Source organism: Kogia breviceps, chromosome 5 (genome assembly GCF_026419965.1).
Source record: "Kogia breviceps isolate mKogBre1 chromosome 5, mKogBre1 haplotype 1, whole genome shotgun sequence".
Taxonomy (NCBI): domain Eukaryota; kingdom Metazoa; phylum Chordata; class Mammalia; order Artiodactyla; family Physeteridae; genus Kogia; species Kogia breviceps.
The window spans coordinates 75,194,861-75,483,218 of NC_081314.1; the positions used below are offsets into that span (position 1 = coordinate 75,194,861).

Consider the following 288,358-nt stretch of genomic DNA (forward strand, 5'->3'; position numbering starts at 1 on the left):
CCCAGAAAGGGCATTTTTAAAAAATGTTTTTTCTTTCTTTTCTTTATAGGTAGTTCTCACAGCTGCCATCAGAGACAGAGCTAGGACTGGTCATATTCTTCAGGAAAGGAGAATTACAGGGCCCAGCTTCATCTAAGCATGGTTTCCTCACCAAATTCCCTTTTTGTGGGATCCTCTTAGTCTTATGGAACCATCTCCTAGGGTCTCCTCCTGTCTTTGTTCTGGAATTTTTATTGCATCTGGAGCAGTAGCATTTATGAACCACTAGCCTTGTAAACAGGTCTTTTGCAGCTTTTGTAAATCATCTTATTCTTATGTTCACCATTCATGTGTTTATCCATCTGAAATATCTGTTGCATACCCACCATGCAAAGACACAGTAGTGATTCACATTTTTTGGAATGGGTATTTTGGGTTACTTTCATAACACTTTTACTTCCTCAAACCAGATTCTTACAGCTCAAAGTTGTAAATTGATTTACTCAACCAAGATATCACATAAATAACTCTCAGTACTTCAATTTTCTTCTGCGGATGGCAATGCCAGCTTTTTGCTGTGACATGTTAGGCTTTTCCATGAGTGAGAATGTTCCAATAGCCTCAGAGTAAGTTCTCTTTTTCTGTATAATCCTCAAACTTTTAGTCCTTTGAATCATGGCCAAGGAGATAATATCTCTGAGTCCTTGTATGATGCTAGAATTCATCATGTTTTATCTTCTTGTTTAAAAACAACAATCACAGCACTGAGTTTCTATTTATTATTCACAATCTACCCTGTGCTGTCTTTATCTAGACATGTCAAATTGTGCTCTTTTATGTGTTAAATGGGAGGATATTCTTAAAATGCTCTCTTATCTCTAACTCTGCCATGTTTCAAAGTTCTTTTCTTTAATGTTAGGGTAATATTGTCTCTAGGTAATGAATCATGTTAGTGTGGCTATTGTTCCTCAACCTTCTATTACTGGTTTAGTCACATGTAGTAAATTGTGTTAGTTATCACTAGTTGCCAAATGTTGTTAATTATAGTTTCCTGTATTTTTCCCTGCATTCATGCCATGAAGTGCCCTTTGAGTAAGGATAAAATGTCACGAGTACTTTCACTTCTGTCTACATTTGACAATAAGAACTAATCTTTCTGGACATTTACTTAGGTGTCATTTAATCCTCCCAAGAATCCTATGAAATAGACATTATCATGTATTGAAACAGTTATTATTATTAATAATATTTGTAAGTTATTATTTGTAGATCAAAGAAACTGAGTCTTGGAGGGGAGGGGGATAAGTTAGGAGTTTGGGATTAATATACACACACTACTATTTATAAAATAGATAACCAACAAGGGAACTAAATATTTTGTAAAAACATATAAGGGAAAAGAATCTGAAAAAGAATAGATATATATGTATAACTGAATCACTCCGCTGTACACCTGAAACTAACACAACATTGTAAATCAACTACACTTCAATAAATAAATAAATAAATAATAAAAAATAAAAATCTTTGCAAACCTCCCCAGAATAAAATAAAATAAAATGTAGACATGTTGACAAACTAGAAAAATTAAAAAGACACTGACCCTTGAAGAAGTTTAAAATAGGGACTTCCCTGGTGGCTCAGTGGATAAGTATCCGCCTGCCAGTGCAGGGGACACGGGTTTGAGCCCTGGTCTGGGAAGATCCCACATGCCACGGAGCAACTAAGCCTGTGTGCCACAACTACTGAGCCCACGTGCCACAACTACTGAAGCCCGCACGCCTAAAGCCCATGCTTTGTAAGCCACCGCAGTGAGAAGCCTGTGCACTGCAATGAAGAGTAGCCTCTGCTGGCCTCCCTCTTGCTGCTACTAGAGAAAGTCTGCACACACATTTTTTAAAACAATTTTTAAAAATTTTTTGTTTAAAATAAGTACTGAAATAGTTTAACCTCTTAAATGTTCCCCTTATGTTTTTTTTTTTAAACATCTTTATTGGAGTATAATTGCTTTACAATGGTGTGTTAGTTCTTTCTGGAGTAAGTAAAGCCATTCCCTCTTTAGAAGTGTGAATCAAAATCCAGTGCCAAAGAGATGTACATAAAGTGACACTCAGCTGTAGCCATGCTCATAAAGTCAGCCAGGACTACTATAGCAAAAGTGCTATCATGTCGTCTTCCTGGAAGTAAAAGTGCAACTGAGGACCTTTGTTTGATGAGGCTAATGGCGACAGAGCGCTGAAAGTACATCAAAAGGGAATGAGGCGCATGGGCTAGCTAGCAGGGACAATTTCTAGAACCAAAATTTGCCCTACGTCAAAGACATGGGGCGACATAGCATGTTCTGTTAAAAGTTATTTGTGGAGCAAGAACATCACTAAACAGGAGGAGTGTCTCAGGAATTATTTGGTTCAAATTTCTCTTTTGGAAAAAAATAGCTGTACACCATCCTTCACAGATGAACACCTATTGTCTTTTTAAGATAGGCTACTCACTACCTGGCAGGGCTGCACCTTCGCTTGTTGGACAGCTGTGATGGTGTATTCATTTTCTATCACTGCATAACAAGTGGCTTAAAACAACACAAATTTATTGTCTCACAGTTTCCATGGGTTAAGTCTGGTTAGCTGGGTCCTCTGTTCAGCATCTCGCAAGACTAAAATAAGGTGTTGTCTGGACTGTGCTGCTTCTGGAGATAAAGGACTTCATTCAAGATTACATGGTTTAAAGATGTTTAAAAGAAAAAGATTACATGGCTGTCGGCAGGATTCAGTGTATTGTAGCTTTAGAACAGAGGTCTCCATTCTCTTGCTGCTTGTCAGCCGGAAGTTACTCTCAGTTCTCAGTTCTTAGAGACCACTCAGAGCTCCTTGCTACACTGAACCTTCCATCTTCAAAGGTGCAATGGAAACCCTCCCTTGCATCAAATCCCTCTCATGCTTTAAATCTCTCTGACTGCAGGAAGGGCCCAGTTTCTTTTCTTGGCTGACCTGATTAGGTCAGACCCATCCAGATTCTCTCTCTCTCTCTTTTTTTAATTGAAATTTAGTTGATTTACAAGATTGTGTTAGTTTCAGGTATGCAGAAAAGTGATTCAGTTATTTGTTTTCAGATTATATTTAAGTTATTACAAGATACTGAATATAATTCCCTGTGTTATACAGTAAACCCTTGTTGCTTATCTGTTTTATGTATAGTAGTTTATACCTGTTAATCCCATACTCCTAATTTGTCCTTCCCTCCCTCCTTCTCCCCTTTGGTAACCATAAGCTTGTTTTCTATGTCTGTTTCTGTTTTGTGTATAGATTCATTTCTATTATTTATTTTAGGATTCCACACAGAAGTGATATCATATATTTGTATTTCTGTGTCTGACATTTCATTTAGTATATCCTCTAGGTCCATTCATGTTGCTGCAAGTGGCAATGCTTCATTCTTTTTCATGGCTGAGTAATACTGCATTGTATATATATACCATATCTTCCTAAGCCAGTCATCTGTTGTTGACAGGCACTTGGGTTGTTTCCATATCTTGGTGATAGTAAATACTGCTGCTGTGAACATTGGGGCGCATGTGTTTTTTTTAATTAGAGTTTTCATCTTTTCCAGATATATGCCCAGGAGTGGGATTGCTGGATCATAAGGTAACTCTATTTTTCATTTTTTAAGGAACCTCCATACTGTTTTCCACAGTGGCTGCACCAGTTTACATTTCCACCAACAGTTTAAGAGGGTTTCCTTTTCTCTATACCTTCTCCAGCATTTATTATTTGTAAATCCCTTTTTGCCATACAACATAACATAATCACAGGAATAATTAGAGCTCATCATACTTTTGGGTACCACCCACACTCAACCAGAGGGGATACTACAAAGGCAAAGCTCATTGGAGGGGTGTCATGTTAAGATTCTGCCACCACGGGTGGTTAGGAAATTCTTCCATAAGGAAAATAGATCAGGCTGCACTCTGCCAACCTCTACTCTGTTCTCCATATCAGCCACTTAAGTATTGGAAGACAAAGCTGTGATTGTTCTTTGGAGAACTATTTCCAATGTCTTTTAAACAGTTCTTACATAAATTATATAGCAGGATTTATTTCCTCTATTCTGCAGAACAAACTCCAACAAGATATCCAAGGACTTTTAAAAATAGTTATATCATATTGGCAACTAAAATCCAGCCATAACTAAATAAAGTACTTTTCCATGCATAGCTAAGCCCAAGTCATTGATCCCCTCACCTTGTATTTTTATAATAACTTAAGACAAAAACTCAATAACGAGGCCTGTTGCACTGCATCTTGCCAACTTCTCCCCCTACAATCCAGCCTAGAGAACTTTTTTGTTTGTCTGCACCGCACGGCATGCAGCATCTTAATTCCCCAACAAGGGATCGAACCCATGCCTCCTGCAGTGAAAGCATGGAGTCCTAACCACTGAACAGCCAAGAAAGTCCCTAGAGAACTTTTTGAATCTTGATTCTGTCATATATAGTGTTCTCTCTCCCTTGTAGTGAGGTGTCAGTTGAAGATGAGATAAACTTTCCATCACCCAATCTGTTAATATAAATGGTGACTAAACAAAGGAAAGAGGCAATAAAGCTCACTTTTTAATTTTCAGTTTTAGTCCCTTGAGTTTTGTTTTGTTTTTCCTTTAATGGAAGATGAGGAGTATATGACAGTGTTTAAAATAATTCAGATGTTCAAAACTCCTGATTTTTCTTAACAACTCTTCACATACTGTTTCTGAAGTGGTAGACCTCAAACAATTATTACTCCCCAAGTTTAATCAGAGGGAGGGGAAATATTCTCAACATCAATTTCACTTATTTGTATTTCTGTAATTTTTAAAGCCACATGACAATTCCTGACTCCTTGCACGTAAATCTACCCTTCATATTTTCATAGCACTTTCCGTCTTTCCTATGTGACCCTCTCAAACCCTGTGAATCAGAAGGGGTAATTGATGTCATTCTTAGGCAACTAACAAGGTCCCAAAAGGTGTCCGCAGCCACCCAGTCAGCAGTGGAACCTTGACTAAGATCTGCTGTCTTTTTGCCTTCTGTGGCTGCTCCCACCTGTGATTTTTAAATTTATTTTTATTTTATTTTATTTTATTTTTTGCGTTACACGGGCCTCTCACTGCTGTGGCCTCTCCCGTTGCGGAGCACAGGCTCCGGACGCGCAGGCTCAGCGGCCATGGCTCACGGGCCCAGCCGCTCCGCGGCACGTGAGATCTTCCCGGACCGGGGCACGAACCTGTGTCCCCTGCGTCGGCAGGCAGACTCTCAACCACTGCGCCACCAGGGGAGCCCCCACCTGTGATTTTGACACTAGTGTGGTGGGCATCTGTGCAGAGGGGAGCACCGATGGAATGGTTGGGCTTGGCAACCGATATGAATCATGCAGCACTTCTGTCGTAGGAGCAGAATCAAGACGATCTCTGGAAAGTAAATGCAGCAAGCATGGCCAGAGGGGACCCCGAAACAGAGGATGCTGTGCACATCCTGTGCCTCCCAACATGCCTGGCTGTGGGGAGATATAATGCCTTTTTTCTCCCAGGAGAGTAATAATAATGCTAAAATGATACCAGTCGTTCATTGAAAACATCCCAGCCTTTCCTACAGTGGTTCCATGGAACAATAGTCATGAGGGTATCTGCACGCCCTGCCCAACACACACAGGAAGGATTCCATGGATACATACATACATGTGAAATTGAGCCCCTTTTGGAGATTCACGAAGAGCCACAGTATACTACAGGCTCTGAGAGGGCCTGCTGTTATTGGCTTGCCTGTTTCACCTAGTATTTCTCAAACCTAACTGCTAGGGGGGAAAAGCAGACTTTTTATACAGTAAATATCTATTATGGTATTGTAAAACAGAAGATATTTTTGGAAAGTCTGTCTTACCTCATTTAATCTACACCACAATTCTGAATGGTAGGTATTACTATCCTCATTTTACAAATAACTCAGAGACTTTAAATAACTTACCCAACAGGACCAGAATTTAAACCCAGGCCTGCCTGAGAACAAATTTCATTCCATTAGGTAGGAGCTATACAGCCTGAAGCCTCCAGGCTCATTGAGGGTCTGGGTCTGTGAAGGATGCTGTGGGCTGTTAGTGAGTCTGTGGGTCCTGAGAGGACCACAGGAGGAGACAAGAAAAGCTGACTGTAAATGGAGGGGCTGATGAAACGCGGGGCAGAAGAATGGAGGCACTTTTAGGAAGAAGCCAGGTGAAGGAAAAAGAGACCCCTGGAGCCAGGTGGGAGTGGGAGGGTGGGAGTTGGAGGGAGGAGGTTGGGAAGGATAGTCAAGGCCTGTACAGTGAGGGCATCTATCACCTGGGCTGTTGTGAGGGTGACATGAAATATTGCTTGTCAAGCACTGAGCACAGTGCCAACACAGGAGGTATGAGCTGTTCCCCCCCACAGGAGGCGCTGGGGGTGGCAGAGGACAGGAGATGATACAGCAGGGTTCAAAAGCGGAGGCTCCTGCCATGCTTTCTGCTGTGCTGAGCTCAGCAAAATGACCCAAGCCTGTGCATGGATCATCTCGCAGACCCTCACCACCCGTGGAGACGGTTTCTACCTCACACGCCCTCTCGCACATCACAGTGCTTGTTCCCTTGAACTGACGACTGCAAGAAGTCAGATGGGGCCATGGGGAACCTTCAGGACAGGAAGAGCAAGTGGGGAGAGGTCGTAAAACCACGGACTGACAGGTTTCCAAAGGCTGGGACTAGACTAGGCCCAATTTGACTTTGGCCCACTGATTATCTAAAAAAAAAAAAAAAAAAAAAAGAAAGAAAGAAAAGAATTTTTTTCCAAAGTTTATAATAAGGCTATTTTACATAAGCATGCAGATTTCTGGCTTCCTTTTCAAACTTGAAAGATCTGACAACACTGGACCTGTGACTTATAGGACAGCAATTTCCCCGAGGCAGGTGGCAAATTCCTCTCAGCTGTGCACCTGGGTCACCCCCTGTAGCCTACCTGCCTCACCAAGTTTCCTGATCCACCCGAGTAGGTTTTGCATCTGTGCTCTCTACCTAAGCTCTCACGCCCTCTCTATGGTTAAAAGACGGAAAACACGAGGCTCTAAATTTCACCAATGCAACACCTAGTTAGATAAGAATTAAGAGCAACCAGAGATTTTCATGAACGCTTATCGACATGCTGAAAAAAAATTAGATCTGGCACAGAGTTGTTCAGTAGTGAACACAGGTGAGTAGGTTTAATTCTTTGCATTCCTTCAGTCCAAGGATTTTAGAACACTGTCTCACTGTCAAGATCAGGGGGTTACAAAAGTGTACGCCACCAATGTGAGCCACTTTTGTAATTTCAATTTCCCAGCAGCCACTTTAAAGAAGTAAAAAAAAAGCGAGTGAAATTAATTTTCACAATATGTTTTATTTAACCCAAGCTATCCAAAACATTGTCATTTCAATGTATAATCAAGGTAAAAATTATTAATGAGATATTTTACACATTGTTTTTATTAAGTCTTCAAAAGCCTCTGTGTATTTTACACTAGAGCACATATCAGTTGGAACCAGCTACTTCTCTAAAACCACACGTGGCCAGTGGTTGCCTTATTGGACAGTGCAGGTATACATGAAGTCACTTATTTTCTGTAGGTTCACAAATGCGGGTAGGTGGGGAGAGAGTGGGTATGGATTTCCCACAGATCTCATGGGGAACCAGAAAAACCAGGCAAGAAACTGATACCTTTCTGATATATGAACCATGTCCTCTGGGTTCCTTTCCACCCTCCAGTGCGCCCTCTCTATTCCATCCACCCTTTTTCTTCATTTCCCTTTCTCATTGCCTAGATAGAGTGTGAACAAGCACTGGGTGTGGAGGGGGAAGGAGTGAACTGGTTTCCCAGCCTGGCCCTTGGAGGCTGAGGACCTTGGGCAAGTTACTTAACCTCCCAAGTCTCAGATTTCTTGTCTATGAAATAGGATTAATTCCTTCCGTGAGTTCTGAGGATCAAATAAAATAATAAATCTAAACTCCTCAGCACCAAAGAGCTATTGCAGGAGTTTTCAAGTTTTTCATGATTATTTTTCAAGATTTATCTGTGTTAAGTGGTAGGGGAAGTGGGGAAAAAGAATTGGAGAAATGAGAACTTTTTTTTAAAATGTGTGCTAAATCCCAGGTCATGCTCTATTCCTTCTTCAGTACTTGGTGCTTAAAATCTCTCCTGGCTCTTGTAAGGCATGATTTCAGCCCAAAGCACTCTGAGACTAAGTTAGTCAGATATACTAAAGATAAAAGAATTTTTTTTTAAAAAGTGTTTCAGTTTTTGCCTGAATTTGTCTAATTATATGGAGTGCCAGATGATCAGGAGGAACACCTCAATGAGTACCAGTGGGAGTGTACACCTATGACTGCAAAATGGCTGAGGGGAGCTTCGCGGGTCCAATCGATGCACATGAGGCTGGCAAGAATGCCATCATCTAGAAGATACAACTTTCTCACCCCTGCAGGTCCCCCACTATAAAGGTGTGCCTTGTGGATCTCCAGGAGCCTTACCAGACTTAAACCTCTCCAGTTCCTAAAGCCAGCATCACCCCAAGTAGCCCACAGGCTCAGGCACTTTGAGAAACTATAATAAAAAGAAGGGAAGACTCACCAGTTCATTCTCTCCTCCTGGGTTGATTAAAGCATGATGGTCCTTCCTACTTTCCTCCTCCATCTGAACTGGACCTCACAGCTAATTCCTTGGGGAAATGTCAAAACCACCCGGGCTTCTGTGAACTCAGAACAATCACTACTTGTCATTGCTGTTCTCAGGAGCTTTTAAAAATCTCTTAGCACGTGCCTTACCTATTAGGCTTACAAAGGAAAGAGAGGAAATACTTTCCTCAGTCACAGGATTGGTCTGTTAATCTATCCTTTTTTTTTTTTTTAATCAGGCAATGGTGCTTTTTAAAAAAAATTTATATATTTTATTTTTGGCTGTGTTGGGTCTTCATTGCTGTGCGCAGGCTTTTTTCTGGTTGTGCCGAGCGGGGGCTACTCTTTGTTGCTGTGCGTTGGGGCTTCTCATTGCAGTGGCTTCTCTTGTTGTGGAGCACGGGCTTCTAGGTGTGCGGGTTTCAGTAAATGTGTCACATGGGCTCAGTAGTTGTGGTGTATGGGCTTAGTTGCTCCGCGGCATGTGGGATCTTCCCGGACCAGGGCTCGCACCCGTGCCCCCTGCATTGGCAGGCGGATTCTTAACCACTGTGCTACCAGGGAAGACCTATCCTTTTGTTTTTTTTAAAAAAATTCTTAGTATTTATTTGCTGAGCTAGATGCGAGTGCCTCCAGACTTAAGTTGTTGAACTAGGAAGATAAATAATTTCATGTCTGTCCATAAATATCTCAGCCAATGAATGGGATTGGCCACTTTGCCAAAAACCTGAGACAGAAGGGTTAACCAGTGAGAGATGACTGAAAACCTTATGGACTTTGGAAAAGTAGTGAGTATATTGGGGGTGACAATGAAAATTGAAGGAATAGGTTTTGTTTCATGACGGGGAATGTAGGGATCACTTTGGAATTGGGAAAATCTGAATTCTAATCCCTGTTCTACTGATGACTCTGGACAAATCACTGAAAATCTGAAATTTAGGCTACTAGTATATAACATGTCAACAATGAGCATAGAGTTGATATGAGGATCTAAAATGATGTTTGTAAAAGCCCAACTATAGCATGTGTCACACTCAGTAAGAGATCATCATCTTCACACTAACCAAGAAGAAACAAGCTTTTTTTAAAGTAAAGTATGATAATAATTTGATTCCTTTCACTTTTCAGTTTAAAAAGTTTTCAGATAAGTAAAGTAGATGGAGAGAGGAAGAGCTAGGAAGGCTAAATATTGGGGATGTCATCTAGATTCCAACAGTTGTATAACCACCAATGAATTTGATATTTTTATCAAAAAAATAGGTGTACTGTGATCCATTCAGGAGTTGGTTAGTTTGTTCACGACAAAAACTTTTATCATATTATTATTGCCTTTTTATTGCATCTAGTCCTGATGTGGTAACGTCAGGACACAATAACTGAACAAAACTCTTGCAGCTTTGGCCATGGAAGAAAATTCACTGAGAATGAATACTACTGGAGGATGATGCTTGACTCTCTCCACTGCCTGAAATAGTTGTTGGTTGCCTTGAGGGGAACCGAGTGCCCAACTTGAAGTTCAGGAGAGGTCAACATGCTCTCTGGCTCAGGAGAAAGTGGGCTGATGAGAATAAACAGACAATTACAGCTTTTCATGCCAGAGGGGCTACTGAGGTGCCCACATGATAGAAGAACATACCATCACAAATGTTGCATTTGAAGTAGCACCAATCTAAAGTAGAGCTCAGATATGGAGAAGAGTCCTCGATTTTAGTAAAACCTAGTGAAAAACTTGAGAGGCAGTCATCATTCACTTCTTACTGATCAGCTATTCTCTCATTGATTTTTGCTAGAAGAAGCCCTACTTTGTCTGGGCAGCATGACTTCAGATAAAAGCCCCAAGGATGAGTCATGATGTGTCTTAGAGTGGGCATGTGACCCAGTTCTCAACAGCAAAATACACGGGAAAGAGCTGGGGACAGGAGTCTTCTAGGAAAGAATGCCCTATTTACAAAAGAGAGAGAACTTTTCTTCCTTTACAAATGTGTGAAGATGCAATGCTTAGAGCATGACAGCCATCTTTAGATCATGAGGAAGATGAAAATCACCATGTTCATGATGGCGGAGTAAAGGGTAAAAGGGATTAGATCCTGATCATCCCATCGAGCCGCATGACTAACCTGGGACCACCTAGCTCTAGACACCTTGTTAAACATACAATTAAATGTTCTAAATAAAGCCACTGTTGTTTGTGGTTTCTGTTACAGCCCAAAGATACAAAATATAACACTCATAGCAACTCCATTCAGCTTTTATTCAGCAATTATGCGTTAAAGAACAGATATTCCAGACATTGTGCTGAACCCTTGGGAGTCAGTGATGAAAAGGAGAGAGCCACCACCTTGAGGGAGTTTACAGTTGCTTGGGAGAGACAGGCAAGTTAGCAGCCTCTTAAATAGGAAGGACATCAAACTCAGATTTAATGGGATAATAACAGCTTTCCAAAGGAAATGACACCTATGCTGACATCTGATGAGCACATGTTAACCACATGCAAGGAATAGGGGATAGTGGTGGATGGTGAACACATTCTAGACCAGAGAGCAGAAGAACAGAATGTGTGAAAAGGTTCAAGAGAGGTGAGAAAATATAGCTTATTTGGGGTATCAAGAGATATCAAAGTAAGGCTTGAGAACAGAGGGAATGAGGAAGAGTGTTGGGCAATGAGCATGTAATGTAAACAGAGGTGTACCCACCATGAAGAGCTTGTAAACTGAATCGAACTGGTTGATCTTGAAGTTCTGTAAGTACTGAGCACTTGCTTCAGCCCCCAGAGGACATGCTCAGTATAGAAAATAATCATGTTTGCTTTTTGTTTTTTTGCGGTACGCGGGCCTTTCACCACTGCGGCCTCATCCGTTGCGGAGCACAGGCTCCGGACGTGCAGGCCCAGCGGCCATGGCCCACGGGCCCAGCCGCTTTGTGGCATGTGGGATCTTCCCGCACCGGGGCACACTGAACCCGCGTCCCCTGCATCGGCAGGCAGACTCTCAACCACTGCGCCACCAGGGAAGCCCCATGTTTGCTTTCAACCCAACCTCCTGGAGGATCTGTAACAGATATTAAAGCTTAAAGAATCTACTGACAGACGCCCATAAGCAAGAGAGAGCTAGTCACACCTCAATGGCTTAGCCAGCCCCTTGAAGGCCCATGAGAGGAAGAGCCATCTACTGTGTTTATGTAGTGAGGGGCGGTGGGTAGGAGTGTTGGGGTGGGAATGGTGGGGAAGCCGACTCATCCTTGGTGCAAGGGGCTTCCTAGAAGCTGCTTAGCCATAGAGCTCAGGAGGTTGTAACTTACGTTGACACTCTCCCAATCTTTTCCATCTGAAGAGGCCAGATTCCTGATTGCCTGTGACTGGAAGCAGAACATAGTGCATCCTGATGAACCCCAAAGGCAAACACCTTACTAATGAGAAGTTGTCAGCATCATATGCTATAATGTAGGGTCCTCCAGAGACAGGAAGGGAGGAGCCAGATGACTAACATGAAAGGAAAATAGAGTAAAATTCTCACTTCACACAAGGACCTGAAGAACTGATAATACCCAGAAGCCAAGTCTTTGAAGGATCTTTCTGTCCAGAGTGAAGCCAGAGGAGGTAAATGACTGAGAGGGTATCTCTCCAGACAATCCCTGACTCAAAATACAATTTCCAGAAAACAAAAAAAGAAAACAGATATGAAAAGAGGTTTGCTCAAAGCAACACAGCAAAATACTGGCAGATCCAGAGCACAGAGCCAGGTCTCTTGGTTCCAATCCAGTTTATGTCAATCAGGAAATACTTCCTCCTTTCCTATTGTATTTTCTCTAAAACTCTGTTCTGATCCTGGAGAGGTGAAGAACATGGGGGAGTACATGGATTAGGGGAGGTGAGATGTCTCCACCTCTAGTCCATGAGACTTAGAAATGAAGAAGCAGCAGGCATAGTGGGGTGTATTAGAACCATGTGTCACACTCCTATGTGGCAGGGGCAAGATTCCTCTTACCAATTCCTCATGACCTGGAGGGAAAGCTAGTGTGGATTTGGATGCCTAATCTAGATATCTCTACTGACCACTGGAGCCTTACGGAAGCATCCCGTCTCACATACATTGTTGAAAATCTACACAGGAAAGAGCTGGGGACAGGAGTCTTCTGGGAAAGAATGCCCTATGGGCAAGACTGTTTAGTTAAGGTAAGCTGACTGCTATAACAACAGTGAACTATAACAATTTTCAGAGGTTTAACACAGCAGAAGCGTGGGTCTAAATTTGTGGTGGTGGGGGGCATTGGTGGAGCGATGGGGTTGGGGGGTGTCTCCTCCAAACAGGGATTCAGAAGCCTGAGTCCTTCCATTTTTGTGACTCTACCACCTTCAACAAGAGGCATCAAGGCTGCTATGATTGTGTGAAAGGGGGAATGTACGGGGAGAGTTAATGAAGGTTTCTACGGACTAGTCCTGGAAGAGGTACTCTGTACCTGTGCCAAAAGATTGTCTGGAACTCGGTCAGATGACCACACCTAAATGCCAAGTTGATTAGATATGTGGTCTGCCTGTATGCCAGGAAGAGGAAATAAACTGGGTGGTATCTAGCAGTCTCTCCCACACAGAACCTGTGATATCCCAGGGAGGGGCAAAGGGGTAGATCAGATCGGATCCTTTTCCTCAGAAGACTCTGATGAAAGAGGCAAAACCATGTAGAGGTGATTGAAATACAAGGAAGAAGTGAGGGTGGCCTGGGTTATTGCAGACTAAGGAGGAGCATATGTGAGAGGCCCTATTATTATTATATTATATAATAGGCCGCTCCACACCCTATTAATCTTCCACGAAATAGATTGACAACACAAGTAAACAAATACAATTCACAGTTGCTGTTGAGAGAAATAAGGTTAGAAATGGGACTAGGCAATGTCAATGGGGGTCTGGAGTGAGCCGGTGGGAAACAGAAGGAGATGTGAAGTTGCATTTTAAATAAATTGGGCAGGGAAGGTACTACTGACAAGGTAATATTAGAGTTAAGGCTTACAACTCTTTGGACCAAGAGGGTTCTTCTGGGTAAAGGGAATATCAGGTGTCCAAATGCTGAAGTTGGGGGGCAGGAAGGAAGTCAGTGTGCCCAAACCTGTGTACGCAAGGGGCAAACCACAGGACTGGAAGTAGAGATGCAGTGCCAGGGGCCTGGCGTATTTGACACCTAGAGCAGATAGTTTTTTTAAATTGAAGTATAGTTGCTGTACAAAATTATATGTTACAGGTGTACAATATAGTGATTCACAATTTTTAAAGGTTATACTCCATTTATAGTTATTATAAAATACTCTATTCCTCATGTTGTACAGTATATCCTTGTAGCTTCTTTTATATGTAATAGTTTGTACCTCCCACTTCCCCACTTCCCTCTCCCCATGGTAACCACTAGTTTGTTCTCTATACCTGTGAGTCTGTTTCTTTTCAGTCTTATTCACTGGTTTGCTACATTTTTTTAGATTCCACATGTAAGTTTTATCATATGGTATTTATCTTTCCCTGTCCAGCAGATCATTCTTTACGCCTCCTCCTCTATATGATGAATGATTTTCAGTTTGTGAAGTGAAATGAGAACAATAGAAAATAAACATAGATGCCAAAATGATTTTTTATTGGATTTTGTATGTATAATTACAGCAGTAAAGAGTTTTCAAAAATAAAAAATAAATATTACTGTGCATGAGGAAAGAAGTAATGGATTAATACTTTAAATTTTTATTATTTTTACAAAAGAAAAAAATTTATACATTGTAATTAATAGTCAGATTGTGGTAACCAATACATGAATTTTAATAAAATGAAAACTCCTGCAAAAGGTAAAATTTGGGCAATTATCAAATTGTTCTGTATGATGTAAAATTTTATTTTCTTGACCCATTCTTTTTTTTTTTTTTTAACATCTTTACTGGAGTATAATTGCTTTACAATGGTGTGTTAGTTTCTGCTGTATAACAAAGTGAATCAGCTATACATATACACATATCCCCATATCTCCTCCTTCTTGCGTCTCCCTCCCACCCTCCCTATCCCACCCCTCTAGGTGGACACAAAACACTGAGCTGATCTCCCTGTGCTATGTGGCTGCTTCCCACTAGCTAGCTATTTGACCCATTCTTTAATTTTAAAACAAACAATTGAAACTTTGAAAATAAAAATAAATTTTGATTTTGAAGATATTATTCAAATTCAGTAAAACATTTCAAGTATGAACTAAAATTTGCACTTACCAAACACAAGTATTTCAATTTGAAATGTGCACTCTGTTTTACTCTTTTTGAAGAAGAACCTAGGAAGAAAAAACTAGATAAGTAAATGAAAACCAGAAGATGGAAATCTGAACTCTCTAGCTACAAGTTAGATTTTACATGGTTGGCAAAAGGCGTCCCTTGGAGTTGTAATCATAGCTCATCAACCACGTCAGCTTTTCTCAATTCATTTCTGCCCACACGTATGAAAAGGTGACATATGCCCTAAGATAAGAATCTAGTGATAAATGAGACTGGAACCCTGCCCTTGAGCTCAATCTATCAGAGCCATGCTGTGGAATTGAATTGTTCTGTATTCTCTACTTCCCTCTAGCTGTTCTTAGACCAATATCCCAGAAGGGTGTCAACAAGCTCATCTCTCATGGACAGGCTCAAATTTAGCTTGTCACTGATGTGTAAACCATTCATTGCTTAGCTGGAGCCTTTGAGTTATCGTCCTCCTATAGAAACTGAGTGGTTCATAATCTATTGGCAGAAGTTATGACTTTTGAAAGTGACTGATTGTTGGCATATCTGAACTTGTAGCAGAACAAGGTGGCCCAGGGACTTCTGATTAGAGTATGTGAATCAAGGGGAAAGAAATACTCCACCTCACCCACTTACTGCTGTGACCTGGTTGATTAGGAAAAGGCTACCCCTCTTCTGCTGATGGCTTTTCTCTGGGGTTCTCATTTCTGCTCCTATTCTAGGCATGACTGCCCCACCATCTGCTCTCCGTAGGGGCAGAGACACAAGTTAGCTAACTGACCTAGTTCTTCCATAACCCTCATGGGAGTCAAGTACAAGAACTTGGATCAAATCCTAGGCTCTACTTTGTCTTTATTGTAAAATTTACTTCATGTGGTGCAGATATTGTGATTTGGTGTGGGCCATTGAAGCTCCTGTTTGCGATTTTTTAAATGTCGTCTCTTCAGTTATTAAATAAGTATTCATTTAGTTACTCTATTATGGAGTCAATTCTATTTTACTAATGCTTTATGTGTCCCAGGCTTAGTGACCCTCACTGCCCTTGGGTACACCAACTTTGCTTTGGGGACGATTCCTGTAGCATTTTATACATAACTCAATAATGGCTCTTATCACTCTCAAGGGAAAGAACCATTTATCTTCAAATCCAAGTACTTAGCTCAGGGAGTGGCAGATATGGCAGTGTTCAATAAATATTGTGTAGATGAATAAATCACTCTTTCCCTGCCTAAGGAATCTACATTACACTATTCCATTTTTCAGATTATGTGGATGCTTACAGTGTTTTTCCTTTAGGGTTGTCAGGGGCAGAGTGGAAAATAAAACCATAGTACATATTGTCTGTGGTTTGTTCAGATCCCCTTGGATGTCTGATGCCTCCACAGGCATTTATGTGTTTTCTTCTAATGTACCTGCAACTGTCTGTAGAGGATTGTCCTTGAACCGTTTTGCCTGTCCTAGCAAAGAGCCGAAAGTACCTGGAGTTTACTCCTCATACCCACCCCGCCCCAGCAGCCCAGAGCCAATGACTAAGACTGAGGTCTGAAGCTCTTCTTCTTTGCCAAGAGTTGGAACATAGAGGTGAAGTTTATGTTCCAAGTCTCCCTTGTAGCATCGAGCTGAGATTAAGACTTTACCCAAAATAGCATTCTCCCTTGTCTTTTCTTCTACTCCCTTACCAGTTTCTCCTAGGAATACTTCCTTAATAAATATTTGCATATGACTCCATGGCTTAGTGTCTGCTTCTGGGGAATCCAACATCAGAAAAGAACTAAGGGTTCATAATATTTGTAACCCCCATTCTGGACCTATGGCGGCACTCATTTCTTTTTTGGGGGGATGGGGAACTACTTACCGTATAAGCAGATTTCATCTTTCATTTCTCTCACCTGGCTCTTACAAAGGTCCCTCACTTCAAAGCGTCCAGTTTCTTCTCTCCCTAATTTAAAGTTTTCCATTCAACTTCTCTGAGTTTGGTCTAACCACTCTTTCTGCCTAAGGTATTAAGATTGTTCCAGGAGAATTCAATAGTTCATTTTAAGCTGCTGGAAATGTATTGACTCTTGTCAAAGACTTTAGGCTTGCCAAAGCTTACGCCACATTGTCCCAGCACTTTGTGTATTTAGTAGCAGGATAGGATCAGAACGTCTGTTTAATTTCATATTCTGTAGGGCTTTCCAGATGACTGGCCACAAGAACAAATCTATACAGACTGCCAATTGCATGGCTTGTCAACTGAGTACTGGAAATGCCAGTGAGAATGATTGTCAAGTGTTAACTGTGTTTGTCAGGTAAGTCACCTACCAGAGTCTGACAAGTGGCCAAAAAGATGCCCCAGTGCTGTCAGATTTATAGGGACAGAGTAAAGGGACAGAATAGGTGATTAAATAGTTAATCCCACTAGGGGATTATAAGTAGAGAGAAAATTATGGGAGACCCCTAGAAGTTAATGATCACTCAAGAAAGCAGGTTTGCTTAGCAACAAAATCAAGCAGGCTTGCTTGACAATGAAACTAACAACAAAACTAACAAAGCTATACATCAAGTCAATGAGACTCACATCCCGCCTAGTGAGGTCAGTAAGTTAATGATTCCTAGGACATGCTCCTCTGTGCACAATAAAAACAAAAATATAGGGGAAGGGTGACATTCCAAAGTAGAAGACCCTCATTATGTTGAAACCTGAGATGACTTACCATATTTTAGCATATGTTACTCCCTTTCTGCTGATTTGAATAGCTCTACGACAGTCCCAGGTTGACCATGTAGGAACAGAAAACTCCCGCACCGGAAGTGGAGGAGGAGCTGATGAAGGAAGCTTAATGTCTACTCAAGAATGAGGAAGAAGATGGTCTTCTCCCCCTCCCCACTTTTCCTTTGATTATGAAACTGTAGCCCACTAAGTTCTCAGGGCAGTAATCCCTTGCCTGCCCATTTGTATCTCTCATGAGTGTCCTGTACTATTAAATCCACTTCTTACCTATCACGTTGCCTCTTGCTAAATTCTTTCTACACTGAGACAAAAGAACCTGAGCCTCAGTAATTCCTGACACCAGGTGAGCAGTTTATTAAATGGATGGCTGGTGGGAAGCTGCTGCATAGCACGGGGAGATCATCTCGGTGCTTTGTGACCACCTAGAGGGGTGGGATAGGGAGGGTGGGAGGGAGGCTCAAGAGGGAGGAGATATGGGGATATGTGTGTGCATACAGTTGATTCATTCTGTTGTATGGCAGAAACTAATGCAACATTGTGAAGCAATTATACACCAAAAAAGATGTATTAAAAAAAAAAAGACAGTGGGTTTGAGTCCCCTCCTAAGTCAGGGATCATGGATTCAAGTCCCAGTCTGAGGTGCGGCTGGGTTTGAGTCCCATCCAAGAAGTCTGGTTTCAAGATCAATACCTTTGTGAACACTAAACTCACATCTCTGCCCCCCTCACTGCTTAAAATGCTATTGACCATTGAGACAAATGAAGGATACTGAACTAGAAGAACAGTGGCATTTCTGAAACTGGTGTTGTCTCTGCTCAAAGAACAGAAGTTCAGTAACATTTGTCACTCCAAGAGCCTTCCCCAGAAAGAAAACAGCTGGGATAAGATGGGATGGTTACAAAGATGGGGAATGGACTTAGGCATTACAGAGTGAGCTGGACCCCAAGATCTATCCTAAGGAGAATATAGCCCTCTAAATTGATGTCCTGAAGCAAATTGATTTCTTACTAATCAATTCTAGATGATCTAGCCTGGTTGGAAAGATGAGAATTGTTTTGAGATAATCAAACCTTTTGAGATAATGGTCCAGGATCAGTTATTCTTTTTCTCCCTCATCTGAAGGATGGATTAGATTGAACACCTTAAGGAGCATAGGCTTTACATACATTTTCTACTAGCCTCAAGAATACAAGGTATTAAACACCATTCTATCTTTTTGCCTTTGGCTAGTGGTAATGCTTTCCCACTGAACTTAGCCAGCAGGTGATTGTTTTGTTAAGAATGGAGTACTTAGTACTCTAACAAAGAGCAGGGATAAATGGGCTCACCTCGAATGGAGAGAAGTCTGTCAACAGGCTTTCTTCCCACCAGGGACTGCTTTTATAAGAGTAGAGAATGTGACAGTGACAAACGTAGCATTTCCAAAGGAACTATACCACAAAATATTCTCTCAACACTGTGGGAGTTGGCAGAAAAAATTGTATATGAGTCTCTATGAGGACAAATGCAAGATACCACATTTAGGGGAAAATAATCTAAATTATTCTTTTAGGATTACAATTCATAAATCTGATTCATCAGAATCACCTGGTGAACTTGATAAAGATACAGTTCCCCAGGACCCACTCCAGGGATTCAGAGTATGTCTGAGCTTGGGGCCAGGACTTTATTTCTATAATAAGCTCCTTGGGGGTTTTCATGATGGGTCAAGTTTGAGAACCATGTTCCAAAAAGAAACGTATGAAGTGCTGTAGACAATTCCCTGGAGAGAGTGGGCAAAAAGACCAACTAAATACTACCTACAAATATGTCTGGATCTGGACTATTTAGTACAGTTCTTTGCATTTCATGGGAGATTCTGTAGACTTGGAAGTCATCCAAGAAGGTCCAATTTAAAAGAGCAGTTCTTCAGGGTAGTCAGATAATGAGACAAGAAGGGCTCCAAAATGAAGTCTGAAAAGAAAGTTGACCCTTGAAGGGCAAGTAATTGATTCTGTAAACAAAGGCTAGACGTAAGACACTCTGTATCTCATTTTAAATAAATAAGGAGATTTAAAAAGAATAATTTAAAACAATTAGTAAACAGATAATATTATCATAGATAATAACATTTTAATTAAAGTAGAATTATATTCATTCAATTCCTAGAAGTTTATAGTGCATTCATCAGTTATTCATTCTCCACTTATGCATTCTTTTATTTACTCCTTCACTGATTCACACAACACATTAAAAAGCTATACTGTATTCAAGGCCAAGACTTTAAATTCCTCCTTAAGGGGGTGGAGTCAAGATGGCGGTGTGGGAAGACGCAGAGTTCACGTCTCTCCACAACTAGGGCATCTGTCAGATACTGGTGGGGGACCTCCACACCCAAGGAGACGGGAGAAACCCCCAAGCAAACTGGTAGGACATGGGGGGACTGAAGGGAGAGGAGAAGTGGAGTCTGGACGGGACCAGTGCCCCTGAGGGCTGGCTGAGAGGGGGGAGGGGTTCCCACACCTGGAGGGACCCTCAGGGGTCTCGGATCAGGGACGAGCACGCCCAGCGTTTCCTCTGCCCAATCAGCCGGGAAAGTTTGCCTGGCTCTTGGGCCAGATCCTACGCCCTCAGAGGCCCCCTCTGGGTCATGGTGGTCCTGGGAGCGTAGGAGGGAGGCCGAGGGAGAACAGGAGAGGCAAGTGAGAGGGGCCCTCCAGAACTGGAGGAGCAGGAGAGGAGTGGAGGGCATTGACCCCACCCACTTGAGCCTGAGAAACCTGCTGGGCTCACAGGTGGGGTCTCCCACCCTCTGAGACCAGAGATGGGAGACACGCCTGGGCCCCTTCTGTTCTGTTGAGCCTAAGCCCAACCCCCCCCACACCCCCTAGGGCCTTTTCCAGCTCTGTGGGTCCTAAGCATAGGCCCTGCCCACCACCCAACACCCCCCCACCCCTGCTTATGCCCTGCCCTCCACAGCCAAGGCCTTTTCCACCATTTTTTTCTCCTCCTCTTTTTTACTATTGTAGTTCTGTTTTACCTTCCAGTTGTTTCATCTATATTTTTATTTTTATATTCTTTCTAACATATCTGTTAGTTTCCTAGTCTAATTTTACTTTTTACTTAGTTACTGTTCCCCCCCCCTTTTTTTTTTGCCACCCTGCACAGCTTGCAGGATCTTGGTTCACGAGCCAGGGGTCAGGCTGAGGCTCCTGTGGTGAGAGCTCCAAGTCCAAACCACTGGACTAACAGAAAACCTCAGAACCCAGGGAATATTCATTGGAGTGAGGTCTCCCAGAGGTCCTCATCTCAGCACCAAGACACAGCTCTACCCAACAGCCTACAAACTCCAGTGTTGGAAGCCTCAGGCCAAACAACCAGTAAGACAGGAGGCACAATTCCACTTATCAAAACAAAAAAAGAGAGAGCACAAAAAAATACGTCACTGATGAAGGAGCAAGGTAAAAACCTACAAGACCAAATAAATGAAGAGGAAATAGACAATCTACCTGAAAAATAATTCAGAATAATGATAGTAAAGATGATCCAGAATCTCAGAAATAGAATGGAGGCACGGTATGAGAAAATACAAGAAATGTTTAACAAAGATCTAGAAGAACTAAGGAACAAACAAACAGAGATGAACAACACAATAACTGAAATGAAAAACACACTAGAAGGAATCAATAATGGAATAACTGAACCAGAAGAACGAATAAGTGAGCTGGAAGAAAAAAATGGTGGAAATAACTGCTGAGGAGCAGAATAAAGAAAACAGAATGAAAAGAATTGAAGACAATTGAAGAGACCTCTGGGACAACACTAAATGCACCATTAGAATTATAGAGGTCCCAGAAGAAGAGAAAAAGGAAAGGGTCTGAGAAAATATTTGAAGAGATCATAGTGGAAAACTTCCCTAACATGGGAAAGGAAATAATCACACAAGTCCAAGAAACCCAGAGAGTCCCATACATGGTAAACCCTAGGAAAAACACACCAAGACACATATTAATCAAAGTAACAAAAATTAAATTTAAAGAAAAAATATTAAAAGCAGCAAGGGAAAAACAAAAATAACATACAAAGGAATCTCCTTAACGTTACATTCAGCAGAAACTCTGCAGGCTGGAAGGGAATGGCAGGATTTATTTAAAGTGATGAAAGAGAAAAACCTACAACAAAGGTTATTCTACCCAGCAAGGATCTCATTCAGATTTGATGGAGAAATCAAAAGCTTTTCAGACAAGCAAAAGCTAAGAGAATTCAGCACCACCAAAACAGCTGTAGAACAAATGCTAAAGGAACTTCTCTAGGCAGGAAACACAAAAGAAGAAAAAGACCCACAAAAACAAACCCAAAACAACTAAGAAAATAGTAATAGGAACACACATATTGACAATAACCTTGATGTAAATGGATTAAATGCCCCAACCAAAGACACAGACTGGCTGAATGGATACAAAAACAAGACCCATATATATGCTATCTACAAGAGACCCACTTCAGACCTAGGGACACATACAGAATGAAAGTGAAGGGATGAAAAAAGAACTGGAGGAATCAGGCTCCCTGACTTCAGACTATACTACAAAGTTACAGTAATCAAGACAGTATGGCACTGGCACAAAAACAGAAACATAGATCAATGGAACAGGACAGAAAGCCAGAGATTAAACCCATGCACATATGGTCCCCTAATTTATGACAAAGTAGCCAAGAACATACAATAGAGAAAAGACAGACTCTTCAATAAATGGTGCTGGGAAAACTGGACAGCTACATGTAAAAGAATGAAATTAGAACACTCCCTAACACCATACACAAAAATAAGCTCTAAATGGATTAAACACTGAAATGTGAGACCAGACACTATAAAATTCTTAGAGGAAAACACAGGAAAAACACTCTTTGACATAAACCACAGCAAGATTTTTTTTTTTAAACCAGTTTACTGTTTTGTATGTATATATGTATTTATTTGTTTGTTTGTTTGTTTGTTTGTTTATTGTCTGTGTTCTGTCTTCAATGCTGCACCCGGGCTTTCTCTAGTTATGGTGAGTGGGGGCTACTCTTCATTGTGATGCGTGGGCTTCTCATTGTAGTGGCTTCTCTTGTTGCAGAGCATGGGTTTCTAGTCATATGAGCTTCAGTAGTTGCAGCACGTGGGCTCAGTAGTTGTGGCTCACTGGCTCTAGACAACATGGGCTTCAGTAGTTGTGGCACATGGGCTCAGTAGTGTGGCTCGTGTGCTCTAGAGTGCAGGCTCAGTAGTTGTGGCACATAGGCTTAGGTGCTCCACAGCATGTGGGATCTTACCAGACCAGGGCTTGAACACATATCCCCTGCATTGGCAGGAGGATTCTTAACCACTGCGCCACCAGGAAAGTCCACAGCAAGATCTTTTTTGACTCACCTCCTAGAGTAATGAAAATAAAAATGAAAACAAATGGGACCTAATTAAACCTAAAAGCTTTTTCACAGCAAAGGAAACCATAAACAAGATGGAAAGACAACCCTCAGAATGGTAGAAAATATTTCCAAATGAAACAATTGACAGAGGATTAATCTCCAAAAATATACAAACAGCTCATGGAGCTCAATATCCAAAAAAAACAAACAATCCGATTAAAAAATGGGTGGAAGACCTAAATAGGCATTTCACCAAAGAGGACATCCAGATGGCCAAGAGGCACATGAAAAGATGCTCAACATCACTAATTATTAGAGAAATGCAAATCAAAACTACAATGAGGTATCACTGCACACCGGTCAGAATGGCCATTGTTAAAAAAATGTAGAAACAGTAAATGCTGGAAAAGGTGTGGTGAAAAAGGGACACTACTACACTGTTGGTGGGAATGTAAATTGATACAACCACTATGGAGAACAGTATTGAGAATCTTTAAAAAACTACTATATGACCCAGAAATCCCACTACTGGGCATATACCCTGAGAAAACCATAATTCAAAAAGAGTCATATACCACAATGTTCATTGCAGCTCTATTTACAATAGTCAGGATGTAGAAGCAACCTAAGTGTCCATCAACAGATGAATGGATAAAGAAGATGTGGTACATATATACAATGGAATGGTACTCAGCCATAAAAAGAAACAAAACTGAGTTATTTGTAGTGAGGTGGATGGACCTAGAGTCTGTCACAGAGTGAAGTAAGTCAGAAAGGGAAAAACAAATACCATATGCTAACGCATATATATGGAATCTAAAAAAAAAAGGTACTGATGAACCTAGTGGCAGGACAGGAATAAAGATGTAGACAGAGAATAGACCTGAGGACACCAGGTGGAGGGGGGAAGCTGGAGCGAAGTGAGACAGTGGCATGGACATATATACACTACCAAATGTAAAACAGATAGCTAGTGGGAAGCAGGCGCATAGCACAGGGAGATCAGCTCAGTGCTTTGTGACCACCTAGAGGGGTGGGATAGGGGGGATGTGAGGGAGGCTCAAGAGGGAGGGAATATGGGGACATGTGTATGCATGTGGCTGGTTCTCTTTGGTGTACAACGGAAACTAACACAGTACTGTGAAGCAATTATACTCCAATAAAGATCTATCAAAAAATTTTTAAATTATGCTATTGGAATAAAATAAAGATCTATTTTTAAAAAAAGAGTAAACTTTAAAAAAAAAAGAAATCACCATTTTAGCAACATGGTGATACATCATCATTGCGTTTGCATATGTATAATTTTCTGAAATACCTTACAAGGTAACTGAAATTCCAGTTTCCAGGCTCAGCAATGCTCTGGCACTTTTAACTTCCCCTCAGGTCACACTTACATGGGCTTCCCTTGGTAAATCTTGAGTTCAGCCATTGCCAAAAAGCAATCAGTCCGACCACTGCTTTCTCTGGCGTTTTTCCATGGGTATTAACTGCCTCTCCCTCATATGAATGAATTTCTGATTGCACAACTGAAAAAAAAGTGAAAAAATTAAGTCAATGGATTCTGTCTTGGAAGCAAAATTGCTGATATTTCACATTAATGTCAGTAAGAACCAAATAAACAGGGTCTGTGATTAAGACTTACCAATGAGCCAAGTGCAGATTGCCCTCCAGACTTTTCGCCCCGGATGTCTTTGTTGACAAAGAAGTGCCTGGCCTTTGAATCAGTGGGGCATCTTTTGGAGGGACTCTGGTTTCTCATGACAACACAGACTTTTGTGTGTGTGTTAGCCTGAGGGACTCCTTGCCATACAAGGCTATGGTAAGTAAAGTAACTCTCAGTAAGTCATAAACCACTGCAAGCCTTACATACCACAATAATGTTGTGCCTCCACGGAACAAGACACAGAACAAAATTGGGGACACAAAATTCCTTTCATTTTAAGGCCTTCACTGTTAAAGATTCTGTTATCTAAGAATTACCTTCCCTTTTCTTCACTGATTATTCATCGTCTTAAATCACCATCCCTACAAATTTTTCTAGAGTTGCTAAATTGGCAGATTTGGAAGCTTTAATTCTCTGACCACTTAAAACCAGATGTCATGTCTTAAGGTCAGATCAGAGGATGCTACCCACCTGCCTTGCTAAGAACCTTGTAAATATCTACTCTATGCAAAAATAAATTTTGAAATGTTCTTTCATCAAAAAAAAAGAAAGCTTGAGAGATGTAGGGAAAAAAATTATGTGTCACATTTAATCTCTTTTGATTTTTGCAGTTATGAATGAGGAAATAAATAATATTCTCATGCCAATAGCCAGGGAAACTAAGATATAGACATAGTAACTAATTTGTTCAAAATCATAAATCAGAGAATTCTGGGTTAGAGCTCAGACCTGCTTGACTCCTAAGCTTATACTCTTAGCTGCCATATGCCATTGCCCGAAAGCGACACTTTTGAGATTGACTTTATCTATCTGAGTGCTGTGTGGCCCCCATGATGAGGTCAGACATGGGGTACTTGTCGTGAGCACATGACCTCAGCTAGCATCACTGTTCCTACTACCCCAAAAGCCAGCTCTGTCCACCCGCACAGGCTCCAGGTGCAGGCCTGAGCTACCCAGTTTGCCCTGGGACACCTGCTGTGCTAGGTTTAGGTGTGGGCAGACACAAATATTTGGCCTTTGCCAAGTATGACTCCTGGCATCCAGACCAAATAGATTACAGGATCCCTCTAGGGAGGATCTGAACTTATAAAATTGTCCCCAGATCAAACCAGTTTCCAATTAGTCATGGATTGTGCTGAATTCTTGAGGCTATTTAAGAAGTCCTTATCCAATTCTCAAGGCTAACCTTGGGCTGGGTCAGGAGAGAACTGACTCAGCTTTCAGGAAAAAGCATCCAGCCAGCTGTGGAGCCACTTTATCTTGTACTTTGCCCAGTTCCTGAGCAGACCAGGAACATGGTGTGGCCTTGGGGCTCTGAGCTGTTTTCTCAGAGTGCTTTACCCCTAAATGTTCCTGCATATGCTTCCATGAAATGCACCTTCATCTCCTGGATAGGTATCTCTCCTGTCTTTATAACCTGTGTTTCCCTGGTCACATAAACCTGGGACCGTAGTCAAAAACAGGATCACAGAAGCAGTGCCATGCTGAAGTCTCTCCTGAATCACTGAGAAGATCCACAGAATACTGCAGTAGGGCTCCTGGTGACAGGATGGTCTTCTCTCCCACACAGACACACAGAGCACCACTCCGAGATGATCTCTGCTGCTTCCATGAGGCTTCTATGGGCTTTATCTGACCTGGAGGTTAGTTGCAGGGGACCCCAAATTGCACGCCACTCAAGTCACACCTCCCCATTTTCCATCTTCTTTAGCCACTTTCTACCTCCCTTAGCCATTTGGAGACATGCTCAGACTGTTTATAATACTTATAGGTCTCTGTGTGACACCCTCAGCCAGTAGCAAAATGCATCTTCCTCTGGTGCTCACACAGTCGCATCACTGCAAAGTGGCAGAGGCCACAGGTGGATTCCCTCCACTGTGCTTTTATCACACTCTGACACACCAACCACAGAGTGGGCCCCTATCTCTATGCTTCCCCCTATATCTATCTCTATCTCTACCCCTACCCCTATCTCTGTCTCTATCCCTATCTCTTTTTCCATCTTTATCTCTATCCCTATCTCTTTCATCTCTTTCTCTCTCTTTTCATCACAGCTTTCTGTTCCTTGGGCCCTTGCAAAAGTTTGTAAAGGTAGGGTGAAACCAGAGAAGAAATTGGAAATGCAGAGCCAATTATACTTAAACTCTCCCCCTGTTCCCTAATATCCATTGCTTGGTTTTCGAAAAAGTTTGCTTGCCTCAATTCTCTCTTCCCTCGGGTTGAGTACCTTTCTAGGAGAGCTTTTGCACTCACAAATAAACCTCTAATGTCCTCTACATATTGAGATGGTCTTTGTAGCATATAACCAGCTCTTCTAATTCCACAGCACACCTCCCCCACCCGCTATACAAACTATGTATATGTATATGTATATGTATATACATATGAGCCAAACTCATTAAGCACAACATTGGAATCACTATACTTTTATACTTTTGGTTGTTTTTATTCGTAGCCCTAATATTTTAGTTAAGCTTCTTTGTACTGAATGGAAAACAGATGTTCACAGACAAAGGAGGAGAAATAAATCAACAAAATGTCCCAGTGATTATATTTTTTATTCAATCATGCCACAGCTGCTTGCAGAGCCTCAACCATGGCCCTGTGCTGCGTATAGAGTGGGAAAATGAAATGAATCAGGCTTGGTCCCTACCCTCAGAGAATGTGCTCCTAGTTTAATGGGGTTGTGTAGGCATTGGAGGAAATTGAAACACTACTGGACGATAATACAAGGTAAAAAGAACATCCTGCTACCCAAAGGATGGGTATGTAGAGTGTGATGTGCGTGCAGATAAAAGAGGTCTCCCATTTGGTTTGGCAGATCCGGTGGCATTATAACTGGATCTTGAGAAATAGGTGGGATTTGGATGTATGAAGATAAGAGTAACAATTATAGAGAAAACAGCATGGGAAAAGGTATTGTGGTGGGAAAGTGGTTACTGTATGCTGTGAATAAGTGAATTACAGAATGCTGGGAATAATAAGTGAGTTACTGAGTATGGGAATGACAGTTTGCTGCATTATAGAGTACAAGGATGAGAAATGTCTGAGATGAGACCAGATGTGGCCAGTGCAAAGGGTCTTAAATTCCATACTAAACAATGTGTATTTTATTGGGTAGATAATTTAGATTATGAAAGGTTTCTGATCATGGACGTGGCATGATCAAGTTGGGCGATAAAATTCATAGGGATCTTGAGAAGCAAAACTAGAAGAGAGACTTCAGTTGGGGAGACCATATAAGAGATTCTTACGTTCAGGCAGGTGGTGGCCAACGTCTTGGAGGAGAGGAAGTTCTACTCGAGAGATACCACCAAGAGAGCGTGCAGGGATTTAAGAACTGATTGGAGGGGGACAGGTGGGACTCTTCATTGCATGCCCATGTTTGTGGTTACACAAGGAAAAGTCCTCACTTACCCACAAAGCCTTCTTGATATCATACAGAACCACCACTTTTGGCTTGTGATACAATGTGAATGGTGCCCCCTTGAGCTGTGCAGTGCATAATACATGCAACGTATGTGAGACCTTCTGGCAGCATTGTCACCCTCATCCACAACTTCAAACTCAGCAGAGTTCCCATAGTCAATATGTGTGCAGCCTTTATCACAGGCCAGTGCGTCATCAGATTTTTCATGAAGCTGAAACACTAAGGAGAGAGAATCGAAAGGAGATGGCAAGGAAATAGAGCTGGGAGAGTCTGGATAACCCTTTGAGTACTCTACATTCAAACATGGATGTTGCTCTACAACATGTTACATTCTTTCCCCTAGTGGATTAGATGATTTGATTAGCAGAATCTGGCTAGGAGTGAAAAACATAAAGGACCTTCATTTGGAAACCTGTAGACTAGAACTTTAGACTCAGGTCACCCATTTCCTAAGTGTGTGATCTCAAACAATTGGGATTTTTTTCAACCTCAGTCTCCTGAAGGGTTGCTCAAGTATTATGTAGAAAACAAACCGAGCTAGTGGGGTGAGGAAACCCTTGGATAAAGTGGTCGGGTCAGGGCAGACTTTTTTGAAGAAGTGACCAGTGAGCTGAAACCTGAAGGAGAAGGAGTCAGCCATGAGGGTAGGGGTTGGTGGGAGTCGGTGGGGGGGGATTCAAGGCAGAAAGGATGGCAAATGCAGTCTTCCCAGGGAAGGAACAAGCTTGACATGTTTGGGAATGCCAGGGTGACTCACTCCTAAGGCTCTGTCAACACCTCTAGGAGAGGTGTGTTTTGTCATTGTTGTTTTTATTTGTATGTTTGTTCAATTTTGAAGAAAGTCATTTCATTGATAAAGTTTAGAGCGTTCTTTTAACAAGTCTAATGGAACCCAAAGGACAGCCAATGTTGTGTGGCAGCAATTTTCAAGGTTTTTTTCTTAAGCATAAAGAAGTGAGCATAGTACAAAGTTGCAAGAGAATTCATATAACCCTAAAAAAAGCTGTACAAAGTAGGGGCTGAGCAAAGTTCAAGCAGAGATACAGGTTTTTTCTTCTGGAGACTGGAGGCAAAAACCAGAGCTTTATCTGATCTCATGACGTAGGCTCACAGATCTCTGGTTTTATGATTTTACTCTCTCAGCTGTGGGAGTTGACCTCTTCTGTGATTGATGGTTAGGTCCAAGAGAACTAGGAAAACTAAAAACCCTTTCTGGAGGAATTCATACTCATGATGGCAATCCAGTGGACAGTTGCCTTGCTTGCCTTCTTGATTGTTGGTGCTGCAAACATCCTGGGGAAAACAACATGGAAGTGTGACACAGCAGAGACTTCGCAGGCAGAGAGGTCCCATGTGTGAATGCAGCTCCAGCTCCTCCACTCACGAGCTGTGTGTCCTTGGACCAGTTATTAAGCCTTTGGAGGATTTGGTATCTCATGAAAAGAAGGAGGATAGTAATCCTTGCCCTGCCTTCCTCCTAAGACCGTCATGAGGCTTAAATAAAAGCACCAGTGTACGGGTGTTTTGGAGACTGTAACGTCCTGTAACAAAGCAGGGAATAATAGCATCTGCAGTGTTAGAAATGCCTGGGACTTTGTAAAGATGTTGCTTTGACTCAGCATTACTGGAGGAGACCACACCATTTTATTATCCAGAATGAAAGACTTCACTGCGGAGAAAGAGAGACTGATTTTAGAACAACAGAATGATAGATTTTACTTGCCTCCTTCGTACAGAATAAATTATTATAGCATAAACAACATACAAGCCTCTGAATATATAGTCACTTTTTCCAGTCATCACATCTGCAAGTGTGTAACACACACTTCTGTGAGCACATAAGGATGTACATGGCACAGCCGTACTTCTATTCTCTATTTCCATCATTCCATATTTAGCAAGGCGAGCCTGGAGTCAGGGTTCTTCTCTATGGGTAAGAGCTGTATACCTTGGAGTAAACATACAGGGAACCCTCCCAAATGGTTTGGACCAAGTGACTATGTCCTTTGCTCCTCCAAGTCCTGGTCAGGAAAGCATATCGGGCACAGGTAGCACTGCCCTTGGATTTGGGGCACTGTCCCATGTTCTTTTTCTCAAATTTTTCAAACACCTCTTTCTGAGAAAATACTCACATCCGAAGTATCCCCCAGCTGTCAATTTGGCAGTCAGGGCCCCACTCTGTGCAACTTTTGTCTAGGTTCCTGTCCCATCAGAAGCCACCTTCCAAGGTACAGAGCAATCAGCCTGTGCATCCTCACCACGGGTCCTACCCAGCCTAGCCCCCACAGGGTCAGTCTGATATTCTGTGTGGGCAGCAGTCGTAAAAGCTTCACATCACAGCGTGAGACTGAGACACTGGGCGTATCAAGCCTGAAAGGAATCCTGCAGGTAATTGAGTTTCATCTGATACTTGACTTCCCTTGCTAATTGGTCTTTGAATATCTGCTGCAACCACCAGTGTCACGGAGTGCACACAGAGGTCATCAACTTCCACCTCTGGCAGTGCTGACTGTTAGGGTAGTGGTCTTCGTGTCAGGCTGAAGCCACTCCCATCGTGCTCTTCACCCACTGGTGGTGCCACCGGATCCAGGTCCGAGCTTTCTCTCTCACAGTAACTCCTTCAAGTGTTTGACTACCATTCTGGCATCCCCTGAATCTCCATTTTTCCAGGCTAAGCACTTCCCGGTCTTTCGCTCACTGCCTCTAAGACATAGTTCGTCTCAAGAACCATCTTTAGAATGAGTCCCTTTTGGCCAAGGTTTTATGGCTGTTTGGCTGGTGAGGAACCAGAGTCCTCCCACCCTGTTCCCTGCCAGCTGTGTGTGAATTGCTGAGGATGGAATCATTTCAGATCAAAACAAAAGCAGCTCAGAATTGCAGAAAAACAGACACCTGTGGTTTGGGGTTTGGTTTGGTTTTTAACACACCTCAAGCCTAAGGCTGGCAGGATGCCTTGCATTCATTTGAACAGAAGGCCCTGGTATGAGCAAAGGCTTGCCTCCTTGCACCCGGCAAAGAAGAAATTCACTCTTTGTTTGACTGTGAGATCACACCATGCACCCCTGCCCCGTTGGAGCTTAGTAATTAGGACGTATTTGGAGGTAACAGCAGGTTCGCTGAAGATATGTGTCCAAGGTCTGGGTGTGCTCTCCTCACCCTGAATCTCAGCTTTCTCATCTGTAAAATGCTGATGGTAAGCCCTTCCTTGTCTGAGTTCCAGGAGGATTATGTAATTCAGGTGGCTAGTGGAGGTGATAGCACTTGGTGAGAGGCTTTTCAGAGTATGAACGGTGCACCCCACACTTGCTCATCACTAGGCTGCAGACTATCTCCAGCTTGCCCCTGCCCACAACTTTAGAAAAATGAGAACAACTATCAGTTTTAGAAAAAGACATTCAGAGCTTCCATATCACTGCCAAGGCTGACTCTGTCAAAGGAAACATGTCTTTCTGTACTGAGGAAGACAAAGATCCTGCAGCCTGCTCTAATGATTCTTCAAACCCTATTCTAAAACCAGAAATGACAAGGTAACTTTGTGGCTGAGAAACACCATTGTTCCAGAATTATCTGCACCATGTTCCAGAACCACGCTCAGGAGTTAAGCCGGGTAAGGGAATGCTTGCAGATGCTCTTGGGAAGTAGCCAACCAGCCAGGGACTCACTCCCTGCCAGGAATATTCACTTAGTATTTGATGTTTGTCATGAAAATGTTGCTTTTGCTTTAAAATACTATTTGTGGATGTTTTCCTAGAATTCAGTGCTGTCTGATGAGCTCAATATAACCAAATTGTACTAATGGTAAAATAAGGGAAATTTTTGTTTTCTGAAATCTAAAGCCTCAAGCTTAAGAAATGCGTACGTTGTATGAGGACTTATGTTAACGATAACATATAATGTTGTAGCACAAGACTAACTTTTCTCAAAAATAATAGAGCAGAGGAGTAAAAATTCCTGGAATTGGGCACACGAGATGCGGGGTTCCTAAAACATAGACGTTCACAGAGTCAGGGGCCAGAGTTTAGTGGACAATTCTAGTGCTCTTTGATTTGTGCTACTTTCTTTTCTTTTCCAGGAATATAAGCCAGACCAACTACGTAATTTGGGGGATGCTTATTAAAAATAAAGACTTTCAAGATGGCAATAGCAGAGTATTAAACCAACAATGGGACCTTTCCAAGCATGAGGTCCTATGCGACTGCCAGTTTGTATGCCCGTGAAGCCAGCCCTAAATACAGGAGAATGTACTTCCAAGTTTCTTTGCCAAATCCTTGGTTAATGTGGTATGAGTGATGGGAGAGATGTGTACCACTTTGACACAGTGGAGAGCCTCCATCCTCCTTCCCCAATGCAATATACATGGAGTCCTTGTGTGGAGTCAGTGGAGCCGTCAGATTGGAGCAGTCACCACTCCGAGGAGGGCTATTCTAAAGAGCCACTCGGATCAAGACAGAAGATCTTGAGTGTTAAGACACTGAGATACTGGAGTTGTTTGTTATTGCAGCATCGGCTAAGTCTATCCTTACTAATACTTAGGGGAAGGCCAGAAATGGAAGGAAACATCTCAAATCTGAAAAGTGCCATAAAGGAAAGGAAACCAGACAGTGAAGAGTGGTGTGATGGTTCTCATGCATTTGTTTTTCTATCAATGAAATAAGAATTCAAAAATGATCTTTAACATGTTTACAATTCTATGCTACTTTCCCTCAACTCACTTAAAAAATATATTATCTAAGAAGAAAGATTACATACTCTCCTTCTCCTTTAGCCTCCCAATCTCTTGGCCCATTGCCATCCCTGGACCATTCTTGAATCATTGAACACCTCTAATACTTTCAGAAGCCAAGGGAAAAACACTCTCCTAGGGCAGTGTTCTGCTCTGTAGAAAGTATTTTATCAAAAAGACTTTAATTTGTCACCATGATTGGGCAGGTTTTTGATTCCAAAAACTCTAGCTGATATTGTAAGAGTCTCACTGCTTAAAAACAAATCACTGAAACTGGTCCCTTTTGTCATCATTACTATGTTATATAAACTTAGATATCACATTGCCTTCAAAGTTGTTCCTCGTTGCTCTCAAACACCGGGTTGCTATAAGACACTCCCCTGCCACACGCCGGCATGTCAGAGTAGGAGGTCTGGTTTATGGGGGGCCAACTGGGGTCATTTGCCAAGGCCCTCTGCCATATCCGATACTGGCTCTTTGATTGATAGCCAAAGCATCTTTTGATTATCATCCACAGGGCTCTATTTTCAATGATGACCTCCTGCAAAATAAAAGAGTTACTGTTTACAATCAGAGGTTAATTGTTTCCAGAATACAGCCTTCCATAGATCCTCATAAGGCACTATTACATTGACTGCTTCAATCTAGCTTGACAAAGAACTTGAGCCTCTGACAAATCCAAGGCGATTTCATGTGATAGGTCGTGGCCTCTCAAACTTTTCCACTTAAGAAACTCTTCTGGAAGAAGAGAGAGAGAAACAGTTTCAAGAATCCAGAAACATAGCTTGAAGTAGTCTGCCTCAAGGATTTCATATGTAACTTAAATGTAAAGGCATCCAAATTCTGCAGTTCACTCCATATCACATCTGTATGTGATTTAATATAAATGACACTTAAAATTATCTACTACCAAATGGTATTGACCTTATAGAAAGACATGCCATGCTTATGATGTGACTTGGGTGTACCCTGGCACATCACTGTGTAGTCATGAACACAGGTAAAATTTGGGATGTGGGCCACAGTTTTGGAGCTGGACAGATCTGGATTTGAATCCCAGCTCTGACACCTACTATGGGCAAGTTAATTACCCCATCTGAGCCTCAGTGATTAGAAATAATAATTCCTTCCTCTTATATTTGTCATTAGGATTATATAACTCCCCTTACAATGCAGAGCATGGCATGGCATAGTTACTTCCCTTTACCATTCTTCTGAACTATTCATTTAACAAACGGCTGTGCATTGCAGCCTTATTCACATAAGCCTCCAAACTTCACCTACAAATATTTCACTGCAATGCGTTTTTTAAGATGACAAAAGATATGTCCTTTGAAAACATTTTGGACTGGCATTTTACTTCATGAGTTAGACTGAGCCTTGAATAGAGCCCAAGTTATAACTTACAATACATAGCACATGAGGGGTTATGTTAAATTCATTTTTTCATCATATGTGGTCACAGAGATTGACCATCTTATTATTATTATGAAAGAAACAAAGAGGAAAATATGAGGACACAAGCTGTCCCATAGAATTAGAACTGGTTTTGGTGTCTGTCGGTGGTATCTTTGCGAAACTGAAAGAGTTAATTCTGTAGGATTCTACAAGGAACTTTTCTAGAGATAGTGGTTTCCTAAAATCCACCCATCTTTGACATCTGAGTCCACTGCCCATGGAAATAATAGAGAACAGCTAGTCTGAATATTCCTCTAAAAACTGATCATCTGTCGACAGGCTGTTAAACACACACAGCCATCTTATCAGCATCTTGCAAACTTCAGGGATCACCTAGCCAAACCTGTTCCTTTACTTTCCCAGACCAAGGGTTTTTTGTCCTCTTTAATTAACAAGAGAACAGTAGTTCTCCTTAGAGCTGAGATAAGGCAGGATCATAGGTATTCAATTAAAGGTTTTAAAGTCTAACATGTCCAGGAAATCTTAGCAGGCTTCATACAAAACAAATGGACACACACACATGCACAAGATATTAGTGCTCTACACAGCATCTTGAGCTTTGTTACAATTCTACAAATGTGATGACCTGTATTACTTTGCTGCTCTGAAAAGGGAATCAAAGAAAGCACTGAGAAATAATCCGTCCTGTCACTGTACATTGTAAATTAGATGTAGAATGAGAAACAAAAGGAAAGCCTTGATGATATACCATTTCTTAAAGAAAAAACCAAAACTTCATCACATGAACTCTTCTGACAGACATGCAAATAATTCATATATATATATACACACACACACACATACATGTATACACACACACGCATTCACACAATGCATAAGTAATAAAAGGGAGGGTGTTAAAGCTATCCACATTAGCTCCTCTGCCTGTTAGCAGGAGGTTAGATCATGAGACCCAGCAAGTAAGGATAAGGTCTCACTCAAACTTGTTTCGTGAGTATCAAATTACTGTGTCCATCTGCTGGGGGTTAGCTGGCTCACTTCTTACATTTAAGAATGGAATAAACCTTTACCCAGCTCCTAACAGAATAAAGCAGTTGTTATAGCTAGTAAGATGACTTGCCATAGTTTAATGGCAAGCAAAAAAGAAATTTATACCCAGATAACTATAATGCTTGTCTTCTTTCTCCCTGTAGATTGTGATCTCTACCCCTCTGCTATTATTACCCCTTTCACATCATGCCCTAATACATGGCACAAGTTCAACAAATGCTTATGGAAAGAGTGAATGAATAAATGATTGCTAGACACAAAGTAAGGAATGGTAAGTACCACAAGAGATAACATAATAATAAGAGCTTATATTTACTAAGCGCTTACTATGTGCTTTTCACTGTTTACATTTCATGCTCACAGTAACCCTCTGAGATAAGGTACCATTATTATTATCATTTTGCAGATGAGGAAACAGAGACACAGAGAAGTGTAGTGACTTGACCAAAGTCAGACAACAAGAAAGGGTGGAGCCAGGATTCAAACCCAGATAGACTACTCTGCAGCTATATTCTTAGCTGCAAATATACTGAAGGAGAACGGCTTCCTGCTGGGGGATTATGGCAGACTTGGTTGCTTGATTACCCTACAGTCCATTCCTCCTGGCTCTTCCCTGCCCACCTTAAAAAAAAATCATAACTAGTCTAAGCCAATTTGTCTAACTTTTTGGCATAGATCCACTTTCCCAGAGTCCTTTTCTACTAAAGCTGACTATGAGACAGAGTTCTAAGCAATGAGGCATGAGAAGAAGTCTTCTGGTGGGCTTCAGGAAATTTTTTGCTTCCTGATAAAAGGTTCATACTTGTGGGAAAAAAAGCTTCCTGGTACCTCTTCTTCCATTTTTTTTCCTGCACTGAAAACAGACATAAAGCCTAGCTACATGGGAGCTAGCTGGGCCCCATAAGCAACAAGCACAAACATGAAGGCCAACATCTAAGGATGGTGAGACAAAAAGGTGGAAGAATGCAGAGCCCCAATGATCCCACAGAGACACTAAACTAGATCTGAAGCCACTGGCTTCCAATCTTCTTGTTAAGTAAGTCAATAAATATCTTTATTGTTTAAGCCACTGTTTGCTGAGCTTTGTTACTTGCCTAACTGATCCACGCATCAGGAAAAATTCATGAACAGGCTAATACTCAAGCTGTGCCACAGAGGATGGAATGGTATTTCAATATGCAGAAATGGGGAAAGATGTACTAGACAGAAGAAATAACATGATCATGGACAGGAATAAGATATATACATAAGATTATCCCTTAAAGGACAAGGACCATCTTTCTGCAACTCCATAAGAGGACTCTCATGGCAATGCTCTTTTATTAATTCGGTGGCTTTGGGGACCATATGATTTAGCACAGGACTCCTCAGTGTGATTCCTGAGTCAGCTGCATCAGAATTACCTGGCAACTTATTAGAAACAAAAGCTTGTATCTACTTCAGACCTACCAAATCAGAAATGCTGGACAATCTGTGTTTTAACAAGCCCTCCAGGGAATTCTGATGCCCACTCAAGTTTGAGAAGTCCTGGTTTAGCAAAGAGATAGATGCTCCTTATCCTAATTCTATGTCCTGTTCTGCCACCAGCTCCTGTGCAGCTTTTACCCTGCTTAGTAAGGAAGGCTCCGGAGCTCCTGCATACAAAATACTGCAGGGCCGTCAGGCCCCAGGTGCGCCAGCCCACCACGAATCCACCCTCCCTGGAACCAGTCTGGGTTTGTAAGTGAAAGCAGGAATGGGGACAGATGGAGTCTTAAAGCTCATCCCTCCTACAGAATGGATGCCTTTTCTGGGGCGCACCCTCCCCAAGAGTGGGCTTTAAGAAACGGGGATTGTGTCTAACAGCATTGAAGGAGGAGAGAGTAAAGTGCGTAGTAAGGCAAAGGGGGAGCACAAGCTCATTTTCCTGGGGAAATGGAGCATAAAGAATAAAAGCTGGGAAAAGCTCACTCTGAATCTCATTTCCCATCTGTAAAGTAAAAATGATAGAAGTTGTTCAGTGAAAGAAGCCAGACACAAAAGGCCACATACTGTATGATCCCCTTTATATGAAGCGTCCAGAATAGGCAAATCCATAGAGACAGAAAGTAGTTTAGTCGTTGCCAGGGGCTGAAGGAGGAAGAAGGGGAAATAAGGAGTGACTGCTAACGGGTGTGGGATTTCTTTCAGGGTGATGAGAATGTTCTAGAATTAGACAGTGTTGGAGGTTGCACAACTCAGTGAACATATTAAAAGCCACTGAATCGTATATTTTAAAAAGGTGAATCTTGCAGTATGTGACTCATATATCAGTTTCTTTTGAAGAAATTTGAATGAATTGAGTTGGGTCTCTATTTGTGAATTTTAGAAATGGATAGGACCTTCTCCCATCCTCCCCAGCCCCACTTTACAGATAGGCAAACGAATACCTTGTTTGGAATTCATCAGAGGGAAGCATCATTGTTCATGTTGCCAAGGAAGAGAGACCCCTGCACTGTTGAGCCTTGTCAGCTAAAGCTGTTCCTTTTTCAGAATCCCAGAGAATGCCTCCACCACCCCAACTAGCAATCAGCAACCTGAGGCCACTTACCTCCACGACAAGGGACACAATGAAATTGGAGCCGAGCATAATGACAATGTAGACCCTCCACAGGACAGGAGTGCAGAGCAGCTGGTGGGAGATGAAAAAACACAGTCAGTCTGAAGATTAATTATGCTGCAAAAACTTCATGCTGTTCACAGTGTACATGCAGGGCTTCTAACCACTCATTCTTGTGAGACACTAGACACCTCTGATGGGCAACTTTGGCTTGATTTTCTTGGAATCGCGCTGCAGTCTGAAACTCAATTCATCCAGCTCGCGTTCCTTCCCTCTGTCCTTTGCAGGGTGCAGACCCACATCATAGTGTAGCACCCTCCCCACCTCCACTGGCTTCCTAATCTTTTCTTTTTTTCCCCTTCTTAGGTAATTCTTCCAATAACTTTCTTACACATCTCACCTCACCTGGATATCTCCATCTCAGAAGACTTGGACAAATGTAATAGTTTGCTACTATTTGTGTAAATGTGGTAGAATATACATATAAGAAATGTATATGTACACATGTATAATACATATCTGAAAGTATGTAAAATAAACTGGTGTTATTAGTTGTCTCCAGAGAGAGGAACTGGTAGTCAGGGAACAAGGATGGGAGGGAGGTTTTCACCACATAACTTCTCTAAACTTTTGAATTTTAAACCATGGAAATGTTTTCTCTATTTAAAAACAATATATGAATTTTTTTTAAATGAGCAATAATTAGGTTGCAAAGCAGCATGATTCCATTTAAAATAAAATAAACTTCATAAATCAAACACACATTTATAATATATGAATTTTCAAAGATGGAAGGCTATAGTCAATAATGTTATAATTTTCCTTACCTGCATAGTTACATTTTCTAAAATGCACCCATAATTTTATGTAATAAGAAAAATAATTATTTTTAAGGTGAGCAAAAATCCTCTGCAGAATCTTTTGAAGTCATGCTGGCAATGCCCCTGCACAGGTTCCTTCCAAACCAAATGCATTCCTTATTTTGTTACAAGAGGTCCCAGAACCTCTGAAACAGTCTTCACTAACTAAAGAGTGTAACTAAATCCAACATGTTTTAACCTTAACTTCGGCAGGATTAAGGAATTTTAACTCATTTAGAAGACTAGTGGGCAAAGACTATTTATCTCCGTGAGTACCTAATCTAATTCATGAATACAATTATACTGTTAACCACAGTAATACAGTCATAAAAATGAAAAACTGAATGCAGATATTAGTTTATATGTCAAATGTCACCATGGGTTTGTGAAGGTGTTGCTGGTTTGGAATGCACTATGTACTCCAAATGCTTGTCTACATTTAGGAACCTGATCTGCAATGATCAGTCAGTTAGTCATTGCCATTATGTGCCATTCACTATGCCAGGCACTGGTAATACAAGAATGAATAAGATAGGATCTTGGCCCTCATGAAACTTATCTTTGAGATGGAGAAGCAGACAGGCAATTTTACAAAGAACTAAAAGCTCAGTTCCTTTTATCATCTCTTCTGTATCCTATTTATTGGTCTAAAGGACTTTTATTAATGATTAGCTTCTAATTCAAAAGAAGAATAGATTAGAGGAATCAAAATATACATTTTCCCTTGCTTGAATATGTAAAATTTCTGTCTCTTCTAGAGTTTCACAGTTGTCTCAAAATTACAAAACTGTAAGAGAGTACTTGAGGTAAGATATGGATCTTTGAACATAAGTTTTGCAGACATTAAGTATGTAATACAGAAAAACACGTTTTTAAAGAGTTAAAAAAAAAAAAAGATGTAAATACAGATTTGAGAATTAACCCTAAAAGTGTTTTAGGCAAAACTGTTTTAAACAGTTTCAAAGCAAAACCATTTAAGAGAAAATTCTCTCACATTTGAAAGAGAAAATGTATAAATAGAATTTCCAATCTTACCAGGATCTCTTAAAGGAAAAATGTTCAATGCTTTTGAAATACTTGAAATCAAGGCTAGACAGAATTTTATTTCCCGACCAGCTTAAATAAAAAATATGAATAAATTCAGCATTCATTTTCACCCTACCATCTCAAAAGAAAAATAGGTGTCAAGAATCCATGTCAATTGCAATTGTGGCCTGCTTTTTGAAGTCGGGGTGTTATATAAGTATAAAATATCATCATATCCCAGAGATAAGACTTACATCCAGACGCCTATATAATTCTGGAATATCGGCAAACAGAATGAATAGACACACACTCAGCTGTATGACCAGCACAAGGACAAATATATCTGAGGAGATAAGAACACAAGCTATCATTTAGAGAAATCTGAGTCCAGAGTATTGCATCCATTGATACACATATTCTAGATTAACACTGATTAGATTTACTTGATTTCTACATCCAAACTCAGCAAAATAGATGAAAAGTACTCATTTCTATGCAATGGGTCTCACCTCTACGATTTCTATGTATGTCCTTGAGGTAAGTGGAAAATTTCACATGCATGTTATATATTTCAATTAATAAAAATGGGACATACATATAGGGTAATACAAAATAATGTTTTCAATAAATGCCTTGGAGATATCCAAGTATCTGAGTCTCTTTAATGCAAATCATCTGCCTCACATGTATGTGTGTAGCTGATTCACACTTTGTTATAAAGCAGAAACTTAACACACCGTTGTAAAGCAATTATACTACAATAAAGATGTTAACAAAAAATCATCTGCCTCAAATCCTTTTGGGGGGGGGGAGGAGGACTGTAAATAAACAAATGTTTGAATTGCAATCATGTGGAGATCAGTATTCGATTGCTTCCTCATCCCAAGAAGAAGAGCAAAATAACTTTCCCCAAACAGATTTTTCTGAGGATATTGATTCTTCAACTTGTGCTTCTAAATTTTCCCAATTAGAGGGGTAGTGATACTATGCAAATACATGTCCCAAAAGCTAAACAGGTCACCTACTTCTCCTAACACTCACCCCCACCCTCAGCCTGGACTGTAAGGAGGTAAGAGGTACTTTGGCCAAGAATCTCAACAACTTTCTATAGTCAGGCTCCTCCAGGCTGGACCCGCTCCCAGAACTGCCAATCACACAGTGTCATCCTGACCATTGTATCCATGGCAGGAGACACTTCCAACTGAGTGCTGTGACCCTTCTCCCCACCTCCTCTGAGATGAATTCTGACAAGTACTGACAAGCAGAGAATTAAACGTGTCTTCCCAATTTGGAGTGAACCCATGAAAAGATACCCAGAGACAAATTTCTAGGGAAGGGAAGTGGTGGATTAAGAAACTCTAGTATTTAACGCAGTTTTGAGGGAGGTAGCAAAGGACCAGGAAATAAGGCTGCATGTGTTTACAGAGCCCTGGAGTGGAAGTCAGAAGACCCTAGATGAGTGCCAACTCTGCAATTTCTCCTTGAGTGACCCAGGAGTATATCTGTTCTCCTCTCTGATGACCTCTCACCTCTGATATGGTACAGTTCTACTCACAGTTTGTGTATGTGGGCTGCCTAAATGGTTTTCCTTTAGAGAAGACAAGAGCCACAATGATACAGTTGATTGTTCCCAAGAACCATATAGTAGTGTTCTCAAAACTTGTGAAGACACCATTACTTCCGATCTTATCCGGAGCAGTTGGAGAAATGGTTAACTTTGAGGTGGTTTCATTTTGCACTGTGCAGGTACTAAAAAGGAAACCAAAGAAGCTAATGAAGTGAGATGACAAGCCCTTATGAAGCATATGTATCTACACAACTACATGTCCTCAATGCTTCTATAATTGCGTACACTTTGGGAAAGAATATACTGAAAAGTAAGGAGAAAGAAACCAGCATGTATAGATCTATATTTTGGGTAGATGGATAGATGATTGATAGATAGATGATAGATAGATATCAATAGATAGGTAGCTAGATAACAGATCCAACAAGTTATTTATTCAATAAGTTGGGCACCAATAATGTATTAAGACTATGTGAGAGAAAAAGATATGAGTAAGTCATGACACTTCCCTCTATTTGCTTCAGATTTCTGAACATTTACTAGTAGTGTGACTGTACAATTTATCATCCAACAGGCACAGATTTGAATGTGAAAGGAAAAAATATAATCATTTCTTTGGGATATCAGGCTTAAAATAGGGCTGCCTAGTCAAACTATAATGCATGGTCACCCTAGATATAAAAGATGGTCAGAGTTTACTATCTTTCAAGATGAGCAAAGATAAGTACTAATGGATGATGCCACCAAACTGTGCTACAAAGAAGAGATCACTGGAAAACTGCCAAGGACCTTAAGGAAGCCAAAGCTTTAGTAGAATGAAGACCCATTTGCCTCCCAACATATGGGCCAGATGATGTTTGACAGAAATTAGAATGTGATAATCTAAGGCTGTGATCGTACCTGTGCATCCCCATGGAATACCAAGGCTGCCTCTGAACCAGAATGAAGCCCACAATGTGCATGGCCAGGCTGAGAAGAATGTTGAGAATCACAGAGAGCAGCAGAGGCGGGGAGATCAGCCGTCCTGCAGGTCTGAAAGGCACCAGCTTGGGATAGGCACCATTCAAATTCACTACAAAATAAATTCAAGTTTTATATGTATATGAGAGAAGGAAAATTTTGTATTCTTCATCAGAAGAATGGTGTAACTTCTTGGGCCCATATATCTGAGGAAATTGACAAATTGAAATATTGATACATCACAAAGTAAGGGAATAAAACAATGAATTAATTCAAACTCAAGTCATATGAGGAATTCTTGAAAGAGAAGACATAGAACAACAACAAGATGCCCTTTTCCCCCCTGTTAAATAAGCAAAGACTATTAAATTATAGATGAGGAAGTGATGAAGTGAGCACTCTCATACACTGCTTGTGGAAACGTATATTGACACAAAAATACCTTCTGCAGGGCAATTTGGCAATAAATATGAAGAGATTGAAAAATGTTCATAACCTTTGACATAGCTATTCCATTTCTGGAAGTTTATCCTAAGCTAAAAATTCAGAGATGTAGGAAGATGTTCATCACAGCATCATTTACAATAAATTGTGGTACATCTCTATAATGAAACAACATACAGTCACTAAGAAGTAATGTTTTCAAATATTTAATAACAAAATGAGGAGTGACATCAACCAAATGGCAGATTAGCAACTCCATTATCCCATCCCTCCACAGAAACATTGAAAAACAAAAGGAAACTGCCAGAAGCAACTTTGTCAGAACTCTGAAAAACAGACGGAAGTTTACAGCAACCAAGCAAAGGCTGAGTCAAGAAAAAGACAACTTAAAAAGGGGAAGAAAACTTTGTGGCATTTTTACTTGCCCTTGCCCCCCTCCCTCCTTAGCTCAACGGCAATCTTGAACATGGTTGTCTGCATTCCCAGCGGGTGACCCTGGTCCCTGGTTACAAAAGGGGAAAAGCAGACTTTATCCATAAATTATTGCGTATGTCTGTTCTAACCTGTCTGGAAGCTACCTGGAGAACTGATGCAAGGTGTTCATCTCTGTTTTGCCTAATACAAAACTTAGGGCGGAAAAGCAGCATACACTCCTTAAAAACACTGTAAGGCTAACAAGCTACCCATAGTCATGGGGAGCAAAAGATTACAGTTGAGACATAAAATAACCACCTGAAGCCTAGAAAGAAAAGTTAAGGAGCATTTATTTGGAAAATTATGGTATTCAAAAGTACCTGTGCATGTTGGAGAATATAGAAAGCCATGTGCCTGCCAAAGATGTATGCTCAGAAAAGACCAGAAAAGACCCTAAGCTTTCAGCCCTGGATAATCGCTAGACTCAGCACAAGCTTAGTTAAGTGTTGAAGTGCCCCAGAACAGAACTAGTCTGCAAAGACTGGGAGAGGTATTTCTTTGTTCATGTTTTCAAACTCATGGAATTCAACTCATGGATATCTCTGTCAAAACATTAGTTGAACAAAAGCTAAAGCAATAGAGATTTTAGTGACCACACATGACAACTGATCTAATCTTTGCAAAAATAGTTTAGAAAAGTCACTAAATAAATGGACTACTACAGTCTTCAAAAAGCAGCAAAACAAAAAACATCAAGCCCTGGGGAGGGGAAAGAATCTGATTTCCAGAGTTACAACATTATAATATTTAATGGAATAAAATAAATTGACAGAATTATTTCTGAGGAAGCCTAGATGTTGGACTTACTGGGCAAAGACTTTAATACAATTGTTTTTTTTTTTTTTTTTTTTTTTTTTTTTTTTTTTTTTTTTTGTGGTATGCGGGCCTCTCACTGTTGTGGCCTCTCCCGTTGCGGAGCACAGGCTCCGGACGCGCAGGCCCAGCGGCCATGGCTCACGGGCCCAGCCGCTCCGCGGCATGTGGGATCTTCCCGGACCGGGGCACGAACCCGTATCCCCTGCATCGGCAGGCGGATTCCCAACCACTGCGCCACCAGGGAAGCCCAATACAATTGTTTTTAACAGGCTCAAAGAACTGAAGGAAATCAGGGAAATAATGTGAACAAAAGGAGAGTATTAAAAAGAGAAATTTTTAAATGAAGCCCAAAGACATTCTTTTTAAAGAATCCTCTTTTATAATTTCTATCTCTTTATTAATGTACTCATTTTGCCCAGTAAAGGTAATTATTTGGGCTAATATAAAATCCTATATTATTGTATTTGTGTTTTTTAACCCAGCTTTTTATTCCTACATGATTTAAAAGACAAATGCATAAAAAAACAATTATATACATATGTTACTGGGCACACAATGGATAAAGATGTAATTTGACAACAACAGCATAAAAGGAAGAGACAGACCTATAAAGTAGCAGAGTTTTTATATGCTACTAAAGTTAAGGTACCTATTCAAACTAGATTGTTACACATTTAGCATATTACACGTACCTCATAATTATATATTATGTAATAAAAAACCTACAGTTTAACATCACATTCAAAGGTGAAAAATTGAAAGCTTTCCCCCCTAAAATCAGGAACAAAACAAGGATGCCTACTTTCACCACTGTTATTCAGCATTGCATTGGAAGTTCTATCTAGAGCAATTAGAGAAGAAAAAGAAATTAAAGTCATTCAAATTGGAGGAAAGAAGTAAAACTATCTCTCTTCACAAGTGACATGATACCAAATAGTGGAAATCCCAAAGAATCCTCAAGAAAACTGCTAGAGTTGATAAATGAATTCAGCTATGTTGCAGGATACAAGATCAACACATAAAAATCAGTTGAGTTTCAACACATCAACATTAAAATGTGGTATATATATAATGGAATATTATTCAGCCATAAAAAGAATGAAGTTCTGACACATGCTACAACATAGATGAATCATGAAAGTATTATGCTAATAAGACATGCCAGAAACAAAGGGATAAACATTGTATGGTTCAACTTATTTGAAACATCCTGAACTGGCAAATTCATAGAGACAAAAAATAGTTTAGTGGTTATCAGAGGCTAGGTGGAGGGGCAATGGGAGTTATTGCTTAATGGGTAAAGAGTTTCTGTTTGGGGTGATGAAAAAAATTAGACATAGATAGTGGTGATGGCTGCACAATGTTGTGAATGTAATTCATGCTCCTGAATTGTACACTTAAAAACAGTGAAAATGGCAAATATTATGTTATGTATAATTTACCACAATAAAAAAGAATGAAAATATTTACACATAAAAAAGTGGTCATAAAGTTAAACTAAGAAAACCAGGATGCACAACTATTATATAGAAAACATAATTCAAATTTCTTTATCTATACGTGTGTGTGTGTGTATAATTGGAAGGGAATACATCAAAATGCTTTAATTGGTTAGCTCTGGATAGCAGGATATAGGAGGATACAGGTGGTTTTTTTCTTTGTTATCTCTTGCAATGTTTTCCATCTTCTTTTCACAATGAATTATATCAAAAAATAGAGAATAATATGGAGATGCTTGTTATGGGAAAGAGAATAATCACAGAAGAAATGAGAGTTGTTTTCAAATATCTGAAGAACTATTCTGGAGAGAAAAATCAGACTATTCTCTGCCACCCCAAATGGCAGAACTGAAGACTGAGATGGGTGAAAGTTACACAGAGGTAGATCTGGCTTGATGTAAAGGATTACTCTGTTAACAGTAAGGACTGTCCAAGGATGTTCTTACAGTAGATTTAACAAATATTTAATGAGCTCCTTTGATATGTCCGGCACTGTTAGAAGTATTGGGAATACAGCAGTGATCAGGAGAAACAAGGTGCTGTTCTCATGAAGTACACACACTGAGTGAGGGAAGGCAGGCAAAAACAAATAAAAACATAGGTAAATATCTAATTTTGGATTGTGAAAAGTAGTGTGAAAAAAATAAAGCAGAACATGTGGTGATAGAGAATAACTGGCTTGGTAAAGGTGAAGAAAAGAGGGAAATTAAGGATGACTCCAGGTCTTCGATGTGAACAACTTGGTAGATTGTGGTACTATTTCAATAGAATACAAGCTCCATGAGGAAAGGAATTTCTATGGTTTTTTCCACTGATGTATATCAAGTGCCTATTACAGTAAGTAGTATACACCAGACACTCAGTAAATATTTAATAATTTTGTTGAATATCAGATCTGATAGAATAAAGCATTCTGTTTGGGCACATTAAGTCTCCATCCTGTTAAATATCCAAGATTAGATGCTTGGCAGCTGCATTTCCAGAATTTAGGATAGACATCAAGCAAGCCTAGAGACATAAATTTGGGATTCATCAGCATACAGATGACATTAAAGCCATAGAATTGGTTGAAATCACTTAGGGAGATTGTGTAGATTGAAAAGACAAGAGAACCTAAGAACAAGCAAGCCTTGGAACATTCTAAAAGTTAGAGCACAGGTAAAGGAGCAGAGGCCAGCAAAAGACATGAGAAAGCTGTATTCATTAAGGCAATAGATAATTCAGGAGTGTGTGGCATCACAAAAGCCAAGAGAAGAAACCTTTTGAAGGATAAGAGTGCTGTTGAGAGATCCAAGTACAATGAGGAAAGGTAAGTGATCAGTACTGTTGACTGCAAGGAACTCATTGGTGGACTTGACAAGAGCAGTGTTGGAGAAGAGACAGAATAGTGCTTACCCTCCTTGAGTATATTCTCTGAAAGCAAAGCTTTTGAGCAAGTTTTTTAAACCATAAGTTGGAGTGATAGCTGTTAAGATTATGATGACAAGGTGTAAGATGAAATAGTGGAAACAGTGTGAAAGCAAGGTCAGGAGGCATGTGGAAGAGGCAGTTTAAGATTGGTACTTTTTTTTTGTATCGAAGTATAGTTAATTTACAATTTTGTGTTAGTACAGCAAAGTGATTCAGTTATATATATATATATATATATATATACTTTTTCAGATTCTTTTCTGTTACAGATTATTACAAGATATTGAGTATAGTTCCCTGTTTTATACAGTAGGTCCTTGTTGTTTTCCTACTTTATATACAGTAGTGTGTATATGCTGGTATTTTTAATGTATCAGTAACGTGGACCCTCCCAGCCAGTGGTGTCTGGAGCTGGCTCATACGAACTCACAAGAGCCAACTGCCACTAAGCTTTAAGCCAATTATTAAATATGGCCATTATTAGAAGAATACTATAAAATTGCAATTAAATAAATATTATCTTAAAAACAAAGATAATGAATACTCAGAACTGATAATGTCCTAATGATTTTACTACAGTTTAGCATTATCTCTGTTCTTAAAGTTAATAATGGAGATTGAACGTAAACGTGTGTCACATCTGTAGCCATTACATCATGAACAATTGTTTTTTAACTGAGGAAATATTCTTCCAGATTTTAAGAACTATTATCCAAATTAGCAAATAAGTTGCTCACATGACTGATGAATGATTAAAGTTTCAGCATAAGCCTCTTTTGTTTTGCTCACTCAGGTAAAGAAAAACGTCAACGAACATTCATTCACATCAGAACTATTTCAGTCATCAATCACAACAATACATTGACTTTGATGAAACTCAGTTAAAGGATTCTGTGAGAATCCATTGGCTAAATGGAGTTTGCAAGAAAGAGTAATGTATACTTTATTGTTATTTGATAATTGCTCACTATACATTTTTCTTTTTAGTAAAGCTTATAATATGCTTCTATGCATATGCATATACATGCATATCTACAATTTTTTGGAGAGCTGGCTGTTACATATGTGCCAGGAAACCACTGTCTTCCGCCAAACAACTGCACAGGCCCAGAATCCAAATTCATGCCCGTGAACATTAGAATCTGGCTGATTGAAATGAAATGACAATAGAATTAGAGATGGCAAGTGGACAAAGTGGGTCTACTCAACTGTTTGGGAAGTTTGAGAATAAAGGGGACAGTAGCTAATGGTAGATTTGGGGGTCATAGAAGAGGTTTTAAAGAAAGAAGATACAAAAATATATTTATCTGCTGATTGGAATGATCCAGTGGACCAGAGAAAAGTTGGTGATAGAGAAAAAGATAATTCCAGGAACAAAATCCTTGAGGAGGTAGGAGCAGGTAGGATTTAAAGTACAAGTGTAGCTGGTGGCATTCATATATAAGAGAGAAAAGCAGAGAATATGGTAAAGACGATGGATAGTGGTCAGGCTGGGGAAAAATCCCATAGCGGGGAAACTGGAGAGACAATTCATATATTAGTTAGGAGGTGGTGGGTGAGAGTGGCATAATGGCAAGATTACATTTAATCTCTGTTCTAAATCCTGAGAGGTTAGGATTGGAAATGGGAAACATAAAAGCCATTTAACTTCTATCAATTGGGCACATTTGGGCCATAACTATACCTAAAAGCACACTTAAGTCAGTGTTCCTGATTTTCAAGATGCTTTTTTTCATTATAAAGGTTTAGTGACCATTTATAGAAGCTCTATATTTTGTGGAAAACAGCAAAACAACGAGCCAGCTTTTCCTTTGCTAACACTTTCAACACTTAAAACTGAAGATTCTATTTCCTCTTTCTCTCTCTGCATACCATACCCCTTTGGGAATAAGTCACTCATCACTGCGGCTATAGCTGCTACCCCTCAATGGTGGACTAACCCTGCAGGGGCAGAGAGAAGCAAGTGGAGGGAAGTATCTCTGAGAAGAAAATTTTAAAGACGTCTTACTTGTTACACCAATAAGAGTTGTAATGGCCAGATCCTGGAACAGAAACTGGTAATTTGAAAGGCTGTTTGTCTCCTGAAAATAAAAAGGAAAGTGGCTCAAAAAAGTTATAACCTCCTGGATGAAATGTGACATCAATTGCACTCATTTTCTCACAGCAACATAGGATTTTCAAGTAAATTACCAAGGAGATGGTATGGTCAGGGGCCTGGTCATGTTGGCAGGGGTACCAAAGACAAGCCTGCAAACTCCTTTCTAGACAGGAGGGCCACTGCAGTGTGCTTTCTGGGCTGCTCCTTTGAGCATCAGTGTCACCCCTGTTGAGGGGAACATCTCACTCTGATTCATCTCTGCTCTCTTTTCTACTTGTTAGCAGAAAGGCTGGGGTTTGGTCTGGCACAACAAAATGATACTTTCCCAATGGTCAGTGACAAATGTGTGGTGATCTTACCTAAATTTCACCAATGGAAAATGAGAGTAACTAAACCCACTATTTGCATTCTTCGGTGTTGTTAGAAAGTCCTGATAAAGCATCTTGATATTCTTGAAAAAAAAATGTTCATGTCTTACTGATTTCAAAAAACTTGCTTCCTTCCCCCCGCCGCACCCCCTTCGTGGAAAGGAGATAATGATGACCCATGTTTAACTCTACTTTTGAGCATAATGAGTTATTGGGATTCCAAAATAGGACCAAATTTTCATAAACAGCCTCTCCTTTTCCAGCCCATTCATCAGTGAGAGGAAAAGGACTTATATAATCTGAAAATAACGGAAGTAAAAACCTTCATACCAGGAGCAAGGGGGCAAGACATAGAGATGAATCTAGATACCTTCAGCACAAATGGAATTCACTTTCTCAGTGTTACTTAACAGAATAAGCCCACGTGTTGAGCTCACAAATACTAGATATGTCTTTTCTCCTTTTATATTTTGTTAAATAGTAAAAACCATCACAAGACCTATGTGCTTTGGGGGGCATGATATGCCAATTTTCAAGTCCCTGTATTCAGGGAATCAGTGATATGCTGCTTTGTACTAGCTCATGAAAGTCAACTGCTAAATTTTCAGGAATTCCGTGAGCTGGTTTTTAAACACAGCCAATATAAAAACTTAAATTATACAAATTTACCATTAAATTATACTAAAAACATAGGTAATAAATAGCCAAAACTCAGCACTCTCTAATCATTTTCCTACATTTAAATATTATCAATGGTCTTAAGGTTATTTACAACTCTTGTATCTATTTATTTATTTATTATTATTATTATTTTTGTGGTACGCGAGCCTCTCACTGTTGTGGCCTCTCCCATTGCGGAGCACAGGCTCCGGATGCGCAGGCTCAGCGGCCATGGCTCACAGGCCCAGCCGCTCCGCAGCATGTGGGATCTTCCCAGACCGGGGCACGAACCCGTGTCCCCTGCATCGGCAGGCGGATTCTCAACCACTGCGCCACCAGGGAAGCCCCAACTCTTGTATCTATATGGTGCAAGTACTATGGAGTGGTATGCTGCTGTATAATACATCTCTTCCCAACTCCATGTTCAGTGACGTCAGGTAGATAGCTTGAAATCAGCCATGGTGGGAGTAGTTATGTCATTGAAATTGGTAAACATTAATAATCTGGGCTTGTGTTTCCAGGGAGAGCCAGTTATGAAACATTAACCAGAACCCCAATTAGAGAAGCACCTCTTTAACGAATGTTATGCTAGGGTGGAGCCACACTGGAACTGGGAAGATAGAGACCTGGTCCAGGCAAGCCAAAACAACAGTGAGAGAGAAAGTTTACCTTCAGTTCTGAACCTCAGCTACAACGAGGTAAGAAACTTCTGTCAGAGAGTCAGAGAACTGACACCAAAGACTTTTCCTTTGTATCCTTGTCTATTTATGATTTACTTTCAAAAGCGTTAAAGATAGTCTTAGAGAGGCTGTTGGTACTTGAAATATCCCATGTGCACTCTTTCTTTAAGAGGCATTGAAAATTGCCAGTGACCGCTACTTGTTTTAGCTCTCACTAACCAAGAGGCTAGGTCTCAAGTCATACCCAGTAGAGCAGCAGAACACCAACATACTGAATCATGCTGTACAGAGCCATGTACTTAAACATGCAAAATGAGGTAACGAGAGCTGCACGTCCTTCCCTGTGTGAGAAAAGAAATGAAAGAGTAATGAAATGAAAGTCACAAAAAGAAATGAGGTCAGTTATTCTGTGCTGTTCAGCTGAGCTCAGAAGAAAAAAATCAAAGCCTGATAATTCGATTGTTTGCCTGACAGACTGGACAGTCTTGAGCCAGTGGGAGCCGGCAGTCAGTGTGCTAGATTTTCAAGGAAGACTAGTTCCAGGCCAAGGTCCACAGGCCTTTGATTGAGCTTTGGAGCCCAAATGTAGAGTTACTCTTGTCCTGTCTGCAGGTATTATTTCAGCTCTGAGTCAGGAGACCTGGGAACTGGTCCCAGATCTCATATCTACTCACTAATGTGATTTGAAAGGTCATTTTCCCTCTCTTGGTCACAGTTTCTTCATCTGTGAACTGAGGAATTTAAATAAGATTGCAGGTTTGGGGGCTATTTTCACGTTCCAGGTGCTTCAGGAATTTGCAAACATCTCATTCAAATTTCATTTGGCAGTCCCAACTTTTTCTAAAACTGAACTAAGACAATATGCACACTCAAATTAGGCATACATCAAATTTAAAGAGACTGGAATCAATGAGCACGTTCTTTTGTATTACTGTTGATTGACTTTGAGTGAATAGTATATATTTAGAGTGTAAAATAGAGTACTTATGAAATACCACTTTTATCTCATTGCTTTGGGAAAAAATAGAGTTTAAATTTACTTCTGGTCAGAATGGTTTCCTAGGATTCAAAAACCTGATCCTCAAACCAGGCTTTTTCCTGTATCAGGACTTTGCTGCTGCTGTTTATTCCACCTAGAAGGTGGTTTCTCCTCCTCCCTCACCTCCTTAGAAAGGCTTCCCCACACCACCACATCTGAAGCAGCCAATTCCACTGCCCAAGCCATCTTCCAACTTTTCACACTACCCCTGATTTTTCTGTGTGTGTGTTTATTGCCCAACTTCTTCACGGGAAGAAAGCTTCGTGAGATCAGCGGATGTTCGATTTATTTGCTTCTGGGTCCCCAGTGCCTCCAACTGTTCCTGGCACTAAGTCCCTACTTTATAAATATTTATCAAATGCATGAATACATTTTTTAATGGGGAGGAGCTAGTCAAATCATTATTTTAATGTGGTGGAAAGAGTATGATATTTGTAGATAAAACACATTGAAACAAAATTAATTCTAATACAATCTTCAATCCTCTATGGCTGTGAGCTTCGATACATCAAGTTCTCTGAGCCTCAATTTCTTTGTCTGTAAAAGAAATAGTGACCATCCCTACAATTCCAGGCTGTTTTGATGTATTAGATACTAGGCATTAAAGCACTTTATAAACTGTAAACACATAGTAGTTATAATAACCAAAAGAAGCCACAATGCTAACCATCTCCATCATTCAAACAAAATGCAGCAGAAGTACATATTCTGGGGTTGGGGGAGGGGAACAAAGCACCAAGGGAAATTGTAGTAGAAGCAGCAAAGATGAATAAATATTCTGAAAACTGGGGATAGGAAGGATATTCCAAGGAAGCATAAAGAGGCAAGAGGAAAGGAAAGCAAGTAGGGAAGAGAAAGTTTCTGTCAATTCTCCATTAAGAAAGTATCTAAGGAGATTCATTTAAAATAATAATAAGAAGAGTATGATAGACATTTTCAAAGCAGCAACAAGTTCCAGATTCTAATCTTCTAAAAATAATCTATTCAGTGATTTTCATTAGAAATGCTACTGTTTTCCCAGGAGGTAAGTCCACTCTAGAGTAGAATGTTTGACTGCTTTCTCCCACAAAGCGCCCTCCCCATCCAGGGACACACATTTCCACTGGTCTTTGCCTGGCAAAACAAAGGGGTTTGCACCTAAAAGTCAAGAGATATTAAAACAATGCTGGGGAAAAGTACCTACTTACTTGATAAGGTGAGGTACACATTGAATGTTTGGAGTTTTGGAAGTGAAAGGTGAGGCCACAGATGCCTCCTGCTCTGATAAAGAGACGCCCACGTGAGCCATTTTCAAAGCCTGAAAGCAAAGAGTCAGCTTACTGTATAGATGCACAGTCACACACATCTCTCCTGAGGCCACACAAGAAAGGCTAGTTAAGCTGCCCACGAAGTGGCTTGTGGGCCCAAGCACTGGCCAGGAGATGATCAAATTTTGCTCTGCCTGCCACATAAGAAAGAGATGGCACTGGGACATCTAGCCAAAGAAGTGGGGAATCCAGAACCAAATTCTACCCCAGTTAGTCTGTACTGACCACTGAGTCATTGTGTGGCTTTGGTTAAAACCTTTCCAAACCGTCCACATCAGTTTCTCCTTCAAGAGGAATGGAGGTGGTATATACCCCAGGGGATACTATCTCTTACAGGGCTTGAAGCAAGTACAATCCACACACTGACAGCTACTTACCCCACAGTCATTGGCTCCGTCACCACACATACCTACAAAGTAACTAAAAGGGAACGTGTCAATTGTAGAGGAGATCAAAGCAATCTTACCTGCTAATTGCTCTAATTAAAAAGATAAAATGAGCTTCACTACTTAAGGCTCAAACTTATTATTTATTTTAGGGGAGTTTCCCTAACAGTCTGGTTTGACTAAAATGAAGTATGACTCAGCAGTTCCTACAATGGGTTAAGAAATCCCATACAGCCTTTCTGACTCCAAGCGATTCAAGGAGACCCTGCACTTCTCTGTCTAGGAGGCAGCTCTGTCACCTGTAAAACAGGATGTTCACGATTATATGACAGCATGGCATGGTGGGGAGGGCACAGGATTTGAAGCCAGAAGATCTGGATCTCTGACCTGATCACTTTCCCATTTTGACTATCATTTTTCTCCCCTACAAGCATTATGAGTATTCAGTGAAGTGATGTATTCTAAAATGATAAATAAGAATTTATTGTTGGTGACATTAATAGCAACTGGAGAGGAAATCCACCGTGTCAGCTGTCGCTCAACTCAAAAATGTGGTGCCAGGACCGGAAGTTGAAGAAAGAAAATATATCCCCATTTCAGGATTGCTTTTTGAGGCCGGATGAATACTGCTCTCTTGAATTGTGGACGAAGACAGTCTGCTTCTTCTTTTCTTTTTTTTTTTTTTTGTGGTACGCGGGCCGCTCACTGTTGTGGCTTTTCCCGTTGCGGAGCACAGGCTCCAGACGCGCAGGCTCAGCGGCCATGGCTCAAGGGCCCAGCCGCTCACCGGGGCACGAACCCGTGTCCCCTGCATCGGCAGGCGATGCCGATGCAAACACTCTGACAGTGTTTGCAGTTTTTGCTGTACTTCTCTTCCACACTGCTACCTAAGGCAATGAGTTTACTGTGGAGGTTTTTAGCCATATTGAGAATATAGGGCTTTTTGAATATAGAACTTTCATCTAATGACTGAATCAACTGAGTAGGACGGTGGACTAGGGACAAGTAGGAGCTGGAGCTATGTGAGTGTGGTCCAGCACCAGAGGTAGAGAAAGCCTCCGAGATTCCATGGGGTTCCATTAACAGGAAATAAAGGATCCCAAATGATGGGATTCTGACAATGGAGACTCTTTGTGTTAAGAATATTTTTCTGATTTAGGATGGAGAGGATGCTTTGGCATAAGAATGTTTTAATATTTTTAGGGTTATGTGAATCTCTTGTCATAGGGACCTCCCTATATCATAACCGTGAAAATAATTTGTAAAAATGAAGTCTAAATTTTCATTGTACCTTTAGGAGCCAAGTTCAGATGACCTTTCCAGAGTTATTTCTTGTGCCCCTTATGTTCTAGTTCAGTGGGGTGCTCAATTCTGGATGCAAAATTGACTTATGAAAGGAACTTTTAAAAAATACTGATGTCCAAGTGTCCACATGAGCAATCAAATCAGAATCTCTGAATGGTGGTGTCCTGGTATTGCTAATTTTTCAAAGCTCCCAAGGTGACTGTCATGTGTAGCCACGTTAAGAACCACTGCCCTAACCAAACTGAGTGACTTCCTTACTCTCCCCCCTGTCATGCCTCCATGCACTTCACACCATCTGAATTGGTAAAGACCTACTCTAGTTTCTGAAATTCTTCCACCAGACTGGATTTCTGCCCTGGAGACATTCTTGCAAAGATGGTCCCATTGATCAATATCTGTAAAGAATGCAAAAGGGAAATTTTTTTTATTATGTCAGCTGGTCATACATGAAGTAATTGATAACATTCAGAACACTGACTGGGTAATGATATCCATGAGTGAGAAAAATATTTGTTTCCAAGAAGTCCTTCTTTGGATTTTAAGACAGATATTGAGACTTTGGTCATCAGATAAGTGATCAGGAAGACCCAATCAGTAAAAATGACTACTTAATAGACATAATTGATGAAAATGATGACCTATAGGAATTTAGCTCAGGGTCCATGAAGAATGTGGTCCTGAAACACCCTGAGCTTGATGGAACCTTAAACCAGTACAATATGAGAAATTGCAAGATAACAAGAGGTCAGGATCCCAGAAGAAGGAAAGGAGGCAATTGCTTCTCAGAAAATTGTTCAGATCTAGCAGAAAAATAGCCTAGTGATGAGAGGGTGACTATCTGTGGTCTTTGACTTAACCATACCATCTGGGCTTGACCAATTGTGAAACTCAGCTGATATCTCCAGCCTAATTTGGGCTCTGAAACATTAATGGATTGTCACATTAATGGATTGTTGTATAAAAACCTGTACCAGCTCCATCCACCTGAACTCCATCCTACAGAGTCTAAATTCTTCTGTGTTACAGTTGTGTGCTCCCTGCTCTTCTTGGCTGTAAACTCAGCTTATTGTTCACTCAGCTTTAAAGTCTTCATTCTTTTTTTCTTAAACAATACTTAAGTTAATGAGCAATTGAATACAAATAAGTTATCTTTGCTTTACACCAGACACAATCTTTCTCTAGTTTGCTCACATGTTTTTTTTATGTATATAACTTACTTGCCCTCATTGTGGGTTTGCTCTTCATCAGAAAAGTTTTAAGTTTGACCCTCTTTTGTATAGATGTCCTCTATCAAAAACCTAATGAATTCCTCTATTCTTGTCCTGTCTTCCTTTATAATTGCTGGATTTACACTATACTGTGAGAGCCCCTAACCATGGCAATATAATGACAGCTCCCCCAAAGCAATCTTATCACTTGAGAAGTCACTAATATATTAATCCTGTAGATGATGGATAATTAGTTAATCAAATTTACTTATTTTAAATCTAGCAGGAAATGAAACAGCAGTGACCTCTGCAAAACTATCTGCTTCCCTTATGATACATTCAATAGGTATAGCTAACCTAGTTAGAGGTTTGAAATTACTTGCGATCATGCTCTGTGACATTGTTGGCATTTTTACCAGGAGACTGGTACCCTCTTAGAACTTACCTTTGGCAGTAGGCTGCCAAAATGTTGACTTATAACCTGGAACGATTTTCCACTTAGGGCAAAATGGTAACTTCCTTCTCTGCTGTTATCAGAGACTTCTTCCCTGATGTTAATGTAATTGTCCTGCAAAGCAAGACACAGTAATTTTAGACTTGATAGAGTGGTTAGGACCACAAGCATATCTGAGCGAAGGCAACAATGACAGTCTGGGGTCTCTCTATAAAAGTCACACTCCAGCCCTGATTCCTCAGAGAAGCACTTTCTCTTTGCTGGATCAATCTTTGCACATCAATAGCCTCTAGTGAACAGGGGGGTAACACTTACTCACGTCCTGTTCTTATCCTGATTTGATCTCAGTGAGTCCCAGAGAAAAGCACATTTCACACATTTCAAGTGTAAAATACAAAAGCATTGCAGCTTAACAAATCTCTCCCTGATGTGAGAACTTTCCTTTTTTTTTTTTTTTTTTACAGAATTAATATAGTTTCACAAGGACATAATAGAGATAGGATACTGACAAGATTGGAGATAAATGAATAAAACTTCTTCCCACCCTGAAGATATAGTCTGATTTTCCAATGCACAAAACAGTGTCTCTCTTAGGGACTAAATCCCCTTTGAACCCAGTGGGATGGCTGGCAAGCAAGGGAAAAAAATGGAAAATTAGACTTGCAGCCCCACTTACTATATTCTTCCTGAAGACTTTTTAAAGTTTAAAAGAATGGATTATTTCCAGCACCCAGGAAAGCACCATACCTTAAAGCTCAGTAGGAATGGTATGGGAAAATGATATGAGTTCTTTGAACTGTATACATGTTAGACATTATGAGAAGTATGTTGACCCTAGGTCACCTGTACACCTCTGCCAGTCAAAGCTGCTCAGTAGCCAACATGGTGTGATGAGTTAGACAATATGGCAGAAGGTCTGCTTTTAGGTATACCTGATTCCTATAAGCAATATGTTTCTTCTCTTCGACTAATTGCCAAGATATACATGCTGATGAGGACTCAGTAGTTTCATTTGCTTCAATGAGAATGACTTTCTGGCTTTCAGAAACCATTCCAGACTTTCTGGCCACTGTTATTGCAGTCTGAAGATTGTCACCTAGAAGAAAGGAAAAGTATCCCAAGATGAGATCGAAGAGACAGAACCAATTCACGTAGAACCTAGAAAGTTAGGGTAAGGAGTTCAGACCTTATTTTTGGTGTGAGAAGAAATAGTCTCTAAGTTCTCTCTCAGCCCTAACCTTCCATGATTCCCTTTTCTTATTATTGCTGCTTTTCATCTGGTTAATTTATGACCTACTAGTATATTTTTGCCAGGGAGTGGGAAGTAAAGTTAAAAAGGAAAAGTTCAAATATATTTCTGTTATTTTTCAACAGCTTAGTAAATGTTTAGCAAAACTCTACTGCTTTAATATGACATCTCATGGTTCCACTTCCAGCTAATATGGAGTAAGCCCACTAGAATCTATTTCTCCCACTGATTATGATGGAAAACTCTGGAAAAAATACCATTAAAAAAACCTACCTGAGGACTTTGAAAAGTAAACACAAATGGCAGAATGTGAAAGGGAGTCAAATTTGGAGAAATAATCTACAAGGTGGAGAGATTCTCAGCTTTTTTTCTCTTTCCTCTCACATAATTTGACCTGAGTGTGAGCCCCAGTCCCAGAGCTGTGAAGATAGCTAAAACTCCAAGAAAAAACTACTTTTTCTGGCCAAAGGAACCAGGAAAGAGGCACCGGAGGGCTGAAGAGTTGTGAGAGAAATCCTAGAAAGAAGAGAGCTAGACAAGGAGACTAATTCAGTGTATGTACTATGTAAGCCCCAAGCTCAACCCAGAGCTGTGCACGTGCAGAGCAAACCCGAAGAAGGATAGCAAAAGCTTTAAGAACTAAACTATGATATTAGTCACCTCCCATATTCCAGAGTTTTGCTTGTTAAAACAAAAATCTCAACATTCTCTAGAGGATTTTAACAGGATCCAAAGTATCCCAACATAATATTCAAAATGTTCAGAATTCTCAACATGTGAAAAATCTGGAAAATCTGACCAATTCTCAAGAAAAAACAATTCAATAGTTGCCTGTCCCAGGATGACCAAGGTGTTGGAATTATCAGACAATGTTTTTAAAGCAGCTATTGTAATCCTCCTCCATGTGGTGAAGGTTAATACTCTCGAAATAAATGACAAGATAGAAGTTCTCAACTGAAAAAGCAAAGAACAAAGATTGAAGAATATCAAAAGAACTCACATTCATGTCATTAGAGCCCAAGAAGGAGAGGAGAAAGATTGGAAAAGGAAAAAAAATTCTTTTAAGAAATAATAGCAGAAAACTTCCCAAATATGGTAAAAGATTTAAATTTACAGATTCAAGAAGCTCAGTGAATCCCAAACAAGATAAATTTAGTGAAAACCACACCCAGACACATAATCAAGCTGCTAAAAAACCAAAGATAAAGCAAATATCTTAGGAGCAGCTAGGGAAAACAATAAATTACATATAAGGAAACAATAATTCAAATTATCACAGATTTCTCATCAAAAACCATGAAGGCAAGATAACAGTGTAACATCTTTAAAGTGCTGAAAGAAAAAAATTGTCAACTCAGACTCCTATAGCTAATGAAAAAATTCTCAGGAATGAAGGAGAAATAAAGACATTCTTAGAAAAGGGAATCTAAGATAATTTGTGCCAGCAGATATGCTCAAAAAGAAATGCCTAAAGAAGTTCTTTAGGCTGAAAGGAAATGATACCAGAGGGGAAACTTGCAACATAAGACATGAACATTTAGGAACAGAGATAATAAAGAGCTGGATAAATATAAAGTCGATTTTTCTTCACTTATGTTCTCCAACTCTTGACTGTTGAAATTAAAAACTCTAACATTGTCTGGTGGGGTTTCATTGTATGTCATACACATATATATACAACAATAACAGAGGAGAGAAAGTAGGGGAAGTTTATGATGATAAGCCTTCTTGAAAGGGGAGGTACAGATATTGTGATTGGTAGAGCAACCACTAAAAATAAATAATGTAACAACTGGCTGGCTATCCCTAACATGGTTTCTCCAAGGTTTCTACCAAAATACTTTGAGAATCCTCAAAAGAGCAAACTGGGGGGAAGGAGATGCTCTAGCCTGAGATCAGAAGAGTACAGAGAGCCCTGAGAGTGAGAGGCTCTTCCACATGCCTCAGCAGGGCAACAACGGCCATCTGCTTTGCAACACAGACCTTTTTGCCATCTGTCACCTGCGAGAGGTCTGTTGTTTAGGACATGCAGCCCAGGCCTGATCCTCAACCATCTGACAAAAAAGATAAAAACCTACTTAAGAAATTCCAGAAGCTAGGTAAGGAACTATAAGGCAGAACAACCAAAACATGACTGGTAACGTAGGCTAGCTGCTGGAGACAGAAGAAAGCTGCATTAAAAATAATGAGAGCACTTAGGAAACTCAAATGGAGCACAGGGAAAAAATGGTTTTCTAAAGTCACTCCTACTCCAAAACACAATTTAAGAACTTCACAATTCAAAAGGTGATTTGAAGGAGATCATCCTCATTTTTGATACCTGAGTTTGCAGTTTGAAAAAATTCGATGCAAAAAAAGAACTCTTAGGGGCTTCCCTGGTGGCATAGTGGTTGAGAGTCCGCCTGCCGATGCAGGGGACACAGGTTCGTGCCCCGGTCCGGGAAGATCCCACATGCCGTGGAGCGGCTAGGCCTGTGAGCCATGACCTCTAAGCCTGCGCGACCGGAGCCTGTGCTCCACAACGGGAGAGGCCACAGCACTGAGAGGCCCACGTACCGCAAAAAAAAAAAAAAGAACTCTTAAAGCTCAGAGCAAAATTATAAAAATATGAGAGTTACGTAAGATAGACTAAAAGGATGTATGTACAACATGGGGAATATAGCCAATATTTTGTAGTAACTGTAAATGGAATATAGCCTTTAAAAATTATATGAAAAATTTTAAAATATGAGTTACAAGAAAAAAACATAAGAGACTGAGAGGATAGATCCAGGAAGCCTGTCGTGTGAATAATGGAAATTCCAGAAGGGAAAAAGGAGAGAGAGAGAACAAAAGCCCTAATTAACAATAGAAGAAATTTTCCTGAGAAGAAGACAGATTTAAAATGCTCACAATGTTCCAGACTAAATTAATGAAAAAAGACAAACATATAGGCACACTTTGGTAACATTTCTAAACTCCAAAGTTAAAGAAAAAGGATTATATGTAAACAGAACAAGTTACCTACAGTGGACTACACTGGCCTTGTGATATGCAATACCAAAAACTGGAAGACAAAAGAATAAACCCTGCAGACCATTAATAAAAATGGACTCTCTATATAAAATAGATAACTAATAAGGACCTACTGTATAGCACAGGGAACTCTACTCTGTAATGTAGAGTTCTCTACATTAGTAGTGTAATATAGGTCTCTGTAATGACCTATATGGGAAAAGAACCTATAGAAGAGTGGATATATTATATGTATTGATATATGTATAACTGATTCACTTTGCTGTACACCTGAAACTAACATAACATTATAAATCAACTATACTCCAATAAAATTTTTTTTAAAAGTACTCTAACCCAAACATCCTATACCCAGGCAAGACATCATTCACGTATCAGAGAAAAGAAAGATATTTCAGGTTATATAAAAGATCAGAGAGCATATCACCCTTCCAACTCATCCAAGGACAATTCTTCAGAAAAATTACAACCAAGCAAGGAAAGAAGCAGAACAGAAATTTCAATATGAAAGAAGAAGTGAGGAGGGGTGTTGTGAGCGATGAACTCTTACTTCTACATAAATCTAACTGGTAAAGGATAGATTCTGAGACTGTGTAAAATAAATGCTAAATAAAAATTTTGAAACAGAAGGGTCATAATGTAAGGGGAATTCTAATAAGTAGTAAACTAACTCAGCAGCACCTAGAAGTTTGGTTGAGGGGCTAAGAAGGGAGAGGGAAAAAGTGATCCAAAAGTCTCTTGGATTGGGGAGTGTGGTAGTGAAGGGGGATGGAGAAGCACCAAAGGGGAGGTGAATGTATTCTTGAGTTTCCAACATCAAATTGGGTTCAAGGACAGTGGGATAGGGAGAGAGTACTTTGGTGGGGCAAGACTGTATATTGATGTCAGAATTCATACAGTTAAATGCATCTGACTTCGAGAGCAGAGAAAGGGAAGGCAATACACACTCAAAAAACATGAATGCATTAGGAAATCATTGACTCTCCACTCAGAAGCATTCAGTATGAAATTTCACACATTTCTCTTGCACAATCCTTTCTCACTGCTCCCTTGTTTGTGATTTGGAGTTTGCGAGTGGGAGTAGAAGGGACAGCATTTTTTAATCTCCAGAATTGTAGCTCTCATTGATGGGCCTTCAGTGTATTTTACAGACAATGTTGACTAAGCATTCTTCTTCTCCGAACATTTAATAATAAAAATCAACATCTTTGCATGGCTTATGTCTTCTTATTCAGGTGTTATTTCAAACGTTCCCTCTCAGAAAGGACACCTCATCTAAAGTAACTGGTCAGACACACTTTACCACATCACCTGTTTTATGTATCTCATAACACTTATTGGTAGTTGTTTATTCAATTGAATGATTGATTTTCTATCTTAACCCACGTGAAAGGAAGCTCAGAGTAATAACTTTGCCTATTTTGTTGTCCATGTCCAGTGTCCAGAACAATGTCTGGCCCATAGTAGCAAGTCAACAAGATCTGCTAAATGAGTGAATCTCTGTTTATTTCCACATCAAATTCTTCCTGTTTTCACACACAATTTGTTCTATACCTGTGATCATTACAGTCCTTATCCGGGCTGAGATGAGCTCTTCCAGGGCAGGTTTTGTCTCTTCCTTCAGTCGATTCTCCAAGATCAGCAATCCCAGAAATATCAGGTCTGATTCTACCTGGTCCCTGGAAGTATATGGATGATTGAACAGAAATCACACATTATAGTCTTTCTTACAGGAAGCAAAAGAAAAAAAGTCAGATATCTTCCTCTCAGAGTGGTCCCCACTCACTCATTCATGCACCATTCCTGGGTCACTGAATGTGTGCAGGAACTATCTAGAAAGAAAACAGGAGGGGGCGCACGGATATAAAGACTTTTGCCCTGACAGAACTGAAAGGAAGAGAGGATGCTTATTATGGATGAGATTAACCTTAATCTTTGTAGAGAATGAATTAAATGACCACAAAGCTGCCTTCCATCTGCTGTGGTGATTTTCATCACCACACCTGTTAACAACCACCAGAGAGTTCTAGCTCTGGTAGAAAACACCATTAAAAATAAGTGAGGTGAGGCGCCCTCAAGATGGCGGAGGAGTAAGATGTGGAGAACACCTTCCTCCCCACAAATAAATCAGAAATACATCTACATGTGGGACAACTGCTACAGAACATCTACTGAATGCTGGCAGAAGACCTCAGACATCCCCAAAGGCAAGAAACTCCCCATGTATATGGCCATGTGGCTGACAGGGTCTTGGTGCTCTGGCCAGGTATCAGACTTGAACCTCTGAGGTTGGAGAGCCGAGTTCAGGACATTGGTCCACCAGAGACCTCTGGCCCCATGTAATATCAAATGGTGAAAGCTCTTCCAGAGATCTCCATCTCAACGCAAAGACCCAGCTCCACTCAATGACCAGCAAGCTACAGTGTTGGACACCCTATGCCATACAACTGGCAAGACAGGAACACAACCCCACTCATTAGCAGAGAAGCTGCCTAAAATCATAATAAGTTCACATACACCCAAAAACACACCACCAGACATGGTCCTGCCCACCAGAATGACAAGATCCAGCCTCATCCACCAAAACACAGGCACTAGTCCCCTCTACCATAAAGCCTACACAACCCACTGAACAAACCTTAGCCACTGGGGGCAGACACCAAAAACAACAGGAACTATGAACCTGCAGCCTGCAAAAAAGAGACCCCAAACACAGTAAGTTAAGCAAAATGAGAAGACAGAGAAATACACAGCAGATGAAGGAGCAAGGTAAAAACCCACCAGACAAAACAAATGAAGAAGAAATAGGCAGTCTACCTGAAAAATAATTCAGAGTAATGATAGTAAAGTTGATCCCAAATCTTAGAAATCTAATGGAGAAAATACAAGAAACATTTAACAAGGACATAGAACTAAAGAGCAAACAAACAATGACGAACAACACAATAAATGAAATTTAAAATTCTCTAGAAGGAATGAATAGCAGAATATCTGAGGCAGAAGAACGGATAAGTGACCTGGAAGATAAAATAGTGGAAATAACTACCACAGAGAAGAATAAAGAAAAAAGAATGAAAAGAATTGAGGACAATTTCAGAGACCTCTTGGACAACATTAAACACACCAACATTCGAATTATAGAGGTCCCAGAAGAAAAAGAGAAAAAGAAAGGGACTGAGAAAATATTTGAAGAGATTATAGTTGAAAACTTCCCCAGTATGGGTTAGGAAATCATCAATCAATCCCAGGAAGGGCTGAGAGTCCCAAACAGGATAAATGCAAGGAAAAACATGCCATGACACATATTAATCAAACTATCAAAAATTAAATACAAAGAGAAAATATTAAAAGCAGCAAGAGAAAAGCAACAATTAACATACAAGAAAATCCCTGTAAGGTTAACAGCTGATCTTTTAGCAGAAACTCTGCAATCCAGAAGGGAGTGGCAGGACATATTTAAAGTGATGAAAGGGAAAAATCTACAATCAAGATTACTCTACACAGCAATAATATCATTCAGATTTGAGGGAGAAAATAAAACCTTTACAGATAATCAAAAGCTAAGAGAATTCAGCACCACCAAACCAGCTTTACAACAAGTGCTTAAGGAACTTCTCTAGGCAGAAACACAACAGAAGGAAAAGACTTAAAATAACAAACCCAAAACAATTAAGAAAGTGGTAATAAGAACATACATATCAATAACTACCTTAAATGTAAACGGATTAAATGCTCCAACCAAAAGACATAGGCTGGCTGAATGGATACAAAAACAAGACCCGTACGTATGCTGTCTACTGACTTCAGACCTAGGGACACATACATACTGAAAGTGAAGAGATGGAAAAAGGTATTCCATGCAAATGGAAATCAAAAGAAAGCTGGAGTAGCAGTTCTCATATCAGACAAAATAGACTTTAAAATAAAGACTATTACAAGAGACAAAGAAGGACACTATATAATGATCAAGGGAGCAATCCAAAAAGAAGACATAACAATTGTAAATATTTATGCACCCAACATAAGAGCACCTCAATACATAAGGCAAATGTTAACAGCCATAAAAGGGGAAATTGACAGGAACACAATCATAGTAGGGGACTTAAACACCCCACTTTCACCAATGGACAGATCATCCAAAATGAAAATAAATAAGGAAATAATAGCTTTACATGACACATCAGACAAGGTGGACTAATTGATATTTATGGGACATTCCATGCAAAAACAACAGAATACACTTTCTTCTCAAGTGCTCATGGAACATTCTCCAGGATAGATCCTATCTTTGGTCACAAATCAAGCCTTGGTAAATTTAAGGAAATTGAAATTGTGTCAAGTATCTTTTCCGACCACAACGTTATAAGACTAGATATCAAGTGCAGGAAAATATCTGTAAAAAATACAAACACACGGTGGCTAAACAATACACTACTAAATAACCAAGAGATCACTGAATAAATCAAAAAATATCTAGAAACAAATGACAATGAAAACAGGATGACCCCAAACCTATGGGATGCAGCAAAAACAGTTCTAAGAGGGAAGTTTATGGCAATACAATCCTACCTAAAGAAACAAGAAACATCTCAACTAAACAACCTAAACTTACACCTAAAGCAATTACAGAAAGAAGAACAAAAAACCCCCAAAGTTAGCAGAAGGAAAGAAATCATAAAGATCAGATCAGAAATAAATGAAAAAGAAATGAAGGAGGGCTTCCCTGGTGGCGCAGTGGTTGAGAGTCCGCCTGCTGATTCATGGGAAACGGGTTCATGCCCTGGTGTAGGAAGATCCTACATGCCGCGGAGCGGCTAGGCCCGTGAGCCATGGCCGCTGAGCCTGCACATCCAGAGCCTGTGCTCCGCAATGGGAGAGGCCACAACCATGAGAGGCCCACATAACAGCAGAAAAAAAAAAAAAAAAGAAAAAAGAAATGAAGGAAACAGTAGCAAAGATAAATAAAACTAAAAGCTGGTTCTTTGAGAAGATAAACAAAATTGATAAACTATTAGCCAGACTCATCAAGAGAAAAGGGACAAGACTCAAATCAACAGAACTAGAAATTAAAAAGAAGTAATAACTGACATGCAGAAATTCAAAGGCTCATGAGAGATTACTACAAGCAACTATATGCCAATAAAATGTACAACTTGGAAGAAATGTACAAATTCTTAGAAAAGCACAACCTTCCAAGACTGAACCGGGAAGAAATAGAAAATATAAACAGACCAATCACAAGCACTGAAATTGAGACTTTTATTAAAAATCTTCCAACAAACTAAAGGCCAGGACCAGATGGCATCACAGGCGAATTCTATCAAACATTTAGAGAAGAGCTAACACCTATACTTCTCAAACTCTTCCAAAATATAGCAGAAGGAGGAACACTCCCAAACTCATTCCATGAGGCCACCATAACCCTGATACCAAAACCAAAGAGGCCACAAAAAAAGAAAAATACAGGCTAATATCACTGATGAACATAGATGCAAAAATCCTCAACCAAATACTAGCAAACAGAATCCAACAGCACATTAAAAGTATCATACACCATGATCAAGTGGGGTTTATCCCAGGAATGCAAGGATACTTCAAAATATGCAAATCAATCAATGTGATACACCATATTAAAAAACTGAAGGAGGAAAACCATTTGATCATCTCAATAGATACAGAAAAAACTTTTGACAAAATTCAACACCCATTTATGATAAAACCCCTCCAGAAAGTAGGCATAGAGGGAACTTACCTCAAAATAATAAAGGCCATATATGACAAACCCACAGCCAATATCATTCTCAATGGTGAAAAACTAAAACCATTTCCACTAAGATCAGGAACAAGACAAGTTTGTTCACTCTCACCACTATTATTCAACATAGTTTTGGAAGTTTTAGGTACAGCAGTTAGAGAAGAAAAAGAAATAAAAGGAATCCAAATCAGAAAAGAAGTAAAACTGTGACTGTTTTCAGGTGACATGATACTATACCTAGAGAATCCTAAAGATGCTACCAGAAAACTATTAGAGCTAATCAATGAATTTGGTAAAGTAGCAGGATACAAAATTAATGCACAGAAATCTCTTGCATTCCTATACACTAATGATGAAATATCTGAAAGAGAAATTAAGGAAACACTCCCATTTACCACTGCAACATAAAGAATAAAATACCTAAGTATAAACCTACCGAAGGAGACAAGAGACCTGTACTCAGAAACCTATAAGACACTGATGAAAGAAATTAAAGACTATACAAACAGATGGAGAGATATACCATGTTCTTGGACTGGAAGAATGAACATTGTGAAAATTACTATACTACTCAAAGCAATCTACAGATTCAATGCAATCCCTATCAAACTACCAATGGCATTTTTCACAGAACTAGAGCAAAAAATTTCACAATTTGTATGGCATCACAACAGACTCCAAATAGCCAAACCAATCTTGAGAAAGAAAAAAGGAGCTGGAGGAACAAAGCTACAATAATCAAGACAGTATGGTACTGGCACAAAAACAGAAATATAGATCAATGGAACAGGACAGAAAGCCCAGAGATAAACCCATGCACATATGGTCACCTTATTTTTGATAAAGGAGATAAGAATATACAATGGAGAAAAGATAGCCTCTTCAATAAGTGGTGCTGGGAAAACTGGACAGCTTCATGTAAAAGAATGAAATTAGAACACTCCCTAACACCATACACAAAAATAAACTCAAAATGGATTAAAGGCCTAAATGTAAGGCCAGACACTATAAAAGTCTTAGAGGAAAACACTCTAGAGAAAAACACTTAGAGGCAGAACATTCCATGACATAAAACACAGCAAGATCCTTTTTGACCCACCCTCTAGAGAAATGGAAATCAAAACAAAAATAAACAAAGGGACCTAATGAAACTTAAAAGCTTTTGCACAGCAAAGGAAACCATAAACTAGACGAAAAGACAAACCTGAGAATGGGAGAAAATATTTGCAAATGATGCAACTGACAAAGGATTAATCTCCAAAATATATAAGCAGCTCATGCAGCTCAATATCAAAAAAACAACCCAATCCAAAAATGGGCAGAAGACCTAAATAGACTTTTCTTCAAAGAATATATAGAGATTGCCAACAGACACATGAAAGGATGCTCAACATCGCTAATCATTAGAGAAATGCAAATCAAAACTACAATGAGATATCACCTCACATTGGTCAGAATGGCCATTATCAAAAAATCTGCAAACAATAAGTGTTGCAGAGGGTGTGGAGAAAAGGGAACCCTCTTGCACTGTTGGTGGGAATGTAAATTGATACAGCCACTATGGAGAACAGTATGGAGGTTCATCAAAAAACTAAAAATAGAACTACCATATGACCCAGCAATCCCATTACTGGGCATATACCCTGAGAAAACCATAATTCAAAAAGAGTCATGTACCACAAAGTTCATTGCAGCACTATTTACAATAGCCAGGACATGGAAGCAACCTAAGTGTCCATTGATAGATGAATGGATAAAAAAGATGTGGCACATATATACAATGGACTATTACTCAGCCATAAAAAGAAACGAAATTGGGGGATTCCCTAGTGCCACAGTGGTTAAGAATCTGCCTGCCAATGAAAGGGACACAGGTTAGTGCCCTGCCCAGGGAAGTTGACACATGCCATGAAGCAACTAAGCCTGTGTGCCACAACTACTGAGCCTGAGCTCTAGAGCCCACAAGCCACAACTACTGAGCCCATGTGCCACAGCTACTGAAGCCTGTGCACCTACAACCCGCACTCTGCAACACGAGAAGCCATGAGAATGAGAAGCCTGTGCACCACAACAAAGAAAAGCCCCTGCTCACTGCAACTAGAGAAAGCCCCCACACAGCAATGAAGACCCAATACAGCCAAAAACAAATAAATTTATTTAAAAAAAAAAAAAGAAAAGAAATTGAGTTATTTGTAGTGAAGTGGATGGACCTAGAGTCTGTCATACAGAGTGAAGTATGTCAGAAAGAGAAAAACAAATACCACCTGCTAACACATACATATGGAAACTAAAAACACCCAGAAAAACAAAATGGTTCTGAAGAACTTAGGGGCAGGACAGGAATAAAGATGCAGAAGTAGAGAACAGACTTGAGGACATGTGGAGGGGGAAGGGTGAGCTGGGACGAAGTGAGAGAGTGGTATGGACATATATACACTACCAAATGTAAAATAGCTAGTGGGAAGCAGCTACATAGCACAGGGAGATCAGCTTGGTGCTTTGTGTCCACGTAGAGCGGTGGGATAGGGAGGAGATATGGGGATGTATGTATATATATAGCTGATTCACTTTGTTACACAGCAGAAACTAACACAACATTGTAAAGAAATTATATTCCAATAAAGATGTTAAAAATAATAAGTGAGGCAAAAGATAAATAAAACATAAAACAGTTTCTCTAGAAATCAAAGCTAAAGAAATCTATGGTATTTTAGTCCCAAGAGGCATGAGGCCATAATCTCAAAAAAGGAGCCCTTCTTTTGAAGGCAAGCTTCTCTCTTCCTCCCTGTGTCTCTTTATCTCTCAGCAGGTAGCATTGCTTCTCTACATAAAGTGTGAATGTTTCTGCAAACAAGTAAATTCTCCGAGGCTCCTGACCATCACAAGAACATTTCCAAAACCTTCCACAGGACCAAGTGCAGGGGAGTATATTTGGGATTGTGGTTCCAAAAATTCTTCCATGATTCATTTATCTGAGACCCAGATACCTCTAGCATACACAAGAGCAAGGCACCAGTACCGCCCATGTCTGGTTGAAATACAAATGAAAGCAAAAAAGCCAACCTGCCTTGCTTGTCTCAATGCTGGGCCTCACTTCAATCAGGGGCCCGAACTAGAATTAGGGGCACTCTCCAGGACACCGCTAACACCTCCACTGGAGTGGCAGAAAGTGGACACAGCTGAACTACTCACCTCAGAGCTGGCTCAGAAGGATAGCACTTCCTATTTTTCTGAACCTGGCATTTAAGTCTCTCCATAATCTGATTCCCAATGATCTTTCCAGCTTCATCTATCACTAAATTCTTTGTCCACCCCAACCTCCAGCCAAGTTGGACCACTGACCATGGGTGTACTCCGTACACAACCATCTCTAAACATTTGCTCTAGGCGCTGTAAGACATTTCCTCTTATTTCATGGAGAAGGTTATAAGTTCCCTTTATCTGCCATTGAAACCCTTCCTATATTTTGAACCTGAGCTCACATGCACCTCCCCATAAAGACTTCCCCAGAGAGAAACACTTGCTCCCTCAACATATTACCCCTACCTCAATTTAGCTTGTATTTTATTTGTCCGTATATTATCATTCTTTGCTATCTGATCTGTCTCTCTGTCTCAGCTCCTTAAGGGCAACCTTTCTGGGCTTCCCTGGTGGCACAGTGGTTGAGAGTCCGCCTGCCGATGCAGGGGATGCAGGTTCGTGCCCCGGTCCGGGAAGATCCCACATGCCGCGGAGTGGCTGGGCCTGTGAGCCATGGCCGCTGAGCCTGCGCATCCGGAGCCTGTGCTCCGCAATGGGAGAGGCCACAACAGTGAGAGGCCCATGTACTGCAAAAAGGAAAAAAAAAAAAAAAAAAAAAAGGGCAACCTTTCTCAGTTCAGTGACAAGTTCAACAATAGTCATGTGGTGCCCATCACAGAGGAGGTGCTCGACAAACATTTGCCAGTTGAAATGCTCTGCTGTCACGACTTTTCGCCAGGTGACCTAGGAAAATTTACTTCCTCTTTCAGAATTTCTACTACCAAAGGGTTCTCACAGGACCTAAAGTCAACCAGTCTGTCAGATCAATGACCATTTAGTGAACACACAAATAAGTGTAAGGAACAGGTCTCTGGAAAGGGGAAGAGAATATGCAGGGACTATAGTAGCACCTGACTCCAGAGATTTGACATTCAGCTTGGGGGAAAAGATTAGACCTGACCACGTTGGTTACATGGAAGACTGGGAAAGTATCATGATCATGTGCAAATAAGAGTCCTATGGCATCACAGAGGAAGGTGAAATCATTTCTGGGTGGAGTGATTGGAGAAGCTTTACAAGAGGAGGTGATATTTGAGCTTCTCTTTGAAGGATAACTTAGTTGATGCTTGACTCAGGTCCTCTAATCTTTCTAGTGGCCCTCATACACAGGCATCAGGTTTTAGACATTTTCAGAGATGACTGACATGGTCCAACCACAAGGCACCAGATCGGGCCAAGAAAATGGCTGCAGGGTCAAGCATCTGACAAAGTCTGCAACCCAATTTGCACTCGTTTTTCTTGTTCCTCTGGCACATGGCCTTTGTAGGGTTCAGTGCACAGTAATCAGGAGACCAGCATTCTCATCCCAGCTTTGAGACTACCTTACTTTGTAACTATGGGCAAATCATTTTCCTTGTCTGGTAATCTATCTCTACTTTTATAAAAGCAGGCGGTGAAACTAATGGATCTGCAAAGTCTCTTCTAGCTCTAACATGACATGATTCTTCTTTTCATTCAATCTGAGCCAGAAAATAAAGAGAAGACACAGTCCCTTGAAGGGGCTCATGCTCTGTAACTTGGAATAGCATGCTATCTTTTCCTGCTTCCTGCATAGACATTATACCTCCTCCTGAAGCACCTAAAATTAATGAAGAATGGGGAGTGTAATACAAAGGAGCATTGTCACTCCTGTGATTATACTTCATGTTCTTAAAATCTATGTGATTTTTAAAAGGTGAGATATGCATAAAGCGAACCAAGAACCATCAAAGAAATTATGATATCAGTGCTGGAAGCACTCTGAGTAAACACACACACACATGCACACACACACACCCCAGAAAGAATGTTCTGCTCTAATCATGGATTAGAAAGGCTAGGTAAATTGACTTAGCTAGAAGTATATTTAGTGGTGATGTGTCTTTAACACAAGATTGGCAGATTGACGACCTAAGCTCAGATCCTACCAGTGAACTTGGGTATAGATGTTACCAGATTTTGAAAAGTTGGAATTTCAACGCTGTGAGAGTCAACAGTGACTCTCTTGTGTGTCACCATTTCCCACGGCCCGTGTGCCTCTGCCTAAGTGCTTTGTTACATGCACAAGCCCTAAAGCCATGAGTTTGAAACTTGATTTGCAAATATTTTATTATAATAATCAGAAGCAGCAGCTTAGCAGCTAGAATCTTGATAATATGTGTCAACAGGCTCTCACGAAACAAAGTTTCATTCCCAATTCTGCCGCACCACAGACCCAAGTTTCCTCTTCTTTAAAATGTGAGATCCAATCTCAAAGTTCACTTTTAGCTCTCTGATTTGAGCGAACTCGGTTTATTAAATTACAACAAATATCCAGAATGTAATAACCAAAGTTTTAAGGGTCACAGTAAGCTGGCCCACTCTCCTGGGGCCAATAAGTCCAGGGATCCAACATTCAATGACTTTGGATGAGCAACTTCCCACTCTGGGCCTCACCCACCATTCACAAACAGACAAGGTTGGGACACATCAGTGATTCTTAGCAGGGGCGATACTGCCCTTAGAGGACATTTTGGAAACTTTCTAGACGTGTTACCCTGTATCCCACATGACTTTTGAATATTTTACAGGACATTCATGGACACTAAAAAATTGTTGATACTTTCTTAAGCCAGTACAGAATTATACTGTTTATTTCACACTATTATTATACTATTTAGTGTACTGTGTTTTTATAGTAAATATAATACAACTATATTATAATAAGCAAATATAAAATTATTTATACTTCTCCTAGCTCTGTTTTACATATAAACACAAAGTATTTTTTACACATTTTTAATATTCCATTCAGTTTTCCAGGAATGTAACTACCATATACAATGAGAGGAGGGTGTTCTATTTTATTCCGTTTTACCAAGAGTTTTTAGCCATTTCACAGAGTCACCTTGGTGACAGTAAGACTGCCAGTGGTATTTGAGACTTTGATGTATAACACACCTGTATCAGTCTGCATTCCTGAATGTTACAGCTCCAATGATTCTACATAGGGTCCAAGAAACATATTGCTTCATTTTGTTTTAATGGAGTCAGCTGTGTATTTATGGAACTATTTATTACTTTTGGTAATGCATTGTAATTTTACCTTCTATTTTTACTATATAGAGGGCATTATATTTCTTTTTCACAGAGAATATGTGCAGATCATGTTACACATGAATTTTACTTTCTTATATTAAAGGAAGTGATACATAATATAGTTACAGTAAGAGAGTGTTGAATCTGGCAGGGATGAAAACAAATATATTAGACCTCCCAAATTTAAAATCCTAAATAACAAAATAAGCCTTGATTATCTCCACAGCAGTGTTACCAATAGTGGCTAACATAGAGTATTGGACATGACATTGAAAATGAAATAAACACCATAGTCTGAAAACAGTGGAAAATAAAACAACAAATAAATTTGAATTACTAATTATCCAGTCCATTTTAGCTTTTGAGCATCCTTATTTTAATCTATACATACCAAAACTCTCTTTAGAATGGCCTCTCCAGGTTTTTCTTGTTTCTCTACATTACCTAGATTATATATTGAGTCCAAGCTATATTTATTCATTTCATTAAGTTGTGTATTTTTATCAAGATTTTTTTCAGACAAGTGTTATGTTTTCTTTCAACAACTATGATAAAAAATAAAAATAATAAAATCCCCAAATAGCTAATTAATTAATTAAATACCAAAAATAATTTAAAACCAAACTTATATTTGGTTCAAAATGGGAGCATGACCACAATTTCAAACTCTCTGAAACATGGGTTGTATTCATATACCTGTTTTCACAAAGCTGTACAATCACATCATATTTTACAATTTATACAGCTATTTCTCATCAGTTCTCCCAGTCAGTGTTCACATCAGCTTTGTGATTTAGGCAGGGCAGGGATGACTATATCCCCATTTACTAAGTTCAGAGGCATTTCATGCACACAAATTCAGTAAGCTGTGTTGCTGGGTTCACTGCCCAGTCTGGTGCATCTTCCCAAGAAACTATTCTGCTATATCAAAATTCCCCCCACCCCATTTACCTCATCAAAGCAGTGGTATGATGGTCCATTTCCAGCTTTTTGTAGGCCAGTCCTATGACCCGGAAGCCCTGTGTCGTGTAAATCTGAAGTTCACTAACAAAACTAGTTGGTACTGTTCAGAAAATAACACAAGATTAGTATGCAATATGAACTCAGCTAGTACTGGGAGAGATATTCTTTACAAAGAGATCCAACTCTTGCCCAAGAAAACACACCTCTAAAAATGTACACAAACAAGTCAGTGGGAATTTTAAATATTACTACATTGTCACGGTTGACCTCTTGGGATCCAGTGAAGCAGAAATGAAAAGGAAGCATTCAAAAAAACAAAAAGAAGAAGAAGAATGGGAAAAGTGTATGATTCTTTTTTTCTCCAGTTTAACCATCAAATATTTATTGAGTCTATTATGGGTCAGGAATTAGCTATGCAGAGATTGCACTGCAATTGCCACTCTGAGGATTTTTGTCTAGTAGGGTAACAGCCAGTAGACTAACAATACAATTGAATGAGATCCTTGCTATGATCCAGGCAGTTACAGCACACTATGGAAACACTTAGTGCATCTATCAGACAGGGAGGATATGATTAGATGGAGAAGGGAAAGGGCATTTTGGCTGAGGGAGCATCATGTGCTCAGGCACAGGGCCATGAGACAGCAAACCTTGATAGTTCATCTCAGGGGGAGCACAGGAGGTGAAGATAGGAGTGGTAAGGAAACTCTGGGAAGTTTGATAGGAGTCAGATTGTGAAGGCCTTAGATATGATCCTATAGGAGATTATCCTGGAGCCTATGGGAAGCAACCAAAGAAAGAAAGCAGGAATGTGTTAACATAATTATACTGTGTGACAGAAAAAACAATCTGGTCACAGCGTGAAGGGTGAATTAGACTAGGGGACACTCGGGAGCAGGGAACAAATTCACCAACTATGAAGTGATCCAGTGGAGGGATGATGAGGGCCTGAGGTGATGGAGTGACAGGGCCATGGATTAGCAATTGACAAGACAGAGGCACTGAGGGAGAGAGAGGAATCCAGGAAGAATCCTAAACTGGGATGGGTGAGTAGTATTTTCATTCACTAAGATGGGAAATGTAGAGAGTGAGAAAGATAAGCTTGGTTTGGGTACCAAGTTTGAGATGCCAGTGAGTCATCCAATTGGTGATGGCCAGTAGGCAACTGGATTCATCGATCAAATGCTGAGGGGACATATGTAGGTTGGAAATACAGATTTGCCCATTGTAATATAAGTCTGTCCACTTACCTGTCTCAGGTTGGCAAAAGCTGGCCACCCTCTCTGGTGCACCTTTCATGAACGCCAGCCAGTCACCCCCCATCTCTTGGACAATGACTGTCATCCTCTGCAGCGCTGATGAGAATGGGAACTGATGCAGGATTGCAATTCCTTCCACGGGGACCTGGATGAGGGATGGGGAATGGAGAGGGACACACCACATAGCTTCTAGCTATTGGAAATTAATTACACCTTTTCCAATCCTTAGTTTAGCAAATAAGGGAAACAAGGTCTCACCAATTTTCACATGTGGAATTCAAAGAAGACACACATCTCTGAGCTTTCAAAATTGTGGGCCTGACAGGACTTTCCTTCGGAGTTGGGTTTTGTGGGGTAGAGAGCAGGCAAGTCTTACCTGGCTGGTTGTTTTGCAGGGCTTAACAACCATGGCACATGCCGGTGCTCCCTTGATGTGGAAATCATGCCCGGAAACCACCATTTCCTATTTCAAACAGGATGTTTCATTGTAGAGATTTCTTTCTTGTTCATCCACTAATACTGTGCTCAAACCCTTCCCTTGAGAAAATCTCAAGCCGTCTCAATGTAGTCTCCTCCCTCAGCTACACGGAGGTGAACCAGACTTCATTCGCCACACACAAAAATAATGCATCGGAAATGCTAGGAACTTGAAGGGCAGACACTTCTGAATTATTCATGCAATTTCTCCTGCTTTCGCTGCTGGAATGTGCTGTATAAAGGCTCATTCTCCATTTCTGAAGGGCTTAACTTGAAAACACTGAGCGTGAATGGCCCGCACCTCACTGCCTTTTTCCTTCTGGGTCACTGTTGCTCCTGGTCTTCCCTCTCTGTCTAATTTGGAGTGATGGTCCCCAGGGTACAGCAGGGCAGGGACTGTGATGTATGTGGTTAATGTTCAGTAAACACTTGGTAATTGCCATAATAAAGACCCTAAATTATAGTCAAAGGAAGCTTTTACCCAAAAATGCCAAAATGCTTTATAATCATCTCATTGAGTGGCAGAAAAAATCTCAGAGAAGAAATTATAATCCCTACTTAAAGGTACAGAAACAGTAACCCAGGAAGGATGGAGAAAGTTACATCAGACTGCTACAGAACCATGCCCTGTTAGCGTTGGAAGGGACCCTAAAGATTGTCTTCTTCAGGGGGGCTCACACATGTATCACAGGGGCCTGGAGCTGAACCAGGCTATAGGGGGTGGAGGTGGGCTTGTAGCTAAGTAGGTGGGGATGTGTGTTCCCTAAGCTGTGCTTTTACTCCCCATTTTCTATCTCAACCAGAGTAACTCCAACGATTTGTTTTGTGTAGGATGCTTTTGAATAAAATTTCCTTTTAAGAAAAGATTCCAGCTTTTTTGTTTTCTTTTAGGTGAACACTGCTGGTCTAATTCAATCCCCTCATTTTAAAGTTATGGAAAACCCCAACAGGAGAGATGACCTCACAAAGTGAAGGAGTCAATCAGAACAGAGCCAAGACTAGAACCAGGAGAGCCGTATTCCTCCTCCTGAACAAGGCCATTTGATCTGCAATCTACTTCAGAGTCTCAAATAAAATCTCTCATGGTTTTCCTTTTTATTGTCTAGTCTTAGAGAAAAAATTAATGCTAAAGTAGTAGGAATAAAACTCCTGGTAACAAACGAATTATCCTAAGCACTGGGACAGTGATGTTTCCTAATCCCCATGTTCTAGATAACTCTGAAACCAGACATGGCTCATACTACAGCTGGAAAAGTTTAGAAAATAATTATATAATAATTATACTAATACTATTGAGCTGGTAATATATTCCAGGCACAGCACCAGGGATTTTTTTTTTAATGTGTCCTTCCACTTAATCCTCACAATAACCCTAATATGGAAATACACTGTACAGAGGAGAAAACTGGGGCTTAGATGAGTTTGCCCCTCACTGCCATATGTACTCCATATCGGAGACCTCGCATTTTATGAGTATTGAATAGCTATGGCAACACCTGGCTTGGTCTGGCATTGAAGAAGCTCCTTAGAATCTTTGAAGAACAGAAGTTTACCCAGGTAGTAGCTTCAAACATTTTGAGGTCCAGTGGGTCTCCATGGATGGTCCCATCCAGGAGGATCAGAGAATGGCAGCTGGCCATGGCTGCATACAGTGGGCCCCATGGCAAAGCCTTGCCTGAGGCAAAGTTGTGGACTTCCTGGAAGCTAAAGGAGAAAAGGGAAAGGGCTTTAGTCTATTCCTCCAGGCCAGATTGGAGCTTCTGGAGGTGACCATCCTTTTAAAACATAAGTTAATATGCTTTGTTACATTACATATCCACACCCTGATCTCCCCAAATGAATAGTGCTTCATTCATCCATCGTCCTTACATAAGTTCAATGAGTAGGAGGAAAAAATCCTGAGGTTCTCTCAAGCTCTTTCTTCCTTCTTTTCCTTACCTTCTCTCTGGCACTGATTTAAATCCAGAGGTATAGAAAGAGCTAGAAGTATCACCCTTAGTTCTAAGTGTGTCCACTCCCACCTGAGCTTCCAGACCACTTTATCTCTTATGCTGTGAGACAGAACAGGCTAGCTCATACTATAGCTACTTGTGTATATCTGTGTATCTCCTTCAATCTATTCTTCAGGGCAGGGCTGTCTCTTCCATATCTCTCTCTCCAGCATATCTGATGTTTGGTCCACAGTAGACAGTCAACAAATTTAAGAGCAAATAAATGAATGAGTTGGTTACTGGAATCTGAAAGACCATAATGGCAAAGAAATGAAATTTCTAAAAGACATTTTGAAAAGGACACGGCATTCTCCTCTTCCTCCCTGGCATCTAGGATCTATATTGCAGCCATCATTACCATTGCTTCTTGTAGAAAGTGCCCTCATCTAAAATCTACCGAGATACAACTCAAACATCATATGCAGGGTTCTTTTACTAACTCAGAGTTGAAGTCATCAAGTTTGGCATTGGGCCTACAAAAGGATGTCCTCTGGACCTTATTGGTCTGTCCCTTCTTACATGTTTAGCACAGTAAGTGGTTCACAAGGCAGGCCATACTATTTGGTGGACCCTGAGCGGCTGAAGGTGCTTCCTGGATTAAGGCCAAATCTGATTCTTGGAGCCAGTCAGAACTTACTTGCTCCTCCTCCTCCACATGTCAACTTCCTTCAGATTTGTGGGCCAGCTTGGCTGTACCCCCTTTAATACTCCCTTCCTCTGGGATTACACAGGAACCTCTAGCTGTGTTTCCAATGCGCAGTTTCCAGACCTCTGACGTTCCTAGTTACTGTTTCTTGAAAGAATTTTTTTTTTTTTTTTTTGCAGTACGTGGGCCTCTCACTGTTGCGGCCTCTCCCGTTGCGGAGCACAGGCTCCGGACGCGCAGGCTCAGCGGCCATGGCCCACGGGTCCAGCCGCTCCGCGGCATGTGGGATCCTCCCGGACCGGGGCACGAACCCGTGTCCCCTGCATCGGCAGGCGGACTCTCAACCACTGCGCCACCAGGGAAGCCCCAAGAATTTGTATTTTTTCCTATTTACCATAGTTTGTCTTAAAACATGGTCTCCAGGATCAGACTATTATCTCTCATGAGAGTTTAGTTGCATTTCCTTCGGTTGCTCTAGTGTTTTGTTCCTGAAAGCATATACATCAGAATGTTAACTCGTAATTCAGCCATATTTCTTCCTGTTTTTCTCATTAAAGCTTCCTTAAGAGTTCAAAAACCTCTCGACTGAGCCTGTTGATCATGTCATTATATACTGAAAGATCAAGTTATCTCAGTGGTTACAATATGTCTCTGGTATTTTAGTAAACATCTAAAAGGAAGCAGTCACCATCGGTGATTTAACACAGATTCTCAAGCTCACACTGTAAAGCAAACACAGATCAGGAAAAAATAATCTTATCTTTAAGATGGCACACAAACTGTCTTCCATATGTAATTCTGAATACACAGTTCTGAGTTTGGGAGGATTGGGCAAGACCCTGGTTTGCACAAAAATAAATAGAACCCTCTGTCATCCCTGACCTTGAACTATTATTTGAATGTTTATGACTTATCAAGACCAGGTAGCTCAGGTAGACTTCCAATGACTTTGAAGTACCTGGCACATTAGGCAGGCCCTCTTTGGAAAAGACAAGAATTATTAGAAATGAGCTTACATTTTACAATAAGATATTTAACAGTGACTAAGTCAAGTGCTGACTTCTTGCTTAGAATTTAATCTGTTTTCTCTTATTCTATCAATTAAATTTTTCAATTAAAGAAACTTTGGGGGAATTCCCTGGTGTTCCAGTGGTTAAAAATCCACCTTCCAATGCAAGGGACATGGGTTCAATCCCTGGTCAGAGAACGAAGATCCCACATGCCATGGGGCAGCTAAGACTGAGCACCACAACTACTGAGCCTGTGAGTTCTAGAGCCCATGTGCCACAACTAGAGAGTCCATGTGCTGCAACTACTGAGCCCGCGCACCACAGCTAGAGAGAAGCCTTCTCACCACAACGAAGAGCCCACATGCCGCGACTAAGACCTGATTCAGCCACACAAATAAATAAATACTTTAAAAAATTTTAAAAAAACCTTTTAATTGCTCTTTTAGTCATTTAGAGCCAACTTTGACCTTTCTGAAAGAGGGAAAGGAGGGAGGGGGAAAGAGAGTGACAGGTTGGATTAATCTATCAATAATCTAAATAGTATATCAATAATTTTAATTTAAGTTTGACAAGTCACTTTTAGAAACAGAAAGTTTTAAAAGTTTTGTGAATAAGATGATGTCAATTCAATAAGGAGAAGAGCATTCAAAAGATGGAATGTATTAAGTTCACTTTAAATAAACAAACATTTATTGTGCATCTACTATGTGTGCCTGCTATAGTGCTATATGGCCTTAGGGACACAAATATAAATAAGAAAAAGACTGCTCTCTGAATGCTCACATATTTGAATAACTGCATACATTTTTTATAGACACTGAAACAGGAAAATACTAAAAACAAGAAGAACGGGTATATATCCAAATCTATCTTCAAGAGAAAATGAAAAGAACTTTAGAAAATTACCACTTGTAACAGCCTCCTTCTATAGACTAAAATGGTTAGAAGCACCAGGATTAATTTTTCATCTCCAGAAATGGACTTGTTTATAAATAATACATTAATATGAAAATGTGTTAAACATATATAATTAAAACATTTTATGGATAAATCTTATGTCATTTGCATAATGCAGAAAAATCATAATGTACCTTTTATGTATAAGATGCTTTGTGATTTAGGTTGCAAGTATGAGAGGGAAATATTTTCATTAAAAAAACAAAACCTGAGCTCATGCAGCTCAATATCTAAAAAACAAACAACCCCACCAAAAAATGGGAGGAAGATCTAAGCGGACATTTCTCAAAAAAAGCCATACAGATGGCTAAGTGGCACATGAAAAGATGCTCAACATCACTAATTATTAGAGAAATTCAAATCAAAGCTACAATGAGGTATCACCTCACACCGGTTAGAATGGCCATCATCAAAAAATCTACAAACAATAAATGCTGGAGAAAGTGTGAAGAAAATGGAACCTTCCTACCCTGTTGCTGGGAATGTAAATTGATACAGCCACTATGGAGAACAGTATGGAGGTTCCTTAAAAAACTAAAAATAGAACTACCATATGACCCAGCAATCCCACTACTGGGCATATACCCAGAGAAAACCATAATTCAAAAAGACACATGCACCCCAATGGTCATTGCAGCACTATTTACAATAGGCAGGTCATAGAAGCAACCTAAATGCCCATCGACAGACGAATGGATAAAGAAGATGTGGTACATATATACGATGGAATATTATTCAGACATAAAAAGGAACAAAATTGGGTCATTTGTAGAGACGTGGATGGATCTAGAGACTGTCATACAGAGTGAAGTAAGTAAGAAAGAGAAAAACAAATATCGTATGTTAACGCATATATGTGGAACCTAGAAAAATGGTACAGATGAACTGGTTTGCAGGGCAGAAATTGAGACACAGTTGCAGAGAACAAACGTATGGACACCAAGGGGGGAAAGCGGCAGGGGGTGGGGTGATGGTGTGATGAATTGGGAGATTGGGATTGACATGTGTACACTGATGTGTATAAAATGGATGACTAATAAGGACCTGCTGTATAAAAACAATAAATAAAATGAAATTCAAAAGCAAAAAAAAAAAAAAGACAAAAAAATTAATTAAAAAAACCCTGAAATCACCTATACCTCAATTTAAAAAAAAAAAAAAAACAACCTCAAAACCTGAATTTGTTATATGTTCGTGTTCTGATTAGGCTGGAAGTTGCAGTGGGGAGAAAAAGTAGGCAGAGAAGCAAACTCAAACAAGAGACCCCCAGCAGAGAGACATGCAAATCTTTACCACGTTAAGTTGTAAACTGCCAAAACGGAGTCCATTCTGGCCAGAAAAGAGGAGTTTCTGGCAGCCAGAAAGTAGTGTTGCCAGAACTAGAATACCAAGGAAAATGAAGTACACTAGCTGTGGTTCTACAGATGTTCATCGTCCTGAAATTCAGTGTCTACAAGTCAGGGCAGTGTTCCTCCTAGCACATGGAAAGGCTTCCGTTTATACAAGGAATGTTACCTCCTTGAAGGACAGTGTCTTGGTACTGTCCAAATGACACACACTGGCCCCTAACTAATATGCTGACAGCAAATCACATTTTAGCAAAGATTTAAATGTAGTGTCAAAACTTGCCCTTCATCTCCTGGGTTCTGTGAGTGTCCCAGGGCTGGGAATGGGGTGGAGGAAATATTCACATTTTAGTGAGCTTTGGACGTAGTCAAGAAGAGAAATTAAATGAAGATACTCTGGCAACTACTGCTCACCAAAGCCAGTGACAAAATCTTTCCATTATTAGTAATCAGGAAGAAAAACAAAGAGTTCTGGGAAAAGAGAAATGACAATGCATTTGGTCCCAGTACTCACCCACTCCTATCACAGGGCACGACTCCCCAGAGATCCAAGCCATCCCTTGTTAAGGTACCTGTCTAAACAGAAACAAGCGCTCGATTGACTCTGAAGATGCAGAAGCCCCACAGTGACACTGATAAGCTATGTTTTAACAGGAAAATATATGTCACAACACATGATCAAGATCAGCTCTTCAAGGAAAGACACAATAAGGTGGGTATCTGGAGTCCTCGGTGGAAGATTTGATGAATTCATAGCAGTTGTGTGACAAGCTGGCACTTAATCTCTTTGAACTTTAGTGTTCTCAGCAATAAAGGGAAGAAAACGGTACCTGCCTTACATATTTCAGAGGCTTGTTTCGAGAATTTAACAGAAGACTGAATGGATGGGAGAGTCCTCGGTAAGCCTGCTTTTAAGAGCTATAAAATGGTGAGTCTCCACAGATATAGAGAACACATTTGTGGTTGCCAAGGAGGGGGGCAGTAAGGGAGGGATGGATTGGGAGTTTGGGATTAACAGATGCAAACTATTATATATAGGATGGATAAAAAACAGGGTCCTACTGTATAGCACAGGGAAATATATTCAGTATCCTGTGATAAACCATAATGGAAAAGAATACGAAAAAGAATATATATATGTATAGCTGAGTCACTTTGCTGTGCAGCAGAAACTAAACACAACATTGTAAATCAACTATACTTCAATACAATTTTTTTAAAATGGGTGAGTTCCAGCATTTATAGCAAAAGTTAAAAGTATGTCATCAGAAACAAGTAATGGAAGTAGAATTATTCACTGTCCTAAAGAAATATTATAGTTTGCTATTTGACATCTATTTGGTAAAAAGGGGTTTGTTGGTATTTCTCTCAGTGTGGTATAGTGATGAAGAGCTTGGACTGGGCTAAAACACCAGCTGTGTGACCTGGGCCAATTTTTAATCCCCCTAAACATCAGAGCCCTTATGAGTAACATGGTCATAATCATATAGGATTGTTTTTAAAATTAAATGAGATACTACAATGTGCTTAACTTAATGTCTGGCATAGAGTAAGAGCTGAGAATGATAATTGCTCATAATTATTACTTAATTTTAATTCAAATTCATATCACAATTATCTTTCCCACTCCCTGTTTCCTTTTCCAAGTCCAAGGATAACATGATCCTAGAACCAGAACATCTTTTCTTATGATGCTAGTTTGATCACAAAATAACATTGAGATGGTGGCAAGAGCCATATTAACCTTCTGTTCTTGGTAGATCTCTCTGATATTCAAGTAACTATAAAATACAGCTCTGATCCCATTAATTCTCTGCTATCAAAAACCTTCACTGTACTGTTTAATGGGTACTGAGTTTCCATTTGGGAAGAGAGAAGACGTTCTGGAGATGGATAGTGGTGATGGTTGCACGGAAATGTGAATGCACTTAAAGCCACATAAAAATGATTAAAACGGTAAATTTTATGTTATGCATCCTTTGCCACAATAAAAAATAAATTAAGAAAATGGAAAGCAACAATAAAAAAGAAGAAAAAACACCTTCAATGGCTCCCCACTGCCTAAAGAGTATGTAAAAATTTCTTAGCCATACATTTGAAGTCTACAACACCCTCTCCCGTTACTAATGTTCTGCTCTGATCAAAATCACACTCTATCGCTCTCCTGACTCCTTGCCCACATTCGTCTGCCTACAATGTCCTCGGGTTATATATCTTTTCGAATTTTCTGTATTATGATATTTGACATGTTACGAAATCTCTCTTTTAAATCTATTTTTAATTGTGAAAACAGTGGTTTACATTATATGTTATAAATAAAATTATATAAGTTTTCTGTGTACAGCATTATAGTTCTACTTCTGTATACCATACAGTGTGCCCACCACCAAAAGTTTAAGTTAAGAAACCTTTCTGATGGACAGACTGCCTCCTTGGGGCTAGCCAATTCTTAGAGATAACCAGGGTTTCAGCCAACAGCATGCCTTTGATATGCAAACTAACCAGTCAGGAGTCATACCTTCTCTATCTGACCGGAATCCCCAGGAAACAGTCTCTCTGACTTAATCACCCCAGCACCAGCTACTAGACAAGGAAAGACCATTCCTATGGCCCAAAGCCCACCAAAATCATTCACACTAGCCAATTGTCAGCTGTGGCAATACCCTGCTCTGTCTTGCCCTTCCTGCAGAAACTCCTATAAGGCCATAATAACCCAAGCACTCCCCTCACTCCTGCTTTGCTTCCTGATCAAAATATGGCATTCCTCCTGGGGCCTTGCCTGGTGAGACACGGCTCTTCTGTCTAGGGGAACCGTGAGTAACATTAAACCTTTCTTTCAATGGCATCGACCTCTGCCTGCGGTCACTTAGTCACCTTTAAAAATTAAGACCCAGGCACAAAACAGCCCTTCATTTCCATCTTACCCTCTTACAGCTCTCTCCTTCACGCCAGCACATGTGTATATAGACAAAAAGAATATATTCAGGAGAAGGTAGAATAAGAGGCTGATTGGGAGTAACTGGCGTGGGATCAAGGATTATTTTAAGCAATATACTGCAGATGGGAAAATATAGTAAGGGATTGACTGGGGATTTATTTTAACCAAGTCTCATCATAAGACACAGCTAAATAAACTCTTCCTTTTTTATTCATTCATGAATTCAATGAATATTGACTGAGCACTGATTGTGTGCCAGGTAATGGTCCTAGCATTAGGGATACAGTAGTAACCGTAATACAAGTCTTACATTTTGTTCTTTGCATGAAGGTATTGACTACAGAGGGACAGAATGCGATTTTAATTCATTGTGTTTCATAGAATATTGGAGGTGGAAGAACCCTAAAATATTCACCTATTCCGTCCCTACTCTTCCTTCTCTAAACCCGAGAATCTGAGAGCTCAAGAGATGTATCTGTCCTAGATCACACATCCAACCAGAGACAAAATGAAGTCAGGTACCCAGTACCCACATCTAATGTTTCCTGCCTCACAAGAGTGTAAAGTACCTGTGCATGATGACAGTGATGATAAAAATGTCACTGAGGATGAGAATGAAACACACATACCTTGTCAAAGCAGACAAGGTTTAATTGTCCACATACATTAATCCTCTGGGGGCTAATACAAAAGATGCCTCTCTTCTTCAGCCTCCGCTGGGCATAGATAATGCCTGTGGTCAGGGCAGCAGGTAGAGCGGGAGGAACCGCGATTGTGATGACATCAAGGGCTTTCTTCACCACCTCCTCCGGAGTTTCCTGGGAAGATAAAGTCCCTCTTTAGCTATTACAGATAAATTAACCATGAACACTTTTATGCATATGGCTTTTTTCTTCCTTTTTGTTTACTTCTTTAGGTCAAATTCCTAGAAATGATGTGAGTGGGCCAAACGTGGTTTAAAGGGTATGAACATGTTTATGGCTCTCAATATATTTTGCCAAAGTGCAATGAAAAAGCTTGTAACAATTCATACTGCTACCAGCGGAGAACAATGTACCAGTTTGCCATGATCTCACCAACACTGGGTTTTAGTTTAAATTCCTCGTTTAACAGCTATAAAATACTACATTATTGGAAAAAACATCCTCAGATTGAAGATGAAAAAAATAGTGTAAGGAAAAGTCCAAGAGTAGAGGCATGTTGATATCTCAATAAACAAAGTGTTTTATCCCACTAGATCTGATGGCTATCATGGAACTTGGTGATCAATTGCTTATATTGGGCATCTGGGAGTATATAAGCAGGTTTCAGTGTTTGGCTTTGCTTTCCCAGGTTTGAAAACTGTGCCTTATATTAAGGTCAATATGGAGAGTATAAAATATAGATGAGTGTACGTGTGCATGTAGTAAAAGAACAAAAGCTGTTTACCCCACTGAGCACATAGACGCACAAAGTGTAGATCATCCCGATGGTGGCTGTCCCTACGAGGCACAGGAGGAACCTGATGGCATCCCTGTAGAGCTTAAAATTCATCGGCTTGGGGTAGAGAATAGATCTCACGAGGTCCCCCTTTGCAGTGTTGAATCCTGAAGCAGCAAACACACACCTCATACTCTCAGGATGACAAATACTACTGTTAGTAGTCTTCTAATCCTCAACACAGCCTTTGTTTCTTCTAATCCTCAACACGGCCTTTGTTTTCCCTAGAGATACTTAAACAGTGCTTCAGCCCAAATGCAATTAAAGATAATTGGCCAAATACCTAAATGCTAGAATGGATATACCTTAGCTCTTTCAGAAGCTATTCCTCTCTGGCTTTCCTTCCTTATACTTTTAATTTCAATGCATCCCAGAGATAGGAAAGCACCATATGGGGGCAGAGCACAGCTTTTCCAAATACAGCTTCATCTTAAGGAAAGGATTTGTAAGTGTGCACGGACATGCACACACACACACACACACGCACAGAACACCTGAGTTTAAATTAAATGGCCCAGTAAATACAGACGGATTAAATTTCTAATACTTTTCATCATCAAGTTTTCAGTTTCTAATCTTGCCTGGAAAGAATCTGAGATTAGTTCTTTGGGTTAGAATACCTAAATTCTAGGTCCAGCTCTGTCAGTGACTGGCTGTGTGATTTTTTTTTAAACTTCACTTGAATTGTGCATGCCCCAGACTATTCATGTACAAAATCAGGACAGGCATCTTTGTTCTGCTAATTTGATATGTGGAAATCGTTTATAAATTACAAAGCATATGAATAATAATTGTTGTCATCAATGTTATTATTTTTACTAAAAGGTATAGGCCATAGCTCAATTCACATTTTAAATATCTATATTTACATATATGGGGTCTGTCAGCTAAAGACTGCTCCTTACCTAATTCATTTAAGGCACTAGACAAATTGAGCGAAAATATTTCATCAAAATAATAAAATGAAGGAGATGCTAACTAACCTGTCTGCAGTACTACTGCTTTCACGGTGCCAGAGCAAGCCCCCCTGGCCTGGATGACCTCTGTTCCACAGAAGAGGACATGCCGTTTGTAATCCGCTTCACTCTGTGTTTTCCAGGGCACAGAGCTATCCATTTTAGGTAATGGAGTTTTAGTGACCGGAATACTTTCTCCTACAGAAAACAAGCATCTCATTTTGTGAGGTGGGAGGCCTTCACTCACTTAAACATGCAAATACTAACTCATCACACAGCAGGCATTTTTTGGAGGCTGCCATGTGGCAGGAACAACCCTTGGTATAGGGGATACAAGGAGAAGCATAGTTCTTGTGTTTAAGAGGTTTGTAGTCCAGAGGGGGAGACAGCCATGGAAGCAAATAAGTATAATGTCATATTATAAATACTATGGGTATTGTAAAATGAAACAGAGATGCTGAAATAGACTGGAAATAACCATTTAGAGAATAGCAAGTTGTGGGGTCTGGGGAATGAGAGGCCATGAGAGCTATGTAGGAGCCAAAGCGTGGAAGGCCCTGCATGCACATACTTAAGTGTTTAAATGTTTTTCTATAGGCATTGGTGGCAGGAGGGAAATAGGGAGATATTTAGCTGTTTGATTCAGGAGAGTACTGTGACATTTACGTACAAAGAGAGTGTACTTTGTCTGCAGTACAAGGAATGAATTGAAGTCTGATGAGGTTGGAGACTGGATATCCAGTTGGGAAAAAATCACAAGAGTCCTGCTTAAAGAGGACAAGGTCTGAACTATGGCAACTGGCAGTAGAAGTAGAAAAGAGGCACTGGTTTTGAGAAATAAGAAATTGAGCAGCTACAAAACTTGGGGAGATTTTTATATTGGCAGATCATAGGGACAGAGGAATTCTAAATGGCTTCCTGGTTTCTGACTTGGAAGAAAGAGCAGAGGGTAGCATTAATCATCAACACAGGGATTATAGGAAGAAGGAGGAACTGCCTTTTCGTCCCTGATTTGGACATGCCTTGTGGAATGACCATGTCGAGGTGCTCTGTAGGCAGTTAGATATTTATTTGGGTCTGGAGCTCAGGGGAGAGGCCTTGACCAGAGATGTTTAGTCACAGGTCATCACCCTATAAACCATAATTAAAGCCACAGGAAAAGACAAGATTACTTAGGGTTCGAGTGAAAGGTGAGAAAAGGAAAGGTCCAGGACCCCTGAACAACATCAAAAATCAAAGAGGTGGAGGAAGAGGAGCAGTGTAGGAAGCTGAGTGGTATTGTCAGTGGTAGAAGAACTTGGAGAGTCAGCACTGACTTGGAAAGTTAGAAGAGTGTTTTCAGAAGGAAGAGATGGTCAGAATGGTTAAATGCACCAGATAGGCCAATAAGATGTGAAATTTAAAGAATCCATTGGATTTGCCAATTGGGACATTCGTGACCCTTGCCAGCACACTGGGAGGGGCAGATTTCAGTGGGTTGAGTGGCAATACAAGGTGGTGAATGAGTTGTGAAAGTAACCAAATAAAGAATAAAGCTTAGAAAATAAAGCTTATTGAAGTCCTCCACCTCCATTTGTAAAAAGGACAGTATAAGATCAGGGATATGTTCCAGTATACTAGGGCCACTTTCATTAGGAAAATTGTACTTGGCATTGTAAAAGTCCCAGCACGAAAGGATTTTTATCAGTCTATGGATTCCCCAGAGAAAGGAACCTGACCTGTCACACCTGTTTTTGTTTTGTTTTGTTTTGTAAGTTCATATAGGAGGGAGCTGTGTGCTCTTGTCTGCATTTAATGGCTTCCTGGTCTGCCAGGAGAAATAGACTTGATTTGGACTTTAATGGGAACCACAGTACTGTACATCAATATGTATGTATAGCCTCCAATTCCATCTCTGAAAAAGGCTTTATGATTCTTTAGCTTACAGAAAGGTTGGCACAGCATCTTCTCATAAATGCATATGTGAGTAAGAACTCAAAGCACCGTGACCTTGAGAAGTCACTTCTCTCTGGACCTCAGCTTCCATATCCATGATATGACGTCCCTCCCAGCTCCAGCATGCGATTTAAAAATGAAACACGGTTAGTCCAAAATATCCAGTGTGTATTCTGAAATTAGCAGATTTGGCAAATCCTGGCTCAACCACTTTTCAACATTTTCAAACCAAGCTAGGAAGAGCCCGGCCTTGACTGGGGTGGGGCAGGGTTGCGGGGGAGGTGTTTCAGGATGTCATTAATGGTTTTCAAACCCTCTGGTTTTTCTGGAGATATATTTTATAGAAAAATACTAAACATAATAGTCAAAGATGATTCTGAAACATCTAATGACCTCTAAAATCTTTAAAGGTAAAATGACAGGGTTGTAATAACCCTTTGTTCAAGAAAGAAATGCTAAACACTCAAAAGGCTAGGACTTTATCTAACCTAGTACATAGAAAGCAGCTTTAATTTGAACTCTCAGATCCATCCAGTGCAGGACTGTTAATAAGATTTGTGGGGATAGGAAGTCCCATAGCAACCCCATGCTTTGCCATTATCATTCAAGCAAAACTTGGGAGAACCAGCAGAGGCTGTAAGCTAGGAGATATAACCATACCTGTCAGCATGCCTTCATCTACCACACAGCTTCCATCTATCAGAATGGCATCACATGGCATTTGCACTTTGTTCCCTGTCAAAATTAATAGATCTCCAGGTACCAGGAAGCGTGATTCCAGCTCCTGGACTCCAGCTGAAAGTGTGAGGAGACAGAGTTGAGTCAGGTTTTTTTTCCCACAAAAACACAGTCCAACATCTACCTAAATTGGAAATCAATGAAAAAGCAACCAGGGCATATATAAAAAGGAAGCCATTCCTCAACATTGATTTGAAATCTGCAAACTATAAGAAAAAAAGGTAATACATTATATTACATAAAATAAAAACCTTTGTGTGGCACAAAAAATAAATAGGCAGAGAAAAAACTAACGACAAGTTCAGAGAACATGTTTGAAACTTACGTTACAGACAAAAGATTAATATTCCTAATAAACAAAGAGTTTGAGAAAAAAGAGATTATACCAAATGACTGTATAGCAAAATTGCTGGAGATGTTAACATATAGATCACACACACACACACACACACACACACACACACACACACACACACTACAAGTGGCAGGTATTAAACATTTGAAAATATATTCATTCTTACTCATAATAAGAAAATTGAAAAATCTGTCCTTCCTTTCTGCCTTCTGTCCTTCTTTCTAGTCTTCCTTTACTTCTTTTTTTTTTTTTTTTTTTTTTTTTTTTTTTTTTTTTTTTTTTTTTTGCGATACACGGGCCTCTCACTGTTGTGGCCTCTCCTGTTGCAGAGCATAGGCTCTGGACACGCATCCTGGATCGGGGCACGAACCCGTGTCCCCTGCATCAGCAGGCGGACTCTCAACCACTGCGCCACCAGGGAAGCCCCCTTTACTTCTTATCTTCTTTATTCATTCCCAAAGCCCAAAGCTATAGGGGGTTAAGCAAGATAGACGTCCATGCAGGGGGCTGGTGAAGTGGGGATGGGGGTGGCAGCACCCACCACGTGGTGGAACCTAAAATGGATGAATGGGTGCTTACATGGCCTGGTGCAGAGAGTCAGAGCCCAAGGAGGGAGACAAGGACCTCCATGGTGGCAGTGGCCTGCTGTGAGATATTGGAGTCCAAGCAGGGTGAGAAAGGCAGGATTGATACAATAACTAGATATAATGAGGCTAATGAGAGCCAGGTTTCTCACTGAAGAAAGGAAGTTGCAAATAGAAACAGAAATAAAACCAGAATGAACTCTGCGGTATTGGACTAGAATTGGAGACAAGAGTGTCAACTGATGGTTTTCAGTAGAGAAATAATATAGATGTGAATGTGTATGTATATAAGAATACATGCAAATGTATTTGCTTGGGCTTCCCTGGTGGCACAGTGGTTGAGAGTCTGCCTGTCGATGCAGGGAACACGGGTTCGTGCCCCGGTCCGGGGGGATCCCACATGCCGTGGAGCGGCTGGGCCCGTGAGCCTGTGCTCCGCGACAGGAGAGGCCACGACAGTGAGAGGCCTGCATACTGAAAAAAAAAAAAAAAAAAGTATTTTCTTGTCTTTTTTTATATGTACATGCTCTAATTCTGTTCTCTGAGGGGGCTGAGAGCAGTGAAAACCCACAAACGATGTGCACACCTAGTGCCCAAATTTTGGTGTCTAAATTTAATTTCCCTTCAAAAAAGAACTAGGGTTCTTTACAGAAATGGCTGATTACAACGCTGAGACAAGAAAAGTACAAATAATATAAGGTAGAATGTCCTGCTATGCCACTAAATAGGGAAGTGCTCAAAGAGCAATGGGGTCAGATCAAAAAATATCAAAGCCAACTTACAGAGCTCTCGCTGCCTAAATCTGTAATAATTTGAGCATCAAAGTAATGAATAATAATAATGAACAATAACCCATCAAATAAAACAGGAGTTCATTAGTCCATAATGACATAAGTAAATGAATAAATAAGTGAGGAGAAAAGATAGCTTTTTCTTACAGTAAATTGACAATTAATTATCGTAGAAGGAAAGAAAATTAGAAAATCACCATTTGGTCATTATCCAAGCAATAATTAATCTAGCCAAGAAACATCAATGGATACTAAAACTAGTGGGTGAAAACTTGATGAGGGTTGTCTATTTATAAAGTCTCAAAGTATATGTCAACAAAATAACTATTAATTAGAAAGAGAAAAAAGTAACTGTACAACAGAGAAACCTGACAGACACCATTTAATTAAGTAGTCCAAGTTAACATCACCAGTAATAGGACAAGTTTAAATTATGTACCACCTAAGAGAACATGGCATCACTTTTGTAATATTCCAGCCAAAATTGCATAAGCTGAATTTAACTGTAAGGGAATATCAGGCAAATCCATGTTGAGGGACATTCTACAAAATAACCAAAGTGGGAAGAGTCAAGGTCGTGAAAGTCAAGAAAAGATTAAAGAGATATGGCAAACAACAGTATTCGGTGATCTTGGGTCCTTTCTTGTAAAGAACATTATTAAGACAATTACAAAATTGGAATGGGACTGAGCATTCTTTGGTACTAATATCAATATTAACTGTCTGATATTAATGTTTGAATTGTTGTTACATAGAAGAATGCTCTTGTCTTTGAGAAATATACACTAAAGCATGTGGGAGTCATGGAGCCACTTATTTTCAAATGGTTCAAGAAAAAAGTTATTTGATCTAATCTTGTGGCTTTTCTGTATGTTGTAAATTATTTCATAGGGAAAAAGAAAAGAAAGAAAGAAAGAAAAAGAGAGAACCATACATGAAATAGCATTGCTTACCTATCTGATTAGAAAAATCTAAAAGTTTGTCAGTATATTCTGTTAGCAAGATTATGAGGAAACAGGTACTTTCACACATTTCTGGTACAAATGAAAACTGGTACCTTGTCTATGGAAAGAAATTTGGCAATGTCTCTCCATCAAAAATACATATGCATTTATTATTTAACTCAGCAATTTTACTTCTCAAAATCTATGTCAAAGATAAACAGGAAAAATATGGAAAGATAAATGCACAAGGCTTTTTATTACAGCATTATTTGTTATAGTAAAAGGCTGGGAAATAATCCTTCAATAGAGAACTTACTGAATAAACAATGGTTCCTCCATACAAGAGAGTATTACGCAGCTGAAATATGAGTGAAGAATATCTATATGTACTGCTCTGAAAGGGTCCCTGGGAAACATCATTAAGTGTGTAGTATACACACCAGGAAATATAAGTTAAATGTGTAGGATACACACCTGCAATCTAAAAAGCAGCAGTATATGTATATATCCTATTCTGTATATATACTATGTCACTATGAATATTATCTATAATTTGTTTGTTTTGTTTTGTTTTGTTTTGTTTGCGGTACGCGGGCCTCTCACTGTTGTGGCCTCTCCCATTGCGGAGCACAGGCTCCGGACGCGCAGGCTCAGCGGCCATGGCTCACGGGCCCAGCCACTCCGCGGCATGTGGGATCCCCCCGGACCGGGGCACGAACCCATGTGCCCTGCATAGGCAGGCAGACTCTCAACCATTGCGCCACCAGGGAAGCCCTATAATTTGTATTTTTGAATGTAAAAATTTTTTTAAAATGATTACTATTGAGAGTATGAGTACACAGGTACAGAAAGGAAGGTTAGGAAATTGACTCCCCTGAATGTCTTTTGTTTTATGGATTTAACTTTCAAATCATATAGATATTTGATATAGTAACTACACAAACTAACACAAAAATAAATTTGAAAAGCTAACACCAGAAGTCTAAAACAGAATAAATGGGGTGAACCTATCGAGTTGTTGGCATAACCATACAGAGAAGAATTATTTTGAGTGACTTTAAAACATATATTTTCAAGTATAATTTGTACCTTCCTCATGGTGTATCACAAACAGGAGAAAAAAAGAACTCTAAACAAAATCTTAAATTGGTTTTAGGAATATAGTTCCTGGGTGTGTTGGTTTGTTACTCTGAGGTTACTATGTGTAATGGGATAAAGCAAATGAGTAATTTGTTGCTGTAATTGAGAATCAGGACTTTTGGTTTGGAGAAAGGAGAACTAGAAGGACAATCAACAAAGTTAAAAACCCTTAGTTCTAAACTTAATCTGGAAATGTCAGTATGAGCTTATAATTTATGTTTATCTTTAGAATATTATTTTCTAGGTATGTCTTCTGAAAAGGCCTGGAAACAATGACTAACAGCACAGAAATGAGCATTCCTAACACTCTGACTGAGGTCTCTAAGTACCATATGTAAGAGGTCTTTGGATAAATGGATGTGTCCAGGTTTGGAGCAGGAATTGTCCAAGATGAACTTGGAATACCTTATCATACCAGAAAGCAATACAATTTTCAAAGATTACTGGGATCATGTCAAATGAATTCAAGAGTCAACATGAAAAGGTTCTGAAAGGCAAAAGATGGGCATCTTGAACAACAAGAATAAAAACTGCAGCGGATGAAAATATACCAACCATGTTAAAATTATACATCTATAATAACACTAAAATTTTTTTAAGCCTTTGGAAAATGCTAAAAGATCAACCCATTATTTTGAAAGCTGGTAAATACGGAGAAATAGTCAGATATTTATCCTGAAACAAACTGAATCTCAGGGTAATGAAATGGTTGAAGAAGCGTGTCTCTCTTTATGGAAATATTCCACTTAATGTATGAAGATGGAATATATTTTAAACCCAGTGAAATAATAAATCTGGGTCATGAGGATTTACATCTGTTAATATCACAAGAAAAAGACAAATATTATGTACCTCCTATTAGAAATACACCATACCAACTATGAAGTACTCTTGCCAAAAACGCAAGCCTCAGATCTAACCATCAACTTATAGGAAGTACAAGGAGTAGAAAATCATGTTAAATTATTCCATGAGTATGCAATCAATACACTCAAAACCGTGGAAACCACAGGATGAGCCACTTACTTTCTTCAACAAAAAATTTTCAAGGAAAAAAATAGGATGTGGAGGAGGGAAAGTGTGAATTAAAATAAACTTGAAACTTAGCCAATTGCAGTATATGGACTTTATTTGGATCCTGATTTGAAAATATATATTATATATCATAAATATATATTATATATTGTATATCATATATAAGTATACACACACACGTGATTCAACTGGTGGAAATTTGAATACTGCCTGTAGAACTGATGATTTTTTAAATTATGTTTTTGGTTTTTTTTAACACCATTTCAGAAATCTCTCTTGTTCCTCCTACTCCACTGCCCTCACTCTTATGTTTTTTTAAAGTTGTGATAAAGGAATTAAAAAGGAGTCTTTATATTTTAGACCTATACTGAAATGTTTTCAAATGAAATTATATGATATCTGAAATAGTTTAAAAATAATCCAGGGTGAGGGAGGAAGTAGAACTGATGAAAACACATTCAGTGACTTGATAATAATTGAGTCTGGGTGATAGGTACATAGGGTTTCATTATCGTATTCTCTCCACTATTATATGTAAAATGTTTCATCATAAAAAGTTACATTTTTATGTAACTTTACATTTCAGGACATTTTTAAAAGGTAAAAATTCACTTCTAGAAAAGATATAGCAAAAAGGAGCAAATTTATCTTCCCACACGAAACAACCAAAAGTCATACAAAATATATGAAACAATAGTTTTAGACACTAAATATAAGCAACAAAAGAAATGAGAAACAAATGAAGATGCCCTGCAGCTTATTGCCTTTAGAGGGTTTCCAGGCCACTATGAAGGAGGTGGAACCCAGACAAACTCCAGAAGACTCTTAGTTTGGAACAGAGATAAAAGTCTATGGAGGGCTTCCCTGGTGCCGCAGTGATGGAGAGTCCGCCTGCTGATGCAGGGGACACGGGTTCGTGCCCCGGTCCGGGGGGATCCCACATGCTGCGGAGCGGCTGGGCCTGTGAGCCATGGCCGCTGAGCCTGCGCGTCCAGAGCCTGTGCTTGGCAACGGGACAGGCCACAGCAGTGAGAGGCCCGCATACCGCAAAAAAAAAAAAAAATGTCTATGGAGATTAAGGCATCTTAAGTTCACAGAACAGAGTACTGGAGAGAAAGTAATTGCCCAGGGGGAGAGCCCCAAAGGCCCACAGAGGTCCCCTTTTAGTATTCAGCAGACTAGTAATCAGCACATGCATATGAGGGAACTACTAGCAAATGAACAGTGGGACATTTACATTTAAAATATCATTTAAATAGCATCAAAATATGAAATATTTAAAAATAAATCTGAGAAAGAGTGAAAAACTGTACAATGAAAGCTACAAAACACTGCTGAGAGAAATCAAAGACAAATAAATGCAGATACACCATGTCTGCAGGTCACAAGACCCAAATTTGTTAACATGTGAGTTTTCCACAAATTGATCTATAGATTCAACACAATCCCAATCAAAATCTCAGCATGTTCTTTTGGTAGAAATTGACAGGCTGATTCTAAAAGTCATATGGAAATGCAAAGAGCCCAATATTGCCAAAATAATTCTGAAAGAGAACAAAGCTGGAGGACTAACATTATTCTAGTTCAAGACTTATTATAATGCCACATTATGTGGCATTGATATAAAGACAGGCAAATAGAACAGTAGAATAGGATGAATAGGTTAAGAGGTCCAGAAATAGATCCACTCATGTACAGGAAACTGATTTTTGGCAAAAGTGCAAAGACAATTTAGTGGAGAAAGGACAGTCTTTTCAACATATGGTATTGGGACGTTTGGATATCTGCTTGCAAAAAAATGAACTTCAATTCAAAAAAAAAGAAAAAGAAAAAAACCTTCAAAATACAACAGAGACGAAAATGTAAAACTTAAAACTATAACACCTCTAGAAGACAATGTAGAAAATCTTGATGACTTTGGATTAGACAAAGATGTCTTAGATATGACAAAAACATGATCCACAAAAGAAAAAACTGATAAACTAGACTTTAACAAAAGTAAAAACATCGGTCCTTTTAAAGACACTATGAAGGGAATGAAAAGATATTATAAGTTACAGACTGGGATAAAACATTTGCAAATCATATTGGAAAAAGGACTTGTATCCAGAATGTAGAAAGAACACTCAAAATTTAATAATAAGCAAACAGTCTAATAAGGAAAAGATTTAAACAGATACTTCACCAAAGAAGATATACAAGTAGCAAAGAAACACTTGAAAAGATACTCAATGCCATTAGTCATCAGGAAAATGCAAATTAAAACAAGGAGATACTACCCCTCAGCTATTAAAATGGCTAAAATTAAAAAGACTGACCATACCAAGCAGTGGCAAGAATGTGGAGCAACTGGAACTCTTACACACTGCTGGTGGGAATGTAAAATAGCACAACCACTTTGGAAAACAGTTTGGCAGTTTCTTTAAAAGTTAAATATTTACTTATCATATGATCCAGCCATTCCACAGTTAGGTATTTTCCCTAGAAAATAAGAAATGAAAGTGTATGTCCGCAGAACGACTTGAACCCAAATGTTCAAGTGGCATTAATGGTAATAGCCCCTAACTGGAAATAACCCAAATTTCCATCAACAAATGAATGAATGAACAAACTGGTCTATCTGGACAATGGAATTCACTCAGAAATAAAAAGAAATAAACTACTGATATTCTTAACAAAATGGATGAACTTCAAAATTATTATGAACTCTGATCCCCCAAAAATTAACCCAAAATATACTATAAAAGACAAAAAAAGGCATACTATACAATACCATTTATAAAATATTCTAGACATGCAAAGTGGTTGCCTGAGGATGGGGATGAAATTGTGAGAAATTGAAAGGGAAGATTACAAACAGGCACAAGGCAACTTTTAGGGGGGATGGACAGTCATCTTTATTGTGGTGATAGTTTCATAAGTAGGTACACATGTCAAAACCTATCAAATTGTACACTTTAATTCAGCTTATTGTATGTCAGTTTTACCTCAATGTTTTTTTAAAAGGTGAAAAAAATCTCCACTTCCCCACCCCTTTAAGTAAATGCACAGGAAAAGATACATATGAAGATGAGAGTAGTAGGAACAATCAGAAATACAAATTTAAATCCTTTTCTCATTTCATATGGACAACACACAGATCTAAAATGAAGTGACTTACCTTTTTTCTCACATACAGAGACTGTAATGCTATTATGTGATTCAACTAGATGGTGGAGCTTTACAGATTGCTGAAAAAGAAGAACAGAACATTTTTAAAAGCCTTTTCTATTTGAGGATAGGTCCCAGATATTATTCAGTAAAGTGTTAGCCTTCTTTAAAGATGGAGCCAACTGAATGTACTGTTTAAAAACAAGACTGAGTAGCCTCCTACTCAACTGAAAAAGCATCCAACTTGGAGTGGTCTTCAGCCAGTGATAAGAAGTACGTGTTGTTTAATAGAAAGGAAGTTCCCAGCATGCTCTGTCCACTCAAAAGAACTTTGATCATTCAAGATTCATGTTTATACCTACATAGTTTCAAGAACCAAGCATTATTTCAGTTTTGGGTTATCCTACATCAGAGTTCCTAATCTAACTTCATAAGGAGTTTGATTGTTCTTATTATTCCCTCATAGTATTTGCTGTTTTAATATGTGAAATATACAGGACATTGAGAGTGAATAAATAAGAGGATACAAAAATAATAATGCAATTATATTTGATTTCACATTTATTAAGACATTATTGTGTGAAAGACCTTTTATATGGTCCCGGGGATTACAAATTCCCAATCATTTAGTGTTTTCATTTTTTTATTCTGATTTTGTCATTTAAGACTCTCCATTAATCTCCTAGCTTCAAACCATTTACAAATCTGATTCATATGTCCTAAGAATGATTAACAGAATCATATAAGGTAAAAGAGTGTTCTGCTATTAACTTATTCTTTTATTCATTCATACATTCACTCAACATTTATTGAACAACATTTATGCTGAGAGGTTGAGGTAGAATGGTCAACAAAACAGATATGATTCTTAGCATCACGAATTTATAACCTACTGGGTAAATACATTTAATCAAATTATCACACACATAAATATATCACTGCAATCAACAATAAAATGAAAACAATAAGGTGTTTTTGGAGCATATATAGTTAATGAACCAATAGAAATCTTCCCTGAAGAAGTGACATTGAATCAAATAGGTTGTTGAATCTATGTGTCTCAACTCAAAAGAGATATTTGGACTTGAAAAACATATATAAATTTGAAAGTCATTAGCATATGTTTAGAAGTCATTAGTATATGCAGTATAAGAATAATGAAGACTCAATGTACTCGCATGAAAAGACCATCAAGACAGTATTAATAATAATAATAGTAAAGCTAGGTAGGAAATAGTGTGATTATGCTCCCTCTTACATAAGAAAGGAAAACAAAATATATGTATATTCCAAAAAAAATTTTGGAAGACTGCCCAAGAAACTAAAAAGTGGTTGCATAAGTGGAGGGGTGGAGGAAGAAGGAGCCTTTATGTGGTGAACATTTTCATACTGTTTTGATCTGAGACACCCATTTTTTAAAAAGTCAGGTAGAGGAGGATGAACTATAAAAAGAGAATGGAAGAGCAGCTAGAGAGGTGGAGAGTGTGTTGTCACTGAAGCCAAAGGGAAAGCTCAGGAGGAGTTAACAGTGTCAAATGCAACTGAGAGGTTTAGTGAAATCTACGCTGTGGAAGAAAGTATACACTGTGGGAGGGGAATCATGAAATCAGCAAGCAAAAGTCCAACCACTCAATAAAAATTAATGAGGGACATGGATATGGTTCACAGTAAAAGAAATACAAATAGCTTAAAACATGAGCAAGTGCTCAACTCACAATGGAAAACATGCTATTATAGATATGAAATTCTATTTTCATCTATATTGGCAAAAATAAGGAAAATAAACACTCGTGTACTCTTGGGAGAAGTGTATATTGGCATTACTTATTTAAGAGGCATTTGACAATGTCTAGTAAAAAAATATAGTTAGCTTATGATTAAGCAATTTCAAATATAGAAAATCTCTTTATCAATACAGATATGTTATACACACATTTATGTGTAATATAAATTATATATACTTGTGATTTATACATATTTGCAAACACATATATGTGGATGTATGAAAAGATATATATGCAAATATCCTCATTGCAGCATTGTTTTAATAGAAGACTAGAAACAGCCTAAATATCCATCAATATAAGATTGGTTTTAAAATTATGGTACATTTAGAGAAAATATATTTGTGCAGATACAGAAAGATATTTAAGATACATTAGGTGAAAAATGCAAGTGTATAACAGTGTATATAATAGTATACTTCCATTTGTGTAAAACAAATTAATGCATATGTGTTTAACAGTGCTAAAAGTATATAGAACATCTGGTCCCAGTGGATGCCTCTTAAAAGGAGACCCAGGGCTTCCCTGGTGGCACAGTGGTTGAGAATCCGCCTGCTGATGCAGGGGACACGGGTTCGTGCCCCGGTCCGGGAAGATCCCACATACCGCGGAGCAGCTGGGCCCGTGAGCCATGGCCGCTGAGCCTGTGCATCAGGAGCCTGTGCTCCGCAACGGGAGAGGCCACAACAGTGAGAGGCCCGCGTACCACAAAAAAAAAAAAAAAAAGGAGACCCAGACACTGAAAGAACTAAGGTGGGAGGAGTATTTACTTCTCATTTACACTATTTTGTTCTTGTGAACTTTTTTTATTATGTCCATGTATTACTGCTTCTATTAAGAAAAAAAGACTAGCTAGTTTTAAAAAGTACTGTTCTTTGATTTTAAAACTATCTATGAGCCTTAGGACTATAGTGGTGACCTTATCAAGAGCTGTTTGAAGGGAGTCATAAGAGAGGAAGCCAGCTCCATATAGATGAGAAATGAGAGGGAGATGAGTAAATGAAGAGAGATGCATAATGAGCTTGAGAAGTTCTGCCGTCAAAGGGAGAAAAGTGGTAGAGTAGTAGCTGAAGTTTGAAGCATGGTCAAAAGAAGGGATTTTTTTCATTTGTTTCTGTTTTGTCTTGTTTTGTTTTTAAGTTGGGAGAAGCTTGAGCATGGGAGAAGGCTCTTAGGGAGAGGGATGAGAAAAAGAGTCATTCACTGACCCCATAAGCATGCTGAGAAGGTGGAAAGGATGCTATCAAAAGCACAAGCAGGGCTTCCCTGGTGGTGCAGTGGTTGAGAATCTGCCTGCCGATGCAGGGGACACGGGTTCGTGCCCCGGTCCGGGAAGATCCCACATGCCACGGAGCGGCTGGGCCCGTGAGTCATGGCTGCTGAGCCTGCGCGTCCGGAGCCTGTGGTCCACAACGAGAGAGGCCACAACAGTGAGAGGCCCGCATACCACAAAAAAAAAAAAAAAAAAAAAAGCGCAGAGGGCACCTCTTCCTCTGTAATGAGAGATCAGGTCAGGAGGGAGGTGGAGAAAAACGTCATCTGGCAGTAGGAGGGTGTGGAACTGAGCAAATTCCTATCTTATGATTTCTATCTTTGTGTGAAAAAAAAAAGCAATGAGATAGATTATCAGCTGAATTAGAGGAAAAGTGGAATGTGGGCAGTTAGGCATCTCAGAAACTTGAAGGAAGATTTGGTTTGAGAACTTAATTCTGGAGAATGGGAGAGCACATTGACCAGAGACATATAGAAAGCTTGTGCAGATGAGGTCGGTATTCATGGATTTATAGCACAATCAACCAACCTGTACCGTGTGATTTTTTTCCTGGCAGCACCTAGATCCCCTTGTGTAGGCATAAAGAAAGCCAAGAGTTGGACTGGGGTTTTGACAAATGATTACCAACCAAACATAAAGGACAAAGATATTAAACACTCCTTATTAAATATTAAAGACTCCTCCACCTCCACTCCTTTTCCACCATCTTCAAGACCCATCAGTAGCCTCTACACATATTTTTTCACTTATTCACAATTCATAAATATTTGCATTTTCTTCTCAATAATCAGCCTTAGTAAGCTAAAGAGAGGGAAAAACATAACTTCAAAGTTTAGGGATTGGGTAAGGAAAGGAAAGAACTAGAAATTGTTGAGCATCAGCTACTGTGCTAGATATTTACAAACGTGGTCTCATTTGTTATGGAGTGGGCAAAGACTATTTTCCGATTATACTCTTTTCAAACAAAATTTCAACAAAGTCACAACTCTTTCTTTCTCAGACCATACGATTGGTGGAAAAACTCACCTCTCTGAGATCATATACGGTCAAAGCAATGGAAATGATCGACATGATTATGATAGCAAAAGCATACTCCTTATACTCTTCGCTAAACCACAGACAGACACTGAAGAGCTGAAATATGTAAAATGGATTTAAAACCTGTTGGCAGCATAAAAACAGGAAGACAAGGGAGATATTTAGGTTTTACACTTAGCTATTCATTCACTTGTTTGTTATCATAATCATCTCCATGACAAATCGTCCCACCTAATATTCTTACTCTTATTATATTTGTGCAGCAATTACCATGTGCCAGATACTGCACTAAGCAACTTTACCTGAATTTACTCATTTAATTCCCATAATTATCTTATTATCCAGAAGTTATTACTTACCTCCATTGTAAAGATGAAGAAACTGGGCCTTATATCTTGAGAAACTTGCCCAAGATCACAGAGCCACAACTGTTACATACCAGGACTTGAACCCAGGCAATCTGGCCCCAGAGCACTTACTTTTAATCACCACTGCACCTTATAATTTACAAAGTATTGTCTCATGTATCACCATGTTGACCATCACAACAGTTGTGTGAGGAGTAAATATTATCATGTCCAGTTTACATTGAGTGGCCTTCGGAACCTGACCTACTGGTCAGGTTTACAAAGTTAAAATGCTTTCTAGCTGTTCTTCTCTATGACACAACATTGCTATATCTGGAGCCATTAAAGTACTTTAATGTATGAGTTGAACACTAAATTTTCTCATAAATAGAGAGCCAAGCTGAAAGGAATAATCTAGATAATTGAGCATCTAGAACACTATGGGAAACTCCAACAGTTGTAATCCTGCCTGGGATAAAAACATTTTGTGCCTTTACTCAAATTCCCTCTAGTTGATTTCCATCTTTCTAAAATACGAACAGTTATCTTTGCCTCTGGTTAGGGAACAAGCACACAGAAACTTTTCTTATCAGTTTCTTCTGCTCTGTTTCATGACTTAAAACTTGCTAGAAATATTGAAAAAGTAGCTGGAGTTTAGCAAGTCTTTTTTAAGTCAAGGAGGAGTGGAGGTACCATGCAGGGGAGGACCCAGAGTACAGCTGTGAGGTTGTAGTATCATAATAATCACAGTAAAATGAAAAATGATCCCAGTGATAAAGTCAAACAGAAAAAATTCAATGTAGTAAATTATGGTCAATCTTTCTTTCCCTTCCACACACACATTGAGATCAGTAGAACTAATAAGGCTGAACAGATGTTTTCTTCCTACAGTTTTGGATGCTAAGGCAATTGTATATGTTGCCCGTAAGAAAGGGATTGAGTTGTTTAAGTTTTAATTACTATTTTAGTTTCACAAAGATGGATGGGATAAAAAGTATAGGATTAAGAAAGAAAGAAAGAAAGGAAACCCTGTGTTCATCTACTCATTAAAGGATAGACACATGAACATCATATCTTATGCTGTAACAGGAAATGTGTGTGCAAAAATGGACCACAAGAAACAGTAGAGATATGAATATGCTTTGCATTCTTTTAAAATAGCCCAAATTACAGTTACTATTAACAAGTAGCATTCTTGATCATTTGACTAAAATCTAACGTTTTTATTTTCTAGCCAGCACCAAGAGAAAATACTGATTACCTCCTTGATGAGCAGTTTCCAGATGGGTGTGATTTCAACATCGATAGTATTTGGCCCACATATTAACCTCCTATAGGGAGAGATCACAGCTGACTCAGTTATTAATAATACAAATGACACTCATTTCTTGCCCATTCAAAAAAAAGTCTATTCCATGTTCACTTTCTCACTTGTGGGATCAACATATGCCTCCCTTATTACATAACATCACCATCTTTCTCAAAATAACTGGAGAGGGGGAGGGTTTTCAGGTGCAAAACCAATAAACATGATCATTTATTGAATTAAATATTTCCCTGATGGTAATTTGGGTATTTAATTTTAGTCATTGTTCCATTCAAGTAGTTTCAGGATTAGCACTCTCTCAACTCTGTCTCTCCCCAACTCTTGGCTCCATGGATGTGAGACAGCGGGCTCATTACAGGGGAACAGTTTTACTGATAAGGAATACCGGGCCTACTTTTCCTCCTCCTATTCAGTTCTGGGAAGCTGCAGAATTTGTTTTAATGTGAATGAAAAGGTGTTGAACTCTCAAAAATGACTCCACAGTTATACCGCCCTTTAATTGAAAACTCAGAGATGTGTTTCTCTGATTACACAGAGCAATGACACTCTATGAGTTATTTTGCTGTTGGGAATGCTAAACACTTTCTCTGTGCCTGCTACGTAGATGCTCAGACCAAAGAGCTTAACAGAATGTAAATACTACAGCAGTGCTTCTCCAACTTTAATGTTCATACAGACAGCCTTGTCGTCTTGCGAATGGGAAGATTCTGATTCAATAAGGATGAGATGTGATCTGAGATTCTGCATTTCTAACAAGCACCCAGGTCATGCTGACGCTGCACTCTGAGTCCATTCAAAGTACCACCAAAGCTCTACCCCAAAATGGGGTGGAGGGGAATGTAGTAATTATAGAAACTTAGAACTAGCAAGGTGTTTATAGAATTCTCTTCCCCTTTTTAACAGTTAGGAAACTGAAGCCCAAAAAGGAGAAGCCATGTGCTCAAAGGCACACAGTGAATTAGTGACAGACTCTTGGCGTTCAACCCAATGCCCTTTCCAAACCTTGCTCCTCTGCCCAGTAGCTTATTTAGAATTGTGGAGCTACAAGTCTTGCATGATATTCTTCTACTGCTCTACAATTATTATTTAACTATGCTGTCATAGTATAATACATATTTCCTGATCACAGTCAAAACTGGTTCAACCTTATTATTATAGTAACCTTGAGGAACATTACGCAGAGTAGGAAGATAACTAAGCCTCTAGTCAGAGATGCACTTCTTCCTCTACCACTTCCATCTGTGTGACCTAGTTCAAGCTACTAAACCTCTCTGAGTCTCAGATTTCTCATCTGTTATACTGAGATGATGAGGATGTCTGTTCTAACGCCCCCACGAAGTTGCTCTGATGAAATGAGATAATGCATATAAAAGCATTTAATTTAATAATACTAAATAGAGCATTACAACATATTCTGATATTGACCAGTTAAGATAACCGTTTCCTGGGCTCTCTTTTTCACTAACTGGTGACAGTCGTTCTGAGCTGGTGTAGATAAAAACATACGTGGTACCTAATCTCTTGTTCTTCTGTTGTTAGACCTGATCCAAACTTTACATGTATCTTGGCAGAACTGAGCCAGTCTTCCAAAGAGCTAAAATAATAACAATGAGAAAGACATACTGAGCAAAATATTTTTGAAATAATATTTTTCTTTTCAGATGCAATTGCTCAAACAACTTACCCAATTTTCTGGAACTGTCCTTCCAAGTTGTTCCAAACATATCTTATTTTCTGCACTTTTATGCATCTCACCTGCAAAAGAAAAGTACTAAGAAATCTCCAGTTTGAGGATCAGTAAATACATAGCAGTTCAAAAAAAAAAAAAAAAAAAAAAAAAAAAAAAAAAAATACATAGCAGTTCAGTGACTAAAGAAGCATTCATGGAAGAAGCAAAGATAAAGCCCTAGTATACTTATTTAAGATTTATCCTTTCCTAAGAAATCCTATCCTTGGCTACTACACAAATGGCATTCTTTATTAGAAGTCATCATTCAAGCAACGTGTATCATGGGCCTACTACACGGATAAGTATATAAGTAAAACTCAGCCTCTGCGTTCCACTACTTGATAACCAAACAAGAGAAGAAAATATGTTACGAAAGGGAAAACCATACCATACAGTCAAATTATGCACATGCCAAAGAAATGAAAACATAATAAAGTAAAAATTATAGTATTGAAATGCTGTAGAAATACAGAGAGGGTAGATGACAGAAGGTAATATGGAGAAGAAGAATCTGAGCTGCATCCTTAAAGGATTGGAAGAATTTTGCTCAGGTGAGAAGGGAAGAAGCCATTTCAAAGAGATTATACACAATTTAGTTGTGAGGGAGGGGTAAGTGAGGGGAGCCTATCTGACAGCAGAATGGAGAATGAGGCTGGAAGGATAAATAAAGACCAGATGATTCATCCTTAAATGCTAGCATGAGTATTTAGAACTTTTTTTTGTAAGCAATGGATTTGCAAAGTAACCTATGGAAGAGACACTGAAGGCACAGTCTAGAAGATTAGACTGGCAGCAGGTTCTAGAAGACAGTGAGATGGCTATTGCAAGAAAATGAACTCTAGGAAGCAAGCATCTGAGGGTGTTGGCAAGGGAAAGAAAGGTTAATCCTTATGACGTAATGCCTTCTTGTTTTTGATTTCTTTCAGCAACTTTACATATAAATCTGAATGTCCATTAACAGGTGACCTAATTAAGTACAAAGAGAAATGGTAAGACTGTCATATTGTTATGGAGCAATGGTTATAACCTCATTTTGCCCATTGGAATCAACTGGGGAGTTTTAAAGAATACTGATGACTGGGTCCCACTCCCAGGGAGATTCTAATTTCCTTTGTCTGGGGTACAGCCTGGGCATAAATAGTTTTAAACTTCCTCAGGTAATTCTAATGTGCAGCCAAAGTTAAGAAACAGTGTCTAAGACTTCCTTTTATAGCTACTCTTATCATTGTGTCCTTGAGAAATTCAATGAAATTTCTCTGCACCTCAATTTTCCCATGAATAAATTAAGGCAATTGGCCAGATCATTTCTAAGTTCCACTGCAACTCCTCTGAATATGTTCTATACCTATGAGTATTATAGTCAGTATAAAAATTAGATAGGGCTTCCCTGGTGGCGCAGTGGTTGAGAGTCCGCCTGCTGATGCAGGGGACTCGGGTTCGTGCCCCGGTCCGGGAGGATCCCACGTGCCGCGGAGCGGCTGGGCCCGTGAGCCATGGCCGCTGAGCCTGCGCGTCCGGAGCCTGTGCTCCGCGACGGGAGAGGCCACAACAGTGAGAGGCCCGCCTAGCACAAAAAAAAAAAAAAAAAAAAAAAAAAAAAAAAAAAAAAAAAAAAAAAATTAGATAAAATCTAAAACTTGGAAGAGCATATAGTTGGTACATAACAAGTGCTCAACACATTTTTATTAAATAAATAAATGAGTGCTTTTCATAACCACTTATCAACTAGAAATAGAATTTTTTCTTTTGTATAAATTGAAGTATAGTTAATTTACAATGTTGTGTCAATTTCTGATGTACAGCAAATTGATTCAGTTATACTGTATATACTTTCTTTTTAATATTCTTTTCCATTATGGTTTATCACAGTATATTGAATTCAGTTCCCTGTACTATACCGTAGGACCTTGTTGTTTACCCATTCTATATATGCTAGTTTGCATCTGCTAATCCCAAACTCTGACTCCATCCCTGCCCCCTTGGCAACCACAATAGAAATAGACTTTAAATCCCTAAGCTCCAAGACTTGGGTTACTTCAAATGACTTTTAACCTTGTACAATAAATATGTGTATGTAAACTTACTGTGGTAGTCATTTCATGATGTATGTAAATCAAATCATTATACTGTACATCTTAAACTTATACAGTGCTCAGTGCTGTGTGTCAATTATATCTCAATAAAACTAGAAGAAAAAAAGATATGTGTATGTGTGCACCCATACACACATTCATAGTTACCAAGTGAGCGTATTAAATACTGTATTTTTTATATTACAGAATGGATTTATTTCAATGTGTTGGTTGAAAAATAATATTAAAAAAAATAAATCCTATCTTCCAATTGACTTTCAGTATAAAATTGGAGTGAATTGCCACTGGGAACAATTCTTCCTTCACAAGCTACAAGTTAAGGTGAGGAAACATGACCAGCCTGGGATGTGTTAGCTGTCATGGCCCATCTTGGAGTCTCGAGTTTTTTGCCTCACATTTTCCTTTCCTTTCCAGTATTCTCTACAATTTTACAAATAGAGCTAGACTGTGATCACAGCTACTGTTTACTGAGTACTTGGGGGGTGGGGTTCCTGTCTTTTTAGTCATCCTGTGGTAGGACAGATATTATCTTCATTTCCACTTTGCCGCTTAAGTTCATATTGATTAAGTAACTTGCCCAAGACAACCTATTAAGAAACGGCTGGGACTTCCCTTCTGGCACAGTGGTTAAGAATCTGTCTTCCAATGCAGGGGACACAGGTTTGAGCCCTGGTCCAGAAAGATTCCCATATGCCGCGGAGCAACTAAGCCCATGCCCCACTACTACTGAGCCTGTGTGCTGCAACTACTGAAGCCCGCAAACCTACAGCCCGTGCTCCACAACAAGAGAAGCCCCTGCAATAAGAAGCCCACTCACCAAAACGAAGAGTAGCCCCTGCTCACCACAACTAGAGAAAGCACACGCGCAGCAACGAAAACCCAACACAGCCAAAAAATAAAATAAATAAATTTTAAAAATAGAAAAAAAGAAACAGGGCTGGAAATTGAACTCGAACCCCTCTAGCCCCCAAGTCTAGTCTCTGAATGATCTAACAGTCAAGCTAGTCTCAGAAGACAGTCTGAAAATCCCATAACTTCCAGTATTCAAGTTGTATAAAGTGAGGGTTGCCTGCTTTATTAATTCTATAAATTCAAAAATTCAAGTTAGAAAAAATGTAAAAGACAAACGATGGTAGAATGTGAGACCCCTGCTCAGTTAGAGAACCTAGATCAATAGGCTGTGAGAAAGTTATATAACATAATAGATACAAAACAGCAGATGAAGGCAGCAATAATGAGGAATAAGGAAGTTACTGATAAGTTTTATGTCAGGCCAGAAAATGGAAAATCCCATTATCTCCTGACAATTTCTGAAGCTATTCATCACAGAGTGAGAAGAATGACTCCATCACAGGCCTTTTAAATATCTTTGAGATTCCCCAAGCAGGAAACATCTCTGCCTGGAGTTTCTCGGCTTCCCTCATCACGTCCAGAGGCTCTGAAAGCTGATAAGAGGATGTTAAACATAATATTTGCAAAGGGTGAAGTTTATTTGCCCATTGCCTGGAACTTCAGACCAGGAAACAGTAATTAGGAAATCAGGGATCAGCTGTGGAGTGATTTTCATCTTTCCACTCAGAACCAGACATTGTTTCAATCCTCAGGCATCCCACGCTTCATTTCTTGTTGGAACAAGTTGTAAGAGCATCCTGTTTAACAGGTTAAGCCATGGGTTTCACTTTTGCATGTAATCCTACAAAATAGCCCTTGGAGTCTCCTCTTAGCCTACATTTGCTGCAATCTCCAAACTCCCCCTATGTGGTCCTGAACGGTTATCATTTTGGTATTATGTTATTGCTGTCATTGTCATCATTGTTGCTGTGGCTAAGCCTGTGACATATCTTCCAATTTTAATAAAAGTTTCAGTCCTTTATATGAATATAGCTCATTACTGCTCACAAATCACCTTATTATTATTCTTTTCATTTTAGTTTCACAACAGCCCTGAGAAACAGGCAGAGAAGGCATTACTACTCTTATTTTATAAATAAGAAACTCAAGGCCCAGGGAGGCAGTAACCAACCAAACTACCTGTGCTGTATGCTGGTAAACAAAGATATCAAGCCTGGGTGCCAGAACTTTCCATTTCAAGACCTCTGCCCTTTCCTCACATTTTGTTTGTTTATTTGAACATTTCTCCATTTGTCTGTCCACTTATTTGTTTGATGCAATTAAAGATGGTGGGGCTTCCCTGGTGGTGCAGTCGTTGAGAATCTGCCTGCCAATGCAGGGGACACAGGTTCGAGCCCTGGTCTGGGAAGGGCCCACATGCCGCGGAGCAACTAGCCCTGTGAGCCACAGCTACTGAGCCTGCACGTCTGGAGCTTGTGCTCTGCAACAAGAGAGGCCACGACAGTGAGAGGCCCGCACACTGCAATGAAGAGTGGCCCCCACTCACCTCAACTAGAGAAAGCCCTCGCATAGAAACGAAGACCCAACACAGCCAAAAATAAAAAATAAATAAATAAATAAATAAATAAAAAAGATGGTGGAGGTCAATAATATTCTGAGGCCATGTCCATAGGCTGATTTGGGTTGTCTATCCTCAGGTGAATGGTCATCTAAAAAAATTAAGCAATCTGTTGGTTGGGTACCTAATCTCTTTTGATTTTGTTTATTTTGGCAGTTAAGACAACTGGGTGATAACAATTGACAGAAGAGAAACTGCTCAGAAATTGACTTTTATTATTTAAAAAAATTGACCTTGAGCTCATAAAACCAATTTAAACAGCTGTCTACATATATATAGATTTAAGAGAAAGCACTCTGTGATATAAAATATGTTTTTAATATGAATGTTAACTAGTCATAATCCAAGTAATACTAATTTAATATGATGGGAAAGGAGTAAACTAAATACATTTGAATGATAATACCATTTTACAAACATAAACTTCCTAGAATATTTTTTGGGGGGGTTACCTTTACCATAAGACAAGCTCTGTTGCATAGATTATAATATAGGGCATGATGCTACTAACAGTTAATATGCACTGAGCATCTACTATATACCTGCCACCATACTGATCTTTGTATTTCTTAATTTACTGAATTTTATCAATTAATATTAGAGGTAGGCAATATCATCATTTTATACATGAGAAAATTGAGGCTCAGCAGAGTTTAGTAATTGACCCAAGGCTGCACAGTTTTGAGGGATGAAGCTGAGATTTGAATTGAGCTCTGTCTGGCTCCAAAATCCATGTTCTTTATAATGTCCTATACTGTCAGTTAAAGATTGGCACAGTGGAGGATCAATCCAAGAAGAAGGTATAACAATTATAAATATATATGCACCCAACATAGGAGCCCCTCAATACATAAGGAAAAGGCTAACAGCTATAAAAGAGTAAATTGACAGTCAAAAATAGTGGGGGACTTTAACACTTCACTTACACCAATGGACAGATCATCCAGACAGAAAATTAATAAGGAAACGAAAGTTTTAAATGACACAATAGACCAGATAGATTTCATTGATATTTAGAGGACATTCCATCCAAAAACAGCAGATTACACTTTCTTCTCAAGTGCACATGGAACATTCTCCAGGATAGATCACATCTTGAGTCACAAATCAATCCTTGGTAAATTTAAGAAAATTGAAATCATATCAAGCATTTTTTCTGACCACAATGCTATGAGATTAGAAATAAATTACAGGGAAAAAAATGTAAAAAACACAAACACATGGGGGCTAAACAATATGTTACTAAATAACCAAGAGATCACTGAAGAAATCAAAGAGGAAATCAAACAATACCTAGAGAAAAGTGACAATGAAAACATGACAATCCAAAACCTATGGGATGCAGCAAAAGCAGTTCAAACAGGGAAGTTTATAGCAATACAATCCTACCTCAAGAAACAAGAAAAATCTCAAATAAACAATCCACCCTTACACCTAAAGGAACTAAAGGAAGAAGAACAAACAAAACCCAACTTAGTAAAAGGAAAGAAATCATAAAGATCAGAGCAGAAATAAATGAAATAGAAACAAAGAAAACAGTAGCAAAGATCAATAAAACTAAAAGGTGGTTCTTTGTGAAGATAAACAAAATTTATAAATATTTAGCCAGACTCATCAAGAAAAAGAGGGAGAGGACTCAAATCAATAAAATTAGAAATGAAAAAGGAGAAGTTACATTGGACATTGCAGAAATACAACGCATCATAAGAGACTACTACAAGCAACTTTATGCCAATAAAATGGACAACCTGGAAGAAATGGACAAATTCTTAGAAAGGTATAACCTTCCAAGACTGAACCTAGAAGAAATAGAAAATATGAACAGACCAGTCACAAGTAATTAAATTGAAACTGTGATTAAAAATCTTCCAACAAACAAAAGTCCAGGACCAGATACCTCCACAGTTGAATTCTATCAAAGGTTTAGAGAAGAGCTAAAACCCATCCTTCTCAAAATTCTTTCAAAAAATTGCAGAGGAAGGAACACTCCCAAACTCATTCTATGAGGACACCATCACCTTGATACCAAAACCAGACAAAAATAATACAAAAAAGAAAATTACAGACCAGTATCACTGATTAATATAGATGCAAAAATCCTCAACAAAATACTAGCATAGAATCCAACAACACATTAAAAGGGATCATATACCATGATCAAGTGGAATTTATCCCAGGGATGCAAGGATTCTTCAAAATATGCAAATCAATCAATGTGATACACCATATTAACAAATTGAAGAATAAAAACCATATGATCATCTCAATAGATGCAGAAAATGCTTGCTTTTGACAAAATTCAACACCCATTTATGATAAAAACTCTCCAGAAAGTAGTCATAGAGGGAACCTGCCTCAACATAATAAAGGCCATATACAACAAACCCACAGCAAACATCATTCTCAGTGGTGAAAAACTGAAAGCATTTCCTCTAAGATCAGGAAGAAGACAAGGATGTCCATTCTCACCACGATTATTCACATAGTTTTGGAAGTCCTAGCCATGGCAATCAGCAAAGAAAAAGAAATAAATGAATACAAATGGAAGAGAAGAAGTAAAACTGTCACTGTTCACAGATGACATGATACTATACATAGATAATCCTAAAGATGTCACCAGAAAACTACTAGAGCTAATCAATGAATTTGGTAAAGTTGCAGGATACAAAATTAATGCACAGAAATCTGTTGCATTTCTATACACTAACAACGAATGATCAGAAAGAGAAATTAAGGAAACAAGTCCATTCACCATTGCAACAAAAAGAATAAAATACCTGGGAATAAACCTACCTAAGGAGGTAAAAGACCTATACTCAGAAAACTATAAGACAATGATGAATGAAATCAAAGATGACAGAAACAGATGGAGAGATATACCATGTTCTTGGATTGGAAGAATCAATATTGTGAAAATGACTATACTACCCAAAGCAATCTACAGATTCTATGCAAACCCTATCAAATTACCAATGGCATTTTTTACAGAACTAGAACAAAACATCTTGAAATTTATACAGAGACACAAAAGACCCTAAATAGCCAAAGCAATCTTAAGGGAAAAAAACAGAGCTGGAGGAATAAGATTCCCTGACTTCAAACTATACTACAAAGCTACAGTAAGCAAGACAATATGGTACTGGCACATAAACAGAAATATAGATCAATGGAACAGGACAGAAAGCACAGAGATAAACCCACGCATATATGGTCAACTAATCTATGATAAAGGAGGCAAGGATATACAATAGAGAAAAGACATTCTCTTCAATAAGTGGTGCTGGGAAAACAGGACAGCTACATGTAAAAGAATGAAATTAGAACATTCCCTAACACCATACATAAAAGTAAACTCCAAATGGTTTAAGGACCTAAATGTAAGGCCAGACACTATAAAACTCTTACAGGAAAACATAAGAAGAACACTCTTTGACATAAATCACAGTGAGATCTTTTTTGACCCACCTCCTAGAGTAATGGAAAAAAAACCAAAAATAAACAAATTGGACCTAATGAAATTTAAAAGCTTTTGCACAACAAAGGAAACTATAAACAAGACAAAAAGACAACCCTCAGAAAGGGAGAAAATATTTACAAATGAATCAATGGACAAAGGATTAATCTCAAAAATATATAAACAGTTCATGCAGTTCAATATTTAAAAAAACAAATAACCCAATCAGAAAATGGGCAGAAGATCTAAACAGACATCTCTCCAAAGAAGATACACAGATTGCTAAAAAACACATGAAAGGATGCTCAGCATCACTGGTTATTATAGAAATGCAAATCAAAACTACAATGAGGTATCACCTCACACCAATTAGAGTGGGCATCATCAGAAAATCTACAAACAACAAATGCTGGAGAGGGTGTAGAGAAAAGGAAGCCCTCTTGCACTGTTGGTGGGAATGTAAATTGATACAGCTACTATGGAGAACAGTATGGAGGTTCCTTAAAAAACTAAAAATAGAACTACCATATGACCCAGCAATCCCACTACTGGGCATATACCCAGAGAAAAACATAATTCAAAAAGTCACATGCACCCCAATGTTTATTGCAGCACTATTTACAATAGCCAGGTCATGGAAGCAACCTAAATGCCCATCGACAGAATGGATAAAGAAGATGTAGCACATATATACAGTGGAATATTACTCAGCCATTAAAAGGAACAAAATTGGGTCATTTGTAGCGATGTGGATGGATCTAGAGACTGTCATACAGAGTGAAGTAAGTCAGAAAGAGAAAAACAAATACTGTATATTAACGCATATATGTGGAATCTAGAAAAATGGTACAGATGAACTGGTTTGCAAGGCAGAACTAGAGACACAGATGTAGAGAACTAATGTATGGACACCAGGGGGGGAAAGTTGTGGTGGGGGGGATGAATTGGGAGATTGGGATTGACATATATATACTAATATGTATAAAATAGATAACTAATAAAACCCTGCTATATAAAAAATAAATAACTAAAATAAAATTCAAATTAATAAAAGAGCTTACAAGTAGAAAAATGAAGATTGGCACAGTGGAGGATCTGGATTTAATCTTTTTGTACTGAAGTATAGTAGCTGTACAGTATTATATAATTACAGGTGTACAATATAGTGATTCACAATTTTTAAAGGGTATATTCCATTTATTGTTATTCTAAAGTTTTGGCTATATATAAGTTTAATCTTGCACTTGGAGGGAAAAATGATTAAATTTCTTTAGCACCTGCAGGAGCCATAAGTGTACTTACCTTTAGGTCTGGCTTTCTTATGGCTCTATTTATGATATAGTCCTCATCTGTGATGAGAGGGTGATCAGGAATGATCCCAAATGCACTGTTCATTGCTGACAGGCAGATCCACACTACCTTTTTCCAAGAGTAAGTTTGGAATTCATCCTGAGGAAATAAAAACCAAAACCCCCGTGAAGTTAAGAGAGGTCATCAGTCTAAAATTCAACCTGAAAAACATTATTTTAATATAATTCTGTATGTTTACAGAGTTAAACATTCTTGACAGAGTCCTATACCTTTGAAATCTGGTAGATCTAGAGCATTGAGGGGAAAAGTCTTGCCATCACTTAATGAGGAATCAGGATGTGAATACTGGCACACACAACAATGCTCAAGAGTCATGAGGCAGATGCTCAGGTAAGAGCTAGTTTTCCCTATTACCCTCCAACCATGGGGCTATGGACAGATACAAATTTCACAGGGGGAAAAAAAAAAAAAAAAACAAGCAAGCATTCCAAAGTGTTTCTGTAGGTCTCTAGGTTTAGGAGGCCAGGTCAACAGAACCATTCCCATGTTTTGAGGCTTAACAATTCCACCTCTTCCAGAACAACCTCTTTAACACCCTCTTGGGTTGGGGGGGTGTGGTTTGGGGGACTGTCACTATACTAATTCTGAAAGATTGTCACTGTCCTTCTCTGTGCTCCTAATTACCTTCTGCCTTGCATTCTCTTAGTTCTTCTAGACTATCTTGAAGGTAAGGACCATGTTTTACTGTCCGTTATATCCCAGCCACGTGGGGAACTTTGATCTGCTCAGTGAAAGTCTGATGAATGGATAGTAAAAATACTGAAAATATGAACTGAGCATGCCCAAGGGTAATTGTCAAGATGTTAGCACAGGTAGCATTGAGGAAGGTATCTTCATGTGTGACCCTAATTGAAGCTGCTTCCCTTTGCAGTTCACGATAACTCCAACACAGAATAAAACTAGAGGGAGCAGCACTGGATTGAGTAACAGGTACCACAATGATCCCTTAGGGACTGATGTGATAATAATAGTTTACTATCTGAATGGGTAAATGCCACACATAAATTCCACTCGGATGTCTGGTAAACCTTGGGAGCTAGGAAGAATGGCCAGGGAAGTCAAGCCTGGGAAACAATTTGATGCGTGGGAATGTAGGTCAGAACCAGGGATTGTCTCCACCGCACCCACTTTTGCCATGAAGAGTGTCTGAGCTGACTCTGCAAAAGGCAGGGAGAAGGGTTAGTAGTTGTTGTAGCTAATCTCTTACATTGATTTTCCTCAGAAGAGGCCCACCTCCATGCCTTTGCTCCTGCTGCTTCCTCAGCCTGGAATGCGCATCCTTCTCTCCTCTCTTTAAGTCTTCATGGGGCTAGATCTTTTTTTTTTTTTTTAATAAATTTAACACGATTACAACAAATAAGTTTTTTCACTAGTCAATGATTTTCAAATGCATACAGCAGTCAAGATGGTCTTGCCTCTAGGAACAGCTTGCAAGTTTAACAAAACCTCAAGACCACCCACATTCACCCATGCTGTAGACCATGATGGTTTGTGTAGTTCTAAGTAGGACAACCTCTGAAGACCTACTTTGGTGGATATTAATATTTAAATATCACTTTTAAACATCACTGTTGAACTTCTTTGCCATTTGTTTGCACAGTTGTCCAGGTTTGGGTTATTTCTGTTTCATTCTGAATACCACCAGGTCTCTAGTTGCTTTGCAACTGGATTCTCTTTTTCTTGGCCACACCACACAGCTTGTAGGATCTTAGTTCCCCAATCAGGGATCGAACCCAGGCCCTGGGCAGTGAAAAAGCAGGAGTCCTAACCACTGGACCGCCAGGGAAGTCCCATGTACCCAATTCTTTAATATATTTTTACAGTGAACAAAAGATAGTTGGAGGGCAGAAGATGAGTTTTACGTATCTCTCTTATCCCACAAAGAAATCCAGGTCTGTGTACACTGAGGTTATGAAAGAAAATAACTGAACTAAAACACCGTTGGGGCTGCATCTTCCCTTAGTATCATATATCACAATCATTCTTTCAATTCCCTCCAACCAAGACCAACTGATAACTTCTTCCAAGAGGTTAATATGTACAAATATCTGTGCCCTTGTTTTCTAATCTTACCCAAATGTATAAACTTCCTTCCCAACAGGACAATATCACAAAATATTAGAATGCTGGATATTTACATCCTGGGAATGTGATGGGGATAAGTATTATTCAGTTAATACACAGTCAGCAAAAACACGTCTAAAATAACAAGAATTTTTTTAAAGGTACTCAAATAAGTCTCAAATTTTAATAAGATCCTCTATAAACACATTTATTTGCTACTGAAAATTGAAAAAGCACATCAAAATTTTTATTACAATTCAACACGCTGTTCTAACAATGCTGTGGTCAAGCTACCCAATGTTTTCTTCACTTTCCTTCCACACAAGTTAATTTGTTTCACAAAGTGGAACTAAAATATATTCAAGTCATTCAAATGCAAGCTACATAGATTCCTTATAAGTTACTCTATTAAGGTAGAAAAGAGATGCAAGAAAAAAGGACATCACAGAACTTGTAATATAGATTATCAAAATATTGGTACACAATCTTTCCCAAGCTTCATAATGATCCTAAAATTACCAGAAAGAAAAAATAGTACAAGAATAAGGTTTATGGCTCCTTCAGCTCCATGTCATAATTACTGTAATACTTATTGTTGTAATAATTCTCATAATTATCCTCAGAAGGATCTCTATGAAACCAGCAAAAATGACAGCTACTTCTAAATCTTTGCCCTCTTGACTGAGTCTCAACATCATTCTGCCATGGTTCTCTTTGAGAGTCAGACCGAGGAACTCCTTTGCCGTAGTGTTTTTTAATAGATTGAATCAGACGTTCTATCTTATCTCTCCGATCAGTTAACATGGTCCTCACCCCTCTCCTATAGGGTATGGTTTCACCAGGTAACCGCCCAGTTGGTTGAGGTAGACATTCTGGTAGAATTAATGGCAATTTGATACTAGGGTTGGGCATCAGGTTACTGAGGTTCCTTGTTAACACTTCAGACATAGGTTGAAAGGCAACTGGAATTGCCTGGGAATTTTCATCAATGGACGTTTGAGGAGACTCCAGGGTCCAGGTTGGGTTAACCTCAGATGAATCCACTGGGAGTCTTGTCACAGCTTGAAGTTCCTACTAGACCTTTGGGTTCCAGTGGCGGGTGATGCTTTAGACTCAAATTGCTACAAAGTAGCCTGGAAGAACTATAAAGCTAAGAAAGAGGAAGAAAAATCCAAGCTGACACACCGTAGTGAGAGAAAAATCCAACTTCATGGGCCTAGATCTTAACCATCTTTCAAGGTTTGGCTCAAAGTTCATGTCATGGGAACCTCCCTAATTTCTCTGGGTGATCTGTCCTCTAAACCATCAGGTTATTTGAGATTCTCACCACATTCTACCTCATGGCATTGCCCTTTGCCCCCTCACCTTAACACTCCTCTTGGACTGTGGGTAGGGATCATGTTTGATGGATGTCTGTGCTCCAGCCAGGCCTGGCACAGATTCTGAGAGAGAGAGAGGGAGAGGGAGAGAGCAGTGAGAAAAGGGAGAGGAGAGGGAAAAGCAAAGCAAAGGAAGTAGGGAGGGGAGGGAAAGGGAGAGGAAAGGAGGGAAAGTGAAGGATGTTATGGAAAGAAAAGAAAAAGAGAGGAAAGGTGGGGTGGGAGAGCAAGGAGAGGAAGGGGAAAAAAACCTTAGTAGAAATTTGGAAGTTAATGAATTAATTTAAAAAAACAGTAAAATTGGCTATTACCGCATTTTTTGAAAAGATGACTAAATTAAATCCAATCAAATTTGCCTGGAGTTACCTTCAAAGCCTAAGAATGACCAAAGATGGCTACATTTCCAATGACTAAGCCACTGAACTTGTTGGACATGTTCTAGATACTGTGGAATGTGCCAACAACTCCCTAGAACACACCTTGACATAGCTCAGCATTATACAGCTTTGCCTTTGACCGCATCAAAAGGTCCTGTGGTCTCTGTTATGAAAACAATTTTGAGTTTCTAATAATAACACTAATAAAAACAGTTAATATTTGTTTAGCACTTATTATGTTCTAGGCATATAATGCCACATGTGTATTCTTTCATTTAAAGTTTAAAAACCCTATAAGGTAGTTCATTACCAACCCCATTCTACAAGTGAGGAAACTAAGTCACAGTTGGTAAATATTAGAGCAGGGATTTGACACCCTCATCCCCCAGCCCTTCCAGATTCCCATCTTACCCTCTGCTCTATTCTACATTCTGTTCAACAATACAATTTGACTGGACTGCCACTTTTATATCCAGCCTGAACTAGGATTGCCAAAGAACAAAGTTCCAATGAAAAACTTCGTAAGAAAACACATAATTTGTAGGTAAATAGGAACACAAATTATAAAAATGGCATCAGGATCAGAGACCTCAGGCCACCAAGTGAGAACAATAAGGAAGATAAGCTCCTCTTGGTCCTCTTAAATGAAGCAAAATAATATTAACTACTAATTTTCAAATGATTGCTTCGCAGTTTATTAACACATTTTGTGTCAGTTTTCCTATTTTAGGCTCACAATTCTCCAAAGTCAAAACTATGGTATCCATTTTGCAGATGAGAAAATTCTTCATCAACAAGGCTTAGAATTGCCCAAGCCAGTCTGGTATAGGGAGCAGGAGGGAACAGAGACCTGAGGTCAGGTTTTCCCACGCTGTATCTTGGCTCCTTCCTCTTTGTTTCAACAAGTCGTCCCCATGGTGTTTGTGACTCATGTATAAAAATCACCTTGAGGGACTTCCCTGGTGGTCCAGTGGTAAAGAATCTGCCTTCCAATACAGAAGACACAGGTTCAATCCCTGGTTGGGGAACTAAGATCCCACATGCCACGGGGCAACTAAGCCCACACCACAAATACTGAGCTTGCACACCTCAATGAGAGAGCCACGTGCTGCAAAACTACAGAGCCCACGTGCCCTGGAGCCCACGAGCCACAACTAGAGAGAGAAAACCCACATGCCACAACTAGAGAGAAGCCTGTGCTCTGCAGCGAAGAGCCACACACTGCAAGGAAAGATCCTGCATGCCTCAACGAAGATCCTGCATGCTGCAACTAACACACAGCACAACCAAAAATAAAAGAAATAAATAAAATGTTAATAAATAAATAAATATCACCTTGAATTCTAGAATCTGTAACAAATAGCATCCAGTTGCTCAGAATTTCTGATCTCCTAGCAACAGAAAATCTGATTCCCAAAATCAAGCTGTCACCCTTTGGCCCAGTGTGAAAGCAAACAGACCTCTAGACTGTAATCCCTAAAAAGGGAAAAGCAAATTGGACCATTGAAACTCCCCAGCTCCCACAGGCCAGTGTTAATCCAATGCACCAACTGCATGCTTTAGTCTAGGCAAGTATTAAAGGCTGGAATTCATCTTAATTACAGTCTGTAGCATCGCTAAATTGAAGGTGCTTGGATATATTTGCCTCTAAGCTCCATTACTGTCATCCTCTTTACCCACCTCTGGGGTCTTTTAACTCACAATTCTGTATAATGTAAAGTAGAAATCTATAGGCCAAATAAAGATGCCACAGTGAGACATTTTTCTTAGGATAAGTTAGTATCACTGACTTTTCTCTTGTTTACTACTCTGTTAAGGACTCTGTAAAATCATGCATATTTTAATAACTATAAATGAAAAGTAATCTTTAAAAATTATATCATTTAAAATATTTTTAATTTAAAAAAAGAAATTCTTCCAATTTTTTAAGGGGGAAAAGAAGGCAAAGAAAGGGAGGGAGGGACTTCCCTCGTGGGGCAATGGTTAAGAATACACCTGCCAATGCAGGGGACATGGGTTTGATCCCTGGTCTGGGAAGATCCCACATTAGTTGCCGTGGAGCAACTAAGCCTGTGAGCCACAACTACTGAGCCCGTGTGCCACAACTACTGAAGCCCGCATGCCTAGAGCCCGTGCTCTGCAACAAGAGAAGCCACCACAATGAGAAGCCTGCGTGCAGCAACAAAGACCCAATGCAGTCAAAAATAAATAAATAAACTAATAAATAAATTTAAGGAAATAAAAGAAAGGGAGGGAAAATGTGTCACTGTGAAGTGGTCACTGTGGGTGACCTCATCAACTTCTCTCCATTTTCAGCTTGGTGTTGTCCAGTATGGAAAGAACATGGGCTCCTTTGTGAGTTCAAATCTCAGCTCCAAACCAAATTGAAAAATCATTGCAACTCTCTGAACCTAATTTTCTTTATCCAAGAAGTGGGGATGATGATACATATTTCATGGATGCTTGAAGAATTAAATGCATAATGTGCATGACCTGGTCCGAGGTCTGGCCCATAGCTGGGTGTGACAAATATTGGTTGGTGTAGCTCTGTACCTCATTTCCACAGTATGTTTTTCCTGAGATTTTTCTGTAACTAGGAACTTCTTTTCCCTTTAAGGAAACTTTAGAATCTCTAAGAGTTTATTTTTCCTTTCTGGGAAAGAAGTGTATTTACCTAGAAACAGCTATTTCCACTTCAGTCTGTTGCCCAGCTCTCTCAAGCAGTTAATGATCTATAAAATACTTAAATGCACCAGAAGACCTACCACTTTAAATAATTGCTTTGTAATGCAGATAATCCAAATTGTTTGCCCGGCAAATCTAGACATTTTAACACCTCAAGTCTCCTCTTTACCTCCTCTTTACCAAGAGAATTAACCAGACCAGTCCTTGAACTCTAAAAGAGTAGGATTTAAAATAACTCAAGAGTGGATTTCAAAGAATGGAATGTATACAGAAGACTTAGGTTTGACCTGGACAGAAAAATAGAGAAGCAAACCTGGGCATTTTTTATTTCCTGTGGACTTGAACTTTCTGAACCTGAAAATGCCAGACTAACTCTTATATTGAATGAAGTGAGTGACCTTGCTTATCTTCTTCCTACCTTGCTATAAGCGCCTCATCTCTTGAAATTTAAAAGCAGTGTAATGGTCACTTCAAGTTGAGGCCAATTCTATGACTTATTCCCCACCCCTTTTTATCCTTTTTGCCACACAGCCAGCAGGATCTTAGTTCTCTGTAGAAATCAAACTCATGTCTCCTGCAGTGGAAGCAAGGAGTCTTAACCACTGTACCTCCAAGGAAGTCACTGACTCTTATGTAGGAGTTCATTCCACAACATGTAGTACTGCTGAGCTTGCCATAAAAAGAAAATGTAACCCATTGAGAAGTTCCAAAGAGGTATTAGGAAATCAGTATTTTCCTAATACTGATTAGGAAAAAGAAAAAAGAAATTTCTTTTTGGGGGGATGGATACATTGCAGATGGATACATTGTCTTGGATCTGAGTAAGGTACCTGCAAGATTCCAGCTCTATTGTCTCCTTAGTGGTCCCAGAATTTGGTTGGAAGTCCTCTGTACTGAAACCTCCCACCTTGGTAGGAGACAGGGTGTCCTCTGTTACCAGCTACTGTCCTCCAGGATCTCACTCCCCATCTTCTCTGTTTTGCTTAAGTGGCCTTCAAGATTTCACTTCCTGTTCTGTTTGGGCTGCCGGCTTCTGTTCTTGGGATTTTGTTTTACTTTTTTCTTTTTTTTCTTGGTAAATAATTACTTTTGGAATATGAGAAGTTCACTTTCTGAGGGCAGCCTCCTTCTTCATAAAACTTCTGCTGGTTTTATGTATAAGAACTATGGGCTTTAGTTCTGCAACTATTTGTCTTGCTGGACTACAATTACCTGGGATGATTTACAATAAAATTGGCCAACATGGGGCTCCTTTGAAATTCCTAAATTAGTTTGTCTGGGCAGTCAATTAAAAAAAGGATGTAAGGCAAGAATAGAAGCATATCTCAACTGGTATTTTTGAGGACTCAAAAAAACATAATAATGAATCCACTATTGCTTCCCGCAGAGAAACTGACTCACAATTATCTCAAAGGATTTCAGAACTGGAAATTCCTCTGAGGCTTCTGAGACTTCTCTCCCTCTCTGTCTCTCTGTCTCTTTTACTCTTACCGCCCCCCCTCCCTCTCTGCTCCTTCCTGTTCCTCTGAATGTCCACTGCAATGCTCTCCTCCTTGCTATCCATCTCTTTCTGAGCTTTCTTTTTATAACAGCAAGATTGATTCCCACAGAAGGCAACAACAATTCTAGGGGCCTGATGAAAATGTCTATGATTATTATGGCCATTTATTAAAAAAAAGTTTTGAAAAAAAAAATTTTTTTTTTTAAATTCTGACCCTAAGGGGACAAAAGTTCTTCTAGGAGGAGCTTGCATTTCTCTCTCTGTACCTTTGAAATATAAATGTTTTACCTCATCTTCTCAGGGAACTCTTATCTAGACCATCTCCAATTCCTAAGACTGAAACAAAAAAAAAAAAGAAGAAGAAGAAGAGGCCTTTTAATTCAAATTGCGAGAAGGACTCTCTTGCCCAAATAACCTCCTTAAAATTGCTTGTCAAGGGCAAATGCAAAGCTGATGTCTTCTCCACACATAATAAAAGACTTTAGCCATCTGAGCAAGCAGATGTAATTTATTCCAACTGTTATTTATAAACTAGTGAGTTTTTTTTATTGTACCTGATTCATGACTAAAACTTTAAAACTAAAACTATGAGACTGTCTGTGCCTATCTGGATGTATGTATGTCCATGTAGGTACCTTATGGATGTAGTATGCTTCTACTTTTGGATGGTATTGCCAAAATTAATTTGTAAAAGAGCTCTATTTAATTGCCTTAAAAAAATTAAGCTTGTAAATAAAATAAATTCTCAGAAATATAGTAGTAACCCAAATGAATTTCAGGTTCAAGAGAGCTGGGAAATATTCAGTATTAATCAACCTTAAGTATAATACTTTTATTGTATCTAGGTTTACTAAAAGTCAAATAAGTTTGTTACCTCTGTTACAAAATTTGTCAGCAATAAAAATAATTCAGTATGATATTTTCATACATACATTAAATAAATGTAAATGAATAAGAGTTTTTAGGTGAACTCTTTAAGAATAGTTATGTTTTATGATATGTCTATCTCAAAATAGTTCCCCCAAACCTTTTTGGAAACTTTAGAGTTTTGCTAGATTAAGTTAAATGATGGAAATTTATTAAATATCTAAGTCATTTCCAAACAAAATAAGTTACTGAAACATTAATTACTGAATATAGGCTTCCTTTTACAGAGAAACAAAAGATATTTGGGATTATTAGTAAATATTTTTGGTGCCACACTGAAATATTTTCTATAAGAAAGCACAAGTTTTTAAAAATTATAAAAAGTAATTATAAGTTTGCCAATGTACAGAATACTACTGGAAAAGACAGTTCATAATTGCTTATTTCTTAGTTTTTACTAAAAATTAAGGTTTCTAAAGCTTAAAAATTCTAATTAATATATGTAATTTAAACTATTAACATTAATAAGGAAAACATTTTCATATTCCAGGAAAAAAATTTTTAAAGGTACAAAAAATTGGAATATTTTGTTAAGGGAAAAGAAAATAATTTTGTCCTAAAGCTGGTTATTTCTAAATGAGAAAGAAAAAAAGGGGGAAATTTTTAAAGTCATAGAAAGCTGTAGAAAATTTGTGGGAAAAAAAAAGTCTTTAGAGAGGAATTTTATGTGCCATCAGGACTGGCTAAGGTTAGAATGAATAAATTTTAAACGTAGGGTGGATAGCTAGTGGGAAGCAGCCGCATGGCACAGGGAGATCAGCTAGGTGGTTTGTGATCACCTAGAAGTGTGGGGATAGGGAAGGTGGGAGGGAGGGAGACGCAAGAGGGAAGAGATATGGGAACATATGTATATGTATAACTGATTCACTTTGTTGGAAAGCAGAAACTAACACACCATTGTAAAACAGTTAACTCCAATAAAGATGTTAAAATAAATAAATACATAAAGTAAGTAAGTAAGTAACTAAGCTGGAACAAAATTTGGTTTTCTGTTAAAAGGACAAAATGTTTTGAGATTAATGGTCTGGTCTTAATGAGAAATTGTAAACGAAGATTTCTTTACCTTAATGTAATCTGTCTAGAAAAACAAAGATTCTATACTTTGTAGCTAAGACTATTTACAACTATATAACATTTATATTTACCTATGAAGTATTTAATTCTTATTTTGTTTAAATGAATAACTAGGCATTATTTCACAGTGACTTATGATCCTATTTGACCAAGTGTTTAAAAACAAAAATTTGATATTTTTGACAAACTTCCCCAAATCAAATTATAAATGAAGTCTTTTTAACTTAGATCTAACTTTGAGATATGCGATGTTTCAGAAGGCCCCTGAAATATCTCAGAGATTTGTCCTCTCTCCTTATAAAAATGGAGATGATAAACTAATTAAGCTTATTTGACATGTTAAATCACACGGGAGGCATTGTCAAAAAAAGAAGTAATACTAAGCCTGATTTATGTTGTGTCTGTATAGGTATATGTTTATAAGTGTTATAGAAACTATGAAATTTCTGGAATTCTGATTGTCCTGGCATAATGTTATCAATCATAATCCTAGTTATTATCTTAAAATGGTGTATGTCACAGAAATAACTTAATTTCCTTGTCAATTGCACTGTAATCAGCACTTTAACCATGCATTTTTCTTTTTAACATCTTTATTGGAGTATAATTGCTTTACAATGGTGTGTTAGTTTCTGCTGTATAACAAAGTGAATCAGCTATATGTATACATATACCCTCATATCCCCTCCCTCTTGTGTCTCCCCTCCACCCTCCGTATCTCACCCCTCTAGGTGGTCACAATTCACTGAGCTGTTCTCTCTGTGCTATGTGACTGCTTCCCACTACTACCTATTTTACATTTTAACTCTTTTGTCATTTATAGACAGTTATTGTTTTACTTTGATGCTTTTACAAATATGTTTCATCCTTTCAGAGATTCAGATGGGCCTCTGATACTTTCTATAGAGTACAGCGTCCTGATAAACTCTCAGATCACACTACTGAATTGGATAAGAATTTACAGAACTCTAATGAAGAAACAGATGGCTTCATAAAACTGCTAACAAAGATCAAGAATTAATTCCACAGGACTGAACGAACTGTACATGATGATTATAATTTTTGTTTAAAACATTGCTGGTTCTTTTATGTTTTGCTTTTCCAGATTTAAGGAAAACTTTTCTCTCAAGCTATCTATGACTTACAGCAATTTGATAAATGATACCTTTGTAAACAAAGATAGAACATTTCTCTTTTTCTCCCTACTTGATCCCTCCAGAATTTGGAAACTCTTAGTGAGTATTCTTATTTTCATGGCAATATAGTTACTTGCATAAGTTCAATAAGAATCTGTTCTCCTTATAACAGGACATAATTGGAAACATTGGTTATATTATCAGGCTTTGACTGAAATGTCATATTTGACAGAGGCATGCATTGACTCAGATATGACCAGAAAGCTTTAAGGTACTAAGATTGACTTTATGGAGCCAATAATGACTCTTGGAAATATTTACCTAGTACCATGCCTACAGGGTTTCCAGAAGTCTTACCAGGTAAGTAAGGAAGGTCAGTCCCTGGCAGGTGCAGGAACCTCAAGAGAGTTTGGGGACCTCAAGAAGAGAGGAATTTACACAAATCTGTACATATTGCAGTCAGAGTCTGATGGCAAGTCCTTATTTGACTTTCCTGGCTTGAGAGGTCTTATAAAAGTTCAATCTGATATTCCTTTCAAAAAATTCCAGCAAAGCAGATTTAAAACAGCCTATATGGTCAGTTGTTACTCTTTTCTTTTAAATTTTTACTGCAGTATAGTTGATTACAATGTTGTGTAAGTTTCAAGTGTAGAGCAAAGTGAATCAGTTATATGTAAACATATATGAACTCTTTTGTAGATTCTTTTCCCATATAGGCCATTACAGAGTACAAACCCAAAACAATTAAGAAAATGGTAATAAGAATATACATATCAATAATTACCTTAAATGTAAATGGATTAAATGCTCCAACCAAAAGACACAGACTGGATGAATGGATACAAAAACAAGACATGTATATATACTGTCTACAAGAGACCCACTTCAGACCTAGGGACACATACAGACTGAAAGTGAGGGGATGGAAAAACATTCCATGCAAATGGAAACCAAAAGAAATCTGGAGTAGCAATTCTCATATCAGACAAAATAGACTTTAAAATAAGGACTATTACAAGAGGTGAAGAAGGACTCTACATAATGATCAAGGGATCAGTCCTAGAAGAAGATATAACAATTGTAAATATTTATGCACCCAACATAGGAGCACCTCAATACATAAGGCAAATGCTAACAGCCAGAAAAGGGGAACTTGACAGTAACACAATCATAGTAGGGGACTTTAACACCCCAATTTCACCAAGGGACAGATCATCTAAAATGAAAATAAATAAGGAAACACAAGCTTTAAATTACACATTCAACAAGATGGATGGACTTAATTGATATTTATAGGACATTCCATCCAAAAACAACAGAATACACATTCTTCTCAAGAGCTCATGGAACATTGCCCAGGATAGATCGTAACTTGAGTCACAAATCAAACCCTGGTAAATTTAAGGAAATTGAAATCGTATCAAGTATCTTTTCCGACCACAATGCTATGAGACTAGATATCAATTACAGGAAAAGATCTGTAAAAAATACAAACACATGGAGGCTAAACAATACACTACTAAATAACCAAGAAATTACTGAAGAAATCAAAGCAAAAATCAAACAATACCTAAAAATAAATGACAATGAAAACATGACGACCCAAAACCTATGGGATGCGCAAAAGCAATTCTAAGAGGGAAGCAATACAATCCTACCTCAAGAAACAAGAAACACCTCAATTAAACAACCTAGACTTACACCTAAAGCAATTAGAGGAAGAAGAACAAAAAAGCCCCAAAGTTGGCAGAAGGAAAGAAACCATAAAGATCAGATCTGAAATAAATGAAAAAGAAATGAAGTAAATGAGAGCAAAGATCAATAAAACTAAAAGCTGGTTCCTTGAGAAGATAAACAAAATTGATAAACTATTAGCCAGACTCATCAAGAAAAAAAGGAAGAAGGCTCAAGTCAATAGAATTAGAAATGAAAAAGGAGAAGTAACAACTGACACTGCAGAAATACAAAGGATCATGAAAGATTACTACAAGCAACTATATGCCAATAAAATGGACAACCTGGAAGAAATGGACAAATTCGTAGAAAAGCACAATTTTCTGAGACTAAACTGGGAAGAAATAGAAAATATAAACAGCCTAATCACAAGCACTGAAATTGAAACTGTGATTAAAAATCTTCCAACAAACAAAAGCCCAGGACCAGATGGCTTCACAGGCAAATTCTACCAAACATTTAGAGAAGAGCTAACACCTATCCTTCTCAAACTCTTCCAAAAGATAGCAGAGGGAAGAACACTCCCAAACTCATTCTATGAGGTCACCATAACCCTGATACCAAAAACAGACAAAGACGTCACAAAGAAAGAAAACTACAGGCCAATATCGCTGATGAACGTAGTTGGAAAAATCCTCAACAAAATACTAGCAAAAGAATCCAACAGCACATTAAAAGGATCATACACTATGATCAAGTGGGGTTTATTCCAGGAATGCAAGGATTCTTCAATATACACAAATCAATCAATGTGATACACCATATTAAAGAACTGAAGGATAAAAACCATATGATAATCTCAATAGATGCAGAAAAAGCTTTTGACAAAATTCAACCCCCATTAATGATAAAAACTCTCCAGAGAGGGAACCTACCTCAACATAATAAAGGCCATATATGACAAACCCACAGCCAACAACGTTCTCAGTGGTGAAAAACTGAAATCATTTCCTTTAAGATCAGGAACAAGACAAGGAGGCCCACTCTCACCACTATTATTCCACATAGTTTTGGAAGTTTTAGCCACAGCAATCAGAGAAGGCAAAGAAATAAAAGGAATCCAAATCAGAAAAGAAGTAAAACTGTCACTGTTTGCAGATGACATGATACTATACATAGAGAATCTTAAAGATGCTACCAGAAAACTACTGGAGCTAATCAATGAATCTGGTAATGTAGCAGGATACAAAATTAATGCACAGAAATCTCTTGCATTCCTATACACTAATGATAAAAAATCTGAAGGATAAATTAAGGAAACACTCCCATTTAACATCACAACAATAAGAATAGAATACTTAGGAATAAACCTACCTAAGGAGACAAAAGACCTGTATGCAGAAAATTATAAGACACTGAAGAAAGAAATTAAAGATGATACAAACATATGGAGAAATATACCATGTTCTTGGATTGGAAGAATCAACATCATGAAATTCACTATACTACCCAAAGTAATCTACAGATTCAATGCAATCCCTATCAAACTACCAATGGCATTTTTCACAGAACTAGAATGAAAAATTTCATAAATTGTATGGAAACACAAAAGACCCCGAATAGCCAAAGCTATCTTGAGAATGAAAAAGGGAGCTGGAGGAATCAGGCTCCCTGGCTTCAGACTATACTACAAAGCTACAGTAATCAAGACAATATGGTACTGGCACAAAAAGAGAAATATAGATCAATGGAACAGGATAGAAAGCCCAGAGATAAACCCATGCACATTTGGTCATCTTATCTTTAATAAAGGAGGCAAGAATATACAATGGAGAAAAGACAGCCTCTTCAATAAGTGGCACTGGGAAAACTGGACAGCTACATGTAAAAGAATGAAATTAGAACATTTCCTAATGCCATACACAAAAAATAAACTCAAAATGGATTAAAGTCTTAAATGTAAGGTGAGACACTGTAAAACTCTTAGAGGAAAACATAAGCAGAACACTTCATGATATAAATCACAGCAAGATCCTTTTTGACCCACCTCCTAGAGAAATGGAAATAAAAACAAAAATAAACAAATGGGATGTAATGAAACTTAAAAGCTTTTGCACAGCAAAGGAAACCATAAACAAGACAAAAAGACAACCCTGAGAATGGGAGAAAATATTTGCAAATGAAGCAACTGACAAAGGATTAATCTCCAAAATATACAAGCAGCTCATGCAACTCAATAACAAATAACAAACAACCCAATCCAAAAATGGCCAGAAGACATAAATAGACATTTCTCCAAAGAAGATACACAGATTGATAAAAAACACATGAAAGGATGCTCAACATCACTAATTGTTAGAGAAATGTAAATCAGAACTACTATGAGGTATTACCTCACTCGAGTAAGAATAGACATCATCAAAAAATCTACAAACAATAAATGCTGGAGAGGGTGTGGAGAAAAGGGAACCCTCTTGCACTGTTGGTGGGAATGTAAATTGATACAGCCACTGTGGAAAACAGTATGGAGGTTTCTCAAAAAACTAAAAATAGAACTACCATATGACTCAGTAATCCCATTACTGGGCATATACCTTGAGAAAACCATAATTTAAAAAGAGTCATGTACCAAAATGTTCATTGCAGCTCTATTTACAATAGCCAGGACATGGAAGTAACCTAAGGGTCCATCAACAGATGAATGGATAAAGAAGATGTGGCACATATATACAATGGAATATTACTCAGCCATAAAAAGAAACAAAATTGAGTTATTTGTAGTGAGGTGGATAGACCTAGAGTCTGCCATACATAGTGAAGTAAGTCAGAAAGAGAAAAACAAATACTGCATGCTAACACATATATATGGAATCTAAAAAAAAAAAAAAAAAAAAAAAAAAGGTTCTGAAAAACCTAGGGGCAGGACAGGAATAAAGACGCAGAGTTAGAGAATGGTCTTGAGGACATGGGGAGCAGGAAGGGTAAGCTGGGACGAAGTGAGAGAGTGGCATAGACATATATACACTACCAAATGTAAAATAGATAGCTAGTGGAAAGCAGCCGCATAGCACAGGGAGATCAGCTTGGTGCTTTGTGACCACGGAGAGTGGTGGGATAGGGAAGATGGGAGGGAGACGCAAGAGGGAGGGGATATGGGGATGTATGTACACATGTAGCTGACTCACTTTGTTATACAGCAGAAATTAACACAACATTGTAAAGCAATTATACTCCAATAAAGATGTTTTAAAAAAAAGGAAAAAAATCCTGAACAATTCAGCATAAATTTTGTTTTCACTGCTTATAGCTGTAATACCATGAGCATTTCTTTTAACTTCTTTATGTCTTCAATGTAAAATGGGAGAAAGATAATCTCTACTAGTAAGGACCAAATGAGACAAAATATATGCAAAAGCTTTGCAAACTATAAATCACAATAGAAATAGCCCTGTGCTCATCAATAATATCTATTATTAAAATAGTTTAATAATAGATAACAGCCTCCGATCTATTTGTCTTTAAAAAAAAAAAAATCATCTGTGAGAAGCCAGCCCATAGAACCTCCGGGATTTCTGACTGAATGCCTAACAAAAAAATGGTTTAAAATGGGGGATGTGGGGGACTTCCATGGTGGTGCAGTGGATAAGAATCTGCCTGCCAATGCAGGGGACACGGGTTCAATCCCTGGTCTAGGAAGATCCCACATGCCACGGAGCAACTAAGCCTGTGCACGGCAACTACTGAGCCTGCACTCTAGACCCTGGGAGCCACAACTACTGAGCTCATGTGCCACAACTACTGAAGCCCACGGGCCTAGAGCCCGTGCTCCCCAACAAGAGAAGTCACCACAGTGAGAAGCCCGCACAGTGCAACAAAGAGTAACCCCAGCTCACCGCAACTACAGAAAGCCTGTGCACAGCAACGAAGATGCAACACAGCCAAAAATAAATAAATAAACGTATTTTTTTTTAAAAATCAGGGGATGGGGGAATAGGATTCAGAAGAAGGAATGAGTACCTAAAAGTATCATACTGTCTTCTCTTACATTCTCAATCGTGACTTTTCACCTTAGGGTCTTTGTGATAAAGTGTTGGTAGAAACCATGAGACCATTTATTACAATTTAATTCAGTTATTTAATTGAATTAAATAATTATTGGACACCGACTGTGGACATGAGCTAAGTGTTGTGGGGAATGAAAAGCCACGACAACAGTCTCCAAAAAGCTTCTAGTGGAATAGGAGAAAAAGCTATAAAAAGGAATGTAGCATAGTGGGGGAAAGTGCTGGGCTTAGAGAGTCAGAAGACAGGTTCAAGTTCCTTGTCCACACTACCCCCTTTACCTGGACCATTCCCCATATGCTCCTCCCTAGCAGCCACCATCACCTTTTTTTTTTGTATTGGGGTCTAGTTGCTTTATAATGTTGCGTTACTTTCTGCTGTACAATGAAATGAATCAGCTATGTGTATACATATATCCCCCCCCTTGGACCTCCCTCCCACCCACCTAGGTCACCACAGAGCACCAAGCTGAGCTCCCTGGGCTATAGAGCAGGTTCCCACTAGTTATCTGTTTTACACAGGGCAGTGCACATATGTCAATCCCAATCTCCCAATTCATCCCACACCTCCTCCCCGCCCACCCCCTCAACTCCCCCCACCCCCCCACTGTATCCACACATCTGTTCTCTAATCATCCTCTGATGGCTCAGGAAAGCCTTTCCTGGTTTTCTTGACTTGATCAAATCCCTTGTCTATAATCCTACAATAACCACGAAGCTTTCCTAAGTACCACTTATAACAGTTGGATTTTTGCATTTATTTGTGTAGTTGATTTGATGAACTCCGTGGAGTCAAGAACCCTGATTTTACTGTTATACTCCCTGCCCCCTACGCTGTCCATGAGATAGCACTGTGGCTGGCATACAACTTGTGCTCACCAAATTTATGAAGGAAGGAGGAAGGGGGAGGGAAATCCTGGCTGACATTTACTAGGTTGCAAAGTTATTGTCCTCTCTGTATCGTCATCTGTAAAATAAAAATGATAATGCCATTCCCTAGGGTTGTTATGAGAATTAAATAATATAATCAATGAGGTGCTGTTTTATAAAATGTAGAGCAAATAGCATTTTAATAGAAGGCAGACTGCAGAAAGTATTATAGCAGTCAGAGCTGACAAATACAGAGCTAGGAGAGAAGGAAGGACAGGCAATTAATTCCCTCCAGTATTGGGGCAGAGAATGGATCAACAAAGATTTAAAAGAAAAGGTGGTATATGGCTGAAGAATGAGTAGGTTTTAATAAGTAGAGATAGAACACCTACTGTCTATATTTACTGTATAGAGAATGTGTATATGAGTGTGTACAAGTGTCTATCAGTTGAGTCCTCTCCAGAATGTCCCTCTGTAAGGAGGATTTCCGTCTGTTTTGTTCATAGCAGTATTCCCAGTGCTTATAACAATGTCTGGTACTTGACTGGTACTCAATAAATACTTGTTGAATGAATAATGAATGAATGAATGGGGGAGATAGGGAATATCAGAAGAAATTTTATGAGTAAAACATAGACAAAACAAACTGTCTGATTCCCTTAGAAAGTGGTGCCAATGTGTGGAGCCTGGGCTTGGAAAGAGCAGGTTGCAGAAGAGGAGGGAGGGGAGGAAGTAAGGGATCCAGGAAACACGAACACAAATGCTAGTATCTGATGAGTATCCTGGTGGGGTGGTGGACCCAGGATGCCATTTGCATGGCTGATTTGGGGGATTTCTAAGTTTTTAAACTAAAGCCCCTACCACTGACATCTTTCGGTGAAACTGAAGGAGAAATGTTCCCCATTAAAACATTGAAATGAAATGCCCGGGGTCAGGCCTAATAGCCAATAATCACAAAGTTCTTCTCTGAATATTGTGAGTCTTTGGCAACATGTGACATACAGTGACAGTGAAGGAAAAATGTATATGTAATTATAATAAAGATAAAAACTATGAAAATTATCAGGAGCATCTGAATTCAAAACACCAATGAATATAAATCACATTATTTGCATAGAAATGTGGCATCACTACAGATATTGGTTAAAATTCAGAAGTAGATGAATAATAAATAAAATGCCACTTTTAAATTATAAAATAGAAATGTAATTACTCTTATCTTTTGGAAAAATTTCACTCTTAGAGGTGCTTAATAAGAGGAAGGGAACAGAAAATAAACTAGGTGCTGAAGACTTTCAGTCAGTACATCACGTTACTATATTTTTTTAATGTTAAAAAATGACTACCTAATCAGTATCTGGGATAATGATCTGTAATCTTACCAGTGTAAGACTGATGATAAATACCAAGTACTGATTTTTTAATAACATGAAAAACAGATATGCAACACATTTTCAGGTAAGAGTCATCCAGTCTTTCTTACTGGGAAATCTTTACTGTCCAGCTATTATAATATAATTCATATAATATCTTTCTTAAGGTGTCATTCTAATGCAAATAACCTTACAGCAGACTTTTAAACTATTGACTCTCAAAGGTTATTTTTATCTAAGACTCACATAGTAAAAGTGTTTGAAATAATCGTGTTCTTATCTAATTACATAAAGACTAATTTAGCACCTCATTTATTTGGAGAGTCTCTGGCATAGCAAATCTATTTTAAATGATGCACAAGAGCAGGTAATTAAACATTAAGGTTGAAATCAAGATGAAAAAGACAAGATTGAAGCTGGTTTCAATAGCTCTGATTAGTTGCAGAGGGCAGTGAAATGGGAGAAAGGCTTAATAGACTTTCAAAGAGCCAAAGAAAGAGGCAGGGTGATGGAATGCAGCTCCCCGAGGCACCGATGCCTTTTTGAATCTTTCTGCTATATGTCTAGTTCAAAGTTGATCACATGCAACTAGGAGAGGTGACCTGCTTGAGCACATATAAGTGTTGGGGATTCCTAGTTATAGGGCATCTTCCCCATGTCTCCTGTCCTGGAAGGAAGTGCCAGCCCTCCTGGATAATAAGGGAAGGACACAGCATCCAGATGAGCAGGGCCATTATACACAGGTGCATCTAGGCTATAGCAAGCCCTTTCGTACAGCAAGCTTGTGAAGTTGCTATATCAAAAACACATACACCATCAAAATTATCTTTGATGATGCATTTTACAGTTTGTAAATGATTTTACATATGTAATCTCACTTCATCCTCACACCAACCCAAGAAAGAACAAGTGCTTTTACTAGGCCCATTTTACAAATGGTGAAACTGAGTTCCTGAAACATTAAGTAACAAACCTAAGGTGTCATGTACCTAACTAAGGTGCTGGGACTAGAAGTCAAAACTTTTGACTCCAAATCCCAAAATGGACCAGCTCTGTGTTGGTTGAAATTTTTTTATTTCTTTCACTCTTACCAGATCTTCTTTTCTTTCTTTGTAAATTTTAGGTTTTATTATTGAAGTATAGTCCATTTACAATATTATATTAGCTTCAGGTGTACAGCATAGTGATTCAGTATTTTTACAGATTATACTCCATTAAAAGTTATCACAAGATAATGGCTATAATTCCCTGTGCTGTACAATACATTCTTGTTGTATATCATAGTAGTTTATGTCATACATAGTAGCTTGTATCTTACTAGATCTTTCTCTTTTCTCCCTCTTTATTTTTCTTTTACCTATTTCCCTCTCCTTTTCTTTCATTTTGCTCCCTTCCTTGCCATTTCCTTGTTCATTTCCTCTTGCTCCTCTCTGTGCCTTGACTCTGCCAGCAACCTCAGAGCTTATAGTTCAGCCAACCAGATGCTCTCTGATCTGAAGAGTCTGGTGATACATTCTGAAAGACAGAAAGCTTTTCTGTTTCTGAGGTTGTTTCTGCTGCAACAAAAGCATTGCCCCCTGAGAACTAGTTGGGTGAAATGAAAGCACCTGCAGGGTAGAGTGAAGTACTTTTCCAAATCCTCCTTTCATGACAAAAAATAAGAATCTCATAGGTCCTTAAGTTCACATGGAAGGGGTTGAACTATGAAAGTATCCCAAAGATGTGGTCTTCCATAAGTCCTTACATCCCTACCCTGAGCCCCAGAAAACAAACCTCTCTCTACTCCTGCTCCAGCAAGACACTAGGGCTGTATACAGCAGGACCACTTATAACACTTTGCTAAATCTGGATCAGTCCCCTTGAGACCTTATAAATATATATATAGGCTGAGCCATAAAGCAATGTCCAGGCCTCTATTCCTCTCCCCAGGACAAGTAAGCTCATCAGTGGGAGTGATGACTATCTGTGGCAGTTTTGCTCAAAGTATGGTCCCTTACCAGAAGCATTAGCATCACTTGAGAACTTGTTAAAAATGCAAACTCTGGAGCTCCAATCCAAATCTAAAGAATTAGAAACCCTGAGAGGGGGGCCCAGAAATCTGTTCATAAGCCCTCCAGATGATTTGAATGCTGGTTGACGTTTGGGAACCACTGATCTATGTGCAGTTGCGTGGGGATAACCCTGAACTAGGAACTGGGATATATGGTACTTCTTCCTGGTGAGGCCCCTAACTTATCAAGGAGTGTGGCTAAAATATGCACACTCTCCAGACCCCATTTTTCTCCCCAATCAAATGACGAGATCTTCCTTGGTGAGCGCCAGGCACTCTTCTCTCATGCATATTCTGTGAGCCTTCATGAAGTACAGTTTGAGGCAGCAGTGGAGCAGGGCTCCCAGCCCAACAGCATCAATATGAGATGCTCTGACTCCACTATCATCTTGCCTTCTTAATGTCTTGAAGTCTGTTCTCCAAGAATCTTGAGTTAAATTATAGTTGAACTTGGGTGGAGCTGCCTCAGCTCTCACCTGTAATATGGTCCACATGTCAGCTAAGCTGGGACATAGAACAGGTGGCTCTTGAAGTGACCAGGAGCCAGAAATGAGGGATGGGGCTGACCCCAGGGGGGGGCAGGTCAACACAGACAAACTTCATCCAATTGCCAGTTTCATTGAGGTCTAGCTCCAACTCAGACTGAAATGTGGAAAAAAAAATTGGGGGCCAGTTATAAGACTTGCTGCTATCCTCTTCTCTCACTGAAATGAATAGAATGTTTATCTAGAGAGGTTGCTACATTAAAAAAAAAGCTAACAGCCCAGCAGAGTTTGATTTATCAAGAATTTGGTTGTCATTCTGGGTCATTTGGGCTGACGCATTGTTAGACACACTCAGTAAAAGTCAGCCCGAAAAGGGTCCTCTGTGAGACTGCACTTTGACTTCTATCAAGAGGAATGCCCACTTTAGCCTGTCAGCCACCACATATGTATGGAATCCCTATCATGTGCCGGAACTAGGGATGCAGTTAGCAAGTTAGAGATAGTCCCTTCTTTTGTGGAGCTAACAGTCCAGCAGGAACAATGCACTTTGCCTAAGTGTAATGAGTGCTAGAAGGAAGTGTTATCAGAGCCAATACAGGGGAACTCCCCTAACACCGGGACCTTGTATTAGCAGAAAGCGGCAATCTACTCAGGGACAAGATGGCCACACTTTTAAACCCTAGCATATCTACAGGATGCAACAGACTCCTATCAATAACCATGGCTCTCTCAAAGGAGCAGGGGAAGACAGGATCCTCCTCAGAGGGGTACTTCCCACCTCCTCCCCACCTTCCCTTCCCCCAAGGATACCTCAGTGGAGGGGGGCTGGGATAGGCATTGATATGTCAGGATGGGCGTGGGGGAAAGGATGAGTATGAACTTTATAACCTATAGCCTGACTTAACTACTTCACACTACTATTTTTAGCTATTAACATGGTTATTCCCTATTCCGACATTCACTAAAATCACAATTTAAAAGGAATACCCTATGAATTCGGTCTTCTTAATGAAATCCAATCATACACAAATTATTGAATTCTTGGTAAGTAACTGTAAGGCTGTGATGGAGCCTGAGGCTGGATATCAAGCTGCCGCCTGCCCTGCGCTCATCTCCCCACAACCATCCATAACAAGGTGCCCAGGAAAAAGGGCCACGCGGTACAGAGAACCAGGTACACACTTACTGTTGTCCTCAGCAACACGACGTCTGCTTCTTGCAAGGAACACGGGATGCAATTTGCCCACACGTGCCAAGCGGGTCTCCAGTAAAACACCAAGGGGAGGATCCCAAAGGAGAAGATCGATCCAGCAAGGCAGAGGGTTTTCCGGCAGCTCTGAGTCCGGTAGCCAAATATCTCCTGGGACAGAACCAAAATGACCCCAAACATTAAGCACAACAAGCAACAAATGAACAAACTGGAATTTTGGTGATGAAATTGGTGGGAGGGGCAGAGAGTGAAGAAGCTGAGGAAGGTAAGGGGAGGACAGAGTGAGGGCTTGAGGAAGTGAAGAAGGATCCCTGACAAAGATCCTTCCTTAAACATGAGCCCAGGCCTCCAAGAAGTTGTAATCTAACTGGGAAATTCAGTTTCTACAATTTCAGCACGTGGCTACCCCATGCCAAACACTATACTACATGGTATGTTATCTGGTTTCAGTCTCTCAAGCATCTCCTGAATAGGATAATATGACCCTCACTCCATAAATGATGAGGCTTAGCTCAGAAAGGCTGAATGTAATGACTTGTCCAAGGCCACACAGCTGGCAACTTCTGCTGCTCTGATTCAAACCCAGATCTGTCAGCCTTCAGGTCTTGAACTCAATCCACAGCCTTCACAGACATGACCATGAGCCATGTGACAGAAGGACTGGGTGACGGCAGCAATGAATGATTCCCTTGGCTTGAACCAGGGAACCATCATGGGCAAGAGGGGCTAGAAAAGGCCTTGAGTTTGGAGTCAGGATTTGGTAAAAGTGTTTGACCAAAAGAGGATGAACAACTAAATCCCAGCTTGCCTTTAAGGGTTTGCAATAGAGGGAGCTATGCCTTCCTACCCTCCTCTCTTATTTAATAACAAAAAGAATTTTATATCAAGGGGAAAAAACCGCAGAGACAACTTAGTTTATTTCAACTATTGAGCAGCTGCTATGTGCCATGAAGGTACAAAAAGAGACTGACCTCTAATAAGTGTATAATCTGGACAAACTTCTTCCTTCCAAGGAAAGCCTGGGACAGAATGGAAAACCATACCTGAAGTTTATGGCCTAGGTCTCACAGCTATATCCCAAAAAGTCATAGGTGTACTTTATACAGGTTATAATGGCTACAGTTGAGAGGAAGGAGAGGGTCCGAGTTAAAAGCACATTCTCTGGACCAAAACACTTTGAGTTCAAAGCCTAATGTGCCCCTTACTGGCTGTGACCTTGAACTAGTTAACCTCTTTATTCCTCAGTTTGTCATCTATAAAACGGAGGTGCTGATAGTACCCCCTTCCCAGGGTTGCTGTGTGTTATTATGTATAAATGCTATGTAAACATTTACTGCTGCTGCTACTATTTTACTATTTCCCCTAACATAGACCTGAAATTCGACTCCTGGGTTTACTGGCATTTAGAGCTAAGAATTCTTAGTGTCAATAGTTCTGCTTTTGTTAGAATCGCCTGTTAGGCTAATAAGGGATCTGGAACATGCATCTTTAAATCCACCGACTTCTCTGTCTCACTTGGTAAAGATATATTATCAGAAAAGTTTTTGTGGGGGTGAAGAGAAGATGGCAGAACAGTAAGACGCGGAGATCACCTTCCTCCCCACAGATACATCAGAAATACACCTACACGTGGAACTGCTCCTACAGAACACCCACTGAACGCTGGCAGAAGATCTCGGACCTCCCAAAAGGCAAGAAACACTCCACGTGCCTGGGTAGGGCAAAAGAAAAAAGAATAAACAGAGACAAAAGAATAGGGACGGGACCTGCACCAGTGGGAGGGAGCTGTGAAGGAGAAAATGTTTCCACACACTAGGAGCCCCTTCGCGGGCGGAGACTGCGGGTGGCGGAGGGGGGAAGCTTCGGGGCCGCGGAGGAGAGTGCAGTTAACAGGGTGTGGAGGGCAAAGCAGAGAGATTTCCCACAGAGGATCGGTGCCGACCAGCACTCACCAGCCGGAGAGGTTTGTCTGCTCACCCATCGGGAAGGCGGGGGCCTGGGAGCTGAGGCTCGGACTTCGGAGGTCAGATCCCAGGTAGAGGAGTGGGGTTGGCTGCGTGAACACAGCCTGAAGGGGTTAGTGCGCCACGGCTGGCCGGGAGGGAGTCCGGGAGAAGTCTGGAGCTGCCGAAGAGGCAAGAGACCTTTTCTTCCCTCTTTGCTTCCTGGTGCGCGAGGAGAGGGGATTAAGTGCACCGCGTAAAGGAGCTCCAGAAACGGGCGCGAGCCGCGGCTGTTGGCGCGGACACCAGAGACCGGTGTGGGACGCTAGGGTTGCTGCTGCCGCCACCAAGAGGCCTGTGGGCGACCACAGGTCACTCGCCACACCTCCCCTCCCGGGAGCCTGTGCAGCCCGCCACTGCCGGGGTCCCGGGATCCAGGGACAGCTTCCCCGGGAGAACGCGCGGCGCGCCTCAGGCTGGTGCAGCGTCACGCCGGCCTCTGCCGCCACAGGCTCGCCCCGCATCCATGCCCCTCCCTCCCCCCGGCCTGTGCCAGAGCCCCTGAATCAGCTGCTCCTTTAACCCCGTCCTGTCTGAGGGAAGAGCAGACGCCCTCGGACAACCTACACGCAGAGGCAGGGCCAAGTCCAAAGCTGAACCCCAGGAGCTGTGCGAACAAAGAGGAGAGGGGGAGGTCTCTCCCAGCAGCCTCAGAAGCAGCGGATTAAAGCTCCACAATCAACTTGAAGTGCCCTGCATCTGTGGAAAACCTAAATAGACAGCGAAATATCCCAAGTTGAGGAGGTGGACTTTGGGAGCAAGATATATTACTATTTTCCCCTTTTTTTCTTTTTGTGCGTGTGTATGTGTGTGCTGCTGTATGAGATTTTGTCTGTATAGCTTTGCTTTCACCATTTGTCCTAGGGTTCTGACCGACCCGTTTTTTTTTTTAATAAAATTTTGCTTCTTAATAATTATTTTTTATTTTAATAACTATATTTTATCCTACTTTATTTTGTCCTTTTCCTTTCTTTCTTCCTTTCTTTCTTTGTTCCTTCCTTCCTTCCTTCCTCCCTTCCTCCCTTCCTTCCTCCCTTCTTTCCTCCCTTCCTTCCACCCTTCCTTCCTTCCTTTCTTCCTCCCTTCCTTCCTCCCTTTCTTCCTCTCTTCCTTTCTTCCTTCCTTTCTTACTTTCTTCCTTCCTTCCTTCCTTCCTTCCTTTCTTCCTTTCTTTCCTTTCTATTTGTTCTCCCTTTTATTTTGAGCCATGTGGATTAAAGGCTCTTGGCGCTCCAGCCAGGCATAAGGGCTGTGTCTCTGAGGTGGGAGAACCAACCTCAGGACACTGGCCCACAAGAGACCTCCCAGCTCCACGCAATATCAAATGGCAAAAATCTCCCAGAGATCTCCATCTCAACACCAAGACCCAGCTTCACTCAAGGACCAGCAACGAACAGTGCTGGATACCCTATGCCCAACAAAGAGCAAGACAGGAACACAGCCTCATCCATTAGCAGAGAGTCTGCCTAAAATCACAATAAGGCTACAGACACCTAAAAACACACCACCAGAAGTGGACCTGCCCATCAGAAAGACAAGATCCAGCCTCATCCACCAGAACATAGGCACTAGTCCCCCCAACCAGGAAACCTACTTGACCCACTGAACCAACCTTAGCCACTGGGGACAGTCACCAAAAACAACGGGAACTATGAAACTGCAGCCTGCAAAAAGGAGACCCCAAACACAGTAAGATAAGCAATATGAGAAGACAGAAAAACACACAGCAGATGAAAGAGCAAGATAAAAACACACCAGACCTAACAAATGAAGAGGAAATAGGCAGTCTACCTGAAAAAAGAATTCAGAATAATGATAGTAAAGATGATCCAAAATCTTGGAAATAGAATAGACAAATTTCAAGAAACAGTTAACAAGGACCTAGAAGAAATAAAGAGGAAGCAAGCAACGATGAGCAACGCAATAAATGAAATTAAAAATACTCTAGATGGGATCAATAGCAGAATAGCTAAGGCAGAAGAATGGATAAGTGACCTGGAGATAAAATAGTGGCAATAACTACTGCAGAGCAGAATAAAGAAAAAAGAATGAAAAGAACTGAGGACAGTCTCAGAGACCTCTGGGACAACATTAAACGCACCAACATTCGAATTATAGGGGTCCCAGAAGAAGAAGAGAAAAAGAAAGGGACTGAGAAAATATTTGAAGAGATTATAGTTGAAAACTTCCCTAATATAGGAAAGGAAATAATCAAGTCCAGGAAGCACAGAGAGTCCCATACAGGATACATCCAAGGAGAAACACACCAAGACACATAATAATCAAACTGTCAAAAATTAAATACAAAGAAAACATATTAAAAGCAGCAAGGGAAAAACAACAAATAACACACAAGGGAATCCCCATAAGGTTAAAATCAGATCTTTCAGCAGAAACTCTACAAGCCAGAAGGGAGTGGCAGGACATATTCAAAGTGATGAAGGAAAAAAACCTACAACCAATATTACTCTATCCAGCAAGGATCTCATTCAGATTTGATGGAGAAATTAAAACCTTTACAGACAAGCAAAAGCTGAGAGAGTTCAGCACCACCAAACCAGCTTTACAACAAATGCTAAAGGAACTTCTCTGGGCAAGAAACACGAAAGAAGGAAAAGACCTACAAGAACAAACCCAAAACAATTAAGTAAATGATAATAGGAACATACATATCAATAATTACCTTAAATGTAAATGGATTAAATGCTCCCACCAAAAGACACAGACTGGCTGAATGAATACAAAAACAAGACCCATATATATGCTGTCTACAAGAGACCCACTTCAGACCTAGGGACACATACACACTGAAAGTGAGGGGATGGAAAAAGATATTCCATGCAAATGGAAATCAGAAGAAAGCTGGAGTAGCAATTCTCATATCAGACAAAATAGACTTTAAAATAAAAACTATTACAAGAGACAAAGAAGGATACTAAATAATGATCAAGGGATTGATCCATGAAGAAGATATAACAATTGTAAATATTTATGCCCCTAACATAGGAGCCCCTCAATACGTAAGGCAAATACTAACAACCATAAAATGGGAAATCGACAGTAACACAATCATAGTAGGGGACTTTAACATCCCACTTTCACCAATGGACAGATCATCCAAAATGAAAATAAATAAGGAAACACAAGCTTTAAATGATACATTACACAAGATGGACTTAATTGATATTTATAGGACATTCCATCCAAAAACAACAGAATACACATTCTTCTCAAGTGCTCATGGAACATTTTCCAGGATAGATCATATATTGGGTCATAAATCTAACCTTGGCAAATTTAAGAAAATTGAAATCGTATCAAGTATCTTTTCCGACCACAACGCTATGAGACTAGATATCAAGTACAGGAAAAAATCTGTAAAAAATACAAACACATGGAGGCTAAACAATACTCTACTTGATAATGAAGTGATCACTGAAGAAATCAAAGAGGAAATCAAAAAGTATTTAGAAACAAATGACAATAGAGACACGACGACCCAAAACCTATGGGATACAGCAAAAGCAGTTCTAAGAGGGAAGTTTATAGCAATACAATCCTACCTTAAGAAACAGGAGACATCTCAAATAAACAACCTAACATTGCACCTAAAGCAATTAGAGAAAGAAGAACAAAAAAACTCCCCAAATTTAGCAGAAGGAAAGAAATCATAAAGATCAGATCAGAAATAAATGAAAAAGAAATGAAGGAAACGATAGCAAAGATCAATAAAACTTAAAGCTGGTTCTTTGAGAAGATAAACAAAATTGATAAACCATTAGCCAGACTCATCAAGAAAAAAAGGGAGAAGACTCAAATCAATAGAATTAGAAATGAAAAAGAAGACATAACAACTGACACTGCAGAAATACAAAAGATTATTAGAGATTACAAGCAACTATTTGCCAATAAAATGGACAACCTGGAAGAAATGGACAAATTCTTAGAAATGCACAACCTGCCGAGAATGAACCAGGAAGAAATAGAAAATATGAACAGACCAATTACAAGCACTGAAATTGAAACTGTGATTAAAAATCTTCCAACAACCAAAAGCCCAGGACCAGATGGCTTCACAGGAGAATTCTATCAAACATTTAGAGAAGAGCTAACACCTATCCTTCTCAAACTCTTCCAAAAGATAGCAGAGGGAGGGACACTCCCAAACTCATTGTATGAGGCCACCATAACCCTGATACCAAAAACAGACAAAGATGTCACAAAGAAAGAAAACTATAGGCCAATATCACTGATGAACGTAGTTGGAAAAATCCTCAACAAAATACTAGCAAACAGAATCCAACAGCACATTAAAAGGATCATACACCATGATCAAGTGGGGTTTACTCCAGGAATGCAAGGATTCTTCAATATATGCAAATCAGTCAACGTGATACACCATATCAACAAACTGAAGGAGAAAAACCATATGATCATCTCAATAGATTCAGAGAAAGCTTTTGACAAAATTCAACACCCATTTATTATAAAAACCCTGCAGAAAGTAGGCATAGAGGGAACTTTCCTCAACATAATAAAGGCCATATATGACAAACCCACAGCCAGCATCGTTCTCAATGGTGAGAAAATGAAACCATTTCCACTAAGATCAGGAACAAGACAAGGTTGCCCACTCTCACCACTATTATTCCACATAGTTTTGGAAGTTCTCACCACAGCAATCAGAGAAGAAAAAGAAATAAAAGGAATCCAAATCGGAAAAGAAGAAGTAAAGCTGTCACTGTTTGCAGATGACATGATACTATACATAGAGAATCCTGAGGATGCTACCAGAAAACTACTAGAGCTAATCAATGAATTTGGTAAAGTAGCAGGATACAAAATTAATGCACAGAAATCTCTGGCATTCTTATACACTAATCATAAAAAATCTGAGAGTGAAATTAAGAAAACACTCCCATTCACCACTGCAACAAAAAGAATAAAATATCTAGGAATAAACCTACCTAAGGAGACAAAACACCTGTATGCATAAAACTATAAGACACTGAAGAAAGAAATTAAAGATGATACAAACATATGGAGAAATATACCATGTTCTTGGATTGGAAGAATCAACATCATGAAATTCACTATACTACCCAAAGTAATCTACAGATTCAATGCAATCCCTATCAAACTACCAATGGCATTTTTCACAGAACTAGAATGAAAAATTTCACAATTTGTATGGAAATACAAAAGACCCTGAATAGCCAAAGCAATCTTGAGAACGAAAAATGGAGCTGGAGGAATCAGGCTCCCTGGCTTCAGACTATACTACAAAGCTACAGTAATCAAGACAGTATGGTACTGGCACAAAAACAGAAATATAGATCAATGGAACAGGATAGAAAGCCCAGAGATAAGACCACACACATATGATCACCTTATCTTTGATAAAGGAGGGAAGGATATACAGTGGAGAAAAGACAGCCTCTTCAATAAGTGGTGCTGGGAAAACTGGACAGGTACATGTAAAAGTATGACATTAGGACACTCCCTAACACCATACACAAAAATAAACTCAAAATGGGTTAAAGACCTAAATGTAAGGCCGGACACTATCAAACTCTTAGAGGAAAACATAGGCAGAACACTCTATGACATAAATCAAAGCAAGATCCTTTTTGAACCACCTCCTAGAGAAAAGGAAATAAAACAAAAATAAACAAATGGGACCAAATGAAACTTAAAATCTTTTGCACAGCAGAGGATACCATAAACAAGACCAAAAGACAACCCTCAGAATGGGAGAAAATATTTGCAAATGAAGCAACTGACAAAGGATTAATATCCAAAATTTATAAGCAACTCATGCAGCTCAATAACAAAAAAACAAACAACCCAATCCAAAAATGGGCAGAAGAATGAAATAGACATTTCTCCAAAGAAGATATACTGATTGCCAACAAACACATCAAAGAATGCTCAACATCATTCATCATTGGAGAAATGCAAATCAAAACTACAATGAGATATCATCTCACACCAGTCAGAATGGCCATCATCAAAAACTCTAGAAACAATAAATACTGGAGAGGGTGTGGAGAAAAGGGAACCCTCTTGCACTGCTGGTGGGAATGTAAATTGATACAGCCACTATGGATAACAGTATGGAGGTTCCTTAAAAAACTACAAAAAGAACTACCATACGACCCTGCAATCCCACTACTGGGCATATACCCTGAGAAAACCATAATTCAAAAGGAGTCATGCACCAAAATGTTCATTGCAGCTCTATTTACAATAGCCAGGACATGGAAGCAACCTAAGTGTCCATCAACAGATGAATGGATAAAGAAGATGTGGCACATATATACAATGGAATATTACTCAGCCATAAAAGAAATGAAACTGAGTTATTTGTAATGAGATGGATAGACCTGGAGTCTGTCATACAGAGTGAAGTAAGTCAGAAGGAGAAAAACAAATACCGTATGCTAACACATATATATGGAATCTAAGAAAAAAAAAATGTCATGAAGAGATGAGTGGTAGGATGGGAATAAAACACAGACCTACTAGAGCATGGACCTGAGGATATGGGGAGGGGAAAGGCTAAGCTGTGACGAAGTGAGAGAGTGGCATGGACATATATACACTACCAAATGTAAAATAGATAGCTAGTGGGAAGCAGCCACATAGCACAGGGAGATCAGCTCAGTGCTTTGTGACCGCCTAGGGGGGTGAGATAGGAAGGGTGGGAGGGAGGGAGACGCAAGAGGGAAGAGATATGGGAACATATGTATATGTATAACTGATTCACTTTGTTGTAAAGCAGAAACTAACACACCATTGTAAAACAGTTATACTCCAATAAAGATGTTTAAAAATAAATAAATAAATATTTTTTTAAAAAAGAAAAGTTTCTGTGATCCTAGATGGAAAGCTGCTTTCATGTGTAGTTACTAGGTTCCTTTCTCTTATTAGCAGTGCACGCAGATGCCGAATGGCTTCCTTAGGTACTGTCCACATCTGGCATGCCTTTGATCAAATGCTTACCTCACCTCAGGTATACAAACTCTTGACTCATTTTGCAAAGTAGATTATCTGTCCTGACATAAATATTCTTCTGTCCCACACTCAAGCTGTTGCTCCCCAGATGCCAAGCCTGGGATGCTCTGTCCCCTCACCACACCAGAAGCAAAGCTTTGTTGGTTTCATACCAAGCAGGGTCCCAATTCTAAATTCCAGACACCTGTCTGAATCCATCCCACTGTCTTTTCCCACCACGTGCTTTTATTATATTCCTACACTTTGGAACAGATCAACTTCTACCTGCACTCCCCATCTGGCAATTTTTTCATCTTTTAAAAATATTATATTTAAAAGGTTGCTTATCTTGCCATTCAATCTAGCTCCTCGTATAATATACTGAAGCTATGCCAGTTCTATAAGCACAAACCTCCCTGTCAACGTGCATTCTCTTACAGGCTATGCAATGAGAGCTCTATGTAGTTTCCAAAGTGTCTTCATGTTCATTATCAAAGTAAAGCAAGAATGATGACCTTCCATTTCCAGCTAAGAAAACTGGAATTTAAAGTGAGTATAGGACTTCCCTGGTGGTGCAATGGTTAAGAATCCTCCTGCCAATGCAGCGGACACGGGTTTGAGCCCAGGTCCAGGAAGATCCCACATGCAATGGAGCAACTAACCTGTGCACCACAACTACTGAGCCTGCACTCTAGAGCCCGTGAGCCACAACTACTGAGCTCATGTGCCGCAACTACTAAAGCCCCTGCGCCTACAGCCCATGCTCCACAACAAGAGAAGCCACCGCAATGAGAAGCCCGTACACCACAATGAAGAGTAACCCCGGCTCGCCGCAACTAGAGAAAGCCCATGCACAGCAACGAAGACCCAACACAGCTAAAAATAAATAAATAAACTTAAAGTGATTATAGTAATAGTTATTATTAACAACTAATAATTTGGAAACAATGAAGGCAGCTAACATTGGTGGAGCACTGAAACGCATTTCACCAAGCACTTTATACACACTTTCCTTTTGTTGAAAAAGATTAAATAAGTTTCCCAATGTACAAAGCTCATAAGTGACTCAGAGCTGGGCCTCCAGTCCAGGCCTCGGCAGCACACGGAAGACAATGTGAGCTGACCATTTCTACTCTAAGGCCCTTCTTCATTCTGTTTTTCATTTCAGTTCAATTGAAGAAATATTGTTTTAAGTGTCCAGAAAATAGCAGGCATGTGCTAGACACAGAGATAAATGAGACAATGCTTCCAGCCTTAAGAAGCTCATTAGTTTAATGGGAAGCTCCAGAGGCACATAAACAGGTTAAACAAGTTTAAAGCAATACAAGTGTTATAGAGAGAAGTGACTATATAAATTGTCATCTGAATTGGGTGCTATTAATAACAACACAGGTAGACTAGAAGTATCCCAGGAAAGCCAGTTGAACACCCCCTAATGATACCAGAGTGGTACCCTAAAAGCTTCCTTGCTGTCAGCCTGTGGACATAACACCAGTTAGTAGCTCATGACCCATAATCCATTGCCAAATTTTCAGTAGAAAAGCTGGAATAATGTGGACAAGGAGTGTTCAGTTATTGCTTGTTGAAATGAGTTGAACTGTACTGACTTGAAGTGAATTACATTGCAGGGACTATTCATAGATACTGGGTTTAAAATTGCAAAACTTAGCCCAGTGCTACTTCTTATCACCCCATAGCAATTTCCTTCCCACATTACAAAGTACCTTCCATGTCTCCCAAAATGCTTGGGAGAACTGTCCCTGCTACCCTGCACTCCACCCACCCTTCCTCCCACAAAAAGGAGTCAATCAGTAAAAAAAAAAAAAAAAAAAAAAAAAAAAAAAAACATGTTGGGAAAATGTCCAAAGAATATTACCCTCATGGCAGTCTACATGCATTATGGAATAGCGTGCTATCACTTTCATCATCCCCCTCCAAACCACAGATTCTCCTCCTCCCTCTGTCCCAGGGCGTCTACATCCTTTGCACCCCTAAGGCTTAGAGTCTGTCTTCCAGGTGTACAGGTCTTCTCGCTTCTCCCCTATACTCAAGAAGTCAAACTATGCTCCCCGGAGCAATGATCTAAACTACCTCAGCCAACAGAACCTCTTAAGAGTCTACAGACCCTCTCCCCAGAAACACACACACATAAAGTTCTCCATAGAGATTCAAGGGGTTCCCAGAATCTAGAAAAGACCCTGCCCTAGAGGGTTCATAAGGCTAAATCAAGGCTGATCTTTCAGAGTTTACACTCTTTATGTGAACCTGGGGTCTGGCACTAGGTAAGCACTTAGTGAATGGAAAAGTGTGAAGACAGGAACTCATGGAAATGCAGGGGAGAGTGAGAGGGTGACAACAAAAGCAGAGCAGTGACTGACTCCAAAAAGCTCCATCGGGTGATATTATCACCTGGGAGCCACCAAGTCCTGAGAATGGCTCCCGGCCTTCTATTCCCAGAGACTGCCAAAAGAACACCTCTCCCACAGAATACTCACATCAACCAGGTCTCAGAAAGAGGGGTGTCATGAGAGAGGGAGATGTATGTACCTGTCACACGGACCAGATAAATACATGCTCAGGTATTAAGAGTTTGTTCTCTTCCCAGCGGCACCATCTCCAAAGTTGTGATTGTCCTGCCGATGGAGCTGTAAGCAAGCACAGTGCCTAAATTGGGCTCTGGGATCTTCTCTGATGAATTCTCTCACCCTGACTGACATGCCTTCTTTAAATATACTCAATCAATTACAGTCAGATCCTGTTAGCCCAAGAGCCATTTATTCTTTTCAAGACAATTTTGCATTTCTCTACTGGCTTCATTAAACCTTCAAAAGTTTAAGTGATTCATTTTTTAAAAGTTTACATCCCTAAAGATAAGCTCTTTTCCCATATTTCCAAATGTTGGGAGTGAAGAGAATGTTTTGCTACAATTTCCACGCAGTACAAGAAGTTGTGCTACTGGAATGCAGTTTACGTCACTTCCGATCTTCACCACACACTCTATTCAAATTTCTGTCTGGGTCATTTCCTGTTTCCCACTCTTTTGTGCTAAAGAATTATTTCCTAAGTGTCCTCTAAGTTAAGTTAACTTCTCGATCCAGCTGAGAGAGTCTCAACCTGAATGAGCTAATCTTAAACTGGAGGCTCGAAAAGAATGGCCTGTAGACAGGTTTCTCATTGGCCTGGTAAGTATTTCTTAAAACTTTAAATTGGTCCCCCAGTTATTTTCACATAAAAGCTCTACCTTTTCTTTAAAATTAATCAGAAATTGTGACCTTACTGTACTCACATTCTTGCACTGTAAAAATCAACTGGGGACTAAAAAAATGATACAAATGAACTTATTTACAAAACAGAAACAGATTCACAGACACAGAAAACAACCTTATGGTTACCAAAGGGGAAAGGTGGGGGGAGGATAAATTAGGAATTTGGGAGGAACATATAGACACTACTATATGTAAAATAAGCAACAAGGACCTACTCTATAGCACAGAGAACTATACTCAATATTTTGTAATAACCTATATGGGAAAAGAATCTGAAAAAGAATATATATATATATATATGAATAACTGAGTCTCTTTGCTGGACACCTGAAAATAACACAACAGTAAATCAACTATACTTCAATAAAAATAAATAAATATTTTTTTTAAAAAAGAATCCTCTGGGGAGCACCAAGAGACATGTACAAAATAGCCCAGGAACTAAGCCAACACCACCCAATGAGTCAGAGGATGATGCACTGTGATGTGTTCACACTACAAGATCTGATACAGCACTTCAAACAAATCAGCCCCCAGCAACACCCAAGAGTGGGGATGACTCTTAGTAATACAATAGTAAGTGAAAACGGTCAGTGCAAAGGCTTATGTCAGCATGATAATCTTTTTATAAAGTTAAAAACGACTAAAATTTTAAGACTATTTTAAAGGTACGCTTAGATAAAAGAAAACTATATAAAAAGGAAGGCAAGGGAATGATGACCACATGGTACAGGACAATGGTTACTGAATATCGGGGCAAGGCAGGGAAAGAAGGGACACATTGTCAAATGTAGGTTATTGTCAAAATTCTAGATTTTGTTTGAGTGGTGGGGTCATCACATTACTATAAGGAGTTAATTAAATGACTAACTAAATTAATGCAATACAGCATGGGCAAAGACCGAGTGTGTCATGAACCAAAGATTATGGACAACTAATTGTGAGCACCTGAAGTTTTAAGGAAAAAAGGAAGAATCAGCCAGAGCAAGTGAGAGATGCCCCCCTTTAAACGAGCAGGTGTTCCCTATTTCCCATGGTCTCTGCCATGCTTTCTCTTTTCCCCAACACTGAGGCTCTATGTCAGCTTCTATTTCTCATCTCATCCTGGGCCTGTTCACTGGAGATACAACTTCTCTCTGTAGGCCAGTGGTTCTCAACCAGGAGTTATCTTGTCCCCCTGAGGACATTTGGCAATGGCTGGAAGTCACTCTTAGCTGGATAAGTGGTGCTACAGACATCTGATGGGTAGAGGCCAGGAATGCTGTTAAGCATCCTACAATGCAGAGGACAGCTGCTCCCAAAGCTCCACAAAAAAACCATTATGTGGCCCAAAACTGTAGAGCTTGAGAAGCCTGCTGTAGGCATTTGCCCCACCTAGGCAGGTCTCTAGGTCCTAGTGCCTAGAACGTCATCCTCAGCACCCAGAGGAGAACTAGAAAATTTTGATTTTGAAATCTACAGTAAACAAGGATAAGCACTTAATGCCAAATGACCCTAAGATCAGTAGTGGTCATAGGAAGCCATTTTGCAGACAAGGAAACAGGAGCTAAGAGAGAAAGCCACCTGCCCCTATGGACTACACCCGCTTCCCTCCCCGAAAAGAACCACACCTCTATCTCACTCTGCCCCAGACACAAGGATGTTTCCTTAAACTCATGGAGCCCTATCCTGCCTCAGGATCTTCCATTGCCTGGTGACTTCTCATCCTTTTAAGTCTCCTTCAGATGTTTCCTTCTCAGAGAAGCCTTAGCCAATCTCCTATATAATTATAAGCCCCTGATCTCATACACCCTTTGTAATACTTTTCTGGCATTTTCCCTACTGACAATTTGTATTTTTTTGCTTGCTTTTCTAACTGTTCTTCCTTTCTGTCCCCACAAGGCTTTAAGTTCTGTCAATTTAGGATCCATTCAAGCTTGCTTCCTCCAATACTGTTTACCCGGCACCTAGTACATGATCTGCACGTAGTGGGCACTGAATGAATGAATAAATAAATGAGTGATTATACTGAGGGAAAGAGGGAAAGGAAGAAGGAGGAAAGAATTAAGAGAAAGAGGAAATGAAAATTAATAAACCCTACTTTCCTTGTCCTATCCCAAGAAGTTTAACTATATCCTATTTTGGGGCATTCTAAAAATTAAATCAATGTACTTGGGGTCAAAGAAAAAAGGAGGCATAAGCAATCCCCAGACACTGTTCTGTGCCTTGGGCCATTAGGAAATGTTAACTAGTCTCATCATTTACATCACACTTAATCTCTAAGGCTAGGTTTCTTGAACAAGTGTTGTAATTTTTCTTTTTCTTCCTCCTTATCATCTGTCTCCAGGAGTTGAAAATATGCCAAAGGTAAGGCTGAGTTTCCCAAGCTCCTCATCTTCAACAGAGACAAACCAAGTGCCTGGGCTGGAAGAGACAAGCTGATTTGGACATCTTCCACCCAGGCTCCTGCTCTGGACCAAAAGGTGAGTTCACAATTACCTTTGGGTGAGCTGTGCTAATTTCCTGGTCTTGGCAATTACAGTAAAATGATTTTTAAAAAATATAAGGAAATACTCTGCAACAATAACTACTTAACTACTGAGTCCCATTTTCCATTAACCGTGTTGACATCCATTGAATGGTGCAAGTGTGAGCCTTGAGGGAGGGGATCCTTGGGAGTCTAGCGACCTGGCTGCCATTCACTGTCCTGTGGCAGAAAGTTAGGATGTCACTAAGCTCAATTTCATTCTCAGGCCTGGGATTTCACTTCTCTCTTATTCCTAGCTTTGGAGTGCCCCCTCTCTGGCCATTGACTCCCAGTTTGCTTGTTCAGTGTTACCTCCCAAGACTGCTATGGGAAAGAATGGAATGACTCTGTCAGGGCCCAGAACAAAGGAACTCCACATGAAAATGTTTAGGTGCTGCATCCCCGGCGTAAAGTCTTCAAGGCATTTTTGCTTCTGTTTAATTTATATTGTCTACTATGTTTAAGGCCATGGGTAAGGTAGGTCTGTTAGAGATAAATTTCCCACCCTCAAGGAGCTGACAGGAGAGGTGATGGATTAAAAAATACAGTTCAGGGGCTTCCCTGGTGGCGCAGTGGTTGAGAGTCCGCCTGACGATGCAGGGGACACGAGTTCTTGCCCCGGTCCGGGAAGAGCCCACATGCCGCGGAGTGGCTGGGCCTGTGAGCCATGGCCACTGAGCCTGCGCGTCCGGAGCCTGTGCTCCACAACAGGAGAGAGAGGCCACAACAGTGACACTCCCACGTACCGAAAAAAAAAAAAAAAAAAAAAAAAAAAAAAAAAAAAAAATTACAGTTCAGGGCAGAAAATATGAAGTGTCATGTGAAAAGCACAGAGAGAAAAATGTTATTAGTTTAAAATGATGATGATAACCCAACTGAGATGATAATTAGAAAAAGCTTGCCAGGAGAATTGTGACTTGAGGTGAAATTGGGGAGAATTGTTAGAACTTCAGTAGTTGGGAAAGGAGGGTAGGAGGAACAAGCCTTGAGCAAATGGACAGCATCTGGAAACATGGAGTGTACCAAAGAACAAAATGTGAGTTTCAGGAAGCACAGGTCCGTGTATTGTGGTGTTCCAATTAACCCCGTCCTGTATGGCCAGAGAATGCAACTTTGGGTGAGACTTTGGAATTCTAAGACATGTCCTCTACTCCAGCTAGCTATTGATCAAAAGAGAGTTTGCCGAACTCTTTAAAACTACACCTACATCTCTTCCCCTCCACAACAAGCAAGTGGACCTCTTGCAACTTTCATAAAGCTGGGGTCCTCGGGCAAAGTCAAGGACAGAGAGGCCTCTGCCTATGGCCATTCCAGCTGGGGAGCAGTTTGGTTATGAAAGCAGGAAGATGTGTTTGGGGCTTCAGTGTCCTTTGACCTAATCAGGGTTACCTTTCTCAGCCCAGGAGGCTCCCAGCCTGGGCTGTGGAAACTCCTCCTTGTCACACCAGTGGGCTGGCAGAAAAGCAAGCTGTCCCACCCGTCAGTGATAGGCAGGGTGGTGCTTCCCTGCCCTGTGGATAACTGTGCATCCAAACTTGGCTGAAGCTCATGAAACACACAGTTCATGTGAATAATAACTTGTTATTATGTCCCAGTCACCCTAAATATCTTTTTTCCATATTCTGTTTTAATCCTCATAACCCTACAAGGAAGGTAATATCACCTGGGGGTGAGACTGAGAAAGGTAAGTTTCAAGGAGGTTAAGGAAGGCCCTCAGACTCACCCAGCTAGTAGGTCACAGGGAAAACTCTTTCCACCAGTAGGGCTGCCTCTCATGCAGACACTCCCTCCCCTGCTCTCTGATAGTCTCATTTGGCAGGTGTCACCAGGGACAGTGCTTGAACTCTTGCTGATTGTTCACATTTGAGCTAATGGATGCACTGCCCAGATAGGTTCTTAGGTTCCCCTTAAACAGGTTTTCACAAGCTTCAAACTGCAGAGAGAGAGGAAATAGGAGAGAAGAACTCCACCCAGCAACCAGAAGTTGGTTTCTGAAAGCAACATCTTAATCTTCTGGTCTGGTAATCTTGGGCAAGATGCATTTTCCAGATTCCCATGTGATGCTGAAATGAAAACTTCTCTTGCTGGTGATGTCTGAGCAGTTTAAGACAGGTAGAACTCGGATAGATCGGTATCTGGGACACCATCTGGTCTGGGCAGCCTCCTCAGTGCACAGGAGAAAGACCCAAGACAAGGCAGAGCAGGGGGAAACATTCAAGACCTGTTTCTGCCACTTACTAATTTTAGCATCTGGAAGTCCCTACCCCACATAGAAAATAATAATTGCACTAATGCCTACCTCACAAAACTGTTATTGACAATAAAATGGGACAACAGTGGTGAAAGCATGATTCAAACAGAAGTTGTTCTTATTATGAAGGCAGTTAGACTTAAAGTTAATTGATAAACCCTCATGGATGCCCTGACATGGCTGCTTCCACCCCCTTCTCACTCAGATCTCAGCTTCCCTGACCACACAGCCTAAAGAAGATACCCAATCACTCTCTTCCCATCATCCTTTTTAAATCTCTACAAGCCCTTGTCTTTATCTGATGTTTTTCTTATTTGTTTATTTTTTTATGATTGGTTCCTAGAATGTAAGTTTCACAAGAGCAGAGCTTCAGTCCATCTTGTTCATCGCTGGATCCCTGCACTTAGCAGAACATTTCCTGGAACACAGAAGGCCCACTCATATTTTTTGATTGAACAAATGGCTCCAATTACATCGTTGAATATTACTAGACTCCTAAACAGAGAGGCCAAGAATGACAATTCCACACTGTTAGCATGTGATGAATCTTAGCAAACATCCAGTCAAACATCATTTTTCAAGAGGAGAAATCTGAGATCTTAGAATTCTCAAACAAGGGCACACAGAAAGAGAGAAAGCATAGGAAAAAGCAGTGATCTCCTTCCAAAGTCAGACTTCCACTCTTTCATCAATGGAGAATTTATCTTGACAATTGATTATATCCTCAAGGATTCTTATTGGTCCTTATCCCCAGGTATGATTATTTGTCACTTACCTCAGGATTTTAGAAAATGAAAGAGGGGGAAGTATGCTATCTGAACTCTGAAAGAGGGAAGGGTCAGAGATCTAATCCTACATTTCTTTCACAATATGAAACACCCACACCTCCAGTGAAGCAAACTCTACTTCCTGGGGAAGTCTGTTTCATTTTCAGACAACCTTACTAATAACTATGCCATGTACCAGACACTGGGCTGGAGCCCAGAAGGTGGTACTCTGAGCTCAAACAATTCCCTCTCAACCAGAACAACTCCATTCCTATCTGTCCAAACAATATTAAATCAGTATAAATATATTGATCTTCCATTACAAATTTATGCCTAAACAAGGGCTTCTGTATATAAAAATCATTTTGAAAGTCATTGTATTTATTACCAAACTCTCTTGCTGAGATGGCCTGAAATCCTTTCCATATAGTAGAAGTGGGTGGAAGGCATGCCTAGAACAACGGTTACCACCTTTTTAGAATGAGGAGCCCTTTCTTAACATTGCTGGTGAGAGATAAATTATTAAAACTGCTTTGGAAAGTAGTTTGGCATTCTATAGCAAAGCTAAAGATATGCATGCTGTGTGATCCAGCAATTCCACTGGTAAGTGTCTTCTCTACAGAAATGTATGCACATGTGTACCAGGGGACATGAACAAGAAAAACTCAAAGCTTGAAACAATCCAAAAGTCCATCAACAATGAAACTGACAATTTTTTAGTATAGTCTTACCATGATCTATTCTGACACAATGAAAATGAATAAACTCTAATTTTATGCAATAATATGGATACATCACAGAAGAAGCAAAACACAAAAGAATATGATCGATGTGATTTCAATCGTATAAGCTTCAAAAATATTTTTATGGAATGGTTAGAAAAAATATTTTTTAAGGCAAGAAAATAAGAATTACAGAAGACAAGTAAGACGTTACTTCTACATTGGGGGAGGGAGACAGAGATGGGTTATGATTAAGGAGGGACCCAGGAAAACATCTTGAATGCTGGCAGTGTTCTACCATCTGATCCAGGCAATGACCATATGAGTTTCAATTTATTATTAAATTGGTTGTATATATATTTTGCACATTTACTTGACAGTTTTTAAAATGCTGCACACTCTCAAATGATTGAGTTCTACTTCTGGAGAACTGTCAATGCTTGGAGGCTGTCAATGCTTGTTGGGCATACAAGTCCTTGGACCCATAGCGATAACTCTTGAGAGTCGTAGCCGACAGACAGGTTTGCAAACACTGATGTAGAGGGGAAAAAGCATTGGGTTGGAGATGGGCAAGCCTGGGCTCCAGTCTGAACTCTGGTTTTATTAAATAATCCCTTTCCCCTCTCTGGGCCTCAGTTTCACCCTCTGTAACAGAGGGGGTGGAATTATATGATCTCTTGAGTCCCTCTAAATTTTGACGTCTGTAGTTCTCATAATAATAGGAACCTCACGAATATCACCTACGTGACCAGCTTGCAGTCCCCTCATAGGTGCACATCAAACGTCATAAATCCCTTCCATGGAGATGCCTGCCTCCACTTCAAAGCTGCCCATGTGGCCTTCACTCAAGCTTTAACATTCCTTTAAGGAAAAATAGAGGGTGGTTTCTATTGCACCATTTGTGCAAATTGCCACCAACGTATTGTGCAAACAACCTGCTTGAGACCATCAGACAGCCCTCCAGAAGGGGGAGCATGCCACATGCAGGAAGCCCCTTGCCTGGCCCTGAGGATGGGAGCTGGCATGCCACTCCCATTGTGAAATTGTGTGACTTCCTGGCCACTGTGCCATATTCATCAACTGAGCATTGGAATTCCCCAATGTGAAAAGACTACATGATTCATTTCCATAACTAGTATTCAAACCTAAGCACCGTCTTGGAGAAGGTTTCTTGCAATTCTGTAAGATGGCACCACCAAGCCATGATGCTTGGCTCTGGTTTTAACTGACAGAAAAGAGACCTCATAATCTGCTGGAGAATTTCAAACAAATGGATCTAAGTGGTAGATGATGAAGTTAGGATAGGTGATAAGGAAATGAACTACCCAATAAAAATGGAAAATTGTTTGGGAGAGTAGTGGGGCAAAAGGGAGACCAGAATTTCTATATTTTTGAAATATTCTGGGATGTCACACCCAGCTAGAGGATAATTCAAAACACAATGCTGGGCTAGATAGTTATGATGTAATCTCAGGTATTCCTTTTATACTTTTATTATTACAGAAGCAATACATGCACATTTTAAAGATTAGAAAAGGAACATACAGCAAAACACTTTACATTCCCACAACCCAGAGATTCCCGCAATTAACAACATGCTGCATATATGTTGTTTCTTTCACCAAAATGAAACCATACTATAAATGCTCTTTTCTGATCTGCTTTTTCATTCACTGGCCTCCATTTGTCCATGTCAGTGAGTTTTTATCTCAACTAAAACCCAAATTATATTCAAATTTTTCAATGGACCCACTAAGTTCCACTACAACTGGTTTTTCCAAACTGGTGTGGCACTACTCTATTTCTTAACCTCGATGATAATTAATAAATTTTCACCTTATAATTATCTATTAAGTTGTACAAAAATGTTTCTTGTGCTTTAATATAGGTATTATATAATATTTCACAATAAAAGAAAAGGGGAAATGTCACACACTCCTATATGATTAACATCTTAATTTTCCTGGTTCTTTTAATCTAGATCTTTCCCTATTTCATGATAATGACTTATGGAACAGCCAGTACTTCTGCAAGCGTTCAAATGTTAATAGCTACATTCCCAATGATTTCAGATTTTACACAAAGACAACAAATAAATGACCTAACCTTCAGCTGCTTTTACTTTAATGGGTTTTATTTTAGAAATAATAACATCTATCCCACAAAGCAATAGTTTAAAAAGTCCAAAGTTTTTGTTTATAAAGAATTTAATCATTTCAAAATATATATGTATACCAAATCATCACATTTTACACCTTAAACTTACACAATGTTATATGTAATTATGTACCGATAATGCTGGGGGAAAAAATTAAAAGTCTATGAGCAAGAAAGAAAAAAAAGAACTTAATTTTTGCTTTGTTATTTTGCATTCAAATAAAAATAGAGGTGTGATTTTATGTCAATTTAAGTTTGACTATAAACCAAACCAAAAAATGGATTTCCTCTTGCGAGACGCAAGAGGGAAGAGATATGGGAACATATGTATATGTATACCTGATTCACTTTGTTATAAAATAGAAACTAACACACCATTGTAAAGCAATTATACTCCAATAAAGATTTTTTTTTTAAAAAGGGATTTCCTTAGCACAGTGCTTCCAAATCTTTTTTACACACAGTGCAGATCAGATAAGTAGATGAGGCTGCTTGAAGCTGGAGGGTATCAATATCTCAACATTCCTATATGAACCCCTGTAATCCATCTGTAGCACCCCCAGCAACAGCCATGATATACCAACTGGGTAGCTTTGCCTTATCCTATATTTATAGTAAAACAACACCTTCTTTTCTCTTACTTCCCTCAGTCTAATCAGAGTCGTAACAAGTTGTACTTAAAATGAGTATGTCCTATAACTACACATCATTCTTAGAAATACCCTCTTACCTACCAATATGTGTTTATTCAAACAGATTTTTGTTTGTTTCTATTTTTCAAATGTCTGCCCCTACCTTGTTGTTCCTTCACCTAGGAAAAAAAATCCTAGCAATCTTTAAATTTTATTCAAATAAAACTTGCTCTATGAATTTTCCTCAGTCAGAATTCATCACAAGTTTAAAACCAAACCCATTACCCACACCCTCTTCTCTCTCTGAATCACCACTACCACCACACAGCCAGTTATGTGACTTAGAAACCTAGGCACTCCCTTTAATATTCTCCCTCTCTTCCCTCAGCATCTAATTAGCTCAAGGCCTATGGATTGTGTCTCCTAGATTTTTCTCAAATTGGTCTCCTCTGTTTCATCACTGATACTTCTCTCCTATTAGTTCAACCTCTAGGCTTACTAGAATCACTGCAAAAGCCCCTGTTTCAGTTCCACGTGCACCTGCACTGTTGCCCACGCTGCTACAGAGTTACTTACCTTCCCAAACACCTGCTTTCAGTTCCTTACTAGAGTAACCAACCAACCCGATTTGTCTAGGATTGAGGGATTTTTTTGAGATGTGGGCTTTCAGTGCTAAAAGCCAGAAAGTCTAGGTAAACCAGGATGGTTGCCTTAGATACACCCTTCAATCACTTTAGAATGGCAGGCAAAGCTCTTACTAACCTTCTCCACACTATCTTCTGAGCCTCTTCTCTCTGTTCTTCCCGTCCCACTCCACCACACACACATACACCCTGCACACCAACTTTGCCAAGCTACATTCAGTTCTCCGAATGGAATGTGCCCTGTCTCTTTACATCTCAGTACCTCTGTACATTGTGTCTCCTTGATTTAGAATGTTCTTTAGCTTATCTGGGCTTGCTAGTAAACTCCTATTCGTCCATCTACATTATTTTCAGTTGGCACTTTTTCACTGAGGTCATCCAGGAATTGTCTGTAGCTTCCTCTCTGTTCCCACAACACCTTGGGTATAATTCTGTCATAACACTAGCCCACTGAACTCTATCCTCTACCAGATATTTGGCCCTAGGACTTTTCTTTGTATCCCTAATACCAAGCAAAGGGACTCATACACAGAAAGTGCTCAAGAAGGAAGGAAGGAAGGAAGGAAGGAAGGAAGGAAGGAAGGAAGGAAGGAAGGAAGGAAAGGTATGTCCTTAGATCACTTTGCCTTCCGTGTAGAACTTATATTTGGGTTAGGTGAATAAAATGTTTGCTTCTTCCATTAAAGCATTAGGTCATTGAAGGCTATATCTATCTCCACAGCATCCACACTGCAGAGACTCATTACATTTGTTCAACTGATATGGTTTATCTATTGCCTAAGTCTGAGGAAAGATGGTGACATGAAAGTCTTTGCTGGGGGACATATCAAGAGGGACTGCAGGGATGTATCCATGTAGTCTAAATGTATAAACTGAGTGCTATCCCTTCTCTGTATGTGACTGCCATGGATTTCCATTTGCAACAACCATTTCTCTTAAGGGGAAACCTCCTTATTGCTAAACAGATAGGAGAGTGGAGAATTGGAATCTCCCAACTAAACCAGGCACTGGAAACAGCTGAAACAGCTCTACCCTTAACTAGCTTCTCTACCTATTGAGAGAAAATTATTCCTTGCTCAGTTGTCATATAGCCCTGATTTCAAAGCCACAAGTAAATATTTATACCAGAGTGTCTAAATGTGGGACTGCCAACCATATGCATCAGAATCACATGGACATTTTTTTAAAATGAAATTCCTGGACCACCACCCCAAATTTTGGAGGGTAGGGCCAGAGAACCAGAGCATTTCCAGCTCAGTATCTCCACTGATTCTTATGCACGTGGCATCTGGGAAAAGCTGATCGATACAGTGAAGGAGACTCTGCCATTTAGACCAAGTAACATTTCTTCTCTCAAATGACTACCTAATAGGGTTGATGTGACAACTAAAAAATACATTACCTATAAAGTATTTACACAATGCCTAACACAAGGCAAATGCTCAGTATGTATTAGCCAGTACTGCTCCTAGACTTTGAGTTCCTTGGTGAAAGAACATGCCTTTTTCATCCTTGTATTGACCTTGACATTTTGGCATCCAATATATGAACCTACAGATAATCGGCCCCCAACAAATTGAGTTACATTGAACTTTGATCTTGAATAAGTTTGGAGGGAAACTTTAAAACAAAATGCCATTTTTACTAAAATTGGTCAAGATCTTTGGCAAGTGCTGAAAACTGACCCAAGAGAGTTACAAGGGCATTTGTTTATAAAGTTGGTGGGATCCTTCATACAGTAGCACAACCTTTCTAAAAAGCGATTCAGCAAATTTATGGAGTCTTAAAAGTGTTCCTAATTTTTGTTGCAGTAATATAATTATTATTTTTAGGAACTCATCATAAGGAAATAATCTGAAATGAAAAGGTAAAATTCTATGTTTTTATACACAAGAGTAAAACATGCACATGCACTAGAAAGAACTTAACTGTCTGACATTTGGAGAATAGTTAAGTAAATATGACACCTCCACAAAATAGAATGTTATTCAGTCATCAAATTGAAATTTACAATAAATGTTTCATGACATAGGGAAAATTTATCATGTGTTAAATGAACAAAGGCATTTGTGGGTTGAGTCCAATAATGTTGAAAAAAATTATAGAAAAAAAAGCTAGCCGAAAATATATCAAATGTTAACAATGATAGAACCATGGTGATGTTTGTCATATTTCCTTATATTTTTCTGTGCTTTCAAAATTTTATAAAATATATTTAAAATAAAGTCAGAAAGTAATATTACCTTTAAAAGTAATTGAGATTTTTACTTCTGGAAACATGGAGTAGACTTACTTTTTTCTATTCCTCCCAATAAGTTCAACTAAAATCCGTGAACATTATATAGAAAACAAACATAAGAAGGTTGAATGGTGGAGAGAAGGCAGATTGACTACAGAACTTGGGAACCAAGGGACCAATGACACAGTAGTGAGTTCCCTGGGTTTTCTTTTTGCCTCATATATGACTTGGAGCAAAAGAAGCTGGCAATGGGAGAACACACACACACACACACACACACACACGCACGCACGCACACACCAAAAGCCTGATCTCTCTAGCCAAATGACCAGGAAAGGACCCAAAGTTCACACACAAAAAAACTGTGGGCCCACCCCACCTACACCAGCAAAGGCCAAATGGGGAGTCTAGACTGCTCTTCTCCACGTATTGTAAGGAGGAACCTCAACCCCGGCAGGAATGATGTTAGATAAGGTTGCATAAGGAGCCAAGACTTTCATTCCCACCAAGTAATAGCAAGCACCCTTTTCCCTGTGGTATCAGTGGAAACTGTGTAGAGCCTAGACCACCACTCCCAACCAGCAGTAACAAAGCTCCTTTCCTCCTCCTCCTCCTCCATGCTAGGGTGTTGTCAGAGGAAGCCAAGGAGAGCAAGATTTTTTACTACCACCTAGCAGTAGTAACACCCCCTCCCGCAGCATCAGTGGAGGTCATGTGAGGAGGAGCAGCAAGGCACTTCTAATTCTCCAAGCCAGAGAGTTATCACTGGAAGCCTAGTGGTGCTGAAACTTCCACCCTCAACCAACAATAATAAGGAGCCTCCCCCTCCTCAAGTGTCAATGGCGATTGAATAGGTTACCTGGACTTTCCCTACCAACTGGCAGTAATGAGGTGGTGCCCTACTCTTCCTCTGCTGGAGCAGTGGCAAGAGAAGCCAACTAAGATATAAGTTTTAAATAAGATCCAGAGTCTCATAACATAATACCTGAAATGTCCAGTTTTTAATTTTTTAAAAGTCATACCAAAAAGATCTCAAAGTGAATGAAGAAACAGAATCAACAGATGACAACGCCAAGATAACAGACATGTTAGAATGATCTCATAAAGATTTAAAATCAGCCATTGTAAAAATACTTTGAGGAGCAACTACAGTCACACCAAAAAAATGAAAAACAGAGAATATCTCAACAAGAAATAGAAGATCAAAGTAGAACCAAATGGAAACTTTAGAACTGAATAATACAGTGCCTGAAATTAAAAACAAACAAACAAACAAAAAAAACCTTCAGTGAATGGACTCAACAGTAGAATGGAGGGAAAAGAAATAATCAGTGAAATGAAAGATAGAATAGGGCTTCCCTGGTGGTGCAGTGGTTGAGAGTCCGCCTGCCGATGCAGGGGATGCGGGTTCATGCCCCGGTCCGGGAAGATCCCACATGCCGCGGAGCAGCTGGGCCCATGAGCCATGGCCGCTGAACCTGCACGTCTGGAGCCTGTGTTCCGCAACAGGAGAAGCCACAGCAGTGAGAGGCTCGTGGGCCACAAAAAAAAAAAAAAAAAAAAAAAGATAGAATAATAAAAATTGCCCAAACTGAACTACAAAGAGAAAATAGTCTTTAAAAAATAAAACCGGTGAAACTATTAAAAAAGATCTTATTATTCATGTCATTAGAAGGATAATAGATAATTTGAATAACCCTGGAACTATCAAGAAAATTGAATCTATACTTTTGAAATTTCTAAAAAGAAATCCCTGGGAGTTCCCTGGTTGCCTAATCATTAGGATTCTGGGCTTTCACTGCCCTGGCCTGGGTTCAATCCCTGATTGGGGAAGATCCAGCAAGCCTCATGGTGCAGTCAAAAAAAAAGAAATCCCTAAGTCCAGGTGGTTTCACTGAAAATTTCACTAAACATTTAAAGAAGAATTAATATCAATTCTTCACAATTGCTTCCAGAAAATAAAAAAGGATGAAGCTTTCCCTAATTCATTTTATGAAGTTAATATTATCCTGATAAACTAGACAGTATTAAAAAAAAAAAAGGAAGAAAGGAAAAAGAAAGCAATCAAAATGTAGACCAATATCCCTTAGGAGTATAGAAGCAGAAGTCCTAAATAAATACTAACAAATAGAATTCTGCAATATGCTAAAAGAATTATGCACCATTATCAAGTGGTGTATTCAAGGGATACAAGACTACTTCAACATTCATAAATCGATCAGTGCAATCCATCATGTTAACAGAGTAAAAAAAACAAAAAAACAAAACAAAACAATAACACAATCATATCAGTCAATACAGAAAATACATCTGACAAAATTTCACAACCATTCATGATGAAAACTCTCAGAGAAATAAGAATAAAAGGGAACTTCCTCAAGTTGACAAAGAATATCTTTAAAAACATACAGTTAACATGATATTTAATGATGACAGACTGAATGTTTTGCCCATAAGATCAGGAGCAAGACAAAGTGTCTATTCTCACCACTCTTATTCAAACACATTACTGGAGTTGTAGCTAGACAAGAAAAAATAAATAAACAGCATACAGAAATAAAATTGTTTCTACTTGCATATGGCATGATTTCTATTATAGAAAATCCCAAGAAATCTACAAACAGAAAACCTCTTAGACTCTTGGAACTAATAAATGAGTTCACCACAGTCACAAGATACAAGATAAACATACAGAAATCAATTGTATTTCTGTATCCCAGTAATGAACATGTGAATACCAAAACTAAAAATACAAGATGATTTACCGTCACTCAAAAAAATGAAATACTTAGATGTAAATATGTACAGGAGTCATATATGGAAAGCTACAAAATGCTAATGAAATAAACTAAAGAAGATCTAAATAAATGGAGAGACACACCATGTTGATGGTTTGGAAAACTCAACAGAGTGAAAATTTTAATTCTCTACAAATTAATATATGGGTTTAATATAATTCCTATGAAAATTTCAGTAAGAATTTTGTAGATATAAACAAGATTATTATAAAATTTGGAATATGGAAAAGCAAATGAACTATAATAGCTAAAACAATTTTGAAAAATACAAGTGAAGTAGGAGCAAGAAGTTTACCTGATTTCAAGACTTATTATATAGCTAACGTAATCAAGACTGTGTAGCATTGACACATAGCTCAGCAGAACAGAATAGAAACCAAGAAATAGACCTATAAAAATATGCCCAGCTGATTTTTGACAAATGTGCACAAGTGATTTAATGGAGAAAAAATAGCCTTTTTAACAAATGGTACAGGAGCAATTGCACATCCATAGGCAAAAAAATGACCCTCAACCTAAGTCTCATACCTTATACAACAATTAACTCTCAATGGATTGCATGCTTAAATATAAGACATAAAACTTTAAGAACAAAAGCAGGAAAAAATATTGGGGTCTATGGCTGCACAAAGATTTCTTAGACTTGACTTCAAAAGCACAGTCCATAAAAGGAAAAAATGATAAATTGGAATTCTTTAAACATTTGTTTTGTGAAAATTTTTGCCTTTTAAGAGTAGGAAAAGAAAATCTATTGACTGAGAGAAAATATTTGCAAGCCACACATCTGACAAAGGACTGGTAGCCGGAATGTATAAAGAATTTTCAAAATTCAACATTAAAAAAAAAAAAAAATTCAACTAGACAATTGACAAAAGACATGAAGATGCAGATGGCTAACAAGCACACAAAAAGATGTTCAAAATCAATAGCCATTAGGGAAAAGCAAACTAAAACCAAAGTGAAATATCACTACATACCTATCAGAATGGTTAAAATTAAAAATAGTGACAATGGTAAATGCTGGTGAGAATGTAAAGAACCTGAATCATTCAGACATTGCTGATGGGAATGTAAAATGGTACAGCCACTCTGGAAAACAATTTGGTACTTTCTTTAAAAACTAAACATGTAACTTCCATACAACCCAGTAATTGCTCTCTTGAACATTTATTCCCAAGAAATGAAAAGTTACATTCACACAAAAACCTATACACAAATGTTTATAGCAGCTTTATTCATTAGCCAAATACTGGAAACAACTCAGGTGACCTTTAATGGATGACTAGTTAAATAAAACATGGCACCATGGAATACCATGGAATGCTACTCAGCAATAAAAAAGAATGAATTCTTGATACACACAACAACCTAGATCAATCTCAGGAAATTACATGGAATAAAAAAGTCAATCTCAGGGCTTCCCTGGTGGCGCAGTGGTTGAGAATCCGCCTGCCGATGCAGGAGACACGGGTTCGTGCCCTGGTCCGGGAAGATCCCACATGCCGCGGCGCAACTGAGCCCGTGAGCCATGGCCGCTGGGCCTGTGCGTCCGGAGCCTGTGCTCCGCAACGGGAGAGGCCACAACAGTGAGAGGCCCGCATACCGCAAAAAAAAAAAAAAAAAAAAAAAAAAAAAAAAAAAAAAAAAAGTCAATCTCAAAGTTTACATACCATGTGACTACATTTATATAACAGTTTTGAAATGATGAAATCATTGAAATAGAGAACAGATTAGTGGTTGCCAGAACGTAAGGAGGGAGTGCAGATAAGAAGGAAATGGATGTGGCAATGAAAAGGCAAATGAAGTATCCTTGTGGTGATGGAAATGTTCTGTACCTTGATCGTCTCCATGTCAGTTTCCTGATTGTGAGATTGTACTATAGTTTGACAAGATGTTACCAATGGGTACACAGAATCTCTCTGTATTATTTCTTACAACTGTATGTGAATCTATAATTATCTTTACCAAAAAAAAAAAGCAAAAAAATGAATGTGTCAGACTAGATTATTTCTGAGTGACTTTCTACACCTGAAATTCCATGATTTGAGCGGTCTAAGGATCCATTTGGTTCTTGGTGATAAATGGCTGTACTATGTCTAGCAGGCAAAGCTTCTTACAAATCCGGGCAACCTCAAAATGAGGACAGGTATGAAACTAAATCAGACAGATCCTACAGATCTATATCTATTTAGAGATGGAAGAAACAGAGGCCCGACAAGGGAAATTCCTCACACAAAATGAATGGTTAATGGAATAATTCATGCTAGAAAGAGCCCAGGCTTCTAAACAAGCCCTTTCCACCATGGCAGTTTGTAAATATCTACTGCCCTCACTGACAGCCTGTCCAAACTGTTAAACACTATCCAGCCCCAGTCCTTTCAGAGCTCTACTAAATGAGCACTGGTGGATAAAGAAAATGTGGACAGTCTTAACAAGTAACATTTTACTATGGCAATAGAGCAAAAGATTTTTTGAAAAAGAATGAGACCAGAAAGGAAAGGAAAAGGACAAGTCAATGTTTTCTGTAAAGTACCAGTTAGAAAACATTTTCAGCTTTGTAGGCTATACAGTCTCTCTCACGACTATTCAGTTCTGCTGCTGTAGTGCAGAAGCAACCAGAGACAATCTTTAAACAAATGAAGGATCTGTTTTCCAACAAAACTTTATTTACAAAGCAATCAGTGGGCCAGATTTCACCCACAATCTGTAGTATGCAGACACCTGCCATAGAAGAACAACAGAAGCATTTAATGTTTGCACCTGTAGTGACAGTACCTACCTAATGGGGTTATTATAAATTTAAAATGAAGCATCACATGAAAAGTGCTTATCAAAGGACATAGGTCCTAGTAAGTAGTCAATAACTATGACTATTACAATTATTAGGCAAGAATTGTAAGCAGAAAAGCTCTTTTGCCCCTTTTCTGTTTGTCCATTTCTGTTTCCCTCAGACCTTATTATGAGATCACTAGGTAACATTTTACCTAACTCCTGTCTTATGCTCTACTGAGTGTACACAATACCTTCTCTAACTTGTTGATTTCTTTCCTGGATTAAAAGGAGTAAGAATGAAGAATTAAGTAGTTAAAGAATGACTGACTCTTTATCCCCAGCATACCCCTTAGCAAATTTGCAGGTAGACTAAGCGGGCAAGATGGCATCCAAAGGAAGATCAGGAGAGGTCAGCAAATCTGCATGGAATGGAAACATGACAAAGAATCTCACCCCCTCCATTAATGGTTAACTGAGATTATTTCCCCCTTTTCCCTTTAACACTTTTCATGGCCTAGCAGAATCTTCAGAGTTGGTTTTGGAGCATGAGTCCACCTTCTTCCCTGGTTGCCAGTCCTCATTAAAGCAACCTTTCCTTTCCAACCAACAACTGTCTCTTGAGTATTGATCTTTCAAGCGGCGAGCAGCTAAACCTGAGTTTGGTAACAGAATCAGACTGATCTAAAACCTGTCTGGTTCTGAACAGAAAGGTCTGAACTCCTTATTGTCAACAACCTTGGTGACACAGTAAGTGGCACTTCTGTGTTCCTCCTGGTAGATGCCCCTTTATCCCAGAATCTCTGTGGATTTCAAAGAGAGAATTACACTAAGAGAAGGTAGCTTCTTTAAATTATCATTCCAAGATTTTCTGAAGTAAATTTCAAAAAACTATGACACATGAAGAGTGATTGAAGGAACTCTTTAGATTGGAGAAGAGATACCTGGAGGGGTGGGGCTGAAGGACATACAAGAACAATTTTTAAATGCCTGACTTGTAGAAATGGAAGCTGATTTTTGACAGGTAGCCCCAAAAGGCAAATGAAGTAAGACTAATGAATTCAGGTTAATAGAACTATATTTCAGTTCAACATAGAGTTTTTTAAATTGTCTGCTCTGTCTTACAAGGAAATGATTTATCTTATGCTGAGTTTCCTTCTCTGAGGGCATTTAAGGAAAGGTTAGATGGGTGAGGTAAGGGGCAGGAGAAGGTCAGATAAACTTTGAAGAAGCTTTTGGCCTGAGACTCTGATTCTATGGAATGAATCTGAGGTGAAATGAAGTGTAGTAAACTAGGCATCTATTCCTCTCAATTCTAATCCTTATTTACCTTTCAATTTGTATGCTATTTCATATAATTTTGTAATATAACTGTAACTAGCTACATTTATCCATCATTCATTCATTTATTTATTCCAAAAATATATATTGTGCACTTACTTTGTGCCAGGCATTTTCCTAAGCATTGGAGATATAGCAGTGAATAGTTGATCAATAAGCTATGAAATATTAAGTAGAAAAGTATATCTTCCTTGGAGTAATAAAATATTCTACTTTTATTTACATATCTTTTGCTATTTTCAATTGGCCAATTAATTTATATAGGGACCCTTTGTAGGCAACTATGTCAATGATGTAAAACTCAAAAATAATTTTTTTCCTGCTCTGTGATCTTGTGTAAAAGTTCAGAAAGAAGATGATTGGGCTTTTCTCCCTATAGTGTGAAAGCCCCATAATCAGGCCTTTATTAAAGAAAAGATACTATAGCTGTGACCACAGGGGATAGAATTTGATACCAAGATAATAGGAATTCTATCTTTTATTTATTCCTCCTAGGGTAGAAACAGCAGGGGGAAGCTACATACAAAACTTTCCTGAAATGAAATACGAAGCCTCCCTAGTCTATTGCTATAGCCCCATTCACCTCTGCAACATGGGACTGCTGTGGTCAGAACTGATCCTTTATATGCACATGATGCCTTTTGCCTGAATAGCCTTTAAATAAATAGAAGCTTCACAAATTTCTATTACACACTTCCTCTTCATAGTTTTCTGGGATGGAGAATGGGAAACATGGCATTTCTGAGCATCAAAATCATATCTCTTCTTGCAGTTCCACATGAGTCTGGATCTCTACTCCTGAGTGGGGATTTGAAAGCCAATCTGGCTTTACAAATGCACCGACCCCCCTGAAGGGTAAGATTTTAGCAACTAGGAAAGACTGTCTTTAAAAATATCTCTCTAACTTATACAAAACACAGACAAGATTTATATTTATATTGTAGATATTCACTACAATATTATTAGTAGTAGTAATAGAAAGCTACCTATGTATATAAGAATCTAGTAATCATTAAAAATATTATATAGCCATTAAATTCATGTTTAAGTATTTTAATAACAAGGGGAAAATGTATATGTACTAATATTAAGTGAAAGGAAACAACATAAAATTATCCAGTATGATTTCAAATTTAATTGAAAAAAAGGTAAAGCACAAACAAAAAAAGACTGAAATATAAATGTATAAAATAAAATACTCGTGGTATTTGACTTGGGTGATGACATCATTGTGATTCTTCTTTTACTTCTATATTGTGCATATTTTAATCATTGAATATGATTAAATGAACTTTTTTAATAACCAAAATTATTTTATTTTATTTTATTTTTTATTTCATACTGGGGCATAGTTGATTAACAATGTTGTTAGTTTCAGATGTACAGCAAAGTGATTCAGTTATACATATACATGTACCTATTCTTTTTCAAATTCTTTTCCCATTTAGGTTATTACAAAATATTGAGCAGAGTTCCCCGCGCTATACAGTAGGTCTATGTTAGTTATTTTAAATATAGCAGTGTGTACATGTCAATCCCAAACTCCCAATCTCTCTCTTCCCCTCACCCTTCCCCCTGGTAACCATAAGTTCGTTCTCTACATCTGTGAGTCTGTTTCTGTTTTGTAATAAGTAAATACGATTCAATGAACTTTTAAAATCAGAAAAATAGCAACATGGATGGACCTAGAGATTATCATACTAATTGAGGTAAGTCGAACAAAGACAAATATTATATGATATCACTCATACATGGAATCTAAAAAATAATAAAAATGAACTTATTTACAAAACAGAAACAGAATCACAGACATAGAAAACAAACATAATTACCAAAGAGGAAAGGGAGATAAATTAGGAGTATGGGATTAACAGATACACACTACCATATATAAAATAAACAGCAAGGATTTACTGTATAGTACAGGGAACTGTATTCAATATATTGTAACAACCTATAAAGGAAAGAATTGGGGAAAAAAGATATATATACAGAGAGAGACAGAGAACCGAATTACTTTGCTGTACACCTGAGACTAATACAGTATTGTAAATACTTCAATTTAAATAATTTTTAAAAATAAAAATGAACATATATTTTTAAAAGCTCTTTTCTACCTCTTCACAGATATCTAAAATACCTTCAGCAAAGCTCCATATTTTATATTCTCTGTGGCAAAAAATATCACAGGGGGACCCAACCACTTTAAACATTATTTGTTCAGTTCAGCTAGCCTATTATTTATTGACTATCAGATTGGAAATTTGGTTTGTCCATTTGTATTTTTTTGTCTAGACCACCAAATCCCCATTTATTTCACTCCAGGTAATAGCATCCAATACCCCAATTTTCTTCTGTCAAACCGCTCCTTTCACCACCCTCTGCTGATGTGCTTTATGCAGAGTTGACTCTGACTCCATCTCTAGGACTGGGCATGTGACTAAGACCATGGTATTCTCCTGTCCACACTAATAAATTTGAAAAGGGGAGATGATCCAGTCAGAGACAGTGAGAAGAGATGAGTCTTTTTTGCTCATCTATTTTACTGAGACTATTGAAAGAAAGGCAAATTGTTTTTCCACTGGCTTAGTATCTGGGGATATGTAATCCTGGAGTTATCAGAAGGCTGCATGTGAAGTTTGGGACTAAAACCAGTACTGTATGACCAATTTGACAAAGGTCAGTTACTTCTAAGTAGGAAATCCTCTCTGACACAAGCAAAACTCCATTGGTGCTGGATGAAGAACGGAAGCAAAAATCCTCTACCACTTACCATCCTGAAACCAGGATTCTACAAAATCATGCTCAAGAAACTGCGATCGGAAGGGCTGGAAACTCTCACTTCACACCACTGACAGATAGAAGACAGAAGTGTCTACCATGGAGAGGATGAACAGGAGTATTGACAAAGCACCACTCCTTGAAGCCCAAACACAAAAGGACTGGCTAGGATTACCTTCTCTGCCCCTACTAGAAGCCTAGCACTGAGTAACAAGCCAAGGAGGACACACTGGTGGAGGGACAAGAGCATGAAGAGAGATCACTTCTGTAATGCAGGCAGGCACAGATGGCTGAAAACTGAAGGGGAATTTGGGTGACCTGATTCCAGTACGTGTGTCCTTGTTCACTTTTATGCCCAAAAGATCAGAAAGCTATGACTTTTACAAAAGAGACCCGGAGGTTTTGCTTCTCACGAACTCAAAATGAGGCCTAAGTATAACATAGCTGCTAAACTAATACACACTGTGTTGGGCTTATTTTGTAGCTTTAGTAGTGGTGATGGTAGTAGTGGTAGTAGTGATAGTCATGGATAGTGATAGTAGTAGTAGAGATAGTGGTATTAGTAGGGGTGGTAGCAGCAGTAATAGTAGCCAGGAAACTATTGGAGTTAGAGCAGGAGATTTGGAATCAACCTGCCAAGGTTCAAGATCTGTTTTTGCTGCTTCTTAGCTTTCAGATTTGGACAGATTATATAAATTTCTCAGTACTTATTCTTGTAAAATTCAGATTAACAACTCAGTTGAGTCGGGAAAGAAGAGAAAAACTCTTGTAATGTTTGCACAAAATCTTCAATCTATCTTATCAGAAATATATTAAGTAACTTCAGTGTTATGTGTGAGATATAGACATGAAATAAGATGCAGTACCCACCCCTACTAACTCGCAATCTGTTGGGGGAGAAAGTTAAACGCATGACTCTACTACAGAACCCAGTGAAAATTGCTATAGTAGGCATTCAAATCCACTCCAGACAAGGAAGGGACAAAGTGTGACCCAGGGACTCCCAGATGGCTTAAAGAAGGAAGTCAGATTTGAGATGAGTTCTGATGGAGGGGCAGGGCTCTGATGGCCAGATATTAGGGTGAAGATACCACCCTGGCAGAGAAAGTATATAATATATTCTGGGAAGAGCAAGAAGACCACATTTTGGTGATGAAAGAAAATGGAAAGTAAAAAATTGTCTCTTGGAATTGACTAAAGGAAAGACCTGCACAGGGTGATGTGGCCTCCAAGCTGAAAGATCCTTATCATGCTTGGTGATTCCAAGCTGAAGGAGAGAAAACTTGAAGGTAAATGTATGCCATAAAATTCAACCTTATTCTTCCATTAAAAGCAAGTTGAAGAAACCACTTATCTACCCAAACTGCATTATTGGATGCTTTTGTTTTTGACCTGGCCTCAAAAATTGACCTTTCCTCACAGTATCATCTTCTTTGTACTGGTCCTGAGACTGGAGTGCCAGAGATGCAAAATCCTGCAGCCATGTTTCCCCCAAGAAGATTCTGGAAATGCTAAGGTTATTATAGTCTCAGCCAGAGTGGTGTGTGCACTAAAATCAGAAAGTGTTCTGGCCTGAGGGACATAATATTTCTCTGGAAATCACCCAGTACATTTGGGCCTCCTTCTGTTCTTTTTCTGAGGCGGCATCTAGGGCATAACTGTGCTCATTGTACATAAAAGTAGCCTCAGGGTGAGGATGGATTTGAGGAGGTGATGTTCTGAGCTGCCTTCCAACTCTACCCAGCTGTGGTTTCAGGCAACTCACCAAGGTTTACATGATGGGCATCTAGAAATAGCTGTAGACCATTTAGATAGATGATCTCACTCTGGCTAGTCTTCAAGAGGCTTTGAAATAGTCACAAAGTCTTGAAACTGGTGCCCAGGAATGAATTTCCTCTGGACACATCACCAAATCACCAATTCTTTTGAAGGCCAAGTTCCTGTGCTCTGTGTCTTCTGTGGGCCTGAGGGAGCTGTAGGGTTTAGCACCGGTTAATTATTTGTGAATAGATTTACTCCTTATTCCTTTATTCATTGAGTAATTCATACAGCAACTGCCATAAATTTCCATCTCCCACTTAATGTAATGTCTCCAGATATGTTCGCCTTTCCATGACTAAAAAAATCTCACAGCACTTAGAAAAAACCAAGAGTATCACTTAAATTTCTTAAGATGTTTCAAAGAGATTTTATCCACCTGTTTTAAACTTTTTAAACCATATTTTGTATGTGTGCTGGAGAGTACACCAAGAAAACATCTGCATTGGTCTCTGGCTCAAACCAGTAAGGTATTATTATCTCCATCTTGTAAATGAGGTGAAATCAAAAAGAGGTGACCATGATCTACTTTAATAATGGCAGAGCCAACACCACAGTGCTGGTCTCCAGACTCCTAATGCTGTGTTTCTTTCGATTATGCCCTGCTGTTTTGCAACCATTAAAAACTAAAGTAGTGCATCCAAAGCTAAGCAAAACCAAGAGGCAGTAAATTATCATGTTTAAAGCACAAACTTAGGCTATAGCCTCCATTTACTTAGCCAGATGAACCTGTGCATGTCATTTAATCTCTCTGTGCCTCAGTTTCCTCATTTGTAGAAGAGAGATGCTCATCCCTCCTAGGGTTGTTGAGAGGGTTAAATAAGTTACTATATGTAAAGTTCTTAGTCCAGATCAACCGCCATATAACTATTTGCTGTGACTATTGTCATCCCCGCTCCCAACCTGTTCCTACTTTTCCCTATGGGATTAAGTGGTAGCATCATCCTCTCCCACTGGACAAAATAGGAACCTTAAAGACTTCCTCAATAATTACTCATCCTGTTTACCCCTTCTCTCTTATACCACAGTCTATGGATCATGAAGTCTTTTTAATTCTAATTTTTAAATATCTCTTAAATCTAGTTTCCACTCAGCATCCTGAATCTCTCACCTGGACTATTTCAAACACTCCTTCCTTGTCTTGCCTCCTCCAACCAAACTTCCTCATCCCCTGATGTAACATCCTTTGGAAAGGAACATCCTACCATATCACTCCCTGTTTCAAATTTTTCAGTAGCTTCCCCATTGCGTCCATCAGGTTGGCATCACATCTTTCTGACCAAGTCCAGCTCAACCGTCAAAGATTCTAATTTAGTAGATCTGGAATGGGGGCCTAGGAATCTATTTTTTTGACTCCCCAACTTGATTCTGGTACGTTTTTTTCATGGACCAATGTTTGGGAATCATTGGAAAAGATAAAATGTGTACTCATTAGGATGTCTTATACAGTCCTTCAAAAGCTGGCCTTCACCTACCCCTCCAGGGAAATTAAATGCCATCTTCCCCCTTGGAGTGTTCTTTGACAGAGTTGCTACTTCTTCTGTGCTCCCACAGCTCTGTATGCATAAGTCCCACAATGATACCTATTTCAGCACACTTTCATTACATTTGCATCCCTGGTCCCCCGAGTTGTAGGACAGCTTCATGAGCATGTGGCTGGTGCAGTCACACAAGGCCCTGCTTTTGGAAGGATGCTCTGCTACAGTGATCTTGAAGTTCTTAATAATTCTTGAACCAGGGACACCTCATTTTCATTTTGCACAAGTTACATACTAGGTCCTGCCAACTCTACTGTGAAATCCTTGAAAACAGAAGCTGTTTGCTATTCACTCGAAATCCTCTTTGGTTAGCACAGAGGACTCCTGGCACAGAGTAAGCATTTGGTAAATATTTGTTGAGTTTATACGTGAACAGATGAAAGGGTAGAATAAGGTATCTCACAGAAAAATAGTGTAACCTGGCTAATTAACTCTGAAGAATAAGCTTTGTTTATGCCTGAGGGAGAGAGCAGTCAATTGATAAATTCTCAAGATGATTGACAATCCCCAATAAATAACATAAAATTTCCTAGATTTCTCTTTAAATTTCTCAGACTGTTGCAGCCTTTGAGCCTTGCTACCTCCCTGTTCTTCTCAGAATACAAAATTGCAGGTTAATGGGGCTTGCAGTTGTGCCATCGGATATGCCCTGAGTGTTTGTGCCAAGAACTGTGCTAAATTCTGCGGCAGGGAAGTGTGAAAGGGGAGAAGTAGGCCATAGAAAGGTGAACCAAGCAGGGCCCCTCTTCTCAAGAAGCCATTAAATTGTACTTTTCAAGAGTTTCAATCAAAGATGAGTTGACTTCATGGGAGTTCTGCAGCAATGAATCAAGAATAAAGACCCTAGACTTGGCCAGTGGCCCAGCTTCCTGAACATTTTAACTGACAAAATGTCTCAGTCCGAACACAATTCCTCCACTATGAGATCTGTGGGTTCACTAGTTAACATTGGCAACCAACTCGGAGGTGCTCATGGAGCATAATAAATAAGTAGCTATTGAGGTGGGGGGAGGTGCTTTTGTTCCCTGGTGTTAGGGAAGAAAAGGCCAACATCAGCTATCAAAGTGAGCCAAATAATTGCAGAGGACAGATGCCCCTAGCTCACGCTGAAGGCACAACAGGACTTCCAATGTGGCAAAGGCCACACACCACCCTGCTGCTATATTATGTGCCCATGGCACTAACTTCTTGCTGTTCCCACAAATGACTTGGAAGTTCAAAAAGAGTTTCTCTTGCTTTTCCACATTCACTAGTTTTTAGTTACCCAGTCTACTGGTTGATATAACATCAGTGATAGCATTAATATATTTTAGTAAAGAAAAAATGTTAAGAAACGTATAGCGATGTGATCAATTTCAAATTAAGGAAATGAAAAATAATTCCTCCATAAAGTATCATTTTCACATTCCAGATGAGTCAGTCAAAAATACTGATAATGCTCAACATTGGCAAGTATGGTAGAGAAACCAAGTATTCTCAAAAACAGACTGCTAGTCAGAGTATATTTTTGAACAACCGCAATCTTAGGGAGGGCAATTTGAGCAATGTAGGGCAATGTATCAATCAAAATTTAAAACACACATCCCCTTTATTGCAGCAGTGCTTTTTCTAGGACTTTATCCTAAGGAAATGATCTGATAAATATTTTAAAACACATGCACCAAGTTGTCCATCACAGCCAAAAAATTTAGAAATGACGTGAGTAACACAAGAGATTTGCTTAGTATAGCGTAGTCCATCCAAACACAATTTAAACATTAAAATGGTTATGTGGAGCTGTAGGAAAATGTCCCTAATATATTTTAAGTGTAATGAAAAGCCAGCTTTAAAAAAGAGTATAAATGGAATGACTCCATTTTTTGTTTAAAAAAAAATACGTATTTGTAAATAGGTGGTGCACATTCTTTTTAAGAATAGATTGTAATTGATTGTCTTCTGTTTTGGCATGGTGCATAGTGCAAATAAATGGATGATACCCAAACACAATATTCTTATTCTATTCAGACATGTATGGGGGTAAAAAGGGAAGTCTTGAAGAAATAATATGTGCTGTGGTGTGCTGGTAGGTATTTAACAGCAAGCCTTCAGATGGGGCAGGTAGAAGTTCTCTGTAGCACTTACCCGATTTCTGTGGCATAAATACTCCCAACATTATTCATTTCAAGCTACTAATGTGACATGACTGAATGCAGATTTGGGAAGAGATGTACAGTAACATACCATTATGTAGTATTTCCATGATATGGATACAACAGATACAAATAATCATAAGTGTATAGATAATACTAAAATGTAGTAAAATATTAGAAAGTGATGTTTTGTATATGCATTTTTTATAAGTCTGGAAGGAGAGTCACCAATATAATAATATTGATCATGTCTGGGTGGAAAGTTCATGAATCATATTTACTTCATTCTTTAGACCTGTATATGTCATTTCAATATTTTTATAGTAAACATATGTTACCTTTATAATCAGAAAAAAGTTTCAAGGTTTTTTTTTTCTTTCTTATTTGTGAAAATCTAGGAAAGAAAGAAATCAGAGAACACAACTTTTAAAACAAGTCTTGGGCTTCCCTGGTGGTGGCGCAGTGGTTGAGAGTCCACCTGCCGATGCAAGGGACACGGGTTCGTGCCCCAGTCCGGGAAGATCCCACATGCCGCGGAGCAGCTGGGCCCGTGAGCCATGGCCGCTGAGCCTGCGCGTCCGGAGCCTGTGCTCAGCAATGGGAGAGGCCACAACAGTGAGAAGCCCGCGTACCGAAAAAATAAAAAAAAATTTTTTTTAATTAAAAAAATTTAAAAAGTCTAGCTGTAACAAAACACTTCCCCAAAAAGGAGTCTGATTTGTCTGATTTCATTAGAGTATAACTAAAGATAATGGTGAGTAAAATTTGAATCAATTAAATCATACCTTTATTCAGTCATGGTGTAAGGAAATGAGCACTCAGTGTTTCTAAGGCCTTTCAAAATGTAAATATGCAACATCTGAATACAAAGGAATTTGAACTCCCAGCCCATCTTACACTCTCCCTCTACAAATAAGGACACTGAGTCCTAAGACTGGTAGGTGTTTTCCAAAGTAAGCACTACAAAGCAGGTTATAAAGTAACTCAGCTCCTCTCCATTTATAAATGGTCTCTATAGCTTGTGAATAAAAGTATATATTCCTCACTTATCATTATTTAATGAGAAGAGATGACCTCATGGGGGGATGGGTGGGCAGGGTAGTATTTATTCATTCATTTGGTTAATTGCTGAAGCCCTCACTCCTCCTATCTTTGCATAGACCTCAGCTTATGCTTCTCCAGAATTTTATACTTCTTCAGACAATTCCACATAGACTGTCTTAGTTGATCCTCATAAGAGCCCTGTGAGACAGGTAAGGTAAGAAGGACAACTCCCATTTTACAGCTACAAAAACTGAGGCTAGAGCAGGCAAGTGGCTAACCTAAAGCTAGTGAGAGCCTGGTCTCTGGTCCCATTTTGGTGCTGTCTGGGAGATGGTCTCCTCTTTGAGGCCTTTCAGAGGCAGTCATCTGAGTGAACCTTCTCAGAAGGTCAATTTCTACTCTTTCCTGCCTTGTCCTCCTAACAAGTTCTTTCTTCCATTGGCTCCTATCTCATTTTGCACTTAAGGATATTACTTTCAGGTCGCCTCGAGTGTCTCTTTCGTTCCTGTTTTATTAGTTCTAGAGTGGAAGATAGTCCCAGGCATCATTAGGCATGGAAATATTCTGTTCTTCTTTATTTGACATGAGGGCTAAACCCTAGAATGCTGTTTTCTCTTGAAACTTGCAGTCATTTCTATCATTGGAGGAATGACTTCTGCAAAGGTCCAAAGAGTGTATATTAGAAAGCAAGAAACTGTAAACACTTTGGTGTGACACATTTCTAGACAATCTTGATTTGCTAAAAGGGATTAACGTTGAGGCCAAACGAGATAGACTGACTCAGGAAATACAAATCATGTACAACAAGAGATCCTGGGAAATCTAAGCCTATGAGATGGATCTAAGCTTTGTTTTATCAGGGAGGAAGTGTGTTCTCCTATTAAGAGTGTTATATCCTCTGCAAAAGCTGAAGAAGGCATCAGGAGGCTATGTTCAGGTCTACCAACTTAACCTATGTGGGGTCTCAGCTCCTGGTCTTCATGGTTGATGTAACCTTAGATGAGCAAATTCTCAGTGTATCACTTTTCTCCTCTTTCAGGTGGGAAGCATAGCACCTACCTCACAGGGTGTGGTGAAAACCAAGTTAGCTAGTAGGCAGGAAACTATTGGTAAACTAAAAATTTCTAAATATATGTGGCATACATGTAAGATATCCTGCTAATTTTTGAAGCTTACTGCTCTGGGAGAAGGGAATGGAGTAATGAGTTTAAAAGGGACAGAGTGTCAGACACAGCAACAGGCAGGTGGCCAGGTTTCTCCAGACAGAGCAGGATGGAGAGCTCAAGAGCGCATACTAATTGCTGCACCTCCACCGAGACTACCGGCCAGATGACTCCTCTCCAGAAAACACAGTGTCCTTTCCTTGTCAAAGGCCCTCTACTAACTGGGCTTTCAGCTGCATGCAATACTAAGTTGACACTCTGATGCATTGACTGGGTGATGCTATTATGAAGATGAAGATGAACTATGAACCACACTGCTTCACTAGGATACGTAGGCTAAAGAAGGGGTAGTAGTTTCCCTTGAACTAGGAAAGCCTTGACAGAAAGTAGATGATTCTTCATGACTCTTGAATGACAAATTGTGGAAGAGAAGAAATGAGTGTGCAGGAAAAGAGTAGGTGTGTTTCCATCTGAGGATTTGAGGGAGAATTAAAAAATCCAGTAGAGAGCAGGAGACTGCCTTCTGGTGAAGAATATTCAAGATGAGGATCAAATTTTCAAGTTAATATAGAGAATTCTCTTAATGCTCTTAATATAGAGAAAACACTCTGGAGAAATAAGGATGATATCCAACGTGGGTCAGAAGGTCATTTCTGGTGACGTTTGTGTAGGGCCTAAAGGCAACTGTCATTTGGTGGCCAAACCCCAAAGAGGTAAGGAGATGGTTAAGAAAGTCACGTGAACTTGGGTGAATTTGATTCCCTTATCATTTTTTCAGCTTTGATAGCAGAAGGCATCTACTCTTGAAGGTCCAAAAAAATGTTGTTGCTATAGGAACAGGTAAGCAGATTAGACTTGAAAGACCAGTTCAGGAACAAAGAATTTAATAGCCAGGGCTAAAGCAATTAACCAAGAAAACACTTTAAGTAAATATCTTTGGGGTTTGTCATTTATATATTAATTCCAGGAAGATAAAAATGTTACTGTAAAATGAGAGCTTCACATTTTAACATTTTAATTACACCATTACTGGCATGAAAGTCTATGCTTACACAATTAGCAGAACAGCCTTATTAACAGAAGTACACATTCCTAACTCCCTCTTGATTATATTGTAATTGAGAAATACAGCTTTAATTTCAGCAAGAGCATAAGAATCATCTTTGATTTTTCCTACAGTTTCTCAGATGGGAACACATCTAAATTAAAAGAGACAGTGAACTCCAGAAATTTTTCTGAAACCAATCTGTATGTAGGGAGCTACAAGTAAAATTCTAGAAGTAAAGAGAAATGCATGTAGGTTGATAAATGTTAATATTTTATATGATTTCCCTGTCTAACAGTCTTTGTGAACACAGATATGTGAGCAGAGAAGAAGGTCAGAACCCCAGCTCCCCTCCTACTTCGCTGTATATGTGCTACTTCTTCCTATCAGAGAATACGCAGCTCCCAACATTAGGGATTTGCTGAAATTATTAGACGTTTCGAGCAGAACTTGCTATACTGATAAGTCTCAAAAACATATCATGAAGGGACATTGTACTTCTCTCTCTTTCAATTTCACTTCAAAACATTCTTGATAAAATGAACACAATATTTTCCATCCTAGCAAATTTCTGCTGTCAGAGGTTACATTTATGAGAAAGAAAGATTTCTTGAACATTACCTTTTCTCACATAACGCCAGAATCAAATCGCAGAGAAGAGTGTGTGTGTGTGTGTATGAGTGTGTGTGTGTGTGCGTGTGAGTATTGGAGGCTGGGGAGTGGGAATGGAAAGAGGGGGAATGTGGCTAGAATCTTACCATCTCATTCTCTTCTCCTTCATTGAGCAAAGCTTGCTGGCCCTTCTCAAAGTGGTCCCCCATGGAAAAGTGATTCCACTCCTCCCTGACCTTCTGGAGCAGATGCGTCCAGGACGAACTGAACTTGCCCAGCCACCGCCTCTCACCAGCGGACTGAAAGACTTAATGATCCTCCAGGTTAAAACTCCTTCTGGAGCACACACCTTCTTTCAGCAAATGACAATACTTGGCAAACTGAACTCCTCCTACGAGCCACCCTCTGCTTGGAGGAATTTCTGCAGGCTCCTGGCTAACTTCATTCTCTCTGAGCAGCTGTCCCAAAGGAGGCTGCTGTTCCCATGCTGATCTTTTTGTGCCCAGCATACAGGGAAAGAACTCATTGCCTGCACAGTGCCTGCCAGCAGAAGACATCTGACTGCAAATCCAGCAGGACAATGCAGAGCTGGCAGGACCTCTCCGAGGAGTGGGGAGCAGACACAAGGACTCCCAGATTTATTCACAAGGAACTGGGGTGGGAAGGAGGCTAACAGAGCTGCAGAATGTATTTGATTAATGAAAGCCCCAATCCATCGGCTTTTAATCGGATCCTCATGCATTTTGCTTACCAAAGGTACAAATTGTGACTAATCCTCTTCAAAACATATTTGAAATCGCATTCCTCTGTGTGCAAAACACATTCCACTTAATGTGTATGTGGAATTGTTTACTTTTTTGAGAAACTTGCAGAAAAAAGACCAAAGGTGTAACCAAGCTATTCTGTGTGGTCTCCTCTCACTAAATACTGGTGGTTAAACTCTTAAGGAGTCTAGACTCGTGGTTTTTTTCACACATTCATTCAAGTCACATGATTTGAGCACAGGGCCTACATATATGAATCAAGTCATATTTGCCACCCTCAGACTGATGTCGAGATTCAAACATGCAAACAAATGTGATAAAATGTGGTTCGTTATTATGAGAGCTGGAACAGAAGTCTAAGATAACTGTCAGAAGTCCCAGAATGGTGAAGGGGAACACACATCCATGTCCGCTCTGCGGAAAAAAAACAACAACAACAATGCAGCTGCTCATCTGCGCTGGCCTCGCCATGTGATCATTTAACCTGAAAGAACTGGCTCTTCTCATCCAGTAATTGGAGGAATTGAATGAGGGCTTGGGGAAATGTACCGTACAGCTCTGATCAAGGGCTGTTGTTATAATTAAACTAAACATCCAATTTAATAGCAGTCAGTAGAGCACAGTGTTTAAGGGCATGTGCTCTGAATTTGGAGGACCTGGGTTCAGATTTGGACTTTCCTAGTTATGCCACCTGGGGATAACAAGTTTCATCAGCTCGAGAAGCCTCCATCTGCTCACACGTAAAATAAAGATGATAATAGAACTTACCTCCTAAAACTGTTATATGAGGGATAGTGCTTGGGAAACAGCATGTGTTCAATAAAGGAGAGTTATTTTTACCTTCACTGTGTCCACCCTCTCTCCTTCAAGCTATGCACAAATGTGGGCACTGATATTCCCAACCTGATATGAAAAACCCTAACAAGACCAAGACTAAAGTGTCTGTGTGTGTGTGTGTCTAAAACATTGAGCAAAGGGTAAAGTATAACTAAGATAAACTTTTAAAAGTAACGTATTGTAATATTAATTACTATATTATACATACATTCAGTTCTCTGAATTTCTAAAAATTATCAGCACTTAACCACGTAAATAACCATTTTATCACAAGATCAAAATATGTGGAGTATGAGGTTTCTTTTTAGGGGGATGAAAATGTTCTGGAATTAGATAGCAGTTATGGCAACCAAACTGTGAATATACTAAAACTCACTGAATTGTATACTTTTTAAAAGGGTAGATTTTATGAATGTGAATTATATCTCAATAAAAAACTATGTCTCAAAAAAGTAACATTTTAGAGCTCTAACAGGAGTCATTTAAATATTTAGCAGAGAAAATAGTAAAATAAGATTTTAAACTTTATCTCAACTTATGGGGATTGAGGAATGTTTGTATGTGAAGTGGTAAAACTATACCAGTGCTAGTTGGCAAGTGAGAAAGAAGTGTTTCATTCTATTGTCTATAACTGGTAATTCCTGCACTGTTTCCTTCTGGCTGGGTTCCTGAATAAACTTGGCAATTCCTGTACCACTGTGGGGTTAAGATGAGTGTGTAATTTATTAAGAATCTCAGGGAAAACTGCACACGAACTTACCTCATTAAACAGATCTGGTTACGCCATTAACAGTACTTAAGCCAAACTTGAATAGCAAAATCAGTCCCTGAGAACGTAAAAAATGTTTATGAAAACTAGGAACCAATAGAAAATCATTTCAACAGCATGGTCCAGGAGACAGAGGACTTTGAAACAGTGTTTCCTCTCATTTCTCCCAAAGTTCTAATGGTAAAACGTCCAAGTGCCTCTACAGCCACATGGCTTGTGGGCAGCCTCCTTCCTCGTTCAGCACTGTGAGTCCGCAGGCATGAGTGTTACCCAGAAACAGAGCTAGAGTCCACGGGAAAGGAAGCACTTACAGAACATGTCCATATACCAGGCACTATTCTGAGCATTTTACACACACATTCACAATCCTTACAATGACCTCTGTAGTCAGTAGTATTATGATCCTCCCCACTTAGCAGACATGGAAACACCAGCACAGAAAATAAATAATTAGTGAAGAGTGAGTATTTCGTCATGGCAACGCAGCTCTCCCACTCCATGGTCCTAGTTACTAGGCTAACACGGCTACTGTAGTTTCATGTGGCATAATCAAAGTGCTCTGTGAGGGATGTTACATCTATATGACCAGGAGAGCCTCTTTGTGAAGGGAGCATTTGAGAAGGGCCTTGAAAACAGACAGAAAAGACTTCAATAGGTAGAGTGCTGGGGCCTACACTGGAAGTGGACCATAGGAAAGAGCATCTAAAGCAAGGGAGCCATCAGAAGGAGGAACACACGGGCTGGTCCAGAATAAGCCCATCACCTTTGCCGCAACCAGGGTGTGTGTGAAGGAATAAGGGAGTGAGATATGGCAGGAAATAGAGATCAAGATCATTACATGGAAGTCTTGAATTTGAGGCCTGAGTCTGGGCTTAATACAATGAGTAATGATGTCAGTGAAGACAAACTGACATAAGTTTGCATATTTTTATGGATCAGGCTGTGCTTAAATATTATACAGATCATTGCACAAGCAAGTTCTAAAGTAACCCAGTCTTGGGCTTCCCTGGTGGCGCAGTGGTTGAGAGTCCGCCTGCCGATGCAGGGGACGCGGGTTCGTGCCCCGGTCCGGGAAGATCCCATATGCCGTGGAGCGGCTGGGACCATGAGCCATGGCCGCTGAGCCTGCGCGTCCGGAGCCTGTGCTCCACAATGGGAGAGGCCACAACAGTGAGAGGCCCGCATACCGCAAAAAAAATAAAATAAAAAATAAAGTAACCCAGTCTTTCTAAACAATATTATGTGTATACAGACAGTTTCTTTGAGCCCTCTAAGTTAAATCTTCTACTTCCCTTTAGAACATTGTTTGAAAGTTAATCATTATTTATTAAATAAATGTTAATATTAAATAAATTTCAATAGACTTTCTTTAGAGCACTTTTAGGTTCACACCAAAATTGAGCAGAGATTTTCCATATACTCTTTAAAAACACATATCCTTCCTACCCCATTGGCATCCCCCACCAGAAATGTATATTTGTTACCAACTGAACCTACATTGATTGACACATCATTCTTAGTCAAAATCCACAGTTTACATTGGAGTTCACTTTTCATGTTGTCCATTCTGCAGGTTTCAACCACCGTAGTATCGCATAGGGTAGTTTCACTGCCCTAAGAATTCTCTCTGCTCCCCCATTCATCCCTAACTCTCGCATGACCCATGGCAATCGCTGATTGTTTTACTGTCTCCATATAGTGTTGCCTTTTAGAATGTCATATAGTTGGAATCATACAGTAAGGTGCCTTTTCAGATTGACTTCTTTCGTTTAGTAATATGCACTTAAGTTTCTCCTTGTCTTTTCCTTGCTTGATAGCTCATTTCTTTTTAGAGTTGAATAATGCTCCATTGTCTGGTTGCACCACAGTTTATTTATCCATTCACCTACCGAAAGACATCTTGGTTGCTTCCAAGTTTGGGCACTATGAAAAAGGCTGCTGTAAACATTCACGTGCAGGTTTTTGTGTGGACAAACGTTTAGGAACAAAAAATTTAATAGTCGGGGCTAAAGCAATTAACCAAGAAAACAATTTAGGTAAATATCTTTGGGGTTTGTTATTTATAATCAACTCATTTGATTATGTCATCAGGGAACTGCAAATTTAAATAACAATGAGCAATCACTACACACGTATTAAAATGATCAAAATCTGGAACACTGACAACACCAAATACCAGCAAGGATGTGGAGCAACAGGAATTCTCATTGCTGATAGGAATGTAAAATGGTACAGTCACTTTGGAAGACGGGTTGGGAATATTTCACAAGATTAAACCTCTTACCATATGATTCAGTGATCACGTTCCTTGGAATTTACCCAAAGGAGTTGAAAGTTTATTGTTTAAATCAGTCTCTCTTTCCCTTAATTTTGCCTGTTCAAAATTTCTATTCTACACTATATGTGCCTCACAGGGTGTGATATGACATGGTGAGAGTAGCAGATGTGGACTTGGTGTGGTCTAAATTCAAACCTTGACATTTTGCTGAGAGAGACCATTCATTCATTTATTTAACACTTATCTGATTAACTTCAGTGTGCCAAGACATGTACTAGATGAAGAATGTAAATTAATAAAATACACCCTGGAAGAGCTAAGTCTATTAAGAAGCAAGACAAACACCAAAATATGAATTCCAAAACAAGTGCTAATCACAAAGGAGTGTCAGAGGAAGTTCAGGTAGGAAGTTAGACCAGGAAGACTCTATGGATGTGGGGAGTTCTATACCAGCCTAGATAAATGGAGATGGCTAGAGGAAATGTTTCTAACAAAGAAGACTGAAAACAAAGGCCCAGGGGAGTACCTGCAAGTGAGCCCATTCTTGGGAATCTGAATAATATGCATATATTGATAACTTAGAATTGAGAGGAATGCCCAAGAGGAAATGTTGCTTCAGCTTATTGCCTCAAATATTCCATCTCAAATAAGAATGGAAAAGAAAAAAAAAAAGAAGAAAACTAAAAATTAGCTACCTCTTTTCTGACCTGGTATCTCAACTTGCTTTCATTTATCCCAGGAGCATCTCTGCTGCCCTGAGCACCTCTCAACCTCTTTGGGTGTATATAATAAATGCTAAATGGAAATAATGGCATTTCTGGTTTCTGCTGGGACTGTGGGGATGTGGCTACTTCACATACCTAACCCATTTAGATAGTGTGAAGATAGGTGGTGATAATGTTTCATCATATGTTAATTTCCACCTTTCATCTGAGAACTCCACAGCATATTACAAACACTATTCCTTGAAATATTTCTATGAAGTATGAAGATGAGTAGTATTATTGCCCCCACTTGAGAGCTGTAGGAACTGAGTCACAAAGGGGTCACAAAGACCTGTTCAAGGTCATGTGTCCTCAACATGGAGTGGAACCTGAAATGAGCACAATGTTTCTGCTTGTCATCATTGGCAATGAGCTGCCTCAAACTTCCTCTTCAGTCCTCCTTCCTCATATCTGGTTATTTGCCAAGTGCTTGAGATCTTTAGTTCCAGAGCTTTATCTAAACTCAAGGTTTTATTATTAATTATCCTAATCTGCATTAATGCATAATCTGTGGATGACACTGGAGCAAGCAAAGACGTGATGTGTCGAAGAGGAATTACCTGCCTCAAGGTGGCAATGTGAAGTTTCATTGAATTAATTAACATTTGTGAAACATTTAGCAACCCCTAGATGAAAGGGTCTAATATAAAGATACAGGGTGTCCCCATTAATTACAGAAGAAAAGAGCAGGTTAACACTGTCTCTGCTGCTCAGAAGCATTGCTCTCAACTATCCCTGCTTGGCACTGGGTTCTGACCTTTTTTAGGGTGACTTTGGGGGGCCCATTGGTCCACCTTCAGAAGAGCCCCCCTTTTGTAAAAAAAAAAAAAAAAAAAAAAAGCTTTTTGTAAATAGCTGTCTGTTATCTACAAAAATAAAAACTAAAAAGCTCCTTTCTGGAGGTAAGGCAGCTTCCCTTCTGTGAAGCGTATTTTATTCAGCAACTATTATGACAATCCCAGATCATTAAGGACAGTCTACAAAAACAAAAGCCAAAGAGTAAATTCTCAGGCAGAAACTTTATGCCAGTGTACTTAATTTTGAGAACTTCTAACCTGAATTTTTTTTTGGCCGCACCGCAGTGCATGTGGGATCTTAGCTCCCCGACCAGGGATCGAACACATGTCCCCTGCATTGGAAGTGCGGAGTCTTAACCACTGGACTGCCAGGGAGTCCCCCTAACCTGAAATTCTGAATGTACAAAACAATGCATGTTAAGGTATAACTATTAAGAATCATAGACTGCTACAGCTAGACTGGACCTAAGAAATTACTAAATTAACTTCACTGTTTCTCAGGTGAAGAAAAAGTTCCAGGAAGACTGTATAATGATTTTCTGAGGTCACAGTCTATGAGAGGTGGGCCTCAAATAAAGAACTCATCTTATATAAGGTACTTTACACTGCACCATATTTCTACCCACTTTTTGTAAAGGAATCAGAGTAGGATTCTTTGAACAGTCTCTCTAGCATATTTAAAAGAGGATTTCATTTGGAATGTTCGATTTAAATAGAATGTTTGCAGAATCCACTAATTGTGTAAAGTCATAGCCATATCACAGAATTGTAGGGTGCATCCAACTACTTAGGCAAGATAGAGAGGATGTGGACACACCCAATGGAGTAAATATCTGTAGTTGGGGAACTGATGGAATTACAGGTGCTAACAAAGTAAGTTCAATCTAGCAGTTGAAGTTTATGGCAATCTGCTTACAGCTCAGCAGAGCAGTTGGCCAAGAGAAGGGAGTCCATAAGACAGAAGTGGAAGGGACTCTGTGCTTCCAATGCAGGGGGCTTGGATTCGATCCCTAGTCAGCGATCTAAGATCCCACATGCTGCATGGCACTGCTAAAAAAGAAAAAAAGACAGAAGTGGAAACATTTCCAACAAGCAGTTAAGTCCAGCCATGAGGAATATGGGGCAGGTGATATTTGGAAATCCAAACAGGAAGCTGGCTCTGGAGTCTGTCCTCTAGTGGCCAAGCCCAGCCAGAGACTTTGGGCCTGGGGCAGTGTTCCAATTCCGGGTAGGAGCCTGGCAAGAGAAAGGTTAGTCCTTACTACTAGGAAGGATCTGGGTGTCGAGGCAGGCTGCCAGACAGGAACTTAGGAACAGTAGTACCCACAGGGGATCTTATGTTTGGGAATTAGACAGAAGCTCAATTTGCAGAATCAGGACACTGCCTCCAATCAGGCTGGTGCGGAGTGTGACTTGGAGCTGAGTGGTGGAGAGTGAGGCTGGGCTGAGTTTGGTACTGCTGCCATGGGACGACCCAGGAACAGGGCTGAGCCTCCTAGTGGGAATCAAGAACAGGTCCTTGACGGAAATGGAGAGAGAGAGGCAAAACTGGGACTGGCTATTGGGGCTCCCTATTTACCATCCTCCCTTATGTCCACTTTAGGATGACTTATGCTAGTTATCACTTTAGTCATAAATCAGCAACTAAGACCCTGCACAGATGGGAGGACACTCTCAAGTGGATCAACCAGTGATATCTGGGGAGGGAGAAGAGACTGAAATGAATGTCTCATGAAGTTCAGAGCTTTTATTTGTTCATCTTACATATGTCTTCCAATGCACTAAGCAAATCGTTGATGGAAAGTGTTATTTCCTGATGGGAACACGAGTGGAAATTGGAATTGATGCACTCCCAGTACTCAGACCCACCCCTCCATAGCATGGCATCAAAGGAGACTCGCTGAAGTCTTTAGTTCTCCCAAACCCTCCACTAACACTGCCCAAGCATCTCAATTTAACAATCTAAGGAAAAAGTGAGTTTTCCATGCAAATGCAACTTTAAAATAACTCGCCCAGCTTCCAGCTTGATCTCTTTTCTAATACAGGTGTTTGGGGGCTGTCACTGTCCTGTCACTGCCCTCCTGCGCAATGCCCCATGAAACATCACTTTCTTCCCACATCTGCCACAGGAACGTCCCTGTACCTCTCCTCGCACTGGGAACTGAGTGGCTTTTTCTCCCTTTAGTCTTTCTCTGGCCCCAGGACACTTGTCATTGGCTGCCTGCTTTGTTGTTGCTATGTTTGTTTATATCCCATTCATCCTACAGGGGGCACCTACAAGAACAGAAGTTCTTTACCAGGGATGCCTGTCAGTTACCTGGGAACTCTTCTAGACTCCATGCAGCCTTCCAGCCGAGACCTACCGAATCAGAACCCCTGGGAGTGGAAACACAGCATCTACACTTTTGGCAAGTAGGGTTATGTTGTGCTTGTACTACTTTTTTAAAAAACGGAAAATAAAAAATAAGGTAGATCTATTGTCCTGGCAAGCTGTCTATGATACATAAACTGCCAAGTTAAGTTATAGAACACTACGTGGAACATAATCCTGTTTTTGTAAAAGCAGAAAATATATATATTTGTGTGTGATGTGATGTATTTGAAGGTATTTAATCAAAGAAATCCTTGCACCTGGGATTTTAGCCACTGTTTCCTGTTCTCCTCGGCCACTCACCTCCCAAATCCTTAATGCACTGAAATTAGTTCCAGCCATAGAATCAGACAACTTATATTATGAGTCTACCATGTAATAGCGATGGGACATTTGACAAGTTACTGAATTACCTTAAGCTTCAGTTTTTCATCTGTGAAATAGAATGCTACTACTACTCTGTTCTAGGGGGTGCTTGTAAGGATAAATAAGATAAAGTATACATGCCCAGTCTAGTGTCAGACAAGTTATAGGAATATTTTTAAAGGAAAAATTAGCAGAAGTTGAAGATAACTGTACTTGGGAATTTTTTCTTCCTTAAAAATTTTTATATGGAATACATGTATATATAAATACAAAACATATTTATAAATATTATTTGTACATTTATTCCATATACATACATAAAATTGGAAAAAAGACAATTGAATAATTTTATTTTAGCGGGGAAGGGCAAGATAGGGTACAGGATTAAGAGATACAAACTGCAATGTATAAAGTAGATAAGCAACAAGGATATGTTGCACAGCACAGGAAAATACAGCCATTATTCTGTAATAACTTTAAGTGGAATATAATCTATAAAAATACTGAATCACTATGCTAGACAGCTGAAACTGATATAATATTGTAAATCAACCATACTTCAATAAGGATAAAAAAATAAGAAAATAAAATAATTTTATTAATCTTTCTAAAATAAACACAAACAAATTGATTGTTTGGTTGAAGGATAACAGTCTATTAGGACGAGAGCATTCAGAGCAAGCCAGGCTAAGCCAGAGACATCTGAACCCTGGCCACTGAACCTGCCTACATGGGCCTTGCTGTGGGCACTGCTACCTGTCACCTACAGGCCTGGTCCCAGACTGTGTACTCTGTGACAATAGCTGCATGGCTTTTGGCAGATTGAAGAATCATCCAAATATCCAATTACCTGGGCAAAGTACATATGGGAGGGTTAACAAGCTGATAAGAGAAACTCAGCTATGTCCCATGAAATGCATTTGCAGAAACTCATAAATGTGCTTGAGGAAGCACAAGTTGGTCATCTTCAAATATCTGACTGCTTATCATATAGGATGGGAATGACACTGATCTAGTGAAGCCAAGGGAAGGACTAGTTCTAACACGGAGAAGCTGCTGCCTAGTGGTTACAAGTTAGGGCTTCAGTCCTCTTGATTGTGGTGATGGTTTCACACGTATATACTTGACATATTTTATAATTTATATGTGCTCAGTTTATTGTAATCCAATTATATGTCAATAAAGTAAAAAGCATATGACCCTTTATGTCCAGTGGTTCGGATCCAATTATTGCCTTGCCACTTACTATCAGTGTGATCTAAAACAAATTCCTTAACCTCAGGACCTTCCAGATGGCAGAGGAGTAAGACGTGGGGATCACCTTCCTCCCCACAAATACAACAAAAATACATCTACATGTGAAACAACTCCTACAGAACACCTACTGAATGCTGGCAGAAGACCTCAAACTTCCCAAAAGGCAAGAAAATCCCCACTTACCTGAGTAGAGCAAAAGAAAAAAAAGAAAAAACAGAGACAAAAGAATAAGGACAGGACCTGAATCTCTGGGAGGGAGTTGTGAAGGAGGAAAAGTTTCCACACACTAGGAAGTCCCTTCACTGGTGGAGACAGGGAGTAGGCAGGAGGAAGCTTCGGAGCCACAGAGGAGTATGCAGCAACAGGAGTGCAGAGGGCAAAACAGAGAGATTCCTGCACAGAGGATCAGTGCCGACCAGCACTCACCAGCCTAAGAGGCTTGTCTGCTCACCTACCGGGGCAGGTGGGGGCCAGGAGCTGAGGCTCAGGCTTTGGAGGTCGGATCCCAGGGAGAGGACTGGGGTTGGCTGCGTGAACACAGCCTGAAGGGGGCTAGTGTGACAGAGCTAGCTGGGAAGGAGTCTGGGAAAAAGTCTGGAGCTGTCGAAGAGGCAAGAGACCATTGTTTTGGAGTATGTGAGGAGAGGGGATTCCTTCCCTGTCTGCCCACAGAAGGCAGAGCACTGCCTAAACAAGCTCCAAAGACGGGCCCAAGCCATGGCTATCAGCTCAGACCCCAGAGACGGGCATGAAATGCTAACACTGCTGCTGCAGCCACCAAGAATCCTGTGTGCAAGAACAGGTCACTATCTGCACCACCCCCTCCCTGTGAGCCTGTGCAGCCCGCCACTGCCAGGGCCCCTTGATCCAGGGACAACTTCCCCCGGAGAACGCACGGCACGCCTCAGGCTGTTACAACATCACACCAGCCTCTGCTACCACAGGCTCACCCTGCATTCCAATTATGACTACTGTACCCCTCCCTCCCCGCCAGCCTGAGTGAGCCAGAGCCGCCAAATCAGCTGCTCCTTTAACCCCGTCCTGTCTGAGAGAAGAACAGATGCCCTCAGGCGACCTACATTCAGAGGCAGGGCCTCCAAAGCTGAACCCCAGGAGCTGTGAGAACAAAGAAGAGAAAGAGAAATTTCTCTGTGCAGCCTCAGGAGCAGCGGATTAAATCCCCACAACCAACTTCATGTACCCTGCATCTGTGAAATACCTGAATAGACAACAAATCATCCCAAAATTTAGGCAGTGGACTTTGGGAGCAACTGTAGACTTGGGGTTTTTTTGCCTGCGACTGATTTGTTTTAGATTTTTATGTTTATCTTAGTTTCGTTTTCAGCGCTTGTTATCATTGGTGGATTTGTTTATTGGTTTGGTTGCTCTCTTCTTTTTCTTATTTATTTTTTTTACTTATTATTTTAATATTTTTTTATTCATTATTTTTATAATTTTTTTTTCCTTTCTTTTTTCCTCCATTTTCTTCTGAGCCACGTCACTGGCAGGGTCTTGGTGCTCTGGCCTGGTTCAGGCCTGAACCTCTGAGGTGGGAGAGCTGAGTTCAGGACATTGGACCACCAGAACCTCCCAGCCTCACATAATATCAGTTGACAAGAGCTCTCCCAGAGATCTCTGTCTCAGTGCTAAAACCCAGCTCCACCCAATGGCCAGCAAGCTCTGATCTGAAATCATAAAGATCAGATCAGAAATAAATGAAAAATAAATGAAGGAAACAGTAGCAAAGATCAATGAAATTAAAAGCTGGTTATTTGAGAAGATAAACAAAATTGATAAATCATTAGCCAGACTCATTAAGAAGAAAAGGGAGAAGACTCAAATCAACAGAATAAGAAATGAAAAAGGAGAAGTAACAACTGGCACTGCAAAATACAAAGGATCATGAGAGATTACTACAGGCAACTATATGCCAATAAAATGGACAACTTGGAAGAAACAGACAAATTCTTAGAAAAGCCAACCTTCCAAGACAAAACCAGGAAGAAATAGAAAATATAAACGACCAATCACAGCACTGAAATAGAACTGTGATTAAAAATCTTCCAACATGGGCTTCCCTGGTGGCTCAGTGGTTAAGAATACGCTTGCCAATGCAGGGGACACGAGTTCGTGCCCCGGTCCAGGAAGATCCCACATGCCATGGAGGGGCTGGGCCCGTGAGCCATGGCTGCTGAGCCTGCGCATCCGGAGCCTGTGCTCCACAATGGGAGAGGCCACAAGGGTGAGAGGCCCACGTACTGCAAAAAAAAAAAAAAAAAATAGAACTACCATACAACCCAGCAATCCCACTACTGGGCATATACCCTGAGAAAACCATAATTCAAAAAGAGTCATGTACCAAAATGTTCATTGCAGGTCTATTTACAATAGCCAGGACATGGAAGCAACCTAAATGTCCATCGGCAGATGAATGGTTAAAGAAGATGTGGCACCTATACATAATGGAATATTACTCAGCCATTAGAGGAAATGAAATTGAGTTATTTGTAGTGAGGTGGATGGACCTAGGGTCTTTCATATAGAGTGAAGTAAGTCAGAAAGAGAAAAACAAATACCATATGCTAACACATATATATGGAATGTAAAAATAAAAATTGTTCTGAAGAACCTAGGGGCAGGACAGGAATAAAGACACAGATGTAGTGAATGGACTTGAGGACAAGGGGAGGGGGAAGAGTAAGCTGGGATGAAGTGAGAGAGTGGCATGGACATATATACACTACCAAATGCAAAATAGCTAGCTAGTGGGAAGCAGCCACATAGCACAGGGAGATGAGCTCCATGCTTTGCGTCCACCTGGAGGGGTGGGATAGGGAGGGTGGGTGGGAGACGCAAGAAGGAGGGGATATGGGGATATATGTATACATATAGCTGATTCACTTTGCTATAAGCAGAAACTAACACACCATGTAAAACAATTATACTCCAATAAAGATGTTAAAAAAAAATTCCTTAACCTCTAAAAAAATCTCTTGTAGTTGATAAGAAGTCAGGTGAGATAATGCATATAAAGTGCTTAGCACAGAGGCAATGTGGCAAAAATTTGTGTAGGAGCCCCCTAGGGACTTCACAGAAGGCCTCCTGCCAGGCCTGGGAGGGCAGATTCAGGATGATGGGTTTTCAGGGACTTTGGAAAGGCCATCAGAGAGCACTGCAGAGAGGGAGAACCCCAAAGGACTTTTGTCAGCCTCACTGTATAAAGTGGGCAACCCAGCTTTTTTTTTGTCCGTATGGCATGTGGGATCTAGTTCCCTGGCCAGGGATCAAACCCTTGCCTCCTGCTTTGGGAGTGCAGAGTCTTAACCCCTGGACCACCAGGGAAGTCCCAACCCCAGCTTTTTAAATGAGTGGAATTCAGAGTCAGATGATCTTGCCAGGATTTTCTTTGCTTTGATCTTTTTAACCCCTATGATAGAATAGATGGTTTCCAGCTTATACCTTCTCCACAACAGAATATTCCATCCCAATCTGGACAGCAGCTGGCCTGCCTCCTTCCTCAAAGCACTGGTGACCCCACTTAGCCTGTATTCTGCCCTCAATAATCTGTGACTGCTCCTGGGTCCACAGCCCCACTCTTGATCTGCTGGGGACCCCAGCCCCAGGAAGACATTAGGCATCACAAGAGTCTTGCATCTCTTTCCCTCTAGACCCACAATGTCACACACGCATATACACACACATGCACGCACACACACACACTATCGCAGCGTGAGACCTGGTCACACTTCCATCAGATGCAATGGTGACATTTGCCTCACCATTCCTTTCCATGGTATTTCTCACCTCTTTAACCCACTCTTTGGAAGGCCTATTTTTTTTTTTTTTTTTTTTTTGCGGTACGCGGACCTCTCACCGCTGTGGCCTCTCCCGTTGCGGAGCACAGGCTCCGGACGCGCAGGCTCAGCGGCCGTGGCTCACGGGCCCAGCCGCTCCGCGGCACGTGGGATCCTCCCGGACTGGGGCACGAACCCGCGTCCCCTGCATCGGCAGGCGGACTCTCAACCACTGCACCACCAGGGAAGCCCTGGAAGGCCTATTGCTAATTTTTTCAATTCCCTTATGCCAAAACCCCATCTCTTACCCAAGATGTCATCACAAAGCTTAGAGTTGTGGTTCACAATATTTTCAATTACTGTTAAAATATTTAATGACATGCTTATGTTAAGAATGAAAAGGAGTCTTCTGGAAGATTATTTGTTAATATTTATCAAGTAGAATATATTTTCAACAATCATACCTAACATTCATTGAATGCTTGCCATGTAGCAAACACTGTTGTGAGTGGTTTAATTCATCTGATCTCATTTTCCTGACATCAACTCTCTGGAACACATACTTTTATTATCACCACTTTATTCCACTTCCAGAAATTTTTCCTAAGGGAATAATCTTGGCTATATTCAAAATGTACATATACAAAAATTTATCACTGTATATTTCAAACTGAATATATCCAATATGATGTAATATCATATATCCATGAGATATCAGATTTTTCAGGAATACTTAATAAGATGAAACAGGTAACCAAATATTAAGTGAAAACCAAGATGTAAATTTTTACATGCAACTTGAGCCTGATATTATCCATGGATGCATAGACAAGGAGAAATACAACAAAAATCTAAGAGTAAATATCTCTAAGTTGGAGAATTCGTTCCTTTATTTGCTTGTCTGTATCATCTAATTTTCCACAGTAAACACGCTTTAATATCATAATCAGAAAAAGTAAATGTTATTAAAAATATTTTTGGCTATAGCATAATTTCTTCAAGTTCTAGTTAACTGCTACTAGAGTCCAAGTCTCTTGCTTGCCCCCAGTGAGAACTTTACAGTGTCAGCCTCTTTGATGGGGCCCATCTGCGAGCAGTTAATATTACCAAAGATAAGGAACTGGAAATGTAATTCAAGTTTATTCCAATTACACAGAAGATATCCAAATAAAAAAACTGTGCGCCTGACTTGGTGGCAAGAAATTTATCCTCATTAAGGAGCTACCGAAGCTCCTAAACTGCCCAGAGAAATGGAAATTTAGCTACCATGCATTAGGCCTTCTCTTTCCTGCCAGAATATTTCCTTCTTAAAGTATTTTTCATCTCAGTGATGTTCTTTGTTTCTTTCCTCCCCACCAGCCCCTGCCTCTCCAAATCGGATTGGCTCCTGGGTCCTGCCCTGGGTCCTCCAGGAAGGCTCCCCTCCCTCAAATCTTGTGAGCCAGGTCAGGACAGCCCATCTGAGGTTCTGGGTCCATGGTGTCTCCCTCAGTAAATTAGGGGCACCAGAAGGATCACCACTTTCCTCTGACTGCCAGAGAGCTTCAGCAAACAATGGACTCCAAGACAAATTCTTTCCCTGTGGGGAAACAAAAGTAAAGGCAAAATCTTTCATCCAATTGCAGGGAATAATGTACACTCCTCTTCCACTTCAGCCATTATTTCTGGGCGTATTGAAAGGAACATGAATTTGTAGTCATCTCAAATCTGGACGTGAGGACAGGGTCTACTACTAGCTGGGGGAGATTTTTCACGGCTGTGAAGAAAGGTCATCCATAAAATAGGACTAAAAACTTTACAGGGCAGTTGGAAGAATAAAATTATACAAAATGTATAGCTAAGTGAACATAAAGCTAGCACCCTGATCTTTGTTTCTAATACCATTCTCCAACAAAAGGGACCAGGGCTCCTTGGGAAAAAAAAAAAAAAAAAAAAGGCTGATTCCAGGACTAGGGCAGCAAATATGAAAGATGAGCTTGGAGCCTCTTTTAGGGCCAGAAAGGTAAGAAGTGTTCACAAAAACAAAGACAAAAAGAACAATTATGGGGGTATATCAAAAGGGCACTGGAGAAAATGAAAGAGTTCTCAAGGGCCAATACAGTCTGAGCAACAAAATTTTAAAATTGGATTTGGATTATAACCCAAAGTATAAAATAACTATCCATGAGTCCACACTGATATAAACAAAGGATCGAGTAAATAAATAACTGGGGGAGAAGAGACAAATCTCCCAAGCAGAAGAATCCAAATAATGTATGTAGATACTGCCCCCTCCAGGACGGTTACATAACTCCCTACTGCTTAAGTGTGGGCTGCTCATACGGACTGCCTTCCACAAAGCACCGCACGGGAAAGGGTCGAAAGAGTAACTTCGCACTGGAGAAGCCTGACAAACACTATCCCAGCCAGGTGATCAGGGTCAACATCAACAGTCCTAAATCATGGTGCTAGTATGTACCCTTAATGATGAGATAAGAATGGCACTTTACCTCTGTGATATTCTTCTCTCAAACTCATAATACCAGTCTAATAATGAGAAAAAAAGTTAGCCAGATCCCCGTAGACAGATAATGTACGAAATACCTGACCAGTACTCCTCAAAATGACCCAGGTCATCAAAACAAAGAAAGTCTGAGAAACTGTCACAGCCAAGAGGAGCCTAAGGAGACATGACAACTATGTGTAATGTGGTATCCTGGAACAAATCAAGAACATTCGGTTAAAACTAAGAAAACATGAATAAATTACAGACTTTAGTTACTACTAATGTGTCGATACTGGTTCATTAGTTGTGATAAATGTACCATACTAATGCCAGATGTTAACAATAGGGGAAGCTGGGTTTGGGACATATGGGAACTCTATAGGATTTTCACAATTTTCCTGCAAGTCTAAAACTATTCTAAAAGTAAAAGTTCATTCTTTAAAAAGCAGTGTGAATACAATGTGTTTGTTAGAGTAACTGGAAGATGCTTATTTTAAATATATATCAGCCCAGTCTTTATCACCTCGTTAAAATAATTGAAGCCACCTTGATGACAATGTCAGGATTTAGATCTAAATTGATGGTATAAACTGGCTTGGATTTTCCCGAAAAACCTTGGTTTAGTGGGATAGCTCTGCCCTCTAGTGGATTAATATTTAAATCTATATTTTGTGTCAAAGGAAAGCCTTCACGCTCCAAGTTTGACGTTTCAAAGCCTAGATAAGAGTCACACTATACTCAGAGCCCTTAACCTGTTGGACCGTACCCCCACTTTGTTCATATACATAGAACTTTACCCTCCTGAGTGGTCTCTGAAAAAAGGGACATCCACATTAAGGAATCAGCTGATGGGAATGTAAATGGTATGGCTAGGCAGGAGGGCTGTTGGACGATGTGAATAGGAAGCCTTAAAAACATTTATATACCTTTACCCAGTAATTTCACTTTTGGAAATTGTTCCCCAAAAAGTAATTAAAGTTACAGGAAAAGATTTAAACTGTTAAAAAAATGTTTCATATAACAGTAAAAAATTAGAAACAAAGTATCTAACAATCAGGGAATTATGGAAGGAAGGAAGGAAGGGACGGAGAAAGGAAGGAAGGAAAGAAGGATAGAAGAAATGAAGAAATGGAAGAAAGAAGGAAGGGGAAGGAAAACTATACCCATACAATGGATTTATTATGCAGTCAGTAAAAACATGTCCGAGAATATTTAATGACATGGTTAAACTGCTCATGATACATTGTTTAGTAAAACTCTATAACAGTGTGATCAAAACTTTAGGGAATAACGTAGATGACCATATATACACATACACACGTAAACAACAATACATATTTCTTAGGTCACAGCGTGCAGAAAATGTAACTTTATTTTTTTTATATCTCAACTTGATTTTTCTTTTATTCCCTCATTTTGCCTCATGGCAGAAAATGAATCTAGTCAACTGAGAAGTAGCTAAGTCACCCTGGGATATTCCCAAGTACTTTGTATTTAAACAATCAGTTAAGCCTCTCCCTCTTACTTCTGTTAGATTCCATTCCCCGGATGTTGGTGTCACAGAGTGCAGAAAGACTAGCCTTCGCTGTTCTCTGTCCCTCACTGGCATCCGCTGAGTCATCATTTGTTAACTTGGCCGTCTGCATTTACTTGGCTTGCCTCCGTTGAGATATCTGTGGCTCCACCACGGTTTGTACCTCAGCCTCCTCTCAGCCCTTCTCCACACATTGGGGCAAATGAAACTCTAGGGTATTTTCCCAAGCCTCCTAGGCCACAGGCAACGTGGGGTCCCTGGCTAGGCTTTTCCTGCTTCATCCACTTCTTCACGACTTCTGTGACATGTCAGTACGCAGGACTTCTCTGTCAATGTCACTGTCCCTTCAGATTTCCCCAGGAGTCAGGATCCAGGTCTCTGCTTGAGGTCCCCAGCAGCACTGCTCTAGACATCTATCAGTTCACAAGGTATGGGAGTGTCTCCGGGACCTACACCACACCGAACTCAATCATACTTGCTAAATCTCTCCTTCCTCAGCTGTGCAATGTTTAGCAAATCCATGATAAAGTGGATTTGAAAACTGGATCTTACATCATTCATTCTTCCAAAGTCTATTATTTATAAAATGAAATTTAGCTTTTGTACACAAAAGTCAGACTTTAAGACTCAGAAATCCTTTTTGTCTAAGTAAAGTATTTTCTGGGAATTTCAAGTCTATTTTGAAAACTTAAGTACTGATCATTGTCTCATTTCTTTCTCTTTGCTTTCCTATTGTAACCGTACGCTGAGTGCCCATAGAGAAGTTTTGCTGGTGACTGAACAATCGAAGAAAGGATGGGAGTAAAAAGGAATGAATATATGTACACATAGACAAACATATATGTGTGCACATAAGCATACATATTTATATAAAGAATAGAAAAATCAGGGCTTCCCTGGTGGCACAGTGGTTGAGAGTCTGCCTGCCGATGCAGGGGACGTTGGTTCGTGCCCCGCTCCGGGAAGATCCCACATGCCGCAGAGCAGCTGGGCCCTTGAGCTATGGCCGCTGAGCCTGCGCGGCCGGAGCCTGTGCTCCGCAACGAGAGAGGCTCCAACAGTGAGAGGCCCTCGTACCACAAAAAGGAAAAAAAAAGACTAGAAAAATCAATTCAACAGAAGGTTTTAGTGGTTGTCTATACATTTTCCCCCATATTTCCCAAATGCCTAGAAGGAACATGTTTCATATCATTAGAAAAAGAAAATGATATATAAAACTAAATCAGCGAGCAAGGTCTCTGACGCCCATCATCACCACCCACAGTGAAGGAGGTAGAGGAAGGGACCCAAACCTTCTGCTGGCCTCACTCAAGAATCTCCTCTCCTCAATCTCTGTGTTACATGATCTTTGACCCTATTGACCACTCTCTTCTTGAAACCCTCTCTTTTCCTTGGCTTTCAGAGCACCAAGCCCTCTTAGCTCTTTTCCTAGTTCTCTCATCTATCTAAAACCTAGACCTCAAGTCTGAGTCTGATGCTCTAATAAGATGAGACATTTTGGGGTCCTGGGAGGGAAACAGGGTAATTTGCATGAAGGAGTAATGTCAAAATTTGTGGCCAGAGGATTTACTATGGTAATAAAGATGATGACACATTTCCTTGACTCTGACAGGCTCTGTGACTACTTTGACAGATATGGCAGAAGTGACACTGAGGGGTGAGGCTTTAAAACACTGGCAGCTTCCATTTCTATCAGGAGGAGCCCTTTCTTTAGGAGCCCTGAGACACAATGAGAAAGGTGAACTAGTCTGAGAATAAATACTCTGCTGCAAGGAGCCCAAACTAACCACAGAGTATGCCATTTGGAGAGAGATAGTATGAAATGGTGGTTATTTTAAGCCACTAAATTTTGGGTAGTTTTTATGCTGTAATGGATAATTAGAACAGATTCCCCCCAATAAAAGGGACCTAATACTACTGTAGCTCACTAGGAGGAGCTATAGTAGGAATTATCTTCATAACATGTTCCAGAATTTCTGTGAGGGAACGGGCTTTTTTGTTTAGGAAAATACCTTGATAAGCCAGTTAGGACTAGAAGGTGAGAGAGAACCTAAGGGGATGAGTTGGTACAGAGAAATAAAAAGATATAACTAAACCACTTTGAATTGAAAATGGACAGGAATTTGGATGCAGGGAAGAGCAAGAATAGAGAAGTACATAGTGATAAGGGAAGAGAAACAGAAGAGGGGCAAGTAATGTGGCTGGAAGTTAGAACCCAAGTTGCAGAAATGACTGAAAGACTTTAAAAACATGAGCATCTAGGAAATTTGATTTGGTTCCATATTTGGATGAAAATCTCTCCATTTCTGCAGAACTTCCATCAAATGTGCTACCAGTATTAGATACCTTTGGTTTCTTTTTTTTTTTTCTTTTTTTTTTTTTTTTGCAGTACACGGGGCTCTCACTGTTGTGGTCTCTCCCGTTGCGGAGTGCAGGCTCCACGGCATGTGGGATCTTCCCGGACCGGGGCACGAACCCATGTCCCCTGCATTGGCAGGCGGACTCCCAACCACTGCACCACCAGGGAAGCCCTCATTTTTTTTTTTAATGGTGGAAATTGAGAAAAAAGTCTGAGTGCCACACTCAGACAGACTTGGTGAGAACAGAGACAACAGGGACCAGTTCCTACACTGAATTACTTTAGGATAGTTGTTCCCAACAGGCAGTGATTTTGCCCCCCAGGGAACATTTAGTATTGTCCGGAGACACTTTTAATTGTCATGACTGGGGACAAGGCAGTCATGACATTCAGACTGGCATTGGGTGGGCAGATTCTGGGGATGCTGCCAAAAATTCCTACAATGTACTAGACAGCCACCCACAATAAAGAACTGTCCCACCTAAAATGTCAATAGTCCCAGGGTTGAGAAATCCTGATTTAGGGGACACAAAAGTTCTGAGTCAGATGTGTCCTTGAGAACCCGAGTCTCCCACAGAATTTATAGAAATCTTGGAGAAGATGTTAGACTTTCTACAATCCATGGAATATAACTTGAATCAATCTTATCTAAATTATCAGGGCAGGATTGTTCTATTCAACATCTGGGTTACCGCATCAGATAAGAAAACTGAATTAGTTACGGTTCTTATTTGCAAGTAACAGAAACTAACTCTGGGGAAATTAAGCAGGAAAGGAATGTATCGAGCTATAGTGAGCAGCTCATAGAATCTCTGGAACATGGCTTGTTCTTTTCTGAAAAGCATACTGCAGAGCCCATCCGTGGAAACAGTGGGGCTCCCATCATGGCACAGACACTGCTGGAATGAAGGAAGTATGGATGTACTAGAAATTATGATAGGATGGATGCTTCAAAAGAGGAAGGGAAAAAGAAACAACAAAGAAGTTTATTTTAAAAATATATAAATGGGGCTTCCCTGGTGGCGCAGTGGTTGGGAGTCCGCCTGCCGATGCAGGGGTCACGGGTTCGTGCCCTGGTCCGGGAGGATCCCGCGTGCCGCGGAGCGGCTGGGCCCGTGAGCCATGGCCGCTGGGCCTGCGCGTCCGGAGCCTGTGCTCCGCGGCGGGAGAGGCCGCGGCAGTGAGAGGCCCGCATACCGCAAAAAAAAAAAAAAAAAAAAAAAAAAAATATATATATAAATGTCTTTCAGCCTTAACATTTAAAAAATGAAAACTCAACCATTTGGGCTTAAAGCTTCATTGCCATCTTTGACCCCATAATCATAAGCCAAGTCAGAACACATTTGGCTAATTACACTTCCTCCTAACCGGCTCTGTGTTTTCAGTCTCCCACCTTTAACGAATCTTACTCTCCACTGGAAGAATAACCTCCACAGAGCACCATTTGGATCATGGCGCTTCAGCACAAAGATATTACACGTTAAGTCCTTTTGCCAAAATAAAAATATCCAAATATAATTTGACATCTTCAAAACACTCTGTGATCTCCTCTAAACCTACTTTTCAGTTTTCTCTTCCATTACTCTTCCAAGCAAATGGTTTGCAAATTGAGACCTTAATATACCATACATATCCAAATTACTATGTGACCTGGAGAAAATTAACATATTTCTCTGAACTCATAAGAATAGAACATGGAAATCATATAGTCTACACTGCTCATTGGTAGCACTGGTAGCTGTAAACCCAGTGTTCTGAGGTAACTGGAAGGTAAGCACTGAAGCACATTCTTTCTCATGTCTTTTTGGCTGATGCAGTGGGATTAATTTCCAAGTCCAACCCTTTATCAAACAGATCTCGAAGATGCAACCGAGCATGTAGAAGGCTGCACTTCACAATAACCTTTCTTCCAGGGCTCTTAAAAGAGCCAGGCCTTATTAACAGTTCCATAGAACACTCCTAAAAGTTAAAAATACTTCAATCTATTTCAGTCTCTCTACATAGAGTGTATATTTTAATGGAGCAGGTATGAATCTCAGACTGTAAACTTAGCTGTGTGATAAATATTGCATTTCTTTAAATCAACTGAATTTTAACTGAGCCCTCATTTAGCTGGTGTCTGGGAAATTCAGTCTCTGCCAATACGGTGGTTCTCCTGTTATGGAGAATAAAATTAGGTTACTCTCCCATTATGGAGAATAAAATAAAAGTAGGAGGACTTCCCTGGTGGTCCAGTGGGTAAGTCTCCACACTCCTAATGCAGGGGGCCGGTATTCAATCCCTGGTCGGGGAACTAGATCCCACACGCACACTGCAACTAAGAGTCCACATGCCACAACTAAAAGATCCCGCATGCCACAACTAAAAGATCCCACATGCTGCAGTGAAGATCCCACGTGCCACAACTAAGACCCAGTGCAGCCAAAATAAATAAATAATAAAATAAATAAATATTTTTTTAAATAAATAAATAAAATAAAAGTAGTTTTCATGGTGTTTTAGAAACAGATGGACATAAGAAGTAATCTAAAACTGTAAGTTCAATGGAAATATAGATAGTAATACTTAAATAGAAGAAAATATGTCATTCTTAGAGAATAATAACATTGTTATTGTTATAGCTAATGCTTATAACAGGAGAGACAGGCAGTCAGAATAACTGTCCACCTTCTCCTCTGTAGTTCTCAGCTTTACTGGTGGTTATATTGTCTGTAGGACTAGGTTCTGGCCAATAGAATGTGGGCAGAAGTGAACTTTGACACTATTGACCACCAGTGGTCACACTCTCAAGTCATTTCTAGCCCTTAAAAATCATACCAGACAGGGCTTCCCTGGTGGTACAGTGGTTGAGAGTCCACCTGCCGATGCAGGAGACACGGGTTCATGCCCCAGTCCGGGAGGATCCCACATGCCACGGAGCAGCTGGACCCGTGAGCTGTGGCCACTGAGCCTGCGCGTCTGGAGCCTGTGCTCTGCAATGGGAGAGGCCACAACAGTGAGAGGCCCTCGTACCACAAAAACAAACAAACAAACGAACAAACAAAAAATCATACCAGACAATCCTCCATGCTCACCAAAGTGACCTTGAAGGTCACGTGTTTCAGATGGTATAGGCTCAGGTGGGAAGCACCCTGGGTGTCCAAGTCAGCTGCCTTCAGGAGAGACACCCACCCCAACCAGTGCACATCAGACTATCATGTGAGAAGGGAATAACTCTATTGTGCTTAAGTCCTTGAGATGTGGGAGCTTATCTTCTAGAGAAGCCTATCCCGTCCTATCTCAACTAATAGAATTATTAAGTGCTTACTATGTACCAGGCACTGCTTTAAATGCTTCATATGTATTAACTCATTTTGTGATGAGATAGACATATTAACAGGTATTGTGACGTCATGGTAGTAGAATGATGCAGAACTACAAGCCTACAATGGCCATTGACCCCCATATTCATCACACACATCCTTACAGTATTTCCTCCCCCATCCTTTCTGCTCATCTAAATCTCACCCATCCCCAAGGAGGGAACAAAATGGCAAGCTGGGTAGAGTAAAGGAAACAAAGGAAGAAGAGGTTCTAATTTGTGTTTCTTTAATACAAATAGGTAAATCTAATCCTGCTTGTTAAGAACTTCTTGGGGGCTGTGCATTCCTATTATCTCTCCTCCTGGTGTACCCCTGTAAATGAATCACTGTATGTGGATTCTTTTTGCCTTCTCTAAATGCAAGCACCATTGCTGCTAAAGTGGGTCTCCAGACTGGGAGATGGTGGATCTCACTCTTCTGGTGGTGTTTGTAAACCCAATCAGGATTATAGCAGTTGTAGTGGGCTGCTGTGTCAACTGCTCATCTTGGTCCTTCCCACTACAAAGGAAACTAAGACCACCCAAGGTATGAGGGAGTGAGGAGGCTGTCAACAGCAAGAAGGATGTGAGAACTAGTTCCTCTTCAAGGCACACAGTTCAATCTTCTCCTGCTGAGGAGGATGCCGGCAAGCTGGAAAGGCATCTGGTGCAGATAGTATAAGAATGGATTACCATGCAGTGTTACTTAAAGGAAAGTAAATGTTTTATTTCTTGAACAGGCCACACTTGGGAATAAGGTGGTGGTAGAGGACATGTTATTGATCTAAAAGGGAAGCAAGGAGGAAATGTTCTAAAGTGTAGAGAAAAATACCTCTAAGCAGGGGTAAGAAACCTCAGAATCTGAGGAGTGGAGAAAGGGATATTTTGCAGGCTTTGGACATGACATTGGGCCAAAAGAGGACATGGCCAGGGACTTTCCTGGTGGCACAGTGGTCAAGAATCCGCTTGCCAATGGAGGGGACGTGGGATCAATCCCTGGTCCGGGAAGATACCACATGCCGCGAAGCAACTAAACCCGTGCCCCAGAACTACTGAAGAGTTGTGAAGTAGCTCTGAGCCTGTGCTCTAGAGCCTGCGAGCCACAACTACTGAGGCTGCATGGCACAACTACTGAAGCCCACGCTCCTAGAGCCTGTACTCCACAACAAAGAGAAGCCACAGCAATGAGAAGCCCATGCACCGCAACAAAGAGTAGCCTCCACTCGCCGCAACTAGAGAATGCCTGTGAGCAGCAACGAAGACCCAACACAGCCAAAAATAAATAAATAAATAAATTTATTTTTTTAAAAAATGAGGACATGGCCGTATAAGTGGTCAGAGATATAGGAAACTTCAAAACAAAGAAAAAAACTAAATGGCACAAGCTTTCAATTATGGAAAGGTAGAAGAGAAGTAGTGTGTTACTCAAGCATACATGTACACACCAGTGTTGTCCTGGGAAATGTTTAGCAACTAGCTCTACCAAAAAGTATGCATCCATATGCATAGTATCATTATAAACTTTACTAGGAATAAGTGCTTGATTATTTTGATTACTATCGATACTAAAGAACTTTCTATCAATTACTAAAGATACTAAAGAATTTGCTCACATCACTGGCCTATGAGTTTACATCTGACATGAATATAAGTTGATATTCTCTATACATTAACAAGTAAGAGAAATGTGAAACAACAAAGACGTATGTCAAAACCTGAATTATCCATTATGATGTTCAAGACTTCTTTCATAAATCAGATAACAGACTTTTAAATACTGTTAAGAATATTTCCTTAATATTCTGTGCTATTCACAATGGAACAGGCACAGATACAACACACTTTTAAATTGAACCTACAGTATGACCATTTCTCTATCACTTTCTTAAGACTAAACAGTCAACAAAATAATAAATCAAGCCTTGATTGGTAGAGTTTGCTGACTTCTGTGGTGGTAGTAGTAGTATTTTTTATTAGGGGTAAACTAATTACAAACTACCAACAAGATGTCACTGAATGCAGAGTTGGCAAGAGATACACAGTAGCACACTATTAGATAGTATTTCCACCAGACGGATGTAATAGACATAATAAATAACTATATGTGTAGAAAATAGTTCTGTACAATTAATGGTCATAGGTAATTTCTGGAGTTCACCCAAATTCCTAGTCTTCATGATCCTTTTGAATCTGATGGATCTGCTGTTTCTGATCATGCTTAGGTGGAATTTTACAGCAGCTGAGACCCCTCAGAGGTCTTAATCTCTCCCAAGTACAGCACAGGTAGTTAGAGGAGAACATTCTCCTCTGTCTGGCCTCTAGGATCTCTACCCTCCAACTTTTGCTTCAACTCTAGGAATCTCTACGATCCAACTTTTGCTTTTCCAAGGCCCTTTCTCTACTCCAGGCCTCCTCGCAAAATCCTAACACTGGACTTAAGCTTTCATAGAAAGCTTTCACCAGGAGAGCCCTTGAATTCCCCATACTTCCTTCCTCCTATGTGAGGCAAGGAAATTACAAAAGCTGCCTGCCTTTTCAATGGTAGAAGGGAAATAGAAGTCTGGGAACAACAGTATAAACTCAATTTTCAAAAATGTATTCCACCTCACAGTTTGTCCAACTAAAGCAAGGCTTCAGTTTGAATAACTACAAGGGAGCCACATTTTCTCAGCCAGTAAGGTCTATATTTGACTATCCGTCCTTGGTGCAGTTTATTTCTAATTAATTACTAAAATACCTGTGAAAATGCAACAAAAATATGAAAATTTATAACAGTGACAAAAGAAAAACAAAACTTTAGCCAGAATTATAGAGGAATAACCACTAAGTACAAGATATATGCAGCAGAATTAGAGATTTTAGTCATTGGTTAATACACACTTTGTGATAGAAAACAAAGTAAACCCGCTGGCCAAGAAGAGCAAGGAAGAAAACACAAAATGAAGCCTATGAAAAAAATATTATAGAAAAGAATGGAGGGAGATATATGTAAGGAGGGAGCATGGTGCCTAGCACATTCGATGAGTGTCCACTGGTGATAGTAATCACAATAGTGGTAATAGAAAATCCAGAGGAAGATCATATCCATGATTTTACTATGAGTTTATTTACTATAGGGACAAGAAAAAAAATTAGACAATAATTTTGCATCTTTAAGATAATGAAAAAACTTGACCTCTAAGGTACAGGCAGAGAAAGCAATAAAGATAAGTGAGGGAAATATAACAAGATTTACAAGGCAGAAGAATATTAAAAAGTACTTAGAAGGCAGGAAAGGCAACAGTAGAAAATGTCATTTGTGGACATGGAATGCAAATTTGAGATTTCTTTTTAGACAGCAGGAAAAAATGACAAATGTATAAAAATCATTAAAAATAAGAAAATGATAAATATGAAAACAAAGATTAGAAGTACAATTTTAAAACTACAGCTATTCCCAGGTGTGGCTGGGTGGGATAAACTTGATACTTCAGACACACACACACACACACACACACACACACACACACACACACACACACCCCTTAGTATCAGAGAGAGATCAGTCAAAAGAAATTAAATGGAGCTGTCTAGTAGGCAGGATAATGCCTCCTACAAAGAAGTCCACATCCTAATCCCTGGAACTTGTGAATATGGCAAAGGGGAATTAAGGATGCAGTTGAAACTAAAGTTGTTAATCATTTGACTTTAAAATAGGAAGATAATTCTAGATTATATGGGTGGGACCAATGTAATCACAAGGGTCCCTAAATGTAGAAGAGGGAGAAGAATTAGTGTCAGAGTGATGCTCTGTTAGGAAGATTCAGGCAGCTACTGCTGGCTTTAAAGGCAGAAATGAGCCAGAGCCAATGAATGAGGGCAGCCGCTAAAAGCTGGAAAAGGCAAAACCAACAAGCAAAACAGATTCTTCCCTAGATCCCCCAGAAAGAATCCAGCCCTGTAGACATTTTGTTTTTAGCCCAGTGAGACCCATTTCTTACTTCTGACCTCCAGAATTGTTTGGAGTAATTTATTACAGCAGTCATAGGAAACTAATACAGCTGGAATAACTTCTACACAGTACGTAGTCTATTTGCCTTTCATAGTCATTCTCTGCTCCTCATGTTTACACTGATGAGACTGCCTGTCAAATGCATTTCATTTCCCTTCTTGTATTATTTTTATAATAATCATATGATACAGTTTAAAACTTTTATAATGAAAAATTTTAAACACATACAAAGTGAACAGAAAAGTATATAAATGAATTGTGTGTATATATAATGACTCATACCCACCACCCAGCTTCCACAATCATCAACATTTTGTTATTCTTGTTGCATCTAATCTCCCTGCTTCAACCTTCCTCACTCAATTATTTTTTAAAGATTTATGCAAAATGTAAATGTATGTATCTGAAATTTGAAATGCACAAATCTTAGCTGTACATTTTGATAAATGGATACATCCAGGTGATCCAGACTCCTATTATATGAACATTTTCTTCTCCCTAGAAAGTACCCCAATGTTCCTTTCCCACTCCCAACACCCATTTTCCATGTTCTAGAACATCACATGAACAAAACATCCTCTTTTGAGTTCAGCATGTCTGTTAGACTCATTCATGTTGTTACCTGTATCAATAATTCATTCCTGTTTGTTGCTGAGTAGTATTTCCTTGTATAAATGAGCTTATCCATTTTCTTGTTGATGAACATTTGGTTTGGTTCCAGTTCTTGGCTATTGCAAATAAAGCTGCTGGGACATTTTTATACAAGCCTTTTCTGCATACATGTGTTTTTATTTCTCTTAGATAAATTCCTAAGAGTGGAATTGTTGGACCAAAGGGGAGGTGTATGTTTAGCTTTGTAAGAAACTGTCAAATATTTTTCCAAAGTGGTTGTACCATTTTACATACCCATCAGCAGTGCCTGAGAGTTCATCAAACTTGGTATTGTCATTCTTTTTCATTTTAGCAGCTTAGTGGAGATATATTGGTATCTTGTGGTTTTAATTTGCATTTCCCTGATGACTAATAGCATTGTGCACTTCATTTATGTGTTCTTTGGTTATTTATATATATCTTCCTTTGTTCAGTGTTTGTTTGAATTTTTTTGCCCATTTTTAATTGGGTTGTGCCTTAGTCAATTAGGGCTGCTATAACAAAATGCCATAAATTGGGTAGCTTATAAAGAACAAAAATTCATTTTTGTAGTTCTGGAGGCTGGACAGTCCAAGATCAAGGTGCCAGCATGGTCTCGTTCTAGTCGGTGAGATCCTCCAAACTCTGCCTCCATCTTCACATTGCCTTCTCCTCTGTGTGTACCTGTGACATCTTCCTCTTGTAAGGATACATGTACTGGCATTTAGGGCCCACCTGAATAATCTAAAATATTGTACTATTCCCATCTCAAGATCCTTAATATAACATCTGCAAAGACCCTTTTTCCAAATAAGGTAACAATTACAAGTTCCAAGGATTAGGACCTGATATCTGCACAGGTGTTTTTGCAAATATATAGCAACACAATCATTTTTTTATATTCACCTTGTATTCTGAGACTCTTCTTACCTCATTAATTATATCTAGTGGCTTATTTTTTCTTATTGATTTCTTAAGGTTTTCAATGTGAACAATCATTTGAAAATGTTATGCCTTATATTTCTTTTTCTTGCATTATTTCACTGCATGTAATGCTTTTAGTCTTAAAATATAAACATTATAAAATAATGTGGATTTAATCATTTGTAAACAATGTCAAGTTCTTGCACAGTTTCCCAAAGGTTAATGTGATTCAGTTTGGGACTTCCCTGGAGGTCCAATGGTTAAGACTCCACGCTTCCACTGAAGGGGAATTAAGATCCCGCATGCAGCAGCTAAGAAATAAAAAAGTTTTTTAAAAAGTGATTCAGTTTCACCTTTATAAAGACAATTCTCAAATCTGTATTGCAAGCCTTACCTCCTTCTGGAACTCCAGGACTTGATTTCTAAGAGCCTCATAGATTTTTCAACCTAGATAACTCATTAATGCCTCAGCATTAATCATCAATCTAAAACCAGCATTATCATTTCTCCACTCCAAATTAGCTTCCCTTTATCTGTGACTATCACTAGCACTGTTGATTCACTACAGCTTGAAATACTAGTCATCTTTGATTCCTGTCCCTAGTTTCCATATTTAGTTTTCCATTGCTTTAAATATTCAAAAATATCCTTTTAAATGATCTCTCACCTCTATCCCCATTGCTGTACTTAGCTCAGACCCCTCACATTTGACTTTCTCATCTAGCCTTCCCAACCTTCAGTCTCTCTCTTTACAAATTCATCCTTTACTGTTGTGTTTTTTTTTTCCCCAGAATTGTCTTCCTTAAGCCCACTTGATTAAGCTATAGTTCTGCCCTGTAGCAGAACTTCCACCCCTTACTAGGTCCTCAGTATGTACTCAATCATTGTTTACCTTTGTAAACATAAACATTGTTTACCTTTTTTAGGTATGTGTCTCCCTAGCCAGACCATGGTTACTTGAGAGCAGGGCTGGGTTTTACTCTTTTTAAAAAATATATCCATATATATATAAATATGTGTGTGTATGTGTGTGTGTGTGTGTTTGTGTGTGTGTGTGTGTGTGTGTGTGTGTGTGTATAATCCAAATGAGGATTTTTAGGAAATCATTTATAATGTTTGTTGATGAGGATTATGACATGCTTTTCTGAAGGGTGGGAAGAGTTTGATAACCCTGATGATGTGTGACTTAGCTAGTTTCCCTCTCCAGGAAACCACAGAGTAAGAGTGCAGTGTCAGGGAACTTGGGCATCTCCCAGGAAGAACTTGGCAAAAACTTCTACTGTAAAAATTTTAATACAAAACTTAAGAAAACAAATGCAAATATTTCAGTTTCCATTAACATCTCCCTTTCTGAAGATCCCTGATTCTCTGAAAAATGCCTTTTTGCAGGTAAATATATTAATAAATGTTTTGGGAATTTTAACTGGTGCACTGCTCAATTTCCATCTGAATCTGAGAGTTTAAAATAGTAAAATTATGGGCTTCCCTGGTGGCGCAGTGGTTGAGAATCCGCCTGCCGATGCAGGGGACATGGGTTCATGCCCCGGTCCGGGAAGATCCCACATGCCGCGGAGCGGCTGGGCCCGTGAGCCATGGCTGCTGAGCCTGCGCGTCCGGAGCCTGTGCTCCGCAACGGGAGAGGCCACAACAGTGAGAGGCCTGCGTACCACAAAAAAGAAAAAAACAAACAAACAAACAAAAAGTAAAATTATTTCATGACTTCTGGACCAGAAAAACATTTTAAATATCTATTTCCTTAAGTAAATAATACACGTGTTAACAAATTCAGAGTATAAAAGGATTTACAGTGAAAGTAAGTCTCCTTTCCACTGACTCACCATCCTCAAGTCCTTCCCCAGACCCTTCCAGTAAAGGAAAAAGAGTCCTCCTGTGTCTACTCCTGATGCTCTCTGAATCCTCTGCTTTACTTCTGACACTTCTAGTCACCAAAAGTCAGTGAGGGTGGTGGGGATTGGGATGGTTCCCTCACATCAAGCAATTTTCAGATTCTCCAGACACCAGCTGGGTGTTCTACAATTTAATTCAATTGTGACACTAACTACTTGGAGATAGCATCAGATCCTACAGGTTAGGGGCACAGCTCCACAAGACTGGTTCCCTACCCCCTCACTTCAGATCCAATCACAAGTCCAGGTTGTTACTGTTACCAAACAAAGTTTGGGTCCACTTGCCCGCAGTGCCACAAAGCCAATCTACTGACACCAGGTTGTGGTGAAGGAAAGTATAGCATTTATTTGCAGGGTGCCAAGTAAGGAGAACAGGTAGCTCATGCTTAAAAGACCCAAACTCCCTGATGGCTTCCAGGAAGGTTTTTAAAAGCAACATCTGGGTTGACGGTTGCAGCTCGTGAACTTTAATCTGATTGGTGGTGAGGTAACAGGATGATGTTTCAGGAATCTTATTCATCAACCTTCTGGTTGCAACCAGTCTGGGGTTCACTGCTTGTGGTCAGCATGTAGTCACCATTCTCCACCTGGGTGAGGGTCTTAGCTTCTGCAGAACAACTCAAAGATATGCATCAGATGGTTATGTGTATCCCTTGAGGATGAAATATGACTCTGTTTTATCACTGAACTATTCTTTTCCTTTGTTTCTGTATTCCCTCACTTCCCTAATTAGTAATTGCTTGAGTCTGCAAAGTGGAACTCAGAGAAGATGGGGAGACTAAAGCCTTTTTCTATAAACAAGAAACAGGGGCACAGAGAGGCTTTTGTACCCAGGAGGGCCTCATTGGGTTAGGTGTTAAATCTAGGTTTGGTATCATGGGCTTTAGCATAAGTGACACTGTTTGGGGCCTGTGGTTTTTCTCTTTAACAGCAACAAGTTCAATATTATTTTTAAAACACCAAATAGGCTAACACAAGCCAAACAAAACAGGTCAGGGGGATGAATTTGGACCAATGGTGGCATTTTGATTACACAATATTCTGTCCCTTTATTCTCATGTGACACTATATATTGGAAATTGTTCCTTATCAGGACAAAGAGATCTAACTCATAGACTTTCATGGCTAGTATGAATATAATTTATTTAACTATTTCTATTTCTGGCTATTTTTCTTGTTAAATTAATTAAACAAAAAGGTCATTAGACAAGATGGTTCTAATGTCTTGACAGTGTCAAGGAGGAAGAAATTTTCCTCTACCCTTCTAGGTTCTTCTGTCTGGCCTTGAAATGGAACAGGAAGCTATGGGGCCCTCTTGGTACAAAAGCCTTTCTATATCCCCCATTTCTTGTTTGTAGGAAAAAAGCTTCAGCCTCCTAAACCTTCCCTGAGTTCCAAAAGGCAGATTCAAACAGTTTCTAATTAGGAAAGGAAGGGAATGCAGAAACAAAGAAGGAGCAATCAAGAGACAAGAGTGCAGCCATAAAGCAAGGTCCTGGTTCCTCCTCAAGGGATATACATAACTTTGAGTTCTTCTGTAGAAACTAAGGCCCCCACTCAGGTGGAGAACGGTAACTACAGGCTGAGTACAAGATTCCTGGAACAGGGTCCTCTTACCTCACCACCAGCCAATCAGAAAAAAGTCATATATACTGCAGCCTTCATCCTAAATCTTGTTTATAAAACTTCTTCCCCCAAAACCATCTGGAAGTTTGGGTTTTCTGAGCACAATATGCCCATTCTCCTTTCGTGGCCCTTTCAAGAAACCTTTCTCGCATCACTGTGTGTTGGGCACCTGAACTTGTGCTCAGCAATAGTCTAATAATTAAGTTGACATGAGACAAATAAATAGGAGACAATCAAATAAAAGTTTAATAACATGTATACATGGGAGAGACCCAGAAAAACTGTGAATCACCAAAATGACTGAAGCCTTACCTTAAATATCAGTACCATCCTCAGCTAAAGACAAAAGAAGAAGTTGGGGATAGGGGCTTGGGACTTCAAAGGGGAGAAAGGAAATTCACATGGAATTGGAAAAGTAAATATTTCCTAAATAAATGCTGGGCCATTCAGAGACAATTGGATGGAGAGTGGATTCTGATCACTAAGTTTCCCCCACTGCACCTAGTCCATATCTTTTACAGATATCTCTGGTGATAGCTCTATTCCTACAACAGGCCCTCTGTCCAAATTTCTTAGGCAGCTAAGGGGGAGGTAAAAAGAAAGACTTCCTGAGTCTTCTGTTTCTTAAAAATAATCAACTTAAATTAACCTCATGCCAAAGAGACACATTTTGTGGTGGCAAATTTTGTTCCCCTCTAGCAGCCTACTAAGCAAAACAAAACCTAAGCCTCAAGGTTAAGAAATCAAAACCTAAAACAACCAATCAGAAACAGCCAACTAGGCTTTCCCAAATAAGGTAACCACTTAAACTACAGCCAACCAAATAATTTCCTTTCTTCACTTCTGTGTCTTCTCCATAAAAGTGTCAACTGGATGGATCACTTCTAACCAATTCTAGCTTTGTTACAGAATCCAATCTCACTCTGCTGGACACACGACAGGCCAATAAATTGGGAGATGAGGTGTTGAGGCAAGGAATAGTGACTTTATTCGGAAACCTGGCAGGCTGAGAAGATGGCGGACTAGGGTCCCCCAAAACCATCTTATCGGGGTCTGGATGCCAGTCTCTTACAGAATCAGAGAGGGAGAGGCAGTGAGGAAGTAAAGTAAAAAGGGCCAAGAGTCTAGCAAAACATCTCCTCCCATGGCCTGCATTGAGGAGGGGATATGTTAATTTCTTCTTTCCTGCAGCCATTCACAGGTGGGCAGGGTCAGATTGTCTCCCTGTGAGCTGAACAAAGAAAGGCACTTTAGTTTAACATTCAGGCAGAGGGGCAGGGTTCCCTGAGGCAGGCCATTATGTATGATTATAATTTAAAAAGCAATGAAAATCAAAGGTTAAAGTCAAAGAAACAGATCCAGCATGGAGTCAAAATTGGCTCTTCCCTGTTACAGTTCAGTACTGCTTGATCTGAATAATTTTTGATCAAGCAAACCCTTAAAATTTTTATTGAGTCAGTTTATCTTTTAATGATGTTGATTCCGATCTTCTGCTATTTTATACAATGCAGAAAGAAACAGCTGTATACATCTTTGCATGACTTGTAAGCAGATGAGGTAGAGGGTCTGGAGAAAGAAAACTACCCATGGCTTTCATGGCATTAGAGAAGGCATTTTGGGCCAAAGCCGTTGTGTGATCTCAGCCTGGCCACAATGCTTGCCCTCAGGTCTCAGTAATTAACGATCTTAAGGGAACAAAAGAATGCAGAAACAAACAACTGTTATCAGGCAAGAGAAAACTATAGCAAAGAGAATGTAAGCAGTTGTAAAGACTCCCAGTTCTGTTTCACTGGTAAAGATTAGCTTGAAGCCTCAACCACCAGATCAACTGGCACCTAAGGGATGATGATGTTGACATTTTCTGACCTGTGTGACTCCAGTCAACTCAAGCTTGGACTCTGTTGACTGACCAACCCCTTCATAAACATGCACGTTTCCTTAGCTTACAACTTCCCCAATTTTGCTGTTGGAGGAATCACTGCTTTGGGAGATTTTCCAGTTTTCTCCTCACTTGCTGCAAGGAATAAATCTTTCCTTCTCCTGAACTTTGGCTTAGTTGTGTCTTTTGGCTTGACACCCACCAAGAGGAGAACCCAGTTTTTCAGAGAACAGATTCAGTAGGCTAAATGCCTAGAAGTAGAATCACAAAACAAGGACTTTGTAAGATGAAAAGATAACCCATATATGAAAGGAGTTGCCATTATTTGGTTTCCACTTTTTTTTCCATAAAACAACTGGAATTAACAGTAACAAAGGAATTTTTGCATAAATCTACAATCCTGGGAAAACCTACATTTTGTACAGATCAGTATAGCAAGTTCCCATTTGTACTTGCCATTAAAACAGTCACCACACTAAATATAATAAAGAAAATCCCAGAGTCCTTCATTTGGGAAGTTTACTACCATAGGCTGGGTCTATATTTGGTATTACTGTGAATGGATGCACACTGCCTTATGAGTCTTATGATTACGGGGAAAGGAATTTTGTGTGTAGCATGTGCCGGGGGTGGAGTTCTGAAAATGAAGGGGGCATACCCAGCCCTCTGCTATTGGGCCACTAACTGATTTCACTACCTTCCACAGGCCACATCCCTTGTATGGGCCCGTTTCCACATAAGACATAAAATGATAAGAGTTGGAATGGGAAAAGGGTATTTAAAGTCGTAGAACTGACTTAGACTACTTAGAGAGATAATGAAGACAGAAAAGAGAAGGGGTCCAGGATCTCAAGAGATCCTACGTTTAGAGGCTGGGAGGAGGAAATGGCAAAGGAGACTGGGGAGAAGCAGGTCCTTGAGAAAAGGTGAATGTGATGTCCTGAAAGCCAGGAGAGAGAAGCCGATTAAGGAGCGTGCTGAGGTCCAATATTCTGAGCTGAACGCGGAGCGGTCCAGTGACCACTGGCAATATGGAATTGTTGGAGGCTTTGACACCAGCAACTTCAACAAATTAGTGTGATTAAAAGCCAGATGAAGGCTTCCCTGGTGGCGCAGTGGCTGAGATGCCGATGTAAGGCACACGGGTTCGTGCCCCGGTCCGGAAAGGTCCCGCGTGCTGCGGAGCGGCTGGGCGTGTGAGCCATGGTCGCTGAGCCTGCGCGTCCGGAGCCTGTGCTCCTGAACGGGAGAAGCCACAGCAGTGAGAGGCCCGCGTACCGCAAAAAAAAAAAAAAAAAAAAAAAAAGCCAGCTGAAAGCCGGTTAAGGAATAAATGAACAAAATCATTTTTGACGCCTTTATAAACTGCACAAGCTTGTCCCAAGCCCTTAGGTCTAATTCATGACCCCTCTTAGATCTGACCTTCAGAGATTCTAAAGCATTTAACTTGTCCAGTACTTCTCCAGCCTCCGGAGATTGCTCTAAGAATATGAAAGTACTTCGTAAACAAAGAGGCCATACAAAGGAGCAGGGCAAAGGGGCAGCCGTGGGTTTTCATTACTCTATTCTATTACTCTATCCCTGTACTGTATTCATTTTGTATTCCCTAGGCTCCTCTATGCTCCTGCAATACCAAATTTTCTAAATGGTAGCCACCCAGTAAGAATTTATCACTCCGTATTTCTCGCCCTTCAGCCCCTGCCCCACACCTCGACCCCTCCCCTCCACAAGCCTTTAACCAGAGGCACGAATTCACCATTCCACTCGGGAAACAAAAAGGGAGGGGCGGGGCGGGCCGGGGTGGGGAGAGGGGAGGGGAGGGGAAAATACTGTGGTTCCTACAGAGGCTTTGAGCGCATGCGTGAGTCCTCCGCCGGACCGTTTGTGCTGCCCTCCTAGGAAGAGGCGTGGGGTGGAGGTTTGACCGACGGACCGAGTACGGGTGCCGAGCAGGCTCTCACGGAAGTTCGTTCGCCATTGGGAGGTCCGCAGCGGCTGCTCTGTGCCCTTGTTGCCGAGGGCCTCTTCTTGGGTCATTCCTGGAGTAGGAGCCGGACTGGGGCTGACACCGAGGCTTCCCCCTGGCCGCCTCGGCGCCTGTGTGACCTCCTCGCCGGCGGGATGTGGCGACTACGCCAGGCTGCCGTGGCCTGGTAAGTGCGGGCTCCAACCTGGCCCCGTTATTTCCGGGGCCTCCAGAAAACGAGGTTGTCCCATCACGACATCCAGAATGTGCAGGTAACTCTCAGGCCAAGCAGAGAGCAGTTGGAGGATTCCGGGATATTTTTGAGGACCCGGAGTGACAGGAGCCCCGACTAGGCTTACCTAGGTTCTGGCCCCTGTCCGTGTTCCTATGCCCCTCGGAAGATTCTGGGCGCTTTTCAGTCTTGGCCTTTTCTATTGTCCTTTTGTACCTGCCCCTTTCACCCTTCTATCCTCGCTGTTATCTCTGTCTCTGGTGGCTTCTTGTTTCTGTCCGGGCTGTATGACTCTAACCATGTGTCACCCTTGCCGCGTCTCTTAATTCTCACTGTCTTTTGTTTCTGCCTCCACGCCAGCTTACATTGCTTTTGCAGGTACCTGAGCTCTTCTCTCGGGGTGAAGGGGACTCTGCCTCTTAGTACGCTGAGTGAACATGATTTGGAGTCAGATCTGGAGCGGTGACGCATACATGTAGTGTCAGAGATGGTGATTAGAGATATTCTCTTAATAGCAGCTTTTTTCAGTGTTTAGGAAGGGAGACTTGCTTTTTGGATGTGAGGTGGTGAATGTAGCACCACCTTTCTAATCACTGTGTTATTGTTGCCGTGGTCTGTGTTAATCCTAAATCGAAAATCATAGAAGTATTTACATTTCTATGGGTTACTATGTGCATTTTTAATGAAATTAAATTTGACTTTAATCTTTACTCGTAGCTGTGTTCTAGTATCCTTAGATATCTTCAGGTTTAACTCATTGTTTCAGGCATTTGATGAGAAGTAACATACATCAAGCAAGGTTGGAAAAACTTGGTTTTCCTGAATTAACTCAGTCTCTAAACACCTGTCTTGAATTTTTTTCGGAATGTTTTAAGTGGTGTAATTTATAGTGTTTATAAGTGATGGGATCCATTTGTTTTATGAAGGTTAATTTGAGTCTAAATTTAGAACTGAATGGTATACAATAGTTGAAGTTTCAGTCAATTAGAATAATTGAATAAGTTACTTCTAATGTCATGGAATTTTAATTTCTGAGTAAATCTACAGCCCTTGGTACTGAACTAAGTTATTTACAACCTTTTTATTTCTACTCCTCAGTATTTACTGGGGAAATATATCTAATTTTCTTTAAGCAAGAAAAGACTTCGCAGAAAATAGCGTACTTTGTTGGAGCAATTAAGATATGTAGGAAAAACTTTAAAAATTGAGTTTCCAACCAACTAATTATCAACTGATAATTGTTTATTCAATTGGATGCTGTCGGCTAAATTGTTTCTAAAGTTACTATTGACTCTGTAGTCATGGCTTAAAATGTCTTATGTTGATAGCACAGTTTAGCTGCCTGCAGAAGTAGAAATGCGGAAGGTCAGATGCCCCAAGTTCTGGAGTTTGTCTTTTGATGTAGTTCCTATGCATGTTATGAAGGAGTACATTTAAATTCTTACTCTTTAATAAATAAACATTCTTTGACATATATATCTAAATATGCTCATAGACATATGAGAAAACCAATGGCCAACATTTATTTAGGTGCAATAAATATTTGCATAAAATTGTTGAAAAAATAATAACATGCTAGGAAACAGTACATAGATTAAAAGGAGATGATGGATGAGTGTGAATAGATTATTTCTGGGGTTGGGGTCGGGGAGCCTTGTTTTGCATCACATTTGATTTTTAGTTTGGCCTAATATAGAAGTATATATTCATATTCCTTTTCCACCATTCACTAGTCATTCTACCTTAGGCAAGACACAGTTTAAAAAAAGCAAGTTGGTAAAATAAGGATACTTACCTTACTGGATTTTTCTGAGAGTTAACAGTAGCATTTGTGTAAACATCTGACATAATGCCTGGCAGTTAGGTACCCCTTTCCCCTCACTGTCCTCTTCACAACATTATTTCAATGTTCCTTGATTCCTTTTCCTTAAGATATTTCTACTCCCGTGTAATTAAATGAATTAAAAATTTATTCTTTAGTATGGGGCCTAGCCCATAGTAAGCACCATGGTAAGAACATAGTAAGCACAACACTGTGTGTTGAATAAGATAATCAGGCGTGTGTTTGTTGGGAGGAGACTTTCATTCTCTGTCAGGAAGGACAGGAAGGAAGAACTCAGATAGTAACATGTGCATTTAGATTCTTTTCTCTTTGGGGTGTTCCCCCCTTTCTTTCTATTTCTGGGGAGCCAGGTACATTAGGTGTTAATAATTTTTCCTTAATTTCCATTCCTGGACCATCTCAGTATTGTGAAACATAGATGAGAGGGCAAAGAATAGGTGTTATAAGCTATTGGAACTTTTGTGCTTAAAAGTAAAAGTTTACACACCTTTTTTTGTATAGGTGCATCCATAATTCACATTTATTTTCATACCACCATTTTAGCCTAACATTACATGAAATTTTTTCATATATCTACATGGTCTTCATATTTTATCACTTTAATGGCTATACACAGTATTCTCAGTATTCTCTTTTGTTTATGTACCATAGTTTATAAATTTATGTTCTTTTTTTTTTTTTTTTTTTTTTTTTTTTTTTGCGATACGCGGGCCTCTCACTGTTGTGGCCTCTCCCATTGCGGAGCACAGGCTCCGGACGCGCAGGCTCAGCGGCCATGGCTCACGGGCCCAGCCGCTCCGCGGCATGTGGGATCTTCCCGGACCAGGGCACGAACCCGTGTCTCCTGCATCGGCAGGCGGATTCTCAACCACTGCGCCACCAGGGAAGCCCAATTTATGTTCTTAATATTAGATATTTAAGTGAACATTTTTTGCTATTAAGCACATCTTTTTTTCCAGTTTTATTGAGGTATAATTGACGTACAGCACTGTGTAGATTTAAGGTGTACAGCATAGTGATTTGACTTATATACATCATGAAATGATGGCCATAGTAAGTTTTGTGAACAGCTGTCGTCTCATATGGATACAAAATTAAAGAAATAGAAAAAATATTTTTTGTGATGAGAATTCTCAGGATTTACTATCTTAACAACTTTCATATATAACATACAGCCTGTTAATTGTATTTATCATGTTGTACATTATAGTCTTAGTATTTATCTTAGAACTCTAAATTTGTACCTTTTGACTGCCTTCATTCAATTCCCCCTTCTGCCACCCCCTTCCTTTGGTAACCACAAATCTGATCTCTTTTCTATGTGTGTTTGTTTATTTGTTTGTTTTTGAAGTATAATTGACCTACAACACTGTGTTAGTTCCTATTATACAACATGGTGATTTGGTATTTCTATACCATTTCAAAATGATTACCATGATGAGTTTAGTTTGGATATATCACTATACAAAGATATTTTGTTTTCAACTTTACTGACAGCAAATAGCTGTCAGTAGTTAATAAAATAAGTCTCTACCTTTTTTGTTTTCCGTTTTGATTTCTTGGACCAGGATCATAGCCCACATATAGTAAATTAGGGGACAGGCTCTGGAGTCCCACTGCCTAGGTTTGAATCGCTCCTTTACTCCTTATGTCAGTGGGGACTTCAGCAACTTACTTATGTCTGTCTGCCTTTTCCTCGTTGGTAAAATAGGGACGATACTAGTACTTTTATCATAGGATTATCAGCAGGATCAAATGAGTTAGCTCCTGCTGCAGCAGTGCCTGGCACACAGTAAATGGTTAGTAACTGTGGGGTATCGTAAGACACAGTGTGATTGGTCATGTGTGCCTGTGTGTTTTCCCTTTTGTATATTGCTCTTTTATATCGTTTCCTTTGCATTGTTTCCCCATCTGATCTTTCTTCCACACCTATTTTTCTTTCAGTGAGGTCTGCCAGTCCTTAGTGAAATACAGCTCTGGAACAAAAGGAAGCTTACCACTACAAAAACTGCATCTGGTTTCACGAAGTATTTATCATTCTCATCATCCTATCTTAAAGCTTCAAAGACCCCACTTCAGAACCTCATTTCAGCAGTTCTCCTCTCTAACTAACCTTCCTTTACGTAAACTGAAACTTTCTCCAATTAAATATGGCTACCAGCCCCGCAGAAATTTTTGGCCAGCGAGATTAGCTGCAAGGCTCTTAAAACTTCGGTATCTCATACTCGGATCTGCTGTCGGGGGTGGCTATACAGCCAAAAAGGTGAGTTTAACTTTACTACTGCTTTTCCAGTTATTCCAGCATGATTGTTTTAAGGTTTTTTTTTAGCATATGTCATTTTTCTTTAGTACAGTAGAATGTAATTAGATGTTTAAACATTTATTGTGTGTCTCTATTATGTGCTGAATTGTTTTAATGGTGCTAATAGGAAAATGCTCTCTGAATCTTAGTTATATTATAAGAGATGAAAATGGCCTAATGGAAGGAGCACTGGTCTGGGAGTAAGAACACTTAGGTTTTATTTTCAGCTTTGCCATTTAGTAGCACAGGCAGGGAAGTAAGTGGCATGCTCATGCAACTGTGTGGCAGCTCTGGGACCAAAGGCGGGGTATCCTGATCTCTGGTCTGTCTTCCTTGTATTCCTCAGTGTTGTTTAAAGCCAAATCATGAAACTCATTTGAAATAGGAGTACATTTTGAATTTTTCCATTTTCTGTATTTAGTAAAGGAACATTTACATGTTTTATATGCTTGTTTGCTCATTTATTTTTAGAAGAGCAGAGACCACTTTGTTTCTAAAAATTTTGAACATAATACATTGCTCTTAATAGCTTAACATGGTTTAACAAAATACATTTAAATAGTTTTTTTAAATATTTTACATGGCATTCAGATCATTTGATTGGCATACTTTCTTATCTTTTAGACTTTTGATCAGTGGAAAGACATGATACCTGACCTTAGTGACTATAAATGGATTGTGCCTGACATTGTATGGGAGATTGATGAGTATATCGATTGGGGTTTGTATCAACATTAAAATACTTTTCTTGGTTGTATCTTTAAGAAAGAGAAATAGTTGTATTGAGATAGCTCCTTAACTCTAAGTTTAAGGTTGTAGCAGTTTTTTTTTTTTGACATCTTTATTGGAGTATAATTGCTTTACAATGGTGTGTTAGTTTCTGCTGTATAAGAGTGAATCAGCTGTACATATAAATATATCCCCATATCTCCTCTCTCTTGAGTCTCCCTCCCACCGTCCCTATCCCACCCCTCTAGGTGGTCACAAAGCACCGAGCTTATCTCCCTGTGCTATGCGGCTGCTTCCCACTAGCTATCTGTTTTACATTTGGTAGTGTATATATGTCCATACCACTCTCTCACTTCGTCCCAGCTTACCCTTCCCCCTCCCCGTGTCCTCAAGTCCATCCTCTATGTCTGTCTTTATTCCTGTCCTGCCCCTAGGTTCTTCAGAACCTTTTTTTTTAGATTCCATATATATGTGTTAGCACATGGTATTTGTTTTTCTCTTTCTGACTTACTTCACTGTGTATGACAGACTCTAGGTCCATCCACCTCACTACAAATAACTAGTTTTGTTTCTTTTTATGACTGGGTAATATTCCATTGCATATATGTGCCACATCTTTATCCATTCATCTGTCGATGGGCACTTAGGTTGCTTCCATGTCCTGGCTTTTGTAAATAGGGCTGCAATGAACATTGGGGTGCATGTGTCTGTTTGAATTATGGTTTTCTCTGGGTATATGCCCAGTAGTGGGATTGCTGGGTCATATGGTAATTCTATTTTTAGTTTTTTAAGGAACCTCCATACTATTCTCCATAGTGGCTGTATCAATTTACATTCCCACCAACAGTGCAAGAGGGTTCCCTTTTCACCACACCCTTTCCAGCATTTATTGTTTGTAGATTTTTTTTTATATACAGCAGGTTCTTATTAGTTATCCATTTTATATGCATTAGTGTATATATGTCAATCCCAATCTCCCAGTTCATCACACCACCATGTTTGTAGATTTTTTGATGATGGCTGGTTGTAGCAGTTTTATTTTAATGATAAACTAATAGAATAGCAGAAAAAAAATTGATACGGAAAAAAATTAACCACTAGTTCATCAGTTTAACACAGCTGCCACTATCCTTAGGGATCAGTTTCTTTTAATTGTACCTATTTTCTGTATGTGGTTAATATTTTACTTTCCTTTTTAAGAATTATATAGTCATAGTGAACATACACTTTGCTATCTTGTCTTTTGCTACCTAACACATTTGTCAGCATTTTCTACTCTGCCGAGCAGCCTTCTTGAATATCATTTTCAATGTTGTGTGATGTTACCCAGAACAGATGCACTGTGCTTCACCTAACTAGCTCCCTTTGATTGAGTACCTTGGTTACCTCTTTTTGTAACCAGGTTCCTTAAAAGCCTGCTAGTGTCCAGAGTAATTTCTCCTGTTAGTCTTTCGTTGTTCCCTTTTTCAAATAATAGATAGATGAGGGAAAAAAAAGTATATTTGATAGTTATAATTGCCAGTAACTCATGGTGATCTTTAGAAAAAGATTTTTTTCTGATGAAATTATTTTCCTCTTTTTTATGACTTTGTGTAGACATTTTTTAGACTTTAGCTTAGGTGTGTACGGGGGTGGATTTAATCTCTGCATGCACTATTCACAGCACTGTCTTAAAGATAAAATTGTTGCATTGACAAAGATATTTACAGGAAAAGCACTCCTTCAAATTATTTTTCTAACGTTTATGAGAAGAGCTTTTAACGTTATGCATTCATTAGTCCCACGCTGTAGTGACTGCAAGCCTGGGTTCTGAAGCTAGACTGTCTAGGCTTAAACCCCCACTTTGCTCTATGTTCAGGTCCTGTTGCTTAGCCTCTGTGCCCCATTCCTCTATGGTTGATGAGAACTGTTTTGTAGCATTGACATGAAGATTAAACAAGTTAATGCTATTATAGCACTTAGAATAAGACCTAATACATATTCTTATTTTGAGAAACTTTGTGTTTTATCTTCTCCAGAGGAAATTAGAAAACCCTTCCTAATTCAGAAGGCACTGTAAAGTTGTACCAAACTTTGACATAATTGTTGAGTATTTGTAAACAAAAATAAATACTTGATCACTTTATAAATAAAGCTAGCAATAATAAAGTAATCGCTTGTCTTGGGTTCAGAGACAGTGTTTTTGAATTGGTAACAAGTGTAAGTCTTCCTAGGGAATACAAAAGGAGAGAGAAAAGTAATGGAATTCTGTTCTTAAACTTGAAATGGTATTTCATCACTTTTTTTTGAATTCAGGTCAGGTGCTACAAAAGATATTTTTTCTTTTTTCTTTGATTCATTGCCTTTCTGCTGTGACTTCCTCCCCAAAAATACTTCTGATTCCAGTCCAGTGTTAACATTTATACAGTGTTTCTGTTTCAAGGCATTTAACTTATAAATCAAAGATAACCCTCTAAACCGTATGTTTGGTGAGTATTTTTTAAAAATTTTCATGGCTTGTAGAAAATTATCAGAATAACACATTGTTTCCGACATACGTAGCAGTTGTAGTTGGAATAGGGAGAAAAATGGAAAAAAATATTTAAGTTTATATATGATTATTTAAATTGTATGAATGTTTTAATAGTCAGATTCTTATTTTGAGACTATTTCTTTTGGCTTCTCCAGAGAAAATTAGAAAAGCCCTTCCTGATTCAGAGGACCTTGCAAAATTGGCACCCGACTTTGACAAGATTGTTGAAAGCCTCAGCTTATTAAAGGACTTTTTCACCACAGGTAAGGAAGGACGTGTGTTTGATCTCGTTTAAAATGTCGGGAAACACAGAGGAAAAATACTTAAAATGTATTCATTTGTTTATTTCCATCTTTTATTCATTTATTTATTTTAAATTAACATTTAAAAAAAATAAATTTATTTATTTTGTTTGTTTATATTTGGCTGTGTTGGGTCTTCATTGCTGCACGCAGGCTTTCTCTAGTTGTGGCGAGCAGGGGCTACTCTCCTTGCGGCAGGCGGGCTTTTCATTGCAATGGCTTCTTTTGTTGCAAAGCACGGGCTCTAGGCACGCAGGCTTCAGTGGTTGTGACACGTGGGCTCAGTAGTTGTGGCTTGCGGGCTCTAGAGCGTAGGCTCAATAGTTGTGGCTCACGGGCTTAGTTGCTCCACGGCATGTGAGATCTTCCCGGATCAGGGCTCGAACCTGTGTCCCCTGCATTGGTAGGCGGATTCTCAGCCACTGCACCACCAGGGAAGTCCCTATTTCCATCTTTTAAATGAAAATATTTAGTACAAATAAAAGCCAGGTTTTTGATAAAAGGACAAGCATGAAGTTTTGTTGCTCTGTGGTTTTACTATTTTTTAAATTTATTTTTATTTTTTGGCCGCACCATGCAGCACATGGGATCTTAGTTCCCTGACCAGGTTTCGAACCTGTGCCCCCTGCAGTGGAAGCACAGAGTCTTAACCACTGGACCACCAGGGAAGTCCCCGTGGTTTTAATTTTTGTTTGGCCCAACAAAATGAAAATTTGCAAGAACTTAAACATGCTTGGCTTTAGTCAGTGAGGGAAAAATAAATCACTTGTTCTTGACAAGTAGATGATACTTCCTATGTGTTTTTTGTTCATAATTGGTTAGAGTCGATTTGGTGATTTTAAAACAAATTTAATTATAACGGACCATAATGAGTAGAATTTACTAAGGTTAGTCCTGGTGTATTTGCCCAATTCTGCCCTATCTTGATATAAATCTGAGGTCTCAGACATCTTTGTTTGCTCATTGTTAAATTTTACATTTCTATTTCCCCCTTTGCTGATTTTTCACAGGTCACAAATTGGTTAGTGAAGTCATAGAAGCTTCTGACCTACTTCTCTTGTTAGGTGTGTAAACAGATATTTTTGCTGATCTTAACATGCCTTTTAAATGCATCTAATAAACTAGCTGCAAATAAAATTGCAGACCAAATTTATAATATTGCTTATGCTGAATTTTAAAATGTCAGAATTATATTGGGCAAATTCATTATCCTTTAGGTGGATATATTAAAATAATTTTTTTGTGGTAAAACTGAAATTCCTAAATATGTGTCTATATTATAAGATTAAAGCTATTAAAAAGAAAGTTTGGTTAACCAAAATATTTTCTTGAACCTGATCTGATTGTTTCTTTTTTTTTTTTTTTTTTTTTTTTTGTGGTACGCGGGCCTCTCACTGTTGTGGCCTCTCCCGTTGCGGAGCACAGGTTCCGGGGCCATGGCTCACGGGCCCAGCCGCTCCGCGGCATGTGGGATCTTCCCGGACCGGGGCACGAACCCGTGTCCCCTGCATCGGCAGGCGGATCCTCAGCCACTGTGCCACCAGGGAAGCCCTGATTGTTTCTGATAATTGAAGCAAAAGTCATTTTAGTTTGTCTCATCTGTCCTGTCATAGTTGACATTTTTAATTTAATTTTTTTTTTACTGTATATGGTCTGTAATGTCAGTAGTGTGTGGCTGAACTGTAAGTACTCTCATGTAAAATAATCCTTATCAAAGATTGCCTTATTTTTTATTGTAATTTTCAGTGATATTTTAAAAAATCAGTTAAACATGTCCTATAATGGTTTTGAAATTTTTTTTCTTAGGTTACTACTGTGTTCCTTAAAGTAAGAGTAGCTTTCCAAAAAGTGATTTTTGCTCTAAAAATCCTTCTATCTTTCAACCGACTAAACATAATTTGGAATTTAGTTTAGGCTATTGACTTCACTGGAGAATTTAAAGGACTGCATATTTACCTTTAAGGTTCACCTGGAGAAACGGCATTTAGAGCGACAGATCCCGGGTCTGAAAGTGACAAGCGTTATAGAAAGGTACGTATAAAGGAGCATTCTTCACATAGATAGTCTTGAAAGATTTTTTAAAGTTTTTACCTACCCTGGAAGATCTGAAAATGGTAACATCTGAGAAACAAACATAAAAACCTCCAGCGGAGGTATTGTTATTATTCTTGGTACAAAATGCAAGGTATTATTCAACAGTTCTGGAAATATAATTGGAGAAGCCAGTTTCCCTCAAATATGTCTGTGAAATATTAGTTTCCAGGGTTGTCCCCAACAAAGGGTTTTGTTGTTAAGTATGTGTGGGGGGAAAGCTGGTATAAATAAAACAAGCAGCCTTCTTTTCTTTTCCCTAGGATTTCTCAGACCTTAATATATGCATGTGCATTGTGAATCTCTAAGAGAAGTCAAAGTGTGCAGGATTTTCCAGATTTATTTAGCAACAAAACCCTTCTTCCATGAAATACCTTCTAGGGACTAATGTTTCGTGATATACAGTTAGGGGAAATACTAAGGGAATAGCAAGTTTGTTACTAAAGGACTTCTGTTACATTGATAGTCAACAAAATTATGTATGGAGTTATTTAGGATATGTTAATTTCAATTCATGCATTAAAACCCATATGAAACTTTTAGAATTGCTGATGTAGAATAATATGCATTGTTGTATATTTATATTCATATGTTAACCTGATATTGTCTTACTCTTCATTTTTTTCATCTTTTGAAATTGGTAAGATAACTGATTCCTTGGAAGTTGTTTTTTTTTAATAATAATAACCTAGATAAATAAATATCTGGAAAAAATACTCCATGAACATTTAAAAACTCAGTATGAACATTTAAAAATTAAATGATGAAGGTTGTTATGGTTTTACATCATTGAGGTAAATAATTTTATGTTTTTTGGGGAAGCAGGAAGAAAGTAATTCCTATGTGTGGACTTCCATCTTGTTTCCTGTCCTTCAACTTTGAGCCTTTTACATGATATTCCAAGTTTTAATTATATTTCAAAATATTTTTTTTCTTTTGTCTTTTAACTTGATGTTTTGGAGAAAACATTTCTCAAAATGTGTGTGTACACGTGTGTGTGTTTGCCTTTTAACTTGATCATTTTTGATACCTTTTCCACTGGCATTATTTTAACCAAGGGATACCCTTGACTATACATGCTACTGGGAAGAAAAATTTGAATAGAAATTAGCCTATGATATCAGCACAGCTTATTTTGAGCCAAGGCCTTGGCCCTTAATGCAGATAGACTTAATGTGCAGAGAAAAGCTAATCTAACTGGGGAGAAGGAACCCCTGTTACAAGTATGGTAGTATGGTTTTTGAGCGACAGGATTTCTTGTTGCCTAGATCAGTTAGGGGAGGCTTGCATCTCTTTTCTTTTCTGATATGGCCTAGGATTGTTTTGGTAAATGAGAATCCTGTTTAGGGCCTGACAGATAATTCCCTTAAAATCCTGCTAAGGTGATAAATGAGTAGTAACTGATAAATGATCAAGAGCTCTGCAGTATAGAAGAAACAAGAGAACTGATCTCTGGGAATTTATATTTACAGATTTTATTTTATACAGTAGACATGAGAGCAAATTTATTGCTTTATTTTATAGTTTACTTTGCTTGAAGATAAGTGCTGTTGTAGACTATTTCTTTTTAACTTTTCCATAATTTATGGTGATTATCTTGCCCATTAAAAACGCACCAGTTATTTCCAACTATTTGTCATAAATTAAGCCGTTTTCATTATAGGTTAAATCAGTATTAAATGCTAGTATAAATGTTTACTATACAGAAAAAGTGTTTTCAACCTCAACTAGTGGTTTTAAATTTTATTAATATGCAGCATTATGTTTTCAAGGCTTCACTGTTACCTGTGATATTTGAAAATAATGAACTACTCCGGCAAGATGCAGATAAACTAATTGCAAGAGACTTGTCTGTAAATTGATGGTTGAATGTAAGCATGTAAAGGGAGACCTTAGCAGAAGCCTTTTTGAAATTATTCTAAAGCATCAAATTTGAAAATTTGGGCAATAATCAGAGGTGGTAGGATGGCATCCAGAGTTCAGGTGGTACCTTTTTGATTGGTTCAGTCTGGTGTCTGAGAGCCCCAAGATTTATGGTGTTCATGCCTTAGCTTAATGATTGTTGGGTTTATACCAAAGTTTCTGGCTAGACTTCTATTAGAAATGTAAAAGTAAATGTGAATCAGATTTTTTTAATGTAGTAATAAATTTAAAACATTTTCACTAGAAGTAAAAAGAAAAACTTGTTCTTTCTAATAAGAGAACACATCTGGAAAAGTGCTGGCAAGTAGAGGGACAATTAGGAACCTTTCTAAGTCAACTGAAGTGAAAGTGACAGGGAGTTGCAGGAACACAGATGCCAGATTGACTTGAGTCAGGCAGAATGAACCACACAATAGACAGATTACCTGTGGTTCCCAGTCTGGGGTCACTAGACTTTTTAGGTGTTCTAGAAAGTTGTGATTGAGGTCTTCAAAAAGTCAAAAAGCATGTATTCCCACATAATGCTACACAGGCTAACTAAACCTCAAGTTTCTTTGATTTTGCCTGGATTTATATCCGTTCAGTTTGTGGACAGTAATGTTTATCAAAAGTTCTTCTACATATTTTTGATAAATAAAAAATGGAAAAATACTGAAACCACATTTTAGTAAATGCTTTTAGTTAATCAAAAATGTTTAAACTTGTGTTCACTATAGAAAAATATTAGAAAGAGCCCTTAGTGTGAACCTGAATAATATTCTTGAGACCTGGAGACCTTTAGAACTACCTGAAGACAAATTCGGAATTGGAGTGGCAAACCTTTTTTAGTGAATTAATGGACTCACCTGGTTTGTAAGTCAGTAGATTTCTGTATATTGGTCATAGTATATATAGGTGACAGGACCACTTAGTGTATCTCCTTTTTTTAGATTCCGTAACGTTGTGTTCTAGTGAAAATTAATTTGCTAAATGAGACATTATCTGCGCTTTTGTTCTATCATGTTTCTGATGGCTCATAAACGTCTCATAGAAGTAAGGAATATGGTCATTCTGAAGGTTACAAGCCCATTTATAATTTATAGAAAATATTTGAAGTCCAATTCATAAAAAGTATTGTTACTTTTTAAAAAATAATCATTAAATAGTAATGCTCTTCCTTTCCACGTTACTGTAATTCTTATTTGCGTGGCTTTACTTATTTTATACCTACCCTCTGAAATATCTCTCTTCCCTTTTCTCTGCCTAATTTCCACTCATCCTGAAAGCCCAGTTCAGTTGTCACCTTTGTGAAGCCTTCCATAACCATTTTAGTCCCAATAATTATTCTCTTAACCATTTAAAACATTTCACAGATGAAACACTATGTACTTTGGCTTTCATTCTTACTGTTTAATAGGCTGTTTCTATCACAAAATCTCTGTTCTCAGAGCACCTAGGATAATGCTGAACTCTTAACACAATTCTTCAGTTGATTTAACTCAGTAAAAGTCTGATTTAAAGTAAGCAACTTTGATTAATGCTAACAAGAGTGGGCCCAAAGATTTTATGCAATGTGTCTTTTTGCTGATTGTTTGAATTTCTCCTGGCCTTCAATATTTGACAACTATTGAGGAGAGCAAGAATGTGAAGGTAGCACTTACACTCGGAATTCTGAGTTGTAACAAAGCAGTGTTGCTTAAGTAGGACTTACATTTCTGGGGTTCCTCATGCAACAAATAATGTAAACTGTGGCAAAATGAAATTCTCACAACCAGCACCATCGAGTAGCTGCAGATTCAGGGAATTTAGGTTTCCTGAGCAGCTAACAATTGACAACTATACTTGGTTAGATACTTGTTTTATTCCTTAATAATAAGCATATTGCATTTTTATGTCATTTAAAAAACATTAAATATATACTGTGTACATAACAGTGTTTTTAGGTAATAATTTAGAACAAAGGGGATTTGGTAGAAATTGTATTATCGATAAAAACTATTGGTAATAGACTGATTTTTTCACCTCTTAAAATTATTATTTGTAGAAATTGTCCAAATAGTAAAGTAGGATATGATATTTCTCCATTGGAGCAAATTATTTTTTTTTAATTTTTTAAATTTTTTATATTTTTTTTTTTTTTTTAGTTTTGTAGTACGCTGGCCTCTCACTGTTGTGGCCTCTCTTGTTGCGGAGCACAGGCTCCGGATGCGCAGGCTCAGCGGCCATGGCTCACGGGCCCAGCCGCTCCGCGGCATGTGGGATCTTCCCGGACAGGGGCACGAACCCGTGTCCCCTGCATTGGCAGGCGGACTCTCAACCACTGTGCCACCAGGGAAGCCCAATTGGAGCAAATTAAATAATTCAAGTAGGAAGACATACTTCTTTCTGATATCCAATAATAAACATATTTTAGTTGGCTGTAAATATCTTGAGCTGAATTATATATTATTGCAAGGGAGGAAAATAGGAAAATAGATCTTTTTAGCTAATGAAATAGCAGAATTATTCAAACTTGAAAAATAGTTTAGTGCCTAGGAGTATTTTTTAAATGGAAGGGGAAGAAGTCTTCACTTTCACGAAATTTTTTCTGGACCCAAGTTACTTTTAAAACTAATAAAGCAGGGGTTGGCAAGCTTTTCCTTAGAGGCCAGATGGTAAATATTTTAGGTTTGCAAGCACTGTGGTCTCTAGGACTACTCATGTAGCCCACTGTTCTTTGTCAACTCCTTCTCCAAAGAGTAATTTACATTTGCCCTCTGAAATATTGTAGTTTTACCATTTTCCTCATTTAAATGTAAATTGAATGTGAAAGGTCAAAGGCACTTTGAAAATAGTGAGACTGTAGAGCTAACAGGTATCAGGTATAGACTTTGGAGTCACACTGCCTGTATTCAGACTCTGTCCTTCCTGTTTTCTGAGCTGTGTGACCTTGGATAAGTTCCTTAGCTTCTCTGAGTTTCTGGCTTCCTCTTCAGTAATAGGGGGAACCCTACCTGATAAGGGTTATTGTGAGCATTTTGTAAAGCCCTTTAGCACAAGATCTTGGCACATGATAGAACTAAATGAATATTAATCTGATGATAATAACAATGATGATTATTACCATCTAATACAGAATTATTCCATGAGTTAGCATATTAACATTATTTGATTAATTTCCTCCCCTTTTCTTAATTCCTTGTGAATCTGTTCTGGGATTGTGATAAGTGGGAAAATGGACTGTAGCGTTGATGTGTAGCTTATTTACAGAATAGGCAATTTTTAGGAAACCCAATTTGGATTTTATGCTGTAAACTGTGTGCATTTTTAGGTAAAAGTAGGTTATCATTTAATTCATTCAAGCAACAGACATGGGCCAAGCCCTATCCTAGGTGCTGGCCATAACACATCTAAAGTGTCAAGCCTTATTCTGTGTGCTAGGTATAAAAACAAACAAGGCATGGGCCCTTTAGAATACTGTTAAAAATATAGTATTGGGTTGGCCAAAAAGTTCATTCGAGTTTTTCCATATCTTACAGAAAAACCCAAACAAACTTTTTGGCCAGCCCAATATTTTATTTTATTTTTTTGGCCATGCCTCCCGGGTTGCGGGATCTTAGTTCCCCAACCAAGGATCAAACCCAGGGCCCCGACAGTGAGAGCGCCAAGTGCCAACCACTGGACTGCCAGGGAATTCCCAAAAATATAGCATTTTAAATGTATTCACATAAGAATGAGTCATAATTTCAAGATTTAAAAAAATATTTTCTAACAAGCTTATCAACTTCTAGAGGTATTTGCCGCATTTTCAGTTGATATGTTGGTTTCTGGAGTTATCACTGATTTTCTTGGTCTGACATTATACTTTTTTAAAAACCTGAGAACACTGTACATGAAATATGGGACTATGAGAGCTGCAGTGTCAAATTGACAGTAACCAGGAGATGTTTAGAGAGTAGTCATCTGTGGTTGTTTATAATAACTATTGTTAAAGACCACAATTAGTACATTTTTAATGTAATATGTATCATTTAAAAAACAATTATGTGCTATTTCTTGAGAGAAGAATGTCTGAACTTGGGAAAACATTTGAGTAAAAGTGTTCTGTTCATGTAAGGAGACATGAACAAACGCCACATCTTGCACAGGAGACACATATATTTTTCCCTTCCTTATTCCACAAGCCTTAGCTTTAAAAGCTAATCCAGCTGTGCTTAGGGTGAGATTTGATGCCTAAAGTTGGATAAAGGTAACCTTTTTTAGTATAGTGTATATAGCTTTTTCTGTGTCTAATTCTTGTTTTCTTCCTACTTTTTTCAGGAGATAACAGTTAATTTCAACTACCTTCACATAAAAGTGCTTCAGTAACAGACTTGGAAGGAAAGTGAGGTGTCACTAGAAAGAGAGGGTGTTTTTCTTGTAGTAGATATTAGATATTTACCATACAATTTGTATGTACATATAAACAGTGGATTAGGGAGAGGTGTTTAAGCTATGAATAAACAAGAATCCTGTGCCTGATAGACCAGCACAGTTAAGAAATGTGGAATATTTTCTCACTGCTTTGGCATTTTATAACTTATACTACTGGGTATTATGTTAATTAAAGCACAGGCACACAAATGTGTAAGCCAACATGGGAAGCCTTTAAAAGGGAACTGTTTTGAGAAATCTAAACACTTGGACGAGCAGAAGTGATTATGATAAATGACTAAATGAATAAAAATGAGTTGCATTACTTTTCTTTCTGCTTGATGAAAGGCAGTGATACAAAAAATGAAAAAAAAGGACTTAAAAAATTATGGGAATGATGAGGGTAGTGAGTTGGCATTGCATTTCTTTGATAGATTTATCAATGACCATAAAAGTATTTATTTAAAAGATACATGTTAAAAGATAACCGCAGGTTTTTATAAATAAATTTTGTACTATTGAATTTGGAAACAAATGTTGAAATTTCAGTTATGTTACTTGCCATTTTGATGTTCTCTTTACTTTTCATGAAGAAATATCAAGTAGTTTCATCCTTTGATTTATATAGTAAATCAACCAGTTTCATTATGTTGGTATAACTTAATGTATTAAAACTAAGAATCAAACAAAATAAAAATCCCCCTAATTGTTTGCTAATATTTCCCTTAATTTAAAGTGCTTTACTGTAATACAGCTTTTCTATTTGTATTTATTTCTTTTCTGGTAAACTTTTTTATTTATATAAATCTTTGGATTGTATAAACTAAGTTATTAAGCCTCCAGGTGAGTCTACTAATTAAAATTTGAATGTAACGTTAACCAATATTTCATTTTAAGAAACTTTATAATTGTACTATACAAAATAAAATATTTTTGGCAGTTATTTTATAAAGCTGTGAAGCTATTTGAAACTTCTAATTTGGATTATTTTAATGAGTGTTAGTTTTCCTAATTCTTTTTATTTTTATAACTTGGTAAAAATTGTTCTCCCAGGTAAACTATTCTTGTGCAAATTAAAGAGTGACCTCATTCATTGGAACTTTGCCTTTTAGGGTTTCTAATTGAGAAAATATAAGGTTCCTGACATTGTCAATTGCTAGTTGTTTTTTCTCCTACATTTCTTGAGGTTGATTATCTAATAGACAGCAATTAAAAACACTGTACAGAAAATGACATGTATTTTAGTTTCATGTCACAAGTGAATATATTGCATCAGATGAACATTTCATGATTATTAAATGGAATGAATTTTAAACATAGAAATGATGATTATTTTGTGCATAGGTCCAAACTGGGTTTTGTTTCATTTTTATTTTCATAGTAACTGTATTATCTCCATATCTTAATTATTTTATTTTATTGAACTTGTGCTTTATATCCTTGGTTATATTCTCAGAAGCCATTTTTATTTAATGTCAAAACAGCTCATAAATAGTGAAAATTCAGTCAAACTACTTATTTGATGTTGTATAAAGCTAAAACAGTACCTCAAACATTATTTTTTAATTTGCAAAAAAAAAACCCTTAGATTTTAATCAAATAAGATTCTGTGCATAGACATGTGTAATTATGAATTAATGTAAAACCTTGATTAACTTGATGCTCGAAAGTACATTTTGAGGGATCTTTATTTATTTACTTTTTGGCCACGCCACGTGGCATGTGGGATCTTAGTTCCCAGACCAGGGGTCAAACCCACGCCCCCTGCAGTTGGAGCTTGGAGTCTTAACCACTGGACCTCCAGGGAAGTCCCTTGAGGAGTCTTTAATTGAAGACATCAGATGTCAAGGAAAACTTAAGAATAATAATTTAATAAGTGATTAAGCTATTATGTATTCTCCATTTAGTCTTAGGAAACTTATGGTTGGTAATTAGAAGATTCAGACCTTTGAAATCAACACTGTTCAAAAATCAGTTTTGTTTTTTCCCCCATATGTATCAGGTCAGGAGCATACACTAGTTCGTACTGGCAATTCAAAAATAAGAGTTTAAGTATTTGTTTTCTCAATTTTTCTGTTACTAGGACATTTAGTTAACTATAGTGCCACCTTCCTTGAGCATTCCAGTTAGTCTCGGTTTTACTGTGTGTTGATATTATATATCTGGCTCATTTTATTCAACAAACAGTCACTTATTGCATTTTCCTTTTCACTTATTGAACTATGCTGTTTTATATTTCTGAGACATAATTTTACTGAGGAGAAAAATGGAAATGTAGTACAGAACCCAGTTATATAGTGGCTCTAAAGGTACATAACTGAGTTTCCATTTTTGTTATAAGCTATCCATTCCTCTCTGACTTAACATCTGTTCCTTTCTTGTGCCCTTTGGTTTAACATTGTTCTCCTCCCCAATTTTCCTCTTCTCCTCGTTGTAAACTCACGGCAGGGTCTGCTTGGTGAGCTCATTCTCTTACAACAGCAAATTCAAGAGCATGAAGAGGAAGCGTGCAGAGCCGCAGGCCAATATAGCACGAGCCATGCCCAACAGAAGCGCAAGGTGATGGATGGTTTAAGGGGGCTACTGATATGTTCACACTAATCAGCCGTTTCTACCAGGATCATGTCACCTTAATCCATTCATGGACTCCAATTATGAGAAATTATTTTTGACAAAGTAAAAATATGAAAGATAATAGAGATATGCAACTTTCCTAGAGTAGGTAAATCCAAAATATTAAACATAGGAATTTATTTTCTGAAAATTAGATTATCTGTGAGGGTTCATGGATTTGTACTTAGATAAGAATTATGAATTGCAGTTTACTTGGTCCAGTTATTGAGTCACCTTAAGTTTGTAGCCAACTTGTCTATTCTCCAAGTTTTCACTTGTAAAATGAAAAGGGTTACTGTGAATGACCATGTTAAATTAAAGAATGAAATGTATTTGTTTTAGTTAAAATGAATCAGCAGAGAATTCTTATTTCTTACAGAAGGAAACTATTTTGACTTAACTTTGGGGCAAAGTTATTCTTAGATACTTGGATAAATTTGTATAAAGATTTTCCACATTTATTAATAAAGTCAGCATAAATTTTCACCTTGTCCACTGAAGGATTGAACATTGGAAATTTGATATAATTCTGTTCAATAAAGAACAGATTCTGATAAAACTCAGCATAACAGTATACAAATGTTTGGTTATAGGTGCAAACCAAGGAATCCTTAAAGATATACTGTTGGCTATTAGATGATCCTATAGTATAGATCCCAAGGTTAATGTTCTAAAGAGACTAGAATCAAATGAACTGTATGTAATGATTTTAAAATTATACTCTAAGATCTTGAAATCAGCTATTTGTGTTACATATATTAGATAAGAAAAGTTTGGGAGTTAGGTGCAAATCTTACTCAGGAAAAAATATTCAGTCATATAATTAGCTTCCTGTAGGTTCTGATATTGAAATCAACCAATATTATAGATAATTAGTGCAATAATTCTGCTGGCTAACCCTGTTGCATTTGGTGGTGGTTAATACTTGAGAATACTCATCATAGTTTCATTTATTTTTTCAGTATCACTACCTGGCTTTTCTCAATTCCATGGCTGTGGAATCAACTCCTGTATGTTGTTTAGCTTTCAGTGAATGAATAACATAGGTAGAAATAGAAAACAAGTTATTTTCCTACTTGTGTTAAACCAAGGGAGGACTTACTTTTTTTTGGCTGCGTTGGGTCTTCGTTGCTGTGTGCGTGTTTTCCCTAGTTGTGGTGAGCGGAGGCTACTCTTCATTGCGGTGTGCAGGCTTCTCATTGAGGTGGCTTCTCTTGTTGTGGAGCACAGGCTCTATGTGCGCGGGCTCAGTAGTTGCAGCACCCGGGCCCTAGAGTGCATGGGCTTCAGTAGTTGCGGTGCACAGGCCCTAGGGTGCGCAGGCTTCAGTAGTTGTGGCGCATGGGCTCAGTAGTTGTGGCTCGTGGGCTCTAGAGAGCAGGCTCAGTAGTTGTGGCACATGGGCTTAGTTGCTCTGCAGCATGTGGGATCCTCCCAGATCAGGGATTGAACCTGTGTCCCCTGCATTGGCAGGGGGATTCTTACCCACTGTGCCACCAGGGAAGTCCCAAGGGAGGGCTTACTTTAAATGGTGCTTTAGCATTCTCTGTTCCTCATGCTGTTGAGAGTACCATTTAAATATTGTAACAAGTTGGATGCTTAGGCTAAGCCCTCTGTTCCTTAGCTTTGTTACAGAAAGAAGGGGAGGGAGCTACTGTGTTTTGGTACGTTAGTTAGGAATATGAATATAATTCTAGTTACTAGTAGTTCTTATTTTTTTCATAATGGTAAAATAATTTGCAATGAGTCCTACAGATCTGCTATCTTAAGATTCTAAGATACAGTTTAAGATTATTGATGTGCTATTGAATCTGATGATTTAAGCAATATCAATAGTGAATATTGTTTATTTTCTACACTGCCAAGGGTTAATGTTCATTTGGGGCCACTTTATTAGCCTGTTTTCAGGCTTAGGGTTATCCTTCCTATTCCTAATATTTATTGGATTATCCATGTAACCCTTTTATTCCTCACTTTACACATTTGTAAAAGAGCTACTGGCAGGACTGTACCTCCATCTGTTTTGTTTATTAAGGCATACTTAGTAGAGCACGAAACAGCTTGTTCCTGCCCGTTTTGCGGTTACCTTGTGTGAAAGTAAATGAGACTAAAAACAATTCATGCTCCTCTATAATAATATCATTCCTTTTACTGTCCTTAAAGATGGTTTCCTTACTGTATCTTCCCCTTTGTTCCCCTTATAGTTAGTACACAGATGACTTTTCAGCCCTACACTGTCATAATGACCAAAATCCTAATTTGATGAGATTGTTATCATTCCAAGCATTTGAGGTTTGCCTGAGGTACAAAGCCACAGCTACTTTTTGTTGCTTTTTGATCATTATTTCTTATTACACCTTGAAAATATAAGTAGGCCTTCATTATTTATATCTTATTAGTAGCAGCTAATAGATTTACCCTGTATCATCTGAGCAAAGGAGCTCATGCAGAGACAGTAGATTAAGACTCCCATTGATAGGTTTGCCTCCTGTGAATATGTACACGTACATAAAAATTTTTATGAGTCTTATGCATTTCTGTATTTCAGAATGTCCACAGTTGCTTAGTAGGAAGAAATACTTAAAATTTAAAAATCAGGCTTGGTTTTGTGAGGAGCTAGTAAAGGTTTTTCTCTTTCAGCTCTAGCTTGTTTCTGCAGAGGGTTCTGCTCTTTCTCCATCAATTTTACAGCCGTGGAATTGTAGAAAAGCTCTGGTTTCAAGACTATTGATACCCATTTCTGTCAGGGTGAGTTTTAAATTAATTTCATAATGAAAACTAAATATATTAAACAGCAGGACAAGAACTTACTGTAAGTAGCTGAATTTTACCAGTACAGTGCATCAATATAAAATATACCCAGGTTGCTAGTTAAGACCTCAAATAAATGATAGAATAACAATAGCATGTACTGTTCTCTTAAGAAAATATGTAAAAGTATCTTACCATTAATCTTTAATATTTATTTTGTGAACCTAAATGTTTTGATTTTGTTTCCTAGAAAATATTAGGTCTAATTCTTGATTCCACCATCACCTGTCTTTTATATAATAACATTAATCTTTTAATTTAACATTAAACTAAGCAGATAGGAAGTGTATTGGTAAAACTGTGCATGAGTTGTTCCTACCAGTCGTGCCAGAAGGGCACATGATAAATTTAAATATTCCTAAAAATCCAAATTTATGAAAATCTTAACAGTCATTGTACTAAATACTAATATTAGCATAAAGATTGTATTTGTGATGTTCTAATAACTTTATATCATTTTAACTCTTTATATATCCTTTTTATTTTACCAAATTATCAAGGTAACCTTTTATAGTCCTTGGCTTATAGTAAACATTCTAACTTTGTGTAATTGTATTAGTTTCTTAATTATTGACCCAGATATAGAGAAATGTCGGATTTTCTCTGGTAATTTAGGATATATTGCATGAAATCATTAAATATTCACATCTAAAACTAAAACAGTTTATACTAATATTGTTTATACATTTCATACTAATTTAACTGCAGTTGGATGAATAGTTAATGGAACGGAGTAAATCAGAGAAACTTTCAAAATGAATTGGGAATATAATCTGCATAACAAAATTTTTATGACCATACTATTACAGTATGATGGCATGCCATATGGTCAAAATATGGAATTATTTATTTCTTCATTGGCCTTTAAGATTTTGTTCTTTGGGTTGTGGGCTCCTCCCCAACATGCTTGTTTCCTCACATTTTAGGAGACGATTAATAATTCTTATCCATTTTACACAAACACATAGTCAAATGAAAAACACTTCTATCCACAAGTCTCTGGCAAAGTTTGTTTTATATTATCATTTTTCTAATTACCAAATCAAATTTAGAATTTTTAGATATAGGCTTTTTAGGAAAAAGTGATACATACCTGTCATTTCTAGCAAGTATTGTCATTTTTATTTAAAAGAATTTTGAGGGAGATTTTGGTAAATTATTTGGAAATAGGAATTAAAATCTCTAAATAACTTTATTGCATGGATAAGAGTTATTAACGTCTACCTCAATAAGCAAATCATTTAGAATGTTTTCATATATATTTACTACCATGATGTCTTGGCTGCTTAAATAGCCAATGAATAAAGATTTACATGAATTTTAACTTGATTTTTGTCTCCTGTGGAATAAAATCATCTCTAAAAATTTTGAGTATCAGAAATTAGATAATTATTTTGAAAGACTGAGAATGGCAACTTCGGCATCTCACCAAGGAATCAAAGTACAGTTACATGTATTTGTCATAAATGACATAATTTTAATTACAGTTGATTATTGTGTTTTATATTTGGAATTGTGACTACTTTAAAGCCTGTTATAGAATAAAGTTTTTTGTTGTTTTGAATATTTTATCTTAGAACTATTAGCATTAATAACAATTCGGAGTAGTTTTCCCAATATCTGTGGATTTTCTCCTACTTTTGTTTTATGTTCAAATCAATTTTAGTGCTTTACTCAACTTCATTGCTCCTGATGCATTCACTTTATTATGGGTAGCAGATCTTGCATTGGAACTGAATTTAAAAACAAGCATCTGGCTCCACTTAAAGCTCTGAAAATGCAAGTTGTTCTTTGCATTTATTAAACACTTTCCTACTTACAGAATAGAAATGGATAGTGTTTGCTTAAAGATACACTATGACCAATGAACGTTTCGGTAGCTGTAAATGATAACATGTGTCTAACTTCCCGAAACATTTCTGTAAGGATATAATTGCCTTATTTCTCCAAGCATCCAAGTCCGTGTGCTTGAGTTCAAAATAACCTATCAAGAATATAGTAACCATATGTGTTGCTTTCTTATTTTTCTAACAAGCCAGCCATATATGACTAGAATGACAATAGGAAGAGGGTTGCTTTTTAAGGTTTTCACTTAATATAAAATTTTGATGAGCTATTTTTATTGATGAATAAGATTTTTTTACTTAAATAAGCATTTGATTTAAAATTTGCTTTGATTAAGTATCCATATAAAGCCGCTAGTTTTCACTCTTAAAAAATGTTTTTTTAAAAACGTTAACTTACTGTATATTCTATATAAACCTAATTCTACTCAAATAAAATTATTTATTTTAAACATTTAGGTGTCAGACAAAGAGAAAATAGACCAACTTCAAGAAGAGCTTCTGCATACCCAGGTAATTCTGATGAGTGAAAAGAACCAGAAAGTTTTTCTTATACTCTAAGTTTGGTGATGTGGACATTTATCTTTTTAACAAAGCAAAATTTAGAGTGGCTTAATGATAGAACCTTATTATTATAAGTAGATGCCCCCCAAAATGCAAAAACTAATTGAGAAATAAGGAATAATGAAGGAACTTGATAAGTTTAATTAACTAATTTATGTGTAAAAACCTATTTTTTTTAGTGAATCTTATGCTTCTAATTTTAAAGAAAAACTACAGCAAAAACTGGGGAAAGTGACCTGTCCTTATATAAATCTGTACTTGCAATTTTACATTGATAGGCTAATTAAGTAACAGTTAAAGAAATTGGAGTTGAGTCTACCACAGTTCTTCTCTGAAGCCCAAAGCCAATCAGATAATAACCTTTCCAAACGTATTTCTAACACTACTATGAAAAGCTATTTTCTTATAATTGATGATAACAATTATCATTAGACTTGTTCTGTGCAATGTAATCGAGTAGGTAACATTCTAGTGAAAAATTGCCCTATCACCCACTCTATCTTTAGTTATTCTTTGTAGATACAATGATATGCAATAATTAAGAATAAGTTAAAGAGACTTATTGGGTCTCTCTTTTTAGCGGAAAAAAATACAAGGACAATCTAGATGAAATTAGGAACTAGTATATTTTGAGTCCCAGGTTTTCTTAATATCTATGCATTATTTTTACACTTGACTATATGTTAGAATTGTGTGTGCCCTGAGCAGCACTGTATATATTTATGGCCTCCCAGCCAGGTGATTACAATCTGCAGCCAGGGATTAAGAATCATTGACCTCAGAATGTGGTCTCTGCAGCATTAGCATCAGTAATGTCCTTTGGGAACTTGTTGGAAATGCAGATTATTGGACCCATCCCATCTGCACTGAGTGGGAAGCTCTGGGTGTAGAACTGAGCAATCTTTGTTCTTAAAAACCCTTAAGTGATTCTGATGAATTCTTAAGTTTGAGAGTTACTGGTCTAGATGTCTTTGCAGGATGACCCAGCAGCACATCTCTGTAGGAAGACTGTAGATTGGCACCTGTACTAAAGAGTGTTCCCAGCCCCAGAAAATGTAGACCCCTATAATTTATTCCATATTTACCAAGAAGTGAGCCAGTGGAAATCCTACCTCCCCTATAGATACCTATTGATATCAGCCCTTCAATTTGTACAGTTGTTGTCAACTGCTAGGCATTGACACAAACACCTGATGGACAGTTCATGATGTCATAATAGCGTTATCTATATCAGTAGTGTCCAGTAGAAATATAATGCAAGCCATGCACTTTAAAATTTTACATTAAAATAAGGGTGAAAAGAAATAGGTAGATGTTAATAATAAATTTAACCAGCAGATCTAAAGTAATATCATTTAAACATCTAATTAGTATAAAAAATATTAATGTGCTGTTTATGTATTTTTACTGAATTATAGAAATCTGGTGTGTATTTTATACTTAACTCATCTCCATTCAGACTAGCCATATTTCAAGTGCTCAGTACCTGCATGTGGCTGGTGGCTAACATCCATATTAGACAGCACAGATCTAATTCTTAGATAACTACCAGTATTTTGTTATATATACTATTACAGATAGATGAACAAATTCTGTAAAAATATATTTATAATAGAATCTAGGCTGTAGTTCTATTACATAAATTTAATTTGGCTTAGGCTGGACATTCTCTGAGAATAGAGCCATGATCTCTTGTTATTTACTGTATGCTTGGAAGATTATAATAACATTTTCTAAGAAATATTTTCCATTATAAGAGTCATGTTATTGTAAGTTGGACATAAACATCCAGTTGGTTATAGGAAAGAGTAATTCTTAATAGTTTTCTGAACATTGTTAATGTTTAGAGAAGAAATAATAGTGTACAGAGAAGACCAATTAGAAAAGTATCACATTTATTCGAGAACATTGTATAGCCAAGCATCTACTTTGACAAAAAAGCCTGTCTAAATGTATTAGTTTTCTTTAAACTGTTCTTATATCAATATTTTTTTATTTATTTATTTTTAGCTGTGTTGGGTCTTCGTTTCTGTGTGAGGGCTTTCTCTAGTTGCGGCAAGCGGGGGCCACTCACTATCGCGGCCTCTCTTGTTGCAGAGCACAGGCTCCAGACGCGCAGGCTCAGTAGTTGTGGCTCACGCGCCCAGTTGCTCTGCGGCATGTGGGATCTTCCCAGACCAGGGCTCGAACCCGTGTCCCCTGCATTGGCAGGCAGATTCTCAACCACTGCGCCACCAGGGAAGTCCCTATATCAATATTTTAAAAATTAATGTGTAATTTCTGGCCATAGAAACTTACCAAAACTTGGAAGAGCTTGACCCCTCAACTCAGACCTGTATTCAAAACTCTGTGACCTTAGATAGGCTACCAAGCATCCCTGGCCTCTGATTCCTAATCTGTATAACCTTTGCCTCACTTGAAGGCTTACGGGAGTTAATGCAGGTAAAACAGTCAGTAAAGGGCCTGTCACATACTGCATGGTCAGGTACTGTTACCTATTTTTATTTTATATCATTTTTATAAAATAATATGGGGGATGGGGAGAGTTTGAATTTTTGTCAAATGTCCCTTTAATGACGACTTAAAGTTTTGTTGTAATAGGAAATATTGCTTCATAGAGTATACTTAAGAACTTCCTTCTTCAACTCCTTTCGTTTTTAGTATTTTTAATAATTTCTTCAACATAAACAGCAAAGACTTTTCCAAACAAAATGCCAATTGAAATAGAAAACTATAATGAAGTTCATTGTTTGAGATAAGATTCCTAATTTATTTGTTCAACATTTTCATAGATGACTTTTAAATGAAATAATTCATTTTAAGTAGGCAGGAGATATTGCTTCAGGATCTTGGAAGATTTTAATTTACACTTAATGTTATTTTTTAACCCATCTCTTTCTTATAAAGTTATGTGTATTATTTTGTTGCAGTTAAAGTACCAGAGAATCTTGGAACGGCTAGAAAAGGAGAACAAAGAATTGAGAAAATTAGTATTACAGAAAGATGACAAAGGCATCCATCATAGAAAGCTTAAGGTACTTTAAGTTTGTCTTAATTTGTTCGCTCTCAGAACTTTACCATTTCACATTGTGTGTTGATAAATACCGGTTTTTAAGGAACTGGAAAAGGTTCTATCATCCTTTTCTTTCTAACCTGGTATGCTTAGGGATAGGGAGGTCTCTTCCTATGTTAAGACTTATCACAAATTATAATCACCAAACATTTATTCTATACTATATCCATAAATTTTCATACTTTCAAGAGTCATTTCTTGTGAATCAGTTTATTTTTTCTGAAATATTTAGTTTATCTCTAGGTTTACTTTTTATACAGCTATAAAATCAGCAATGTAAGTTGATAGAAAGTTACATATGTCTTATTTTCATTGCCTTACTTGTATTGCCACTCAGTGAAGAGACCACTTTCTCCAGTTTTACAATAGTTAATGTTTTCTTCTGGAAGGTTCCTTAGACATTTTAAAGTATTTTTGAAAAAGCATAAAAGCATGCTGGTATTGTTATCAGCACATTAATTATTAAATTAAATAATTAAATCTTATTATTCCCCACTAAACCAACCTTTATGTGCTAAATGAAATTGAAGTAATTCTTTTTAACTTAAATGTCATATAAGTAAACAGAATTTGTACTAGCAAAACTGCAATAAATCATGGCACATTCATTTTGTAGCCAAGGTCCAAAGATATATAGCCCTAGTTTAACCAACATGTATTGATAGTTCTGATTCCAAATTACAACTGCATAAAACAATTAAATAGCATGACTTTATTTATAAGTCAACACATGGCAGTTGGGAAAAACCACATCCAAGTGTTAATATATATTGAGAATTATATATATTAATACTGAGAAATTGTATTTTCTCTCATAAAATGAAATGGTGAGGAAAATTTGAAAAGTTTTTTGTTTATTTTTAGGTGGAGGGCATAACAGTTGCTTTCCTTCTAATTATTTCTAGGTGTTGAGAGATGAAAGGCAGTGTAGACCCTCATTTTTTTCCTACTTTGGCACTAAAACTTACCTTTAGTTATTAAATGCTTGATAGTAACCCTTTTCCCAGGCCTGTGTATATGTTCAATCATTCCTCAAATACTTGAAGCTTATAATTTTCCAGACACCGTGTTTGACACTGGTTTTCCTGAGAGAACAGTACAGGATATCTGCCCCTGGTGCTCTCACATTTTAGTCTGCCCAGTTATCAGTGTACACTAATCATTCATACTGATTTAACAATAATCTTGTTGATTCTTTCTCTACTTTATCAGTTCTTCAGTCTCTCTTTCTCTCCCACTCTGACACATACACCAAGCATTCCTTTCAGTTGATCACCTGATCTCTTATTGGGCGTTTTTTGGTGTTAATGGTCTTCCTTTGTTGGGCACTTAATGTTAGCTCTTCAATATTAAACAATAACCTCCTTCTTTCACCATTTAATTAGAAGGTTTAGAAATCATGAATTAATATACTGTGTTAAATCATTGTCTCTTTAAATAAAATAAATTTGATAAGAGCATGGAATTTTATTCTGTATTGTTTTACATTTACTAGGAATATTTATTTGCATAACTAGGAAAAGCAATACAGTTATTATGGAAACATTTTGAATGTATCAGCTCTTTTATCTCCACACATCTATGGTTTTTTAAAAATGTTTTCACTATTTTATATAATTAATTTTTTGAATTTTATAGAAATCTTTGATTGACATGTACTCTGAAGTTCTTGATGTTCTGTCTGATTATGATGCAAGTTATAATACACAAGATCATCTGCCAAGGGTAAGTAAAAAGTTAGTACACGGTGAACTTGCCCATTAGCAAAAAAGCACTATAGTTTTTTAAAAAGTTACATACATAATACATACACATATGTATAGACATAGACAAAGACATAAAATTTTCTGTATAATATTCATGTGTTCTAGGTGATGCACTAAGCATTGAATATTATTTGACTCTTTATTTTGGTCCATTAGTTTACTTATATTTATGCATAATAAAGTAAAGCTTTAAGATATTTGGCATTATGTATTCATGATATCCATGATATTAAAATACATGAATGGTGGATAAGATTAGGTACATGAGTGAAATTTAACCTTATAGAATTGAAAATGTCTTTGTGAAGACTAAACTAGCTATGGAAGAGATTTGTGGAATATTAATGTTAATATGGTTTTAAAACTCGTAGTTTAAATTAGCTTAAGTGTTTAATAAAACTTTGGCTTTAAATAATGGACCCAGTTAATGTTTTGCTGTTTATGTTATCAATACACATCAATGTATGAACCATCATTTTTTTCTGGATGATATTTTAAAATCATTTAATTGTGGATAATTTTTAAGACTAAAAATTCTCAGCAGCATTCCAAATCTATTAAATTTAAGTTGGTATCAAAAAATATGAATATGTGGTATTTATTTTGTCATAAGGTCGTTGTGGTTGGAGATCAAAGTGCTGGAAAAACTAGTGTGTTGGAAATGATTGCTCAAGCACGAATATTCCCTAGAGGATCTGGGGAGATGATGACACGTTCTCCAGTAAAGGTAAGAAAATAGGCCCTCTGGATTAATAGACTTATTTTGGTGGTCATTTTGTAATGTATTTAAATGTTGAAGCACTATGTTATATACCAAAACTAACATAATATTGTTTGTCAACTCTACTTCAGTTAAAAAGGAAAATAGGCCAAATGAAGTTCCTCAGGAAAGTAGTCACTTTAATGAATTTTGTCCATTGTGTTAAAATGAAGAATTCTGACAAAAGAAATAATTGATATGTAGCATTTGGAATTATTGCTAGTGTAGAAATCAGTAGGCGGCAGGCATCCCTTAGGCAAGAACAAAGATCAGGAGTTTTTCTTGCTGTAATGTAGACACAAGGATGTGTGTGTATGTTTTAACTCAGCTGATGGATGGAGTAGGTGTAGAGTGATTGGAGAAATGGAAAATTGAAGTCACCAAGAATGAAGGCTAGAATAGTGGTAGAAAGTGAGACAATGAGGCTGATGCTAAAGTCTTAAAGAACTGAGGTCTGTTTATAACTGCAACAGGCAGTCTAGTGTGATTCAGATAGTGCATTATTTGGGGTCTGGCTGTGATTTCAACCATGTTATGTAAAACTAGTTTCTTTTTCATTGCTTTGTGTTATTGTGTGAGTATACCACACTTTATAGATCCATTTTATTGTTGATGGGCATTTGGAGTATCACCAATTTAGGGGGAAAAGAATGAACTGACTATACTTTATATCATGCTCTGTAATTAACTGTAAAAATATTGTGAACCTACCTTTTACATTATAACCAGCACCCTAATTGTACTGGCTGTGGCTGATACTTATTTTAGGAAGGAGTTCACTTTCTTCCAGCATGCAGATATCATGGAAAGATTTCCTTGAAACAGACAAGGCTGTTCTCTTTTCAGTTTGCCATTACTTCACTAGTATTTACCAGGACTTCTCCTCCTTGATGGACTCTAAACTCCAGATTTTTGTCTCCCCTTGAAGAGTGAAATTACCAAAATCTTGACTTAACATTTTAACCTCTTTAACAGCTTCTTTGTTCCTTAATGTGCAAATGCCTTAAAGGGAAATTGTGCATAGAATGTAGGGCTCAGTTTTTGGAGATTTATTTCTGCTGTCCATTTTTCTCTGAGAGTTTGGCATCTTAGATCATGGCTGCTTGATAACCCTGGAATTCGATTTTGTCTCTTCAACACAGTGAGATTGCTACAAGTTTTAAACTTCTCTTTCAGGCTACCCTGTGCCACAAATCAGCAAATGCCCTGAGGGTAAATAGCTGCAGGAATATATACCCATCCAAATCCTTTGGGGTCTTGGACTCAGTCCAGGCTGCCATGGTTGCTCCTCTGATGTCTTCAAACAGCTAGGTTTTGTTTGTTATCTTCTATATGCTTAGCTAATCTTAGTAGACAGAATTGTATTTTAAAAGTGAAATCGGATCATTATAGAGAAACTTGAAAAGTTACAACTGAAAAGTTAAGGAATGTGAAGTTTAGAAGTTCTCATGAAACCACTGACTGTTGACATATAAGTTGTTAGAGAATTTCTTGCTCAAATGTCACTCCTTGGGTGAAGGCTCCCTTAGTTCCCCTTAGTACTGCTCTCCTCTGTGGCATCCTAGGTTTTGCTACACAGACCTATTCTCTCTGTATATTTCTCCCAGTATATAATTAGTCCTAAACCAGGGACAGTCAATTCTTCGAGTTCCCCCATCTACAATGCCTGACATACTTGGCTCACAATAAATAGATGTTGAATAAATGAATTGTCCTTTACCTAAATTTACCTTTGAAGTAAAATGCAAGATTTCCTTTTAGTTTTTCAAGTTTTGAGATTGATGGCTTTGTGCTTGGTACTCTGTATAATGTTGACTGGAAAATGAGAACCATGTAAGTGCTGTGGGAATTAATAGGAATTGTAAATACAGTCTTCTCAATTTTCTATTAATTTCAGGTGACTCTCAGTGAAGGCCCTCACCATGTGGCCTTGTTTAAAGATAGTTCTCGGGAGTTTGATCTTACCAAAGAGGAAGATGTAAGTAGAATTTGTATGAGGTTTATGTATGGAACTTTTTATAACATGTGTAAACTTACAAAAGACAACTAAATGGAATATTTAACTGAAGATTTCCTTAGGATTTTGTTGCTTTCCATTGATAGCTTGCAGCATTAAGACATGAAATAGAACTCCGAATGAGAAAAAATGTGAAAGAAGGCTGTACTGTTAGCCCTGAGGTAAGTGTTGCAGTTCATTTCAACAATGTTTTATGGAAATCCAATGTTTATGGTTTGAAATCATGGTGTTAGCATTGATGTTTAAATTGCAGCTGTCCCAAGATACTTAGTCTTTTATTTTTCTTTTAATATTCCAAATAATGTATTGTTTTTTGGATAATTTTCTATGATAATTACTGTTATGGTCAGAAAAAGCATAATTTTTTTCTGAGCTGCATATCTGAATGGATGAGATACAGAATTTTCAAAATATGTGTCACCAAAAAATTCCTAACAAGCTGCCTCCCAAAATTAGTTTTTTGGTTTTTGGATTTTTTTCCCCTGCACAGACCATATCCTTAAATGTAAAGGGCCCTGGACTACAGAGGATGGTGCTTGTTGACCTACCAGGTGTGATTAATGTAAGTATCTACAAAATATGTGTTTTATCTTATTTCTATTGTGAAAGACATTTATAATGACATTTAAAACATTTTTCTTCAAGACTGTGACATCAGGCATGGCTCCTGACACAAAAGAAACTATTTTCAGTATCAGCAAAGCTTATATGCAGAATCCTAATGCTATCATACTATGTATTCAAGGTAAGTCTTATTGAAAGATTTTAATTGCACTAATATTCTTCCTTACTTAGCAATCAAAGCTTTGTTCTACATATGCATGTTACATAAACATACAAAATAAATGTTATGTCCTCTCCTCTTAACTTGTTCGTTTTATTAGTAAATAGAAGTGAAGTTGGTGATATTATGATAAATTTCACTGTGTAGGCATCATAGACATTTTTATTGGCTAGAATGTCTTTTCATAACTAAGATAAAATATTAAGAAAAATTTTCTTACTATAATGTAGACACAAGGATGTAGCTTGTTGAAGTTTTTAAAACCTACTTTGTAACCATTACAGTGTCTTATTTATTTATTTATTTATGGCTGTGTTGGGTCTTTGTTGCTGTGCATGGGCTTTCTCTAGTGGCGAGTGCGGGCTTCTCTTCAGCGGTGCACGGGCTTCTCATTGCGGTGGCTTCTCTTGTTGCAGAGCATGGGCTCTAGGCCTGCGGGCTTCAGTAGCTGTGACACATGGGCCCAGTAGTTGTGGCTCGCGGTCTCTAGAGCGCAGGCTCGGTATTTGTGGCGCACAGGCTTAGTTGCTCCTTGGCATGTGGGATCTTCCCAGACCACGGCTTGAACCCGTGTCCCCTGCACTGACAGGTGGATTCTTAACCACTGCACCACCAGTGAAGCCCTACAGTGTCATTTTTCAATTTCTTTTCAGATGGATCTGTGGATGCTGAACGCAGCATTGTTACAGACTTGGTCAGTCAAATGGATCCTCATGGAAGAAGGACAATATTTGTTTTGACCAAAGTAGACCTGGCAGAGAAAAATGTGGCTAGTCCAAGCAGGGTGAGGGCAAGTTCTTTATACAAGCTTCAGTTATGACAGGGACTGGTTGGGAGAATAAAAAATTTCCTTGTGAAATGCAAGTAGGAATGGGATTTTTCTTGGTTCTCTTTAAAAACAAAGTATTGTATAGTTATAGTAAATTACTTAAGTGAGCTATCGAGGTATAAGTGAAATTCCACAATTGTAATCAGTTTGCTTCAAATACTTAAAACTACTAATGTTGCTTACTCTAATTTACATTTTGTATGTTGACATAGAGTCACTAACCTCATTTGTAGTATTTTTTGTTATAGTTTAAACTTTGTTTTTAGTTGATGTTCATAAATTAATGTAAAACTAGTGACAGTTTAAATTCCTTTTGGGCCTTACTTATTTTATCCTGTTTTTTTAAAAAATTTTTTATTATTTATGTATTTTTTTCAGATAAACATTACATTTCTTAACTAATGAAAGACTGTGTGGCAGATTTTCATAATAGAGAAGGCATTGCATGGGATGTCGGGGCTCAGCATTCTTATCCATGCTCTACCACCAACCAGCTGCATGTCCTCAGTCAAATCTTGTTACTTTTCTGCATCCAGTCAATGCACCATCCAACCTATTAGTCTAGTTGATCTCTAGGTCATTTTCATTTCTGAGATTCTGTGACTTCTATTCATGGTATTCAGTGTCCCTTCTCTCCTCCTCCCTTAACAAGGAAAGGGTTTTATTTCAAGGTACGATTGTGTGCAAGGTTTATTAGGACATGCTCTCTACTTAATTATGAAGGCATAAGGTAAAAGTGCACAATCCGTAGCCAGATTGCTTGGTTTCACATCTGCTCTACTGTTTGCTAGCTGTGTAACCTTAGATAAGTTGTTTTACTTTTTCAGTGCTTTAGGCTTTCTCATCTGTTGGAAATGAAGATATTAATGGTACTGTCTCATAGGTTATGGAAATTTATTGAGTTAAATATCCATCATAAAGTGGTTGAAATAGTGCTTGGCACAAAAGTGTTATGTAAATGGTGGCTATCATCTGTTGTTATTATACCTTCATCCCCCATGGAACAACTCCAGATATAAGTACCCATCCCTCTGGCTACTGCTTAGAATTTCTCTTTTTTCCATCCGAAACTCTGTAGGGCTATGCCTCTGTGATGGGGTTCCCAAGACAGACCACCCCTAGGCTCCCTGATTCTGTAGAAGGACTCAGAGGACTCAGTACATAGTCATATTTCCACCTAAGATTTTATTACAATGATAGGATGCAAAGTAAAATTACAAAATGAGAAGGTGCAAAAGGTGATATCTGAAGGAAACCAAGCTCATGTTTCCAAGTGTTCTTTCCTAGTAGAGTCATACAGGAAATGCTTAATCCTGCCAGGAACAAGTTACTTATTAGAGATGCAGCACCTAAGGTTTTTATTGGGGGCTGTTCATGTAGCCACCCTCAAGTACCAAGATTCCAGACGCCCAAAGGAAAGCAGATGTTCAGCATGAACCACATGGATTGCACAATGAGCCACTGTTATTTAGGGAAAGTTTTATATCAGTGTAGGGAATTGTTTACCAGTTAAGTTCCCAGATGCCAGCCAAGGACAAGCAGGCCCTTCTGAGGACAGCATCTCAGGCCTGCTGTGTTAACTCTTTTCTGTACAGCCTCCATGACCTTAGCTTTGCCTTATTTTTAAGGGTAAGGCCTGCCCTTGGCAGTATTGGTCCTGATAGGGAGGAGGGGAGAAGTCAGATAGAAGCAAATTTCTGTGCTTCCGTCCCATTTCCCATCATTCCTTTCATTTCTTTCTCCTCTTCTTTAGGATAATGAGTTTGCATTTCCTCTGAATACAGTTGAAGCTTATATCAGTCTTTTTTTATACCAAAGAATCAGCATTAGCTTAGAAATGTAACTTGCCTTAGAGGAGGGATTCTTACCTCAGTATTAATCTGAATGAGCTTCTGGGAGTAGGAACTCTTTTATGTGTGAATGATAGATCTCTGTGCAAATGTGCATTTTTCTGGAGACAGAATCTGTAGTTTTTATTTCATTTAGAAAAGGAGTTTTGACCCTAAAAGAGTTGAGAACCAATGGACCCCAATTTTTTCTTATATATAGAGAGTTAAAAAAAAGAAAAAAAAAAAAGACTGTCCAACTTCATTAGAATTTAGATATTGGGGAAATAGTAATAGCAGCTACTATTATTGTGTGCTTCTGCATGCCTGGCACTGTGTATAATCTTCTCAACTACCATTTTGAAAAAGTTAAGTAGCTTACTTAAGGCCATACAACCTAGTAAGTGCCAGAGCAGAAATTCAAACTAAGGCCTGACTCCAAAGCTCTATATGTCATTCCAAGTTCTAATTTTGGTACTTACATTTTAACAATACATTTTTAATATAACAAAATTAAATGTATTTAATTTTTTCCTCAAATAGCAATTGAAATACATTTCAGTACTTTTATACAGACATATATAGCAATTGAAGTACATTTCAGTACTTTTGTACAGACATATATTTATCTAAACATGTACGTATATAGCATTATTAAATTTGCTTTCTAAATAGCATGTTATGCTTTAAAAATTATGTAAACTTACATCTGTTTATTTTTCCCACTTTTGAAAATAGATTCAACAGATAATTGAAGGAAAACTCTTCCCAATGAAAGCTCTAGGTTATTTTGCTGTTGTAACAGGAAAAGGTATGCAAAGACAGATTATTATAGTTTTTTGTTGTTTTCAAATAATAAAAATGAATTTTCTTAGTGAGAACTTTACCATCATCTCTCCCTAGGAAACAGCTCTGAAAGCATTGAAGCTATAAGAGACTATGAAGAAGAATTTTTTCAGAATTCAAAACTCCTAAAGTAGGTATCTTGTTTAAATATTTGAAGAATTTATAGTGAGGGAGTAGCTTCAGCTGTTTTCATTTAAAAATTTGTTTTATAGCTATCAGTTTAACATTGTATTTCCAGAATTGAATTTCCAAATAGCAATCTGTATTTAATAAGCAAGTCCTCAAGCTACTCTGACAGAATTGGGAGCAGTTTATCACACAGTACAGTACATGCTGTTGTAATAAACTGCCCCTTGGCATATGGGCATTGGAGACCACACTGACACCACTTAAGTTGTTTTACTTATAAGATGATTTTTTAAAATCAACACTTATATGTCTAAATGCGTGTACACATTTCTCTTACAGTATTGGGGAAAGTTGGAGTGAGGGATGGGAGTGTGAAAGGGGTGTCCTTAAATAGATATTGACAGAAATTAACAGAAAATAAGATACTGACAGAAAAGCAAAGAGGAAAAGCTAAAGAGCAACTGAATTTTAAAACATTATAACATGTAGAGAGTCTCTTGAACTGGAAGAGTGTGTTTGCCTCTATATTAGTATAGTAAGTCAAGGTAGTCTTTTCACACATAGTCTTGAGAATTGTCTCTTGGGTTGGGAGCTGGCAAGTGGGTAGAACTATGCTATCCAATACAGTGGTCACTAGCCTTGTGTGCTTGTTTAAATTTATTTATTTATTTATTTTAAAATGAATTTATTTATTTATTTTTGGCTGTGTTGGGTCTTTGTTGCTACACGCGTGTTTTCTCTAATTTCAGCAAGCAGGGGCTACTCTTTGTTGCGGTGTGCAGGCTTCTCATCGCGCTGGTTTCTCTTGTTGTGGAGCACGGGCTCTACGTGGCATGAGCTTCAGTAGTTGTGGCTCTCGGGCTCTAGAGCACAGGCTCAGTAGTTGTGGCTCATGGGCTTAGTTGCTCCGTGGCATGTGGGATCCTCCCGGACCAGGGCTCGAACCCATGTCCCCTACACTGGCAGGCAGACTCTTAACCACTGTGCCACCAGGGAAGTCTCTAAATTTAAATTACTTAACATTAAATAGAAGGAAAATTTGAGTTCCTCAGTCATACTAGCCACACATTTCAAGGGGTCAATAACCCCATGTGACTAGTAGCTGCTATATTGGACAGCACAGGTATAGATTACTTTCCTCATCACAGAAAGTTCATTGGACCGCCCTAGTATAAAATGATTAAGTGGCTATTCTAGTTATGTTATAACAAGCACATTCTTAAACTTGGTGATAGTATTGTCCTTTCTGCCACTTTAATATACTTTAGCTCTGGTTATTGTTTTGTAGGACAAGCATGCTAAAGGCACACCAAGTGACTACAAGAAATCTAAGCCTTGCTGTATCAGACTGCTTTTGGAAAATGGTACGAGAGTCAGTTGAACAACAGGCCGACAGTTTCAAAGGTAAGTTTGGTTTTTAAAATAAACTCTCAAATTTAGATATTTTATTAGCTGGCACTCTTGGGCATCCATCAGATTCTTTACTTCCTTTAACAGTTGATTTTCATTCATTTACTATAAGATAGTATATAGGAAAAGGAAAAATACAAATCTTCGGTTGTATGAGAGCAGGATTTTTCCTTTCAGGGGAAACATTGCTAGGAGCACAAAATTTAAACAGAAAGTTTGCAGTAGTGTTTGGGAGAAAGAACCTAGTATAACTATAGAGTACTCAGATTCTGTCTGTTGAGAGGAAAGAGAGGAAATGTGTTGGGAAGCAGAGCAGCCAGTGTACTTTCAGCTACATTGTACTGGTTCCTGAATCCCACGCTTTCCTGTTCCTTGGCTTTGCTTGCTTCTGTAGTTTCATTTGGTGAGAGTATATCCTCCTTCCATTTTCTCATTAGGAAAGCCTACCTATTTATCCCATTAGTCCCTCAGCAGCCTTGTAAGTATTATTCTCATCTTACAGAAGAGCAAACTGAGGCAGAGAATAATTTACCTAAGTAACACACCCAGCATCAAACAGTAATAGGTAATAGACCCAGGATTTGAATGGGGTTCAAAATCAGGATTGAGTTGGTGATATGACTTCAGAGTCCCATGCTCTTAGCAGCTGTACTAAATTGTGTCAGCTGTGTGCTTTATGGATTGAAAATGGAGAAACTAAACTCAAAGGGATTAGTTTGGAAAACTGTTGCAATAATGCTATTCTGAGATATTGAGAACCCAGAGTACTCAGGAGCTATCTGTGCACACTCAGAAATTCAGTTAATATAGTAGATATGTGAGAGATAGCCTTTAACCACTGCATCTGGAACTGAAGAGAATCCTCAAACTTGAGCATTTTTCCTTCCTCCTCAGCAACACGTTTTAACCTTGAAACTGAGTGGAAGAATAACTATCCTCGCCTGCGAGAACTTGACCGGGTAATATTTATGTACCTCATGTGTTTTGTATATATCTAATTTAGTATTGTGCTCTAACAAAATTTATGTTGATGAGCAAAATCTGATAAGCTAAATTGTTTTGGTTTTAACCATGATTACTAATTTAGAGTTGCAAGAATACATTTCCAGGAACAGTTGTCACTTTTACAAATAATTTAAATTATTTATTACATATAAAAAAAGTAATTAGGGATCATAGGATATCCAAACAAGTGTTCAAAATTTTTTTCTGAAAAGGTGAAGAATAGTCTTTCAAGGTCTTATAAATTAACATATTTATGTAATATAAACTTAAAAATTATACATCAGCTTTTTAACCTTTTCACTGTTTATACTGTAAGTTAATAGGTCTTAAGTATTGGTTTTCCTTGATTTTAAAATGCCATCAGTTGTAAAACACAGCATCAGATGACTATTACTAATACACTAAATTAATGTGTGTTAACTTTCACATAACGTTTGTTAAGTAAAAAACTTATCTGAACAAATGTTTCGTGAAAAACTGCATTCAGAGTTGAGTGAATAAGGCAGGCATGTGTCAGTTTCTTTGTCCTTATCTTGATATTGGCATTCCTAAAGAAAGAGACTAGTAGAGAAGAGCGTTACTTGCTGGTCAGGCATGCTTCAAACCTAAGCCCAGCCAGTAGCTTGTCAGAGGCCTTCCTTTTAGTTATCTCTGAAAATCATGGCAGGGCAAATTGTCTATTTTATGAAAATCTTACTTACTTGTATCTATATTGCCTAGAACGAACTGTTTGAAAAAGCTAAAAATGAAATCCTCGATGAAGTTATCAGTCTGAGCCAGGTTACACCAAAACATTGGTGAGTATTTGACCTTTTCTCAAAGACTTTACTATGTGAATTATAATGGAATACTAAAATTTAGATTGATAAAGCAGTGATTTATTGTAGTCTTGGCCTCTCCCCCCCAAACAGTAAATAGGCAAGAACATAAAAGTATGTTTTTTTGCAAAATCTAACCACTATTCTAGTCTAACCAATTAAATATTTTAAGTATAATGAATTATGTATTTGTTATGTATCTCTGAGAAGAGATATTCTGAAAGATAGCTTTCTCCATGCTCTTGAAGTCTTCATTCATCTTACATTTTTCCTTATCTTATACTTAATAAATACATAATTTTGATTTCTATAAAATCATTTAGGTAAAAGTTTTATCAAATTGTGCTTTAGCTAAGTATCAAAGTCTAACAAAACTGGTTGCTCTTGTTGGATTACACATAGAGAACAAAACTACAGAGAACATTGATTTGTAAACGGAGAAGAGTATATTACTTTCAAATTCTCACATCTGCATAAGAACACTGGTGCTTTTGTAATACGTGTCTGATATGTTTTGTACAAATCACATTTGAAATTGAATCCTATTTGAGATTTTTTTTTTAAAATAGCAAGTAAACGCATTCTTTTGAAAAATACTCATGCAAATCGCTTTTAGGGCCAAGTGTCACCTTCAGTTTATGTTCTATGTAAATATTGGCCCTCTTAAATATGTTGGAATGGCAGTATCCAAAATAGGTTCCATGTACCCCAAGCAAGCTGTGTATAAATAGATTAAATTTTTATATTTTTATAATCATATTTTAATTAACAAATCCCTTGTATAAAAATTATCTTTATAATGAAGTCTGTAGTATTTTAAGAATTTATTATTCTTGGAGCAGAACTGCCATTTATTATGAATCTTTTCTGTAACTCTTCTATTTGCTCAGTTGAAGATTATCATGAACTTAGACAGTAGTGTCCAGTCCTTAAGTTTGTATTCAGTACTACTAGTTTCCTTATGTTGGTGCCCTTTCTTCCTCAGGAATGAACCCTTTTCTCTCTTCAAGTAGTCAAAATTTGCCTATTTTAATCTCTCTCCTTATCCAAAAAAGAATTCTGATCTTATCTGTATTTGTTGATTGATTAATCATATATATATATATATATATATATACACACACAAAAAAAACACTTGTTAGCATTATTATTTGTATTTTAAGCCAGTTCTATGGCTTTCTATAAGTCATCCAGCTTTTGAAGTTTGCAAGACATAGATATGTGTGTGTGTATATATGTATGTATGTGTATAGTATATACATATACACATACACACAGAATGAATAGTACTACATACTAGGTTATATGAAGATAATGTACAGAAAAACTGATTTGTAAATTATGATAACTCATAATGCTATTTATGGGAGAAAAATGTGGTGCCTCTGTGAATTTCTGGCATATCAAATGGAATGGTTAGTTTTGTTTGGACAGAGCAAGTCTGAAATCAAAGTGTACCTACTCTTAAGCGAGCCTTGAAGATAAATCTAATTTACTTAACACAGGTGGTGAAGAGAATTTGTGAAGGAACAAGAAACCTATATTGCCAGATTGCCTATTGAGAAGGCAAGGGAGAGAACTAGGACATCTGGCTGCTAGAGATTTATTCTTTGAGCTGCTGGATCTTTTCATCACCCCCACCCCCACCTCCGCCCCACCCTTTTTCCCCAGACTCTGTAGCTTAACACAAACATAGATCAAAATAGCAGGTCCTAATCTTAGCTGTTGTGCCACATTGATTTCAACTGCATTGCACCCAAAATGTTTTATTTTTGTGACATAGTTGATGTTGTATCAGGCAGTATCTTTTTGCTGCTTAAAGCCTTATGTGACATTTTAGGATACACCTCTAAGATGTTTATAATTATTTAAGTCACAGGACTGTTTGATCTGTATTTGGTAATCTGGAAGCACTGTTAAAAGCATTTTGTCATTCTGTACTTCAATCATATTTTATGAAAGTCATTGGAGGTTTAGATTTGACATATGATTCATTAGAGTAAGAAATAGGCTTTCAGCGCTTTCACACAATATGCTTGATCTTTAGGAGTCGATTACGAACACTAAGCAGGAGACAGTTAATTTATCCTTATTTAGAAGGATAGCTGGCAGGATTTATAGAAATACACTTAAAAATGGTATTGCAGTATACGTACAATTTTTGGTGAAAAGTATTAAGTTTATTTTGTTGAAGTTAAAAGAATGAAAGGAATATGGGAATGCACAGTTAATGCACAGTAACATATGAGTTACCCTAACTCATATGTAAGGAATCAAAAAAGTTTTCTTATAATTTGAGATTTAAAGAGTGAATAGATGCTAGGTAAAGGCAGTGACCAGAATATTGCAGAGGCCAAGAGGTGAGAGCAAGGAAAGTGACACAAGTAACTGAAGACAGGTACCTATGGCTTTAGCATAGAAGGAGGCAAGAGGCAGAAGATGAAATGGTGGATATAAGCAAGATATAGTTGATTAAGGGCCTTAGAAACCATGTTTAGAAGCTTGAAATTTATCCCACAGCCAGTGAGGGCCAATGAAGAGGTTTAGGCAGGTTTGCATTTTAGAAAGACTTTTGTAGTAGGGAAAGTGGAATACAGGTGGAGAAAACTGAGCAAGGAGACAGTTGATTGTTGAAGTAATCTAGACCAGAAGAGATAGTGGCTTGAACTTGAATAGTGGTTGTGCAGGTGGAGAAGAGGAGACTTTTTTTTTTTTTTTTTTTTTGTGGTACGAGGGCCTCTCACTGTTGTGGCCTCTCCCGTTGTGGAGCACAGGCTCTGGACGCACAGGCTCAGGGGCCATGGCTCACAGGCCCAGCCGTTCCGCGGCATGTGGGATCTTCCTGGACTGGGGCACGAACCTGTGTCCCATGCATCGGCAGGCGAACTGTCAACCACTGCACCACCAGGGAAGCCCGAGGAGACATTTTTGAGGTATTTGAGAGGTTACCTAGAGGATAGAATTGACAGGATTTAGTGATTGGATGGGTAGGTAATGGAGAAGAGGAGTCAATTAAACACTGAGTACATCTATATCCAGTAATTATATTGCTAGGGCTCTATGGAAATGAAGATACTTTTGACAAAGATGAACGCGTAAGAATCTTCACCATGGTTTTGTTTATAAGTGTAAAAAATTGAAAACTTATGTTTTTGTTTTAATTACATAATATTGATTTATCCATAGAGTGGATTACTATGCAGCCATTCAAAAATGTAGGATGTCAACATGGAAAACTATGTACAATATACTTTAATATTATATTTATTAAACGGTATGTGTAACATCACCTCTGTAAACATACACAAATAGTAATGTAGGCATTGAATATTTTTAATGATAAATTAAGCTGTGAATAGTGGTCATTTAGTGAAAGAGACATTATGGAGGACTTCTTACTTTTTCTGTATTGCTTTTAAATTATTATATAGAGTAAGTCCTCTGCTTTAAAAGAAGAACTTTTCATTTTGAAAAAAAAATTTAATTAAAGGGGCATATAGGTAAAGTTCAGGAGATAAAGGGGGTGATAAATAGAACTGTAATGGTAATTGTATTTTGTGTATTAGTGGTATTTATCCTGGACGATGGCAAAACTTAGAGAAGAAGTCTACAGTCACCTAGAATATATGCTGGGGGCACTGGTCGATGTGAGTAGAGGACTAATGGTCTGGAAGAGAGATTGTGGGGTAAGGAGAACATAGTTTCCACTTCCTGACTCTGAAGCACATTCAGCTAATGAGCAGCTTCCAGGCAGCAGAATTTGAGGACAGTTACTGCATGTAAGGGAGGATCAGGAAAGGTTTGAAGATGCACGGAAAAGGGAAAGAATGACAATATAAAATGGTTTGTTTGTTATGGAACAAGGTATTGGAGGCACAGTAAAAGTTATTGTGATGGAGGGGAGCAGGGGGAGTCTGGACAGAGGACAGCAGCTTAGTGATGAAAGGGCAAGTGAGCTGGGTAAGGATAAGTGACAGCAGCCACCTTTGGTAGATTGGGAAGCTGCAGCCTCCTTTGAGAAAGTTACCTAAGGCTTGTTAGAATTTGGTGGTGTGGAATTTTGTTATGATGTCCTTGAAAGGGTGTCTGGGTTGTAGAGTCCTGTCCCATAGACTCCTAGGAAGAGATTAACAGACCATGTCTGTTCTGAGGCAGGAGCAGCAAAAGGCCTTCGTGGTCAGAGGCTGTAACCTGATTTTTTGGTCATCTTTCAGATATCTTGAGTCTGTGTTTAAAATTGTCTGAACAGATGACCCTCACAAACTTCTTTTCTTCCACCTTGCTCTTAAAATTCTCTCATTATCTATCATTAATGCTGTGACTAAATGGACTTTGTCCTTTTGATCCTCAGTGGTGTATTCTCTCCACATATTCTTTCTTTCTCTCTTTCCTTCCTTCCTCCCTTCCTTCCTTCCTTCTTTCCTTCCTTTTGTTTTTATTGAAATATAGTTGACATACAATATTATGTTAGTTTCAGTGCACTACATACTGATTTTTTTAACATCTTTATTAGAGCATAATTGCTTTACAATGGTATGTCAGTTTCTGCTTTATAACAAAGTGAATCAGTTATACATATGTCCCCATATCTCTTCCCTCTTGATCTCCCTCCCTCCCACCCTCCCTATCCCATCCCTCTAGGTGGTCACAAAGCACCGAGCTGATCTCCCTGTGTTATGTGGCTGCTTCCCACTAGCTATCTGTTTTATGTTTGGTAGTGTATATACATCCATGCCACTCTCTCACTTTGTCCCAGCTTACTCGTGCCTCTCCCCATATCCTCAAGTCCATTCTCTACTAGGTCTGCATCTTTATTCCCCTCTTGCTCCTAGGTTATTCTGACCATTTTCTTTTTTTTTTTTTTTTTTTTTTTTTTTTAGATTCCATATATATGTGTTAGCATATGGTATTAGTTTTTCTCTTTCTGACTTACTTCACTCCATATGACCGTATGACAGTCTCTAGGTCCATCCACCTCACAACAAATAACTCAGTTTCATTCCTTTTTATGGCTGAGTAATATTCCATTGTATATATGTGCCACATCTTCTTTATCCATTCATCTGTTGATGGACACTTAGGTTGCTTCCATGTCCTGGCTATCGTAATTAGAGCTGCAATGAACATTGTGGTACATGGCTATTTTTGATTATGGTTTTCTCAGGGTATATGCCCAGTAGTGGGATTTCTGGGTTGTATGGTAGTTCTATTTTGAGTTTTTTGAGGAAATTCCATACTGTTCTCCATAGTGGTTGTATCAATTTACATTCCCACCAACAGTGCAAGAGAGTTCTCTTTTCTCCACACCCTCTGCAGCATTTATTGTTTGTAGATTTTTTTGATGGTGGCGCTTCTGACCGATGTGAGATGATATCTCACTGTAGTTTTGATTTGCATTTCTCTAATGATTAATGATGTTGAGGATTCTTCCATGTGTTTGTTGGCAATCTGTATATCTTCTTTGGAGAAATGTTTATTTAGGTCTTCTGCCCATTTTTGAATTGGATTGTTTGTTTTTTTAATATTGAGCTTCATGAGTTGCTTGTATGTTTTGGAGATTAATCCTTTGTCAGTTGCTTCGTTTGCAAATATTTTCTCCCATTCTGAGGGTTGTCTTTTCATCTTGTTTATGGTTTCCTTTGCTGTGCAAAAGCTTTTTAGGTTTCATTAGGTCCCATTTATTTATTTTTGTTATTATTTCCATTTCTCTAGGAGGTGGGTCACAAAGGATCTTTCTGTGATTTATGTCATAGAGTGTTCTTCCTGTTTTCCTCTAAGAGTTTGATGGTGTCTGGCATTACATTTAGGTCTTTAATCCATATTGACTTTATTTTTGTGTATGGTGTTAGTGAGTGTTCTAATTTCATTCTTTCACATGTAGCTATCCAGTTTTCCCAGCTCCGCTTATTGAAGAGGCTGTCTTTTCTCTACTGTATATTCTTGCCTCCTTTATCAAAGATAAGGAGATATGGGATAACCCATATGTGCATGGGTTTATCTCTGGGCTTTCTATCCTGTTCCATTGATCTATATTTCTGTTTCTGTGCCAGTACCATACTGTCTTGATTACTCTAGCTTTGTAGTATAGTCTGAAGCCAGGGAGCCTGGTTCCTCCAGCTCCCTTTTTCATTCTCAAGATAGCTTTGGCTATTCGGGGTCTTTTGTGTTTCCATACAAATTGTGAAATGTTTTGTTCTAGTTCTGTGAAAAATTCCATTGGGAGTTTGATAGGGATTGCATTGAATCTGTAGATTGCTTTGGGTAGTATAGTCATTTTCACAATATTGATTCTTCCAATCCAAGGACATAGTATATCTCTCCATCTGTTTGTGTCATCTTTAATTTCTTTCATCAGTGTCTTATAATTTTCTTACAGGTCTTCTGTCTCCTTAGGTAGGTTTATTCCTAGATATTTTATTCTTTTTGTTGCAGTGGTAAATGGGAGTGTTTTCTTAATTTCACTTTCAGATTTTTCATCATTAGTGTGTAGTAATGCAAGAGGTTTCTGTGCATTAATTTTGTATCCTGCTACTTTACCAAATTCATTGATTAGCTCTAGTAGTTTTCTGGTAGCATCCTTAGGATTCTCTATGTATAGTATCATGTCATCTGCAAACAGTGACAACTTTACTTCTTTTCTGATTTGGATTTCGTTTATTTCTTTTTCTTCTCTGATTGCTGTGGCTAAAACTTCCAAAACTATGTTGAATGAAAGTGGTGAGAGTGGGTAACCTTGTCTTGTTCCTGATCTTAGTGGAAATGGTTTCTGTTTTTCACCATTGAGGACGATGTTGGCTGTGGGTTTGTCCTATATGGCCTTTATTATGTTGAGGAAAGTTCTCTCTATGCCTACTTTCTGGAGGGTTTTTATCATAAATGGGTGTTGAATTTTGTCAAAAGCTTTCTCTGCATCTATTGAGATGATCATATGGTTTTTCTCCTTCAGTTTGTTAATATGGTGTATCACGTTTATTGATTTGTGTATATTGAAGAATCCTTGCATTCCTGGGATAAACCCCATTTGATCATGGTGTATGATCCTTTTAATGTGCTGTTGCATTGTATTTGCTAGTATTTTGTTGAGGATTTTTGCATCTATGTTCATCAGTGATACTGGCCTGTAGTTTTCTTTTTCTGTGACATCTTTGTCTGGTTTTGGTATCAGAGTGATGGTGTCCTCATAGAGTGAATTTGGGAGTGTTCCTACCTCTGCTATATTTGGAAGAGTTTGAGAAGGATAGGTGTTAGCTCTTCTCTATTTAGTTTGATAGAATTCACCTGTGAAGCCATCTGGTCCTGGGCTTTTGTTTGTTGGAAGATTTTTAATCACAGTTTCAACTTCAGTGCTTGTGATTGGTCTGTTCATATTTTCTGTTTCTTCCTGCTTCAGTCTAGGAAGGTTGTGCATTTCTACGAATTTGTCCATTTCTTCCAGGTTGTCCATTTTATTGGCATATAGTTGCTTGTAGTAATCTCTCATGATCCTTTGTATTTCTGCAGTGTCAGCTGTTACTTCTCCTTTTTCATTTCTAATTCTATTGATTTGAGTCTTCTCCCTTTTTTTCTTGATAAGTCTGGCTAATGGTTTATCAATTTTATCTTCTCAAAGAACCAACATTTAGTCTTATCAATCTTTGCTGTCTTTTCCTTCATTTCTTTTTCATTTATTTCTGATCTGATCTTTATGATTTCTTTCCTTCTGCTAACTTTGGGGGTTTTTTTGTTCTTCTTTCTCTAATTGCTTTAGGTGTAAGGTTAGGTTGTTTATTTGAGTTGTTTCTTGTTTCTTAAGGTAGGTTTGTATAGCTATAAACTTCCCTCTTAGAACTGCTTTTGCTGCATCTCATAGGTTTTGGGTTTTTGTGTTTTCATTGTCATTTGTTTCTAGGTATGTTTTGATTTCCTCTTTGATTTCTTCAGTGATCTCTTGGTTATTAAGTAGTGTGTTGTTGAGCCTCCATGTGTTTGTATTTGTTAGATTTTTTTCCTGTAGTTGATATGTAGTCTCATAGCGTTGTGGTCAGAAAAGATACTTGATACAATTTCAATTTTCTTAAATTTACCAAGGCTTGATGTGTGACCCAAGATGTGATCTATCCTGGAGAATGTTCCATGAGCACTTGAGAAGAATGTGTATTGTTGTTTTTGGATGGAATGTCCTATAAATATCAATTAAGTCCATCTTGTTTAATGTATCATTTAAAGCTTGTGTTTCCTTATTTATTTTCATTTTAGTTGATCTGTGCATTGGCGAATGTGGGGTGTTAAAGTCCCCTACTATGATTGTGTTACTGTCGATTTCCCCTTTTATGGCTGTTAGTATTTGCCTTATGTGTTGAGGTGCTCCTATGTTGGGTGCATAAATATTTACAATTGTTATATCTTCTTCTTGGATTGCTCCCTTGGTCATTATGTAGTGTCCTTCTTTGTCTCTTGTAATAGTCTTTATTTTAAAGTCTGTTGTGTCTGATAAGAGGATTGCTGCTCCAGCTTTCTTTTGATATCCATTTGCGTGGTGTATCTTTTTTCATCCCCTCACTTTCACTCTGTATGTGTCCCTAAGTCTGAAGTTGGTCTCTTATAGACAGCATATATATGGGTCTTGTTTTTGTATCCATTCAGCCAGTGTATGTCTTTTGGTTGGAGCATTTAATCCATTTACATTTAAGGTAATTATCGATATGTATGTTCCTTTTACCATTTTCTTAATTGTTTTGGGTTTATTATTGTAGGTCTTTTCCTTCTCGTGTTTTCTGCCTACAGAAGTTCCTTTAGCATTTGTTGTAAAGCTGGTTTGGTGGTGCTGAATTCTCTTAGCTTTGCTTGTCTGTAGAACTTTTAATTTCTCTGTCAAATCTGAATGAGATCTTTGCTGGGTAGAGTAATCTTGGTTGTACGTTTTTCTCTTTCATCACTTTAAATATGTGCTGCCACTCCCTTCTGGCTTGCAGAGTTTCTGCTGAAAGGTCAGCTGTTAACCTTATGGGGATTTCCCTATGGGTTACTTGTTGTTTTTCCCTTGCTGCTTTTAATATTTGTTCCTTGTATTTAATTTTTGATAGTTTGATTAATATGTTTCTTGGCATGTTTCTCCTTGGAGTTATCCTGTAACGGACTCTCTGTGCTTCCTGGGCTTTATTAACTATTTCCTTTCCCATATTAGGGAAGTTTTCAACTATAGTCTCTTGAAATATTTTCTCAGTCCTTTTCTTTTTCTCTTCTTCTTCTGGGACCCCTATAATTCGAATGTTGGTACGTTTAATGTTGTCCCAGAGGTCTCTGAGACTGTCATCAATTCTTTTCATTCTTTTTTCTTTATTCTGCTCTGCAGTAGTTATTTCCACTATTTTATCTTCCAGGTCACTTATCCGTTCTTCTGCCTCAGTTATTCTGCTATTGATCCCTTCTAGAGAATTTTTAATTTCATTTATTGTGTTGTTCATCTCTGTTTGTTTGCTCTTTTGTTCTCTGAGGTCCTTGTTAAATGTTTCTTGTATTTTCTCCATTCTATTTCCTAGATTTTGGATCATCTTTACTATCATTATTCTGAATTCTTTTTCAGGTCGACTGCCTATTTCCTCTTCATTTGTTAGGTCTGGTGGTTTTTTGCCTTGCTCCTTCCTCTGCTGTATGTTTCTCTGTCTTCTCATTTTGCTTAACTTACTGTGTTTGGGGTATCCTTTTTGCAGGCTGCAGGTTCGTAGTTTCCATTGTTTTTGGTGTCTGTCCCCAGTGGCTAAGGTTGGTTCAGTGGGTTGTGTAGGTTTCCTGGTGGAGGGGACTAGTGCCTGCGTTCTGGTGGATGAGGCTGGATCTTGTCTGTCTGGTGGGCAGGTCCACGTCTGGTGGTGTGTTTTGGAGTGTCTGTAGTCTTAATATGATTTTAGGGGCTGTGTTCCTAATTGATGGGGCTGTGTTCCTGTCTTTCTAGTTGTTTGGCATAGGGTTTCCAGCACTGTAGCTTGCTGGTCTTTGAGTAGAACTGGGTCTTGGTGTTGAGATGGAGATCTCTGGGAGATTTTCACCGGTTGGTATTACGTGGAGCTGGGAGGTCTCTTGTGGACCAGTGTCCTGAACTTGGCTCTCCCACTGCAATGGCACAGCCCTGATGCCTGGCTGGAGCACCAAGAGCCTGTTCTCCACACAGCTCAGAATAAGGAGCACCAAGAGCCTGTTCTCCACACAGCTCAGAATAAAAGGGAGGAGAGAGAGAGAGAGAGAGAGAGAGAGAGAGAGAGAGAGAGAGAGAGAGGAGATAAGATAAAATAAAGTTATTAAAATAAAAAATAATTATTAAGAAAAAAATTTTTAAGTAATTAAAAAAAAAATGGACAGACGAGAACCCTAGGACAAATGGTAAAAGCAAAGCTATGCAGACAACATCACACACAGAAGCATACACATACACACTCACAGAAAAAGAAAACGGGGGAAAAAAAATATATATATATATCATTGCCCCCAAAGTCCACCTCCTCAATTTGGGGTGATTCATTGTCTATTCAGGCATTCCACAGATGCAGGGTACATCAAGTTGATTGTGGAGATTTAATCCACTACTCCTGAGGCTGCTGGGAGAAATTTCCTTTTCTTTGTTTGCACAGCTCCTGGGGTTCAGCTTTGGATTTGGACCCGCCTCTGCGTGTAGGTCGCCTGAGGGCGTCTGTTCTTTGCTCAGACAGGACGGGGTTAAAGGAGCAGCTGCTTCAGGGGCTCTGACTCACTCAGGTGGTGGGGAGGGAGGGGTACAGATGCGGGGCGAGCCTGTGGCGGCAGAGGCCGGCCTGACGATGCACCAGCCTGAGGCGCGCCGTGTGTTCTCCCGGGGAAGTTGTCCCTGGATCACGGGACCCTGGCAGTGGCGGGCTGCACAGGCTCCCGGGAGGAGAGGTGTGGACAGTGACCTGTGCTCACACATAGGCTTCTTGGTGGCGGCAGCAGCAGCCTTAGCGTCCCATGCCCGTCTGTGGGGTCCATGCTCGCGCCCGTCTCTGGAGCTCCTTTAATCGGTGCTCTTAATCCCTGGCACTCTTAATCCCATCTCCTCGCACACCAGGAAACAGAGGCAAGAAAAAGTCTCTTGTCTCTTCGGCAGCTCCAGACTATTTCCCGGACTCCCTCCCAGCTAGCTGTGGCGCACTAAAACCCCTTCAGGCTGTGTTCACGCCGCCAACCCCAGTCCTCTCCCTGCGGTCTGACCTCCGAAGCCCGAGCCTCAGCTCCCAGCCCCAGCCCGTCCCGGTGGGTGAGCAGCCAAGCCTCTCAGGCTGGTGAGTGCTGACCGTACCGATCCTCTGTGCGGGAATCTCTCGCTTTGCCCTCCACACTGTTGCTGCGCTCTCCTCCGTGGCTCTGAAGCTTCACCTCTCTGCCACCCGTAGTCTCTGCCCACGAAGGGGCTTCCTAGTGTGTGGAAACCTTTCCTCCTTCACAGCTGCCTCCCACTTGTGCAGGTTCCGTCCCTATTCTTTTGTCTCTGTTTTTTCTTTTGCCCTACTCAGGTACGTGGGGAGTCTCTTGCCTTTTGGGAGGTTTGAGGTCTTCTACCAGCGTTCAGTAGGTGTTCTGTAGGAGTTGTTCCACATGTAGATGTATTTCTGATGTATTTGTGGAGAGGAAGGTGATCTCTGCATCTTATCTTCTGCCATCTTGAAGCTCCTCCTCTACTTGGTGATTTCACATTTCCATACATTATGAACAGTCATCACAATAAGTCTAGTAACCATCTGTCCCCATACAAAGTTATTACAATATTTTTGGTCATGTTCTTCATGCTGTATATTACCTCCCCATGACTTATTTATTTTACAACTGTATGTTTATACCTCTTTATCTTCTTCACATGTTTTGTCCTCCCTCCCATACTCTCTTGTTTTCTGGTTGTAAGGGAAAAAAAGATCTGAAAATTAGCAAGGGAAAACCTGCAGCTAAGCTCATTGACTCAGTAGACTTAATTTTACACAAAATATTGAGTGAGTATGAGTCAACTTCCGTGGCAGGAAGTGTTGCCTCTCCTCACCAAAGAAAAGTGCAGTTTGGCTTTTGGACAGAAGGGCATGTTTCTGTTGCTCTGAGCTTTGTAACTGCATCCTAAAAGGTGAGGTTACTCCTAAGACTGATCATTTGATAAACAGGGTGTTTTAGCACTGTATAACAGTAAAGATTAGTTTGGGAGAAGCCAAATAAATATTTTCTAGAGATTTCAAATTGTTTCTTGATTGAAGTAGTTTTCTTTTTTCTATTTAGAGAACCGTATTCTTGTAAGATGTCTTTTAAAAGGTAGAATTTTCAGGTTGATTATTCATCCTTTATATTATCATGAAATGTTGAACAGTTTTACCTAGCAATATCCCATAATGTCTCTGTGCTTTGTGCTGTGGTCTGATAAATTGTTAAAATCATACCAAGAAGTTTACAGTCTTGGACTCTACTTCACAGTCAACACATATAAAGTATGTATTAATATTAGATAAATGAACACATAAAAAGATACTTGGAATTATTAGTCATTAGGGAAATGCAAATTAAAACCATAATGATATACCGCTGTAAACCTATTACATGAAATGACTACTGAAAATGACTAATCATGGCAAATGTTGGCAAGATGTAGAGGATCTAGAACTCTCATACTCCTCTGGTGGGAATGTCAAATGGTTCAACCAATTTGGAAAACGTTTTGGCAGTATCTTATAAAGTTAAGTATATAATTACCATATGATCCAGCCATTCCACTCATAGATATTTGCCTGAGAGAAACAAGAGCATATGTCAGACAAAGACTTGTACATGAATGCTCATAGCAGCTTTATTTGTGATAGCCAACAAATGGAAACAGCCCAAATGTCCGTCAGCAGGTGAATACGTAAACAGATTTATGCAATGGAATATTACTCAGCAAAAAAGGAAATGAAATATTAATATACACAACAACATGGATGAATCTCAAAGTAATTATGCTGATGAAAGAAGACAGAAATTAAGAATACATGTTACATGACTACATTTATATTAAATTGTAAAAAATATAAACTAAGCTGTAGTGACAGAAAGTAGATGCAGTGGTTACAACTTTTGAGGATGATGAATGAGTTCATTATCTTGATTGCGGTGATACATAGGCATGTACATATGTCAAAACTTTAAATATATACAATTTGGGCTTCCCTGGTGGCGCAGTGGTTGAGAATCCGCCTGCCGATGCAGGAGACACGGGTTCATGCCCTGGTCCGGGAAGATCCCACATGCCGTGGAGCAACTAAGCCCGTGAGCCATGGCCGCTGGGCCTGCGCATCCGGAGCCTGTGCCCCGCAACGGGAGAGGCCACAACAGTGAGAGGCCCGCATACCGCAAAAAAAAAAAAAAAAAAAAAAAAAATATATATATATACAATTTATTGTAAGTTGATACTTCAATAAAGCTGTTTATAAAAAATATTTGAATTTGGTGTTCTTAGAATTTTTTTTTTTTTTTAATTTCAGGGAAGAAATCCTTCAGCAGTCTTTGTGGGAAAGAGTATCAACTCATGTGATTGAAAACATCTATCTTCCAGCTGCACAGACCATGAATTCTGGAACTTTTAATACAACAGTGGATATCAAGCTTAAACAGTGGACTGATAAGCAGCTTCCTAATAAAGCAGTCGAGGTTAGGATATAATTTAATTAAATGGGTAAGAAGCATTATCTGAAGGGATTAGGGGCTGTGAATTTTAGGTTTTATTCCTATCACAGCCACTATCTTTCTCTTTGGTCCTTATGCTCCTTTTTTTTTTGTGGTACGTGGGCCTCTCACTGTTGTGGCCTCTCCTGTTATGGAGCACAGGCTCCGGACGCTCAGGCTCAGCGGCCATGGCCCATGGGCCCAGCCGCTCCGCAGCATGTGGGATCCTCCCAGACCGGGGCACGAACCTGTGTCCCCTGCATCGGCAGGCAGACTGTCAACCGCTGCCCCACCAGGGAAGCCCGTTATGGTCCTTTTATTCTTTATTCCTAATCTCTGTATTGGGATTAACCTTAATGCTCCTACCAGTTACTACTGTCAGAAAAATTTACTAATTGGTATGGTGTTGGTCTGAGGTTATTGGTTCTCCTTCCAAAGGTAGCATTTAACAAAACCAGCAAAATTTGTTTGAATGTGAAGTTTTTAACTTCTTCTATAGTTAGAGATTCCAATAAGGAAAATGTTTAATGGATGAAACATTTTATTTGTTGATTTTCTGCAGGGCTCAATTTTAATTAAATAATTATTTCCTTAGTTAGGACCCTGCCAGAAGGTTAGACTAGGAATTGTAAGAAAGTACCATAGAGAGTGCATTTCTGATACCCATGTATCTTGGCTCTACCACTTTGTAGCTATGCAATCCTTGGGCTGTTTGCTTAATAACCTTCCTGTTTTCTCATCTATAAAATAAGGATGAAAGTGTTGCCTGCATCACAAATTGTTGTAAGGAGTCAAGGAGTTAACATACGTAGAATACTTAGACAAGATCTGGTCCATAGTAACCATTTGGTAAATGCCAACTGCTATTATGATGATTATGATCATCATCCAAGTTGATCTTGCCAGGCACATTACTCTGAAGAATGATCATTGTAGATAAGAGCCAGTGTGTCCTTTGATTTGGTGTGAAGTTGCTCACAAAATTAGAATCCATGTTAAAAATAATTTTGTTTTTCATACCTACCGTAGAAACAAAATGTCAGTGTCTAATTATTCAGGTGTATTTTACCCCTTTCCTATCCTTCCAGTCCTTGCTTCTTTATCTCTGTTCTCAATTTCCTCAAGTCTCTTTTTCTAAGAACTCTTACAGCCACTCTGTCTAAGCTCCATGTTGCTGACCCCTGGTCTCAACACATTTCCCCCTAAAGTAATTAGAGAACTGCTGCCACTTCTCCTCACTACTGGCTGTAACATTTTTCTGGACCCTGTCCTATAATAGCATATTTTCATATCCTGAGGTTCAAGCAGCAGAAGTGTTCATAAAAATGGCAAGTGATTCTGTCTTTTGCTGCTTTCTCCCTTCACACATAGGTGTGGTAGAAAGATGTGAACCTGCTGAAGGTCAGGAAACAGATTTTAATACCTCACTCTATATTCTTGGACAGTCACCTTTCTTTATACCATAATTTCTTAATGTTTAAAATGAACAGAGATAGATATAAAATACAATATTAACTAGCCCACTTAGTCCTAAGTAAGTTTAGTTCTTAATTGCTTTTGACACTGTGCTCTCCTTTCAGTGTTCAGATAATTGGGAATTAGCAATAGTACAAGGCTGAATAATACTCACCTGTGTTCAGAAGCATTGACACATTACTTCATATATTTGCATAAGGGCAAAGGTGTGAAAAAACTAAATCATTAAGAAATTTTAAACTTTTTACAGTATGGAAGAGGCAGGCAAACTCAGATTTGTAGAGAGTGAAGTAAATAAGTAAGTGAACCAAGTCTGGTGGCTGATGTGGCCTGCTTGCCTTCTCTGAAGGGACAGGCAGCTCCTGTTTAGCTCCAGCAGGCGAAGGTGTACAGGAACATGGGCCCAGTGTTGCCAGGTGGTTCAAGTGAGGCTGGAAACATGGATTTTATAGGAAGTCTCTCCGTTTTTAAATGTTGGTTACTAATTTTTTTTAATTTGAGACGCTGTGTATGTGTAGCGAAACATGTCAGGAGGCGAAGTCTATTCCACCAGCTACTAGTATGAGCTCTTGAGGGCAGAGTTTATATTTGCTATACCTTTTTTTAAAAATGTGATTTCATATGTATTTTCTGATAAACTGATTTATCACATCTACTTGGCTTAAATTCATGTGTTTATTTTTCTTGTTACACATTAAATAAAAGTATGCAATATAGATGCAGCTTTTTTCTTTTAAATCATTCTAGGTTGCTTGGGAGACCCTACAAGAAGAATTTTCCCGCTTCATGACAGAACCGAAAGGAAAAGAGCATGATGACATATTTGATAAACTTAAAGAGGCTGTTAAGGAAGAAACTATTAAACGCCACAAGTGGAATGATTTTGCAGAGGACAGCTTGGTATGTCGTTTGTATATTAGGGTGCCAGACTCATATTTTTATATAATTTCTCAAATTGATATTCTTTTATAGAATATTTTTATATGACTATTTAAATTAGGTTCTGAATTGAAAATAATGAAGGAAAGAAATAGATTTACGAAATATAATCAGCCTTTTGATGTTTTTCTGCCCTTCTAAAATTGCCCTCCGCTATTTCTTTCTTGGCTTTCATTTCAGAAGAAAATCAAACCTTGCAGTAAACAGGTTTGTATAAACTTCCACAGAATTTACATGGACCTGAACTACAGATAGCTGCTTCTCATTTTACCCACAGTGGTAAAAGGAATTAGATGCATTGGTTTTCAGTGGAGTTGAGTCAAAATGTTAGATTCCTAAAATCATAATGCTAACTACCATGTGTTGGATGCTTACAAGGTACCAGAAACTGTATGTATTTTGTAAGCATTATTTTATTTTGTTATTAAGCAGCTCTATTGTTGTCATTGACAGAGCTGGGATAGGAGCCCCATTGTGTCTTAATTGTAAAGCCTGGCTCCTGACCTTCATCACCTGATAAATCTTTTGTTACATAGAATGTTCTCATCACCTAATCAAACCTTTTTAACCACCCACTCTGTTCAGACAGTTATGGGAGGAACTGTTGAAAGACAAGATTGAGCAGTTTTCTAAAAATGCATATTTCACTGTGGGCTGATCTTAATTATAGGGTTTTTTTTTTTAAGAAATGTTTGTCTTCATATTTGAAAACCATATCCATTCTTGTTAAATGCCTTAATAAGATTGGGTTACTGAGAGAGAGTGGTGCCATTTTCATTCATTCATTAATTCAAAAGCTCTAAGATTTGGAAACCAATTTTCTTACAATAAATAACTAACATTTACTTATGATTGTCTAGACCTCTTAAGCTTCCTTCCAGTACATTTTCCATTAGTGTTAACAGTGAGATAATGGTTATTGCTTTTTTTTTCTCCTCTCCTTTTTTTTTTTTTTTGCGGTATGCGGGCCTCTCACTGTTGTGGCCTCTCCCGTTGCGGAGCACAGGCTCCGGACGTGCAGGCCTAGCGGCCATGGCTCACGGGCTTAGTTGCTCCGCGGCATGTGGGATCTTCCCGGACCAGGGCACAAACCCGTGTCTCCTGCATCGGCAGGCGGATTCTCAACCACTGCGCCACCAGGGAAGCCCTCCTTTTTGAAAATGCTAACACATAGGTCATATGGCAAAAAGAAGCAGTAGAGATGATCTGAATCATTAGCTCCTGAATACCAGGGTCCTAGGGTGTAATTTTATGTAGTTAAATATGTAATTCTCTACCCACCCCCCAACCCCCAACTATCTTCTAGATGGTAAGCTCATTTAATTTGGGCTAGGAGAAAATCTCCATTGTTTTATTATTTAGACAGAAAGCTGACAAATAAGCAGGCAGATAATAGGACCCTCTGCATTTGTGTGGGAGGGACATACTTTTATGTTGTTGTAGATACATCTGCTAGTTTGGATATTTGCTGAGCTGTCAATTAGAATTAAAATTACTAAAATGCAAGATATACATCAAAATAGCTGTTTTTCTTTCCTTGTTATTTCAGAGGGTTATTCAGCACAATGCTTTAGAAGATCGGTCCATATCTGATAAACAGCAATGGGATGCAGCTATTTATTTTATGGAAGAGGCTCTTCAGGCTCGTCTCAAGGATAGTAAGTAGGGACATGGATTATTGAGTTTTGAGTATTCTCAGTGGATAAAGAGTCATCTAACTTTAGTGAACATTGGTTTTAAAAAGAAAAATCTAACATCTCAAGTTCTTTGTCAGTACTATTCTAGTTGAATATTATTTGTGCAATTTTTTGGTCAACTGCTTGTAACTATTAAAAATGTTAAATTGGACACATGATATTTATATGTACTTATATTCTAAAAAGCTGTAATTCAGACTATTTTAGTGTTTGCTACTATACTTATGGGAACTTTATAAGCAATTATACTTTTCATAGATTCTAAACATATATAATTAAATTCTTTCTTATATATGTACCATATCAATTATATAGTTTTATTCTTTATTTCAACTGACTTCATATTGACACAGTGTTTTGAAGTGGTTAAGAAAGCAAGATAGGGCTTCCCTGGTGGCGCAGTGGTTGGGAGTCCGCCTGCCAATGCAGGAGACACGGGTTCGTGTCCCGGTCTGAAAAAAAAAAAAAAAGAAAGAAAGATAGTATTAGTTATAATTTATGTACCTGGTAAGTGATAAAATTTGTGATAAATTAAACAAAATTTTTTTTTTAATTTTTCTAGCTGAAAATGCAATTGAAAATATGGTAGGTCCAGATTGGAAAAAGAGGTGGTTATACTGGAAGAATCGAACCCAAGAACAGGTAAAAACAAACAAATCTTTGGCATTTTAATTCAGGCATTAAAATATAACCTCTGAATGCCTCTAAGCCAAACTTAATAATTTCAAATATTTTATATCAGCCTTTCCAAAAGACAATAAATCTTTAGAAAAAACAGTAAACTACAAAAGAAAGTTTAAAAAAAATGAGGTATCTTTTTTTATTAAAAAGAGTGGTTGATTACTTTGTTCAAGTGCCTATTTGAGGTAAAATGAAGATTAAATTTATAAACAGAAGAAAAAATGACAAGGACTTCAGAGGATGTAGAATGAATGTGATTAGAATAAAAGATATAATGACTTTTTAAAAATCCTTTTTCTATTATTATCACTGGATTTTTCTGTTAGTTGTCTATTTAAATTATTTTATTCTTTTGCATTTTTTGCTCCTATGTTCACAAAATAAGCATAAAAATTCAGACAGGAAGTAGAATTATAGAATTCATATTATAAACATTTAATGATCACTTTAAAAGAACAAAATGGTAAAGACAAGTGTAAATAACTTTACAAATGAATAAGTTGAGGGAAAATGTGTAATCATTAAAATCCTCCCCCCCTTCCCCCCATCCATTTTTATTAAAGAAGCTGTTATGACTTCTTTTCCTATTAGCATTGAGTCTTACACCACCATCTCTTTCTTATGTTAATTCCTTAAATAAAAGATTGTAAATAGAATATAGAATGAAAATACATAGATGAAGGAAGTAATGAATAAGAAAAAGAGGTGGCATCCAATTTACTTTCCTTTCTTCCTTCCTTGAATCCATGTAATTAGAGAAATGAGACCATCAGATGTGTGTATATTGAGAGAGCAGATAAAGAGAATGAAAAATTACCAAATGACATATCATTCCTATTCTTTTTTTATTTTTTTGTTTTTATTTTAAATACAGAGTTAATTATATAATCAACACCCTATGTTTTTCTGGTTTTATGCATTTCTTGTTTCATAAGATATCTATCAGATATAAGTCCCAGTTTGTCTTAAAATAGTGAGGGGACAGTCTTCCTCTTCTCTTTTTTTTCTGATATGATTTTTGTGGGAAAATGGGTCACTCAGAGACTGAAAAGAAGCTGAAGAAATGGACAGAGTTAGTGGTTGGGTCATGCGTGTATTCAGAGTGCATCAATTATCTCTGCTGTACAGATGGACTGTGAGGAGGCGGTCTTTCAGAAAAGAATTCCTAGGGGATTCATCAGAGGTTTCTGACTTTGAGATAGGTAGAGGCATTGATTAGAAAGAACTGGTGTAAGGCAGATAAACTCCAAAGAAAAATGGTGTCTGACCTTTAAGGCTTAGTGAAATTAGGCCTAATTAGGTCTAGAATAATCAGTGATGGCAGAACTTGCCTCAGCAACTAGTAGTAAATATGCTTTGGCCAAACGTTCTCAGAGAGGAATGATTCCTGGTTGTAAGTTACTTTCTCAGGAACTTGAACCCATAGGGAATCCCTTCAAGAGAAGCAGAGGAATTAGTTTTATTGTCAGTGCAAGGATCTGTAGCCTAGAAGAGGAATTTGGAAACCCTTCAGAGAAGAGCTTCTCTTAGGGCTTCAGGGCATCATGTGTAAGACTCAGTCTGACTGTAGAACAAACAGAGGCCATAGTTTGGAGTGTAGAGGAGAGGGACAGGAGAACCACTGGGGAGTTGTTTGTATATGCAGGTTTTGTTTTCTCTGTCAAAGCAAAGCATCTTGTCAGACTCACCAACTCAAGCTCTCCTCTAACCTCTAACCCTCCCACTCCCAGTTGAAAACCACTGATCTAGGCTTCATACCTGGAGTTTTCAGTGAGAAACAGATTCTAGAAGTTGAGAATATCCCTAGGTCCCACACTGCAAGCTTAGATAGCTGTGTAACAGTTCCTTTTCTTTTTGAGTTGGCAGGATTTAGCAGGAAAAGAAACTTAAGATTGTCCTTTGCTAAAGATGAGAAATCCATGTTCTGAAAACTATATTTTGCTTTTATATTGTTACTTCTTCCTAATCTTCTGGGGAAAAACCATTCCTTTGAAACATTTTCACTTTGAGCTAAACTAATGGAAATCTTGGTCAGGATAGATGGGAGAGTGGTGTTCTCCTTAACAACCAGCGTGGTGGGAACAGGTGGACAGGTGGAAGTGAAACAGGGCAGGAAGAGGGGGAGAATATAATTGGAGTTTTCTTTCCTGTCTCAGACCAAATAGCAGAAGTCTAAGGAAACAGTGAAATTTCTCTTTATTAAATTTCTTCTAATGTTTTCAGAGAATATTATTTAGTAGTTCCATTTACAAGCCATTTATTTGGGTTTCAGTGTTATTTTTATATAAATACTCAGATTCCGTAGCTTGGTACAGTTTGGGGCAAAGTACTATGGTAGTAACTTGTTTAGAGTAATTAGTGAATTTGAAGCTAGTTTCCTGTACCATGCGGTTTTGAAAGAAGGATGGAAAAAATGAAAAGATAAAGTTAATTTGACACTCTACTGAGTCTTGCTTTCAGACTTACCACTAGTGTGTATGCTTTCCTCATTTGGTGAAGAGATTGTAAACAATTATAGAGAAGAGACTGGAAGTGAATTTAAGAATGTTAGGCACCTCACAGAAGCAATCTAAGAACGATTTTAACAAAAAGACTTTTTAAAAAAATCAGACTATGAATTTTGTGTTTATCTGAAAATGGGCATGTCAACAGACACAGGGTCTTACAGTCATCCAGTTCTTAGATATGAGGCATTTATTTATATAACATTATCTCTTCCCATGTATATAGGGCACTTTTTCCTAGATTGAAATCATACCCTAAGGTCAAGAAAGGAAGTACATAGTAAGGTTCCTGATCCTGTAACTTGGACAGTAAAACATCTCAGCCAAAGTATCGACAAAATATATCAAATAAGGTTAATCCCCTTCCCCCCTTGCCCCCTCATACGTCCAGGTTGTTTTGCATTCATAAGCCGGGGTACTCTGGTTTTCCTTGTTTGTTGCGGTTGAGCTTATGTCACCAGTCATGCAAAAGTAATATATTTATTAAAATTGGGACTCAGTTTTTATAATTATGCCAAATCATGAACCATCTAAACACAGTCCTCTTTTAAACATTTCAAAGTGTGTTCACAATGAAACCAAGAATGAACTGGAGAAGATGTTGAAATGTAATGAGGAGCACCCAGCTTATCTTGCAAGTGATGAGATAACTACAGTCCGAAAGAACCTTGAATCCCGAGGAGTAGAAGTAGACCCAAGCTTGGTAATAAACTGCTGAAAAGCATGAACTTGCTTCCTTAGTCTTTGTTTCTTGTAGTAAAATGTTACTACTCATGTATTACTTAGATATTTAAGTGCTTAATTGCACTTTGATCGTGTGTACTTTTGCTGACAAAAAGAACTTGGTCACTTTGAGTGTGGAAACAGTTGAAATTTTATTCTCAGTATTGCTTTAAGTATAATGCTTTAATTTGTAAATGGTGAACTTGAGACTTAGAAAAGGGAAGTTATCTGGGCAAATTCAGTGGTGAGTTCTGGCAAAAGGGGAGGGACCCCACCCAGATCTCTGCACTACATTACACTGTTTCAGATTACAGAATGAAATTTTTGCTTAAATATGGCTCACTTATATGTATGTTTTTTCAGTCAAATGTATCTTAATCGGGTATGAGTAAATTGGATAACGCCTTTGGGTTCTATCTCATTTTCTTTCTTCATGATAAATATGAGGATATATAATTATAGTTTAGACTACTTTTGCTTACCTTCATGATGCTTATTTGGAGAAAATTTTAAAAAAACAATTGTGTTTCTGGGCCTGTGTTCCCTAGTTAGTTAGGGTGTAAGGGATCAAAACTTCATTTTAACATTACCTTAAATTAGCTTAAGTGAACCCCATTTAGAAAAGTAATTCTAGTGAGGAAAACAATCATTTAAGATGTTTCAGGGCCATGCATAGATTCTTTTAAAGATTTATTTGCTATTTATGTTTCTGCACTTGAGAAATGAGTATACTTAATTTAAAATCCACCAGAGGTCAGAAAAAGAAAAGAAAACTGATGAAAAGAAACAGTTAAAGCTGCTATACATCTCATTGTTTATAAGTTGAAAATGAAATTAAAACTAATGATTACATGAAATTATTAGTTGAATATAGATTTCATTTTTCCACATTCGTCCTACCTCTTACTAACAGTAAGTTCTGTTCGGTTGGATACTTTTGAACTTTATAAGTGGTTAATATAATAGGAGGGACTTTATCCATATCTTAGGATATGGATTGGCTGTATATCTTAATTACTTTCTATGAGTGAGAAAGGATCAGATTTTTTCCAAGAGAAACTATGTTCATTGCATTTTATGAAGCTATAAAATAGGTAGCAAAGTACTGTGATAAGAATAGTGGATAGACTAGATGTCAGGAGATGTGAATTCCAGTACAGTTCCATTCCATTAGCTAGTAATATTGCCTTTAGTTATTGGTATAATCTCAGCCCCCTTTTCTCATCTGTCAAATGGTGTTGATGATGCTTGTTCTACTTTCTCAACGTTATTTTTGTCGTGCTCGAAAAAAGACAATGGTGTGGAAGACCTCTGAACACCCTAACAGACTGTGTAGTAATAAAGTGGTGGGGGTCATATTGCTGAGGGAACAATGAAATTTCATAATGAGAAAGAAAATGTTGGTGGGTTGATGGACATGGTCTGAGACCAGCTTCCTAGTCTGACTCTGACCTCAGACAAGGCTCACACTTCTTTTTGCCTTGGACACCTTACCTCTAACTAGAGGAAGATAATCTCCACCCTCTCTACTCTACAAGATGATTAATAATAATGCTTGTTAGAAACACTGCAAATGTTGGAAGTATATAGACTGGTAAGGAGTCAGAGTACTAGTGATCTAACCTTTATCTTGAAAAAAAAATTTTAATGGATATAAAAGGTTGACAGAATAACAACATTGCCATTGGTTTTAATTAACTTTTTTATAAGTAAACTTTGTATATGACTTTTCAGAATGTGTTTGATCAACCTGGAGAGCATACAGTAACTATTTGGTCTGTTTTCTTTTTATTATTTTAGATCAAGGATACTTGGCACCAAGTTTATAGAAGACATTTCTTAAAAACAGCTCTAAACCATTGTAACCTTTGTCGAAGAGGCTTCTATTACTACCAGAGGCATTTTGTAGATTCTGAGGTAAGGTTTCCAAAAACAAAGAGAAATGTTTTTTAATGATAGTTGTTTAAGTGCTTAAAAGTAAGCTTGAGGTTTAGCATTAACTTTTAAGTCTTTTGATCTTCTGAAAAAAAGTAAGCATAATTTATAGAGTGACCTAACTCTTATTTATTCAAAGATATTTACCACTTTTGTAGTAATTAAATTTTACATATCATCCCAGTGCATATTAGATCGTGTGCATATAATAGGCACTACACTACTTTTTAAAGATTTTTTAAAGAATTAACTTTATGTTAGAAAATAATACTTTCCCATTATAGAGAGTAAATGGAATAAATAAATGTTAAAAAAAAACATGCAAAAGGAAACAGTATTTTATAATCCCCTGACCTAGAAGTACTTTTAGTTAACATTTTTATGTATATCCATTCACCTCTTTCTATACATGTTGTATGTATGTGTGTGTAGATATATAACATAACCATTTATTTGCATAATGGAAATAATAATGTACTACATTTTTTATCATGCTTTTCCCCCCATATTATAATTCTTTCTTTATATCATGAAAATCTATTTGTTTTTGTTTTTGAATTTTTTCTATTTTTTTAATACAGCACGTTCTTAGTAGTTCTCTATTTAATACATATTAGTGTATATATGTCAATCCCAATCTCCCAATTCACCACACCACCACCACCCCTCTCCCTGCTTTCCCCCCTTGGTGTCCATATGTTTGTTCACTACATCTTTGTCTCTATTTCTGCCTTGCAAACCAGTTCATCTGTACCATTTTTCTAGATTCCACATATATGCATTAATATACAACATTTGTTTTTCTCTTTCTGATTTACTTCACTCTGTATGACAGTCTCTAGGTCTATCCACGTCTCTACAAATGACCCAGTTTCGTTCCTTTTTATGGCTGAGTAATATTCCATTGTATATATGTACCACATCTTCTTTATCCATTCATCTTTCAATGGGCATTTAGGTTGCTTCCATAGCTGGCTATTGTAAATAGTGCTGCAGTGAACATTGGGGTGCATGTGTCTTTTTGAATTATGGTTTTGTGTGTGTATATGCCCAGTAGTGGGATTGCTGGGTCATATGGTAATTCTGTTTTTAGTTTTTTAAGGAACCTCCATACTATTCTCTATAGTGGCTGTATCAATTTACATTCCCACCAACAGTGCAAAAGGGTTCCCTTTTCTCCACACTCTGTCCAGCATTTGTTGTTTGTTGATTTTCTGATGATGCCCATTCTAATCGGTGTGAGGTGATACCTCCTTGTAGTTTTGATTTCCATTTCTCTAATTATTAGTGATGTTGAGCAGCTTTTCATGTGCCTCTTGGGCATCTGTATGTCTTCTTTGGAGAAATGTCTGTTTAGCTCTTCTGCCCATTTTTGGATTGGATTGTTTGTTTTTTTTAATATTGAGCTGCATGAGCTGTTTATATATTTTGGAGATTAATGCTTTGTCCATGGATCCATTTGCAAATGTTTTCTCCTATTCTGAAGGTTATCTTTTCGTCTTGTTTATAGTTTCCTTGCTGTGCAAAAGCTTTTAAGTTTCATTAGGTCCCATTTGCTTATTTTTGTTTTTATTTCCACTACTCTAGGAGGTGGGTCACAAAAGATCTTGCTGTGATTTATGTCAAAGAGTGTTCCTCCTAGGTTTTCCTGTAAGAGTTTTATAGTGTCTGGTCTTACATTTAGGTCTTTAATCCATTTTGAGTTTATTTTTGTGTATGGTGTTAGTGAGTGTTCTAATTTCATTCTTTTACATATAGCTGTCCAGTTTTTCCAGCAGCACTTATTGAAGAGACTGTCTTTTCTCCATTGTATATCCTTGCCTCCTTTGCCATAGATTAGTTGACCGTAGGTGCGTGGGTTTATCTCCTGGCTTTCTATCCTGTTCCATTGATCTATATTTCTGTTTTTATGCCAGTACCATATTGTCTTGATTACTGTAGCTTTGTAGTATAGTCTGAAGTCAGGGAGCCTGATTCCTCCAGCTCCATTTTTCTTTTTCAAGATTGCTTTGGCTATTAGGGGTCTTTTGTGTTTCCAAACAAATTGTGAAATTTTTTGTTCTAGTTCTATGAAAAATGCCATTGGTAGTTGGATAGCGATTGCACTGAATCTGTAGATTGCTTTGCGTAGTATAGTCATTTTCACAATGTTGACTCTTCCAATCCAAGAACATGGTATATCTCTCCATCTGTTTGTACCTTCTTTAATTTCTTTCATCACTGTCTTATAGATTTCTGCGTACAGGTCTTTTGTCTCCTTAGGTAGGTTTATTCCTAGATATTTAATTCTTTTTGCTGCAGTGGTAAGTGGGAGTGTTTCCTTAATTTCTGTTTTGGATTTTTCATCTTTATTGTATAGGAATGCAAGAGATTTCTGTGCATTAATTTTGTATCCTGCAACTTTACCACATTCATTGATTAGCTCTAGTACTTTTCTGGTGGCATCTTTAGGATTCTCTATGTATAGTTTCATGTCATCTGCAAACAGTGACAGTTTTACTTCTTCTTTTCTAATTTGTATTCCTTTTATTTCTTTTTCTTCTCTGATTGCTGTGGCTAGGACTTCCAAAACTATGTGGAATAATAGTGGCAAGAGTGGACATCCTTGTCTTGTTCCCGATCTTAGAGGAAATGCTTTCAGTTTTTCACCATTGGGAATGATGTTTGCTGTGGGTTTGTCATATATGGCCTTTATTATGCTGAGATAGGTTCCCTGTGTGCCCACTTTCTGGAGAGTTTTCATCATGAATGGGTGTTGACTTTTGTCAAAAGCTTTTTCTGCATCTAGTGAGATGATCATATGGTATTTATTCTTCAATTTGTTAATATGGCATATCACATTGATTTGCGTATTTTGAAGAATCCTTGCATCCCTGGGATAAATCGCACTTCATCATGGTGTATGACCCTTTCAGTGTGTTGCTGGATTCTGTTGAGGATTTTTGAATCTAAATTCATCAGTGATATTGGTCTGTAATTTTCTTTTTTTGTATTATCTTTGTCTGGTTTTGGTATCATGGTGATGGTGGCCTTGTTGAATGAGTTTGGGAGTGTTCCTTCCTCTGAAATTTTTTGGAAGAGTTTGAGAAGGATGGATGTTAGCTCTTCTCTAAATGTTTGATAGAAATCGCCTGTGAAGCCATATGGTCCTGGGCTTTTATTTGTTGGGAGATTTTTAATTACAGTTTCATTACTTGTAATTGGTCTCTTCATATTTTCTGTTTCTTCCTGGTTCAGTCTTGGAAGCTTATACCTTTCTAAGAATTTGTCCATTTCTTCCAGGTTGTCCATTTTATTGACATACAGTTGCTTGTAGTAGTCTCTTAGGATGTTTTGTATTTCTGCGGTGTCCGTTGTAACTTCTCCTTTTTCATTTCTAATTTTACTGATTTGAGTCCTCTCCCTCTTTTTCTTGATGCGTCTGGCTAAAGGTTTATCAATTTTGTTTATCTTCTCAAAGAACCACCTTTTAGTTTTATTGATCTTTGCTATTGTTTTCTTGTTTTTATTTCATTTATTTCTACTCTTATGTTTATTATTTCTTTGTTCTACTAACTTTGGGTTTTGTTTGTACCTCTTTCTCTAGTTCCTTTAGGTGTAACGTTAGGTTGTTTGTTTGAGATTTTTCTTGTTTCTTGAGGTAGGATTGTATTGCTATAAACTTCCCTCTTAGAACTGCTTTGGTGTATCACATAGGTTTTGGTTTGTTGTGTTTTCGTTGTCATTTGTCTCTAGGTATTTTTTTATTTCCTCTTTGATTTCTTCAGTGATCTCTTGTTTATTTAGTAACATTTTTTAGCCTCCATGTGTTTGTGTCTTTTACGTTTTTTTCCCTGTAGTTTATTTCTAATCTCATAGCATTGTGGTCGGAAAAAATGCTTGATATAATTTCAGTTTTCTTGAGTTTACCAAGGATTGATTTGTGACCCAAGATGTGATCTATCCTGGAGAATGTTCTGTGTGCACTTCAGAAGAAAGTGTAATCTGCTGTTTTTGGATGGAATGTCCTATAAATAGCCATTAAATCTATCTGGTCTATTGTGTCATTTAAAGCTTGTGTTTCCTTATTAATTTTCTGTTTGGATGATGTGTCCATTGGTGTAAGTGGGGTGTTAAAGTCCCCCACTGTTGTGTTACTGTTGATTTCCTCTTTTATAGCTGTTAGCATTTGCCTTATGTATTGAGGTGCTCCTGTGTTGGGTGCATATATATTTATAATTGTTATATTTTCTTCTTGGATTGATCCCTTGATCATATGTAGTGTCCTTCCTTGTCTCTTGTAACATTCTTTATTTTAAAGTCTATTTTATCTGATAAGAATATCGCTACTCCAGCTTTCTTTTGATTTCCATTTACATGGAATATCTTTTTCCATCCCCTCACTTTCAGTCTGTATGTGTCCCTAGGTCTGAAGTGGGTCTCTTGTTGACAGGATATATATGGTTCTTATTTTTGTATCCATTCAGTGAGCCTGTGTCTTTTGGTTGGAGCATTTAATATGTATGTTCCTATTACCATTATGTTAATTGTTTTGGGTTTCTTTTTGCAGGTCCTTCTCTTGTGTTTCCCACTTAGAGAAGTTCCTTTAGCATGTGTTGTAGAGCTGGTTTGGTGGTGCTGAATTCTCTTAGCTTTTGCTTGTCTAAAGCTTTTGATTTCTCTGTCAAATCTGAATGAGATCCCTGCTGGGTAGAGTGATCTTGCTTGTGTATTCTTCCTTTGCATCACTTTAAATATATCGTGCCACTGACTTCTGGCCTACGGAGTTTCTGCTGGGAAATCATCTGACAACGTTATGAGAATTCCCTTGTATGTTATTTGTTGCTTTTCCCTTGTTGCGTTTAATATTTTTTCATTATCTTTAACTTTTGTAAACTTGATTACTACGTGTCTTGCATGTTCCTCCTTTGGCTTATCCTGCCTGGGCCTCTGAGCTTCCTGAACTTAGGTGACTATTTTCTTTCCCATGTTAGGGAAGTTTTCAGCGATTATCTCTTCAGATATTTTCTCAGGCCCTTTCTTTCTCTCCTCTCCTTCTGGCACCCTATGATGCAAATGTTGGTGTGTTTAACGTTGTCCCAGAGGTGTCTTAGGCTGTCTTCCTTTCTTTTCATTCTTTTTTCTTTATTGTGTTCCACGACAGTGAATTCCACTATTTTGTCTTCCAGGTCACTTATCCGTTTTTCTGCCTCAGTTATTCTGCTATTGATTCCTTCTAGTATATTATTCATTTCAGTTATTGTGTTGTTCATCTCTGTTCTTTAATTCTTCTAGGTGTTTGTTCTTTAATTCTTCTAGGTCCTTGTTAAACATTTCTTACATCTTCTTGAGCTGCAATTGCCTCCATTCTTTTTCCAAGGTCCTGGATCATCTTCACTATCATTCTGAATTCTTTTTCTGGAATGTTGCCTATCTCCACTTCATTTAATTGTTTTTCTGGGGTTTTATTTTGTTCCTTCATCTGGTACATAGTCCTCTGCCTTTTCATTTTGTCTTTTTCTGTGAATGTGGTTTACGTTCTACAGGCTGCAGGATTATAGTTCTTGTTTCTGGTATCTGCCCTTTGGTGGATGAGGCTATCTAAGAGGCTTGTGCAAGCTTCCTCCATGAAAATCTTGCTTTAAATAATTCTTTAAAAGAACTGTATAGGGCTTCCCTGTTGGCTCAGTGGTTGAGAGTCCGCCTGCTGATGCAGGGGATATGGGTTCGTGCCCCGGTCCGGGAAGATCCCACATGCTGCGGAGCAGCTGGGCCCATGAGCCATGGCCGCTGAGCCTGTGCGTCCAGAGCCTGTGCTCTGCAACGGGAGAGGCCACAACAGTGAGAGGCCAAAACAAGAAGTGTATAAAGTTCTTAGAAGGGACAACTGCACTTTATTGTCACATTTTACAAAGTAACCCCTAGGTGGCGGTAAACTAATGTATTTTGAGCTTTTTCATACAAGCATAAATGCTTTTTAAAGTGTTCTTCTGAAAGAGCTCTGTTAATCAGTGATCTTATTTGAGACCCCTAAAATGTTTTTCTTTTGCGTTTTCAGCAGCTTAAAACGAAATTTGTGTTTAAATGTGCCTGTTAAAATTGGCAGGTTGTTTGCATAATTTTCATTGTTAGTAAGACCTCTCTTGAATAAGCTTTCTTCCTTTTCTTTCTTTCTCTTTCTTTCTTTTTCCCTTTCTTGCTTTATCACTTTCGAAAAGGAATATGCTATTTTTTTAATTGAAGTATATTTGATTTACTATTTTATATTCGTTTCAGGTATACAGAATAGTGATTGAATATTTTTATAGATTATACTCCATTTAAAATTATTATAAAATATTGGCTATATTTCCCTGTGCTGCACAATATATCCTTGTAGCTTATTTATTTTATACATAGTTGTTTGTACTACTTAATCTCCTATCCCTGTTTTATTCCTCACCCAGAGGATAAGCTTTTTAAAAATATCATTAATGTATTTTCATATGCAGCTGAATTTCAGAAATGGCTTGAGTGCACACTCAAAGAACAGAGGTTAGCCTAAGGACATATTTAAGATAACATGATTGTTAGTTGAACTAAATACTAAGTAAGGATATATTCTGTGAACTTCTGTTTGTATATAACATAATGAAATTCTCTACTTCCGAAGTTTACTTGCTTTGTCATTGGAATCAAAACAAAGCTATGTAGCTGTGGTGCAAATAAAACCCAAATCACGTAGAACTTCGTGGTTCCCATGCAGAAAAAATGCAGTAGGTCCTATCTATAAGAGGAATATATGTATTAGGTAAATCTGATTATTTTTTATTAAAGCAGAAGCTGTAGGTACTGACTTCAGGAATTTTATGTGTTCATGAGTGTGGTCTTCATTTTTAAGTTTGCATCTGGTAATCTTTATTACCTAATATTTCAGTTGGAATGCAATGATGTTGTCCTGTTTTGGCGAATACAGCGAATGCTTGCTATCACTGCAAATACTTTAAGACAGCAACTTACAAACACTGAAGGTAAGCCACAGAAGGACCACTTTCTAATTTGACCTGAAAATAACAGTAATAACATTTCAGTTTAAATAGATGGATGCCAAAATATTTCCTGAATATTAGATTTATTAGAAAACCAAAAATTATAATTTGCTTTTAAAATAATAATGAATAAACCATAATTGAAAAAGATGGGAGGTAAACATACCAGGAGTCTTTCTTCATTGCACAAAAACTCTGTTAGGAAAGGACTCCTAAGCATCACTTAGGTTTTTTGGGGAATCTGTACTTCCATTAAAATGTTAGGGCTTAAGAATAGGACTTTTTCTGAGGATTTGTATTCGTTTCAAGTTGATAAAAGTACTGCATAACAGGTAGATATTCTCCCTATAACTGTGAGAAGTCTGAACTTAACAATAGATTTATCGTGATGAGAAAAATAAGAACTTGCTCTCCATATATTGTTAATTTTATCATCCTTGTGCATTCATAAAAATCATGCTTCTCATGTTTCTTTATTTGCTTTGAACAGTCAGACGATTAGAGAAAAATGTTAAAGAGGTACTGGAAGATTTTGCTGAAGATAGTGAGAAGAAGGTAAAATTGCTTACTGGTAAACGAGTTCAACTGGCTGAAGACCTCAGTAAGTAATCATTCCTGCCCTCCATCTCACTGCCTTTTCACCTTCTGCACGTCCATTTATTTCTCCGTCTCATTTTAAACTTATAGAAAAGTATGTACAAAGAGCTTTTTCCCCCTGAACTGTTTAAAAGTTGCTGACCTGAAGCTCCATCAGTTCCAAGAACTTTAAAGTGTGTTTTTTAGAAACAAGAATTTTCTCCTAGCAACCATCAAAATCGGGATGTTAATAACACTGATAAATTACTGCATCTAATTTTCAGACTCCATGCAAGTTTCACCTGTTGTCCTAATATTGTCCTTCCACATAAGATGTTCCATATTATCTTGTGCTTTCCCTGACCAAGCTTTCCTTTTTGGAGAATGATATTTAGAAATCAAGCACTAGGAACCAGATATGTTCATCATTATTGAAATTTCACTGTTCCCAGACCCACTCAGTGGAGCGAGGGAATAAATACTATGTGTGTGCATGCACATATATATACATATTTATATCTATATTTCTAATCATATGTATATATCTGTATTTTTTTTTCTGCAAATATTTTTCAAGGTTTTATTGCAAACCAAAGTTGGTTTTTCACACACAAAAAAAGGTGTGTGGTAGGGAGGGGGGAAAGA

The 288,358-nt window shown here is 38.7% G+C and overlaps 3 protein-coding genes across 14 annotated transcripts in view; 1 reads left to right on the top strand and 2 right to left on the bottom strand.

Annotated features, from left to right (window-relative positions):
• Window positions 1–27,121: 27,121 nt before the first annotated feature.
• On the bottom strand, window positions 27,122–181,038 carry ATP13A4 (ATPase 13A4). Of its 5 annotated transcripts, XM_067035345.1 has the most exons (32): window positions 180,622–180,776; window positions 172,892–173,099; window positions 137,231–137,404; window positions 114,320–114,466; window positions 104,956–105,026; window positions 104,785–104,865; window positions 103,206–103,275; window positions 101,586–101,720; window positions 97,513–97,582; window positions 89,426–89,560; window positions 86,858–87,028; window positions 85,824–85,981; window positions 85,025–85,213; window positions 81,972–82,033; window positions 77,061–77,211; window positions 75,407–75,493; window positions 75,022–75,175; window positions 73,760–73,871; window positions 62,251–62,375; window positions 57,365–57,528; window positions 56,424–56,546; window positions 55,086–55,165; window positions 53,457–53,499; window positions 52,960–53,069; window positions 50,978–51,074; window positions 48,936–49,008; window positions 42,225–42,396; window positions 41,313–41,506; window positions 40,012–40,100; window positions 37,863–37,943; window positions 33,151–33,365; window positions 27,122–29,770 (listed from the first exon to the last, which is right to left on the bottom strand). In XM_067035345.1, exons 4-31 carry the CDS (start codon window positions 114,410–114,412, stop codon window positions 33,153–33,155), a joined length of 3,303 nt encoding a protein of 1,100 aa, XP_066891446.1. In that variant the 5' UTR covers window positions 114,413–114,466; window positions 137,231–137,404; window positions 172,892–173,099; window positions 180,622–180,776; the 3' UTR covers window positions 27,122–29,770; window positions 33,151–33,152. The 5 variants fall into 5 exon arrangements, 4 of the variants coding, with proteins under 4 accessions (XP_066891446.1, XP_066891444.1, XP_066891445.1 ...); XM_067035343.1 differs by lacking the exon at window positions 172,892–173,099 and having other exon boundaries at window positions 180,622–181,038; XR_010840930.1 differs by lacking the exons at window positions 42,225–42,396; window positions 172,892–173,099 and having other exon boundaries at window positions 27,212–29,770; window positions 180,622–181,038.
• LOC136794301 (developmental pluripotency-associated protein 3-like) lies at window positions 117,002–117,664 on the bottom strand. The gene is made up of 2 exons (XM_067035323.1): window positions 117,638–117,664; window positions 117,002–117,523 (listed from the first exon to the last, which is right to left on the bottom strand). Exons 1-2 carry the CDS (start codon window positions 117,662–117,664, stop codon window positions 117,002–117,004), a joined length of 549 nt encoding a protein of 182 aa, XP_066891424.1.
• A 35,998-nt stretch (window positions 181,039–217,036) lies between the features above and the next one.
• The window catches only part of OPA1 (OPA1 mitochondrial dynamin like GTPase), a 96,761-nt gene continuing 25,439 nt past the window's right edge, over window positions 217,037–288,358 (top strand). The window contains exons 1-29 of one of the 8 annotated variants that reach the window (XM_059064017.2): window positions 217,077–217,300; window positions 221,133–221,451; window positions 222,115–222,211; window positions 224,887–224,994; window positions 226,044–226,097; window positions 226,997–227,064; window positions 235,867–235,977; window positions 241,146–241,199; window positions 244,181–244,285; window positions 245,962–246,048; window positions 246,703–246,816; window positions 248,747–248,827; window positions 248,953–249,027; window positions 249,357–249,428; window positions 249,512–249,611; window positions 250,304–250,434; window positions 253,044–253,116; window positions 253,209–253,281; window positions 254,569–254,684; window positions 255,585–255,649; window positions 256,416–256,492; window positions 269,995–270,160; window positions 272,399–272,551; window positions 274,140–274,248; window positions 274,850–274,929; window positions 278,035–278,175; window positions 279,996–280,112; window positions 287,026–287,119; window positions 287,628–287,738. In XM_059064017.2, the coding sequence (XP_058920000.1) occupies window positions 217,269–217,300; window positions 221,133–221,451; window positions 222,115–222,211; window positions 224,887–224,994; window positions 226,044–226,097; window positions 226,997–227,064; window positions 235,867–235,977; window positions 241,146–241,199; window positions 244,181–244,285; window positions 245,962–246,048; window positions 246,703–246,816; window positions 248,747–248,827; window positions 248,953–249,027; window positions 249,357–249,428; window positions 249,512–249,611; window positions 250,304–250,434; window positions 253,044–253,116; window positions 253,209–253,281; window positions 254,569–254,684; window positions 255,585–255,649; window positions 256,416–256,492; window positions 269,995–270,160; window positions 272,399–272,551; window positions 274,140–274,248; window positions 274,850–274,929; window positions 278,035–278,175; window positions 279,996–280,112; window positions 287,026–287,119; window positions 287,628–287,738 (2,983 nt within the window). In that variant the 5' untranslated portion in view covers window positions 217,077–217,268. Of the gene's footprint in view, window positions 217,386–221,132; window positions 221,452–222,114; window positions 222,212–224,886; window positions 224,995–226,043; window positions 226,098–226,996; window positions 227,065–235,866; window positions 235,978–241,145; window positions 241,200–244,180; window positions 244,286–245,961; window positions 246,049–246,702; window positions 246,817–248,746; window positions 248,828–248,952; window positions 249,028–249,356; window positions 249,429–249,511; window positions 249,612–250,303; window positions 250,435–253,043; window positions 253,117–253,208; window positions 253,282–254,568; window positions 254,685–255,584; window positions 255,650–256,415; window positions 256,493–269,994; window positions 270,161–272,398; window positions 272,552–274,139; window positions 274,249–274,849; window positions 274,930–278,034; window positions 278,176–279,995; window positions 280,113–287,025; window positions 287,120–287,627; window positions 287,739–288,358 lie in introns of all 8 variants that reach the window. The other 7 variants (XM_059064019.2, XM_059064020.2, XM_059064021.2 and 4 more) reach the window with 7 other exon arrangements.

Bases quoted from the DNA above. Each gene is read 5' to 3' on its own strand.
- LOC136794301 (XM_067035323.1), bottom strand. From the start codon at position 117,664: ATGAAGTTGGATTTTTCTCTCACTACG. The intron at 117,524-117,637 runs GTGTGTCAGCTT...AAGGTCTAGTAG, and splicing joins TGGATTTTTCTCTCACTACG to GAACTTCAAGCTGTGACAAG.
- ATP13A4 (XM_067035343.1), bottom strand. From the start codon at position 180,684: ATGGGGGACCACTTTGAGAAGGGCCAGCAAGCTTTGCTCAATGAAGGA. The intron at 53,070-53,456 runs GTAAGTAGCTGT...CTTTGCTTTCAG, and splicing joins ACGGAGCCAATGACTGTGGG to GCTTTGAAAATGGCTCACGT. The intron at 49,009-50,977 runs GTATGACTTGAG...TTTTATTTTCAG, and splicing joins GTGTTCTGCTGCTCTACTGG to GAGACAAACAGCCTTTCAAA.